The 288,358-nt window shown below is 32.8% G+C and overlaps 15 protein-coding genes and 2 long non-coding RNA genes across 32 annotated transcripts; 9 read left to right on the top strand and 8 right to left on the bottom strand.

Moving 5' to 3' along the window:
* Positions 1-5,487: 5,487 nt before the first annotated feature.
* On the bottom strand, positions 5,488-6,796 carry LOC123688867. Its single transcript, XR_006750126.1, has 2 exons — positions 6,275-6,796; positions 5,488-6,222 (listed from the first exon to the last, which is right to left on the bottom strand). It is a non-coding gene; the product is annotated as an uncharacterized LOC123688867 (long non-coding RNA).
* Positions 6,797-79,354: 72,558 nt separating this feature from the next.
* LOC123671240 (WD repeat-containing protein 20) lies at positions 79,355-81,384 on the top strand. Its single transcript, XM_045604980.1, has one exon. It carries the CDS (start codon positions 79,627-79,629, stop codon positions 80,923-80,925), a length of 1,299 nt encoding a protein of 432 aa, XP_045460936.1. The 5' UTR covers positions 79,355-79,626; the 3' UTR covers positions 80,926-81,384.
* Positions 81,095-86,821, bottom strand: LOC123671239 (probable G-protein coupled receptor Mth-like 5). Its single transcript, XM_045604979.1, has 7 exons — positions 86,439-86,821; positions 86,163-86,382; positions 85,801-86,092; positions 85,052-85,130; positions 84,753-84,925; positions 84,453-84,588; positions 81,095-83,025 (listed from the first exon to the last, which is right to left on the bottom strand). The coding sequence occupies exons 1-7, from the start codon at positions 86,675-86,677 to the stop codon at positions 82,743-82,745; spliced, it is 1,422 nt and encodes a 473-aa protein (XP_045460935.1). The 5' UTR covers positions 86,678-86,821; the 3' UTR covers positions 81,095-82,742.
* A 146-nt stretch (positions 86,822-86,967) lies between these two features.
* Positions 86,968-88,298, top strand: LOC123671241 (m-AAA protease-interacting protein 1, mitochondrial). Of its 3 annotated transcripts, none has more exons than XM_045604983.1 (4): positions 87,076-87,236; positions 87,322-87,520; positions 87,572-87,730; positions 87,801-88,298. In XM_045604983.1, exons 2-4 carry the CDS (start codon positions 87,380-87,382, stop codon positions 88,065-88,067), a joined length of 567 nt encoding a protein of 188 aa, XP_045460939.1. In that variant the 5' UTR covers positions 87,076-87,236; positions 87,322-87,379; the 3' UTR covers positions 88,068-88,298. The 3 variants fall into 3 exon arrangements, with proteins under 3 accessions (XP_045460937.1, XP_045460939.1, XP_045460938.1); XM_045604982.1 differs by having other exon boundaries at positions 87,305-87,520; XM_045604981.1 differs by having other exon boundaries at positions 86,968-87,520.
* Positions 88,299-88,458: 160 nt separating this feature from the next.
* On the bottom strand, positions 88,459-105,162 carry LOC123671238. Of its 2 annotated transcripts, XM_045604977.1 has the most exons (10): positions 104,314-105,162; positions 102,555-102,860; positions 102,076-102,204; positions 101,093-101,266; positions 99,563-99,619; positions 99,172-99,500; positions 96,104-96,295; positions 93,768-94,357; positions 91,723-91,874; positions 88,459-88,799 (listed from the first exon to the last, which is right to left on the bottom strand). In XM_045604977.1, exons 1-10 carry the CDS (start codon positions 104,948-104,950, stop codon positions 88,696-88,698), a joined length of 2,670 nt encoding a protein of 889 aa, XP_045460933.1. In that variant the 5' UTR covers positions 104,951-105,162; the 3' UTR covers positions 88,459-88,695. The 2 variants fall into 2 exon arrangements, with proteins under 2 accessions (XP_045460933.1, XP_045460934.1); XM_045604978.1 differs by lacking the exon at positions 102,076-102,204.
* Positions 105,163-110,139: 4,977 nt separating this feature from the next.
* On the top strand, positions 110,140-127,562 carry LOC123678183 (G-protein coupled receptor Mth2-like). The gene is made up of 8 exons (XM_045615067.1): positions 110,140-110,521; positions 118,986-119,223; positions 119,279-119,447; positions 120,735-120,919; positions 120,978-121,144; positions 123,551-123,695; positions 124,575-124,673; positions 127,266-127,562. The coding sequence occupies exons 2-8, from the start codon at positions 118,988-118,990 to the stop codon at positions 127,474-127,476; spliced, it is 1,212 nt and encodes a 403-aa protein (XP_045471023.1). The 5' UTR covers positions 110,140-110,521; positions 118,986-118,987; the 3' UTR covers positions 127,477-127,562.
* A 10,425-nt stretch (positions 127,563-137,987) lies between these two features.
* LOC123678143 (CREB-regulated transcription coactivator 1) lies at positions 137,988-169,524 on the top strand. 7 transcript variants are annotated; one of them, XM_045614989.1, is made up of 12 exons: positions 137,988-138,249; positions 140,776-140,916; positions 148,324-148,527; positions 151,049-151,170; positions 152,808-152,961; positions 154,579-154,749; positions 154,877-154,927; positions 155,160-155,267; positions 156,264-156,437; positions 166,348-166,582; positions 167,394-167,605; positions 169,128-169,524. In XM_045614989.1, the coding sequence occupies exons 1-11, from the start codon at positions 138,109-138,111 to the stop codon at positions 167,591-167,593; spliced, it is 1,701 nt and encodes a 566-aa protein (XP_045470945.1). In that variant the 5' UTR covers positions 137,988-138,108; the 3' UTR covers positions 167,594-167,605; positions 169,128-169,524. The 7 variants fall into 7 exon arrangements, with proteins under 7 accessions (XP_045470945.1, XP_045470989.1, XP_045470953.1 ...); XM_045615006.1 differs by having other exon boundaries at positions 137,989-138,249; positions 154,642-154,749; XM_045615033.1 differs by lacking the exon at positions 154,579-154,749.
* LOC123678179 (putative ribosome-binding factor A, mitochondrial) lies at positions 169,512-174,879 on the bottom strand. The gene is made up of 8 exons (XM_045615051.1): positions 174,654-174,879; positions 174,437-174,598; positions 174,182-174,377; positions 173,931-174,099; positions 173,710-173,846; positions 170,858-170,968; positions 170,433-170,567; positions 169,512-169,914 (listed from the first exon to the last, which is right to left on the bottom strand). The coding sequence occupies exons 2-8, from the start codon at positions 174,556-174,558 to the stop codon at positions 169,753-169,755; spliced, it is 1,032 nt and encodes a 343-aa protein (XP_045471007.1). The 5' UTR covers positions 174,559-174,598; positions 174,654-174,879; the 3' UTR covers positions 169,512-169,752.
* A 2,316-nt stretch (positions 174,880-177,195) lies between these two features.
* Positions 177,196-188,425, top strand: LOC123678137 (structural maintenance of chromosomes protein 6). Its single transcript, XM_045614977.1, has 19 exons — positions 177,196-177,206; positions 177,553-177,787; positions 177,839-177,925; positions 178,170-178,362; positions 179,303-179,461; positions 179,545-179,789; positions 179,851-180,101; positions 180,728-181,125; positions 181,179-181,319; positions 182,151-182,332; positions 183,427-183,547; positions 183,599-183,788; positions 184,217-184,433; positions 184,489-184,659; positions 184,724-184,911; positions 185,460-185,739; positions 187,787-187,981; positions 188,041-188,168; positions 188,224-188,425. The coding sequence occupies exons 2-19, from the start codon at positions 177,782-177,784 to the stop codon at positions 188,255-188,257; spliced, it is 3,186 nt and encodes a 1,061-aa protein (XP_045470933.1). The 5' UTR covers positions 177,196-177,206; positions 177,553-177,781; the 3' UTR covers positions 188,258-188,425.
* Positions 188,426-189,735: 1,310 nt separating this feature from the next.
* Positions 189,736-206,093, top strand: LOC123678126 (guanine nucleotide exchange factor subunit Rich). Its single transcript, XM_045614966.1, has 21 exons — positions 189,736-189,947; positions 190,001-190,108; positions 190,163-190,315; positions 190,376-190,559; positions 190,621-190,754; positions 191,264-191,355; positions 191,415-191,688; positions 191,765-191,920; positions 192,299-192,496; positions 193,800-194,160; positions 194,460-194,737; positions 196,905-197,052; positions 197,108-197,217; positions 197,277-197,408; positions 197,571-197,810; positions 199,624-199,738; positions 199,793-200,063; positions 200,199-200,461; positions 201,899-202,442; positions 203,809-203,997; positions 204,643-206,093. Exons 1-21 carry the CDS (start codon positions 189,807-189,809, stop codon positions 204,983-204,985), a joined length of 4,434 nt encoding a protein of 1,477 aa, XP_045470922.1. The 5' UTR covers positions 189,736-189,806; the 3' UTR covers positions 204,986-206,093.
* Positions 206,094-207,233: 1,140 nt separating this feature from the next.
* LOC123678123 lies at positions 207,234-211,777 on the top strand. The gene is made up of 4 exons (XM_045614942.1): positions 207,234-207,367; positions 209,342-209,473; positions 209,907-210,392; positions 210,526-211,777. The coding sequence occupies exons 1-4, from the start codon at positions 207,304-207,306 to the stop codon at positions 210,786-210,788; spliced, it is 945 nt and encodes a 314-aa protein (XP_045470898.1). The 5' UTR covers positions 207,234-207,303; the 3' UTR covers positions 210,789-211,777.
* A 1,348-nt stretch (positions 211,778-213,125) lies between these two features.
* Positions 213,126-227,601, bottom strand: LOC123678089 (guanine nucleotide-binding protein G(q) subunit alpha). 6 transcript variants are annotated; one of them, XM_045614929.1, is made up of 9 exons: positions 227,469-227,601; positions 219,934-220,118; positions 219,030-219,184; positions 218,587-218,715; positions 216,378-216,507; positions 216,167-216,320; positions 215,951-216,058; positions 215,089-215,211; positions 214,122-214,330 (listed from the first exon to the last, which is right to left on the bottom strand). In XM_045614929.1, the coding sequence occupies exons 1-8, from the start codon at positions 227,590-227,592 to the stop codon at positions 215,129-215,131; spliced, it is 1,068 nt and encodes a 355-aa protein (XP_045470885.1). In that variant the 5' UTR covers positions 227,593-227,601; the 3' UTR covers positions 214,122-214,330; positions 215,089-215,128. The 6 variants fall into 6 exon arrangements, with proteins under 6 accessions (XP_045470855.1, XP_045470849.1, XP_045470885.1 ...); XM_045614913.1 differs by lacking the exon at positions 215,951-216,058 and adding an exon at positions 215,457-215,564; XM_045614905.1 differs by lacking the exon at positions 218,587-218,715 and adding an exon at positions 218,082-218,210.
* A 92-nt stretch (positions 227,602-227,693) lies between these two features.
* Positions 227,694-232,198, top strand: LOC123678124. Its single transcript, XR_006747194.1, has 4 exons — positions 227,694-227,828; positions 230,783-231,330; positions 231,554-231,695; positions 232,020-232,198. It is a non-coding gene; the product is annotated as an uncharacterized LOC123678124 (long non-coding RNA).
* Positions 228,906-230,804, bottom strand: LOC123678062 (mini-chromosome maintenance complex-binding protein). Its single transcript, XM_045614846.1, has one exon. It carries the CDS (start codon positions 230,725-230,727, stop codon positions 228,988-228,990), a length of 1,740 nt encoding a protein of 579 aa, XP_045470802.1. The 5' UTR covers positions 230,728-230,804; the 3' UTR covers positions 228,906-228,987.
* A 972-nt stretch (positions 232,199-233,170) lies between the features above and the next one.
* On the bottom strand, positions 233,171-235,555 carry LOC123678071 (puff-specific protein Bx42). The gene is made up of 3 exons (XM_045614858.1): positions 235,346-235,555; positions 235,031-235,191; positions 233,171-234,971 (listed from the first exon to the last, which is right to left on the bottom strand). The coding sequence occupies exons 1-3, from the start codon at positions 235,357-235,359 to the stop codon at positions 233,539-233,541; spliced, it is 1,608 nt and encodes a 535-aa protein (XP_045470814.1). The 5' UTR covers positions 235,360-235,555; the 3' UTR covers positions 233,171-233,538.
* Positions 235,556-236,027: 472 nt separating this feature from the next.
* On the top strand, positions 236,028-276,644 carry LOC123678076 (myc box-dependent-interacting protein 1). 2 transcript variants are annotated; one of them, XM_045614881.1, is made up of 8 exons: positions 236,028-236,401; positions 258,522-258,657; positions 266,664-266,854; positions 269,301-269,573; positions 270,300-270,462; positions 271,255-271,524; positions 273,052-273,194; positions 274,963-276,644. In XM_045614881.1, the coding sequence occupies exons 1-8, from the start codon at positions 236,333-236,335 to the stop codon at positions 275,041-275,043; spliced, it is 1,326 nt and encodes a 441-aa protein (XP_045470837.1). In that variant the 5' UTR covers positions 236,028-236,332; the 3' UTR covers positions 275,044-276,644. The 2 variants fall into 2 exon arrangements, with proteins under 2 accessions (XP_045470837.1, XP_045470828.1); XM_045614872.1 differs by having other exon boundaries at positions 271,255-271,665.
* Positions 276,645-277,476: 832 nt separating this feature from the next.
* On the bottom strand, positions 277,477-288,090 carry LOC123678057 (pendrin). The gene is made up of 14 exons (XM_045614834.1): positions 287,883-288,090; positions 287,656-287,817; positions 286,059-286,220; positions 285,448-285,558; positions 281,679-281,866; positions 281,412-281,576; positions 281,249-281,353; positions 280,871-281,004; positions 280,650-280,812; positions 278,689-278,865; positions 278,364-278,636; positions 278,147-278,302; positions 277,894-278,092; positions 277,477-277,843 (listed from the first exon to the last, which is right to left on the bottom strand). The coding sequence occupies exons 2-14, from the start codon at positions 287,747-287,749 to the stop codon at positions 277,695-277,697; spliced, it is 2,076 nt and encodes a 691-aa protein (XP_045470790.1). The 5' UTR covers positions 287,750-287,817; positions 287,883-288,090; the 3' UTR covers positions 277,477-277,694.
* Between the last annotated feature and the right edge of the window lie 268 nt (positions 288,091-288,358).

Below are 288,358 nucleotides of genomic sequence, written 5' to 3'. Positions count from 1 at the left end.
AAAGTTTCAGTTTCACACGGCAAATTAACCAAGTGCCTTTCTATGATAATCAGTGAAATATTCGGTAGCCACCAAGGACTCCGGATTTAACATTTCAGCATTTTCAAATTGATGATGTTTTTAAATAGGATAGAAGGAAATCAGTTGAAATGAAAAAACCTTCAACTAAACCACATCTAATATCTCCTCCCTATTCACCCTATTGCCAGTTGCCACCCTCAGGTATTTTTTCAGAACAATGTCGTCATAGGAATTCTTTCTCCCCAATACAGAACTTGAAAATTATGAGTGGATTCTTCAAAACTCCTAAATTCTTGAGTTTGGGCAGTTCAACTGCCTGTTCAGCATCTCCTTTTGACGGTAAGTTCAATAGTACATTATTCCGTGAATAATTAACCGATTTTAACTGAGTTGTGTAGAGAACATAAAAAACTTTTAAACTAATACACAGGGTTTGAACTTTGAACTATTTAGAGGGTCACTACAGGGTTATCGAAAATCGTTAGAAAGACAGGTTGGCTCAAATTACAAACAAATTTGCGTTATTTATTGATGAGTGGTGTGAACAGAACCGAATTATCTCAATTGGTTCCCGAGATATCTCAGGAATTGTTGAATTCTTGATTTTTTTCTTTACCACCTCATAAGGAAAACAAATTTGTCGTCCATCAGAAAAAATTGACTATCGCGTCTCTGAAACAATGGAAAACAGAGAAAATCTGACGATACCATTAGAATCTCTATATTGGATGATGACTACAAACCGAATTTCATGAAGTTATCTCCAGAAACGAATGAGTTATACAGAAAAAAAGAAAATCTCGATTTTGAGTTTTTTCGAGATATCTCGGGAACCATTGGAGATATTTTGGATCTGTTTACACCAACACTAATCCTTAAATAACGCAATTTTTTTGTAATTCAAACCTCCCTGTATCTCTAACGGTTTTCTATATCCGTGTAGTGCCCCTCTAAAGGCGGCCACTCACGAAGCTCCCATAGTCGAGCGTACGGATAATTTTACAGTCAGACAGCTCGGGACACGGCCGCACGACTGTAAATCAGAGTATGAACTTGACTGCCCGACTGGAATCTCTTCGACGCTTGCTACCAAACGCTCGAAAAAACGCTTCGTGAGTGGCGGGCATAAGTAGTTCTAACCCTGTATATACAGGGTGAGTCTTTGACTTGTACATATATTTTAACCGAAGGTTCCTGAGGTCAAAAGAAATACTTTTTTCATTTACCATTTTTTCCGATTCGGCCCTGTTAAAAAGATATAGCCATTTTAAATTTCCAAAATGAGCTAATTCACCCCTGAAAACCGGAACACTGAAGTTTTCTCAAGCATAAGATATACCTTTTGAACCTTGGAAATAAGCTACTAAATTAGAAAAACCATCATAAACTCACGTTTAACATTCCATTTGTTGAACAAAGTAGGTAGTGTTTATAATGAAATAAATGAGTTATTCCAATTTCGTTGACGCTAAAGATTAAATATTTCTATTTCTATTTCATTTTCGATAAATATAACGAATTGAGCTCGCTACCACCCATATTAGCTCTGATACTCATAATTCATATCCATTCATTCATTATATTTCATTTATATGATATCGTTGTTAACGAGAATTGCCAGTTAACCTTAAAATCTCAAATAAATAATCACAGACTAACCAGACAATTCACTCTGCCGTTTTTAGGCACGGCGTTTCGTTGACCTTGAATTTCACTATGAACTACTGTAGTAAAAAATGACAAAGATAACCGAACTTCCCACTCTTTCTAAAAGGTTCAAAACGCATGTGATTTGTCAGATTAACCCATTCAAATTTTTGAATTCACCCGACTGTTTATATTCAACTCCTATTCTCTTTGAATATTGGATACCAAGCTAAATTTATCACACCTCAAGAATTAAAAATTACACCACACTTCTAACAATACACTAAAATAACTGAGTGTGAAAGTATGTATCAAAAATGAAATTCCTTGGAATACTAGCATGATTCTAAAAAAACGTCTATTGGTTGCTTCTTAGAATCTCATTAATGTTCTAAGGGTTGCTTGGTATCTCTGAGATTCAAAAAATCTTTTTCGTCTTACTGATGAATGACTGTTTACGGCAGACTATGATTGCAAGGAGAGCTCGAGCAGCGATCCTACATTGAGAGAAATATTTGAATGTAGAAATATTTTCGATTAATATTTTAAATCAAGCAAGAACAAAATAAAATTTATTTCCTTAGAACCGTCATTTTCAATAACATAACCTAAGCGAACGCAGAATCCACGATTCAAATTGAACTATCGCTGCGATTAGTCGAAAGAATCAATCTAGCTCTCTGATTGGTCACCCCGAACTCATTCATTAATACGAGTAGAGCGAATTCGAGGTCAACGAAACGCCGGTGACGATTTCCTTTGTAAATGCATAGAGTGAAACATCTGTAGTAATCTGTGAAATAATATTCATCTATGAAAGTTTCAACACAGACTATAGTAATCTGTGGTTTTAAGTTTGAATTTCAAATTTCGAGTGATGCCAAATATAAACACAGCAGTTCGGTTCGAATAATCTATGTTCTAACCTAAAATTTTCATTTACAGTTTATACTGTTATTGTTATAAGATATTTGTTATGAAATGAAGCATTTGATTTGTTCCAACTATCTCATAAAAATATTGAAATGCATCAATATTTTTGAAGCCATCAGAATGAAAATATGGAAAAATGTAAAATATTCTGGCTCTGTAATCAATGGAAAATGTTAGACTCCACTTGTAATCAAATTTGTTCTTAATGTGTACCTACATTATAGCCAACTTTACTACTTAATTCATCTTGATTTTGGCATTGAAAATAAATGAGAAGTATCCAATATAAATATCCACAATAGAATATCCTGTTTCTTTCAACTCACCTAATTTGTTTTCACATTAAAACAATTATGGCCCTCTTGGAAGTATGTCAATCATATGATCTAAGGATGAATTTATGGAATAGCAAAAGAATGAGAGTATTCAATCTCAATCACATGAAAATTTGTCTAGTATGTACCTAGTCCTAGTGGTATGTTTTGATGTGAGTTTGAATAACCCGAAGAAGAATACAGTATTGTTCGATAGCAGCAGTCTTTAGTGGGATATTGATTGTTGTCATTATAATGGGAATATTTTGTGAAAACTTTTTTAAACATGGGCTTTATGAATAATCTGGACTTTTCAAAAAGAATGTTGATTTTAGTGAAGTATCTTCTTATTATCAGAGCTGTGCCAAAGCTCAGTAATTTGTAATCAAATCGAGGAGTTGAGATGAGCTTATTCAAATTACTTCATTTTCAAACTAAGTTGGCTAGTACTTCAATTCTAAAATCTGAGACATGACATCATAGTGAATATTCATTTCTGTGGTTTTTTTTTCCACAACAGAACAGAGTTGCATTCAGTCAAAGTACCCAATTTTTTGAATTTCACAGATAATTTTTTTTTTTAAGATCAAGTTATTCGAAAACGGCGCTTTTTACGAGAAAACATGAAGAATACTTTTATTTTTCAAATCAGCCAAATATTCTTCAATGAACGTTCGAATTACTCTTAAGAGTTGGTTTCTTCGAATTTCTGGTATTTTTATGGGATGTAATGTTCATAATAAAGAAACAGAAGAATGTGTATGGAATCTGGTGTTCGGAGAAGATGTATCACATCAAAAAAAAGCTATATTTCAAAAATCATTTCCTTCGATACAACCATTTACGAGATATAGCCGAAAATCACATTTTTTTAACGATTTTCAACAGCCTGTATCTTTTTAACCGGGCCGAATCGAAAAAAATGGTAAGGGAAAGAAGTGTTTCTTTTGACCTCAGTAATCTTGGGTTGAAATATATGTACAAGTCAAAGACTCACCCTGTATATTCTCTATTCAAAGAATATTGGTGGTTTTTGCACCTTCATAGGGGTGGTGTTTTCGGAACAAACTCAAAATATAAATTCGCCCCTTCAAAATAGAAGTTGACCTGTTTTCAAATCTTCGAAAATTCTAAGTTCTTGGTGGTCGAATTTTCATTGGGACACCCTGTAAAGATATTCACATAAAGAGGACCATTGACTACAACTACAAAAACTTGAACTCATAAATACAACTGGAATGACATAACATTCGGGTCCTTTTCATCTCTTATTGATATCCATCATTATTTATCATTAAGTCAGCTCATCCTTCCGACAAATAATCACCTATTGTTCTTGCACAAGGTTGAATGACGCCCCGATTTGGTAAATCGATATGAAATGGACTCAACACCCTTATAAATAGGAACCCCTTTCATATGCAAGAATGACTAACAAGGCTTTTTATCTCGGACGCGATCAAAAAATAATCTTTTATGCTTCCCATTATCTTCAACACCTCAGGTACGATCTTCGATCCTTTTAATCTACCGGTTATTAATTCTTGTTTATTCTTTTGGCCGATTTGAACCCCTACAGCTCGGGATAATTGGGAAATTCATTGGTTGTTATCTCAGGGTTACTCTTTGAAACCAATACGACCTGATTATAGGGTGTGAATCCTTCATTGCTAATATTGAAGAATGTTTCCTTATTGATAAATGGTAATAAACCTTCCGTTTGAAAAAATTGGAAAAAACATTAAGTTCGTGCCTGGAACTGTCAGTGGCGACGCTAGGCGAAAGCCAGCATCCTCACACTGAGAGAAATCCATATTTTTTTATTAATAAAGCACTTATTTGGAGGTTATTTATTCACTACTATAACACAGATTTATATTCAATATATTCATTAATAGTTGAATTATGCATTCAAAAAAGTTTATTAATAGAGAATAAAATATTTGTTTACAAGGTATTTGATAATATTTAATATATTTCGGTTATAAATAATTTATATGAATTCACGTTATCTCCACAAATAACATGAATTCATTATCAACAAATTTTCAACTGGTAGTTAACGAACATTTGCTATTTATAAATAAACTCCCTCAAAGAGAAGCACATCTTCTTTAAGGATCTGTCATTGATGAACTTTTCTTTTGATTTGAATTCCCTTTTTAAACATAAAACCTGTGTTACTATGGGCTTATTGAATGCCGCTTATAGCACATCTGTACTGAATTTTGGGTTTAGATCGTTTGTACCTGCCTAGTTATTAGCAATGTTGGCAGACCAGTGGTTAGAGTGAACGGATGCAACCAAGATGACTAGGTTTCAACCCCCGAGTACCCTCAATATGAACTCTAAAAAAGAACCTAGTTTGACAAACGGTTCCTTTCAGAACCTAACATTCGGATGATAAGAACAACCAAATAACTATCAAACAAATACGTTAACCATTACTGAATTGAAATACCTTTTTATCTACTCCTATTGAATTATATATTCATTATTCAACTGCTTTTGAGCAATTAATAGTATCTATTAACAAACAGCGTGAGTTATAATAACTCACTACTATAACTCATGTTACGTTATTTTTCTCAACAAGTGAATTATTTTCAAATATTCTCTAGATGTAACATAAATAAGGTAAAATGAAGCTCGCGGCTTAGCTCTAGTGGAGAAGGGGTGGATTCTATAATTTTTTTCTTAATTTAAAATGAACAGCTCAATAAATAGGGGGGGGGCGCCAGATAGTTTTAATAATATCAATCGAATATAAACAAGATTCCTACTTTTCTGTAAAATTTCCAAAACTACCAAATTACTAAGTACTTGAAGAGAAGAGCGTTATATTTATGATATGAAATGTAATTAATGAATTTGAATTGAGTGCACTTAAGTATGAACAATAATTTAAAAGAATGAATGCCGGCTTTCATTTACAGAGAATTTCACAGATAATGGTATTCAGATAATGGTATTCACAATAAAATAATAAACTGTAGGATTTTAGTTAAATTTCAGAGTCTATATATGGTCCAATATGGTTATTCAATATATTCAAAATAAATGATTAATTTTGGTAACTTTCTCTAATGAAAATAAAAGGGTTGTACTCATCCAGAGGGAGAAGTCCAGTTGATGGAAATGTTGAATTCGGTTCGCTCCCAACCGGTTAGAAGTTATTCCAACCCTCAGTATAAGGCAATGGGGGTGCATATGTCCAAGGGATGTCTTTGCATCAACCAACACGCCAATAATTCAGGTTGATCCACTTATATATCGAATCAGTAAAATATTCAGAAGAATTGAAAGCCTGCAATTAAAACTCATGAAGACAATCATTTGAAATTTGTACTTTACATTACCTAAGATGGAGGGCGGCTTTTATAGAAATTTCTATCAGAGTATGTAGAATTTTTATCCCGTACAAGACGGAAATTCTGCTTGATTCCAAAACGTGATATAAATATCCAAAATAATCAGCAAAATTATGATATTATCTGCAATTTTCCAAATAATCCAACTCAAATGGTCGAAGACAGAAAATCTTTATTCGGATTAGCTGAGATGCTCTACACTCGAGAAATACGGAAAAATGAGTTCCAATTGATGTATCTATATTTCACAGATGGGATTCAAAACAAGTTTTTGCGACTTGACAATTTGACGAGAAAAGATGTTATATTGGTTGCCTATACTTGAGGAGCGGGAAATGATATATTTATTTGAAATGACCACCCCAACACAATTTCTGGCAATTCAATACCAGAATCGCGAACAAGACAAAAACAATTAGAAAGTGTACCTGACGATTCCACTTCAGCGGTACATTCATTCTCCAAGCAGAAATAATATTAAAATAAAAATGATAAAAAGAAAAAAAAACGTTACAAACTCTAAAAAAGAACCTAGTTTGACAAACGGTTCCTTTCAGAACCTAACATTCGGATGATAAGAACAACCAAATAACTATCAAACAAATACGTTAACCATTATATTCATTATTCAACTGCTTTTGAGCAATTAATAGTATCTATCAACAAACAGCGTGAGTTATAATAACCCACTATAATAAGTCGGAAAATATGGATATGTGCTTCTATACTTCTCTGCTTCTATTCGATTGGCCGAAAGGGAACATTCCATTATTGTTATTGAGGGGAGGAATGTCCGAGGGAATGTCACTTTAATAATTTTGACATTTTCAAATTAAGTTGATATCTAATTATTGTGAATGTTTTGCTGAAAATGATTAATGCAGATAGTGAAGATGAAATATTATATAGGTATACATTTCCAAAAGACAAACAGCTAATATTACCATACAGAATTATTAGCCCGAAAATAATATAAAGGAGAAAAAATTTTTAAGATTGGTGTAGCATTAAGATCATTAAGTCATCGTTTACGGGGAATGTTTTTTGGTATATTTTAATGCATTTTTATAGGCAACTATTGAGGTTTTTCAATATAGTTCTATGTCTGTACTCAGTACTGGATTCGAGCTAGCCGAAGCTAGTTCGATTGTGATTGGTGACACTAATGCCCGCCACTCACGAAGCGTTTCTTCGGGCGTTTGGTAGCAAGCGTCGAAGAGATTCCAGTCGGGCAGTCAAGTTCATACTCTGATTTACAGTCGTACGGCCGTGTCCGAGCCGTCCGACTGGAATCTCTTCGACGCTTGCTACCAAACGCTTGAAGAAACGCTTCGTGAGAGGCGGGCATAAGTTTCCATCTCTCTTGTACTCAGGATCGAGCACATATGTTTATTTCCCGTTCCTTCTGTCTATATTCTAAGTCTGTATTTTTTTCTTAGTATTTATTGATATAGTCGTAGATAAAGTATAGTATTCAACTTGCGGTAATGGTCATAACTCACTTGATGAATTACAGCACTCGCCTGTGGCTCGTGCTGCAAACTTCATCTGCGTGAGTTATGACCTACATTACCGCTCGTTGAATAATATGCTATTATTCAACATGGAATAATGTTTATTAATTATTACTCAATGATATATTAACCTCAACTATATTTATTTATTATAAATAAATGAAGTGTTATAATAAATAATGATCATTGGTGGTATTTCACCAATTCAATTATTTATTTCCATGAAACTAATATTTCTTTGTCCATATATGCAATAAATGATTTATTAACTATAATGCATTTTCGATAATATCAAATAAACACATCATCATCTGAATATTTCTCACTTCATCAATGAATTTCATACACTCACAAAATTTCAGTGAATCCGAACGATAAATTAGAAGATAATTTTACAAAAAAAAAATTGTTTTCGGAAAATTGAATCCTTATTTCCACTATTAATAATATATGCACCTTATTTCTAAATATTCGGTTCGATCAGATAATATTTTCATTGAATTATTAAGAAAAGAATGCTTCAACTCTGGAATCGTCGAACAGATTTTGCTCAATAATTCAATAATAATTTTGTCTTCACAAAAGCTGCATTTGGCCTCAATGTAAAAAAAAAATGTGTCAGAATTTTGTTATTTTCGATAATAAATGTACCAGAAATGGAAGCTGAAAATTATTCCCTCAAAATGAAGAATATTGAAAAACCTGAAATAAATTAAATAGAGCCTGACATGAGCGAAAAAAACTCATTCAGAAAAAAGCTCACACCTGACTGACCAAAATGAAGCCGTGGTCCCAAAATAGCCCTTCTTATATCAGATTGATTACAATGAAAAATATCCCCAATATGATGGATGGACATGTACACATGACATATACGATACAGGGGCGAAAAAAAAGAACGTTAGAGAGTGTAAAATAATTTATATCGCTAGTGTTCTTCCTCAAATGCATATAACTTTGCATATACATGGATACATCAAATGACTGATCATTATGAAACCCGGAGTAGGTATATGTGTGAATATATCACACAAAAATCATATACAATGAACATTTCAATTGCAGCCCATTACCTTCAACTCTTACAAATTAACAGTCTCTTATAAAGTTCAAGGGAATTTTTCAAAATGATCAGAAAGGCGTAAAAATAATTAACTCTCTAGTGGGCAGACCACGCTGCATGTTTCAGAACACATATAACTCTTCATTTCCTCAATTAAAAAATGCAGATAATTAAATCGCCAGTCGAAGCGTGATCTAATTGAAAACTTAAATCGTCAGCAGAAAAGAGTGTTTCATCTGTTTCAAATTGAATAATGGAATGCGAGGAAGAAAATTTCAATATTTCCCAAATTAACAATCTGCATATTCAAATTGACCTTCATGAATTTTCATCCCAAAGAAAAATCCAAATTAAAGCGTTTTAATATAATTGACAAATACATAGGGTTTGATGAATAAAAAGTAGTGATTAAAATGTACTTCAATGGATGAATTGGGGCAAATGAGGCGAGATTTTTATCTGCCGGAAGTTGCGAATGCAGAAGCAGACTGGAAAAAATTATAAATGTAGTATATACAAGTTTGAGTATTTTGGGTTTGGGTTGTATACACTCGCTAAATTCTGTTCTGTACTTTTTTATGATTTTGTGACTATGGATTTGTTGAGTTAGAAAAGAGGTTTTGAATGTTATGATCAGGGAAAGAAATTATAAAAGCAATGAAGTTAATCGTTATCCCCCTCAAATCAAAAAGTTTTTCGTAAGACCCCCTATATGCATAGAAGACCAATAGTTGAAATTTGTAGTGTTGTTTTATTATTTGTAATAACAAACTATTGAACTATTGAAAGGTAACAAAATTTTGAAACCTTTGAAATTTTCAAAGTTTGCATTTTGGAATGTGGAGAATCCAAAACTCGAACAAAAAATAATGAGAACACACAAACTTAAATTTAAAACACCTTGAGCACTACTAAGTCAAATTTTTGTTTATGTAATTTTGTCAATTCTTCATGCACATTTTTTTCAATATAGGTACTGTACCACATAATAAAAATATAAAAGGCCGAAATTGTTTTAAATATGGTAAGTATTTTCTTGAAAAAAATAAGAAAAAACTTGCTTGAAGTTGGTGTTAGTTTTTTTATGCGCCAATTGCATCCTGGGAGACCACGAAACTGCATAATATAAAAACGAGCACTCTTAAGCTCTTAACGTTTTTGCTTTCCTCTTTTTTGTCATGATTCTGTTGATACGAAATTTGACATTTGACAATTGCTGTTTTATATTTACTTACTTGCGAAATCTCCACTTGGCAAATCGAACATTTTGCCGGGGCGCCAAATTGTAGGGATACAAAGTCAGTTAATAAAACAAGACCTACTGTCACTTCGGTGAAATGGACTATGAAAATTTGGAAAAAACTGAATGAAATTTGAACGCGAAAATATGAGATTGAAGTTAATTTTGATCAATGAAGACGATCGAGTCACTGAAAAGAGAGTACCACTTACCTTTTTCAGTGAATTCACTGGTCTCCCCAGATTCCTAATTTGTAGTTTTTGGTGAGAAAATGCACAGTATCCAGAAACACGCTTGCTATTCCAGAGTTCGTATAGAACGATACATACCTTTTCATGTGACATGTATCGAGATATTTAATCGACGCATGAAAGAAATGATGATTTCTGCATATACAGGTGGTACCATAACACCTACTTTTTGACATGTTTTCTTAGGGAAAATACCACTCTTTGTAATAAAATAATAAAATTGCCAAGAGCAATTTTTTTTCGAATAGGTGCTCTCAATTATAGTTATGAAAATACTTTATAGGTCCTAAAATGCATCTTTTAGAGATAGAATAGATGCTCTCAACTAGCAATAAACATACAAGTACTAAAATCCACCCTAAATATATTATTTTTTACTACAGAGAGCCCTATTTTTAAATAATTCAGCATGCTTTTTGATGAAATCGTCAACCGTCCTCTGATAAATTTGACAAGGTGATTTTAAGTTGAAATAGTATATTGTGCAACAAGTGGGGAAAGTCCAACTTTTCTCGCGAGTGTGGAAGTTTGTGGCACGAGCCTGAAAGGCGAGTGCCGCTTTCTCCACATGTTGCACACTATACTTTTCCTACAACTGCACAAATTTCAATAATTCAAGTAATGGACTTGATTCAAATCAAAATAACCTTCGTTGACAGTATGTGCTAATTTATTGCGTTTCCATAGAAACGACTCAAAAACCCAATTTCATTGGTCTACCAAGCGAGGTGTGGGCAAAGTGCCGTGGGGAATAATATTTCCCACAGTATGCGCAATACATAGTTTTGCAATTGAGTAAACTATGCAGAATACGCTACTTTTCATAGCAGTTGTAGGAAAAATTCGTTTCCTACCTTTCACAGTTTCGGAGTTATGGATTTTCTACATTTTATTCAGATTTCGAGATTCCCGCCGATTCGATAGATATTCATTAAAAATTTAATATGGATTATTGAATGTTTTTTTTTTCCCTTAAATGAGTTATCTACAGGGTGGCCACTTTTTCAATGGGATTGTTTTGGTAACTTTTAAACCATAAGAGTTAGAAGGTCGGTCAAATGGGGAAAAAGTTGCATGCATAGAAGCATTATCAAGCAGTTCAAACAAATCGAGATTATCAGGGCCGTTTTTCGAGATATCATAAGAAAAGTAAATTATGTCATTTTGATTTTTCTTTTTTTCCCACTTCATTTCGAATATCATAAAAAAATGTTACAGGAATTTTTTATTCGACAGTAAATTATCCTCAATTTGACGTAATCAGATTTCATATCCAACGTTTCGTACTCTCTGGGCCACCCTCAACCTCATTTTTTTCAATACGGACCTGTATATTTTATGACACTTTTCGAAATAACTTTTAACGCTGAATTCAACGATATATCATACAATGTCATTCAAAGTTGATTTTAGGTGATTTTGACCCTCATCCAAATTTAACGGTGTGTATGTAAGAAAAAACAAGTCTATTAACGATATCAATGTTCTGACCCAAATTCAATCGAACCCAGAAAAAAAATCGAGAACTGTGGCGAGTGAATGAAATTTTTCAAAAACTGCTGTTAATAAAATAGTCAAGAGACGCGAATACAATGATTTTGAATTTGAATACCAAGCCTTGCAAAAATTATATCGTAATGATCTCAAAATAAAGTTCGATTCTGTAATTTGTTTCAACGATTCAAATGACAAATACAACAATAGTGTACCTCGCGAGAAAATAGAGAATGTTTTGGAAGGTATTCAAGTAGACCAAACAAGCAAATGTATAAGAAGTATGGGTTCCAGAACCGTAAAGTGCAATTTACAAAATGGTGGACATTTCGAACACTTACTTCATTAATTTTCATTTACTTTCGAATAATCATTTGATTTTTCTTTCATTAAATGATACTTTCGTTTAATTATTATGAATTGAAATATTTAAATGATCATTATAAAAGAAGAACCAAGAAACCAGTATACTGGTTTCTTGCTTTGATTCTAATATGTTCCATTTAGTTCAAGATGGGTAAGTTGATTTTCTCATCGAAATTTATTGCATATTGCATGTTGTTAATTAAACTAAATGAAGGTAATACAGATCCGACCCAAAGAAAATTGGAAAAGGGTCAAAATCACCTGAAAACCTACTTTGAATGACATTGTATGATATATCGTTGAATTCAGCGTTAAAAGTTATTTCGAAAAATGTCATAAAATATGCAGGTCCGTATTGAAAAAAATGAGGTTGAGGGTGGCCCAGAGAGTACGAAACGTTGGATACGAAATCTGATTACGTCAAATTGAGGATAATTTACTGTCGAATAAAAAATTCCTGTAACATTTTTTGATGATATTTGAAATGAAGTGGGAAAAAAAGAAAAATCAAAATGACATAATTTACTTTTCTTATGATATCTCGAAAACCGGCCCTGATAATCTCGATTTGTTTGAACTGCTTGATAATACTTCTATGCATGCAACTTTTTCCCCATTTGACCGACCTTCTAACTCTTATGGTTTAAAAGTTACCAATACAATCCCATTGAAAAAGTGGCCACCCTGTATATGATAATGAACTAGGTGAGTTTAAAATATGCAGATTATTTTATTTTTTTGAAACATCCCGAAACGTGACTGCGAAACGCCAAATTTTAATTTTAATTTTTCAGAATTATAATTAACGATCTCCGAGTGTAATATTCTCCATCATTAATAATATATATATATAATCTGTATCCCATTTGATACCTTTCGGTGTATGGGTTTCATTATCTACATTTTCCAACTTAACAATAACTTAAGAATAATTCTAATTTGATTCAATGAATTTCTTCCATTCTGTCCTATTTGATGTCATCATCTCAGCTTCCCTGACGCTTTTCCCTCTTTTCTTTATTTCCTCCTCTACCATATCCTCCCATGTTTGTTGCGGTCTCCCCCTTTTTGCCTTTTTCTCGACTTTTGCCTCCCATCATTAATAATAATAATGTTTATTTGACTTGTTCAAATAGATTCGATGAAAAATACTTGCCACTTAATATGAATCCTTAATTTTCCATCCAGACAGAGAGAATGAATTCGAATAGATGAAAAAATTCGAGTTTAATGCAAAATGAAATGAATGTTTTATGACCTGGATCGATTCAGAAGTGGCCATTCTTCGAATTGAATTAATAACGATCGTAGTTACCGATGGGAAAGGTGCCGAACATTAGCGATTGTCAACACGAACTGGTAAACAAATTCTTCTTTCTTGTCCAATTACCCGAAGTTGCTAGATTTCTTGCCAGTTCAGCCGATTTTCATTACCAAAAAGCCACATAACTTGGATCTGATTCGATTGTCCACTACTTGTTCGAGTTGAAATTAGTATGGAAACTTTAGGAAGTTGGTTGCAGACAACCACAGTTTCTAGGAGACGAAGAGGTAGATATTAGATTTGTCTTAGCATTTTTTTTTGGGATCGTTCACGTACTTTTTATTCCAAAACTTAGGAGTGCTCGGGTTAGTCCTAAAACGTGATGGTTAAATGGTTTGATTTTCTGTTGCATCGGTTTTTTGCTTGAACGCATTTTTTTCACCGAAAGTCAGCAAATTGGATATCTGTTCAAAAACATTTGTTTCTACTTTCAAATTTGAAAACATTTTGAGTGTTCTTGAAGTTAATTTTGAGTTGTTTTGAGAAATGAAGGAACATGAATGCCAGTTAATATTATGTATTCTTTTGAGAAAGAGTAATACAGAAAAATTGTTAACTTCAAAACAATAAAGCAAGTGTAGTTGCAAATCTCAGTATTTGCAGATTGCTAATAATAACTCTTCACTCCATAAGTACCAGTAAAAACACATTTTTTCTCAAAATTTTTTTAACATAGTCACCTTCAAAAATGATTAATGTACTCAAACTTTTCATTACCTTTTCTGTAGGATTCGTGTCTTCACTAAAGCCAAATTTCTTTCTCTGCAGCATTCTTTTGAGGTTGGCAAAAAAACAGGAGCATTGTCAATACAAGAAACTTAAAAAAAAACAAATGTAGCGTCGGTATCCCCATCTGAACTAAGTATGTCCTGAAATGTTTACACTCATCTTTTGAAGCTAGGTCCTAATGACAAACAAGTGGTATGGCAAAAATTTAATATTCAGTATATCTCCAACATCTTGAACTCTTTTTGTTTTGATTCCTTCTGAATCCTATAATTTTTTGGAAGAAAAATACTTTTATAACAACTTTTTGGTATCCAAGTTTTTAAAACTTTAGTTTTAACTTGAGAATTTATGCAGTTAATCTGTCTTCGCAGAAACGTGAAGTGCACTTTTAGTTTAGTTCTTTGTGCTCTTAAGAATATGCATATAGATTCTTCAAATTCCACTATACAGGGTGTTTCAAGGATACCTACCATAGTTTCGTAATTTTTTATTAGTCTGTAGTTCTCTAAATTAATTGGATTATTAATTGGAGCAGTTACTTTGAGTAATTAATTGGAGCATTAAATAACAAATAGGTGTACCAAATACGAAGAAAATTCACATTCACTTATTATGACCACAGAAAGAATCGACGAAAATTCATGAGAATTCTGGCTGAAGTAGAGCAGATCATATTAAATCGGCAGCTTTCCTAAAATACATTTTCAGTTCATGAAATTTCAACACCTGTCGCTCCTGAGGCTAGCTGAGGCCACAACAAATTCACTGAGGAAATTTCAGACTTTCCTAAAATATGTGTGGTCCGCCGTCCACTGGGTTCTTGGACTAATAACTTAGTATCTACTAGTCCAAATTTCTTATTTATCATTCATTCATTACCCTAACTTTAACGTTAAAAGGTGATCATTTACTGATTTATTACTTGTATTGAATTAAACCTGAAGGAATGAATAGGAATTTCTACAGAATGTTGTGTAAGGTTTGTTCCAAATCCTTTTCCAACGAATGATACCGAAGTGTAAATAAAGGACCAAAATCGTTTCAGAATCCTCTCGTCTAGAGAAATTCAAAACAGTTCGACAAAAATGAAATAAAAGATAAAAGCGACTGTATCATCATCTCGAGAAATTTTATCATTCACGAAAACGATCTAGCTTGTACGCAAACGACAAATTTGTAGTGCTTCGAACCATCTAAACCAGGAAGCTTTTGTAGCTACCACGAGCTGAGCTTCCAGTAATGTTGAGACTGCTGAAAGGACACTGTCAGTACAAATGCCTTTTGTACCGCTTGGGTAAGTCAGCATATAAGATCTGCAGGCTCTGCGGAAAAGAAATAGAAACAGCGGAACACATAGTGTGCAAATATCCGGGACTGACTGGCCTAAGAACCACTCACATGGAAGAGTCAGTTCTGGATACTCACGAAGTAATAGCCAAGGCTTCTAAGAATGTTGTCGGTTTCGTTAACAGCATCGACGGCCTCCTTGGGTTTGTATAAATAGGTAATAAGATAAGGTTAAGAACAAAATATCAATTTGGTCACAGTTTCCAGAAGGCAAACAAAGCCGCAACTACCCCAATTCGGTAAATAATAATAAAAATACCTTAGAGAGATGCGAGCAATAATGAAACCTGTTTTCATTTAGTTCTCAACGATATTGTATTATGTGATATTCATGTGCTCCAAGCTAACCTACCTAACCTAACCTAAACTGGGCTATCACTATTCACCTTCGATGGCAGCACGTTTAACCTTAGATTCTGCTACTCCAAATTCCTTATTTATCATAACCCTAGCTTCATTTTTTACTTGTATCAAATTTCATCCCGAACGTATAAATGAGAATTTCTAAGTTTAGATCAGAATCCTTTTTCAACGAATGATACCGAAGATTTAGTAGTTAAAATATGGGACCAAAATCGTTTCAGAATCCTCTCGTCTAGAGAAATTCATAACAGTTCGACAAAAATGAAATAAAAGATAAAAGCGAATGTATCATCATCTTGGGCAATTTTATCATTCACGAGAACGAGTAAACACATCTAGCCTGTACTTAAACAACAAAAAATACATCCTCGAGATGAATCGCGTCATATAAATAAAGCGTTGGAGATGCGGAAAGGAATCGAAATGAAATGCTGGCCAACATAAATTTAACAAATTGATTTTCGGTTCGAGCACTGTGTCCACCAGGGCTGACGCCAGTTTTGATAGTTGACACATCTTTCGCTGGGCATCCGTCTAGTTTTTGTCTATTTACACATAAGCACTCCCTGAATCGGCAGAATAAAGACGATGGTCTTGCATTAGGCTCTCTCCGGTCTCCTTTTTGGATCTCCCACAAAAAAAGAATGTTTTTTCCGCTTATATAATATTATATTCGAATGGAAGGTCCTCAGCATAATAAGTCAGTTCGGATATTATCGAATTAATTCCGTTTTAGGACTGGAGAGTGTTGATCGATCCAGGGGAATAACTTGATAGAAAAACAGGTCTTATTATTTACCATCTGGTTTCGACGTTTGGTTCTCGATAATGTTGAGGAAAAGCGTTCAAGGAATGAGGAATCAATCGTTCTCCGAAAAAATCGCACTAAAATTTAGACACATTGTCTGTAATCGCTGTACAGGGTGGGCAAATAAGCGAGGTAAGCGGCTATATCTCAGGAACCACTCATCGTAGAGACTTGCGGTAAAAAATTTTACCACTAAAGTAAACAAAAGAAAACACTGGAAATTGTTTTGAAGTCCATACCTCCACCGCTAGGGGGCGTAATAGCTATCGTCGAGTAGAAGAATGCATTTTACTCGAAAAATTTTCATATTAAGTTGGAAAAGAAATATCATCACTGTAAACCTTGGAAAATTCTCTATCGGTTTGAATTGTCACTTTCGATTTTGCGACATCAAATAAGGGTGGGGGAAAGATAGAAATCTGACTGATTGAAATGTCTGTAACTTCAGTTTGGCTCAACATTTTTGAGCAAATTAGATCTTATTTGAGAGAAAACATCTTGTTGATTAAGGAAAAAATATACTTATGATGAATTCGATTCAGCTGCTTCCGATAGGGAGCGCTAAGTCAGAAGTTCATTGGTTTGTTCATTTTTCTCTGAATTTTCAAATGTAATGATAGGATTTTCTTAACAGAAACAAAAATTTCATTGAATTTGCATGAAAAAACCTCAAGGTCGTAAAGCGATAATTTCAGGCGTTCTGGAGTTATGGCCGAAAGAAGACACAATTTCGTTTTTCAGTGCATCAGTTGAAGAATATCTTTTTTCGTCCATAACTAGAGAACCCCTGAAGCTATCGCTTTGCGACCTTTTGGTTTTTTCATACAAATTTGATGGGATTTCTGTTTCTGTTAGAACTTGAAGACTCAATTTGGTTTTTCGCAGTGCATCAGTTGAAGAATATCTTCTTTGAGCCATAACTTCAGAACGCCTGAAATTATCGCTTTACGACCTGCAGATTTTTTCATGCAAATTCAATGAAATTTTTGTTTCTGTTAAGGAAATCCTATCATTACATTTGAAATTTCAGAGAAAAATGAACAAAACAATGAACTTCTGACTTAGCGCTCCCTATCGGAAGCAGCTGAATCAAATTCATAATAAGTATATTTTTTCCTTAATCAACAAGATGTTGTCTCTCAAATAAGATCTAATTTGCTCAAAAATGTTGAGCCAAACTGAAGTTACAGACATTTCAATCAGTCAGATTTCTATCTTTCCCCCACCCTTACTTGATGTCGCAAAATCGAAAGTGACAATTCAAACAGATAGAGAATTTTCCAAGGTTTACAGTGATGATATTTTTTTTCCAACTTAATATGAAAATTTTTAGAGTAAAATGCATTTTTCTACTCGACGATAGCTATTACGCCCCCTAGCGGTGGGGGTATGAACTTCAAAACAATTTCCAGTGTTTTCTTTTGTTCACTTTAGTAGTAAAATTTTTTACCGCAAGTCTCTACGATGAGTGGTTCTTGAGATATAGCCGCTTACCTCGCTTATTTGCCCACCCTGTACATAGTTATCATTTGAACAACTCACTCTTTTTTGTAGGGTTCATTCTTATAACATTAATGACTCAACTAACACCGTTTGACATCTACCACTTGTCCTTTAAATTTTGAGTGATAAATGTCAAAATGTGTTTGTCGATGGCAAGTATTCGGATTTGAAACCAAAAAAATTCGGTGTACCACAGGGATCCACATTAGGACCTTCACTATTCTTGATATATATAAATGATTCTCCTGATTATGTGCCTGATGCTGAAATGACTTTGTTTGAAAATGACACTATCATTGCAGTTAGATCCTCTGATATAACTGAATTGACCAGTATCTCTGAGAAGCCTTGAAGTGGTTCACTGCGAATAGACTCAGTGTGAATGATGAAAAAACGCAGCAAATGATTTTGAGCTTGAAAAATCCAAGCCAGGACGGCAATGTAGTGCACTCGGTTAGATTTCTTGGTGTAAGTTTGGATTCTTGGTGAATTTTGAAATGATAGTTATAATTAGAGCTACTTATGCACGGCACGAAATTTTGAAAAAGTTATACTGAGTGAAAACAATATTTTGAGTTCATTATTCAACTTAAATATTATTATAGTTTCAGAATTTTTTTTTGGCAGTTTTCCTCATCAAACATTAATAAAACCATGCACAGGGTGAAATTCTTATGAAAGGCAAAAACATCGAAGAATTTATAGCCGGACTTGGCTCAAAATTTTCAAATTACAAAATCTGTGACGAAATGATAGATCGATCAGTGCGAAGAGCAGTTAATCAAAAATATATTGAACATAATTTTGCTTGGAAAACAATATCATGCAGAATAATGTATCATTAATATCATTCAACTGATTCTTTTGCAAAATTATGCTCAGAATATTTTGATAGATTGAATTAATTGGTTTAGTGATATGTTTAACACTATCTGAGAATTGGATGAGCATCTATTATTATTATTATTATTGATATTACAGAAGAGTTAAGATCAACATCTATAAACTCATATAAAAAGAAATCAACACGAATTGTCATTGTAGAAAATAGAAAGAAAGAAAGGTTTACTATACTTCACTCAATAATTCAAAATAACTCCACAAAGGAAACTAATAGGATTAAATAATATGGATTACTAAGATAATTTGAAAAAACTTTATTTAATACAATTTTAGCATCATTTCAATACACCTCTATTATTTATAGATGAAATAAGGTTTCATGAATAATATTATATGCAATATACACCTGAAACTGGCACTAATCAGTTAATAAATAACAATAATAAGTGTAATTGTGAAGGACATTAAAACATTACTTAGTTTAAGAAATTAACAAATGAAACATCGTAATGGTCTTTGCAATATTTTCAATTAATCATTTTGGGTTATTCAATAACAATGCAGTACACTTTACAGGGTGACTCTTTTACACATTCTTGAAGTCAAAAGAAACGATGTTTTCCTTCACTATTTTTCCCGATTCCATTTCTTTTTTTCTCTCTTAGTATAGCGACCATTTTTGAGTTGACCAGATTTTGATGGAATTTAATATTCGAAGAAGATTCATCACATCAACAAAAAACGATTCAAGAGACGATTGTGCTCTCTTCTATTTGTTGCCTTTAATAAACCTGTTTTAGCTTGGTGGCTCTCTTATCATTTGGTGAGTAGAAGTGTTGTAAAGAAGGCTTATGTGAGGCTTATGCTATTTGTATGAATTACAAACTTGTAATAACTTCTATTTTCATTTGAAAAACTAAGAAATTTTATGTTTATTTTATTTTATTTTTATTGTTAACTATTTTCCGAAAATAATTTCCTTCGATTCCAGTCCATTTGCGAGATATTACTAAAGATTAGATTTTTTATGCCTATATCTTTTCAACCCAGCCGAATCGAAAAAAATGGGGTAAAGGAAAAAAGTGTTTCCTTTGACGTTAGGAATCTACGATTGAAATATATGTACAAATGAAAGACTCACCCTGTATTCACCTGGAATTGGTACTAGTTAGATATAATAAATACCTAACAATGATAAACGTGTTATTGTGAATGATATAAAAACATTTTTTAGTTTAAATAATGATAATAAGTTTATTCGTATATTTAACGTAAAAAACATCATAATCGTCTTTGAAATATTTTCAATCTTTTCATTCCAGATTGGGGAACATATTTAAAAAAATTTAGAGATGATTTGATATAACACAATTTACAATAGTCAATTTGCCAGTATTCGAGAACACCAATAAGAAAATTTTTGATGGCACTATGTTGTTAATTATAATAATTTATAATGATTTTCTATTATACTTCATCCCAAGGGTTATCTACCCTTGAATAAATTGAATTTAATTCACAAATTTGGGCGTATAATGAAATCGACTAAGTAGAGGTCAGGAACTTCATTTGTTTCGAAATTCCCTGAATAGAACTTCCTTATTCTTCTCAAGACAGAAAAATTAATGACCGATCTCAAGCTACCTACTGAAATGAAAACATTCAACTGAAGCTAATTGAAATACATTTTTATATGAATATTTTTTCAAGTAAAATTTGTTTCATCCAACGCCAAAGTTATTGAACTAAAATATGAACCAGCCTGTATATCTCAACTTTCTGAAGAAATAGAAGAAAATGAGTAAAAAATTCTACCTACGTTCACCATTCAAATATAATGAACATAGATAGTAATTTTTTAAATCATCATCTTTCATGATAGCCTCTTCATCTTCTTCTTCAATTGGGAAGAATCTTCTCGAATTACAAAAATCAACAACCCCTTACTAGCTTAAGAAATGAGAGAATTCACCACTACTTGAACATTTTCCGGAAAAGTCCAAATTTTTTCTGAAATAGGTACAACATACTATATATTACAGCACCTTCTGACTGGATATTGAACGTTTATAGAAAACTTATCATAATTTAGAGCTGAAAATTTGAATTTTTGTGGTTTGAGACAATTATGTTTTCAGGTATCTACAACTTGGGGTACTACTTTCTTATTTCGAATGGTACACCAAATATATTATGGCATCATTTGATTAAAATTTCAGCAATATATCATAACTTGTGTAAAAATTTAACGGTTCATGAAATAATGGGATTCTCATGAAGAAAATGGTAGCGACGAGATCTCACATTTTTTTAAATATTTCTGCAGAAAAAGAATTTTTCGAAAAACCCTTTTCAATTTTTGATTCTGCCAACACGTAGTATTGTTAGCGGTTTGAACCAAAAATATACAAGGTGCTTATGAGAAGATCATGAACTTGGACAACTCAAATTCATCAAAACTCAAGATTTTCAAATTGCAACCTATATTTTTTATTCTTTCAATAATTCTACGTATAAAAATAAGAGAGTTAGGTACTTAAGCAAAACCTAGCCTGAAATGAAATGTTCAAGAGTTATCAAGGAGAAACTTGAAATGAGGATAAACAGAAAGTTGTAGAGATCTGAAAATATTTTAGGGAGAAAGATCATATTCTAAAACCCAACTATCCAAATTTTCAGCAATAAATTATGATTAGTTTTTTATGAACATCTAATAGGCCAACACGACGAATCACCCTGTATATTACAGCACCTCAAATACGAAAGCTGCATTCACTATTAATTTTAACAGTAATAAACACAATTTCTCATTTTATTTGATGTATTTGATCTTCACTTGGCGGAAATTCATTATGAATGAAATAAAACAACTCTAAATGATTTATTTTAGCAATAAATTTATCGCCACACTCGGGCTTAATTTTTGACAGTCAAAAATGTAGCCTGATGAAGCTACAGAGTGACGAAACAATTGTCGCTAACAATCAAATAGTTCAACTAGAATTACTTTGTTTCATTTATTCATCAGAGTCTTCTTATCAATAAGAGACCAACTACTATCAAGTTAAAAAACCTATAACCGATTCCGAACTTTAGAAATGAGAAAATTCACCTGGACTATACATTTTTCTAATTTCTGATTTTCCTATTTTCTAATGAATATATCTCAACATAATATATACAGCTGAAGCGAATTCTGACGGATTAGACAAAGTGAAGAAGAAATACTAAAATACCATCGGAGAGTTAGCAGCTTAGACACCGTTAACACAGACTGGTTTCCCGTATATCCTCCTCTCTGAATAAAAAAAAATGATCCAACGCCAAAGTTAATAATCTAAAATTTGGACCAGCCTGTATATCTCAACAGACTATATATAACAGCACCATTCTGACGAAAAAGAAGAAAATGAGTAAAAAAATTCTACCTACGTTCACCATTCAAGTACAGTGAACATAGGTAGTAATTTTTGAAATCATCATCTTTCATGATAGCCTCTTCATCAATTGGGAAGAATCTTCTCGAGTTACAAAAATCAACAACCCCTTACTAGCTTAAGAAATAAGAAAATTCACAACTACTTGAACATTTTTCGGAAAAGTCCAAATTTTTTCTAAGATAGGTACAACATACTATATAATACAGCACCTTCTGACTGGATATAGATTGAACGTTTATATAAAATTAATCATAATTTAGAGCTGAAAATTTGAATTTTTGTGGTTCGAGACAATTATGTTTTCAGGTATCTACAACTTGGGGTACTACTTTCTTATTTCGAATGGTACACCAAATATATTATGGCATCATTAGATAGCCTATTTGATTACAATTTCAGCAATATATCATAACTTGTGTAAAAATTTAACGGTTCATGAAATAATGGGATTCTCATGAAGAAAATGGTAGCGACGAGAACTCACATTTTTTCAAATATTACTGCAGAAAAAGAATTTTTCGAAAAACCCTTTCAAATTTTTTATTCTGCCAACACGTAGTATTGTTAGCGGTTTGAACCAAAAATATACAAGGTGCTTATGAGAAGATCATGAACTTGGACAACTCAAATTCATCAAAACTCAGGATTTTCAAATTGCAACCTATATTTTTATTCTTTTAATAATTCTACGTATAAAAATAGGGGAGTTAGGTACTTAAGCAAAACCTAACCTGAAATGAAAAGTTCAAGAGTTATCAAGGAGAAACTTGAAGTGAGGATAAGCAGAAAGTTGAGATCTGAAAATATTTTAGGGAGAAAGATCATATTCTGAAACCCAACTATCCAAATTTTCAGCAATAAATTATGATTAGTTTTATATAAACGTCTAATAGGCCAACGCGACAAATCACCCTGTATATTACAGCACCTCAAATACGAAAGCTGCATTCACTGTTAATTTTAACAGTAATAAACACAATTTCTCATTTTATTTGATGTATTTCGTCGTTACTTGGTGTAAACTCATTATGAATGAAATGAAACTACTCTAAATGATTTAATTGTTAGCAATAAATTTTTCGCCACACTCAGGCCTAATTTTTGACTGTCAAAAATGTAGCCTGATGAAGCTACAGAGTGACGAAACATTTGTCGCTAACAATTAAATAGTTCAGCTAGAATTACTTTGTTTCATTTATTCATCAGAGTCTTCTTATCAATAAAAGAAAAACTAATATCAAGTTTAAAACCTATAACCGATTCCGAACTTTAGAAATGAGAAAATTCATATACATTTTTCTAATTTCTAATTTTCCTATTTTCTAATGAATATATCTCAACATGATATATACAGCTGGAGCAAATTCTGACGGATTAGAAGAAGTGAAGAAGAAATATTGAGTTACCACAAAGTGTTCACAGCTTAGACACCGTTAACACAGAGTGGTTTCCCGTATATCCTCCTCTCTGATGATGGTACCCCTCAACAACTCGGGAAAATCTTCTCAAACACAAATATTAACGTCGATGACAAGCTTTACAAATCGTAGAATCCAACGGAATTGAACGTTTACAGGAATCTCCTCTCCTTTCAGTTTTATATTTTCTGAAAATAATATATGATGAAACACATTCTTACAGGATAAAAAGGTAAATAAGTTGTATCAGGGTATCGCTAAATAATTTCCTTCGATTCCATGCCATTTACGAGATATAACTCAAAATTGTTTTTTTATGCCTGTATCTTTTTAACTGAGCTAAATCAAAAAAAAAATTGTGAAGGAAAAAAGTGTTTTGTTTGACCTTAGGAATCTTCGGTTGAAATATATGAACAAATCAAAGACTCACCCTGTATATACCTGGAATTGATACTAGTTAGATAAAAAATACCTAACAAAAATAAGTGTTATTGTGAATGATAAGAAAACATTCCAGCTTCAGAAATAGGATTATTCAACTGAACATGAACGTTTTCGGGAATATGCCCTTTTTTTTTTCATCTTTTTCTAATTGTATAATATATGAACAAAACTGCATGCTGAAGTAAATTGTGACGGATTAGAAGAAGTGAAGAAGAAATACTAAGATACCATCCATGTTAACAGCTTAGACACTGTTAACACTAAGTGGTTTCCTGTATAACCTCCTCTCTGATGATGATACTCCTTAACAATTCGGGAAAATTTTCTCAAACTACAAATATAAACTTCGATGCCAAGCTTTAGAAATCGTAGAATTTGAACGTTTAGACCCAGAGAAATTTGAATAAGGGTCAAATCACCTGAAAATCAACTTTGAATGACATTGTATGATATATCGTTGAATTCAGCGTTAAAAGTTATTTCGAAAAGTGTCATAAAATATACAGGTCCGTATTGAAAAAAATGAGGTTGAGGGTGGCCCAGAGAGCACGAAACGTTGAATACGAAATCTGATTACGTCAAATTGAGACCAATTTACTGTCGAATAAAAATTCCTGTAACATTTTTTGATAATATTTGAAATAAAGTGGGAAAAAAAGAAAAATCAAAATGACAGAATTTACTTTTTTTATTATATCTCAATATCCGGCCCTGATAATCTCGATTTGTTTGAACTGCTTGATAATGCTTCTATGCATGCAACTTTTTCTCCATTTGACCGACCTTCTAACTCTTATGGTTTAAAAGTTACCAATACAATCCCATTGAAAAAGTGGCCACCCTGTATATTACGGCAGCTTCTTAAGAGATAAAAGAAAATGAGTTAATATACCAAAAATGCTTTCACTAATAAAATTCAGTCAACACAATTTGGGATTTTGATTATCATCATCTTTCAGGATAGTCTCCCTATCAATTAGGAAAAAATTAATTACCGATTCCAAACTTGAGAAATAGTATTATTCAACTGAACATAAACGTTTTCAGGAATAAGCCCTTTTTCCAATTGTATAATATACGAATAAAACTACTTACTAAAGCACATTCTGGCGGTTTAGAAGAAGTGAAGAAGAAATATCAGAATACTGACAATGTGATCACAGCTTAGACACCGTTAACACAAAGTAGTTTTCTATATATCATCTTCTCTGATGATGATGAAAAATTCCAAAATTCGGGAAAATCTTCCCAAACTGCATACAATTTTTCAATTTTATATTATCTGAAAATACAATATAATGAATGAAGCACATTCTTAAGGGGTAGAAAGGAAAATAAGATGTATCAAGGTACTTCTAAATCTAATCACCCGTAATACAAACACAAATTGGTTCCCTGTATATCATGATGATGATGATGATGCCGTGTACATTTCAAAAAAATCTTCTTGAGCTATCAAAATTTGTTATCATGGTATAACATGGTATAATATATGAACAAACTGCATGCTCAAGCAAATTCTGACGAATTAGAAAAAGTGAAGAAGAAATACTAAGATACCATCGGTGGGTTAACAACTTAGACACCGTTAATACTGAATGGTTTCCTGTATATCCTCCCCTCTGATGATGAAACCCCTTAACAATTCGGGAAAATCTTCTCAAACTGCGAATATTAACGTCGATGAAAAGCTTTAGGAATCGTAGATTTCAAAGGACATGTACGTTTAAAGAAATCTAATATTCTTTCAATTTTATATTATCTGAAAATAGTATAGGATGAATCAAATTCTTACGGGGTAAAAGAGTAAATAAATTCCTTCGATTCCGTTCCATTTACGAGATATAACTAAAAATAATTTTTTCGTTTATGCCTGTATCTTTTCAACTGAGCTTAATCGAAAAAAATGGTAAAGGAAAAAAGTTTTTCGTTTGACCTCAGGAATCATCGGTTGTAATATATGTACAACTCAAAGACTCACTCTGGAATTATTTGAAAACATTCCAAGCTTCATAAATAGGATTATTCAAGTGACCATGAGAGTTTTCAGGAATAAGCCCTCTTTCCAATTGTATAATATATGAACAAAACTGCATGCTGAAGCAAATTCTGACGGATTAGAAGAAGTGAAGAAGAAATATTGAGATACCACAAAGTGTTCACAGCTTAGACACCGTTAACACAGAATGGTTTCCCGTATATCCTCCTCTCTGATGATGGTACCCCTTAACAATTCGGGAATATCTGCTCAAACTGCAAATATTAACGTCGATGACAAGCTTTACAAATCGTAGAATTCAACGGAATTGAACGTTCACAGGAATCTCCTCTTCTTTTAGTTTCATATTTTCTGAAAATATTATATAATAAAGCACATTCTTACGGGGTGAAAAGGCAAATAAGTTGTATCAGGGTATCGCTAAATAATTTCCTTGGATTCCATGCCATTTACGAGATATAACTGAAAATTGTTTTTTTTATGCCTGTATCTTTTTAACTGAGCTGAATAAAAAAAAATGGTAAAGGAAAAAAGTGTTTCGTTTGACCTTAGGAATCTTCGGTTGAAATATATGTACAAATCAAAGACTCACCCTGTATACACCTGGAATTGGTACTAGTTAGATAATAAATACCTAACAATGATATACGTGTTATTGTGAATGATATGAAAACATTCCAAGCTTCAGAAATAGGATTATTCAACTGAACATAAACGTTTTCAGGAATAAGCCTTTCCTCCAATTGTATAATATACGAACAAAACTATATGCCACAGCACATTCTGGAGGTTTAGAAGAAGTGAAGAAGAAATATTAGAATACTGACAATGTGTTCACAGCTTAGACACCGTTAACACAAAGCAGTTTTCTATACATCATCTTCTCTGATGATGATGAGTAAGGTCCCTTCCAAAATTCGGGCAAATCTTCCCAAACTACAAACAATAACGTTGATGAGAAGCTTTAGAAATCGTAGAATTCAACGGATTTAATCGTTTACAGGAATCTCCTCTTCTTTTAATTTTATGTTATCTGAAAATACAATATGATGAATGAAGCACATTCTTACGGGGTAGAAAGGGAAATAAGATGTATCAAGGTACCTCTTAATCTAATCACCCGTAATCAATAGTAAACACAGAGTTGTTCCCTGTATATCATGATGATGATGATGCCCTGTACAATTCGAAAAAATCTTCTCAAGCTATCAAAATCTGTTATCGATTTCAAATATCAGAAACACAAATACATATTTGTTTTGTTTGTAAAATAGGCCTTTTCGGAAAACGTCTAGGCATTTACCTAGACTTGAAAGTCCTATTTTATAATATACGAGTATTTTTTAACATACTTCATGCTGCAGCAGCTTCTGACGAGAAAAAAGAGGTTGAGAGATATATTAAGATCCACTTAGATCAATAGAATGATGAAATAAATGCAGATTTATCATCCGTCATGATGGCGCAATTAAATATTGAGGAAAATCATATCATGCCACAAAAATTAATAATCAATTCTTCGAAATGTGAATATATCTGAACAACTATTGTACTTGATGCGAACTCATCTGGTGGGGTAGATGAAGTGAATGAAACATATAGGATATCATTAATGACCTACATTAATCACCCAGCTCGTCACCAAGTGAATTCCTATACATAATCATCTCTAAATCAGGAAGTAATTGTTTTAGGCCATTCTTGAGTTGCTTTTATTTCACTTCTGGTAGAATTAATCATTCCTGAAATTTTCAGTTTAGTTTATTTGCCAATATGTAATCATGATTCAAAATGGTCTTTCATTTCAAATCGTTGTCAGCTTTACGATGCCAATGTCGGTTATCTTAAAACAAAAAAAACATATGTTTATTCTCCTTCCATGATATACAGGGTGGCCACTTTTTCAATGGGATTGTATTGGTAACTTTTAAACCATAAGAGTTAGAAGGTCGGTCAAATGAAGAAAAAGTTGCATGCATAGAAGCATTATCAAGCAGTTCAAACAAATCGAGATTATCAGGGCTAGTTATTGAGATATCATAAAAAAAGTAAATTCTGTCATTTTGATTTTTCTTTTTTTCTCACTTTATTTCAGATATTATCAAAAAATGTTACAGGAATTTTTCATTCGACAATAAATTGTTCTCAATTTGACGTAATCAGATTTCGTATCCAATGTTTCGTGTTCTCTGGGCCACCCTCAAGCTCATTTTTTTCAATACGGACCTGTATATTTTATGACACTTTTCGAAATAACTTTTAACGCTGAATTCAACGATATATCATACAATGTCATTCAAAGTTGATTTTCAGGTGATTTTGACCCTTATCCAATTTTCTTTGGGTCGGATCTGTAGTGAATGCAATTTATCAAAAACTGCTGTTAATAAAATAGTCAAGAGACGCGAATACAATGATTTTAAATTTGAATACCAAGCCTTGCAAAACTTATATCGTAATGATATCAAAATAAAGTTCGATTCTGGAACAAATGACAAATCGAACAATAGTGATATCTCGCGAGAAGATTGAGAATATATTGGAAGGTATTCAAGAAGACGAAAAAGCAAATGTTTAAGAAGTATGGGTTCCAGAACCGATAAGTGCATTTTACAAAATGGTGGACATTTCGAACACTTACTTCATTCATTTTCATTAACTTTCGAATAATCATTCGATTTTTCTTTCATCAAATGATAATTCGTTTAATTATTATGAATTGAAATATATAAATAATTATTACTTGTTTCTTGATTTGATTCTGATATTATGTTCCATTTAGTTTAAGATGAGTAAGTTGATTTTCTCATCGAAATGTATTGCTTGTTGTTAATTAAACTAAAGGTACCGAAATGTAATACAGATCCGACCCAAAGGAATTTGGAAAAGCGTCAAAATCACCTGAAAATGAATTGAATGACATTGTATGATATATCGTTGAAATCAGCGTTAAAAGTTATTTCGAAAATTGTCATAAAATATACAGGTCCGTATTGAAAAAAATGAGGTTGAGTGTAGCCCAGAGAGCACGAAACGTTGGATACGAAATCTGATTAATTAATTCTGATAATCTCGATTTGTTTGAACTGCTTGATAATGCTTCTATGCATGCAACTTTTTCTCCATTTGACCGACCTTCTAACTCTTATGGTTTAAAAGTTACCAATACAATCCCATTGAAAAAGTGGCCACCCTGTATATAGTGGAATAAAATCTCAAAAAGGCGAAGGAGTGTAATTTCACTTGAATATTCATCTACTTACAAAAATTGCCACTACATTATGATATATAATTTATTTTTGATCGACAGAAATAAATTAAATTATACTAAAGGCTATTCAAACAAATACTTAAGACTTAAGACTGGTTCCAGTTTCTAAATTTCTGTTGTTTATATAAAATTCAAAACTAAAAATTGGCTCCTGTTTCTGAATTTCTATAGATTATATAAAATTGTAAACTGAAAATTGGCGGCAGTTTCTGAATTTTTATAGCCTATATGAAATTGTAAACTAAAAATTGGCCTACTTACCACCTTTATCGACTTTGAATCCTCACTCAAACTTCGTGAATAAAATTTTTCTAACTGACCTTAATCGCAGAAATTGCATACTAATCAAAAAGTCAAGGATTTTTTTTATTCTTTATGGTTTCTCAAATTGATATTTTAGGAAATCGAATTTTATATTTTGACTGATGTTGGCTTTAGTATTTAGTAGTACTATATTTACATAATAGATTATAAAATTCAACTGAGTCAATACTATTGAATTTACTGTTGTCGTCAAAAGGCTGATTATTGTTTTAAAATTTTTTTAATGGAAATATAGTAGCTTGATTTGAAAACTGGATCATTTGTTCCGAAATCCGAATGAAATATTTAAAAATTCTTTACACTGTGAAATAGGTATCTGACATGGTTCCAAATTATAGAATTTTCAAATATATCACATATTTTTTACTACGGATTCATCATAGAAAACTAAATATATAGTAATTACATAGTAAAAAGGTATCGATGTCTCTTTTATGATTTACTACGTAAAAATAACTGCTGAAAGGATTAATTATCAGAGTTAGAAAAGTCTCAATTTAGAGATATAATGTGAAAAATCTCACGTGCTTATTTCTTTTGAAATGTTTTTTTGAGATGTGTCGGCTTAACTTATGTTCCACCCATCCATTTGAAAACTACCTCATGGTCTCGCCTCTTTTTTGTTGATGTAGGCTTGTGAAAACAATATCAATTCCTACAGAGTATTAATTCCATTGGTCCAGAATAAGATTCCTTTCCAAAAAAGTTATCTTCATTGATGGGATATCTATTGTCATACTAAAATGTTTGAAAAAATTCAAAATTAATATTCAATAATATGGTGAAAGAAAATATATGTTCTGTTCTAGTTGACATCTTCAAATAATGAAATAAGTAAATATAAGAATTATAATTGAGATGAAATGAAAATGTTGCAATTAAGAAGAGATTTTGAAGATAAATGATGACGTAGTTAAAATTCAGAAAATTAATAATTTCCGAAAAATATAATATATATAAATATGGAAAAAATTCTCAAGTGTTTCATCGTTGATTGGAGAAAAATTTTCAATAATGTAAGACATCTGAAGAAGCTTCTATGTAGCGAAACAATTGTTATTCTCATAATTAAAAAGTGAAAATTTGGAAAAATTAGCATTAACTATTGAATTTTAAAATTACACTATGGAATGGTAATAGATTAATCAAATGAAGAAAAACCTCGTCAATAATCGATAATCTTATCAATATCTCAACTCGTATTGATGCGTATTCACTAATATTTTATTTTCAGAAGAATCTCGTTGAATACGTAGATTCGAAAAAAAAAGAAAAAAACTCAAAAAAATTCATAACATTCAGAAAGAGTTATCTGGTAGTTTGCACTTTATTTTTAAATATGTTATAAATACATTTTACTACGTATTTACGACGAAAACAGTAGAAATATAGAAAATATGGCGAATAAATAGTTAAGAATAACAATTGTCTCTTATTAAGATCAACTGTATCAAACAGTAAAGGATGTAAAAATTATTCATTATAATTTGGATATATCAAGTTACAGATAAAATTCAAAAGATTTTCCGTGGTTATTTCATTCAAAATTTTTCTTGATTTATTTTCTATTCCACCCATCAATTTAGAAAATTACCTTACAATTCCGTTTCATTCCAACGAAAAGTATTAAATTCAATGGTCCAGAAATAAGATTTCTCTTACAAAAAATTATCTTTGATGAGGGGCTCTTCAGATGTCGATTGTTAGAGCAGCGTGCGTCGTGAAGGACAGAATGAATATTCAACACCATGGTGAAAGGAAGAATATGTTCTTTTCTAGTTGAAATCTTCATATAATAAAAATTATAAATAGGATGAAATGAAAAAATAGCAATTTAAAAAAGAAATTTTGAAAATGAATGAGAATTGAATGAATTAAGTCAAATCAATACCTACTCTCCGAAAAGCAAAAAATAAATATAATATAAAGTATTTTTTGATTTGGTCGTTACTTACTAAAAATCCATTCAATTGATATTCGATACCAGTTATTCTATTTTACATAATTTTATAATTCAAAAAAACAATTGTTTTGCTACACAGTACCTCCTTGAGATTCCTTGAATTTTGAATACAGTATTAATTGTTTTAATTTCTACTATTTCATTAGTAAATAATAATTGTTTCGGTATACAGAAGCTCCTTTCAATTTCTTAGATTATTCAAAATGTAAAAATGCTGAAGCAGCTATTTGTGCAGACTGCAGAGAAACAATTGTTATTTATATAATGAATTAGTGGAAATTGGAATAATAATTTCAATAAGAAATGCTTGAGTTTCAATATGGAATGTTTTCAAATGAAGTCGATTGAAGAAAAAACTGCGGAAAAACAGCGAATATGGACTTTCTACTTTTAAAAAAATTAAGAAAAAATCCCGTCAATAATCGAAAATTCTATCAATCATAGTATGAATTGAAAAGGAAATAATTTATATTTAAGTCATCAAGAAGAAAAAGAAGAGTTAAATTATGAAAAAGAAATTATTCAATTAACATAGCTTTCGAAGATTAAAATTCAAACTCACCTGTTCATAACGCCAAAAGTCTAATAAGAAATGAATATTCGATTCCAAGAAAATATAAATGAGACGACTTCCCCCTCTTCTTCGGAAAATTCCTAATGCATATCAACTCGTACCGATGCGTATTCAATAAAATTTGATATTCAGAAGAGTCTCATTAGAATCGTAGATTCGAAAAAAAAGATGAAAAGCCATTAAAAAATTCATAACATTTAGAGAGATAAAGTTTCTAAAAAAATGTCAATATATTATTGAGAAGAACCTAATAATTGTCTGTTATCATCATCAACTACTAAACAGTAATTGATGAAAAAAGTATTTATAACAATTTTAAAATGGGTCATGTTAGAGTTAAAACTCGCAAATATCAAGTAATAATTTCTTCCGAATACTGTTTTAGTTTATTTTCTGTTCCATCCATCAATCGGAAAATTTCCTTATAATTCCGTTTTTTATAGGGACAATATCAATTCAAATAATGGATATTAATTCCATCAAAAAAAAAATCCTAATAATAATAATTTTAACCAGATTTCTGCTTGAAAAAATAAACAATTATAAGACGAACGTGGGTGATAAAGGTCAAAATTAAGAAACCACAAAATGGTGATAGAAAAATTATATTCTGTTGATTTCCAGATGAAGAAGAAATGAAAATATAATATTTAATTAGATATAAAAGGAGTAATGAGGGTAATTGTTTGAAAGCAAAGATAATATTCAAGGTTAGCGCTTCTTCTTAAGGGTTATATTCTTGAATATTATTCAATAAAAATTCACATAATATGAAAATAATGCAATTTTGAAAATGAATGAAGGTTAATATGGACATCTATAGAGAAATTAATACTTTCCGAAAAGCAGAAAAAAGTATAAATATATGAAGAAATTCCTAAGTTACAACGTGAAATGATAATAAATAATTAATATCGAATGTAGTTGATTTGAAAAATCGATAAAAAATACTGACAATAATTTATATTCCTGTCACTAATATTTAGGATTAAGATAACGAACGCTCAATAAAGGAAAACACTGACTAAAAGTCTGGGGGTTTTATACGCTTGATCATATTCATATTGATGTAATTTTTTCAATAACCCTAGTAATATATTTCTGCTTGATCGTGTTCATGATTCATTGTTGGATTTCATGAAGATTTGAAGATTTCATGAAGACGATCAACATTTTCTAATATTGTAGGTTTTTCTTCAATATATTCTATTCTATCTCAGCAATATACTGCCCTTTATCTTCAAAATAATATGTACCCCTGAAATTCGAAGTTCTGAATTGTTATTTCATATAAATAACCAAAATCTCGACCCCTCGGATTTGTGGTTACAGAATCATTGGATTGTTTTTCGTTATACTTCTTGAATTTTTTATGACTCGGATTATGAGATCAACATGAAATTTCATACGAGGGTTTAAAATTTCCACTGTTCATTAAAATTCTTAAAATTTTTTTTTATTTTTTAATATTCACACTCCGGTCATTGTGGTCATATTTTTTTTTAATATTCAAAAATTCTTCGTTTCTGAGTTTTGGGGGACTCAAATTTTCGTTAGGACAGACTGTATACCTATCTACGAGTAATAATCAGTATTCGATGTCACGAATAAAAAACCAAAACAATAAAATAAGTGTATAAGACATTCAGTATATTGAAAGAAAACATGAAGAATAATCAACAAAACAATAAAGAACATTCCTATCGTCTATATCGACAAAATATAGATGAAAGAGCTGAGGGAAGTCATATCTGGCATACACCTGAATACCCTGAATATCCAGCATATGGAAGCAGGCATTGGACATGAAATTGACCAAAGAGACTATTTGGGAGAAGACGGACGACACCTCCCTTCAGTTTCCTTTACATATTTCATCCTTCAGACAGTAACTCCCACCGTGGCGCCATTTCATCCTTCCTGTGCCTTTGCCGAGATCCCTGCGTGTTCTACTGGAAAAATGTTCACTTTGAGTTCTATCTCTCCTTGCTCTTTCTGGATTAGATATCATTTAGGAGTAGAAGGAATGGCATGGATTTATTGGTTGTTTGAAATAGGCTATCATTCGGTTCGATTTGGTTTGGGAACAAATTAGGTGATGTGAATGATCTCTCATTTTCCTAAATCTCACTTCCAAATCGAGGGATTCTGCTTTATAATTTCCTCTTATAGAACTAAAATTTCTATATACGACTAATACACAGAGTTTGTCATTCAATAACTGTACAGTGCATCCCATTTTAGGTGAGACAGCCAGGTTTCTCGCTTGTTATTTAAGATAGAGCCCTGCGGTTTTCACATTCCTTTCCTACTTTTTCGTGAACCTCAAGTTGGTCTAATTAGATTTTGCATAACTGTTTCCGTTCAAGAGATACAGGGCGATTTTGGAAATTGATACAAGTTATTAGAAATAATGCTGAGGTAAAAACTACGTCTGAATCAGAATTCTGCGTAGAATCCAGTGGCGTACTCAATTTTTTTTCGGGGTATGGTTTTGAAGATTCAACACCAACCTATATTTTTATTAATGGAACACCCTATATATCATTACTTCGTTGAATTTGTTATTTTTTTCCCTTAAAAATGATGTATGATACTATGTAGGTAGGATGTTCAGAAATGTTAAAAAAACACTAAAACATCAAATAATGATGATTTTTTTGTTAATGGGCAATGGATTTCCCATAGAAAAAAGAATCAATTGGATAATTTTCATTTGTGATTTTTATTTATAGTAGAGTAAGCAAACAAAGATAATACACTCATCACTAACATGAAAAACAAAACGTAGGTACCTACCTAATAGCAACAAATAAATAATACAAAAATTCATAAACATTGCACAATATATTACAGATTAAACTGTGATTTTTTTCTCATTCCTCCTATTTTGCCTCATCCTCCAAAAAGCAAAGATTACCGAACAAAGATTTTGTATCAAATATATTGGAGTTGAAATAGAGGAAAATATTCATCCCATTTCCAGAGCATAGATTGTTTATTTCTTAAGAAACCTTGGAAGACTTTTGACGATATGTGTAGGTTAATCAATATTCCATGTTTTATTTCACGCAAAACACTCATGAACATACCTACTAACAGAACAGTGGATAGTTTGGATGTCCCTGTGGTGCAAGATAAATAAATTATGATAAAGTAGTTTCGCATCTTTGAAATTTTTATATTTTGCCTTAATAAAAGCAAAGAAATTCATAAATGGGTTTAACCATTTTTTGCACCAGGACTTTGGCTCTCTAGCTACACCTCTGCCTGTACGATTTTTTCGAAAAAAAAAATAAAGTCCAACATTTTCTTTAACATTCTATCACATTCGCATTTATCAAAAATTCACTGAAAATATTTTGAATTCATGTTTGAAGAAGAAAGAAGGTTCAATAAGAAAATGATTGAAAATACAGATAAGTCAGTCGGTTCCAAAGGTCCATTTTTAACTTTCCAGTATAATATTGTCGATATTTCCTCCTTCTGTCTAGCACAGGAAATGAAAATCTCAATTTCCAGTGAAAAATTACCTGAATCCTGCAAATATACGACAGTCCCCTGAAGGACAAGAAAGAGAGAATACTTGAGGTAAGTGTCTGAAGGTTCGAGCTGTCGCCCATCTAATGTCTTGTTAGGTTTTGTGCTGCTCTGTTTCACCTCTAGGGCCATCTATCAAGCCCTGCAACACATCACGTTTAACAGACAGGAAAAGCCGTTTCACTTTCCCAGAATTAAATCTCAACTATGTGGGAAAAAATACACACTCCATCGGTCTTCAGAAAAATGTAGCAAAAAAGGTGAGGAATTTTCTTAATCTACGAGCTGACGAACTAAAAAAAATGTCCTCCAAGAAATTAAATAAATATCACTTGAATATCCTGAAAATATAGAGAAGCAATAACGTGAATGAGGAACCTTTTGTGCAGTTGTCCAAATAAAATTTCACAAAATTAAGTTTGAGACCATTTCCAACTAAAATTCTATAATTACGGATATCATAAGGTAAAACAACGCATAAAGTAAATTGAAGTTTATTCATCAAAGTAATCTAATTTTGTCCCAAACAATAACTTTAGTTATAATTGAATAAAATGGTATTTCAAAGTTTTTGAATAATACAAGTACCTACCAATACTAATGACGCATACCTATATGTTATTATGTTCCAAAAAAATTAACTTGACAAATGATGATTGTCCAAGGATTGGATACCAGATTTCTACACTACTATTTGGTCTCCTAGAACGTAATTAGTCCCAGAAAAAAAATTGCTTTCTTTCTTTCTTGGTTTATTATTTCCTTCATTTTAGTGAAAGATTATATTACGTTTAAGAGAAATCCTATAGAAAACACCAAAATCCAATAAATTGATAGATTTCGAATCATTTTAGTTTTTATATAGGCGTACAACTTGGCCTCCGCCGTTTTTTTCCGAAATTCAAGACTTTATTGTAAAAAACTGGTTATTCATTTGTGATTCAAAGTGTTATCCATCGCTGCCCATTACTTTCTTCCATTTTTCGGGTAGCGTACGAATCCCACGTTGACAAAACTGGTCATCTCTTGAAGTGATACACGAATCGATCCAAGTTTTTTCGTCTTTATAAGACCGGAAGTGCTGGTCAGACAGACCATTGATTGAAAAAAGTGAGAGTCCGAGGGAGCAACGTATGGAGAATACGGCGGTTGGGGTATGAATTCCCATTTCAACGCTTCCTAGTATGTATTGACCACTTTCGCAACATGGGGTCGAGTATTGTCATGCTGTAAAATTACTTTAGCATGTTTCTCGTTGTATTGCAGAAGTTTGTCTTCCAATGCTCGGATCAAACGCATTAATTGCGTTCGATAACGATCTCCTGTGATTGTTCCAGTCGTTTTTAACAACTCAATACATTACGTCGAGCTGATCCCACTAAATACTGAGCATGATCTTCACCGTGAATATTCGGTTTGGCCGTCGACGTGTATGACATCCACGATCTATTTATTTCGACTACCATTTTTACCGCTACAGCCATCTATTCCAAACGGCGGAAGCAAAGTTGTACACCTAATATTATGACTTTGGGTTTGTTTAAAGCTGTTTTCTATTAAAAAAAAAATACTCCGAGAATATTTCCACGCAAATGAAAAATTTTTAATAGAAAATCAGATACAGTATTATTTCTCAAATCCACATTTTCAAGAAAAAAGGTAACTATGAAACTTTTAGTGCCTCGTCTAGTGAAGAATGGTGACATTTAACAGATGTTGATCAACATTAGCACTGTCTTACACGCTCTCATTTGAACAGTCCAAGAAATCTTAAATAATCTGCTGAAGACCCACATTTATAATTCAAAAATATGACTTTCCATTCAAAAGTTTTCTATTTGACCAACCACCCGGTACACAACATTTTATTGCAGAAGAATAGGTGTACAGGTTTTGATCGAAGTACAAAAAGATTTGCAATAGTATTCTAATTTTTAAAGGAAGTAGTATTTTTCAGTCTTCCACACAAGTTCAGAAAGTTGTCGGCAAACTATTTTAGCATTAAGTCACTTCAATAAGGTCTGGTCCTTTACCACATTACCAACTGACACTATTCTACTCATGTCATAATAGTCGGATGTCTTTTATAATGTTCCCTCAATCCTTGACTTCTTGAAATCAGGACAGCATATCCCAATCACAAAAGATCCTCTCGCATTCTGAAAAATTCTGATTCCATATCTGTATCTCCCTGACAAATCGAGTTGGTAGGAATGCTCGTTGGAAGCCTTTATATTATTTATTTAGGAATCATATTGCAGAAAACTCAGTACGTGACATATTCGGCAGGCAAAACGACTATCTCGAATATCTGAACATGTTTCTTTGCGAGTTACTTCCTATAGATGATCATGAATATATAAAGGGAAGTTTATGTGCTCTTCAAAAATTCATTGACGAATCTGGGATGGATTTCATTTACTTCAACATGTGTGTTCGTATACAAGGTGGCTTCGCGAAAACGAGTGCTTCGACTTCTTGAGTAAAGGAATTATTTTTTGGAAATCGCAGTGGTAATTCTGTTTTCCTCGAAAAAAACTTCAATAAGACATTATGTAAAGTACTGGTTGGTATTCGAAAAATTAAACGTAAAGATTTAAGTTAAACTAATCTTTTTTATAATATATAAAATGATCCGAGGAATCTGTTATTTTCGTTTGTACCTCCAATTTAGGAACACACTTTATATAGTGAATATTTTTTTAACAGAACATCATATGTAGGTTTTTTTAACGTTTTTTTTAGTTATTCAATGTTAGTTCTTTCAATTTGGTGGTCATATTTATCACCTACCTAATGATTTAATTTCGGATTGTATTCAATTCAGGTAATACCTTCTATGTTTTTTCATTGCAAAATATCAAAATATGAAATTTTCAGAAATAATTTCCGCCGTTTTGCAATAGATAGCTGCATTGGTAAGTGGTAGGTTACGATTTTCTGCTTCAAAATGACTTCTGCGGCTGAGGCTCATCTAATGCTCTCAAATACCTATGTTGAGGCCGCTATTAGTGAAAGACCGTGCTAAGAGTGGTTTCAACGCTTCGAGAACGGTGATTTTGACGTCGGAGACCAGCATGGCGGTGGAAGAGAGAAGGTTTTCGAATATACAGAATTGAAGGCATTCCGACATGGCTATTATATTTTATAAAACTGTCTATATGAACTCCTAGAAATTTCCCATTTCAATTAATTGGTTCTTCGGTTACGATAAATTTCTGGTTAATTACGGTTGGCTCTTTGAGTTTTAAAAGTAATACATTGGGTCTTATTATTACTAATCATAGGCGGATTCTCAATGCTCCTTCATTTACTTTGTCAATGGAAAGCTTAAAGTCCCTCATTCTCCTCGAAATGTACAATACAGAGATAATGATTTCTGCATTGCCAGCCAACAAGAAACTGACGAAACTTGAAGAAAAGAATGAAAATAACAAAGAGCAGTGGTCCCAAGATACTGCCTAACTCGATAATACTCTCCTAAGACGGGTATTCATGATTTTCATCAGAAACAAAGACTTTTGTATTTTTACTATTCTGAGGGTGGATCTCAATCAGTTTAAGTTGCATGACACTTTGTAATATAAAAGTTTGATTGGCGCTGTCTAATGTCTCAGCCAAATCCAGCAAAATAGATTCGCTTGAGCGAATCTAAGATGTTGCAAGTAAATTCAAAAATTAAATTAGAGAGCATCATAATATGGCAGATAAGCTGTTATATAAACCCTAAACAAAACACTCATTAGAATATAATCTTTTCCGAATGATTTTTCAACTCATATGCATGTGGAAAAGAAATAGCAGGGGTTTTTCTCGCACTGTTTGGGAAAGTGACTCTTTGTGACTTGAAATGCGTGTGGAAAAAGATTTGAAAGCGCACGCTTATAAAAAAATCATATTTATTCCACTTTGAAATTGAGCAGAGAAAGGAGGAGTTCATATCTGCTTGAAGACCACCCTGAATTTTTCATAAAATTTCTGAAAAAACTTTCATAGTAGATTCAAGATATGAATAGACAAATGGACGCCTAAAAAAACTACTTACTTCTCTGCAATGCTCACAGTATTCAACGAATAAACTAACCTTCATATCCAACATGAAAGTCTGAAAAAAGAAGAGATTTTTTTCAAGTAATATTCGAATATCTCACGTATATAGGTTTCCATTCCGAAATCCAATGAACAGATAAAGATAAGCATAAGACACCAGGGCATTACGTATATCACAAAACTCCGAAAATTGAATTATGGAGTTTTGATACAGCTTTTTCTGGAGTAATCTCGGGTATTTTGCCTCCGCGCTTGCACGTACTTTATAACAAGTTTATTATTTCGGAATGGCAAGAGTATCTCAAACATATATGATATAAGGGATGAAACCTACCGCTATACAATTTTATTCTACTTTGAGGGAGTTTATTTTCTCTCTTTCACGTATTCATTTCATTCTCTTGAAGGATCAAGATTCGGGAGAAATTCGAATTATGTCAAGAAGGCAAGTATTCGGAATGTTTCCATAAAATTTCATATACATATGGTTCGTCGCAAAGGTACTCTGATATAATGGAAAGAGATCATAATGGATAAATTCCTTTAATTTTGTCTCAAATTTAGTCACACGTACAGATACGTTTCTACATAAATTTCGATCTGAATCCCCATTTAACCATGGAAAGATGAACACTTCAACAAGGTGTGAAAATTGTTAAATCGATTTATCAAAATCAGTGCCCATTTTTGAACATTGAGAGAACTATGTGCAGAAAAATCCATGGACGACATTCACAATTCGTCATTGAATTCACTGTCAATTTCATCTACAATACGATTACAATATAATCAGTACAATATACAGTCAGTATTTTTTCCAAGTTGCAAAGTATTTTTGAAAATGATTTTTTACTATTTATTTTTTACTTTTTTTTTTCATCTGAAATCCTTGATTCTTCAAAAAAAATTATAGTCTGATATCAACCAAAAATACGGTTGATTATACCCATGGAAAAATTATAGGATGTGGAGGAAGTCATTGAGAAGTCATAGGAAGTGATGGGAACCCATGAGAAGTTATAGAAGTCGACAGAACTGACTGCCATGGAAATGAGACATTAATTCTAGATTTCGATAATGTATTCAATTGTTATTTTCTGGTTTTTTTGGCATTTTATTGTCTTATTGCTTTAGTTTTTGACTTGGATACGTTAAAAGAAAACCCCCCTGAAATTGTCACAGTTTTCGTTTTGGAATGTATAGCATTTAAATAGTTTCCCCTGAAACTATAGGAACGATACTCAAGAAATTTAGTACTAAATCAATTTTTTGTCCATGCTTGTGATTAAGATGCATGAATTTTTAACATGAAATGAAGGACTCGAATTTTGAAAAAATTCACCAATTGACAGGAAAAATTTCACGAACTCGCGGCAGAGACACTTTGGAAGTGTGTGTGAAATTACTCCATCCAACTACAACAATGTTCTTTGGCTATAGGCAGGAAAGTTCTACAAATCAGACAACAACAAAATTTCCTAATATCTTCACATTTATGTCCCTCATCTTCAAAAAAGTAAGGGCCGATAATTTCTCCTGCGTTTCGGAATGGTTGCAATGCGATAGTGGTAGTTCTGCTGATTTACGTGGCCATAAGGCGAAAATGAGCTCCATCCGAAAACAAGATGTCGGTAAAGGTTTGTAAGCGCTCAATTGTCTGGTTTACGAATTCTAACCTCTGAATGGCGGTTTCAATTCTTACACAAAATTATTTTTATAAAGGAGCAGCTTTACTTTGTATAATTCACGCTTTCGAATGGAAACCTTCTCTTCCGTTCCCAATGACCTTGGGGGCCTGAATTTCGGTTTATATAGTGTTGAACAGCTTTTCCCAAAATTCTAAATAATACCAACCTATTGTATGCAGGAACCGAAAATATCAACTATTTTGAAATAGCAACACAAAAAGAATCATTATAAAACATGACAAAATATGAAATATAAAAAGAATATAGTTTCTTGATATGGAGAAACCAACAAGCACTATTTGATTACATCATTTTCCATCCAGGAAGTCAGAGCTGCTCTGGAATTTTCCAGACCACTTAACAGGAGCTGAAGATGCAGGCATTGATAAAAATTTTTGGCCATTCAAGCCAAGTTTGGAAAAACGCCTTCGTGCCTCTTCCACCATTTTAAAATATATTCAGAACTGTCATAAAGTGATTCAGCCAAGAATTTGTCTATTTCATAACGCCAAGCCATTTCGCTTGCTCAATCTACAGGAAATGGGTTCATGGGTTCAATCTCAAGAGCGGAAAATTATGGGGATGCTTCCACGTCGACGGCCAAACCGAATATTCACGGTTCAAGTCCATACTCAATATTTGTTGGGATCAGCTAGGCGTAGTATTATGAGTAGTTGAAACTGAGTTTAACAATCACAGGTAATCGTTATCGAACGCAATTAATGCGTTTGAGCCGAGCATTGAAAGACAAACGGCCACAATAGAACGACAGACATGATAAAGTGATTTCATAGCATGACAATGTTCGACCCCATGTTGCGAAAGTGGTCAAGACATACTTGGAAACGTTGAAATGGGAAGTCCTTCCAAACCCATCGTATTCTCCAGACGTTGGTCCCTCGGACTGTCACTTGTTTCGATCAATGGCACACGGCCTGGGTGACCACCACTTCTGGTCTTATGAAGAAGTAAAAAATTTGATTGATTCGTGAATCACTTCAGAATATGACCAGTTTTTTCAACGCGGGATTCGTACGCTGCCCGAAAGATGGGAAAAAGTAGTGGTCAATGATGAACAATACTTTGCATTATAAATGTATACCCAGTTTTTTACAATAAAGCCTTGATTTTCGAAGAAAAAACGTCGGAAGCAAAGTTGTACGCCTATGTATGTAATTTGTCACGAGATTAATTTTCAAGTCAAATAAAAATTTCAAGCTACTCGACCTGATGAATCCCTACTCACATCTGACGTAAAATATTGAACGTTTAATAATTTTGTTTCTCCTCTATTTAATTATACAACTTTTTGCCCTTGAGCGACAGCTCTAACCGCTTCCATGTCGTTACGCCACTGACGCACATCCTTGGCGTCTTCTGCACTGCACGCAATATTTCATTCCGCACGGAACCTTCTGTAGATTTCTGCGGATTACCCGAATCCCTGGCGACCCGGATCGCGAGCCCCGGCAAAGGCCCAGGAATTCGAATTGTTTCGCACTTCATTTTAGTTGAAATGCATGCAGCGAGGCGGCCTCCCAGAAAGGAGAGAGGCGAAATTAAAATGCGTTCCTCTGAAAGTGTAACGATCGAAGGATAAAAGCTAATGTACTTAGGCATCGACAGAGCCTTCGCATTGCTACTAATAGTATCATCGCACCACTCTAATTCCATTATCCACAGTACCTTTTATCCTTCGGTATCCGTCATGTTGACGGGCTGGATTGCAGGGCCCCTGACTGATAATGCGCTGCTGGAGACGAGCAGGATTCTTTCTCGTTTCTGCGTCGCCGAGAAGGGTTTGGGAATTCCGGGGTGTGATTTGGCAGAAACGATTAAAAACCGACGATTGATTGGAATTTTATTCATATTGTATCCTAAGCTTCATCTAAACCCGTGTCATCCTACATGAGATTCTCACCTGATCCTATTCAATTTGAGGATAAGAATCATGGGGTTACTATAGTATGAATATGGGTCATTTGGTACACGGACGTAGGGAAAGCATTACCTCAGTGATTAGTGCTGGTATTTACTTGATACAAATCTCAGAGTAATGAACGAAGATGATAACAAATTTTAAAGATTGAGTGGAATCAAAAGGCATTTCAAGATGACTGCATAGACGTACAACTTTGCTACCGCCTTTTTTTTCCAAAATTCGACGCTTTATTGTAAAAAACTGGTTATACATTTATGATTCAAAGTATTGTCCATCGCTGGCCACGACTTTCTCCCATCTTTCGGGCTGCGTACGAATCTCTCGTTGAAAAAACTGGTCATCTTTTGAAGCGATCCACGAATCGATCCAATTTTTCACTTCTTCCTAAGACCGAAAGTGCTGGTCAGCTAGACAGTGAGCCATTGATCGAAATAAGTGATAGTCCGAGGGAGCAACGTCTGGAGAATAGGACAGTTGGGATTGTTTCCAAGTATGTCTTGACCACTTTCGCAACATGATTGAGCATTGTCATGCTGTAAAATCACTTAATCACGTCTCTCGTCGTAATGCGGCCGTTTGTCTTTTAATGCTCGACTCGAACGCATTAATTGCGTTGTGGTTATTTCAGTCGGTTTTAACAACTCATAATACATTTCAGTTGAAATGCATACAGTGGGACTCCCAGAAAGGAGAGAGGCGAAATTCAAATGCGTTGCTCTGAAAGTGTAACGATCGAAGGATAAAAGCTAATGTACTTAGGCATCGACAGGGCCTTCGCATTGCTACTAATAGTATCATCGCACCACTCTAATTCCATTATCCACAGTACCTTTTATCCTTCGGTATCCGTCATGTTGACGGGCAGGATTGCAGAGACCCTGACTGATAATGCGCTGCTGGAGACGAGCAGGATTCTATCTCGTTTCTGCGTCGCCGAGAAGGGTTTGGGAATTCCGGGGTGTGATTTTGCAGAAACGATTAAAAAGCGACGATTGATTGGAATTTTATTCATATTGTAACCTAAGCTCTATCTAAACCCGTGTCATCCTACATGAGACTCTCACCTGATCCTATTGAATTTGAGGATAAGAATCATGGGGTTTACCATAGCATGAATCAAGGTCATGTGGTACACGGAAGTAGGGAAAGCATTGCCTTAGTGACTAGTGTTGATATTCACTTAGTGTTGGTATTTACATACTTTATACAAATCTCAGAGTAATGAACGTAGATGTTAACAAATTTGAAAGATTGAGCGAAATCAAAAGGCATTTCAGGGTAACTACATAAGCGTATAACTTTGCTTGCGCCGTTTTTTCCAAAATTCGACGCTTTATTGTAAAAAACTAGTTATACATTTATGATTCAAAGTATTGTTCATCGCTGGCCACGACATTCTCCCATCTTTCGGGCTGCGTACGAATCCCGCGTTGAAAAAACTTGTCATCTTTTGAAGTGATCCACGAATCGATCCAATTTTTTACTTCTTCATAAGACCGGAAGAGCTGGTCAGCTAGACAGTGAGCCATTGATCGAAATAAGTGATAGTCCGAGGGAGCAACGTCTGGAGAATAGGACAGTTGGGATTGTTTCCAAGTATGTCTTGACCACTTTCGCAACATGAGGTTGAGCATTGTCATGCTGTAAAATCATTTAATCACTTCTCTCGTTGTAATGCGGCCGTTTGTCTTTCAATGCTCGACTCAAACGCATTAATTGCGTCGTGGCTATTTCAGTCGGTTTTAACAACTCATAATACATTTTAGTTGAAATGCATACAGTGGGACTCCCAGAAAGGAGAGAGGCGAAATTTGAATGCGTTGCTCTGAAAGTAAAACGATCGAAGGATAAAAGCTAATGTACTTAGGCATCGACAGAGCCTTCGCATTGCTACTAATAGTATCATCGCACCACTCTAATTCCATTATCCACAGTACCTTTTATCCTTCGGTATCCGTCATGTTGACGGGCAGGATTGCAGGGCCCTGACTGATAATGCGCTGCTGGAGACGAGCAGGATTCTTTCTCGTTTCTGCGTCGCCGAGAAGGGTTAGGGAATTCCGGGGTGTGATTTGGCAGAAACGATTAAAAAGCGACGATTGATTGGAATTTTATTCATATTGTAACCTGAGCTTTATCTAAACCCATGTCATCCTACATGAGACTCTCACCTGATCCTATTCAATTTGATGATAAGAATCATGGGGTTACCATAGTATGAATCAGGGTCATTTGGTACACGGAAGTAGGGAAAGCATTACCTCAGTGATTAGTGCTGGTATTTACTTGATACAAATCTCAGAGTAATGAACGTAGATGTTAACAAATTTGAAAGATTGAGCGAAATCAAAAGGCATTTCAGGGTAACTACATAAGCGTACAACTTTGCTTGCGCCGTTTTTTTCCAAAATTCGACGCTTTATTGTGAAAAACTGGTTATACATTTATAATTCAAAGTATTGTTCATCATTCTTCTTCTTTAGGTGCCGTCTTCTATCGAAGGTTGGCGATGACTTCCGCAAACTCTTCTCTTGATTGTGCCTTCCTTATCAGTGACTGAAAATCTAGGCCTAGGTTTGTTCATCATTGACCACTACTTTTTCCCATCTTTCGGGCAGCGTACGAATCCCGCGTTGAAAAACTGGTCATCTCTTGATCCACGAATCGGTCCAATTTTTTACTTCTTCATAAGACCAGAAGTGCTGGTCAGCCAGACAGTGTGCCATTGATCGAAATAAATGATAGTCCGAGGAAGCAACGTCTGGATAATACGGCGGCTGGGATTGTTTCCAAGTATGTCTTGACCACTTTCGCAACATGGGGTTGAGCATTGTCATGCTGTAAAATCAGTTAATCACGTCTCTCGTTGTAATGCGGCCGTTTGTCTTTCAATGCTCGACTCAAACGCATTAATTGCGTTGTTGTTATTTCAGTCGGTTTTAACAACTCATAATACATTTTAGTTCAAATGCATACAGCGGGCCTCCCAGAAAGGAGAGAGATGAAATTAAAATGCGTTCCTCTGAAAGTAAAACGATCGAAGGATAAAAGCTAATGTACTTAGGCATCGACAGAGCCTTCGCATTGCTACTAATAGTATCATCGCACCACTCTAATTTCATTATCCACAGTACCTTTTATTCTTCGGTATCTGTCATGTTGACGGGCTGGATTGCAGGGCCCCTGACTGATAATGCGCTGCTGGAGACGATCAGGATTCTTTCTCGTTTCTGCGTCGCCGAGAAGGGTTTGGGAATTCCGGGGTGTGATTTGGCAGAAACGATTAAAAAGTGACGATTGATTGGAATTTTATTCATATTGTAACCTAAGCTTCATCTAAACCCATGTCATACTACATGAGACTCTCACCTGATGATCCTGTTCAATTTGAGGATAAGAATCATGGGGTTACCATAGCATGAATCAGGGTCATGTGGTACACAGAAGTAGGGAAAGCATTGCCTCAGTGATTAGTGTTGGTATTTACTTGATACAAATCTCAAAGTAATGAACATAGATGCTAACAAATTTGAAAGATTGAGCGAAATCAAAAGGCATTTCAGGGTAACTACATAAGCGTACAACTTTGCTTGCGCCGTTTTTTCCAAAATTCGAGGCTTTATTGGAAAAACTGGTTATACATTTATGATTCAAAGTATTGCCCATCGCTGGCCACGACTTTCTCCCATCTTTCGGGCTGCGTACGAATTCCGCGTTGTAAAAACGGGTCATTTTTTGAAGCGATCCACGAATCGATCCATTCTTCTTTTAAATTTTCTGTCACGAAATTTTGGTGGCAACCCTCAGATCCTGATTCAACACACCAAAAAACATTCTCACATCTCTTTTTGAGCGCTCATTCATCGAACATAAAAATGAAAATACTGTTTAGGTTTATTATTTTCAACAACTCCTAAACCTTCGAAATAGCACAAAGATAATTAGATAAAAAGTATTCAACCTTGCGTGAAATATGCAGATAACGTTTTTCGATCTTCTCCATTCTCAAAGTCGAATGAAAAAATTTAATTTGGATATAAAAAACTTGGACCTTATACACATTTGACCTCGAGATCAACACTAATCAAAGGCTACCAACGTGGTACTTTTTGACTTTTTGTCCCGAATGAAACAATATTTACTGAGCCGGACCTGAAAACACACTCTACCCACTCCAGTATCTTATCCCATTTTCCCAGTTTTCCCCCTATAAATCACCACACTGTAAAACAAGCCATCCTTCTCAAACTCGTACATTCGTTAAATATTCACTGCGGCTATACGTATTCGTAAATCAGAAGGACCTGATATTCGTTGAGGTAATCTAGTTGTTCCTAAAATATCCATCTTTTTTATGTGTGTGTTTCCTTTTCCTTCTACGTATTTTCTCAAAAAAAAAGTTCAGAAGGATGTTGGTACTTATTTACTGGAATATGTGTTGTATAATATTTCTCAACAAAAACTACAAATTTCACACTATGGTTTATTAATTATTATTTCCTTTTTCAACGCAAAATATCTCTTTTAGTAGAGAATAGTTATTTATAATACAAGTGCAGAAGGCATTGATATTCTTCCACGAGTTCAAAATTCAAAAAACGAGCCACGAAGTGGCGAGTTTTTGAATGAACGAGTGGTAGAATGAGCCTTCTGTACGAGTATTATACATTATTTTCTCTAATTCATTGCATTTTCATTGAAATTAATGAAATATTTTCATAAATATATTTTAGTGATTTTTGCATTGGAAAATGTTGGTTGGCAGAACTGATTTCTTTAAGGCAAATTGATGAATTGACAGATAAAGCCGTGGCGGAAAGTTCGGAGTACCAACATAGAATAATAAAATATAACCATGAAAACTGTGCGTTTCTGATATATTCTCGCACGATTTTGTTCTACAAGATGTGAAAGAATGAACGGAATAACCACAGAATTAGAGAAAAAATGTGATAATGTCAACAACAAAAAATTTCATAAATACTTGTGGCAGTTCGAATCTTCGTCATTCGTTCGATTTTAGAATAAAAATATCAAAAATAATAGGTCTCATTTTACATATTAGGTGTACAACTTTGCTTTCGCCGTTTTGCAATAGATAGCTGTAGCGTGATGGTGATAGTCGAAATAAATAAAACGTAGATGTCATACAGAAAGCTTAGATATTTGTTAACAAAATGCCATCGAAATATTAGTCGATTTGTGTCTGCATCATAAAGTTATTCTCGATTAAACATGTCAACTTACGAGCCAAAGTATCGTCATTTGCGGGAGGTTTTAATTTTCTGCTTTAGTATGAAGAAATCTGCGGCTGAGGCTCATCGAATGCTCTCAAATATCTATGGTGCGGCGCTATTGGTGAAAGAACGTGCCAAGAGTGGTTTCAACGCTTCAATAACGATGATTTTGACTAGCATGGCATGGCATGGCGGTGGAGAAAAGAAGGTTTTCGAAGATACAGAATTGGAGGCATTTTCTGATCAAGACGCGTCTCAAGCACAACAAGAATTGGCAGGATCATTGGGAGTGACGCAACAAGCCATTTCAAAAAAACACCTGAAAGTCATGGGAGTGATTCAGAAACAAGAAAATAGGGTGCCGTACGAGTTGAAGCTGAGATATGTGGAACGGCGTTTGTTTTCTTGTGAAAAGCTGCTCGCAAGGCAAAGACGAGAGTGATTTCTGCATCGCATTGTAACTGGAGACGAAAAGTGGATTCATTACGATAATCACAAGCGCAGAAAATCATGGGGATATCTCGGCCCTGCTTCCACGTCGACGCCGAAACTGAATATTTACGGTTCCAAGGTCATGCTAAGTGTTTGGTGGGACCAGCTACGCGTAGTGTATTATGAGTTGTTGAAACCAACTGAAACAATCATAGGCGATCGTTATCTAACGCATTTAATGCATTTGAGCCGATCATTGAAGGTCAAACGGCCGCAATACAATAATCGTTGATGGCAATCTTTACAATGAAATAAACATCCACTGATTTCTCTTTACATTTGGATACTAGTTTTTTTTTCAATCAAAATAAAACCTCTTATTGAAAAACCCTTTAAAAAAGTTCTATAAAATGAGACCATATACGATCTTAACAGGCCATCCTTCCCTTTTTTTTTGGTTCTAAATGATCTGTTATCGATTTTACGAGTGAAAAATTTGATATCGCAAATCAACATTTCTTTCAACCCAAAAGGGATTACTAAGCTTCCTATGCCTTTATAAAACAACTGGAAAAAAAATAACCTGTAAATATATTTCGACCTAGGCCATCATAGAATATCGAGACGCATTTATGATACATCTTGTATATAATTAATAATTGAAGTATAATGAGCAAACAAATAAATTTTTAGAGGATATCTGCTTTCAATTCCAATAGAAATTGTTCGTTGTGGACGAGTCAATCACCTTAAGATTGTGAAATTTGGTCTTCCCTCATAATTATCATGAAGAAATTTATTGTGCTATAATGGTGCCTTGTAATATAGTCTCATTATGCTTCAATGTCGAAAATAATAGTCCTCGGGGTTGGATCGACTCCCTATGCCAGAACCTTATTATCGTCATACTAAGCCATCGATTATGTCTTCTTTATAATGAAGTGAATAATTTTGAGGACCATAATGAGCTTACACTTTGAAAATCTACACCATTCGTACATATTATATTCCAAACAGACGGTTTCTTGTCTTATCAGTATGGAAACATTTGGTTATTTAAGCTTACGTTAATCTAAGGATTCTCTAATGAACGAAATAAAAAAATAGATAAAATGAAAATAATACCTCTGAAATTTTTACAGTTTACATTTGAGTCAAAGCGCAAAATAAAAATCGACCACATAAATGATAATTTTATTGATCCAAAATTTTTCCGAAAACTCTAAGAGAATTTTGCTATGAACGTGGTTCATAATTGTATTTTATATTAATAATTACGCTTTATGGTTGCTGCATTATAGTGAAATAACTGAACGAAATCATATCGATTTCGTTGGAATTCATCATAATAATAATGCAATTTGAGCATTTGCGGTAAATTTTTACTAATACTGTTTGTTAAAAATATTTTTCTTTCAATATAAATTATACAATGAATTAAAACATCTCTGTTTCATTTATAAGAAACCAACAAATCTACAGAGACTTAGAATGGGAAACTGTCACAGATTTCCTGAAGAGAAAGGCTGAGGAGATTTGTTGACTACATCCCTGTTGAAGACGTGATTAGGAGAACCAACCTATCACGAAAGACACAGATGTTAACTATGGAAGAACAGAAATTGAGTTAAATTCAATTTATAAATAAACAAAACTCTCCTATGAAGAGTACAAACGAAAAAAGTTAATAGGTAATTATATTGCCGGAACCTTAATAACAGCAGGTTATGTTTAGTGGGTAAGAGTCCCACACTATTCGACTTTTCATAAGGAAGTTTTTTCATAAGGATTCCCCCTGCTCAAAAAAAGGTTCTTTTCTTTCAGCACATTGAGGGGATGTAACGAATTTGGAATGAGTGAAAATTTGTAAATAAATACAAAATTGATCTCATCTTCATCATTTCATCAAATTTATCGAAATCTCGAGAACAAAGGCGATATAATATCTCCAAAAATATTCAGCTTACATTTTAAAGCTCTCAGGTACAGGAATGTAGACACATTTTTTCTCTCCCTCCTTTAGGAGCGTCAATTCATAAATTTGAAACAGCGTTTAAGGTTTCAGGTAATTTGCATGTTTTATTCCAATGCTCTCGATCGTTTTGAATAAATAATCAGGAATCAGTAGAAGTGTATTAATGGATAACGATGAAAAAACGGGCGATAAAGAATAATCTGTATCCATACTACGAGATCCATAATATAATTTCAATTTTGGTATTCACACGCATGGGGGTAGTAGCATGCTGTGGATGTTGAGGTTATTTATTGCCTCATACTTCATCGGAGTAACATGGAAGTTTCAGAAGTATCTCATCGTAAAGTATCTAAAGGACTTTCCGCCATAATTTACTATTAATTTCGTCCTTTCAGACAGCCGCCTGGTAGGCTGAAACAATTCAGGAAATCTGTTGAACGTTTGGTAATGAAAAGGGGCCATGTAAGAAAAAGATTTATATTTTTCAGTGGCTTCGTTTATGTGAAATTTATGATTTTATGAACATCTTCGATACTTGATATTTTATTCTTGTACAGCTCTCCTAAATGCAATGGAAAGTGTTGACTCCCTGAGGTGAAGTCAGTAGCTTCTGAGCGATCGAAATGCATACTTCAATTGGGCCTTAGAGATCACATAACTGCATATAGCTATAGGTAGTCTCCAAAGGCGCATCTGACACATGAATGACTTCACGTACATTATTCATCCTAATTTATCGTAACTTTATCCTTCAACTAGGCTCCCTCAGAAATGAAACATTCTACATTATTTTGTGCACATTTTTAAGAATGTGCTCCTTGCTGCTAATTCTCTTTTGTGTCTTCTATTGACTCGACACAGGTTGAATTTTGGGGAGAAAAAAGTCGATCGGAGCCATATCAGGGAAAAACAATGACTGTTCAATAAGATATATGGCGCTTTTAGCCTGAAATTTGTCAAGGTGATGTCTTTTGTATTCGCGCTCTTCACAAATCAGTTTTTTTCAGAGAATCATGCTCTTTGACTCACCAATTTTTTTATGTAATGCTAAATTTGAGAGAAAATGTCATGCTCCTCCATTATAAAAATCGAAAAACATACTTGAGATAAAACTACACAAAATGGACTACTACAAAATGACAGAAATTATGCGTGAGTATAAAAAACGATTAAGAAAACTAAGAAAAAATATCCAAATTTCATCGAGCGGACCTTTCAAATTCCAAATTTTTTCTGAACAGATAATTTCTCAAGTCATTTAAAAGAAATCATATAATAATATTATATTTTTTTTTAGGATTTGAACATGACGAAACTGAATGTTCAACAATTTCAGACGAGCTATAAACCAAACGTCCTCTCCAAATACAAAATGTTTTTTCCTTGAACGATTTTATAGGTTTATCGAAAATAAATAGTCGGTTTCAATATTCTATTATGAAATAATTACTGAAAACAAAACATGGCTTTGATATTAGCAAATATACGAAGCCGTGATATTTGAAGAATCAGAACGACGGATGTACAACCAAAAAGGTATTTATGAAGGAAAGAAAACTGAAAAAAAAATCCATGATAAATAATTACTACACAGCAAAATGATGATATATTACTAACTTTTCTTTTAGTTTTCTTTTTATACGCAACCAAGCGTTCAAGAAATACAGGAACGTTTTTATGAATAAATTTGATTATAAGAAGAACTGTCCCATGGCTGCCTGACAACATTTTGGTAATATCGACCCAATTATAATAAACTTTCCGAAAAATACGATGTGTAATTGGTGAAAAGGCAAAAAAAGGAACCAGCTGGAAATTATGGTCAACTAGTGACAAATTTTCGGAAAGATGTAGGAATAGCATTCGGATTGTAGATGTGTCGTATTATCACCGTAAATCGAGGAAGAAAGCAAGATGAACCAAACGTTCTGAAAAGAGAAGCAATATGATGTTACGAACCCTTAGGAATGACACCAAAATCAAAGAATGAAGGAAGACTTAGCCACTGCGATCATTAAGAAAATCAAAACATTTTTAAAAAGAAACCTCAAAAGCAAGAATATGACGAGAATCATCAATACATGTGCAAGTTCAATACCAATACATTCTTTTGGCATAGCTTCCGGGAGTAGAGAGATTAAAAACTTGCAACGCAAAATGAGAACTTCTATGACAAAACCAAACAACCGCTATCCGGAAGCATTGAAGGGACAAGTCTGCCAAGGAATTAAGGAAGCAGGGCCCACAGACATAATTCAGTCTACAAAACATTGTGTAAAGCAGCCTAATCTACATCTTCACCACTGCTCAAAGATCATATTTCATATCACCACCAGAAAATTCAGGAAAAACTATAAAGATGGGGGAGAAGCCCCTGATTGAAAGACATTTAAACGAGATGAAACAGGATCCGATTGAAATTGTAACTATTTTGATACAATAAATAATTTACTTTAATGTCCTGCTAGTTGTTCAGAAGATGTCTCCAAAACTACCTTAATATGTAAAGAATTCTCTCTTAGAACAACAGTTATTATTGAAAGAACAATAAAGAAAAGCAAGAAAACAACTTTCAAACAGCAGAACAATGTTTTCATCATTCTTCAAAAACAAAAATGTTCCTCAATATAATACGAAAATGAATCCATCCATCTTCATATTAATTTCTCCATTTCATCTCAATTAGTGAAGTAAGAGTTCATCTGTCTCCGGTCCTTGAACCTTCTGCAAGAACATTGTTCCTTCCACCCTCCTGTAGAAGGGGAACTATGTATACTTTCATCATCACTGTCTTCTAATTAATGTGCAGACAACTTTACGTATGTGCAAGACGAACCTCACACAAGTAGCTCAATTATGTACGCTTCATCATATAGCCTCAAGATGTACATACAATCGTGAATATCTGGGCATTTCAATTACACTTGTTTTTCGGAACTTGCCTAACTACTGAAGTGGAATCTACAGTTCTGAATTAACTTCATTGACCTTAGAGAAGGAAAATGTTTAGTTAAGTTATAGACAACGCTCTCAAATGATATTCTCATTATTCCTTATGTTTATTCTATTTTCTATTATTCTCAGCTGTTGAAATGAAAATTCCGACCTTTGATTGGAGAGTAATATATGATATTATCAATTATTATTAAAATTAAATAAAACTACTTGATGAAGGCAATTCAATATAATTATCAAAATTATGTTATAATTCTGCCAAAAAAAACCTCCACTATTTGATATATTTTTTTGATATATACTTTGTTGTCTAGAAATGAAATTTTAAACAAACAATATATTAAGAATAACCAACCAAAAAGCAACACATATACGTCTCAGGTGAATTCAAGGTGGGTAAATGGAAAAAAAAAATCATATCAATGTGATATGATGAGTAAGTTTATGTTTCATTTTGATATTGATGTTTTGCGTAGTTGTTGTGACCAGGTTCTCAGCTTTCCCCAGTTTTTTGGATGTGTAATTGAATAATTTATATGATTGGTTGTGTATTTTTTCCTGAATGGTTTCAATATTTCCGGTTGAATATAATTTGTTTAATTTCGTGTATATTTTCTTGTTCAGAATGACTATAAGAAATTCATATTGTATTATTCGAAGTTTTTTGCTGTTGATGTTCGATGTGTTGCTCCAAATAAGATTTGCATACAAGAATGCTGGTCTAATACCTTGTTGGTAAAACAAATTTTCAATTTTTTGCTCAATTTGCTATGTGCAATGTTACGAAGTATTAGATAACCTTCTTGGGAACCTAACCTAACCTAACCTAACCTAACCTTCTTGGGAAATACTGTTCATATGTTTATTGATGTTTAGTTTTTTATCCAAGGTTAGGCCCAAGTATTTGACTGAATTTTGCTGGCTGATAATATTGCCGTTTCGAATTATTTTATTCGTATCATATAATTGGAGGAATTTTTTGTTTTTGCGTGAAATTTATCAGGGGTGTTTTGTTCGAATGATTTTGATTTTATATTTATTGTAATATTTGCAAGCTCATTTACATGGTTCTGAATATGCAAAATCCCAATCCAAAAACTATAATATTGCAGAATCATTATAAAATTCATATTAAAACCAAATTTTTTTTCGAATGATTTATTTTCCGCTTTTTAATGATTTTGATATTCTATGAGATATAATAAACCATGGAGATAAATTTGCAGTATTTTTGAATTTTTACATAATAACACCGATTTTTGAGTTGTCACTTTGGAAATACTATAGTGCGATTTATTAATTCAATGAGACCTACTAGATAAAAAGTTTTTTCCGTAAATAAATTTTCTTTGATTGTTCCATAGTTCAATGTTTTCTATTATCCAAATTCGAGGTATTCTCCCCTCATCAAATTAAACTTTACTATACTGAGAGAGGAAACACTGTAGTTATCATTTTTCACGCCTTCAGTTATCTTTAATATCCCAAATAACTCTTGGGATTTTAACTTATTGAGAAGATAAAAATTTGAATCACTCTTTACTCCACTCTCGAAATGAGCTCATATTTGATAATATCTCAGAATTGCAAAGACTTTCTTTAAATGAAAGAGCAGTTTGCTTATACAGAATAAAAAATTATGAAAAATCCAAGCTGTCCCTTTTAATGTTCTGAATAAAAAATGGGCATAATATGTTGGTATGCAGAAAGATATCTCCATCTCGAGTTTGCCAATTCCATATTTACATACCACTCATAAATCAGAACTTCTCGGTAGATATCTTCACAAGTTCGATAGTTTTGAATAAAGCATTTTCTTCGACTGGAATAAAATATGAAGATGAATGTAACTCGAATAAACAAAAGATAGGTCACTCATATGTTGTCAGAAAGCAATGGGTAAAATAAAATATTCACATGATACACATAATATTTTTCAATGTTTAGAAGTACTATGTTATAAGAAAACCTTTCATAGTCTACTTTAGCGAAAAATGATAAAAGTCTCAGTACGTTAATTTCCAATAAATTAATAGACTTTCTAATGAAGGATAGTCAGGAGAAATATTTCTAGACGGTAGGCACAATTATACATTTTGTTTCTAGTAGTGAAAAAAATACTTTCCTGGAGAACAATGTAAATTGTTGCAGTTCGAGAATGTTCTTTTACTAAGAGGTACCTACACATACTATTTTTTCTGAAATCGCAATCAACATTATCATAAATGGAGGATTTTTTCAATGAATATCGATTTTCGATCAAAATCTCATTGCTTATAAAATCGTTTTTATTTTGACAATCGATTCTTTTTTCGTTGTGACAGAAGTCAGATAACAATAACCTCAGGCCGGCGTTAGAGGTGAAACTGTGAAGCGACTGTATTAGGCGCTTTTATTTGAGAGGCGGTAATTCGGCCCAGTTATCTGCCTACCTTTTCATACTTAGTCCTTGATTCTGAAATACAATATAAGATTGCACCGCTCAGCTGCGTTTGTCAACATTTCATGCAATAAAAATTTTAAAACAGCCTTTACTGAGCGGAACATATATTTGTTATCTTATTTATTTTTTAAGCAATACTGAAACTTTGCATGCCCCACCGCCTTTTGTATCTCGTAGTGTGTTAGGTAATCATTCTTCGATCGCAGTATCGCAAACTAAAGTTGCGCGTGATGGGCTGTTACAGTATCTGGACAATAAACGCAATTCACATTTTCTGAAGGTTTGATGAGTCTACTTGATGAAAGATCTTCAATATCATTTATTGATTAAAAGTCATCACGAACCAAAGGATAAATTTAAAATTTCGGAAATCGTTATTTCAATTGTAAATGTCGATTTGTATATGTAGTTCATGAGAATAACATAAAGAAAATCTATGACTACCTGAAATGATTGCTTTCTCTGTGAACCCTTACTAGAGAAACAGTTACGTTTAGTTATTATTATTAGTTAGTTTGAAGTTCCTCAATTGCAATTTTTGTAAAGTAGATATACAAAATAAACCAAATATATATTATTGTGAAAAAATAGACACAAAGTTGTCAATTTTTTGATAATTATATTTTAATTTTCAGCCGCCTGGCTTGCATATTTCGCCTGTAAAATATAGCGTATATTTTTTCTTGGCTAGTGTCCATTCTATGACGCGCTCTCAAACTAAACTGAATCACCTAATCACAAAACTGTCACGAAGGTTTTTGTAGTAAGAAATCTAATCTATCTAAAACCATCTAGTGGAACCCGATCGGATTTATACAATGCGAGATACAGATAACCAAAACCATCTATTGGAAAAATAATGGATTTCTTTTTAGTCTACCTGATATAATTAATAGGAGGTGAAAAAACTGATCGACTCTGAATTTTTGTTTTTTACTTTAATAATAATGACATTTCATCAGCTTTATCCATCGCTTCAGAGCCAAGAGTCGAATTGAAAGACAATAACCCAACTTCAACAAGATATTCAGGGACTGAAATAATTCAATTAATTTTCCATTTCGTCATTCTCCAGAGGGAGAATATTAAGTTCCGCAAATATGAAACTTCTTGTATGGCAGCACCGTGCCCAAGGCGAAGTCGCAGAAAACTTCGCGATTCAACGTTTAGTTAGAAGTCATCAAGAAATAATTTCGAACAATCCGAATCGGAAAATATGGCCGTGTTTCCTCTCAGTCTCACGAGTTTGGACTATTTGTCATTGTCATCTTTAGTCTCGGAAGAGTTCGCAAGAAATCGGGGTCACTTTAGCCATATACAGTGGTGATTGATACTAGTTCAATAAAACAAAAATTAAACTTCCGAGAAAACATGTCAGGACGACTTTGCGTTGGCAGTAAACCATTAAAGCCACAGAGTTATTGCGGAAGAAATGGTTATTGTCTCCCTTTCACTTCATGAGATTACCCCTGCTGGGAGGAGCAGAATGTAGCGTAGATGGGGTGTAAATTATTGATTGGGTGGAGCTTAATCATGTGTCGCTTCATTTTTCTGAAAGATATAAACCTAAAATAATGTTGAGGAAAATATGGCTGTACTGAATAGACTAACGAATGAAGTGAAAGCCATGTAAGGGAAGGTTTGCCATGAAATGCTCAGATGAATTCAAAGAAATAAGTTTACAAATCACTGGGAATACTGACACATATAAAGAAAAGATGTATCTGTTCACAAATACTGAAGTTATATTCCTGGGACTTGGATATAGAAAAGGCTTCTGATAAAATGTTGCACAAAGGTTCAGTAATGTATTCCCTACAGAACTGATAGAGATTGTGCTATCATATTTATGATTTAGAAGGAAAGAGGTTGAAGGCAAGTATAATTGAAGCAGCAGTACTGCAAGGATCTATCATAGGTTCACTGCTATTCAGTGTAATATGTATCTATAATATTAACACAAACAGTTGCAGTCTTTGGATTAAAAATATTGAAAAATATCAAGCGAAAAGCAGAATAAAAAGAAGAAATGAAATATCTGGGCCTGATTTTCAGTAAAAAAGCTATCACAAACAGTAAGAAGAAAATAAGAAAAAAAAAGCTGAAATCATCAACTGAAAAACAAAATGAAAAGAAGAATTAGATTAGAAAAATTACAATTAAATAAGAAAGAAAAATCAGGAAGCATCAACTCAAAAACAAAATAATAGAAGAAATGAAATATCTGAGCATGATTTCTGGCGAAAAAAATTTCCTGAAAGAATAAGAAGCAAAGAAGGAAAATTTTGCTTCACCCTCTTCAATGCAAAGATTAAATTTCTCGATGAAAATTATTCGAATACGATTGAGAATATACTAATTCTAAAACGTCTAAACCATAACATATGGTGGTGAATATTGTTGGGAAATCAGCACACATTCAACAAAGTTATACGATTTCCAAGGAACCTTAGGACCTAATTAAAAAACCAAGAAGAATTGCAAATTGAGACAATCGAAGATATGGATGGAATGTTCAATATAATCAAGGATAATGATAATGGGCAAATGAAAAGAAAACTAGAAATACCAATTATAAAAGTGGAGACGAAATACACAGACGGAACAATATACAGTGTCCACCCTCAATAACTCAACAATGAATCAGAATTTGTGAAAACACTCAGACAGGTCGATTTTTGATGACAGGAGAACTTGATCTGGGATACAAAGCTTGTTTCTATTAGCCACCCCCTAGAGGGGTTGCAATCCCATCAGGAATTTGAATAAAGAAAGTGGGTAGTTTTGTAGCACAAATGTATGCATGGATTCAAATTTGTATGAACCTGCACTTTGTGTTCCATAGAGTGAATATTCACTAAGTTACAGGGGGTTTGTTATGGAATTATGGTACCGATAAAACTATACCTACTTCTACTGAACTGTACGAGAAACACAACTTCACTCCCAATCCTTTTGGTTTTGACCCAGTTGATTTACAAAAACTCATTAGATCATGAACATTCTGTTTTGTCCGGCATCAGACGGATGTGCACATCCGACCATCAATATCTCACTAATCCGGAATTTAACAGTCTCGCAAGTTTCTCCCCGAATTCAATTTGTCCTATAAACAACACGTCCAAGAAAGATAAATTGCAAGGAACTTTCCCATTCCCGGTTTTTCCTAATGCATTTTATTTAACCTCATTGACCGAGTAACTGTTATTGTGTGTTGTGGATACTGGATATCGGGAAATTTATAGTTGCTTTCAATAAAGCTAATGAAGCCGGGGTCCGAAACAGCGTAAATCTTTTGGAATTCACTAACGCCATCTGCATGAAGCCTTAAATATCTGGGGATGGATGTAGAATGCATTTCTTGGTGGGTCGCAATTCAGTTTTTATGTTCGGTGAATGCTGCTAATTAAATATCTCAAAATACTGGTGTGTCCACTGATTAGATTTTGTTTAATATGAGTCTGTGGCGACTCGAACTCGGTATTGTCAGTAGTTCCCTTTTCTGCAGTGAGTGGTGCTATTTAATAAAAAGCCATATTTGCATAGAAACGACAAAGGAAAATTTCCATTTCTTCTTGTAGAAGGCACTATATAATAAAACAGTAATATTTCTAGATGATCTACTTTATTTAACAGGCCGGAAGGTTAGACGTTATTACATCGGAGTATCACAAACTGAAATATCACAAAGAGAAATATTTGAAAGTCATTTTTCAAGGAACACACTGTGACTCGACAACGAATCAAGATATCTATGATATACTTTCGGATATATAATTATTTCGCAAAAAGAGATCGCGGTCCTTGAAGATTTTTCTTGAAGGCATCGAATTTGGGACACCCCATAGAATGTCTTTCATTGTACAATTATAAAATAACAATCAGTAAATGCCAACGTGCCTCTTACTCTGACTGTATGAACTTTTCATTGTGTACAACTTTTTGACAACTTTAGTACCTAATAACTGTCGCCCCTCCTAATAATTTACCCTGTGTATCTCAAAAACTAATCATAGCAAAGCCAATACTATTTGAAATTTCAATGCTGTAGTCGAACTAAGGGTAATGACAAAAAATTGAAAAATTTCTTTTTTTAATTACAAGTAAAATTATGGACTAATCGAATTTCATTTTAATTAATGTTTGAATCACCCCGTATTCAACAATAATTTTCATTGAAAGCCAGTCTCAAATTATTGCCGTATGTGAAAGCAATAGTTGTCGCGCAAAAGTATTTCATTCAGGATCCTACAATATATGTTACGATTAAGAAATGCCATGTTTCAACTTCGACACCCTGTGTTTATTTGTTGAAATTGAGTCGACTTGATTTTATTAAATTGGGATAATGAAACACCGGATTTCTTAACTAATATATTGAATTTGGCTGTACAATTTATGTGTTCACAAGGTAACAGCTACTATCGTACTGGTATGATACCCCCGTTTTCCTGGGGATGTTAAGTATCACTTTGGATTTTGCATACCAAAGCGCAATCCAGGTCCCTGATTGGTCCACGTCTTTGTTCCTTTGTTCCTTGCCCTAAGATGTGACTTCACGATGACCATATGTAGCTCCAACCTGACGCCGAGGATGTGCCAGTTCTATTTTTAGCCCTCGCTGTACCTGCAGGGGTTGGTTTTTCGACCTAAATGCGTCTTTCTGAATATTCAACTGTCCGTAAAGTTTGTGTGAAATTCACTTGACGCAACACCCTGTATCTCGAAAACTAATCCTGATCGAGTTGGACCCATAAGCTTTCTTGTTCATGAGGTGATATTCTACAACATAGAAAAAATTAAAAAAAAAACTGGTGACAATTCTTCCATTAGGCTGCTGCCTGGTCCTGTGATTGTGTTAATTATTGGGTATGAGCTCGCACAACACAAAAAATAAGCACACTTTTTTTCATACTTTTTAATACGAACATTTTAATTTAAATTCAAATTCTAAATAACCAACCTAACTAAGCGAAACCAACAACTTGATCTTAGTCAACATTAGATTCCGATATAGAAGCGGCTACACATTTTACAGCAACAGCATCCTAAATGTGAAATAGAAGTCCTGGCCTCGGTCGTAGCACTATTTTCACAGTTATAAATTTTTGTACTTTTTATAGAGATTTCGTAACAAATCAATAAATTCTCGGATATTCTGATCTATAACAGTAGTCCACACCCTTATACAGAAACTAATTTCAATTCCATTGTCATAAATTAACTTTGAAAAGAAGTTCATATCCTCAAGGCATTGGCCAAGAACAACAACTACTCTCCTGACATAATAAACAATTTAATATTTAAAAAACAACAGAAGAGATTGTTAACTTTAGTCTATCCACCTCAATCTGAAAATGAAATGAAAGAATTTGTATACATCAATTATATTCCATCTCTTAGTGATAAACTTTGTAAAAGAATTAGACAAAATGATATTAATGTTATATGTACAAATAAGAAAAAATTGAGATCAATGCTTTTTAATGATAAGAATCGACTGAATATTTCACAGTTGAAAGGTCTTTTTAAGTTGTCTTGTGATGAAGTCCTGCATTTTATGTAGGTCAGACCAGTCGATTTCTCGGAATTAGAATTGAAGAACATAAAAGATCGATTGTTCAAAATAAGTCAACAACTGGTTTTTCTAATAACTGCATCACTTCCAATCATTTTATGGATTTTAATAAAACAAAAATTTTACACAAATATGATAAAGGTAAACGTTTAGATCTCTTGGAGTTTTTGGAAATATCTTAAGCTCAAAAACTCCCAATTGTAAATGATCACTTCGATTTCGGCCTCTGTTACTTAAATGGTATATGTACTTGTGTTTATATTTTATATTCAGTTTTGAGAATGGGATAAAACCCGAAACATACATGTCAACAGCAAATTAGAAATATATTTTCATTAAAAATTGTGAAACGTATTGCCAAGTGTTTTTTTTTCTTTTATCAATATTGAATTCATGTTTCACCAAGTGATAATTGAGGAATCAATTTCAATCAATAAGTACTATAAAGTGTCTCAAGAGAAGAATATTTTTAGTGAATTATACAGGGTGTCCCATAAGTGGCACGTCATAGTGACACCGGAGGTAGGTCAGCTAAAGAGGGACCTAACCAGCCTAACATGACCCCAGTAAAAGTTGCATGGTTTTCGAGTTATTACCAAATTACGTTTTTTACTGAATTTTCACCTTTTTTAACATTGTCAGGGTCAGAATTCTGCTGGAAAGCTCTCGAAGCTTATTTTTTTTGTTGTAATGGAATCTTAAATAGTTATTTAAGATGACATGAGTATGATTCTGTCAAAAAGTTATGTGGATTTCCGTAAATTAATGGAAAAATCTTGATTTCAATTGCTAGCAAAACGAGAACTTCGACTTTGGACACATGCTGTGAAAAAAAAATCCTTGAAACAAAACGAGCAAGTAACATCAAAAAATTGGGCATTTTAGACAGATTTAGAAATGGTACAATACACGAATCTTATGCCCATAAAACTAGGTATTTTCATCATTTTACCGATGCCCTACTTAACTAAGTTGAAACTAGGAACCCCGCTATCAGGTAATTTTGCCGCTTGCTATGACATTACATTTGATACCGGGCTTTGTTATTATTTGTTAAAGTCACAATAGGGAAAAAGATGGATAAGGGGAAGCGAAAAAGGAATATTATTGAGAAAAAAGGTAAATTAATTAAAAACAGACTTAACTTTCGATTATTTATTTAATTCTTAAATCTAACTTAATCTAAACAGTACATGATCAAACTGCCACCGCGATCCCCGGATTTGAATCCACTGGATTTTTTTTATTGGGGATGTTTAAAGGACAAAGTGTATGCAAAACCAATAAGAAGCGAGGAAGAATTGCGTGAACGCGTATTCGACGCAGCCCGGACCATATCGGAAATTAGTTTAAGAAAATTGAATCGTAATTTTATAAAACGGTGTCATTTATGCATTAGAGTCCGAGGGAAACAGTTTGAACATTTACTGTAAGTTAGATTTAAGAATTAAATAAATAATCGAAAGTTAAGTCTGTTTTTAATTAATTTACCTTTTTTTTCAATAATATTCCTTTTTCGCTTCCCCTAATCCATCTTTTTCAATATTGTGACTTTAACAAATAATAACAAAGCCCGGTATCAAATGTAATGTCATAGCAAGCGGCAAAATTACCTGATAGCGGGGTTCCTAGTTTCAACTTAGTTAAGTAGGGCATCGGTAAAATGATGAAAATACCTAGTTTTATGGGCATAAGATTCGTGTATTGTACCATTTCTAAATCTGTCTAAAATGCCCAATTTTTTGATGTTACTTGCTCGTTTTGTTTCAAAGATTTTTTTTTCACAGTAGGTGTCCAAAGTCGAAGTTCTCGTTTTGCTAGCAATTGAAATCAAGATTTATCCATTAATTTACGGAAATCCACATAACTTTTTGACAGAATCATACTCATGTCATCTTAAATAACTATTTAAGATTCCATTACAACAAAAAAAATAAGCTTCGAGAGCTTTCCAGCAGAATTCTGACCCTGACAATGTTAAAAAAGGTGAAAATTCACTAAAAAACGTAATTTGGTAATAACTCGAAAACCATGCAACTTTTACTGGGGTCATGTTAGGCTGGTTAGGTCCCTCTTTAGCTGACCTACCTCCGGTGTCACTGTGACGTGCCACTTATGGGACACCCTGTATGTAATAGCGATAAATTCAACAGAACTAATAGATTCAGACGGAATTACAAAAAATTGTACAGAATTAGATGAAATCCCGTGAATTATATTAAATTATAACTGAAATAGTTATTTTAGTGTACACAATCTGACCAGTGAATGATCCCTCACCAATTGAACCTTATCGTTCGAGACCATTCACAGCTCAAAATAAAAAAAAATGCTTACATCGCATCGTGGCGAAAAAATGTAGAATTCAGTTCAAGTAAGCGTTCCAAAATTTGGAACAAAATCACATTGATCCTTCCAGTTCGAGAACCTAATCCAAAAGTTTCCAAGGCTAAAAATGAAAAAAATTACGTTATATCAAATTGAAAACATATGTTACGTTAATAATTGAAATTTTTTATGGGATTCACAATTCCAAAACATAAATTCGAAATTTGTGTAAAATGTTTTTCCTTTCCCGAAGATATATTTAAATTTCTTAATCCTGCATGGATCTAGTAGAGTATTACGCGTTTTGATTCTTTAACCCATAATTTAACATGCACATAACTTACATAGCTGGAAGCAACCAACACAAAAAGTGATAATTACATAGGCCAAAAAATACCTGTAGCCACAACTCAGGTGAAATACTTCTATGAATTAACACTATTGTTATGCAAATTGCCGTATTGCCCCCATAAAAATGCAGATCGAAGATAAGGCCATAACCTAAGAACTAATAATTTGATTACAGTGATCGAACAGGAGCTTAACGTTTATATTATTGTAACAAGCTATCAAAAATGATTTACCGCATCCTAGGACCCCAAAAAAATAACAAAGTACCCTAGATTATATGTTTTATGGCCGATAATATGTTTACCCTTCAATTTACATGCGTTTATAAAACACGATGCATAGAAATACGGTCGTCAATTTCATTGGAGATTACCAATGAATTGAATTGAGCCGACCAATGAATAAATTAGTACCTTTAATTTTAGTAGGTATTTGTTGACACGTTAATATTGATAGCATCGAATGTTGCCTAGGTAGTTCCGAGAGAAATAATTGATGATGCGTGAAAAATTTAATATCAACTTTCATAATTGCTTTGAATTTTTCATGTGTTCAGCGCCTGGGGTTTTTCAGCATAAAGAATGGGAGACTCGCTAAATGTGATTTATTCCAGTAAGCGCGGTTGTTCTGGTTGAGGCTCTAAGATTTTCCGAAAAATCGATTATACTTGCACCAACAGCGTAAATATAGGAAACTGAAATTTCCTCAAATTCCCGTAGTTTTCTATGCTGAATTGTATACAGGGTGGCCATTTGAAAACGAAACAGACGAAATAAAGTTTTTCGATAGAAATGCTCGGACAGGTCCATTTCTGTTTCGAGGGGGACAACTTAAGATGTAGGTTACGGACGCATAGCGCTTCAACCCTTGCTGCTAGAACCCCCACCCCCAATTTTTGAATAGGGAAGATGGGGAGAGTGATACCTCATTTGAAAGGTATTTTTATACTGATTTCAGCACAGTAATTGTTTTTTCATTTTATGCATTAGTCCTCGAAATATTCTTAACTAAGTATTTGAAAATGAAGTGGTGTTTTCATGGCACTTGTAGTGTTTTGTGAAAAATCGACATTTTGAGCTTCAAAACAACTATGGCTGTGGCTTCCTTCCTAACTAACTAACGCATGAATATTTCGAGAACTAATGCATAAAATGAAAAAACAATTACTGTGCTGAAATCAGTATAAAAATACCTTTAAATTGAGGTATCACTCACCCCATCTTCCCTATTCAAAATTTGGGGGTGAGGGTTGTAGTAGCAAGGGTTGAAGCGCTATGCGTCCGTAACCTACATCTTAAGTTGTCCCCCTCGAAACAGAAATCGACCTGTCCGAGCATTTCTATCGAAAAACTTTATTTCGTCTGTAATCTCGTCTGTTTCGTTTTCAAATGGCCACCCTGTATATCTATGAATACATTCCTCTTAAATGAGAATAGGGCGATTATGTCGATGCTCTTTTCTTCGATTTGTCCAGAGCTTTGGATAGTTTGGATTCGGGATTCTTACTCAGAACGTTGCAGTTCTACGGCTTCAGGGGACAAATTATGTTGACTTTGTTGGAGTCATATTTGTGCAACAGAAGGTTGTATGTGAGGATAGATGAATCGGTTTTAGAGGAGCATGATTTAGATATAGGCGTTCCGCAAGGGTCTGTGTTAGGATCTCTTCTATTTATGTTGTTTGTTAACGAAGTTCCAGATTATTTGAGTGAAGGACCTACTTTTATGTTTGCAGATAACACTTCGGTGGTGGTCACGACAAAAGGCACTGCGGAACTGAAACTCAAACTGGAACGAGTGAAGGAGGATTTTGAATTTTGGTGTAGAAGGAACAATATTATTCTTAACCTCAATAAAACAGTAAATAACAGGTGTTTTTTTTTCGAGGTATATAACTTTAAGTTGGCATTACTGTTCAAGATGGCGACCGATTTAACAGCTGTCAAGTGATTTATTCTCAGTTTGGTTAGGCAATTCATCGTGAATAGACTCACGCCTGAAAAACGCTTGCAAATAGTGCAATTTTATTTCGAAAATAATGGTTCTGTGTGGCATACGTATCGCGCACTACGTCCATTTTATTTTATTTAGCGATGAAGCGCACTTCTGGTTGAATGGCTACGCCAACAAACAGAACTGCCGCATTTGGAGTGAAGCTTATCCTCAAGTGTATGTCGAAACACCGTTACATCCAGAAAAACTGACTGTTTCGTGCGCTTTATGGGCTGGTGGAATCATTGGTCCGTACTTCTTCAAAAACGATTATGGCCAGAACGTTACAGTCAATGGTGATCAGTGTGGAGCCATGATTACTAACTTTTTCATTCCTAAATTGAACAACCATGATGTCCAGGAGCTGTGGTTCCAACAAGACGGCGCGACATGTCACACAGCTCGTGCCACAATCGATTTATTGAAAGACACGTTTGGTGACCGTCTAATTTCACGTTTTGAACCTGTGAATTGGCCTTCAAGATCTATCTAAAGTCATTGGTCTATGCGGATAAGCCACAAACCCTTGACCATTTTGAAGACAACATTCGCCGTGTTATTGCAGATATACGGCCACAAATGTTGTAAAAAGTCATCGAAAATTGGACGTCCAGATGGACTACATCCGAGCCAGCCGTGGCGGTCATATGCCAGAAATCATATTTAAAATGTAATGCCAAAAGATTATCTTGCGGATAAATAAAATTCATGTCAATCGAATAATCCATCGTTGTTTTATTGCAATTTAAAGTTCTATAGATCTAAAAAAAACCCTTTATTAGTATATTTATCGTGTTATTATTTGAGAAAAAAATGTGATAAATCCAATATTTGAAAGCCGTAGTTATTCCCCACAAAAAATTTAATTATAAGTTTCTTGCTCAACCAAATTTCAGATCCTTTGTTACGATGTACGAATTCTACAGTTGGAGTTCCTCACTTCAAGCTGATGTATGAACTGCCATTCTCTTAGAATAACGTTAGCTCTATTAGCAGAGATAACTTCCGAGCTAGACCAAAAGTCCAATTTCATCTCATGGGAACAACTTTCAATTGGATCAAGAAAACTAGATTCATCTGAGCCGCAACTGAAACGGAGCCAAATGAAAATTATACGGAATGAACGCTTCTTGGCGCATGAAAATATAGAGGCAACCATTAAAGACCTGTGAAATACAAGGCTGCAATATTCGCGCCTGGAATAGGGGAAGCGAAATAACACGTAAACGCCATAGTCTTTGTGGGAAAGCGGAAATGATTTGTTCAGTAATATGCTTTCTCCAAATTTCAACGCAGTGCATTAGGCAGCCACTTAATTACTCGGTACAAGCTTGTGGAAATTGTTTGCACTACTGCCTTGCCGAAAGTTTCGAATTTGGCGAAGGAGAATTATTCGATTAACGTCCTAGACGAATTGTTTCTTATTATTCTACTAGATAAGACAACAATTATGGACGAACTGATATTGTTATAGATAATTTTCCATTCCAGTATCAAAGGTTCCAAAGTTTAACTGTCGAAACAAGGGCGTAGAAATGAGGGGGGTACTAGATTTCCAAATTATAAAATTTCAGAATTCTCCCAAAGACGAAGAACGAAAATTTCTCCATAAAATGAACCAATAACCTATTTACTTCTCTTTAAAATCGGCACGGCAGCAAAAACTCGGAAACTTTTACGGTTTAGGAGTTTATTATCGCTTTCAAAATTTTTTTTTTATATACTTTATTGAAATTTACAATCTACTATACACAAGTATTAAGTAAATATGATGAATTTAAAATGACACGTAGAAGTTATCAAATATATTGACACTTCTTATTCACAAAACTTCAATTGAAGTCAATTGGCCAAGTTTTCTATAGTCTCCTTCTGTTTATGCTGTTTTCATGCCCTTCCAGATTTTGTTTATATTTTATTGATCGTTTTTTGATTTCCTCATTAATAAATTGGATTTTCAAATCATTATGTATCGTCAAATTGGAAACGTACCAAAGTGCATCTGTTAACGATCGAAGTATTTTGGATTGCAATCTTTGTATTATTTAGATATTTAAGGCCTTGGCACATCCCCAGAATTGAATACCGTATTGGTTTAATTATGGCTTTGTAAATCAGTACCTTGTTTTGGAGGAATAACTTGGATTTTCTGCCTATTAGCCAGTACATTTGCCGGAATTTAATATTTATTTGCGCCTTTTTAGCTTGAATGTGTTGTTCCCAGGTGAGGCGTTGGTCTGAGTGGATTCCTAGGTATTTGGCTTCTGTTTTAACTGGGATTTGATTTCCATTTATGTGGGTGGAAATATGTTTCTTTTGTTGGTGAAAGTCACTTGGACTGATTTAGTTTCATTGATGGTTAGACGCCATTGTCGATACCATTTCTCCAGTTCATTCAGATGTTCTTGAAGCTTTTCAGAAGCTGTAGCTGCATTTTCATGGGTTGTGAGTGTTGCTATGTCATCTGCAAATGATGCTATTGTAGTGTTCTGATTCTCTGGAATGACGGATGTATATATGAGATAAAGCAGTGGACCTTGTATACTTCCCTGTGGTACTCCTGCTTTCATTTCAATTGGTTCAGATAGAGCATCACCCTGTTTCACAGCAAAATATCGATGGGTGACATATGATTTTAGAATTAGATTATGGCTGAGGAAGAAGATTTTTCAATTTGTAGAGTTGGCCATTATGCCAAACCTTGTCGAACGCCTGCGATGAATCCAGCAGTACAATTTTTTTTTTCTTCGAGACTTCTTGATATAGTGTTTATCACAAGATGTATTTGATGGCTTGCCGAATGGTTTTCCCTAAATCCAAGCTGATGGTTGGGTAGTATTGTGTAAAGGTCTATATCTTTCTTCAATCTCTTGAGTAGAAGTTTTTCAAACAATTTAGCTAGAATTGGTAAAAGGCTTATGGGTCTATAAGATCTCACGTCGTATTCAGGTTTGTTTGGCTTGGATATCATTATTATCTCAGCATATTTCCAGATGGTCGTTATCAAAGAATTGGACTGAGTTATTCGCATCGAGAATTTGTCTGTGCTGTTTTTTACAATTTAATGTGTTTTATTCAAATTACAATTTATTTGTGAAGACATCAGTTTTGAATTGACGATAAAGAGTGTTCCTAAATTGGAGGTACAAACGATATTGTCAGATTCCTCGGATCATTTTAAGAAATAAAGTCCGATAACATGGGCCCGAAAACGATTTGTTTTTGAGATACAGATGTTAAAGTTCAAGTTTTTTTTTTCATAGCACCTTCCCTTCGCAAGATATTCATTTTAAATGGTATAGATATTCCAATTTGAAGTTTTCATCAAGTCATATACTAATTTTGAATTTTTTCTTGAAGGGTGCCCGCTTCTCTCCTCCAGAATTATTTTTTTGTGAACCACTAGTAATTTAGAAAAATTTAAAAAGAAACTCTGGTTCAGTACTACACTTTTTCGTTTGTTGTAGTTTTGTCGTATCTGCAATCGATTTCGAGAAAAAATTCTCTCTATAGTAATTCTCAGAAATATTCAAATTATTATAAAGATACAGTTAGGTAGCTGTGATAAATTAATTAATTATAAGTTTTGGTACTGATTTACCAACTCTGTAGAGAAGATTAATAAAGATTCGATAAACTGGTCAAGCATCACAAAAAAGTAGGACTTTAAGAAACACCCTGCATCTCGAAAACAAAGCGTTTGCGAGCTCATGTTTATGGGCCATTTTATTTTCAAGATTATCCAAGGAATCTCTCATTTTTCTTCTTCTCCAATTCAGTATAAGATAAAAGCAATCGAATTAATAATAAAACAAAATTATTTTGAGTAATTTGGTTCAAACTTCGTTCTCAAACCTCTTTTTCTCACATTATAGTTATGAGTAAACAATGTCGCCAAAAATTTTTTTTTTTCGATTACCTCCCCAAGAAAAAAAGATCTACGCCCTTGATCAACAACATGTGAGGGAGTTATGGGTTATACCCCCTCCTAAAAAACTTCTTAGATCCGCCAGTGGAACAACCTCAAAATTAACCATGCCTCAAACCATGCTCATCAGCGTCTACCCTAGTATTGCGAAACTGCATGATCGTATGAACTTAGCGAAATACCTTCATTTAGACAATATGAATTTATGGGAAAAGTTGATATTAAAGTTTGCGGTCTCGCTAGGAGATGCTGAAATGACTTATGCCTGAAGCGTATTGGGGACACTGAGGAGGGCCAGGGTAAACAAAACGTGAGCGTTCATTAGCACAGTCTCAGTTTAATTGCAGGATGTCTGCAAGAAGGCCGAGGTCCAATTAACAAAGCGCACCTTTGAGTATAGGTCAGCCGCCACTGTAGACTTAATTAAAGGCAATCAAGTTTATAACCGAAAGTGGTAGCTGATTTAATTTATTCAGGATCGATTGTAATAACTCAGTTTCTTCTGATTATTGTGTTAGGGCGCCAATGTAATTGCAAATTTGCATTGGCATAATGTGAAACCTGACAATATCGACACTTTCCGGATAATCTGAATACGAGACACGTTCGAGAAATATTAGCACTTGATTCTTTTCGAAAAATGCACTATAGATGAAGAGTTCTCATAATACGATTTTCTTATAATTCGGCTTAAAAATTCGAGTGATTTTTTTGATTATTTAATTCATGTTTTGATGAATCAATAGAATCCGTAAAATTCCCATAGTTACGACGTATTGATGGAGGAATATGCCCTTGACGACGTGGTAAAATCGTTTTGGTGTTTCGCCTCCTGCCATATTGGGATCATTTCCTTAGTAACATTCTTGGACGTTCGCCAAAAAATAAAAGTCAAGAACAGTGAAATGTCATTGAATTTTTCAGAACGCAGCGCTTTGGTTATAGTTATATAAATTGAAAATATTATTCGTTGTATAAATGTAATCGTGACGAATAGCAACTCGAGCATAGACAATATAGATATTTCGATTATACGAACCTCTTCGCTAAACGTAGTTCGCGAAACATATTGTCTATGCTCTTGTGATATTATAACTGCGTATACAAATTAATTTAAGCCCACTAGGATATACAGGAATAGAACTATTTAGAGGGGCACTACAGGGATATCGAAAACCGTTAGAAATATAGGGTGGCTTAAATTACAAATAAAGTTGTGTTATTTAGGGATGGGTGTGTTGGTGTGAACTGATCCAAAATATCTCTAATGGTTCCCGAGATATCTCGAAGAACCTAAGATTTTCTTTTTTTCTGTATAACTCTTCTGTTTTTGGAGGTAACTTCACGAAATTTGATTTATAGCCATTATCCAATATAGAGATTCTAATGGTGTCTTCAAATTTTTTCTGTTCTACATTGTTTCAGAGACGCGTTAGTCAATTTATTTTCTTATGGACGTCATATTGGTTGTCCTTATGGTGTGATGAAGAAAGAATTACGTATTCAATAATGTATCACACTCTACAGAAATATTGAGTTAGGTACGCAAATTTGAAGAGTTTTTATGTGAAATCATCACTGTACTATCGCGTCTCTGAAACAATAGAGAACAAAAAAAATCTGAAGACACCATCAGTATCTCTATATTGAATAATGGTTATAAACCAAATTTGGTGAATTTATCTCCAAAAACAAATGAGTTATACAGAAAAAAGGAAATCTCGATTTTCAGTTTTTTCGAGATATCTCGGGAACCATTGGAGATATTTTGGATCTGTTCATACAAACACGCTCATCCCTAAATAACGCAACTTTTTTGTGATTTAAGCGAAATTTCAATATTGTTCGTTTCAAAAAAAATATTCTGAAAACCGGAGGAGTGCCAAAAAAACATCATTTTTTATGATAGAATCTGAAACGGACAGAGAAAATTCTTAAATTCCATATACAGGGTGTCCCAAATTCGATTCTCACTAAAAGCATATCGAGAACTATAAGACTTAAAGAAAAAAATCTTCGATCTCTTTTTTCAAAATATTAAGATAACATCAGAAAGCGTATCATAGAATTCTTGATTTGTTCTCATGTTACAGGGCGTTTCTGAAAAATAACCGTTTCAAATATTTAGCTATATCTTGGTTTCTGTTCGAGATATTCACAAAATTCTAAAAGAAAATGTTTTTTTCAGTAATTTTATGGTTTATATGATACTCATAACCGATCATAGATATTAATTACTCTTTCAGAGATATAGAATAAAATTGGTGCAGCCTATATTTTTCAACGCAGTTTTTCAGCCGCAGATTTATCGAAAAGCATCCCGTTATCGGTTATTCAAAAATGTCATCCGTTTCAAAGATATTGAGTTTATCAACTGTATTTTTTTCCTTGTATATTTTCCCCTGTATATTCCAAGAGAAGGCCTTGATAAGAGTTCTCCATGATGACTTTCATTCATGGTGTCCGTTTGTCGCATTCTTCCAGGGACACCCTGTATAAACCATAAATATTACTGAAAAAAAAAGTTTTAGACGAGATATTTCAACACTTTTTCTTAGTAATTTTTATGGTTTATATGTATAATACTCATAACAGCAGCATAGCGAATCATTAGAAACGGTCATTTTTCAGAAACACCCTGTTACTTGAGAATAAATCAAGATATCTATGATCTGCTTTCTGATATCTTATTATTATCGAATAAATTACCCTGTAGACTGTAGTCTTGAGGTCTCCAACCATATACTAAAACATTGTTTCGAAATTGACATTGTTTGACTAGTATAAATTTCTCTTAAAATCTGACGGTCGCTTCCGGAATCACCCTGTATGTACATTATTTCAAAATCTGATAACAAAATATTTATACAAATATTCTGAAATTGCCAAACTGATCTGATCTCGTAAAAAAACGATCTCCTATATCGACTGGGATATTTCTCAACATATCTGTGTTAAAGGTACAGTTCACTATCCAAAGGATTGGTTTCCTTTGTGAAGTTCGGTACATCAATTAAAATTTGTACTTCATCGTTAGGCCTTTTTCGGAATTCGTCGGTCCAGTGTGGCATGCAAATTTAATAAGAGATCAAAAAGCCCCTCACAACTCCATATTACAAGAATATATTTTTATGTCAACAGCCCATTCCATGATGAAAGAATGGAACAATTATTTTTTTTGAGACCTAGGTATGTTTTATCAGTTTTTTTGAGTGCGAGTTCTCTGAACCGATCGCTCTATAATTTCGTCACAATGTCTGTAATTTTCGAAATATAGGCCGCGATAACGTTGTACTTAATAAAATATTTTTTACCGCAAGATTCTAACTCAGTTAGTTTCGAAAATATGAATTTTTTAGTAAACGCATTTTACTCATATTATCAGCATCACAACCAAGTTCCCCATCACAATCGATTGCTAATATGAGTATCATCCTACAACAATAGATCTGATGCCAAAAAAACATCGTTCAGTATGGTAGAATCTGAAACGAATAGAATAGTGTTGAAAAACTTGAAAACGTCATGTACAGGGTGTCCCAAATTCGATTCACACTTAAAGCATACCGAGAACTATACAGGGTGAGTATTTGACTTGTACATATATTTCAACAGTAGATTCTTGGGATTAAAACGAACACTTTTTTCTTTACAATATTTTCCGATTCGGCCTAGATGAAAAGATATAGATAGAGTCATTAGCCAACAGAACTACGCAGCTTAGGCTGAACTCAAAGGGGTAGGAAAAACAAGGACACAATCACGCGGGGGCATGGGCGCCCGCAGGGGGGGGCAGGGGGGGCCATGGCCCCCCTGAGATTTTGATTGTCTCATTTTTCAGCACAACACCCTCAATATAACTTTCTCAATCCAAAGGGCAAGAAAAAAAGGAAAGTAATATGGATTCACAACAATTTTCCGGTTTTCAATGACAATCATCATCATCATCACGAACAGACATAATATGTCTCTGTGATTATTGTTTATTCAAAACCTAAGGTCGAATAAATTATTTTTTAATCATGGACGCCTTATCGTTTTTCAATAATTTTCATTTTGCCCCCTCTGAGAAAAATTTCTGCGGGCGCCCATGCGCGGGGGGTTCTTCAAAGCGATTTCATTTTCATACATCTTACATGACTGAATCTCGGAAGGAAAAGTGGTAACAAAACATGGGAAAAAACATGCGCAACGCCGCATTATAACTTCAATCCCACCTTCTTAAGAGGGATTACAACCCCGTGGTTTTTCGAGAATCAGTCAAACTTTTGTACCCATTAATTTCCACTCTGGCGCTCCTGCGATGACCAAACATTGTACGGTGTACAAAGTTGTACCTATATTCACTTCATCTTCTTTATTTTTTTAGCAAATAAGTAGAGGGCAGTACTGTACGATGATTTTCACTAAATTATAGATTTACCTTTTTTTCAATGATTTGTGGAAGTTTTTTTTCACGAATATTTCAAAAATATATCAGTGCGCTGTACAAAGTCAAGTTTTTGCGAAAAACGAAACGATACCATAGTGTTTTTTTTTATTTTTCATTCGCAAATTAAAATATTCACTTTCTTCCATGTAGATTATTATTTGAGGATATTATGTGAAAATCTCATAAAAATCGGTGATTTGTGAAGAGAAATATTTCTTAATTAATTTTCAACGGAGCAGCCACGTGATGGTGTTCCCTCTTAATAACGGGTGTATTCTTAGCAACATGAGAAGTTTAGATGGTTGATGGTAGTTGTCTATGGTTTGACAATTGATAATTCCAAACTGTGTTGACATTCCTGTTCAGTAAGGTTTGGCGATTCATAATTAATCATTTTACGCCAAAACAATGCTTCCAAATTATTGAAATTTACTTTGAAATAATCTGTTCGCGTAGTTCATTTTACGGTCAACATAGAAGTGGTGTTCTTTTATTCAGCAAAGTATTCAGCGCTTCAACTACGGTTGCATCAAATCGTTCGTTTATTCAACGATTGAAACTGTCACTCGTTCTTTCAATCACCGATGCAGCTCGTTATTTTATTCTACACCTGATGAGCCATCTGACAGCTCATCGTGTTTCAATCAGGGTGGATATGTGATGAATAAAAGAACACCACTAATCGGCCTAGTGAGAAAGCAATTGTTGCTGTTATTCATCGTTCTCGATTCGAAACCATCAACAAGACAAAGAAGTATGCATACCGAAGAAACGTTTGGAGAGACACCGAAATGTCGACAAGTCGCCGTTCTAAACTTCTTGATCTCTGTCACTCTGTCCTTCGACTAGGTACTAGAAAAATTTTACGTGAGGATCTTGGCTTACGTACCTATAAAATAAAGCTCGTGCAAGAATAAAAACACCATTACATCCATTAAAATTTATTGTTTGTTGCAGTTTTCAAGCTGGTGGCATAGTCGGTCCTTATTTCTTTCGAAATGAGGAAGGAGCTACGCAGTGCCGTATCTAGGGCGTGGCAAGGGTGGCACTTGCCACGGGCGCAAGGTCTGCAGGGGCGCCCAAAAATATCAAGAGAAAAAAATATTGGAGTACCAGATATAATAATTCGAAAGATCACAACTCGGTTGTCATGTATACGCCTCGCAACGAGCAATGCCGAGGAATCTGGAAACAAAGGACGGAGATCTTTCTTTTTTCCTAAAACGTAGTTACGAAGGAAAATATTCCTTGGATAATTTTAAGAAAAAAAAAACCCATAAACATGAGCGGCAAACGCTTTGTTTTCAAGATACAGGGTATTTCTTGTATGGTCATACTTTTTAGTGTTATATTTATTAGTTTATCGAATCTTTATTAATCTTCGCTACAGAATTTGTTGATGAGTACCATAAGTTATAATTAATTTATTCATCACAGCTTACTAACTGTATTTTTTTGATAATTCGAATTTTCCTGAGGATTAGCAGAGAGCTGTTTTTTTTTCGAAATCGATAGCAGATACGACAAAACTACAACAAACCAAAAAGTGTTGTACTAGACCAGAGTTTCTTTTCACATTTTTCTATAGAACCAGTGCTTCACAAAAAAATAGTTCTGATGGAAAGAAGCAGGTACCCTTCCAGAAAAATATCACCCTGTAGATTTGCATACAAAATAGGCATATCACAAGATGATAACTTCAAATCGGAAGATCTATGCCAATTCAAGTTAAATATCTTGTAAAGGTAAAAGTACTCATCTTGAAAGCGATAATAAACTCATAAACCGATTTTGGGTCCGATTTTGTACTCCGTGTCGATTTCAGAGGAAAGTAAAATGATTTTATGCTTAGTACGCGAATTCTAGGGAAGGCTAGCAATATTTTCAATGTTTCCAGCAAGGGCGTAGAAATGGGTGGTAATTATCCCCCCCCCTAATATTTCCAGAATATAAAATTTTAGAATTCTCGCAAAGACGAAAAACGAAATTTTTTCCATAAAAAGAACCAATACTTTTTATGGAAAAATTTTCGTTTTTCGTCTTTGCGAGAATTCTAAAATTTTATATTCTGGAAATATTGGGGGGGGGGATAATTACCACCCATTTCTACGCCCTTGCTGGAAACATTGAAAATATTGCTAGCCTTCCTTAGAATTCTCGTACTAAGCATAAAATAATCACAAAATATATGACTTAAGTTACGAACAAAATATACTATAAGAAAATATAATCGATGAAGAAAAATCTTCGAAAATGGGGGGCTCTGCCTAAGATATTGCCACAGGCGAAATAGTACCTAGATACGGCTCTGGAGCTACGATTACGTTGAATGGCTAGCGTCATCAAGCCATGCTGACTGATCTCTTGTTTCCAAAAATGAATCAGCTACACATCGACGTCACTTGCTTCCAATAAGAATTGCCATAGGTGCGCTTTATCATCAATTTATTGCAATATTAATTTGGTGACAACTATATTTCCAGAAGTGGTCCTATTAACTGGCTCCTTCGTTCATGCAACTTTACGCCTCTCGATAACTTTTTATGGGGATATGTTAAGTCATTGCTTTGTGCCGACAAAGCAGCAACTCGTGAAGTCAATATTCAAACCTCTCATGATACTATACGGCCAAATTTATTGGAAAAAGTAGTAAAAAATTGGACTGATCGAATGGACTAACTTGTATTCACGGCGAAAATCATATTTAAAAAATAAATGCCATGAAATTATCTACCAGATTATAATAATGAAAAATTCAGTCTAAAAATATTTCTCTCTTGTATTATTATTTAAAGCTCTCGAACTCTATCAACATAAATAATTTCATAAACTCCTTCATTCCTTAGGGATAGGAGTAAAGTTAGATTGAAAGATTTAGTCAATTTAGTGTAACCAACTATCTTACTAAAGGCCGGTTTTTTCACATGCGAATAAACAAAAAAATGTTAGATGATGTACCAACAATTGGAGAATTTTCAATTCTCATTTGGAACATACATATGTTGCGATGTAAGTGCATGTCCACTCCTCAGTTTAGTTAAAATTCTGATAAATTCTCTATTTGCTAAAACAACTGACACTTCGACAGGTGAAAATCAATCTCAAGAAGTTTCTGTGAATTCAAAGGACTTTGAAACAAAAATAAGCAATTTTTTTTCGTTCATCAGTCTTTATGCCCTCTCCCAAAGGCTTTTGTCTAGGTACGCCACTGAACGGAACCGGATTCTAGTTGTCAACTAACATCAGACCGTAATTCGGTCTTATTTACAATAAGCTACGAAGACATTGAAAAAGTAGGTACATGAAAAAATATTGCACGATTATTCAGCAATGGACTGGATATACTTAGAGAATATCTAACTTTCGCAGTTAGAATTTGAAGTAGACAAACTCATGAAAGCTCTCATGTATGCCCGATATAAAATCACCCCTAAAAAAACGCCAAAAGACCTTATTGATAAAATTTCCGTCCACATCATAAGGCAAATAAAATACTACCGAAATTCAATAAGAAAACGCTGGCAAGGCAACTAACTCACAGAAAATAAGGGACATAAAATATACTATTATTCAATCAGAATTAACAAAAATCTTGAATGAAAAACAGGAAAAAAAAATTTAGTGCTATTTTATGTACGCCAGTAGTTTAAAAAGAAAAGAAAATGGCCATAGTGGCCCCAATATCAAAATCCGCATTAGTAAACGAAACTACCAATTCCTCTAGACACCATGTATGAAAAGGAATAAGGATGAGGGTGTCATCTAGAAGATATCTGCCAAAGCTTAACGTAATTCAATTTCTTATAATCCAAACAAGAGAGTACTGAAATTAGTTTTCTTATTATTATCTACTTATCCTGAAGTAACTTTCACAATGATATGACTGGTCATATATTTCACTTTAGGATATTGTAATAAGTTTAAAACAATACGAATAAGATAATAAGAAAGAGAATTTTATGTTTTTAAATTTTGAAACATCTTTGATCTAATAGTCATAGAGTTGGAGTTGGGTAATAAAATAAAAAATAACCTATGTATAAGTTCTGATTGTCATTAGTTATTTACAATATTTTTAATCGGAACTGAACTACGCAGCCTTCAATTAATAACGAAAACGAGTATCATGGTAACAATGTAAGAGCTACTCCATGTTTTTGACTCAAGGAAATAATAAATCACATTGGAAATGGCGAGATCTGATACAATGTGTACACAGTCTTTACTGGAGGCTGGGGATAGACCTCTTGATCGTTCACTTAGCGAACCTGGAGACGTTAAAACACAATTTGCAACAAGAGAGGGTACTTATCGACTTATGACTCTTAGTGAATATTCTCGTCCAAATCGTGTAGGATATCAGCAACAAGGGCAAACCCCACCCCAAGTTAGAGTTTCATTAATTACATTGCCAGATCAAAGTGAAAAGATCTGCTTCAATCATGGTAGAGAATTATATGTTTATGTTTATAAAGGTATCAAGAAAGCAGCCGATCTTAGTAAACCTTTGGAAAAGAAGATTTATAAAGGAACAAACCCTACTTGTCATGATTTCAATACATTTTCTGCTACAAGTGAAAATTTGAGTTTGCTTATTGGTTTTAGTACTGGCCAAATACAACTCATTGATCCATTCAAAAAAGAAGTCAATAAATTGTTTAATGAAGAAAGACTTATTGATAAAAGTAGGGTTACGTGTTTGCGCTGGGTTCCTGGCAGTAAATCTCTTTTTCTTTCTGCACACACTTCTGGTCAGTTATATGTCTATAATGAAGAACTCCCTTGTGGGTCAACTATACCTCACTACCAACCATTTAAAGCGGGTGAGGGCTTTACAATTAGTACATGTAAAACAAAATCTACACGAAATCCTCTATTTAGATGGTTACTTGGAACAGGTGCTGCCATTAACGAATTAGCTTTTAGTCCAGATGGTGGTAAACTAGCTGTTGTTTCTCAAGATGGACTTTTACGGATATTTCAGTATGATAGCATGGATTTACTTGGAACTGCAAGATCTTATTTTGGTGGTTTGCTATGTGTAGCATGGTCTAATGACTGTAGGTTAATTGCAGTTGGTGGAGAGGATGATTTAGTTACAGTATTTTCTATGGAGGAAAAACGGGTAATTGCTAGAGCTCAAGGTCACAGGTCTTGGGTTTCAGCAGTAGCATTTGATTGGTATTTAGAAACTGAAGCTTGTTATAGATTTGGTTCTGTAGGACATGATACACAAATCTGTCTTTGGGAACTTCCAGAAGAAGCTCTGGCTCCTCCTAGACCTAGAGCTGCAAAGAAGAGGATTGATCCTTTGCAACTAGTAGGAACACCTGCATGTCCTAGATTAGATGAGTGTCCAACACTCGAACCTTTAGTTTGTAAAAAAATTGCACATGAAAGACTGACTTCTCTTATGTTTCGACCAGATTGTATTATAACTGCGTGCCAAGATGGATATGTGTATACTTGGGCACGCCCCCCTTCATGAATGTAATACTGCTAAATGTAAAGTGCTAATTTATTGATGTATTATTTTTTCAGATGTCTTCATGTTGACCATTATTGATGAATAATATTTATGATGTTTTTCTGTTGAAATTGATTTTTTTGATGATAATTGAAAAGGTTTATTCTTTTTAATAATAAATGGACAGAACTAGAAAAATTGTAATATATTTTATTATAAAAAATATAAATGTACAAAAAATTATAAATTAGTGCTTAATATATCTCTGCCTTAAGTACCTAACTTGTGCCCTAATCTTCCATCTAGTACAGATTCAATAAGTAAATACAAGTGTGCATGTGTCAATCTTTTTTACTTTAAGTATTCAACAAATTTATTGTGGAACTAGTCATTTATATTTCTTGAACTTCAACTAGTAAAAAATCACAAAAAGCTGCCTTTATTTTCTTGTAACAATAACAATATATTATTTAAACATCACTTGGCATAATTTTAATGGACTAGTTTCTTAAATCAATTCATGTTCTCTATAAATGAGCAATGGATTGATAAATATCATTAAAATAACAGTTTCATGAAAAATTTCAATAAGCATTAACTTTAAAAATCAATAATTGAATATTCCCTGAATAAGTACCTATCAAATCGATTTGCATTAGATAAAATTATTTTCATTCAGGTACTCATAATATAGAAATTTAAAAAATGTATAAAGAGTTTTTTTGCATATTTTAAACAATCCTTCAGCAAACTAGAGTTTTGAATTGTGGGTAGGTTGTGTCCTGAATATATTGCATTGTCAGTATTGAGATAATCAGAAAAATGAGCAATAAAAAATATTCATTACATATATGAGATTCTTGAGTTTTTGGTAAGTTAGCATTTAACAAAAAAAAAGTAACTTATTTTTCAAGCATGGACGGATAATACTGTTATTTCTCACATCACTTTATAATTGAAAGTACAAAATGTACACACTATGGTCGGTATAGTCTTTCCAAAATCACCAGTTCAGAAATAAATATTTATCAGTTTTATTCTTTAGAATTATCACGCGTTTCCACAAATTTGGTGTCTGTCATTAATTGAAGTTATGCACATTGAGGTGATCTATAGACTGGCGTAATTACAAGAGAGCTATTAATTGAATCGAGTTGGTTGAATAATTTTTCGATTTTGATAATAGAGGCCATTTTCAAAAATTGTTTATTTTCCAGTGCATATCACAGATGGTTGGCAAAATTTGTCTCATATTATAAAACGTGAAGATGGATATTTCATATTTCATGAGAGCAATTCAGAATTTTTGAAGTTAACGACAATAGGTCAAGTTCGAAAAAAATTATTTAGAAATAAGTATACAGGTATGTACATTGTATGTCACTGACAAACAGATTTTGGTTATATTTTTTTTCTCTAAATGATTAATATGAAAAATAAATCTATTGAATATATATTTTTATATATTCGTCAAGAGACTTTGAAAAAACTTAGTATAGTTTTTCTGCTTTGGCAGAATTCTAGACAACTGAGCTAGAGGGATTCAATTGATCAATAGTAGTTAGTATTTTTTTTAGTTAACTAATAGAAAATGAAGAATAAAAATTATAAACTAACTCTTCACAGAAAAGTTCAATTGTCAAATATATATTTCAATATGTATTCTGTAATTTTAATGAACAACCCCTCATAGGATTCTTAAGTAATTGGCCAAAAGTGATGCAAGAAAATTAATAAATGAAACTACTTTAAAAATGAATGTTCGGATTATGACGAAGAATTGTGAATATATTCCCTATATGATATTGTGAATGTGAATGTCAATAAAAATATTGTACTCAATAGTTCAAACCAGTATTCATAGCAGTCATTTCATCACCCCATTCGAGTTCAGTTTTTGGACGGCAGCAGGAGCAAATTTTTGTGTTATAACAACATGTTTTTTGAACCAAATATAAAACATGTTTTTGGTTGAATATACAAACGTACAAAATAAGAGGCCCTTGAAAAGCGTTGACAATAAGGTAAGTATTGACTAAACTTTCATACTTAGTGAAAGACGCCAAAAAGAAGAGCCAGGTTATAGTTTTGATCACAAGTAGAAGTAAAAACATTCGAAAGCTGCAAAAAAAACAAATATCATTGACCATGGTTATTTCGATTTTTCTTGAGCAAAACTAATAACCATTAAAATTATAACTACTACAAAATATGGAAGAAGTTAACGAGAAAAGAATCTGATGTACAAGATAGCAACAAAAATTGGTATCGAAAATGTATATATATAGGGGGAGAAATTCAACTGACTGAGAGCAAACTTGAGCAAAACAATTAATAATAAATTTATTGAATAGTTTATTCCCACTACATAAAATCTGAAAAACTGTTGAGTTATTCTCTCTCAAAAGGTTATAAATTAAAATGTTCTCTTTTTCTACAGATTTAAATATAAATTTAATTATAATCAATTGTATTCCCTAATTTTGAAGAGGTGTTAAAATATAATTCAACAATAAATTCTAACAGATTACATAATAACAAAATTCCCTATAATCCGATCCATTTGGAAATCCCTACTTGGTGGGTATTGTCTTTGTAGAGTATTTTCTTAATAAAGTACTAGCTGCCCGCCCCGGCTCTGCACGGGTGGTGTAACTGCTTTTGTGTAATCTTATTTTTCCTTTATCACTCGATTTCGAAAAACTTGGACAACTGTGTGTTTGATAATTTATTCTCGCAATTAACAGAATTACGTATTCCTAAATACATTTGCATTATATCAATAATCTTTTTGATAAAATAAGAAAGAATCCTTTTTGTTTCATTTCATTCACCTACTCTCTGTCAAGCAACCCAAAGTACAGCCTTGGAAGTTTCAAATTATACTCTATGATTGTTCGCTCAATTGGAGGAACAAGGAAAGCCTTTTTTTTGGGTACGATTTTTTCGAAAATATTTTTTTGTATAAACCTTCCCATGACAGTAATGAACACAACAAAAAAAATAATTATCCAATTTGATGCTGACGTTTGAACGTGATGCCCTTATATAATATCCATAGATCCTTCAGATCTTAGATTATCTTCATTTTCAATATAATAAAAATAATTAAAATGTTTATTTGACCCACATACAAAACTTTCTCACAATCTGTATAACATTATGTACTAATTAAACAAGAGTTCCTTTAACCCTCAAAATGTCAAAAAAACATTAGAAAAAATATATAACTTTCCTGAAGGCACATCCATTGGCAAGCCACTGGATCTGCCTTGTTGGGAAATTTTTATTTCATTTACTCAAAAACAAAAGGACACTCAAAGAGAAACAAATCTAGACAATATAGAAAAAGAAAAAACATCTCATCTTGAAAGTAAAGAAAAACTGAGCGGGTTTGTATTTATCAGATATTTTTATTATTTTCTCAAACCATTCCAACCCTATCATTTCCAACAAATTTTCATAACAAAATTAAAATTCAAAACACCAAAGTTAGTTTCATTCACCAGATAAATTTTAATAGAGTAGTAAATAGAATTATTACTTACCTATGTCTCAATTTATGGTGTATTCTACCATACGTATGCATTCTGTTTATAACCTTCATAGTTGAAGCAAAGAAATAAATATCTAGTATCACAACAAATGCTATTGGTACAAAAAAAATTATTAGCCCCAAAGATCCTAAAAAAAAAATTAAAATTGGAAATTAATACTATTACAAATATAGATATATATAGATATAACCAACTTTCATTCAAATCTTGTGCTTTATATGTTTTGAAATTACTAAATTCAAAACTTTCACTTTCAAAAAATTATCAAAGTTTTCATATGTTAGTTCTCACCTATTTCTTCCCTTTCTTCAAAAAATTTAATAGATCTATTGAATTCAGGGTAGTCCATGGTAAAATGTGCAAATATTGCTAATACTCCAAGAATGATGGTGCATGACCATGAATACATGGAATAATAACAATATTTCTTTTTGTCAGTAATCCTCAAAAAAACATTACGTGACCTAAAATTATTATGAATTTAGTAAGAATATCAAACTACAATAAAATATGAAAAAATTCAGTCATGTTCATCTTCAATTTTTCAAAAAACATCATATTTTTTGAGTAATTTTTTGAAAAAAACTTACTTGAAGGTTCTCCAAATATAAAATGCCAAACTATTCAGCCAGAAAAATGATCCAAGTAAAAATATGTAACAGATTGTTTCTGAAAAAATATACATTTTAGACTTTCCCTTGATATACCTACTATAGTAAATCTAAGGTATGAGATCAGCTAGGAAAAAAAAATTGTTGACTGTAAAAAAATATTTTTTCATTGGTTTCAAAACAAATTTTGATATTCTATCCAAGTGTTTCTTTTTTGTTTTGTATATTCAAAAATTAATTATGATTCATTTAAATTTTGATGCAATCCATAATTTATATAAAAACTAATAGCGTTTTCAACTGGTTGCACCAGTTCGAATTAATTAGAGCTGATTATGTCATTTAGCTCTATAAAAATTCGAATTTATTCGCACTGGTGCTGCCAGTCGAATACGCTATAATGAACATGAGTATAATGGATCCAAGGTAAACAGATGACATTTCGGAATCTCCATCGGTGACCAGATGCATTTTTTTTAAATAGACTATATCAGTGAAACATAATGCATCTGATGTTATCATCAAACAAATTATTTTGATAATTCCCTTCATATTATGAGATCAATTCTGCAGAAGAATTTAAATACAACAAACTCCTAAATGAAAACACAAGATGTTTTTATTGATATACGTAACTATGGAAGAAATTTTTTATCACCAATTGAAAAAGTATTATTGTTACATTGATTCTTAAATACTATGAAAAGATCTTCATTAAAATACTATACCTGTTATTAGTAGACTAATATGGCTAGTGAAAACTGTCAGCATTCTGAGAAGACCACCAATTTGACTCAAAATTAAACAGAAGCACATTGTTGTTATGATATTTCCTACCAAATCTCTCAAATTTGGCATAACGAAGTATATTACAGCTATAGTCAAAAGACATGCAATATTAATACCATGTGTTACAGGACTAACAATATTATGCATAACAAATTCTGTTCTTGTCCAGCTATTTTCATGTTCAGGAACACAAACTTTTGCAAATTCACTTACTACATTACCATCAATTCTCTGGAATATTAGAAAGTATTACAAAATACCAGAATTGAAGCAAAAAAATCCAAAAACCAGATGAATTCACCTTATCCATGCAGTACTGGCCTTGTGGAAAATCGTGAAAGAGCAGATCTTTACCATCCAAGATTTCTATTCCAATATCTTCATCTTCATTTGGAATTGGGTGAGAATAAATATGTCGCAAAACTCCATTTGGAAGAAGTTGTAATTTTTCGGTAGAGTTAGCATTGAAATAAATAGGAAAAGTCTGTCTTGAACCACAATCAGGAGTTCCTGGCACCAACCTACCAATATTTCAAATAATTAGAGTAGAATGAAAGAAAAATTGGTTCAAGTTCACCTGTATGATACTTTTATATTTGCTTCCCCCCTTTCCGATGTAAACATAGGCTGCCAGATTTTCTCATTTGTGTTATTGAAATGTACACAAGATTTACCCAGGAGTAATTCATATGGCTCACAACATTTATTAACACGCACTAAGTCATTTTCTTTTGAAAAGCTGTTTGATTCCCTAATATTTCCAAATACACTTTGAATGCATTGAATTAGAAGTATCAATTGTACATGTATCTTCATGTTGGTTTATATGTTCATCGGTTAAATAAATAAGAGCAGTTGTTTACAGCAGTTTTATTCTGAGTTATAAAATTTTCAAAAATTACTATTATAATTAACAAAAACCTGATCTGCAATAACCAGAGATATCTCTAGCTCATCAGGGTTAAGTAATTAATCACAGAATCAAATATATATTTTATCTACTGTCAAAATTAAACCTAAGGAAAGTGTCCAAGTGAAAACCCTTCGGAGTACCCTTTGTCTAGTGATTTATTTTTTATTAAATTACTGTTAATTAATTAGTCTTTGATGGAAAACGGCACAGAATACTAATACATAAGATAACAGAGAAGAATTTTAATCATCATAGATCCTTAAATCATAGATTAGTCTTTGATATCAGAATATTAGATAAGTTCAAGTTCCGACAGTTTTGCTTAACCTCCAATTTTCAGTTTATATTATGGTTATAGAGATCCTTAGATTGGTAAAATGAATTTAAAGAATGGATTTTCGTCCTTCCCAAAAAATCTAATAGTGTTATCGAATAGTATTCGCTTCTTCAACTCATCTAAAAGTAATTATAAACATTGTTTTTTGTTCAAATCTCAAAAAATTTTGAACACTAATAAATCATATCTGAAGAATTTGATATGTTCAAGTTACTCTACGGAGCCAGATAAAAATAAAATTCCGCAAAATATCAGACTTCCACCTTTAATGAATTTTCCAAGGGTTATGTGGCCCTCTATACCAAAAGCACTAAAAAACACTATTTTATCATATTTTATTATTAAACCTTATATGGACCTCGACTTTGATTTGGGTGAAGTAGTATTGGGGTCTAAAAAAGCTGTTGATGCAAGTATTCAAATGGTATTTGGAGGAAGGTTTCTGATTTTACTTTTGTAGGTAGTTTCAAAAAAACTCTCTTCTGGTGAAGATTTGGGTCAATTAGTCACAGATGATATTATTCCTGTATTGCAGTCTAGAGTATCGATTATGTCTGTTGCACAAAAAGAATTGTTAGCTATTGATGAGAAAGATATTTATTTCTCTTTTCCCTATCAGGTATTTTAAATATCACTGACTCAATTAGTACAAACTGCATTAGAGTAAATATATATTATTTATTTTTTAGGTTGGCATTATATTCAATGAAAATGAAAGTAACCCTAAACGTTTTGTCGAAATATTAATGGTCCATCATTCATTAAAAGGTCTCAATGAAATGAGAGAAAGGGGCGAAGAAATACCAATGAATATAGGAGTTATACCTGAATATAGGAATAAAATATGTGTTGCTAACTATAGATTCATCAAAGAATTTACGAAAGGAATTCAAGATGATTGGACAATCAATTCATTGAATCATTTTAATCCAGCAGATGAGTTAGACGGGGAATAGAATAATTTTTTTAGTATTCAATCTATATTGTGAGTCAACAAAATTGAGTTTTATTAAATGTCATTATTTTTGAAAAGATATTGTTATTCAAAATTATTGCATTGTAGATTTATTTATTCAACCGAGGATTCTCTGATCTTATTCTATCCAAAATAGAAAACTCATTACTTGTATTGAACTGCAAATTTGTTTTGAATTATTTGAAGCAAATACAGATCTAATTTTAAATTTGCTCAAATAATTATTGGAGCTAAAATATCCTTTCAAGAAAATTCGCTAACCTTATTCCTAAAGACTGAATTTTAAAGCTAATTTACTACAAAATAAATCACTGCCTGCTCTTTGCATTGGTTGGGAATAAGTCGTAAATTAGAGAGAAATTAAAGATATATTTTGTAGTCCCAAGGTTTCTTTTATTGCTGATATTGATTTTTAAGAATCATCACAATTGAAAATTCATATTTCAAAGTATTATTATTACAAAATATACAGAACTAATCACTACAAATAAAAAAAAATAAATCATTATACTTATATGTATATGAACCTATATAAAACCAAAAATTTAATAAAGCTTTTGATAATAAGCAAAAATACTCATTATCCTTCATTTTCTCTCATGGCAAATTCAATCTTCATGTTCTTCTAGTTCCTTCAATATTTCACTGACAAAACAAAATTTGTTTTTTCTTTTAGTAGTTGGAGGATTTTCCTTCAGGCATTCTACACAAGCTGAAATAAAGATTAGGACATTTATTTATGCTCAATATTCACTCCTTGGCTTTTTATGAAATAATTTTCTATTTGAATGATGAAACATATGTGATATACTAAATGAGATAAAACTATGGACTAATTTGATTTTGAATTTTTGGAAAATCAAAAGAAATGAATAACCAACTAATTAGTGCTGAATTGAATTTATTCAGGGACTTTATAAAGGATTATAGCCATGAAATTTCATTAACACCGACAACTATTCCATAAAAATTTCGAAATTAACAATCAAAAATATATTTTCATATGTATTAATTTCTATAATAGTGCTTGTTTCTGCCTAATATATTCATTTTTTTTTTTAAACAATTGAAAATGTAGAGAAGTTTCAGTTTTTAGCGCGGCGCGCTCTTTCCAGAAGAATAGGAAGCCTCATTTTGCTCTGTCAATAATTTCGAGTGGTCTTAAATAATTGGATTCAACTCACTGATGAACAGCAGAATGTTAAATGTTTTTTTTAACTCAACTATATTAGGCCACATATTTATATCAAACCTCACAGTGACCTAGGAAAGCTTAGCGCTTATACAAGTTAGGAGAGCTGGTTATTTTTTGTGCTAAAGACTTGAAATTTTCAGGTTATGAATATGTTGGTTAAGTTAATAGATTGTTCCCAAGTTATACACAATTGAAATTTCGTTTCAGCAATAATTGAGAAAATGCCCATCGGAACGAACTGAAATTAGGAAATCAGTTGCAAAAGAGCAGAACCACAGTTAATGCAAAATTTCCTAAGGATAGTTTTGTTGATAGATTGTAAAATTTCAATATTTCAGAAACCTATCTGTCAGATATAAATGAAATCCTATGTGTGCATTAAGTTCATCAATGAAGTGGGTTATCCAAAAATTCAACTACATAGCTTTTTATGAGAGAAAAAATAATAAAGTTATTTGATTTGATAATTCTCCGAATCTCAAAATATCTTTTGGAAAACAGACTAAAAAAAATTGTTATAATTTTGTTGTAGTTATAGCTAAATCTGCACAAGTTAAAATAAATAATAATACATAGATGGCTTTCATTGGATAAACTTGTTGTATTGAAGTAAATAGAAATTATGTTGATCATCTGCCTACTTTCTGTTAGGATATACAAAATCATTAGAGATAATTCAGACTAAACGAGTTTATACAATCATATCCATCTCAATTTATTCCTTTGTCTTGGGGAGATATAATTTAAATTATTGACAAGGATGGTTGTCCTCACTAAATATTAATAAATATAAACAACAGTGCTTTTGACCCAAGTCATCATCAGGATGATGATTAAAAATAAATAAATTACCTGACTACAAATAATATCCCATTTGTAAATATGTGAGTGAGAGTATAACAACTAAAACTAAATAACAAAATGAACCAAAATACTGCTTATCTACTCAACTAAATTATGTTGTGCGTTATGGTAAACCATTTTTATCAATGTAGGTCAGGGTGCTGTAATCAAAACAAACACAACCCACTTTTATTTTAACATCATCCTTCTGTATTACCGTTCCGTTTGATAAACTAAAGCTTGCCATCACCAGATGATTCTGTAGGCTTGCACATTATTGAGTAATCAAGTCTTATTTCGATCAAATTTAACCTAACTTCTTTAGTGACCATAATTTTAACCCGGCTCTGAAGTGTGGTTACGTTTGGTTAGGTGCGGTCCAAAACGGTGACGTTGAAGGGCTAGTTCATGATGTCATGTTATAATAACCAACAATGACCAAAACTGCTTGAATGCAGTTTGTAATTATCCATGATGAATTTATTCACTTGAAATCGCATTATATACAAACACATCGGACCACAAAGGTCAGAAGTTATTATTTAATTGGACAGAAACTGAGGCAACCAGACAAAAAGTTAGGACAATTCATTCTAATGGGAATAAAGCAATTTCCATAGAAACTAAAAGCGATTTTATTGAATGAGAGAAAGTGACATAACTACCCAGTGAAATTTATTTATGGAAATATTCCTTAGTTTATTTAAAGAAAGCTGCAATGCACGCTCACACAAGTCGTGCAAAAAACAAAGAACCAGAGTTTGGAATAAAATAGTTCGCTACACAGATACCTAGATGACATCTTTGTTTTATTAGATGGTATTCTTGAAAATGCCTATAACTTGTTAGACTCCATCAATACAGTTTACTCAAAGATAAAGTACACTCTAGAGTGAAAAAAGGATCGCTATATGTAGAGCAATTGGAGATTCATTGGATTTTCAAATTTATAGAAAGAATTCTCAAACTGATCATATAATCCCTACGATGGTGTTAACTCCACCTCACTACTTCCTTGTTGAACTCTAAAAACACAGTGAAAAAACTGGAATGTGGTGGCGCATATAGGCTCAACTGCAGCAGCGATTGTAATACCTCTTATGTGGGTTAGACCAGGAGAAATCTCAAGACACGAATAAGAGAACAATGAAATAGACCCCAGTCGTCAGCATTTGGGCATCACCTGAATTTCTCCAAGAACCAATTCAGCCTCAACTCAAACTCCAAAATAACCAGAAGATAAGATTACAAATAATAATTTTAATATTTAAATAACTCATTTTGAGAACATCCTACTTGTTGAACTGATGAACAATTTCGTTTTGTTAGGGCTTTTGAGAATTTAAAATTTTTATCTTTTGTTTGACTGCTCTTCCCAATCTGATATCATCTTTTTGCATTGTGATATGTCCGCTCACATCCCATATGTAATATCATATCTGGACAGGTAATGTATTTATTTTCAATCATTGTTTTTCTTTGTAATAACATCCTGATTATGACTCAGGTCGCAAGTCCACGGTTCTTACATTTTATACACACTGAATCACATTACACACTCATCAGTTATTTTTATTTATCAATAAAAGACTCTCACCTCTCAAATCCTTGTGATCATCTTTTGGCACCTTACTTCTAATAATATCATGAAACATTTTGTATAACCTTTGACCATTATATGAATGGAACTTTTCGGCTAGTTCGTTCCAATCAACTTCTCGCCAATCATTATATTTTTTTTTATATAAGCTGAAAGAAAATAGGAAAATCAGTGCAAAAATTCTATAGAGATTTTGTTTTTGCAATATTGGAAAGTGTAATCTATCTGCCTGCTGTCTAGAATCTTTTAGAGTAACTACAAACACCAGGATAAATTTGGTACAGAAAACTGTTGTTTTCCTACCTTAAGAATGTGATCTAATTATTTTGAAAGAGTCAACATTTCAACCCTCCCTCTTTTATATGTAGAATTGACTGAAATAATAATTAATATAGGTTCTAATTTGAAAATCTTGAGTTTTGATGAATTTGAGTTGTCCAAGTTCATGATCTTCTGATAAACACCCTGTACATTTAAGGGCCAAACCATGAACAAACTTTTAATACTACGTATTTGCAGAATCGAAAATGAAAAAGGTTTTTCCGAAAAAAACGATAAGTATTCAAAAAGATGTCCCTTGTCGCTACCATTTTTTTCATGATAATCCCATTTACTCATGAATCGTTTGAAGTTTTTACCCAAGGTATGACATATTGCTGAAATTGTCATAAAAAAGGCTATTTAATGATGCAATAATATACTGGATGTGCCGTTTGAAATGAGGAAGTAGTAGACTGTTTCCGCTATAAGCAGAAGTTGTGGTTGAATATGGAGGATAGGATGAAGCAACATATGTTAGTTTTAATAAAATTATTATGAATGAAAAGCCGACATACTTGCATATATATACAGGGAGTGATGTTCACAATAACGCCGCCAATTTATAAGACAACTGTCTTCCAGAGAAGTTTTACTTACAGTATGGCTTTTATTTCTTTAGGATTTGAAATAAATGCTAATTGAAATTATGCTAGTTTTTCACTTATAACAAAACATTTTTTTATTGAATATGACACAAAATATAATCAAAGAAGGAAATAAACATGTTGGTTAAAACATTCAAACATAGTTTGGTTATAACAAACAAGTTTTTTTTTTAATTTTGGAAAGCACTAGTGTTAAGTCCATGAGTCTATTGCGTCCTTGGAAACCAAATAACATCATTCAAATGATCACCACAACTTCTCCATACATACTACATTATGTGAACCCAAGAAATGATAGAGCGATCTGTTCGGAGATTGAGCAAACAAAAGTAACCCCTCAAATTAAATTTGCAGTCATATCCTTCTTTGGCAAAACTTCAAGGACATTGATCAGTTATTTTCAAACAAATAAAATTTTCTTTAGTTCTAACTCTACATCTAGATGGTGTTTGTAAGGGATTCAATAAATAAAATTAAATTAAGATTGGAAAGATGTAATACACGTTGTTCCAAAATTTGAGGTACAAATGAAAATCAGAGATTCCCTGGCTACTTCTGAGAAAAAAAGTCCCATAAATAATCCCCGCAAATACTTTATTATTTATTGAGTTTTCTTCTCATAGCATCTGCACTTCACAAGATAGTCAACTGAAATTTGACATATATATTCAATTTTATAGTTCATCACGTGATATGCCAATTTTGATTGCAAATATACAGGGTGATTTTTTTTCTGGAACAGTGCCTTCCGTCAGAACTTTTTTTTATATGGCACTGGTTGGTTTGAAAGAATGTAAAAAAACTGATCTTATACTATACTTTTTGGTTTCTTGTATTTTTGTTGTATCTTCTACCGATTTCAAAGATAAATTTCAAACAATGCTCCCGAATTTCTCATGATCTGTAGCAAGGATTCATACAGATTTGATAAACTCGTATAATTATCTCACAAAAAGTAAGACTACAGGAAACACCGGGTATCTCGAAAACAAAGCGTTTTCGGACCCATGTTTATAGAGTTTATTTTTATTGAAATTATCCAAGGAATCTCTTATTTTTGTTTGTACCTCCAATTTAGGAACCCTGTATACTGTATTGAAAAATATAATTACTTACAGATCTATCAGTTCATTTCTCACATCTCGACATTCATCCTCATAATTAGGATTGAGACATCTCGTATATAAATCCTTTTGCCAAACTCTGGTCAGCTTTATAACAGGTATATCCATTGCTATGGCTATCTTTTCCCATTCTTCTGCCGTGATGCGCCGTTCTTTCAAATCTGAAACTCTCTTAGAACCAGTAACTGTGAGTAAATTGACTAAAAGTTGTTTGATTAGATATTTGTTCCATTCAATCTTTCCACTATCAAATTTTTTCAGCATTTCAAGTTGCTTATATCTTTTCAGTACTGATAGACGCGATCTTTTCAATAACACTGCAATATCAGCAAAAGGTTGGGTTGTATTAGAATTATTCTTGTACTCCATAATTATTGCATCGTCTTCAGGTGTGAAACTGTTTACTTTCTCAGAGTATAACCTTTGAAAACGTAAATAAATGTTATGCATAATTCTATCTTCAAAGTTGTGGGAAATGAATTGGCAAAATTTTTTGAATGTTTTAAAGGGTAGAACACCATGCGTGGACTTCGTGCTACCCTTCAGAAAGAGCTCTGGACTATCTTTGTCCCATCTATGAAGCTAAAATAAAAAAAAAAAATATTAGGATATGAGAGACTTTGTGAATGATGCACGTACTAAACTATCAAATGATTTTGTATATGTACACTGCGCAAAAAAATTAACGCACATTCTGAAAATCTCAATTTTAATGAAAGTTAACTCTACATTGACTTTATAATTTATTTTTCATGTTCTCTCGGGAAGGTTTCGAACGAAACAAGACACATTAAATGGAAGAAAAATTCAGGATTTCACCGAATCTTATGTGAAAGAAGAGAAATAAACAATTTTCAAAATACTGGAATGCTGATAAGTGATTTAATACTTGGTATTTCCACCCCTTGCGTTAATTACAGCTCGGCAACGACGGTTCATACTCAAAATGAGTGATCTTAAAATGTTCTGATCTAATCCTTCCCAGATTTCTCTGAGTTGGATTCCTAAGTCATTAAGAGTAGCTGGATGATTTTCTGAACTTCTCAGCCTTCTATTGAGGTTGTCCCAAACCTGCTCAATCAGATTGAGATCTGGACTTCTTGCTGGCCATTCCATTCGAGAGACTTCAACCTCTTCAAGGTACTCCTGAACGATGCGCTCACGATGGGGTCTGGCATTATCGTCCATAAAAATGAAATTTTCACCAATGTACGGGGCAAATGGCACTACATGCTCTTCAAGAATGTTCCTTATATACCTATCAGCATTCATAGCTCCATTATCAATGACCACTAGGTCTGTGCGAGCAGTCAAAGATATTCCACTCCATACCATAATCGATCCTCCCCCGAAACCAGTAGTATTCAGGAAATTGCACTGAGCATATCTTTCATGTGGGCGTCTGTATACAAGGGAACGTCGATCACAATGGTAGAGGCAGAATCTAGACTCATCTGTGAAGAGAACTCTTTCCCAATCAGCCTCTTCCCAATGGATATGCTCTCTCGCAAAATCCAAACGCGCCCTTCGATGGGCTGGGGTAAGAGCTGGGCCTCTTGCCGCGACACGAGGCCTTAAATCATATTCTCTGAGGCGATTTTTTATTGTCTGAGTGCTAATTTGCACCCCATGAGTTTGCTCAAGTTGATTTTGAAAGAGGCGAGCGGTTGCAAACCGTTGTCTCAACGAAGAAACTTTCAAGTAACGTTCTTGAATGGCAGTTGTTACCCGTGGTCTACCCTGTCCTGGTCTTCGGACATTCATATACCTGTCTCCCTGAATCGCTGCAACATTCTGGACACACTTTTTTGGGAAACTCCAAACCTTTCTGCAATTCTTGTGTATGTCCATCCTTCTTCTCGCAAAACTACCGCTTGGGCACATTCTTCTTGGGTCAAATTGCGTGTTTCGCGTTGCATAGCGATCGAGTGTAGAAAATCAAACGAAAGAAAAACTATTGATCACTAGAATTGATCGAGAACAACTGATTTCAGAATGGAGCCAATACATTCAAAATCTGATAATCTCATCTTTTTTTATTCCTGCTGGGAAAAAACATCCGTATTGAAGAAAAACGTTGAAAGTGGATAACATATGCATGCATAATTCTGATAAAAATAATTATCATTGAGAACACCTTCAGTTGTAGAATAAATTTGAGTTTCCCATAATGTGCGTTAATTTTTTTGCGCAGTGTAGTTTAATAAAACTAAAATTGTATATGCAGTTAAAAAGTTGCTTTGTAATTCTTAAAAAATTGTTTGTATTCGTTTCGCCATGTTTTACGTCCTACCATTACTAAAATAAATATACTATACTATTGCTCACCTTACAGAACAAAAGCCAATTATTCTTTATTTTCTCATCTTCTTCCTTGGTAAATTTTCCCAATTTTAATTTTATACCTGCATCTTCAAGGGCCTGTCTTTGCTCAGGAGAAGGAGCATTACCTACTTGGCGAGCAATTTTATGTACAAGAGGTAAAGAACAAGGCAATTCAATATCAATGCATTTCAATTGCTGAAAATCAGATACAAAATATATTTTGTGAGGGCCACTTAAGAGGATCTTTACACAGTCGGTATTATTAAAGCAATAATATTGATATTTGATCAATATCGATCAATTTATTTATGATGCGAGGATGGTTATGTGCATATTAAACTATAGGTTTTATTTTAAAGCTGTAAGTCCAGAGCTTTTTGCTACATATTGAATTAACAATATTGACCATATAAGGGCCCCTACTCTATATAAAGGAGTCCACTTTTCAAGGAAAGTGGAATATAAATTCTGAATTATGATGAGAAAATAAATTACCTGATGTCACAAGCTATTGCCCATTAGTTTATCTTCCTATTTCTAATGAGCTTTCTTTAAAATTCGTGGTCAAGAGTGCTGTGGAGAAATTAGAGTGGATTTGCTGTGATTACAAGTAGCGCTTAGCTTGTACCATATCACGAACATTTGTTTGTATCATGGGTTCCCAACCAGTGGTCCGCAGAAGCCAAAATATGGTCCGCGAATGGTTCAAATTTTTTCATTTAATATCCGCATAATATGTGAGACCACTCGTTGACTTCTTTACTGATGGTGCTCCGGCAATATTGGGATCATGTTCCGGGCTGGCGACGTTAATAAAAAAGATAAAACGAAGATGATAAGAACGCACTGTATCACACATCGCCAGGCATAAGCTTCTAAAAAATCTTCCTGTGTGCCTCAATGATACACTGCAAATGGACAGTTGTCAATGTTATAAAAAGCAGTGCCTTAAATACTCGCCTTTTAAAAAAATTGTGCATTGAAGAAATAGACTCTGGCCTTGAGGCACTTTTTTTTCACACAGAAGTTCGATGGCTATCGAAAGGAGATATGTTGGGAAGATTATATGAACTAAGAAAAGAGGTTGAGATTTTTTTGGTTGACAAAAAAAAATAAATGATTTGTTGAAACAGTTCACTGATGCTGCATGTCAGATAAATTTGGCGTATCTTGTGGATATTTTCAGACATTTAAATAAATTGAATATTTACAACTGCAAGGTTCCGAAAATGAAAAATTAGAAAACGTCGCCAATATATTCATTTTTGAAGATCAACTTCGAGCTTTTATTTGCAAACTTCAGATGTGGATGCGTAAAATTGAAGAGAGTAATTATTTCGCATTTGCGACATTCAAAGCACTTTTGGGAGAACCGAAATATGATGATAGTAACGCAAATTCAAAGAAAAGCATCGAGACACTTTTACAAATACTGATTGATGAATTCAATCGTTACTTCCCAGAATATACCACAGAAGCTGAAGTTGATCAAAAACTGATTCGTAACCCTTTTAGCACGGACGCTGGAGAAGTAACAGAAAAAATTTAGGAAGAACTCATTGAATTGCAATATGATAGAAACTGCAAGGATGCTTTTGAATCAAATCACTCGAGTCGTTCTGGTGTGAAGAAACACTTTCCTATACCAAACTTCGAGAAATCGCCTTGCGCTATTTTATAGTTTTTTCAGCGACTTATTTGTGTGAACAGGGATTTTCTGATCTGTAGGCAATTAAAAACAAGGCAAGGAATGGTTTGAAAGTGACTGATGATTTGCGTGTAGTTTTGAGTAACAATATTATTCCTAAGATAGCCGAACTCTTGAAGAAGATGCAAGCTCAGAAATCACATTAATATTTATACATAATTACATAAGTTTATACTGAAAAATTTTTTTTATGAAATTTACTTTTCTCCTCTCAATTGAGGTTCAGTCAATATAACAGTTTGTTTTTATTATACCAATATAGTGGTCCGTGCTAACAAGAATAATATAAAAATGGTCCCTGACTAAGAAAAGGTTGGGAACCCCTGGTTTATATACTTCTAAGATGTCTAAAAACATGGTGTATGCACTCGTCAATTTTTGAATGCATTCGACCAAATTAAGAATATTAGTTTTATTTCGTGTCAGCGCTGTAATGTCATACTTGTTTCGATCTTTTATCCATTGATTTTGATTGATTATCATCAAGTTTCAAATCAACAGATGAACACCAAGTATCAGTTTCCTATATAAAATAAATGTTTGTAATATGTATTTTATTAACTTCTCGTTATAAGAAAAATGTACAGAATTTCACTGTGACGAAAGAAAATATAAAATTTACAGGATAAAATGACAGGAGAAATACGATAGCACTAAAGGTTTTCTACATTTTCTTCATGTAGGCCCTAATCTAATCTAAGGAAATGAATTTTAATGGACTAGTTGTTTCTCTATTATATCTTGTATAATTTAAAGCGCATCTTGTCCAAAGAAAAGTGCAGGGAAGAATCATCTTACAAATATTTGTATATTGAATTTCAAGAAGAAAACAGTGAAACGACATCTCCATTTGGTACATCTGCAGTGAAATATTCACAAAACGTTTACTAGAATAAATTCAAATATTTGAAATAACAAGAATCTGTCATAATTCGTTAATAGCACTACCTACAGTTGACTTAACGAAGCTTAACTGTTATTCTCAAAATTGGCAGAACAAAATCTAATCAGTGCATTCACCAGGTTTTTAGACATCTTACATACTTCTAATCAGGGAACTATATTTGGTACAAGCTAAGCGCTACTTGTAATCACAGAGAATCAACTTTTAATTTCTCCACAGCACTCTTGACCACAAATTTTAATGAACTCTCGTTACTTTAAAACAACACATTTCTGAGTTAAGGCAGTTCAAAGACAAATGACAATGATATTTGAAATTTACCACAGCTTTCTCATAACATCAAACAGGAAATTGTCATAAAGAACTCAATAATATTTACCATCACTCATTCAAAATCAATTCCACCTTCCACCAATAGTTATAAATGACAATGTTTGACATAGTTCGACTATTACTTACGTCCACCATATCATAATCAGTTGTGATATCTAATTTTTCCTTCAATTCTTCTACAGACATTGTTGTATCCTTCATTAATTCGATAACCTCTTTCTTTTTGTCACTACCAAATGCTGTTTCTTGATGACGCTTTCTTTCATTATTGAACATTTCTTTAATGAATTCTTTCTCTAGTTTTTCAAATTGTGAACATTTATCTTTATCTTCTTGCACAATTTCATCGCATTTTAGCAGCAAATTGTCCAAAACTGAATCAGGTATTGAAGGAACATTTGTAGTTTTATCTAATTCCATGACACTATTAGTTTTGAGACTTATAGAAGATTTTGCTGAAATAGAATTTTAAAATCAATTTTACTGTCAAGTATCTAAAAAAAAAGGGATATATTACCTGTCGACTCATCAATTACCGAGTTATCCTTTTTGCCTTTCCCTGCATACAAAAACTCTGAAACAAAAATATAATTTAATTATTCTGCTTTATTTCAGGCTCTCCTGTATAATTAGTAAAAAATAGTGTAGTTAGAATGAATAATTTCAAATGAGCCTTTGAAAGATTAACCAAAAAAAAAAAGGAAGTGAAATCATGAGCTTTTAGCACTCGTCATTCATGTATATATTGGGCCGTTTAGTACCACAGAACTGTATATAGGAATATATGGAATTTGATTTATTATGATGTCATTGTTGTCAGTTATACTATCTAGATGAGGAGTCCTGATGGAGGGATTCCCTTTTTTGATATTATGCTTCTATTAGAAGCAAGAAATTTAGCAAGAAGTTTGAAATTATTATTTTATAGATGCTTGCAAAATCTTAACTCAATCGGATTTATTATCACTGAAATATTGTTTTTTTTTGAAATTCTTGAATTTTCATTGGCTTTGTTTGATCGATCCACATAGAATTTTCGAGTGGGCTTTTTAATTAATAAATGCCTGGTACATCTCGATTTCAGATATACAGTAATATGGATGACAGCTATAATCTCGGTTTAAGGAACTGAATAAAACACTTTGGATCCTAAGCTTCCCAGGCTACAATGAAAAGAACAAATCAACAATTAAATTTTTCTTTTTACTACAGCCTGAGGAAGGCGAAACATAACGCTGAAACAACGCTCTAGGGTCCAAAGAGTTTTATTCATGAAATTTGGGAAGGAACGAGAGAAATATACCTCTAGTTCTTATGTTTTTCTATGTTTTTAACTTTTGACATTATTCATTCATGTGTCTCTTGACTTCAACAAAGATTTTTCCTTATTATATATATGGAGATTATAGTGTTGTTAATATTGAAGTCTCAAATTGTTGTAAGTTTTTTTTATTACGCTTACTTCTGTATGTTTTTACAACGTTATGTAATTTCCAGTAGCCCTGAAGAAGAATAAGTTATTATCTGAAAGCTTGGCTAAGACAATAAAAAGCTAAAATTGTGACTATTGACTACATATCCAATCAACTTCCGTTTAAATAAATTTATAGTCGAGATTAACAACTACTTACAGAACGAGAATAGTTCATCAATATACAGTAATATTCTGGACTTGATACGATTAATGGGACCAAGTGAGTAAGCTAGGTCAATGTGTGGTTCCATACATAAATACATAAGTTATTTTTAGGTTGAGACCGGCAATAAATAAAATGATAATAAAAAAGAAATTGTTAGTAAAATTTCGAATAACACAAATACAAAAACGAAAACCTAAGTTATTCTAATAGATTTAGGCAACTTATGGCTATCCAACAATCCTAATCGATTTTTACCTGTATTTGGTGCAAAACAACTGTTGAACAACCTAGCTTTCACAAAGTTATTTTGATTTGATGAAGTTAAACAAAGTTAGCTACTGACTTCCAAGTATTCGAAGATAATATTATAAAGAAATCAAAGTTATGAAGAAAATAGGATTTTTTACCTTCAATTTCATCTTTTGAAGATTTGTGAATTGTGTCCTTTTTAATGGGTGAATTTTTTTCACGCGATGAGTTAATTGCATCAAGTTTTTTCAGTAATCCATCCACTATGGAACAAGCTGAATCATTTTGACATTTCTCCTTTTCCCTAGCTAATTCCTTTGCATGAAGTTTTCCTGAAATTGAAGGTTTTTATTTATTACATACATTAAATCTACATATCAACTAATAAGTTTTTCCCATATATGTTACTCATTAAAAACAAAAATCAACACGGAATTTTGTACGAAATTTTTATTCCTAAAGGGTGTTTTTTTTGAGCTATAGAACTTTAAATTGCAATAAAACAACGATGGATTATTCGATTGACATGAATTTTATTTATCCGCAAGATAATCTTGTGGCATTACATTTTAAATATGATTTCTGGCATATGACCGCCACGGCTGGCTCGGATGTAGTCCAATCTGGACTGATTCAAAAATTTGACAGAATCGACAGCATTCAGCACATAAGCTCAATGTATGTTTGACTCAACAGAGTGGTCCGAAAGTGGCGAAACACTATACTACTTTTTTTTTAAATGTGAATGCTCATTTTTCATATCATACTAATCTCCTTGAAATTCTGAGTCAAAAATAATTTAAGCTTATCGCTGAATGCTGTCAATTCCTTCAAAATTTGAATATTCACTATTGGCTCACCCTGTATGCATACACGCAAAATCTCAAACCAAACGGATCTATTGTCACGGAAATATTGAGTGTTTCTTTTCAATATTTTTCCTTAATTTTCTGTGGTTCTAATTTATTTTTTCACATTCAAATGCAAATTCCATTTCAATAAAATTAATAACTTTGAAATTATAAGGAAAACAACATTTCGAACGGCCATATTTACGGAACTCCTAGTCAGATTAAGCTTTTGAGACGAACCTACAATTACCTGAAAATTACACATAAAGTATTTTCTTTCTATTACTTACTTTTTTTCTTGACATGAATAGTTTCTAAATCAGAAAGAGAAGAAGTCTTATTATTTCTGTCTTCACCACACGAATCTTTTACTACAACTTCTGTTTTAGTACTTCCATTTTCATTATCGATCTTACTCTCTGAAATATTATTTGAAATATAAGTAATATAGAAGATTTATTATCTCAAAATAATAAACCAACCACATTAGAGAGCATTTTCATGAAGTAAACTAGTGATATTATAACGAAAAATAAAAATGAAAAATATACTGATGAGATCATAACAAATTGAGGTATTGTATTTTCTATGTTTTTGGTGCCATGAGTAGTGTTCAGTAAAAACCCCAGTAGCAGCTATTTCCTATTTTCTCTGAATGTTTCAATTTCATTTCAATTTAAGGATTTAAGATTTGGGATAATTTTAAGGTCAGAAATTATTTATTTATGTGGATAGTATAGGTAGATATGAGTGAAATATTTTTACTTACTTTTTTTCTTCACACGAATAGTTTCAAAATCAGAAAGAGAATCATTTCTAACTTCACTGCACAAATCTTTTTCTCTAACCGTTATTTTGGTAGTTCCATTTTCATTATCGGTCTCACTGTCTAAAGTTTTATGTTTTTTATGCTTTTTTTTTGGACTCTCCGTCTTAATATTAATGTCGTAACATGGAGTATCCATTTCGTTTTTTGTTTGATTATTTGCAATACTTTCTTTCATTTCACTATCTTGAGATTTTCGTTTATTTTTTATATCGCCATGATGTTTTTCCTTTTTCTTGCTCTTTTCCTCTAGAACATGAATTTTAATATATACTGGTTTACCAGAACAATATACCTGGTGTTAATTAACATTTCAATATTTTAGGAGCTGACTTCAGACTTCAAAATAAATAAAAAGTTTCATAAAAACATGAGTCCGCAAATGAGCTGTTTTGGAGATATGTAGTACAGATTTAATTTGGTAATATTAAATAAAACAACGTCATATAAAAAAGAACTAATGAAGAGAGAAATCGAACCTACAAATCAAAATATATACAACATGTACTATCTGCACACATAGTCCTTTATAGTATGAGGTTTTAAATCATTCAACAGTTTCTATTATCTCATGAACACCTTAATGCTTGTACACCTTCTTAGGTTGTTAGGAAGTTCATTAAACAGTCTAATATAAGCTTAAGAAGCGTGTTTATCCTTATCGTGAGTCTATGTATCGGATAGCTGATATTGAATTTTCAAGTACCTTAGTTGTGAATAGAACCGCGCTGCTCATATTATTGCAAATTTTTAAACATAGAGCAACCAAATACGGTAAATTACAGAAGATATTCGATTTATGTTTGACTCATAGTGTTTTACAGAAGATGTTCCATATGACCACCATCTATTTCAATGCAGGAAGTACATCGTCGCATGAAAGAATTGCGTACTCTTTCGTAAAAACCTGCTTGTATTCAGATCGTTTGACAAGATAGTTCAATCAATGATATTATCCACTGATGATGTATTTCCTGCATTGAAATGAATGGTGGTCATATGGAACATTTTCTGTGAAACACTAAAAGTCAAAAATAAATCAAATATCTTCTGTTATTTATCGCATTTGGTTGCGTTAGTAGTAAATATTATAAAAACCAAAAATCACTCTTATCTCCAAAACGGCTCACTTGCAAACCCATGTTCTATGAAACTTTTAAATATTTTGAGGTGTAGAATTAGCTCCCAAATGAAGTTAGAAAAGTTTCTTTCCAAGAAATATAGTAGTTTTTTCTACTTAATTAATAAATGAATCATATAATTACTTCTACACATAAATAGTAGAATAATGTTGAAATAAAAGAGTTTACAGTTTACAATTTATCACTGAGGAGGGGTAGGTCTGTTTCTTGCTTAAATTCTCAAATATAACAATGAATAAGTCAGCTTTTGAGAGCTTGTCCATTCCTTCGCCAATTGCACCTTTGGAGACTTCATAAGTGTATATAAGATATATGTGGTCTTCAAAGGTGCAATTGGTTTATGTATGAATGAATACTCAAAAGCTTCCAACTTCAAATCAGTGCTTTCCCCATTTACTTTTCTAAACTATTTTCAAATCAATAATGTTGCCATATGAAATGCATATCTACTTTTTTATATCAAATGTATTTTTCAATTATAGATATTTTGATACTATACTAAAGCAGTGGACGACAGGCTACATGATGATTATGAATAACTAATACCTTAAATAACTTACCTTTTATCATTGCTTCATTAGAAGAAAACATTGCATTTTCATCCATATCAGTTTCTAGAATTGAGTTTTCAATAGTTTTATGTTTTTTTGACTTTTTCTTGGGGCTATCATTCTCCAGTTTCTTTTTTCTCTTCTTAATATAAATTTTCTCCGCTTCTTGATTTAATGGGAAAAACTTCTCAGTTGAACTAGTTGAACAATTGTTGATATCAATTTCATTTGAGCTACCTTCAAACATGTCCTGTGATACAATAGATTTTTTTTTAGATTTACTTGCAGTTTTCAATTTTAGTTCACTATTCGATTCTTCTGAATTATTCGGTTCATTACCAGCATTATGTGCTATACTGGAACTTGCCTTATCAATGTCCATATTGATTTCACTCGAAATATTCTTGGATTTCTTTTTTTTTCTTTTTACTTCGCATCCTGAAGATTCAGATAAATCGCTATGATATTTCATTTCTTTGGGGCTCTTCAAATTTTTTTTCAACAGTTTATTATTGGTTGTTTCATTTGAAGGTGTTATTTCCTTAGATGCCATATTATTTGGAAACCATTCGCTGTTTTCAATAGCGAATTTAGAATGTTTATTTGGAAAATTAGAAGTTGTTTCTGTTTGTTTACTTTTTTTCATTTTGTAACTTCCATCCAATTATTTTTAAGTATCTTCTTTGAAAAACACAGATATTGTATTATTCATATACAATAAATTTTTCATTCACTGTTCTAACTCGATTATAAATTATAAAAATAATATTGGAATACCAAAAAGCTGAAGATATTTTCAAACACATTGGAAAAACGTTATAATTAAGAATTGTAGGTTAGGACACAAAATTTTAAGTACGCATTTAGCATAGACCATAGACCTAATATCCATATTATTATATTAGGATATTAGGTCTATGACATAGACAGTATCTCATAGACAGTAATTTTGTGGGCAATTTTATTATCATTGTAATTATCTACCTACAACTCATAAGATACAGTTGCAAAAAAAATCGACAAAGTTATCTACTTCTCTTTTTAGAAATCTTTCAAGTTGTTCAGATCGAAAGTTCTCAAGAATTGAGAAAGAAAATCATAATTTTAAAACTATAAAAAAACGCGGAACATGCGTAGGGCGATTCAGATAATCCATCTGGCTCTATCTCTGGATATTGACTATTAACATTTTTTTTTCGGACACTGTATACATAAAAATTGCTCAAAAAGTTCACATCGCCAGGTCTGTGCATTTCTTGATTTTTTTATTCCGAGTGATTTTTTTAAGTTGAATCAGTCTAATATCTCGAAAAGGAAGATATTCGATGTTTGTTCTGGAGAGTTTGAAGCAATATCTGGGTTGCCTCAGGGTTCTTCTTTGTCTCCCCTGTTGTTTTTATTGTTTATTAATGATGTATACGAGGTTTTTTCATATTGTTCTTTTCTACTCTTTGCCGATGGCCTAACGCTCTTTCGGGAGATTATTAGTTATTCAGATGATACAAGCCGACTTGGATTCATTGATGAGTTGGTGTAATAAGAACGAGATGAAACTGAACATAACTAAGTGTAAAGTAATGCGTTTCTTCAGGGGTAGGTACCCAATTGAGTTCAGTTATTAAATTTCGGGGCAACTTTTGGCAGGGTAGAGGTTATAAGGGATCTGGGAGTCTACTTCGATTCCAAGTTTGATTTTGTTATCCATATCAACTTAACCATTCGGAAAGCTTTCAGAATGCTGGGTTTGGTTAAAGGAAATACAAAGGATTTTAATGACATTGATGCTATAAAAATATATATGTAACTAACGTCAGGAGCATTTTGGAGTACTGTTCTACTGTTTGGTCACCGTACTATCAGGTTCACATTGGTAATATTGAGAAAGTACAAAAAAGGTTTTTGAGGTGGATAGGTTATAAGCGGGGCATTCAGTCTAGTGAAATTGACTATAGTTTATTGATGTCCTGCTTATCCTTGAAAACTCTTCAGGAACGAAGGAAACATTTCGGGATAATATGTATGTTTATAAGCTCCTTAATGCTTGCAAAAAGTGCATCAAGGTTAAGACCTGCTGGACCCGAGCCTTTCTGTGGGATAGGAAAAGACCAATACAAAGCTGCGGTCCAGCTATGGGAGTTGAACAGTAGGACAATCCACTGGACTAACACTCCTAGACTTGCTCAGGCAAAGAAATTCGTGAAGATTTCACCTACTTACACCAGAAAACTCCTGAAGCTGTCACGAGCGGAGCTTCGGGTGATGGTGGGACTGCTGACGGGGCACTGTCGGTACAAACATCATTTGTACCGTATGGGTAAGTCAGCAAACGAGATTTGCAGGCTCTGTGGATCGGAAATAGAAACGGCTGAACACTTGATATGCAAGTGTCCAGAGCTGGCTGGCCTAAGAACCATTCACATGGGCAAGCCGGTCCTGGATACCAGAGAGGTAATGGCCAAGGCCCCTAGGGAGGTTGTCAATTTTATTAACGTTGTTGACGACCTCCCTGGGTTTCTATGAATGAGTAGGGTAGTGATCAAAAGAGATTTTCTTGTACTTTAGTTTCATACCAGGAACTATTCCTATAACAACCCAGTGGATAGGGCGATAAGAGCGTCTAATGAATCGGGTTTGGATTTGTTGAATGAGTCCCTATTCGCGATCAAAAGATATTTCAATAATTCTTGAATAGAACTGTTTCATGTTCATCTTTTTTTATGTTTTCTGGGCCTTCAGCTGTGCTGTATTTGTTACTTTGTTTATTTGTTACATTACTGTTTATTTGCTTTTGTTATCATGTAAAATGGTTGTACCGTTGAAATAAATAAATAAAATAAATAAATATTACGGAAAATTGTTTCGAATAAAGGTTGACTTTTCCTGTTGAACTGTTTGTTTTCAGTTCATGTTATGTCATTGATTATTTGAAAATAGCGAAATTATTTGTTTTTAGTTCAAAATAATTAATACATTAATTGATAATGATGTATCAATTGAAAGAAGATTATTTGGGATCTAGAATCAAGATTTTCAAATTAGAACCTATATTTTCTATTAGGCAATTATACGTATAAAAAGAGGGGGGCTACTCAAACAAACCCTATATCTGAAGTGAATACTTCAAGAGTTATCGAGGAAGAACTTCAAATGAGGAAAAACCGCAATTTCTAACTGTGTGGAATCGTCTGTGACTTCTGGAAAACACTGAAAGTAACTAAAATTCGATATTTCGATAAATAAAGAAACTTAATTAATTGTTTGTTGTGATTGTTGAGAAATCCATTAACCAATGAAATTTTCAATTACGAATAATTGATTTCAATTCATGAAATGTCCAATTTAGTTATCGTAAATGTAAGTTACCTACTTTCAGTGTTTTCCGGAAATAACAGACAACTCCTCACAGTTAGAAATTGTGGTTTTTCCTCATTTGAAGTTCTTCCCCGATAAGTTTCAAAGTATTCATTTTAGGTACAGGGTTTGAGTATCCCCCCTCTTTTTATACGCATAATTGACTGAAAGAATAAAAAATACATGTTCTAATTTGAAAATCTTGAGTTTTGATGAATTTGGTTCCAATTTCACGGGCGTAGCCAGAGGGGGGGGGTTTTGGGGGTTCAAACACCCCCCCCCCCCCCCGAAATGTTAAAGATGTCAAAAAAACTAATTTTTTTTTCAAAATCTCGAAAATATTTTTTAATGGAATTTGTAAAAAGTGAATGAAATTATCACTCTCAGTTCAATTAATTCGTAATGTGAAATTTGAATTGAGTTACCTCTACGTAATCCAGTCAATTTGTGCTCACATGTGCCCCTCAAAGAAAAGTTATGGGTTAGTTTGATTTTTTCGATCGTATGTAACGGGTGTTTTTTTTCGAGGTATATAACTTTAAGTTGGCATTACTGTTCAAGATGGCGACGGATTTAACAGCTGTCAAGTGACTTATTCTCAGTTCGGTTTGGCAATTCATCATGAATAGACTCACGCCTGACAAACGCTTGAAAATAGTGCAATTTTATTTAGAAAATAATCGTTCTGTGCGGAATACGTATCGCGCACTACGTCCATTAGCGATGAAGCGCACTTCTGATTGAATGGCTACGTCAACAAACAGAACTGCCGCATTTGGAGTGAAGCTAATCCTCAAGTGTATGTCGAAACACCGTTACATCCAGAAAAACTAACTATTTGGTGCGCTTTTTGGGCTGGTGGAATCATTGGTCCGTACTTCTTCAAAATCGATGATGGCCAGAACGTTACAGTCAATGGTGATCGGTATAGAGCCATGATTACTAACTTTTTCATTCCTGAATTGAACAACCATGATGTCCAGGAGCTGTGGTTCCAACAAGACGGCGCAACATGTCACACAGCTCGTGCCACAATCGATTTATTGGAAGACACGTTTGGTGACCGCCTAATTTCACGTTTTGGACCTGTGAATTGGCCTCCAAGATCTTGTGATTTAACACCGCTAGACTACTTTCTGTGGAGCTATGTAAAGTCATTGGCCTATGCGGATAAGCCACAAACCCTTGACCATTTGGAAGACAACATTCGCCGTGTTATTGCCGATATACGGCCACAAATGTTGGAAAAGTCATCGAAAATTGGACGTCCAGATTGGACTACATCCGAGCCAGCCTTGTCGGTCATATGCCAAAAATCATATTTAAAATGTAATGCCACAAGATTATCTTGCGGATAAATCATATTCATATCAATCGAATAATCCATCGTTGTTTCATTGCAATTTAAAGTTCTATAGCTCTAAAAAACACCCTTTATTTTTTTGGGTTCTGAATCCGAATCTGAGGTTTAGCACCAAAATTCTGTGACGGAATATTAAAAAAAAATACAAAAAAAATTTAATCTCCTGACGTTTTCTTCCATAAAGTTTTTCGACCGAAAAACCTGGCTCAAACGATAGTTCAAAATTGGCGTATTATATCTATCTCTGCTAAAACTCAGTTGATGGGATAGTTTTAATTTCTTCGATTTATTATCTCTGTTTCTGGGGTACAGAATTCGAATCTGAAGTTTGCCACCAAAATTTCATGATAAAACATTGAAAAAAATGCAAAAAAGGTGATAACTATCATTTTTTACCGGTTTTTTGCATATAAACTTTCTAGTCATAAATTTGAATTCGAGTACTCTGTTGTATAAATATTACGACGGTATTTTTTTCCTGAATATATTTATAGGAATCGATGTAAGGAAATAAACTAAATTTCAAAAAGTGATTTCGAAAATGCTTTTTTTCTCAAAGCATACTTGAAAAATAAAACTAGTGAAAATAGACTGAATGGGTTGGCTCTTTTAAAGTTGATATATTTAAAAAGAAAAACATAATATTTTTTTTTTAATATGTAAAACCCCCCCCGAAACTGAAACCTGGCTACGCCCGTGTCCAATTTCATGATCTTCTGATAAACACCCTGTACATTTTTGGTCCAATCTGCAAACTATATATATATATACTACGTATTTGCAGAATCGAAAATGAAAAAGGTTTTTTCGAAAAAAGCTTTTTCTGCAGAAATATTTAAAAAAAATGTGAGTCCTCGTCACCACCATTTTTCTCATAAGAATCCCATCAACTCATGAACTGTTGAGTTGATACCCAAGGTATGGCATATTGTTGAAATTTTTATCAAAACAGCTATCTAATGATGCAATAATAGGTATAGGTACTGGGTGCGCCATTTGAAATGAGGGAGTAGTCGTCTATTTCCGGTATAACCGGAAGTTATAGAGATCTGAAAATATTTTGGGGGAAAGATCATTGTCTTGAACCCCAACATGCAAATTTTCAGCACAAAATTATGATCAGTTTTCGATAAACGTCTAATAGGCCATCGCCGAGAAACATCTGTATAGGGCGGCCAATTTTTATCAGCCCAGGGCGGCATTTCTTCAATTACGTGTGTGGATCTGGGGAAGATTTGAAGAAAACTTAAGAGTAGAGTTTTTTAGACTAAGCCAATTCGGATGCTCCGATTCGGAAACGACCTTGATTGACATCTCTGATGAGAATCCATGCCGAATATTTGCGGCAGTCGCAGTCGAACATCGCTAGTTGAATACAGAAGTTAATAGTGATAGTGATAACAGAAGAAAAAACAGTGGCATCTACGCATCTCATTAAAGTGAGGAAATTTGTTGTTGACGATTCCGTTCGAAAATTGTGAATTGAATTCGATAATTTTGCAGGTATGTCAAAGAAAAATGTTTAATATTTCTACCCATGCCTTATAATTATCCAAATTTGCCGAAAAAATAATGAGCTTAATGAAAACTTTACAATCGTCAAGAAGAATCCATTCACCGATAGAAGATAAACAAATTTTTAATGACTGATGGTTGCGTACGTAGGAATGATAATTTTTATTGAGTTCAGATTACAGAATATATCTGCTGAAATTTGAATCGAAGCATATTTATTATCTGTTTCGATTCTCTACCAGAATACAATTGAATGGGTTTTTTCCTGAATAAAAGAATCATTTCAATGTATTAATTAAATTTCTTGTAAACAAAAAATCCTGGCCACACTGGAAATTTACATTTTGGTCAGTAAATAATATGAATTCATAAACTGCGAAATCTCATGTCTCATAATATTTTGGTTTATTGTAAAGAGTATCTAATTATTAAAAGCTAATGGGTTTATGTACCAAAGTATTCCAATTTTTGGGTCATCAGTTTGTCTTGCACAGAGCTTGGAAGAGTTTATATACAGGGTGGCCATTTGAAAACGAAACAGACGAGATTACAGACGAAATAAAGTTTTTCGATAGAAATGCTCGGACCCCCACCCCCAATTTTTGAATAGGGAAGATTGGGTGAGTGATACCTCAATTTAAAGGTATTTTTATACTGATTTCAGCACAGTAATTGTTTTTTCATTTTATGCATTAGTTCTCGAAATATTCATGCGTTAGTTAGTTAGGAAGGAAGCCACAGTCATGGTTGTTTTGAAGCTCAAAATGTCGATTTTTCACAAAACACTACAAGTGCCATGAAAACACTACTTCATTTTCAAATACTTTGTTAAGAATATTTCGAGAACTAATGCATAAAATGAAAAAACAATTACTGTGCTGAAATCAGTATAAAAATACCTTTCAAATGAGGTATCACTCACCCCATCTTCCCTATTCAAAATTTGGGGGTGAGGGTTGTAGTAGCAAGGGTTGAAGCGCTATGCGTCCGTAACCTACATCTTAAGTTGTCCCCCTCGAAACAGAAATCGACCTGTCCGAGCATTTCTATCGAAAAACTTCATTTCGTCTGTAATCTCGTCTGTTTCGTTTTCAAATGGCCACCCTGTATAAATACACAAGAATTACAACTCGGTCGGATGTGTTATCACTGAAATATTATGGTTTTGTTTTTCGATATTTTCTATTTTTGAATTTTCTATGTAACTAATGCCGCTATTGATACGAAATTTTGGACAAGGCTTGGAATTATCACTCTACATCCAAATGAAATTTTTTATTCCGATCGAATCTGAAGTTTGGAAATTTGAAGGAAAACAATTTCGAACGGACATATTTACGGAACCCCTTGTCGCGGCACTCGAGATCCGAACTTACACTGAAAATTTCAAGTCTCTAGGTCTTTCCGTATGAGAGTTAACTCTTTGCGAACGGACAGAATCGAATTTGAGGACGAATTCGTCATCAGTGAGTCTAGCCTTATCGTTTGAGACCAATCTCGGCTAAAATTTAAAAAAATAGTGACGAAATGAAATGTTCGGAGAAAGAAAGTTCAAAAAGAACTAAACAAAAACGTTAGAAGTAAGAAAGAAAATAGAAAACGCTACGAAAAGGTGTAAAAAACGTTCAAAAAGAACTAAACAAAAATGTTAGAAGTAAGAAAGAAAACAGAAAACGCTACGAAAAGGTGTAAAGAACTTATGTAGGTAACCACACTACATCATAATTTGAAGAGAATAATGATTTATAACCACTAACCACAGTGAGAAAGAAGAAAATGTAATATACCTACAGGGTATTCCCAAATTGGAGGTAGGTCCAAGAAAAATGAGAGATTCCTTGCATAATTTTAAGAAAAAAAGTCTCATAAATTTAGGCTCAAAAACGCTTTGTTTTCGCGATACAGGATGGTAAACAGAGTTTTATTAGATTTTCAACAGAAAAAGGATCATCGCATCCTTATATTTACGCCACTGGATAATTTTGGCAGGAGATCATTACCTAATTCGAAAGAATTCATTATTTGTACTCAATTATTTAGAAAATGGTACATTCTATGAAAAAATTCAAGTACTTTTTTTAAGTTAATCTCTAGACTTCAGACCTGATAATTAGAACAATAAATGTAATAATACTAGAGTTATTAATAAAAAAAATATCTTTTTCAAGCTTTAACACCCTGCATCTCGAAAATAAAGCTTTATTTTATAACTTTGTTATAAAGTTGTTATATTAGACGCCAAAGTTATTGAACTAAAATCTGGACCACCCTGTATTGATTTTTCCATGAATGAATGAATTATTTCACCATAGCCAATTTTGAACCATTCATCAGTTGTCATGTGTTGGGATGTATCATACTTCTGATGTTTTCGAAGTGTGGAATAATTATATCTAAGATTTTTTTATTATTTTTCTCATACAAAGTGGAAGTTAATAATTTATTACTTTCCATGAGGAGTATGGGAATTAATTCCTAATGACGTGCCCACTTAATTATATAAAATGATATATAATCAGATAATTTGATTGTGCAGATCTTCCACAAAGAATTTGCTGAATAATAAATATGCATATAGATTGATGTGATTCACATTTTTTTATCTATGTTGTGAGTTTTATATAAGGTCAAGTCCAAGTTGATTATTTTTTATTAATTGAATCAGAAAAGGATATTGTTTTTGAATGAAGTTTGAATTTTACTCATTGGGCTCTTTCAACATGTACTGAACAAAATTAGTTACAACGGTATCATGGCCCAAGAACTCTCAGGTCGATAATCTACTCTTTATTGATATCTATACAGGCTGATTTATTGGTAAATAGGCGTAAGCTAAGGGTAGATAGAGGACACTGAGGAGAGTCAAAGTAACCTATGTTTAAAGGGTCTATCTCCCTTTATAATTAAGTTTCAGAGTATTTTATTGATTTTGACAATTTCTTCAATTACCCATAACTTTTGAACCACCCAATATATTTTCATGATGTTTGGTACGTTTATTCTCTCCAACAAATATTTCATAAAGACATACCAACTTAATCTTTTTCCAGGTCCGGATAAGAAAAAAATATGGAGAAAAAATTTAAGAGAGCAAGGTATTTCTCGAACTTCCGCATGCGATTTTAATAGTCAATGAATCTAGTCGAATCTAAATATTCACCCAACATAGTAACCAAAATTTCAAAAGATTCAAATTTCATTCGATATTTATCAATTTTACTAATTTTATTGGAATTTTTGGGTCACAAAATTCACTTACAACGAAATGCAGAGGTTAGACGAGGTCTTTGTTTGGAGAAATCTTTAATGATTTCAATTAGTGATATCACCACTGAAAACGATAACATCGAGTATTAAATTTATTAATCGAATGTCTAAATTGAAAATAAACAATAAAAAAAGTTCTGAAAAACATAACATCTCAATGGAAAACCTTAATACTATAAAAAAGCCTTTGAAACAGAAAAAAATTACAAAAAATTGCTCAAAATGACTACCATTCTGCTCAATGCATTGCTGTGCTCATTTAATTAGACAAGTTATTGATTTTCTTATCATTTATTGATTATTTTTCCATTTGTTGCAAGTGTCCTCGATTCTCTGAAAACGTTGCATTCTATCGTTTATTCGTGTCGAGATTCGAATAAACTTATGCTTTTAAGTAACTCCAAACAAAATAATTTTTACTATTGATAGGATTCAAGTCAGGCTCCTTGCAGGACAGTTATGAGGTCCACTCTACCTATTCGGAAAATTTTCTTTGAAAAAATTGGTCACAAATCACAATGGCCCTGAAATGAAGTGCAGCCCATCATGTTAAAAATAAATACCTTCGACATCAGCAGCTGCATCAAGTAAAACAGGTTAAATATTTTGAAGAAAATGAAAATAAACTTCACCAGTTAAAAAGTGTGGCAACAAGTGGTCCGTACATGTTAACACCCCTTTCAACTGGTGAAGTACATTTTGATTTTCTTCAAAATATTTTACCAATCTATTATTAAAAATAACATCTCTCGTATCATTTTAAGAAAAAAGGTCCTATAAACATAGGCCCGCAAATTTTTTTTTTTCGAAATACAGGGTGTTAGTGTTTGGCTATTTTTCAAGTTTATTTCTCATAGCACCTTCCCGCCTCCACAAGGTATTTAACTGAAATTTGGCATAGATATCCCAATTTAACGTTTTCATCATGTGATATGCTAATTTTGAATACAAATTTACAGGGTGATATTATTTTCTGGAATAGTGGTCATTTCTTTCCACAAGACCTATTTTAGTAGACCAGTGGTAGTGAAAATAAAACTTTGGTCCACTAGTATACTTTTTGGGTTCTTGTATTTTTGTCGTATCTCATACCGAATTCGAGGAAAAAAACGAGCAATTCTCTAGTCATCAAGAAAATACAAGTTATTAAAAAGATCCAGTTAGTAAGCTGGGATGAATACATTAATTATAAGTTTCGGTATTTTATTAACCCATTCTTTGGCAAATATCCGATAAACTATTATCACAAAAAGTGACTACAAGAAATACTCTGTATCTCGAAAACAAAGCGTTTCGGTTCTATGGTTATAAAACTTTTTGTTTGAAAGTAATCCAAGAAATCTCTCATTTTCCTTTGTATCTCCAAGTCAGGAACACCCTGCATAGAAATTTTATTAAATATGTAATTTAAAATCCAAAATGGTTCGTTCTTTTCTATAAAAAATTTTTATTTAGACTTCAGTTAAATTTGGTTCTTATCTCTTCGGAGTAGGCTAATAGATGCATAATTGCATAAGGTGCTTTAACCACTTAAGTAACGGAATGCTAGAGCGCTAGAGCACTCTTCCGTTTCTGGTTGCGCTAACCCTACAAGAAACGGAAAAATGCTCCCTGGTTCGGCTGAAATTTTCCAAAAATTGGAACGTGATACTAATAGGGAAGATTATTTATGAAATACGTGTTGATTGGCTGATGGAGAAGGAGAAATAATACAAAATGATCGAGGTACTTTCGGATTTTTTGAAAGCTTTTTCATAGACCATCAAATTCCTCCAATATGATATGTCCTGTGTTACTACTTGATTGTGAGATATTGGCTGGAAAGTGCATACGATATTTCTTGAAAAACTTACAGTATTTGAACAATCTGACAAAATCTCCCGTACCTATTTTATTATTTATTATATGATTACATTGATTTCTGTTATATGTAATACGATATTCTACTAGGTACAATAAAGGAAAAAACAAACGGAAAAAATAAGAAAGCTCCTGACTTTACGTCGATGCTTACCTAATTTTCATTTTATTATATATAGTTGAATAATAGTTGAAAAAATCATTCGAAATTCGGAATTCGAAAAAAAGAACAAAAATTTCTTCGGATGCAAATCACTGGAAACTATTGAGATTGCATAAACTCGTCAAATTGGATACTTCCGCATAGAATACAAGGTACGAGTCCTTCAAATAATTTTTAATTCGTTTTTTTTACTCATCCAAAGAATGAATTAATTTGAATAATTTTTCCGTCTTCAATGAGTTGTTTATTTTGGCAAATCTCACTCATAGTTGCGAGTGTTACTACCATAATTAACTAGGTGTCTTATAAGGTACGTATTAATTTTGAACGCTAAAATTTGATATTTCAAATATAAAAAAATAAATTGACAGGAATTTATTATGGATTTTGGTGTGAAAATTTGAATTATTCTTAAGAATAAATAGTGTAATTTGATTTCGTAATTCTTGAGTTAATCACCTAGTGCTTATAGTTTCCAGAGGAAAGCTATTTGGTTTATTATATTCAAAAACAAAGAATCGTATGAGAAATAATGTTAAACCATTTTTGATAATTTTCAATTTAAGTTTGATGTATATGAGTATGAGTTATTTTCTCGGAAATATATAAGTCACCATGTTCTATACTACTATATCCTTTCATGTCACGGAATATAAACTTATAAAGTATTCAAAACTACGAATCGTTTGAGACTAGCATAGATATTCAAAACAAAGATGCTGGAAAAAAATAGTTTTGTGTTTAATTAATTGTAAAGGTACTCTGCAGCTTCCTGTATTCGAATGACAATATAATTTACATTTTTACGTTGTCATTGAAGATGAACTGAGTATTTAAAATCATTGAAGTTAAACAATGCCATTTATAAACCAAGAAATACCTAATGACGATTATAATTCTTGCTGTCCTCGCTATTTTATTCTATTTTATTATCTTTCTGTTCGGCATCTTCTACCAAGGTTAATAGTTGTACCTAAGTATTTTATTGACAGTATATTTGGTGGAATATTCATAGGTTGTGCAACATCCAATTAGTATATTTTCAATGATAGGGAGATATGAACAGGACATTTATACCGTTTAAAAGATGTATTTATGGAATAAAAATATTTAAAATTTTTACCATGTTTAATATTTCATCGCAGAATATCTTAACCTGTATGAAAAAACTAGCAGTAAACAACAATGGTTATAAAAAACTTCTAAGCAATATCCAGCGTTGGGGTTCGAATCCAGGATGATTAATTCTGAACATCAAATGAAATTTTGAAATGTAGCATATTTCATTAGAAGTCGAGAAAATAGTCTTCTTCTCTGTTTACGCGTCAAGTCGTCTAAGCACGATCATAACCATGTATTTTTATCAATTGAAATATTTATGGAACAATTTGTGTTGTTGTAAGTAGCTACAATTTACGAGAAACTTTAATCTTTCTGCTTAGCAATTCTTCGAGGTAGCCTTCAGCCACAGTCGAGGAAAGTAAACCTTCATGCCTTTTTGAGGTATAAGAAAATCTCTTCCATCCTATAGATGCCGAAGATCTGCCCAGCAAAATCTTCTGGATTTTTTAGGTTCAGATATTCAGCAATCCGTTTTCTCTTTCTTGTACTTATAAAGGGTTTTCCAATGAGAGGTTTCATTTTGAAATGAAAAACGAGTAGATATATTTTAAGAGAGTAATGGAGGTTTATTTATTATTGTGGAGAGGAAGGTATTTCATGGTTTAAATAAATGAAAATTACAGGGAGTAGGTATATATTATTTTTTCACGAATTTATGAAATAATTACAAATTAAATAGTGTAGTGCCGTGCAGACAAATTTTCAATTCTGGAAAAAGTACCTCCTCCAGCGTGACTCGAACCCGCAACCTCCGAATAACTAGTTCAGCGCTCTAACCACTAAGCCACCGAGGAAGCTGAAGATTCTTTGCATACGAGAGACCACTAATCCCAGAATCGAGTGAACAATGTAATACCTTACGAACTACATATTATACATAAGGGTTATGCAAGGTTGAAATATTGGTAAAGGAACTTATTAACGTCAGAAATCATTCTGATTCTATTCACCTTTCTTCTATTGTCGTCGACATATCTCGATTTCAACTTTTGATTCAGGTATCTGAGTCTTTCTGACCAATCTGACAAATTATGCCAAATAATAACAATTCGAAAATGATGGATTTTTTAATTTTCAATTCTGGAAAAAGTACTAATTTACCTTATAATCAATTCACAGACGCTATAATCCATCGTTTTCGAATTATGAAATAATATTATTATTCGAAATATTGGTCATCTCTTCTATTCTTCTGCAACTAGATATAAGATAGCGGATATCCTGTAACTGCACTGATAAAAATTCCCTAAATGGTTCATTTTAACATTTCGATAACCTAATGAAATTTTTTTATAGATTTAAGCAGTTTCAATTCAATTTAGCAAAATGATTCTTTGAACAATATTGATTTATTCCGTCTTCTCAAGACTATATCATTATCGACTTATAAGCTATCTAATAATGCAATAATATACTGGGTGTGCCATTTGAAATAAGAATGTGGCAGTCTGTTTCCAGTGTAACCAGAAGTTGTAGAAATATGACATTATTTTAGGGAGAAAGATCATTGTCTCAATCCCCAACATGAAAGTTTTCAGCACAAAATTATGATTAGTTTTCCATAAACGTCTAATAGACCAACGCAGTTAATCATCCTGAATACTATATGGATAATAATTAGAAAAGAATCATAAAATAATTAAATTGAAACATGTATTGTTATGATGATACCGATTAGAATGTTTTATAGTAAAATTGTAGTTTGATAACTTAGTAGTTTCTGAATGTTTTATGCGACCTCGATTTTAACCCATGTAGCGAATTTTTGTGGTACCTATTTATCATAATACTTGTTCAATACTACTTGTTTTTCAGTGATATTATTCAGTCTTCTTCTTTTTTTCCTTATGGAAAATTTTGCTCTTATCAAATTCATTTAGGCCCTGATCTGTTGTTAACAGGTAATGGTAACTTAAAAATTTGTCAATTCTGTTATATAGAAAGAAATAATTTATTTTTTGCCTAACATTTGAGGTGTTGACCTAAACCTAAAGTTTGTTGATATAATTAAACCATAATTAATCGTTGGTTTCCTTTCAGTTATGAATTTGCAATGGATCATTGCAATATTTATGCTCGTCCTGCAGTCAGCGACATGTAACATAAGAAACTGTTGCCAAGGAGACAACGTCTTGGTGAAAAAAAAATGTGTCACTGGTTCTATAAACGATACACTCAGCTGCCCCAACAGATTTCTATTGCACATTGAAGATTTGGATAAAATAGACGAAATAAATGGTCACATCGTTTTCGCCAATATTTTGAAAGAAAGCGATAGGTAGAGTAATAAAGATTATAATTTTTGAAATTATTTCTAATTATTTTCTTATTAGTTTTTGCAGAACTTCTCTAAACGACTCAGACTTGTTCATAGTGTGCTACGATCCGGAAGAAATTGGTGAACCTTACGATTGGTACATTTTTGTTGGATTCCTATCGTCATTTTTCCTTTTCCTTACTGCGGCCATTTATGTTATTCTACCGGAATTATTGGATTTACAGGTGAGACAACGATTTCAAACTCCAATCATAACTATTATAATATTACAGATTCACGGCTTGACTTGAAATCATGTCAAGTTCAAGTCAAGTAGTAGTTTTTTCAATATCAAGTTGAGTATTTATTTATCAATTTTCAATAACTTTAAAAATCAAGTATATTCTATCAAGCTACTTGATAGAATATAAGAATTATGAAGTGAGGAGGAACCTTGCAAAAAAAATTTTTTTGAGAAACTTATTGTACCTATAAAAGAACCAAAAATATAAAAATAAAACACAAATAAAAACACTATTATAGAAAATAACAAAATATGAAATATAAAAAAATATAGTTACTTAATATTGAGAAACCTCCAAGCACTGTTTGGTTACATAATTTTCCATCCAGAATCTAAGATACTTGAGGCATCTTATGGATTTTTCGCCTATCTATTGTGGGTTTTTGTAACAGTCAAAGCAGTTCTGGAAAATTGTCTTCAAAAGGAGCTGAAGATGCTGGCGTTGATAAAAAATCTTTGGCCTGTCAGCATGTGGTTTAGTTAGGAATTTGTCTATTTCATATCACCAAGCCATATCTTTTGATTAATTTACAGGAGATTTCTTCAATAAATTTATGAGATCGATACCAAACTCACAATATTTATCCTTTGAAGATGATTATTTTCAAGGTCGACGTTAGGGGTGAAACAGAGTGCGACTGTTTCAGGCGCCTCTTTTTCAAGGGCTGCAATTTAGCCCAGTTTGTGGCCGCCCTTTCATATTTCTGAAAAATATAGTCTTGATTCTTAAAAACAGGTTGGTCCGCTTTGCTGCGTTTATCAATATTCCCTGCAGAAAAATCTCCAAACCGTCTTTACTAAGCCGCCTGTTCAATAACTAACACATGGCAACCCAACCAATATAAACAGCTTTGCCTATTACCCTAATTGAATGAGGGATGGAATGTATTTCACAAAAACGAAAAACAACACTTCGAATTACGTAGAAGTTGTTTACACATTCAACATATGGAAAATTCCTGCGATTCTGCATTCGAAATTAGTTACTGATGAATGATAAATTTTTTCAGTGGAACATATGATTTTAATTCCATTTAGTTTTCGAAGCTTTGCACGCCTTACCACCCTTTGTATCTTGTGGTGTGATAGGTAATCTTTCATCGATCGTACGCAGTGACTTGTTTTTTGTTGAATTTACCAGCCAAATATTAACTGAGTGGGTTATGTTGTCACTGAAAATATTTTTTTTTTCGATATTTCATATCACCTACAGAATTACACTTTTCAGGGCTTATGTGTTGTCCATTCCGTTTTAGGATTGGCATTCGCATTCATCGTCTTGGGAGTCAATCGGATGGTAGATGATGTAGCCCCTTACGTCTGCAATTTTTATGCGTTCTCGTTATATTTCTGCTTTCTCTACTCCTTCTTCTGGCTCAACGCGTACTCATTCCACCTTTGGAGGACAACAACGTAAGTAAATATTCAAAAATTATGGGTTACTTCAGTGGTGACATAATTTTTTTTTCAGGCAACCAAAAATATTCGAAAATGTGACTAGATGGAAAAGGATTTACTACATCTACAGTTGCGGTTTTCCTCTTTTTCTGCTATCAGTTGTGTGTTTCTCTCAAGTCTCCAATCTTTACATATACACACATCCACGAATGGCGGAGGAGTCCATATGTTGGTTCGGAAGTTAGTTTTTTATTTTTCTTAATGTTGAAATTGATAAGAATTAAAACCTAAAAATTTTGCTGAAGTTCGTTGACCAAGAACTTTCGTAATTTTTCATAGATTACAATCGTTTCTAAGATGAAGATAAATTCTTTGGTATTAAAATAAATTCCAGAGAAGTTTTCCAAATATGTTGATAGCTTATTTATACAGGGTGAAAAAAAGCATATATTTGTAGCCTATTTCTTAATAACCTGTGGAACAGTTCGGGAAATTTGTAGAGTTTACGCTCGGTTTATTACAAAGACCATCCTTTTCGCCATCTTTCAGTTTCTATTTGACCTTGATATATTGATTTCTTTTGAAGATACACATATTCGAAAGAAAGCCTGGAATTTTTTAAACGCGCCAAGTTTTATTAAGCAGCAAAAACGAGTTCGCTTCTGTTATGGTATGGGCTGGAATATTAAGAGCAGCAGAGATTGGACTACAAAACATGTTTTTTTTCAATATGTGTAAATACGCTATCAACGTTTTTGGAAATTTTTTCTGTAGTTTATTTCAACACCAAAGAATTTATCTTCAATTTGGCGTAGAAATAATTGAAATCGATGAAAAATTCCGAATGTTCTTGGACAACGAACTTCAGCAAAATTTTAGCTGGCCGAGTTTTTTTGCCTGTGAGTGTATTGAACTACAAGGTCTGAAAATGACTCCTATATACCAGCAAGACACTGAGGTGAAGACAAAGTCCACAAGTCGAATGAAGTTATTAAAAGAGTTAGTTAGGATACTTCTTATACAACTGGCAATAGAAACCACACAAATATTTTTTATTCATGCAAAATTATGCCTTATACCATCATAAGAATTATAAAAAAAAACCTTATATTTCAGTGACAACAGATTCGCCTCATGTGAAATTTTGCATGTATATCGGGTGTCCCAAATTAGTTGTCAGAAAACTCAAAGGGTTTCTGAGATCTCCTTACTCATTTTGAGTAAAAAAAAAATGATGGCACATTTTTGGGCTCGATTTCTGAGAGAATTAATTTGGTGAAAATCGCAACACCATAATTTTAACTGTTTTCAAGCTATAACTTTTTTATTATTGGTGCTATTGACTTGAAAAAAAACCTAGAAACACTTTCTTTAGTAGAACCCATTAGTATAATAACTCATTTTTAATTGCCATTAGTTTTGAAGTTATAATACAAAATTGTGTTTTCTTAAATGTAAACCATAACAATTTCTGTAACAAATAAAATCGACTAATTTTTCCCTTTTCATTCATATATAACATGATATAATAAATTTCTTATTGAAGTATAGGAATCATCAAAAATTTCAATTTCAGACTGCAAATCAACCAAGTGCCTATCTATTATAATCTGTGAATTTCAAATAATTAATATATTCGGTGGCCACCAAGGTCTCCGGATTTAACACCCTTAGATTTTTTCAATATTTTCAACTTAAATCCGGAGACCTTGGTGGCCACCGAATATATTAATTATTTGAAATTCACAGATTATAATAGGAAGGTACTTAGTTGATTTGCCGTCTGAAACTGAAATTTTTGATGATTCCTATGATGAAGAAGTTATGAGAACTTTTTATTTAATGCCATTTTCCAATTTTTCTCATAGCTGAAAATCAGTTGAATTTATTAAGTTGCGGTTTTCACCAAATTAATTCTCTCAAAATTGAACCCGGAAATGTACCATTCATTTTTTTCACCTCAAAGGTATTCTGAGATACCGGTATTCTGAGATACCTTCACTAGAGAACGAATTTCGGACGCCCGATACATTTCGATATCGCTTATAGAAAGCAACGAAAGATATGCTTTATTCAATCATGCAACAGAAACTTTAGGAACAATTCTTGATGCAGATACTTCATTTGTTGTTGTTTTTATGTCGGCTTCTAGGGAAGATAGCACATAATTAAATGCTATCTTCGATAATAGCAACCTAGACCTCAATTCTTCATTGTCATATTCAACAAAATGATCAATTCGAGGTCAAATTCCATGACGTTTCCTGAGAAAGCAAAGAAATCAAGAACTCAAAAAGATGCATGTTCCCACAAAAATTGTTGCATCAACAATAGTTCAACATATAATGCCTAACCTATCTGGCTATCAGGCTATCTGGGTGAAACAGACCCATAAAGTTCAATAGAAATAGGGCAAACTTCACAATCACTCTGTAGCTCAGAAATAAGATGGTTCAATTGTTTCTGTTATGCATGTTATTCATTCTTTTTGCTTTGATACATCGATATATTTGAAGCATAGGATTTTTTTCGATTTGAACTGTGATAAATATAACTTAAAGCCGAAGACTGTTCTCTTAATTTCGGAAATATTCTTATACTCAAAGCACTTTGATGAACAATTATTAATCTATTGAAATTTTTCAGCCCTTGAAGCTTCCTTCGTTTATCTGTTCGTTCCAATTTCAATAATACTAGCTCTTAACATAATCTTTTTCTTCTCCACGATATATACATTATGGAAGGAAATCCAGCAATACGATGGAAGAAGATTGAAAATTATAAAATATAGGTGAGCAATTTTTTATTATTCTTCCTCAAAACGAATTGATTTTTGGAAAATACGAATGACATTATCATTTCTGTTATATGTAATTATTTTCAAATGAATTGAAAGGTATCATGGTAGATATTTCAGCTCGGTTAGATTTTCTGGAACTGCGACCATTATTATTATTATTATTATTATTGATTCTTAGGCAAGTCAACCCCGGGCATTTGCAGACGATGTGTTCAGCTGTTTCTTGCATAGCCTGCAAATCTCATCTTCTGACATACCCATGCGGTACAAAAGATATTTGCACCGACAGTAACCTGCCAGCAGTCACACCATTACCTGAAGATCAGCTCAAGGAGCTTCAAGAGCTTTCGGAGAAAGAAACCAAAAATTTATTCGCCCGAGCAAGATTAGGAGTGTTTCACCTGAGGGTTTTTCTATTGTCGGACTGCCATTGTTGGATCGCTGCCTTATTTTGGTCTTTTCCAATCCCACAGAAAGGCTCAGGACCAGCAGATGCTCATTGGCTTTTTGTTCATTGCCACAGGGCCCCAATACCCATAGTTACCTTATTGTCTTTGGCCAGTTGCTTTATGGTAGAACGACACTCTCATTTTAGCAGAGACCCCTGAAACTCCTTTTTTAAACCAAACACGCTCTCACAATAAAAATTGAACATATTTTGATTCCTTTGCCTTAATGGAAAGGAAAAAACTCACATTCCGCTTAGTGATTCCATTCGAAGTGTGGTCCAAGGGTGCTATTGGCGCTCAAAAGCTCCTGACTTCATGTCACTGCTGGCCTCATTTTGTATAAAATTATTTAACGATGTCTCTGCCATGCATAATAAGATAGAATGAAGCTGTTTTCACTATTTTTTTTTTAATTTTGCAGATTGGGACTCTGCTTCAGAATGTTTTTTGTGATGGGAATATCATGGATTTTTGAAGTTCTTTCTGCTGCATTCGAGAACGAGCACCCTTCCGTGATATGGTAACTTGATTAAAATAATACTTAATTAAAACTTTTCTAAAATTTCAAAACGTATTGAAATGTAGGGGTTTTCAATAACAGGTTCCATTTTGGTATACAAACAAACGAGTATTTTTTAAGAGAAATTATTGGTTGTTTATTTCAATATAAAGAGAAAGGTATGCCATTAACGATATCAGCCAGATGACCGCCATGGCTACGGTTGCAGTAACATATCTTTTTCATGAAATTTTCCATGATCAATTTGCACGTTTGCAGCTTTATGTCCTCGATAACTTCACGAATTCCATCTTTAAGGTCTTGAGTCGATTGTGGAAATGAAGCATAGTCATAAACTCTTCCACGTGACCCAAAAAAAAAAAAAAATCTGAAAGTGTTGAATCATGTTCTCAATGGACAATCCATTCGCCGTAACAGTTGCACCAGAATCATTTTTGAGTGAGGATTATAGTAGCAATATCCTCAGGTGTTTCGATTCTTCACAGCAGCTCAAATGTTAGAACCAGTTCCACTATTGTTGGTCGAGAAGATGCTTCACAACGACTCAAAAGTTCTTTAGTTTTACGAAGTGTGACTGCTCAACTTTTATCATTTTTATTGTGAATTTTAACAATTCTAATGCATTGTTGAAGCGTGTATCGTTCAATTGTTATTAATGGCATTATTTTCACTTGTCAAATGTCAAATTGTGACAGTTTCAAAAGTGACAGCTGTCCAGTTAGCCGACTATTCAAAATGAAACCTCTGAGATATCAGTATGATTAATAGTTAATACAGCAAAGTTTATTTAAATGCAAAATATCCATAGGATTGGAAAACAATAAAAGCTCACAAAACACACATCATACATTAGTTCGCAATCCATAACATATGAGAGGAAGGATTTCAGTCAGAAATGAGACCAATTATTTCAGTTTCTCATTTCCTAGAATAAACAATATTGCCACTGAAAATTTAGAATAAATCAAAGAGATTCTGTCAACTAAAATGAATGGAGAGTTCATCGAAGGCTATCAAGAAATCATAATATATAAATATTATGGCGAAGATCGAATTTATAATTTTAATATCTGAAGGAAATTTGATGATCTTTGTTCATTTTGCCCTTCCATAAAGACAGGCGATTTGTCGATTTCACAATTGGTCCATCATGAAATTTACATAAACAGAATTATATCGATATTAGTCATAAACAGAGCTATAAATATCCTTCATGAAAAAAATATGCATGGATATTGAAAACAATATAAAGTCATCGTCTTATATCTTGTTTTGATTCACAGGGGAACAACTCTTTTGGTGTCGTGCTTTTTTGAGCTAATTCTATATGAAGTTGATGTCCTGAATTCAAATAACGTATTCGTTTTTACCTAGGAGCTCGAATTTTTAAGATATACAATTTTAGAGAAATAAAAGTGACATTATTTTAACTCAAATCCGTAAGTGTAGTGAACAAAAGTAGATACGAAATTTTTATTTTCGTTATACAAAATAAAATATTATGTCGTTCTTACTAATAAAAAAAACATCGAAAAAATCAAATAGTCACTCAACACTTCGAAAGCGTTTTTTCCGCGACATTCTTGAATATTTTCTCAAACGGGCCTCTTTTAAACTCCAGCAGTAATCTGCCATCATCTGCATGTACCATCTTCCTAGGTAGCGGTCCTCCATAACTTTAATATCTTGGCGAAATCTTTCACCTTGTTCCTCACTCATGTCTCCTAAATTTTCTGGAAAACGATCTAAGTGGCTGTGTAAATAGTGTATTTCAATACTCATATTGCACCCTAAGGATTTGGAACTATTAAGCATCTTGTTAACCATTTCAACATAGTTTTTAGCTTTATGTTTGCCTAGAAAATTTTCTACAACTGCAACAAATGATGTCCAAGCTTCTCGTTCAACTTGATTCATTGAATTTATGAAGGCAGGATCCTTAATCAATTGTGTTATTTGTGGGCCGTCAAATATCCCTGCTTTGAGTTTTTTTGTGCTCAACTGATGCATTTTTACCCCTATATATAATTATGTTTTTGAGATGGAAAACCTTGTTTTAAAAAAAAAAACTTTATTTACAAGAAAATACGAAAGGTACAATAAGAACTATCGATTATGACTGATTAATTATTGACTGACTAAAAAAACAATGCATCTGAGAATTTATAACATTACTTATCTCTAATGCGAAAAGTGGCGTGATCCTAAGCGTCACACAAAGAATAGCTAAAATAGCAAAATTACATTGTAAGAACAAAGAGCGTATTATGGTTACAATGGGCATTCATTCCACCCACATTATCTCGTGTTTGAAATTGATGAGTTAACAATATTCTATCATGAAATATAAAGTAACAAATGAAGATTCGAAAATATGTCGTATGATCAGAATGGGATCGTATTATGTAATTATATGCAAAACATGACCCATTCTTATCAGAAGCCTTTACAATTTGCTTCATTAAGCCCAACGTTATATGTAATAGAGGAATTATAATTTTTTTCTTTCAACCGAAGCGTCGTTAATGACATTATTTTCATTATTTATTTTTTGTAATATTGTTTTACCTGATTAATATCTTAATTTTTCAGGAGGATAACCGATGCCATCAATGCTCTTCAAGGTGTTTCAATATTTCTTGTGATGGTTGTGTTTCGAAAACGGGTATATCGTTTGTTGGCGCAAAAACCCTTCGGTCGATGGTTACCCTCTACTTGGAGATCTGTTGGAGGAGATGATGAGGAAGATGAAGAATGTACTGAAGTAAACGATTTGAAACTTGACTCTGTTGCTGAATCGTAAATTTGCTGAATTTTTTGGCAAATATCTACCTAGTCAAAGCATTTGTACATATATAGAGTATATTTCTAATAAAATATGCTTGGACCATAAATTTTCCTTCTTCATTGGTAATACAGAATCACTCATCTAAATCTAATAGGGAATCGACTGCAAATATATCTTCTTATGCTCTCGTTCGCCAAAAAAGAAACGAATCCGTGCTCAAATTCAGTTCTGACCGTCCGTCAGCCTAACGTATACACGATAACTCTCGAACAGAATATCCTACCAACTTGAAATCCAAAGAGTAGTTTCCTATCTCAAATACCACATCTTGAAATACCCAAATACCGTTACGAAAACACTCGAATTTGAAAGCGAAATTTGACCTTGAATTATTCATACGCCACTGTAAAATTGAGCGGATACCGATCAAAATATAATAGAATAGTCGCGCAATAACAATTGAATGTGAAGACTCATATAACTAACAAGAACTTATTGAAATAAGATTTTGAGTAGGTACCTAAGAATTAACAAACCACGTAGGTATAATAATCATTCATATTATATTCATACCGAATTCAAGCAAAATCAATCATTACACCTCATTCTTTTAGTCCCAACTGTTGTGGTTTATTATTTTCAATAGTTAACCTTTGGAATCATTTGAGAAATAACATATTTAAATCCCCTTGAAATTTTGACATGTTTTAGAATGTGAAAAATCCTATTTTCGAATGAAAAAGAGTACTTCTGCCGTCCAAAGGTTTTATCGGAGTCATAAGAGCTATTCACAAGAAATTTAGTACAAAAATTAGTTGTTATACCGCACTGGGACCTAAAAAAGTCTATAGTTATGTTCTTGCATCTGTACTATCTACAGCTCATCTTCCAGTTCCAGAAATGTAATGAATTCTACTATCTGGAATAGTTTCAATGAGGCTACATCCTCACTCCTACAAATGTCTCGTCCAAAACATGTTTTTCGTTGGCTTGCAATACAGTAGTGGGGCACTTTGTCATAAGGTGATCAGGTGTATCATCTTTCTCATTATAGATTCTGCACTGGCCAGCTTCTGAAAACCCTACTCTCATTAGGTGCTTCCTGAAATGGCAGAACCCTATTAGAAAGCCAGTGAGGAGGATGCAGCATGCTTATACTGAGATCCAGATACTTTTTAATATTTGTTGTATCAAAGTTTTTTTGGAGTGATTCATACCTACAAGATTACTCCAAAGTATTTCTATTTCGGTTTCTTCCTTCTCCCGAATTTTTGTCTTATAGTATACCACAGACAGCTTCCTAACACGTTCCCAATGTGCTCCCTTATACCCAATTTACACGTTTCAAGTAGTTAGCATTTGATTTCTACGGGAGAGAACACCAAGTCCAGTAAATTTTTTTCATGATCTATGAGCTAGATAGATCTGTAGGCCACTGGGCTAGCAGATGGATCTATTGGCAAGGTGAAGGTAGATCTGCGGCGCAAACTAGTTTGGTAAATATTTACTTTACCGCACAAGACATGGGCGTATCTAGGAGAAGGCTAGTCCGAACTCCGAAGTGACAGATGTGGGCGTGTAAAATTATGAGAGTGACAATAAGGATTTTTGTAATTTATTAATGTGTTTTCAATAACACTCTGAATATAATGGAAAATGCGAATTACTTGAAAATCCAATATGAGGAAATAAAGGGTGTTTTTTTTTAGAGCTATAGAACTTTAAATTGCAATAAAACAACGATGGATTATTAGATTGACATGAATTTTATTCATCCGCAAGATAATCTTGTGGCATTACATTTTGAATATAATTTCTGGCATATGACCGCCACGGCTGGCTCGGATGTAGTACAATCTGGACGTCCAATTTTCGATGACTTTTTCCAACATTTGTGGCCGTATCTCGGCAATAACACGGCGAATGTTGTCTTCCAAATGGTCAAGGGTTTGTGGCTTATCCGCATAGACCAATGACTTCACATAGCCCCACAGAAAGTCTAGCGGTGTTAAATCACAAGATCTTGGAGGCCAATTCACAGGTCCAAAACGTGAAATTAGGCGGTCACCAAACGTGTCTTTCAATAAATCGATTGCGGCACGAGCTGTGTGACATATTGCGCCGTCTTGTTGGAACCACAGCTCCTGGACATCATGGTTGTTCAATTCAGGAATGAAAAAGTTAGTAATCTTGGCTCTATACCGATCACCATTGACTGTAACGTTCTGGCCATCAACGTTTTTGAAGAAGTACGGACCAATGATTCCACCAGCCCATAAAGCTCACCAAACAGTCAGTTTTTCTGTATGTAACGGTGTTTCGACATGCACTTGAGGATTAGCTTCACTCCAAATGCGTCAGTTTTGTTTGTTGACGTAGCCATTCAACCAGAAATGCGCTTCATCGCTAAACAAAATAAAATGGACGTAGTGCACGATACGTATTCCGCACAGAACCATTATTTTCGAAATAAAATTGCACTATTTGCAAGCGTTGTTCAGGCGTGAGTCTATTCATGATAAATTGCCAAACCAACCTGAGAATAAATCACTTAATAGCTGTTAAATCGATTGCCATCTTGAACAGTAATGCCAACTTAAAGTTATATACCTCAAAAAAAAACACCCGTTATAAACTTTTTTATATACCTATTACTAGAATGTTTCATTGTATCAAAATATTTTCTGCCTGCGATATGTACCCATTCAGATTTTCCATTCTCCGTTTAAAATACCAAACAGTTCCTCATATTTTCTTTGCCGGCATATTGCTTTTTTACCCTTTTTGCAACCATAATGTCGAGCACGCCACAGTAGTTTTGAACCAACTGCTATAATTTCGTTCTTATGATTATTGAGTATACATTATTTGGATTGCTCGGATGCATCGGCAAATAAGAAAGGTAATGGTAAACCTACTTGAATATACTGCAAAAAATTGCGGTCGACCTATGATAATGATCTACCATCAGAGGATGGTAAATTAAAGTAAGTATGAATTTTTTTGGATTTTTCGAAACCCTAGGTTATCCTCCGAAAACAATTCATGCAGCGTTCGAGGCTTTTTTTACGGGATAACAATCAGCAATAATTAAACCTCTATGTCGATATCGCTCTTCAGTGGCGGCGCCAAACCAAATGTAGAGCTCAGCTTTGCAAGGCCTATCATTTCAGAAATTAAACGATAAATAGAATAAGACTAACGTCTGATGTCTTTCTTAGATTTTGGCCACATTTTTCAATTTTCATTTAAATTTTTTTCATGGGATGCCTAGGATGTATTAGGCAGTTGATTGAAAGAAGAGGACTATTGAATTTGGTTTTTTTCTCGTTTTTCCTATTTTGTCTCATCCTGCATAAAGCAAAGGGCAACAAACAAAGATTTTCTATCAAATATAATCAAAGTTGAAATAGAGGAAAATATTCATCTCATTTCCAGAACATAGATTGTTTATTCCTTGAGAAACCTATGGGGACCAAGACTTTTGACGATGTGTGTATGTACCTTCTCCTTCCAAATTATTTTCTTAGATATACGTACCTACTGGAGAAATTGTTTCCGATCGTGGTCAGAGTCTATCAAATTGTATTTTGAAAGTTACAATTCTTCATACATTTCTTAAGGATGTATGTCGCCGTTTTCACCCTCTTGAGGTTATGTAGCTATCTTTCAATACAGCAAATAAGGTTTTTTTTAACGGATTTCAAATGATGGATATCATTGTAGTAACTCTGCTGATTTTAGAAATGGCACTCCAAAGTGCGCAATCCTTTATGGAACGCTAACGCTTGGGGCATAAATCCAACGTTTTAACGCCAAAGTTATCATGCTCCGCTATGAAGGTTAGAGGTGTTTATGGCAGGGACCAATGAGTTACAATACTAATAATTTCATCAGTGATCCCAAAATGAAATACCCCAATCCCTGAGAGAGGACGCAACTTGAGTATTTGGTTGGAAGTGCCCCTCCAAATCATAAGTTAAACTAAACCATTTGATCTCTTCCAGATAAGTAGCAAAATATCGGAAATCACGCTGATATCAAAGCCAGGAAAATAAAGAAAAGATCCAAAAAACCACAGGCTTTCTGAACAATTTGAGCAAGATTGCGGAAAAAACAAAGGAAATAATCCCAGATGAGTAGCATGTATTTAAACCATCAGGACACGTAACTGGTACACCATTGGCTAGAATTATGTTAATCAAAAAAATTTCAACCGCCTAGGTAAAATTAATCACATCGTACTCTTCACATGAAAATTAACGAAAAAACAAAAAATATGCGCAGGAGGCATTATTTCCAGATCAAACCCCCCCTTTTATTATTATTATTATACATCTTTACAAAAATTTGAGCGATGATGCTTCGTCCGACGCAATTCATGTTGAGAAATGGAAAAAAGACTTTAATATTTTTTACAATTCCTTGTGTATAACTTTCATATAACTTCGGTACTGCGTTACTTGAAGAAATCCTGGAATCCTGGATCCGCCACTTTGCACACAATATTATTCTTTGAGTAAGGCTAGAGCCTGTTGCACCAAACTACTCACTTTGCACTTTGAACTTTTTAATTAATAATGTTTTTCGAGTGAAATAATTCATTCGAAATAGTTAGCTGCAATATGCCCCCCTAGTAAAATGTTTAAATAGCTACATTCATATTCACATGAACCGATTGCGATAGTTTACTGACTTATTAATAAAAAATACCCGATGATTATATTATTACGCTGTAATCTATGAAAGAAAATAGCAGGGTGTGAATTTTGTAAACAATGAATGAAACATCAAGAACTCAAGGATTTCCTTAATCTGAACTATACTGTATCGTACACATTCATAATATTACCAGACCACTCTGTGACGTATGAATACCTAAACATATACAAATGATTAATATTATTATTAAGTTTAATTAACATTGTTCAATTTTTTTGCGAGGCCTACTCAGGCGCGAGATCTTTGGCGCCGCCACTGTCACTATGAAGTTTTTTGAAAGTTATCATCAAACTGCTCTACAGAGCGATAATTCTTACTTTTGAAGATTGTAAAAAAATACTCAAATTTCAACGATCAGTGAAGATCGACCCAATGATTCATGCATTTAATCCATATATGTATTAGGAAATACCAACCAGTTGTGTACAGGGTGTTCCTAAATTGGATTATTTTAGGAAAAAAGTCCTATAAATATTGGCCCGCAACGCTTCGTTTTCGAGATATAGGTATGAGTTTTGGAGTTTTTCTCAATTTTTTTTCATTTCACAAGATATTCAACTGAAATTTGGCACAGATAATCCAATCTAAAGTTTATAACACGTGTTATAAAATTTTGATCGCAAATCTACAGGATGATATGTTTCTGGAACATTGCCCTATTTTTAAATCCAAAACTTTTTTTTTAGTGTAGGTATCACTAGCAGTTTGAAAGAATATAAGAAAATTATTGATTTAGAACAAAAATATGGATGTCTTCAATTATATCACTGGCACTAGTAAATGTAAGAAACACTATAAATTTTATACTGTGGTTTATTATTTCCTCCTTTCTCATAGAATATTTCACACATTCAAGAAGCGTACAATAACTCATTTGAAACAAATTGGTTTTGCATAAATTTTATAGTGCTTCTGCAATATTATGGCTTTCAAATATTTATATCTGATATAATATTGTAATCGAGTATCAAATAAGTATCAAAGTTTCAAAACATCCGATAAAAAATTAAATATTTGAAACTAATATGAATGAAAAAGTTGATTATGCTTTCCTATTTCTCATAATTTAGAAATTCAAACTGATCTAATATGTAGTTCAAACAAGAGATATGGGTAGAGGGATGTCGTATAGATTGTTAATTTAATGAGTATATTTTTACCCGTTAATTGTATAGGGTGTCTGCTATCTGGTGACCAGTAAGACAGGTGAGTTCAGGTGAAAATGGAGAATATTTATACGTTAGTTAAGAAATGACCTCGTTTTTCTGATAGAGGGTGATTTTGTGAAATTTTTCATTACCGCCAGGACCGGCAAACCGGACATTTTGCCGTGGCGCAAAGTCAGTTTGATAAAACAAGACATACTTTTTGACAAATGAATGTTTTCTCAGTAGTAGCATAATAAAATTTCTAAGAACCATTTTTTTCTAATCAAATAGGCGTTCTCAATCAAAAAATTGCACCTTTAAGAAATATGTCATCTTTTAACTATTGACATGTAGAGCATCGTACTTTTCGACAATTCAGGGCATTTTTTGATGAAATCGACAAAACCTCCTTCGATAAATTTGACAAGGCGATTTCAAGTTGAAAAAGACGATTTCATATGTAATTGAAATGTAACAGAAGCTCCTTCAAAGAAAATTCAAATAAATAAGGCAAAGCAGGGCGGCGAAATTTTATTTAGCGGAAATTTTAAAATCGGAGACCACAAAATTTTTCATCTCAAAAGAGATCACAATGCTTCCTTACCTTCGGTGGACTAGAATGCAATATTGCTTTTAATTGTTCAATTTCGGCTATTTTGAAGGCACCATTTGGAAACGTGTTGGCTAAATGATCACTAGTTTGCGTGAGATCAGCACTAACTCTTTCTAGAATGTAGTAATCAAGAAATGAGTATTAAAAATATATTCTCCTAGAACGAATCCAAATATTCAGACATGAAATTGACAATTCAAAATGAATGATCTGCAGTTTGCTTGGTTCGTTGAATAAATCAAAATTGTCGATAATCATCTGATGTGACAAAATATTATTCTATTCTTGAAAATACTATGAATCTCATCAATAATACTCAATCTAGAAAATAATTTTCACATCATCGATAAAATAAAAAAAAAGTGAATGTCTTACTAAGTACATATAAGTATCAGTTGCCAAAATAAAATATGAATTCTTTACTGGTATGATAAACCCAACTAGAAGTATAACCAGAAATGGAGGTGAACTTGTATTTGTATAAGGAAAGATGTAGTTTCTTTTTTTAATCGAAATATCAATTTATGGAAAAATCCCAAATATATATATAGGATTATATGAAATATATGAATATATGAAATGCAAAAAATTCATGAAATAACTTTCAAGTAACTGGGATTTGAAAATGTGGTTTTTCGTTCCGATGATCGAATAGACTTCCAAACAATGAACACTATACAGGCTGATTCAAAATTCAGTATCAAGATAAAAGACTATTTTCCATAAACAGAGCGTTGAGTTTTCAGATTTTTTTTAGTTTTTTCTTCATAGCTCTTTCAGGTTTTGAGATATTAAGATAAAATTTGAAACATAGGTCATGTTTTAGGGTTTACATCATCCAGTATGTGATTTTACAAGCTACAGAAAGAGATATTTTCGAAATGTCAAGCTCTTTTTCGCCCCATAAACGTTTTTGTAGTACGCCGCTGGTAAATTCTAACATATGAAATGAATTATGTATTTTATTCATACATTTTTTGTGTCTTGTAATTTTTACGCATCTCCGATCGTTGAGGTGGAATCATGTTCTGTAATTCGGTACATTTTATTAAAATTTCCACCAAAACGCTGGAACCTATTATCACAATGAAAACAAAAAACTCTACGTATTTGATTTATGATTTGAATTAAAAGTTTACTTCAGAAAATTAGAAACCTAACGAACCTATATTTCAAATTTGATCTTGATATCTCAAAAACTGGAAGAGCTATAAAGAAAAACCTAAAGAAATCTTGAAATTTAACGCACTATAATTCGGTAAAATTCTTATTCTGACCTGAAAAACACTCCTCTAAAATCATGATAGTTACTGAATTTTGAATCATCCTGTATGTATAACTCCGAAAATATTAACATCATAACATCCAAAAAAAATATATTCAATCCAGTATCATCGAAGCACTTCTTATTCTCAATTTCATGATCATGAGGGTTCAATTTGTGAAAAATCATTTGAGAAAATGTAAGTCAGCAACTGTAACCGATAAACCAAAGAAGAATTATTTAGAGGGAAAAAAAGGAAGAAATCGCTAATGGGCATAATTCCATAATTCAATAATTAGGGGTTCCTTAAAAATGTTGTTTTTCAGATTATTTCTTCGAGTTGGATATTCTTAGTACATATATGTATATTCATCAGTATCGCCATCTAGATCGAGTAGAAATATAAGAATTAAGTTTTCACTTTGAAGTTTTCGACCTTTTTACAACAAACTTGGTTTTCCGAACGAAAATCTACAACCAAGTAGTAGATTTCTGCTTGATCGAATCTAATTATAGTTTTGGGAGAAAAAAATTTCATACGCAATCATTGGTTGGATGGTGCTTCAATATGCTTAAGTCAGTCTTACTCTTTCTAATATATTTCTTAACTCATCAAAACTTCCTGATGCGTGGCTAGGTTTGTAAAATATCTTAGTACCTATCTACCCCCAAAGTTTAATAATAGAATATAATTTACCTCTAATTTAACATGCAATGAAAACCTTATACACCAGACTATCTCTATCTAATTCACGATTTTCCCCTTACGATATATGGATGTCATTAAATTATTAAATTATATCGACACAATATCATCGAAGAAGAGAAGATTTCGTATCTAAATTTATCTACAGGGTGTTCCTGAATTGAAAAAACAAACGGAAATGAGAGATTCTCAGATAATTGTAAGAAAAAGTTTTATATACGTACATGAATCACCAAACGCTTTGTTTTTGAGATATAGACGTTAAATTTAATTTTTTTTTGGTTCTTTTCTGATAGCAACTGCACTTTGGAAGTTGTTAACTGAAATTGGGCATAAATACTGCAAATTAGAGTTTACATCCCTTGATATGCCAATTTCATATGCAAATATAGGTACTGAGTGATATTTTTTTTTGGAGCAGTGCTTTATTTTTGAAAAAGGAAAAAAAGACCATTTCATTTTTATGGTTTTTTAAAAAAAAAAACACAAGTTTGTATCATAACTTCGAAACTAATTACAATAGAAAAAAATGATTACACCATTGCCACGCACAAGTCCATAGGCTTTTGTGGGTTTTCTGATGTTTATTCACATACAGTCAAACTTAATTTATTTATGTAATTGACGATTTATTTGAGAACAAAAAACCTTATTTTCTGTTCACATAAAGAAGCTATAATTGAGTCAAACTAATTTTTTGATGCCCTATATGTTAATACAATTATTTTCATAATTTCAATAATATCGAACGTTTTAAAATATATTTTTAAATCCTAACAAGCTTGGTTTAGAGATATAGGGTGTTGAAATTTGAAAAGAATTTTTTTTTACTTAAACCTAGTATTATTTGTATCATTGTTTTGTTTTAATATTTTAGGTATTGAAGTATAGATAATGCAATGTTTCGAATTAGGTAAAGGTCTCCTGCCAAAATTGTTCAGTGGCGTAGATATAAAGGTGCGATGAGCCTTTTCCTATTTCTGAAATTAACAGAGCTTCACTAAAAAAAGGTCTCTTGAATTGTATTCATAGAATGTACCATTTTCGAGATAATCAAAATTAATTTTTATAGATTTTCGTAAATATTGTTTGGTTTGCTTTCGATCCTCTCGAAAATGGCACATTCTATAATAAAAAATTCAGAAGACCTTGTTTTTAGTGGAGGTCTGTTGATTTCAGAAATGAAATGATTTTCTCGAAAAAAAGACAGTTGTATAGATTTTCAAAAGGAAAAGGATCATCGCACCCGTATATCTTCGCCACTAGATAATTGTTGGCGACACTTACATAATTCGGAACATTATATCATCCAGACTTCAATACCTAAAAATTGAAACAATGAATATAATAATACTAGAGTATTAAGTAAAACACTCATTTCTTTTTCAAACTTCAAATCTGAAAACGAAGCTTATTGAATATATGTTTATATGAATTTTTCTTCATGAAAAAAGTTGTTTGTTGTTTCGGATGGCTGTAACTATTGAACGGATTTGTTCCATTAATTATCTTAATTTCAAGAGTCCAAAAAAAATTTTCTGCTTAAAATTCGAAAATTGCAGAATATGCGTCGAAATGAAATGCACATTGGTGTTCAAAAAATAGCAATATTTCAGGTATTGCGTTACATTAACATTAAGTAAATGATTAACTTTGTATTTTTTGTAGCAGTGCTTTTTCTACAAATATTTAAAATATTCTTTATTAGAAATGATATACATATCAGGTAGGTACCTACCAAAGGCATTGTTGCATTTGAAAAACCGCATTATCCCATTTCCTAAAACAAAATGGCAATTTAATGTGATTCGTAATTTTTTCCCAAAAAAATTTACTGAATAGGAACCTATCTTATGTATTCAACTTGAAAAATGTATATTAAAAAATTCCGATTCCATCTTTAAACCGCATCCGCTGTACGCCATGTCGGTTGAAATTCAACGGAAATCTTCTGCGCAAAACACTTCCCTTCTGTCTAATGAATAATATTAATTAACATTCGTTAGGCAATAAATCTTTACATCTGGCAACCTGCTGTACAAACCGAAACCATTCTACGACCCTGAACTGCCTGAACATGAACATGGAATCGACGAATAATTGGAATATCATATCGGGTCTGTCGCTTCAACTTTGCTCGCTGGTTTCCCAGTTGGCGCAACGCGCAGTGCAGTGAGTGGAGACAAGTGTATATATGTTTATATATATAACTATCAGAATCATGGCGAATCCGAGAAAATTCAGTGAAAAAATTGCTTTGCAAATGCACAGACAAGCCGAAGAAACTGCCAGATTCGAACAGATAATGAGAGAAGTGTCAGCAGCCACTGCTCAGGTGGGTCTCTGTATATTATAACCTCTACCCGCCATATCAAATAATGTGATGTGACGACGTAAACAAAACCCCTATTGCAAAACGTCCCTTTGAAATTATTTTCAGGGAAAACATTGCAAACTGCATTAAGCGAATAGTAGGAAGTAAACATCGTGTTATTATCGTTTAACAATTTAAAGTCCTATATTGACAAACGATCTTTGGCTCTGACAGTCTATGAACATTTCACATTTGACACTCTGAAGCAAAACAAAGTTAACAATCGTTCTTGCCCGCTAATTTTTCCATTTTATTAGAATATAAGACGAATAAAAGCACCTGTCCATAGTCCAATAATATTTTGTTTATAGTTACTTCACAGCTGATCAATCATTACTAATCGCTTACTGGGTCAAATTTGAATTTTCTGTTTATCGTTACCTATTATTATTGAACGGTTTGTGTTATCGATTTCAAAAATTTATTGCCTAACCTTTAGTTGATTAGTGATATACACCACGTGTACATTGATCATTGAAACTGTATTAGTTTGCAGAATAAACAATTCAAAATTTCAAGAAACTTAACCTCCAAATCAGGACTTTGTCAGAATTTATTCATTTTTAAAAGAGATTTCCATTGTTATGGTTTATGTTGAATTTGAAATTATATGTCGATTTGAATTATCTATTGAATATTCACAAAAGGATTTCAATTTATTCAGTGAAAATATTCTTCCTTGTTTTCATGCTGCCGCGAAATATTACGTTTCGTCTTGTTTGTTCGTTCAGCTTATCACTGAAATCTTTATTTCCTTGTTAATTTGAATCACCAAATTGCTTATAAAGTATTATTTCCGAATGAAAATATTGTTGTTAATAGTTCAATGCAGACCATTTGATAAAGGATTTCTTTGGTCCAACTTTATAGTTTTTCAATGATATCTACCAATAATTAGGCACAATTTTTCGCAAACTTCAGCGGGTATTATTATGTCCTAGTAAAAGATTCATCTAAGACATATATATGATTAGTTTCGCCGTTCGATAAAGTGTTGACAGTGTTTTGCTTAGAGTGGCGTTGGGACACAGTAACAAAACCTACCCAGAGCAATTGTTTCTCTTAACTCCCACATGCCATTAGCTTCTGAGAGATCTCACAGAAGCATGGCCGAAGTGATAATATCATAAAATAAATAAATATCTCATCTTCGATTATTCTGAATTAATTTTTCCCATGAAATATCATGTATCCTATTATTACAGCTGATGACCTTGATATTTATGTTAGCTTCATAAATAATTTTTTGTTTATTATTATTCCTCAAGTTCAACTGAAATATTAATTTGTCAACCAATAAGCCTATAGAAAATATGTTCAAATAGTTTTTCAAATTCATTAATGAATATCATTAATAGAAATGAAAATTACAATAGAGAAGTTTGAACCAATTATATTTCACATAAATACATAACTCTTTTTGTTTGTATTATGTTATGATTATTTTAAATTGTATATATAATAACATTATCAACTTGTTTATACTTCATTCATATATTAGAGTTAAATTAGCATATGCAGTAAATGGCCATTGACCTGAGTCTGCAACTAAACATGAATAGTTGTGTGTATAATAAAACAATACTATTCTGGCAACTTCTATAAATATATAGTTGTGCTGTGAGATATTCATTCACCCTGAATTTGCAGAAATCACATTCTGATTACAATTATTCAAATTAGGAAGTATTTCCTATTAAATGATTTCCATAATAAAATATCCACATAGCAAATATTCAATTTGAACTAATAGAAAAAAATTAAAGAATGAATTTTTTTGTGGAATCCTGTCTCTTATTTTGTTAAGTTGGTCAGAGTAAAATAATTTTGGTTCTATTCATTGGGATTGAATGTCGTTTGATCAAATAGTAATTCTCTAACTATATCCAAATAATCAGGAAGTGAAAAAGAAATATTGTAAATGTTTTAGGCTGATATTACCTTGAAAATGTATCTGATTACATGAAAACTGGTTAAGTTTTATTTTTTGGTGGTGCAGTGAGATCTGTTTATTTCTATGTATTTTGTGTTGCCTAATGGACTGATCTATTAATGAGGTAACAACTAAAAATAATTCATTGTTAGGAATGGTAATACTACATATAGTTATATAGTAGCTAAAACTGGGAATTAACATTGCTAAAACCTGTTAGATATAAATTATTCTAGTGTTAAATGGTGTCAATTCTCTTATATCGAACAACTGTAGTTCATTCATTGCATTATCATATTAGGAAAACCAAATGTACATTTCACAAAACTTCATCAAAGATAATTTTTAATAAATTAGTTGAGATTATACTAACACTAATGTCTCTTTTGATGGTGGATCCACTTATGTTTACCAATTAAGAAATGTTTAAGCAGATCGTAATACATAGTTCAATAATGTACTAATGAACATGTTCTATTGCAATTTTAAAGTAAGTTATCTTTTGTCAGTACCAAAAAAAATCATACTCTGAATCCTGTAATCCTGACTTACAGGTTGACAGGACACCGTCTAATGAAAATACTTTGCATATTAACACCCAATCGTTGGGAGCTTTCCGAGGAGGCTCCCTTCCCAATGTATCTGCAGGAAATACAACTAATAAGACAAGTACCCATACATCTCGTGCAAATAAGGTGACTCTTATTGCCATAGTGTGTGCTGGTTTATCAAATTATTTTTTTGTAGCATAGCTACATGGTCACAGCTTTAGTTATTATTATCCATTATTTTAAGTCTTGATTAGCACTAGTTGTATCTTTAGTGCTGTCGGTTCTAACAGTCCTAAAGATATAAAAATTATGGGTAACCAAAAATGTTTGTGAGAATTTTGAAAGCAAAATATATACATTTATTATTACTACACTTCACTACAAAAAAATAATCACCAATATACATAATGACCTTCTGCCAACATAACATCATCTATAACGCCAAACTAAATTATGCTTTATATGGAAAAAGAAAAAGAACGTTATCAAGTGTCAGTCATTTTTATTTATTTATTTTATATGGATAGTTTTATCTCCATTTTGCAAAACTGGTAACGTGATGATATTTGCCTAATGTGAGTCAAAAAAAACGGTAGCCAAAAATATAGGATATCCCATTTGAAAATACCAACTTTCTAGTTCTTTAATGGTAACTAATTTCTCTGATTAGATAAAAGAATAATTTAGGTAATGAAAATTACTGAAAAAACGTTTAGGAATTTTAGAATAACTCAAACGGAATATTTGAAACAATGATTTTTCTAAAAAGCCCTGTAACTCAAAAACGAATTGAGATTTCCATGATCTGCTCTCAAATATCTGATATATTTAAAAAAAAAGTGACCTTGAACATTTTTTTCTCTCCTTCATCGAATAAATGGGCTTTTTCTGGATAAGTGAGGTTTGTACTGACTGAAGTTGATTGCTATAAACCTAAGCAGTATTTTCTCAAAAACTCATATTAAAAAATTCGGGCTGCTGGTACTGGAGTTTGTATTAGATAATATACAGGTTGTTCCACCATTGACGCCATACTCTATTACGGTTAAGCGCTATCTCACTAATTGGGACTCATATTTGCAAGAAGACTATCTTCGTTAGTACTATATACCCTACCCTATCAGTTTGTTACAGAGCCTGAATAAAAATACGCTGTCACCGAAAAATAATCTAAAAAGGCAATCTATAAGGAAAACTGCACAAACCTTTTTGGTTATCACTGAGTACTTCTACTCTGCGTTATTTTATTCTTCACAACAATAATATTTCACTTTATTAATACAATTCTGATAAAAAATAATAAAGAATAACGCTTTACCGGAGAGACCGTAGACAAATATCTGGTTGCCAGAAATCTAGGTTGAAAGTTAACCTTAAAGAAACGTGCTGTCATCGAAGGTGGGTAGCGATATGGAAGACATCTTGGGCTTTAGGACGCCAGGTATTGCATTGACACATATAGACTATAGTACCTAATACATATAGTCTTAATGAAGACATTCAATGAAATACTTTCTGAATCTGCTCCAAAAAACAGCTAAAGTAGTCTATCGCTATTTACCTTCGATGACAGCGTTTTTCTGTGGTTAACAATTAAACTAGAATTCTTCCAGTCCGAAAATCTTGTAATTTTGTGATGAAATTTCGAAAACGAGTTCCCAGCTACAGCGGATCATCACTGTGAGTTCAAATCTCATTATATTGCAATAATATTGGACAAAATACAAACACAACAAAAAGTTATAAATGACTTCGAAAAGAAGGTGATCGGAGTATATAGAAAAAACTGAACCAGCACAAACTTCATCTAATGTTTTCTGTTATATCTGTTAATAACGTAGATTAATAGATCCTTGTAGATATCACAAATTTTATGTTCTGGTTGCATGGGGATTGGGGAGGGGATATTGATGTTTTATTTGTAGTGGCTGTGGGCACTGATCACTAATTTTATGGTTGGCTATTCTCTAAGAAAACCGTGGAAATTAATAATTTCTAAAACAATTAACGGGTGATTCTTAGTACGAATATTAGATGGGATTGTATATGAAAAAATTATTTGACCAACCCCTGTTTAAATACAGCATTTTTTCAAATGTTGTCTTCAATATAAATAAACTCACAGAAATTTTTGGTAGTGTTTTTCTATGGTTCTAAGAGGTATTAATCGATCTTGAATTCATAGTAGTGGGCTGATCTGAACAGGGGTTGATGGAATCATTTTTTTCAGATACAAATCCAATTATATTTCCAACAAAGGATGATCCCGTTAATTGTTCCACACTTATTTATTTACACCCTGCATAACTATGAATTATTTGCTTATTGCATTTTGCTGAATTTTTCACAGTTTACGTTTTGAAATCAACAATCTGGCTGTCTAAGTCTAGAATAAAAGTCAAGTATTTATTTATTAAGTACTGGAAAAATCAAGAATAGAAACACAAATAAAATCGCTATAAAACATAACTAAATAGTTTCTTAATATTGAGAAATTCTCAAGCACTATTTGATTATATCATTCTTCATCCAGAATCTAGACACATGAGGCATCTTATGAATTTTTCGCCTAATCTATTGCGGGTTTTTATAAAAGTTAGAGCAGCTCTGGAAAATTGTCTTTCAACAAAAGCTGAAGATGCTCGCGTTGATAAAAAATCTTTACTACTATCATTATACCTCTCTCATAGAAGCCCTCGTCCCAATGGGTAAAAAATTGAGACAAGCCTCTGTTGAAGCGAATTTTTCACCAGCAAAATTGTTCGCCATGGTCAGAAAAAGGTAATCACTTTGTGCCAGGTCCGTACTATAAGATGGATGGATAAGAACCTCTCAACCAAGTTTCCGAAGATTCTGGCGAGTCACTTTCGATGTGTTTGGCCTGGCGTTGTCCTGATGGAACACCATTCCTTTTCTATTGGCCAAATCTGTCCCCTTCTGGGCAATTGCTTCCTTCAGACGGTTGTTAACAGTACAGTTCCGAATTAACAGTTGTGCTCAAGTAGATAATTCCCTGCCAATCCCACCCAACACCACGACCGTTTTTGCTTGACGTTGTCGTAAATGATCCACTTATCAACAACCGATTCAAAAATGGGTCGATTTGTTGCGATTCAGCAGCGATTTGCAGATGGAAATTCGGTCCATGAGGTTTTTTGCCTTAACTCGTGTAGTACCCATACATAGAGGTTTTTTTTAGACCAGCCTTATGCAAATGGTTACAAACGGTTTTTTATGCAAACTTTTGCTCTTGGGCAATCGAAACAGTGTTTACATGACGGTCGGCCTCGACAATGTCCATGATTTTATCCACAATTTAGACAATTGGCCTTCAAGTGCGTGGTGCATCTTTGACATCGAAATTACAGAATCGACGAAACCAAAATTTCGCTTGATTGCCTGTTAGAGTATAAGGACCATAAACACTATTTACATTTTCAGCCGCCTGACTTTCATTTTCGCCTTCATCGGAAAAAGTGTGAAATATTGCGTCTTTTCGCTAGTGTCTATCTTTGACACGCACTCAATTTAAACTGAGCCAATCAATCACAAAACTGCCAGAAAAGTTTTTGTAGTACAGAATCCCATCTTTCTAACGCCATCTAGTGGAACCTGATCGGACTCTTACATAAAGATTACTAAAAAAAATAATGGAAATCTTTTTCTCTAATTCTGTGGTTACTCCGTTCATTCTTCCACATCTTGTAGAACAAAATCGTGCGAGAATATATCAGAAACGCACAGTTTTCATGGTTATATTTTATTATTATATTTTGGTACTCCGAACTTTCCGCCACGGCTTTATCTGCCAATTCATCAATTTGCATTGAAGAAATCAGTTCTGCCAACCAACATTTTTCAAGCCAAAAATCACTAAATGATATTTATGGAAATATTTCATTAATTTCAATAAGAATGCAATGAATTAGAGAAAATAATGTATAATACTCGTACAGAAGGCTCATTCTACCACTCGTTCATTCAAAAACTCGCCACTTCGTGGTTCGTTTTTGAATTTTGAACTCGTGGAAGAATATCAATGCCTTCTGCACTTGTGTTATGAATAACTATTAATACATTATTCATACTTTAGATTTTTTCATATTTTTTTTTATAGTTTTCGATAAAATAGAAATAGTAAACCGTAGTGGATTATTTGTAATAGATAGCAATTCTGTTTTTTGAAGGGGCAAATGTTACCATTTATGCACACAGTTCGAAATGTGTGTAGATGGCCACAACCTGTGTGAATGAACATGACCTACTTTCAAAATCTTCAGGGAAATGTAGGAGGTTGAGGCGCTTTCTGCATAATTGTTATTTAATGCTTCATAAATGCACACTTAATAAATCTAATGAATATCTTATGTCTTATGATCGTTAGTCATTCATAAATCCGAATATATACCGAGCAAAAAATCCTTAAGTGTGAAATATATCCGGATTTATTTATCGTGCAATATGCATACATCAGGTCTTTATTTACAAAGCATTCAATGAATCATCATGTAGCTACGGGAGTCAATTCCTTCTCGCTTTATGTATATTATGTTGTTAGCGACATAAGCATGATTCTATTCATAATCAGTCTCCATAATTGAAAATTCCATTGTCTAAGCTATTCTTCGAAGAAGTCCCCTCTGTCCTTCTACTTGTTTTACTATTTCATACAAGTTTGGTCCGTGGCTTCGTCCCTTCAAGTGGCAATAACTTTTATCTTTTTTCTTGGATTTCAAGAAATTGAATCCTGAATCTTGCTCCTAGTTGAGCTGAATCTACTAGTTCAAAACACCTCAAATCACACATTTTTTATTTCCTCCTATATCTCTCAGAATATCTACATATTAAAGAAGCGGAAAATAATTTAATTGGATTTAAATATGGTGAATGTGGTGGTTACGGCAAAATTTCGATAAATCGACGAGCAATATGAGGACGTGCGCTGTCGTACAGCGTACTGGTGAAAAAGCCATCTACACTGTGTAAAGTATGGAACAAATTCATTTTTAGCAAAACAGACCATTTTGAGGAATAATCCTGAAACACGTCGATTTTTTATTTTAATTTACCGTATTTAAAATAATACTCTAATATACAGGGTGAATTACTTTCGAGTAATGACGTCACCGTCATTTGTTTTAAATGGAACACCCCCATTTTGACTCAGTTTTCCGATTACTCTAGCTGAGCTGATTCCAAAAATACAATAGTTTTGTGTGTGCTCATAAAGTAACGCGTAACTTTCTTTATTAGTTAAATTAACAATATTATCAAAAATACTTATTGTCTAGCGGCAATTGGTTTTAATGTAACACCCTGTAGTTTGTTACATTTTTAGATTAATAAAAATGAGCTGTTTCCAAACATGTTTGGTACTTGTGGTCTAGCAGACAGAATATGAAATAAATTATTTCTTATCAAATAAAAAAAAACATAGTCTTCTAGTTTTTTGTGAAATGACATTATTTGTTTAGTAATTTATTGGTGTTCAATGACAGTTTAGTACTACAATATTTTTGGTATTCGTGAATGGTTTGATTTTTCTTTAGATTTAATTTATTATTTTTGTCCACCCTGTACCAATTGGAATCAACATGTGATACATTTTTGGAATCAGCTCAGCTAGAGTAATCAGAAAATTGAGACAAAATAGGGGTATTCCATTAAAAAAAAATGACGGTGACCTCATTACTCGAAAGTGATTCACCCTGTATATTAAATTATTATTTTAAAATACGGTAAATTAAAATCAGGATTGTTTTTTAAAATGGTATGTTTAGCTAAAAATGGATTCGTTCCATACTTCACGGATACAGTGTATATAAGGCATTGAATAAGTGGTTTGCAGAATATTGCCAAAGCGTAATATACTTGTGAAGTAGTCTTTTTTTTTGTTATTATTTATTATTTTTGAGAAACAGAAATAGCTCGGGACGTCATCTAGTTCCTGAGCTTTGGGGCGATTTTTAAAATTGGCCTTTTCCTTTTATCTTGTATAACTTTCATATTGTTGGACAAAAAATGCTCTCAGAATGAATGCATCTTTAGGACACTTTTTCACTGCCATCTAATTGCTTTATCGAAGTTTGTAGAGTTTTTATTTCCAGAGTTGTAATTTTTTTCAATTTTTCTATATTCCTATTTAGAATTGTTCTCGGAATTGTTGATTCTGTAGCAATCGTCCCAAACTCTTATTTTGCATGTCAGTAATTAATCTACGACTTTGGTTATACAATAAAACGAAGAACGATGTGGAATCATTTCATTTTCTAAAATGATTGAGAAACTATTCTAATAGCGACTTTTCATAATTAATATAACTAATAATTAATGGAATGGCGAGACTATGACTCTGAAACCATAAGAGAGCAAAAAAATTATATATATACAAAAGGGAGACATTTTTTTCTAACCTAAACAGCCTGTCTCTTTTCACCTGAATCGAACTGTAAAAATGATTAACGAAAAAAAATTTTCATTTTATTGGAGTAATATATTTAAATTTAATGTACAACTTTATGACTAATCCTGTATATATGTGAATATATGGAATTGCAATAGTGCACGCTATAAAATTATCTTTCATTTGATCAATACTGCAGGCTATTAAATTTATATAGTCAAGTTTTATATTCAGTTTTATGTATATTATTGGCTATAGTGTAAAACATTCTAGCAAATAATATTTCTGATAGGCATGATTTAGATAATATAAGCAAAAGATTCAAAATCTGATAATTCTGAATTGAATTCATCAACTTATAATTCTTGGAAATCAAATTCTATGTGTATATTCTCGCAAGACATGATTTAATTTTAGCAATATATTTAAAAGCACTGAACAATGACTTACAATGATGACTCTGACTTGTCAGCTTATAATTGTCAAAATCTATGACCGCCTCAGCTTTAAAGGAATCAGATCTAGGCCTGATCAGATTTATTGTCCGAAAAAGGTACTTTTAAAATTTTTCATCTATAATGAACTGGAAGTATACCAAATCGTCTTAAAACGGCAAATTCAAAAATCTTATTGGTGACCTTTTGATTTATATTCGAATAAAAAAAATGTTTTCTTATAACACCAAAAATTGAAACGCTACAAACAGTGCATAAAAATTTGTTTGTTCGGAAAGAATGTGAATACATGCATTCATAGAGGAGCGACGATCAAAAAGACAATTTTCAAATTTGTTTTTTGAATAGAGGAATGAGGAGGATTTTTTTTGATTATATGTGTGACGGTACCCTTAAGTCACTTCTGATGTTATTGAGCATTTTTTTGGCGCATCTGTCATTTGATTTCCGTTGCACTTAAATGTGAAATGAGCACAATCCTACCAAGCATTCACTTACGATTTAATGTTTTACATTAATTCACATACTGATATGAATGAAAGTAGATACACCACAATAGTGATATTTGTAATATAGATAGATGTTTATAGATTTATGTTCATTAAGAATGGAAGTAGTTGCAGCACAAAAGCTTAACTGCTTTGAATGGTAGAAAGTGAGCGTTCTTATATTTTTACCCATTTATGTTTCTAGACAGAAGAAATTACACAACCTAGGTCTCTTAGCCATAGAGTGGGAAGACCTAGATCACAAGCAGGACCAATAAGGAGGCCACACGACAGAAGGCTGGACAGTTCTCCTTACTCTAGTGGTTCCTTTTTGAGTCCTCCTCCTGATACTAGTTGGGGAAATAGACGAGCTAACAGTGATTCAGCTTTACATCAAAGTGCAATGCAGGTAATTATATTACTAGTACTGAAATAAACTTATTACTAACATTGACACACAGCTTTGTTTCAAGTCATTCACATATACATAACTGAGTTTTCGAACCTCAAAAAGGTCAGGTTATTATAACAAAAAAACTTGTTAAAACAAGGGCGACTAGTTTCGATTTGATGTTTATATATAAATATTAAAGTTCTTTTTGAGATAAATCAAAGTATTGAATGTTCATTTTAGAGCCCTGAGGATTATTTCCGAATAAAATCTAAATTAAGCCTGATACTTAGAGAAAACCATAGAACCATTTGCAGCAATCTTGATGTTGAAAATATTAAACAAAGATACGCTAGTCAAAAAAATAGGAGACTAGAATTTGTTATTAAGTTTTCAAAATTTGATCATATGTTTTTATTTAATAGGTGTAGTAAAAAAGAATCCATTATTTTTCTAATAGATGGTTTTAGTTATCTGTATCTCGCGTTGTATGTACAAGTCCGATCGGGTTTCACTATATGGCGTTAGAAAGATGAGATTTGCACTAAAAAAACATTCTTACCGTTTTGTGATTAGTTGACTCAGTTAAGTTTGAGCGAGTCACAAATATGGACACTAGCAAAAAGAAAATACGCTATATTTCATAGTTTTTCTTAGATAAAGACAAAAAAAAGATGAAAAGTGTAACGTTTATGACAACGTCAAGCAAAAACGGCCGTGGTCGAAACGCGGTCAGCCTTCGGAAAAGGATAGGAAGGTTTTGCTGTTTGTTCAGTGAGATTGGCAGGGAATTATCTACGAAGAGCTATTTCCCTAAGGCACAACTGTTAACTTTGAACTGTAGTTATCCAACGAAACAGCGCATATTTGACCCAAATTGGATCATTCTAACTATGGTAACTGAAGCCTTGTTTTTTATGCAAAAATAATGGTTTTCTTTCAACTACACCTTATACTTTCTTGCGCCTGAGTTTTCTTATAAAATAAATTTACATATTGTATTTATGAAATATGTAAAATTTTTGTTGAACTTGTTTTTGTCCTACAAAAATTTTGGAAACTGAATATATGACTTACTAAAATCCATCTTTCTATAAAAAAACACTTGACTCAGTAACTACCTACAAAAATTTCCGCTATTTTGCTAACTTATATGAGCCGTGACTTTCTATGGCTCCCCCCTCAAACATCGTCTGGATCCGCCCCTGATTCCACCTCTAGAAAATGCATTCGAAAAGATAGAATATTAAAAGTTATTATAGAGAATAATCATGGTCCACTGGAATAGCGCAACAATCAAAACATGTGCATGATACGATCTAGAATAAACGAATCTTCTCTTTCAATGGCGAAGTGGGAATGGTCACAGGGCTGAGCCGTATCTTTATTTGATAGCCGAAGTAGTCGCTCTCCAACTGTGGGATGCGCTATAAAATCATATCTTGAAAATAAAGTGGATTCTTTGTAATTCGAAATGTTAAGAGAAAAAAGAAATCAAATTATAAAATGGTACTTTAGTGGTAAATTATTATTGTCTTTGAAGTAGACGGACACTTCCGAGTGACCTATTCCTGAAAAAATTTCAAAATTCGACAAATGAGGGTGTTTACGAACATGTACTAATTGATAAACCACCAAAATCTATTGGGAAAATTCGTCTGGAAAGAGAAGTAGATAACTAGATAACATATTTGGCTACTGTTCGACTCAACAAGGTGGATTATTTGAACATTTAATTTGAATTTGTCAACCCTGGATTTTAAATTTTTTATAATTTGTTTTTGTTTTTCATTATATTTCTTATGTTAGTAATATTTATTTTATTTTCAAACCATTTATGGTGAAAAAAACCTCAGTACTCGTTTTCACACAGAAAATTATATTATGGAATATAATTATCATATTTATGTATATTCCCTTTGACCATCCCCATTTCGCCATTGAAGAAAGCACTTGTTTATTCGATATCGTAAAGCGCAGATATTTGTTGGACTGTTCCACTGGACCACGACTCACGAGTATTCTCTGGAATAATGTTGATTAGTAGATTTGCATAGTTTTTATACTTTAAGAGCATACAAGAACAAGGCTTACTGATGATATATTGTAGTTAAGACTATGGTCATTTAGCGTGAATATTGTAAGAACTTTCAATTCCAAAAGTATAGTCATCTTTGTATATAAACAAAAAACAAAAATATGATGGATAATCATTGAAAATTAACTGAAACAATGAATAATTGAAATCGGAAAAGCTATTATCAGTTTTTAGGCATTAATATTTATTAAAATAAATTCAATAAAATAATAATGAATGGTTTATGAGGTAAACTTTGTGAGAGTTTGTTCAAGTCATAAGTGTATTTTATTCTTTGGGAATCCTTGATAGACCTTGAACATGTAAAGAAAATAGGATCTGTGGAATATTAAACATTGTTAATGTTCTACTATCTATGCAATTGCCTTGGTCTGAAATATTCACCTGTTATTGTTGTTCAAAATTATTTTGCTGGCTCATCTTACATATTTGTTTTTCAAGGGTGCTAGTCCTGATAGAAGTGATAATTCAAGAAATAGGTGGATGGTCCATGACAACCATGAAAGGAACAATGGAAGACCAAGATCAAGTTGTGATATTACTCGAATATCTCCAAGAATTCAGTGAGTTGACTATAATATTACTAGTTGTATATACTACATCAGTCATTAACAGTATAATTCTCTAATTTCTGTTTCCAAAGCTCTGAGTAAAATGTATTGGGACTGTATTTTTCTCAATCCTCTGTAACATAACTTGATGATTAAAATTAACATTTATCATAAATATATTAAGTCCACTACAAAATGTTGTATGAGGTAATACTCGATAATTGCATTACACAATCATGGAACTAGTAAAAATATATTAAACGAAACCAAATCCAGAGTCTACAGAAAAAAACCTCAATTGAATTTGGATAAGAGACTGATGAATAATAATTATGGCAATATATAAATATTTTGTTCTTTTTTTTTCGAGTAAGTATGACAACTGAATGAAAATATATTGGATGTAGTAAAGGGAAATCCATTATTTTTCCAATGGATGTCTTTAGTTTTCTGTATTTCGTGTTCGCACTAGATGGCGTTCGAAACATGAGATTTCATATTACAAAAAGTTCTCTGAAAAGTTTTGTAATTAGTTGACTCAGTTTAGTTTGAGCGAGCATCAAAGATGGACACTAGCTATATTCTACAGTTTTTCTTCGATAAAGACAAAAATGCAAGCCAGGTGGCGAAAATGTAAGCAGTGTTTATAGTCCTGATACTGTAACAACCAATCACGCGCAATTTTGGTTTCAATGTTAAAGATGAACCACGTACTGGAAAGCCAATGGCAAAAATGTCGATAAATCATGGACATTGGCGAGTCTGATATTCATGTAAGCACTGTGTCGATTGCCAAAGAGCTAAAGTTTGCACAAAAAAAAAACGGTGGTTACCATGAATTTCCATCTGCAAATTGCTGCTGAATCGCAATGAAATCAACCCATTTTTGAAGAGGCAGGTTATTGGTTATCAAAAGTGAATCACTTACGACAACGTCATGCGAAAACGGTCTTGGTCGAAACGCAGTGAGCCGGTGTAAACGCTGGCCAAGCTGTGTGCTTGATGAAATTGGCATAGAATTAACTACTCGAGCTGCTCCCCTACGGCACAACTTTTAACTCGGAACTATACTGTCAACAATTGGACGGCCTGAAGAAGCAATCGGCCAGCTTTGGCCAATACAAGAGGAATTATGTTCCATCAGGACAACGCCAGGCCACACACATCGATAGTGACTCGTCAGAAGTTCCGGGAGCTTGGTTGGGAGATTGTTATACATCCACCTTGTCGTCCGGACCTGGCACCAAGTGATTACCTTCTGTTCCTGTTCATGGCGAACAATTTTGCTTGTAAAAATTCGGTTCAACAGAGGCTTATGAAGATCGACTGTCCCAATTTTTGCTAATACGGACGAGGGCTTCTATGAGAGAGACATAATAATATAACCTTCAAAATGGCAACAAGTTATCGAACCAAACCTAAATCGGATCATTCTAACTATGGTAATTAAAGCCTTGTTTTTCATGCAAAAGTAATGGGTTTCTTTTTAATACGTGAAGTACTCCTAATTTTAAAAATGCAGTCATATTGTTTCTATTCAAAATAGTGTACCTAATGAGGAGAATGAATTATAGGCATTTTATATCATTTCATCCACCAATCATCAAAAGAATAAATCATTTAGTGTTGTAACTCTCATTTTTCAACAGTGTATATCCTTCGCCTCAGGTGTCAGGCTCAGCACAAGTACCTATTGGAAATAATACTGGTTCCCTACCAGATCTTACAAATATGGACTTCTCATCTCCAATTTCTGTACCTTTGGACCAGGACAGAGATCAAGGAAGTTCTCCTTATGGTTCTGTAAGTTTTGGCCTATGAATAATTGTGACTAAATCATTTTCCTATCCCTATTATTGAAAGTAATCAACAATTTGGAAAAATTTTTATCATCACCTAATATCCCTATTAGTTGAGTGCGTCCCATTTATTTTTCTTTTGCCAATGACTCATAGGGCACATGCATACATAAAATTAAATAAGGTTATCCTTGTAATGAATTAATGTTAACATAATGATTATTTCGAAAACAATAATAAATATATATCACGAATTAAGAAATCTTGAGCAATGGTGTCACCAGATTATTCTTTTCAATTTTTATTCAGTATTGGCAGCAAACATTTCGATAGTGTAGATATTCAATGCGACGAAAAGAGATACATTTCCATTTATAGTATAAGTGCTTTCCAGTCACATGCGAATCACTCCGGGTCTTGGCGCACTAGGGCTTCACGCCCTGGCTATGACTGTAACACGCCAAAACCAAATTGTCGAATTGAACATAAATGAACCAGCGAATCGATTTTAAAAACTGGCTAGCAGTCAGTGCGTGAAGTCCCGCAAATTCGGGGGGTGCTTCAGGGGTAAGTGGAAGTCAGCCCGAGTGCTTGACGCTCTGCTTATACTGTACCAATAAAAATGAAGGGTAGAAAGGCTCGGAATTGATCCGAGGAGCTCCAGTCGGTGACTGGAAACTTGTAATGCGGTCATTTGATGAATTCTCTTACCAACATCACTTTGAGCGGATACAAGTAGGCGTGTTTGTCATTATTGGGTCTTGAATAGCTGAATTTTAGATTAGCTTTTTTTTGATGAAACGTGAATAATGTATTCTTATATTTTAATATTGCGATGACGTTATAATCGTAATTCAACTACGATCACTATTCATCTCGATGATACAATACAATAGTGGTTTGATATTAATTGACATCAAGTCTACAAATAAAAATTGTAATTCTGAAAATCAAGCTAATAAAAAAAATGAAAATTATAAATGAATGGGTTAAAATCAACTGATGAAAGTTAGTGCTCAAGTTTGCGATATAGAATATTTTTATTCTTAGCTCTTCTAAATTATAAGACCTCTCATGTGGATACTTATATATATTTTTTTTTTGAGTTGTAACATACAATTGTAATACATCACGTTCCAAGCCCTTCATTTCTTACTGTTCTCAAGTCTATCACAAAAGGCAAACTGAAAATGGAACTTCAATTATGATGCAGCACCAGAGTATAATATTTTTCTGAGATAGCGAATGCACTCTCCTCTTTCTAACACATTGATATTACATCCTGAGATACCGACTTGCCAGCATTATATTCAACGGTTTCTTCAATCGCTACTATAAAATATTTTAGGTGTATTTCTGGCTTTCAAATATGTTTTATACACAATTTGTTAAGGTTGCCAAATAATCGCTATTTTATTTTAAAAATTTTAAGTTGAAGCTCAACTAAGTCATTTTTTTCTCTCGTCATTTTAAATTATACCACATAATAAATCATTTTTAAATTCTGAAATACCTTGGTACAAAATCTTTCATATTACAATTATTATATCATCTCCACCTCATTGGATACTCCTTAATTGTTTCACTAGAAACAAAAACAATGGTCTTCTTTATTTTACAGGATTATTTATTTCCAAATCAGTACGTAGAACTTGATTCATTTACTCCTGTGAATCCATTTCAGAGTCCAGTCAATGTAAGCCCTACTCCATCACCAACTAACATTCATCAAGGAGTTAGAAATCAAAACCAATTTCATTTCAATCAAGGACCATCACATCCTCCTCACTCTGTGAGTAAATATAATTGAAAACTGCATGATATTGATTTAAATTTCTGTTTTATCCAAGTTTTTTTTTGTTTTATCAATATTTTGTTTTATTTTTGTTTTTGTTTCGCATGTTTGTTTTTTGTTACAGAATCATTTATCAGTTCCAGTAAACTCTAGATATCCTCTTCGTCCTCACAAGGTTTGTAATAAATGATGTCTTTTCATTTCTTCAGATTAAGGTTTAAATGTTTCTCATTTGATAATAATCTATTTTTTAATATATTTTTATAGAAGAAAGCCTAACACTTAAATTCTGCTTCTTTTTCACGTTGACAGAAAAGGGACTGTAGTTAATACTTTCACTTTCCTTTTCCTTTAGCTTCTATCAATGGATGTTTTACGATATTTTCTGAAAACTCTTTTTTTTTCAGGGAATATCATTAGAGGAAAATATACCAGTTGTAATAGATAGAGGACCTCATAATGACATGTCTAATATATATCGCCAACGATGTTCTCCCCCCACATCTTCTCCAACGGTATGTATATTGATATACTCACTCGTATAGAATGTAGAAATATATTTGTTACACTATAATACTGAAATTATGTGAAAATTTTCACTATTTCTGAATAATTTTTTTCTGTAGGCTGAAGGACTTCGGTTAATGGCCAATAAAGAACAGTTATTATTATTATTTTTTTTCTGTATTGAAATAATTAAAGTCAAGATTTAATGAAAATAAGATATTGGGAGTTCATAAATCAAACTTAAAATTGCTATTAGAACTATTTCTTGGATAACAAATAGAATTGTACACTCATCGTGGATGAAGGACATAGCTTATACTATAATTTTGAAATTTCATATGATTAAATTTGTTTAAAACATTAGTTGAACAAGAAGCCTCAGATACATGAACACTATGGTAAAGGAACTTGAGGTGGAAGTAAATGTTGAAGGAAAAAGATGATGCTGAGAAGTGATGAACATTGAAATTGGAATAAAACTGTATAAAACCCTAAAATAGCATTGAAAAAAAAAAACTCCGCCAATTTTTGTGACACTATACTTCCTCATCTTTTGCTCATAAAGGCTGAAGTACGAGGGGCGAGTTTACAAGCTATAAGACGGCTTTTTCACAAGCACCTCGTAAAAAATTCAAGTGTACTCAGTAAACTGCAAGTAAAAAGCTCTGGAAAAAGTTGAACTGCTGACGACAATAGCTTGTGACAATTGATTAAATCCTAACAACAAGCGACAACACGTGGTTTCCACGTTCCAGCTCTTGGCTATTGCGCAAGTCGGCGAGACAATTGACATACCCAGTTGCAGGAACGCTAATTAAAATTTAATGCCGCATTAAAATTTTAATCCTCCATAAAACGGTGCAGATGGCCCATAGGATTAAAATTTTAATGAACGTTCCTGCAATTGGTTGTTAGACTTTCATATGTTAATTATTCTAAATAAATTCTATTATACTCCATATAAGTCTTCTTGGAGCATTTGAAAAAGTTCCAATGATTTTTAGCCGCCTGGTACATACAGATCACGACCAAGTCCACATTCTTCGCCAAGTCCGGGCGGTAGACATTCAGCTCCTTGTAGTCCAGGAGCTCCAAGCCCATTGTCGAATGACTATCACAACCTTTTCAGTCCACAACAAGCTACACAATTCCAACAGAATTTCGAGCAGTTGTCTATGGTGAGTTATGATTTCACAATATCCGAATGCTTGAACAATGTTTATGTGGTCCATATCATTAACCATCCATCATTGCATTGCTACAGTTAATCATTAACTCCATCATCATGGGAATATTTTCAATGAAGATTTCATTGACGATTAAAATGAGGGTTCTCATTTTTGAGTTTTTTCCCGAGAAGTTGGCGTCCATCAAACACTAAATTTGATTTTTTTGGTTTCTAATGAGTCCTTAAAATGTTAATGCTCACAGGGAGTGGTAAGTTTAATGGTAATATGTTGCTGAGTGTAGCACATTCGGGATTTTAGGATAATAGTTTTTATGATTGGATTAATTCAAATTATAATCGAACCCTTAGTATAAATGACCTAAGTAATTGCCACTTATTTTTCGAATGATTTTCTAGAAGAAATACAGAGGCGTAACCTCCATAACCAAGTGAAATCTTATTATAATAACTCAAAAATCCTGCGTAAAAAAAATCATGAAGATTGCATGAATGTTGCATGTTTCTTATGATTCACTAATATCTAAAGAGTTATTAAGAAGCGGATATAGAAAATATTTAAAAAGATGTGTTGGGAACATCGCTCATACAGTGGCTGGATACCTTTGGCATTGTATAATAGAACAAGCACTGCTGAATTTTATAATGCTCTGTATTTCAATAATTTTGGACAGTGGAGTTGATTATTTTTTCGTTATGTGCCTTGTATACCTTAATACTATTCAAATGCGTTAGTCGGCAACTGGGTACGTAGTGCCATTATGCAACGTGTAGAAAATCATTGCCTCAAACCCCAAAATGCAAATTTTCAACACAAAATTGTGATCAGTTTTCCATAAACTCATAATAGACCATTGCGGTGAATTACCCTGTATATCTACGTGTTAGAAATAATACCGAAAGTCAAACGTACGGCGACTCCTACCTTCCTCACACGTGAAGGTCCAATTAGAAACAAGAGGAGAGTATATCACATGACCACATCTTTATTCAACTAATGGTATTTATCTCCGTTCCTTGCAGTGAATATCTAAAATATCAAGACGTATCGTTGCCAATACTGTATAGTGTAAAATTTTGTTATTTGCCTAGGATAACGAATGTCGCTCGTTCTTTGCTTTATTTTGAAAGGTGTGTTATGTTGAATAGAGATAAATACTGATGTTTTATGGCCTACTTCGTCTTCCCAAATATTTTGACTATTCAATGTTCAAGGGTATCTAGTCACTGTATTCTAGAGCTGTTATATTAATGCACCGCCATATGTTACACAATGGATTCAGACAACAAACAAATTTTCTATGAGAAAATAGTACAAGATAACAGCGAACTAATCAAATAGCGATCTGCTGTCAATTAGTTTCAATTTAGAATTTTCGAAGCTCATAAACAGTATTGGATTACTTCAAAATGCAGGTGAAAGAACCTAATAACAAAAGAAAAGAGTTGAAACACTTATCTTAATTATGTAGCTCTGCCCCATATCACAACCTTGAATGTAGTGAATGTCTTTAAATGTTGCCCTTCCCTTAAAGAAAACGGTTTACAGTAGAAAGAAGTAGTCCACTTCCTGGTGATTCATATTCAAAGGCAATTTTTTTCAAAATTAATAAACTACTCAGTCCTAGATAGCAAATAAAAATAAAACGAACCAAATCTCATAACATTAGAATCAATTATTAGATACAAACTTATTTTGATGAAACAGGGAACCTCATATATCTGAAATGAAGACAAAATTTCATTATAAAGAAACTATATATTCTCAGTGACATTAAAAGTGTAGTACCCAGAAGGCATCATTTCTATACTTAGTGTGAATCTTTTTGTTGACAGAAGGTTGAACTCATCATAACTCATGAAAATCGCTTTTATAAAATATGAAAGGATGATATCAACATCCGAAGTTGGAAGAGTGCAAGCAAAATTCTGCTGCAGCAAGCTTATTAATTATTCTCGGTAAGATATTCATATTCACGTATGTTCCGTAATTTCGGATATGAATTCCTTCGACTTCTTTCTTTTGACTGATTTGAGAACCTTACAACCTTGCGAAAGACTGTTGAAAATTTTATATATCGCATTGAAACTGCCTGTGAAGTAAAACCAGAAACAAACTTGGTCGACGCAGAGCAGACAAACGTTATACGCGAAAATCTGGAGCATTGGTTTACCTATAAGTGAACATACCAGCACAATCTGACCAGGCCCGGTCTGGCCAGGTCGGCGATCGCCGAGGGCCCCCGGCCAAGGGGGCCCCCAGCTGAATAAAACTAAACTAAAAAAATTTTTGAAAAGATGTTTTTTGGCAAGTTTATTTCATTTAAATGTTAAGGTAGACTTTACCAAAGATATAGGAAGCAGTTATGGACCAATTGGCTATTTTTGTACGGTATATCATTCGATAAAAAGCTTATGAAAGGCTTCTAGAAAATACTGTAGTTGAAGACTCGAGTGGACTTGCATTGTAAAGGTTGTTTTTTTTCGAGGTATATAACTTTAAGTTGGCGTTACTGTTCAAGATGGCGACCGATTTAACAGCTGTCAAGTGATTTATTCTCAGTTTGGTTTGGCAATTCATCAAATTCAGCCAAACGATCATCAAGTAAGGCGTAGATTCGTCGAATGGGCCCAAAAGGAGATTGCCATTGTTCCCGATTTTCATGAGCGAATTTTGTTTAGCGATGAAGCGCACTTCTGGTTGAATGGCTACGTCAACAAACAAAACTGCAGCATTTGGAGTGGAGCTAATCCTCAAGTGTATGTCGAAACACCGTTACATCCAGAAAAACTGACTGTTTGGTGCGCTTTATGGGCTGGTGGAATCATTGGTCCGTACTTCTTCAAAAACGATGATGGCCAGAACGTTACAGTCAATGGTGATCGGTATAGAGCCATGATTACTAATTTTTTCATTCCTGAATTGAACAACCATGATGTCCAGGAGCTGTGGTTCCAACAAGACGGCGCAACATGTCACACAGCTCGTGCTTGTTCGATTTATTGAAAGACACGTTTGGTGACCGCCTAATTTCACGTTTTGGACCTGTTAATTGGCCTCCAAGATCTTGTGATTTAACACCGCTAGACTACTTTCTGTGGGAGTATGTAAAGTCATTGGTCTATGCGGATAAGCCACAAACCCTTGACCATTTGGAAGACAACATTCGCCGTGTTATTGCCGATATACGGCCACAAATGTTGAAAAAAGTCATCGAAAATTGGACTTCCAGATCGGACTACATCCGAGCCAGCCGTGGCGGTCATATGCCAGAAATCATATTTAAAATGTAATGCCACAAGATCATCTTGCGGATAAATAAAATTCATGTCAATCGAATAATCCATCGTTGTTTTATTGCAATTTGATGTTCTATAGCTCTAAAAAAAACACCCTTTACAAGCGTGTAACTTCAGAATTAAAAATTATTCAAGAGAACGTTTTCGCTGCCGGGGGAGGTTCTCGTCTTATTTCCTGAAGGGGGGCCTCAAATCAGCATCTAGCCGAGGGCCTCCAATGGAGCCAGACCGGGCCTGAATCTGACGCTGGTTGACGGCAACTGTCGGCTACCGATCTGGAGGATCCAGATTTTCGTCGAGGTCGTTCTCGTGTCGAATTCAAAATATACACAAGAAATACATGAAAAATCTATCGACATTCTCTGTTTTCCGTAATGATGCCGATATTGTCGTGTCATTCTTAATGTAATAATCCGCATTCCGCAGTGTTGAAAAAAAATCATGAAATGATATGATTTCTTCTGGAAGTAACACTCATAATGACCCTGGGTATATATGTATTTAATACTTATCGCGAATATAAACATATAAACGATGTTACATTGCTCATATAAAATTAATTTATCAAATTATGCTAAATGAAAAGGATCATTTCAAATATGAATAGAAATGATTGAATCCTCAGTTAAAGTTCACGTATTTTTCAGAAATAAAATGTCAGGGAACAGAATCTGTCATCCACCACATTGATCCGATTAAAGATGCATTCCAAGGCAGAAAAAGTTGATTATTTCAATTTGTCCAGGTATAATCTTGCTTCTACCAGATACCTCTGGGAACTTTATTGTTTGTAGATTTGGTAGACTATCTGCTTCTGGAACTCCTAAATTTGTTTCTTGAATCAATTTTCCATGATAACGCAGAGTCGAGTATTTCTTTCAAGTCTATATGAATTTTTTTCTTATTCCTTCCAATAACTAAAGCGATTAACATAATATATGAGGTTCTATAAAACAAATGACACAACTCGTAAATCAAATGAATTGAAAAGGTATACTCCGGAAAATCTGAGCAACAGCTTATCCAACATTAGGTACCTAATAGAGAATATGTGTTGGTAGGACTGGGCGCAGTTGGTTGCTAGCTTGATGGAGTCTGGGTGCACATGGAGTGCGCAGTTACAGGTGACTAACCCAACTAACAAGAACTTACCCTTCATTTTTTCGATTTGCATTCATGAGAAATGGTTCGAGTATATGTTTAATGGTTTATGCTTATTTGTTTCAAGGAAAATTTTAAATAGCCCTTATTCTCCGTTAAAAAATATTTCCCTTGCATTTGTAGCAAATGAATTACAATTTTGTCACAGGCTGATGTGGCTATGAAAAATTTTCCTAACAAGACGTTCAAGCATTTGAGTGTGGGGCTTCATTCAATCTTTCGTTTTCAGAAGCAGATGTTGCTTAGCAGTTCATTCTAGTCGTTTAGTGCATGTTGTATTTTAGAGAAGCATTGTCACATTAATATACCTTGTTTCTATGCTTTATTGATTTATTACTTGAATAATTATTATTATTTTATCTCTTCAACATAATTGATAAACTTTTTTTAATGTTCTTGAATGAAAATTATATTTGAAAGGAGTTGTTAGAAACTACATCGAAAAGTTTGTATATTTCAGCAATTCTTCAAATTTCCATTTTTTTCGCCTTAACAATTGCTTCAAATAATGAAGTGAATGAAAAATAGGAGACACTGAAGAATTCATCTTTTCTTCCAAAGAGTCACTTATGCCTGATAAGATGCCATGACATGTGGAAAAATTCGAAAAAGCCATAAGCTCCATAAGCCTTTGAGCGCTCGTCACTCATGCGCATATTCCACCCTCGTGGACTACATATACCTAAAACATTTATGTAGTCTTCATGTTATACAGGTTGTTCCTAAATTGAAGGTACAAACGAAAATTGCTGATTCCTCTGATCATTTCAAGAAAAAAAAAGTCCTATAAACATGGCCCCAAAAACGCTTTGTTTTCGGGAAGTATGAATTATTTTCAATATTTTTTTCATATAACACTTTCCCTTCACAAGATATTCAACTCATTTTTGGCGTAGATATTCCAATTTGAAGTTTTCATCACGTCGTATGCTAATTTTAAATTTAAATCTACAGACTAATATTTTTTTTGAACAGTGCGGACTTCTTTCCTTCAGAACATTTTTTCATCCAACTATGTCATGAAATGAAATATATCCAAAATATAATGAATATCCAGTTAGTAAGCTGTAATGAATAAATTAATGATGAGTTTTGGTACTTATTTACCCAAAAAATTTACCAAAGTAGGCCTTGCTTATGGGACTTTTTTTAATCACCCAAGGAATATCTAATTTTCCTTTGCTTCTTCAATTTAGGGACACCCTGTATATAAATGGGGGATTCTGATGATACGATCCTTTTAAAATGCGGCATGAACAATCAAGTGTTTATTAACGTATTCGGATATATTACGTATATTTTCTTTAATTTTACTTGATGGTTTTGCTGAAAAGATTGAAATGAAATTTCTTATAAAGCTTGAAATTGTATACAGTTTCAATTTCCACACGGTTGAATCTGTTATCACTAAAATATAAGGTTTTTTTCAATAATTTGATAGTGTTCTGATCGATCAACACGAAATTCTGTACGAAATTATAATTTTATCTGTAGAATCTCAATATCTATATTTTGGCCTGAATTTTCAAGTTCTGGAGATACGATCCCCATAGTCCTTCGAACAAAATTCAAAACTCTTATTTTACATCATGCAGAATTTAATCGAAACCATACCTTTAAAATTATCAGGAAATTAAATTTCGATTGAACTTAACTACGAACTTCACCTGAAAATTTCTGGTTTCTAGGTTTTCCGTTCATAACTGACTCGAGCCTTATCATTTGAGGCCGTTCAAAATGAGAAAAATACGGACGTCACGAAATTATATAGGTAGCTCCGTGTTCGGGGAACGAGCGTTCAAATGTTGAAATTGGATAATAATATGTAGGTGTCAATGTTTTTAGTTACTATATGTAACTAAATATAATTCATACATAAACTGAATTGAAAAACAATAGGAACTCATTGCTAGTATCCAGTAATTTAGAAATAAATAAATAAAAACACTTGACTATACGTTCACAAATTTAATAAAATATTATATTACGTTGACATGCATGTTTCGGGTTTTACCCCATTCTCAAAACTAAACAGAATAATAAACGGTACAAATTATACATCAAACAAAACAGATGTTAACACCGGAGATAAGCGGAACTCCAGCTGATCGTTCACAATTGGCAATTTTTGTTTATGTGCTGAAGATATTTCTAAACATTCTAAAAGATCTAATCGCTTACTTTTCTCTCCTTCGTGTAAAATTTTGGTTTTATTGAAATCTATAAAATGGTTACAAGAGATACAATGAGTTGAAAACCCCGTTGTGGATTTATTTTGTAAAATAGATTTTTTATGTTCTTCAACCCTAACTTTGAGAGAACGACCGGTTTGACCAACATAAAAAGCAGGACATTCGTCACAGAACAACTTATATACACCACTTTTTTCTGAATCACTTAACTTATCCCTACCATCAGAAAACATTGATCTCAAATTTTTCTTGTTTGTACACACAATATCAACTCTGTTTTTTCTTAATCTATTACAAACTATGTCGCTAATCTGTGGAATATAATTAATATATACAAATCTCTTCATTTGATCTTTAGGTTGAGGTGGATAGATACAAGTTAAAAGTTTTTCACGTTGTTTTTTCAATATTAATTTATCTATTATGTCAGGAGAGTAGCCGTTGTTCTTTGTTAATAACTTTAACATCTCAACTTCTTTTTTGAAGTTATTCTCCGATAGAGGAGTGGAAATAAGTCTGTGCACAAGGGAATGAAACGCAGACATTTTAATTCTATAAGGGTGTGAACTACTATTATGAATGAGAACATCGGAAAAAGTTGGTTTTCTGTAAATATCAAAATCAAGATGGTCATTTACGATTTTTATCTGAATATCCAGGAAGTTGAGTGATTTATCCACATTTTCCAATTCCAAAGTGAACTGAACACCGTCATAAAATGAGTTAATAAGCTTTAGAAATGATTCGAGTTCTGAATCCGAGCCAGTCCAAATACAAAATACGTCATCAACATATCGCTTCCAGTACAGTACATATACAGTCAGATTATTATTCATTATGGAAAATATTTTCTTTTCCAAATGTGTCATAAAAATTTCACTGAAAAGGGGGGATGAAGGAGAACCCATTGGTAGACCATCTAGTTGTTGATAAAATTTCCCATTGAACTTAAAATAGCTCTGTTCAAGACATATTTGTAGTATTTTCATTGTTTCTTCAATTATTTCCGTACTGAGTGAAATATTGTCATGGAGTTGTTCACTGACTAAATTTTTGATTTCTGCAGTCGGTATGGATGGAAATAAATTCACTACATCGAATGAAATCAACCTGGCATTTGAGGGAATTTTGAGGATCTTTAATTCGTTTGTTAATTGAACTGTATTTTTGATAGAATAAATAGGATTATGTTGTATCATACCTGGTAACATCGAATTCAAGAATTTACAGAGCTTCAAAGATGGTGCATGAGTATATGAAACAATGGGTCTCATCGGACAATTTTCCTTATGTATTTTAGGAAGAGCATATAATAAGGGTATTCTGGGGTTCATTATGGTCAGAGGGAAAAAAATTCAGTCAGTGAAAATTTAGTCAGTGAACAACTCCATGACAATATTTCACTCAGTACGGAAATAATTGAAGAAACAATGAAAATACTACAAATATGTCTTGAACAGAGCTATTTTAAGTTCAATGGGAAATTTTATCAACAACTAGATGGTCTACCAATGGGTTCTCCTTCATCCCCCCTTTTCAGTGAAATTTTTATGACACATTTGGAAAAGAAAATATTTTCCATAATGAATAATAATCTGACTGTATATGTACTGTACTGGAAGCGATATGTTGATGACGTATTTTGTATTTGGACTGGCTCGGATTCAGAACTCGAATCATTTCTAAAGCTTATTAACTCATTTTATGACGGTGTTCAGTTCACTTTGGAATTGGAAAATGTGGATAAATCACTCAACTTCCTGGATATTCAGATAAAAATCGTAAATGACCATCTTGATTTTGATATTTACAGAAAACCAACTTTTTCCGATGTTCTCATTCATAATAGTAGTTCACACCCTTATAGAATTAAAATGTCTGCGTTTCATTCCCTTGTGCACAGACTTATTTCCACTCCTCTATCGGAGAATAACTTCAAAAAAGAAGTTGAGATGTTAAAGTTATTAACAAAGAACAACGGCTACTCTCCTGACATAATAGATAAATTAATATTGAAAAAACAACGTGAAAAACTTTTAACTTGTATCTATCCACCTCAACCTAAAGATCAAATGAAGAGATTTGTATATATTAATTATATTCCACAGATTAGCGACATAGTTTGTAATAGATTAAGAAAAAACAGAGTTGATATTGTGTGTACAAACAAGAAAAATTTGAGATCAATGTTTTCTGATGGTAGGGATAAGTTAAGTGATTCAGAAAAAAGTGGTGTATATAAGTTGTTCTGTGACGAATGTCCTGCTTTTTATGTTGGTCAAACCGGTCGTTCTCTCAAAGTTAGGGTTGAAGAACATAAAAAATCTATTTTACAAAATAAATCCACAACGGGGTTTTCAACTCATTGTATCTCTTGTAACCATTTTATAGATTTCAATAAAACCAAAATTTTACACGAAGGAGAGAAAAGTAAGCGATTAGATCTTTTAGAATGTTTAGAAATATCTTCAGCACATAAACAAAAATTGCCAATTGTGAACGATCAGCTGGAGTTCCGCTTATCTCCGGTGTTAACATCTGTTTTGTTTGATGTATAATTTGTACCGTTTATTATTCTGTTTAGTTTTGAGAATGGGGTAAAACCCGAAACATGCATGTCAACGTAATATAATATTTTATTAAATTTGTGAACGTATAGTCAAGTGTTTTTATTTATTTATTAATAACGATGTTTCACCAAGTGTTGAGCGAGAGATCTATTTCTTTAATTTAGAAATATTTGAAAATTTCATGTATGTGTGTTATAAAAACGTGTTTACAAATTATGATCATTTCTTGGATTGTCAACCTGCAATATCCGAAAGAATAAAATATTCATATAGAAAAAAGAATGCAAATAACAAAACTGTCATTAGTTATATTATTGGTTGAATTAGAAGAAGAATTTAAATGCAATTTGAGCATGTGTTATATTAAAAGTTCATACAAACTCTTTTATGGAAATTAATGAATAAATTAGCAATAAATTGTGCATATTGAATCAATAGTAACAACTTATTCTTCAGACCTTTCACAAATTCTCAGTTGCTTTTTTTATTTGCAAAGATTTTCAATATGTTCCTACCGTATTATAGTCACTAAATGTTTCAAAACAAATAATTTAATTTATGTAATATCTAATGTTGGTATATTGAATATTCAGCCTATACTACGTAGCACCGCATATAATACAAGAATTTGAATGATATTTAGAAGTAAACATAAATTTATTTCAATATGTTTTCTTAGTTGGACAATCCAGTCAACGCCGTATCCTATGTAGAAGAACAACATATGGGCAGCCAAATGACAACAAACAATCCACAAGCCCTGTCAGATGTTTCTGGTGCTACAAATATAGAACTGACATTGGATGGAGGCTACTATAGTACCTCGCCATCGCAGCTTATGTATCCTACCACATCGCCCAGTTTACACACAACTCCAAATACACCAACTAGTATACCTGATATTACTTTGACCGGTAAGTTAAAATTCAAAACGGACGAAACAATAGTCAAAGAAAAATTTCCTTACTTGGAAAACTCTCCAACTTGTAAGCACTGGCGGATCTGAGGAATGTTTCATACTAAGAGTATATAATAAGTTATACGAGGGTACTATTTATTGTATTGAGTTGAGAATTAGCAACACTGATATTGACATCGTAAAATTTGACATTTTTTGTGTTATATGTACTCTCGGTAATAAACATATGTTTATTACTCTATGTGAGTACTCGTTACGTTTTGAGGTTTTTTAGTTTCTGGTTTTCTCTCTTCAACCTTTAGCTCATTAAACACACTCGAGTTGGCACATGGAGTAGGATTGAAATATACAAGTTTTTGTCTTCGAAAGACAAAACAGGTCAAGTCAATGCTGGTCCTAACTCAAAACTGGTATTTTTTGAGTTGTCCCCTTTTTCGAGGATGGGTGCGATATGTACAAACTGCTTGCGGTCGGTTTTCCACTCTCCATGATCAAAGTTGACCAAAGTACTATCTTCAGAGGGGCCACTCTCATCCGTAGCCCCGCAAGGATCTCTGCTGTCGCCTATAAATTGCTGGATCCAGTGTAAAATTTAAACATATAAAACGCAAAAAGTTTCGCGTGATTCTACCTAATGTGCAGAAGTTCAGAAAATTCCATCCTGTTCGGCTCCTTTCCATTCCACGATATTATTGAATATTTGCATTGGTTGTAAATATAAGAAAATAGATGATTAAGCAGTTAAAGTCGATCTCGTCAGTGCTTGGAACTTATATTGGAAATAATTAACTTATATTTCTATTCAGACTTTTCCTCGGCATCGGAAGACACAACTAGGCAAGATTTAGCAGCAGTGAAGCAATTTGAGGAAGAATTGTTCTCTGAAGATGCATTAAGAAGTAGTTTGGAACCGTTAGGTTCAGACGAATTTCAAATTTTAGCAGAAAACGGTATCAATTTCATACCAGATACCATAGAAGAACATTTCAGGCTGGATCATTCATAACAAAAATAAAAAGTAAGTTCAACAAAGACTATTTTCTTCGTATATTCTTTTCAAAGTCACTTGATCAACATGTAAAAACGCTTTTTTATCTGTTCATTTTGGTGTTTAACTGCTTCCATAGACATGCGTATATTAGAGTCGATTATAATATTCAGTTAAGATGGATTGTGGGAAATTATTTCTTATAATATATAGGTTTTTGTGAAAAAATATACATATTACCAAAATCTGCTATCATGTGGTATGACATGAGACACAGAATTTTGCCAATCGTTGGTACCCAAATCAGACCTCTTTTATTTTTTCCATTACTGCAGAATTCTTCGTCGTTGGTTTTTTTAATTGTTTGTTGGCGTTCGCAAGTGCCAATTAGACAGAACTATTGTCAATGCACATTTTCTCATGTGGATTTCTCTCACTCGCCCATTGCAACTCAAAAGCAATGTTATAACTAGTGAGCAGTTTATATGTGTTCCCATATTCAGCCAATTCTCCCAGTTATTGCATATTTCACCAAAAATCTACGGATGCAGTAAAATCTCCCAAAATCAATAAATCTCCCGTTCTGTCCCAAAGTTTTACAGCTATAAGAAGACGCACCATGGTTTCTAGGCATCTTAATGAAACCTTTCAAAAAAGGCGACCGAGCCTATGATTGATCAAATCGGTTCTCAGAGTGTCCTTGGGCTTATAAAATTTATTACCAGATAAGAACATTCTGTAGAAACCTATAATTTGATATATTTTTCCATACTTGTCAGGTGACTTTGAAAAGACAATACAAGGATACTGAGTAGTATATTTTTTACCGCAAATTCCCATCCCTTATAGTTTATTTCGAATTGATAGTTATTACATATTTTTTTCTAAATAGTTGTGAGATATTTTGCAATAAGAAAGAAAAGTGCAGAATTTTAAGTTTTTATTTCATGAAAGTCAATTACAAAATTTTATACTATAATTTATTTTTTCTCTTATGTCACAGAATATCCCAACTTATGTTAAAAAACAACAGCTTAGAAAACCGAACAAAAAAAATAGTTATTTATAATACAAGTGCAGAAGGCATTGATATTCTTCCACGAGTTCAAAATTCAAAAACGAGCCACGAAGTGGCGAGTTTTGGAATGAACGAGTGGTAGAATGAGCCTTCTGTACGAGTATTATACATTATTTTCTCTTATTCATTGCATTTTCATTGAAATTAATGAAATATTTCCATAAATATATTTTAGTGATTTTTGCATTGAAAAATGTTGGTTGGCAGAACTGATTTCTTTAAGGCAAATTGATGAATTGACAGATAAAGCCGTGGCGGAAAGTTCGGAGTACCAACATAGAATAATAAAATATAACCATGAAAACTGTGTGTTTCTGATATATTCTCGCACGATTTTGTTCTACAAGATGTGGAAGAATGAACGAAATAACCACAGAATTAGAGAAAATTATTTTATATGCTTTAGCATTCATTTTGCAATTTACCTTCATAAGGAATACTAATTTTAATTGTGTATGTTATTGATATTTTCAGAGGTTTACTGCCATCATATCTTGTACCTTGATATACACTTCCGACCTTTTTGAACTTCTAGATGTGATCTTCAATTCCACCAATGCCCCAAAGGAATGGATGAGTGAAATGTTTGAATACTGAAGGTTGAATGATGTAGTTATCGACATTTCATTTGGTGTAGTCAGGACAGATGATAAAAATAGAAGAAACATGAATGTAATGATTTACGTTTGTGTTATGAAAACAGATTAATTATATTTGAAGACTGATAGCAGTTTTACACTGTTTTAACGAATTTTTGAATCATTTGAATCAAAAAAGTCAACATTTGATAATTGAATAAATGGGTTCAACTTTTTCTTAATGTATATTTATTGTTTGTATGGATAAGTACACAATAAAAAATTTTATTATAGATTTTTCTTTTATTATACTAATCCACAAGAAAAATGTGTATCTCCACCTTAATCTTATCAAAAAACATGAATTCTATGAAATCCACTTATTCCATATTTCAAAGAGATATTCTCTTATTCCAATGAAATTTTACACTTGTAAGTTCGCAATATATCCTACATTGTCTATTTGCAGGTGTTGACTAACTATTCTCAACTTCATCACAGTTATTATCCATGAATTAATTCTATTTTTCATAAGTTTCATCTTCGATATAATCCTCGAATTTATCCAAATTTTCTTCAATGTTATCGTAGTGTTCTTCAAATGAATGGCTCATTTCTTCTTTTATATACTCCATATCTGGATTATAATTTTTATCTTCTTTGTTTAATTTTTGGTTAAGAAGCTGAAATTTTTATCTAGATTACTCTGTTATTCTTCCACAAATTTAAATGAAATAGTAATCATTTATGGATAGTAGTATTTTATAAATGAATAATTCTAATTGAAAATTGAGGAAAATTAACATGTTGAGCTTTCTTGACTCAGTAACTTAGTAGATCTCAAAATTAATACTATTTCTTTCAGTTAATATACTGACAAAAAACTTATGAAATGTCCTAGAAACCTAAAGTTGATTAACATCAGGCTGAAACAACTGAAAGGTGTTGCACAGTTGTTGGTTCAACAACTTAGAAAAACAGTTGAATTTGCAGATTTTTTTGGACTATAAGTTAACTGAACAATTTATGGTCAAATCATCTGAAATTTAACTAAAAACTTTCAATCCAGCTCTAAGATTAGTTATCAGAAAAATAACAAAAGGATCAAACAAGATGATGAATAATATTTATTGCTGTGGAATCTTCCTAGGATGGAATATCAAAGATATCTTCATGAGTTTGTATTTCTGTAAAATTTTACCTGTCGTTTCTGCAGAAAAGATATGAAAGCATCTCTTGAAGATGTTGTGTCTTCAACATTTTCAGAAGATTTTCTGGCGTGTTTTTCGTCTCCTAAAATATTGTATTCTGTTTGAATTTTCTTAGTAGCCAATAACTGAAAAAAATAAAGATTAAATAGATGAAATATGTAAAAGAATTTCCAAATATAGATTACAGAGAAGATACAGAATCAATATAATCACTATTTATGCTGTTTCAAGATAAAATAAAATTTTAACTACATTACTAAGATTTAAAACAACTATAGCAATGAAAACTGCAAATATTCAAAATTTTCCATAGAGACTTATTTAAAATCTCCATGGTTCCAGTTTTCATAAAAAAAAAACTTGCAGGGGATCTTTGAACATCAATTATCTGATATTTAAATACCATCATACGCACCTTTTTCATAATATTTGCGTGATCTAAACCTAATACATTTTGAGGCATCTCAGGATATTCCACATCCAATTCTTCTTCTTTATTATCATCCTCTATTATTTCAAGTTGATTCTACAATGCCATCACAGTTATTATATTATTGGTTCATTTAATATCAATGAAAATTCTTATAATTTCAATTTATATCAAATAAGATGTCAGAAAATACTGGTGTCTTCACTGATCATATTTTGTTTAGGATAATTCCACTTCTTTCTGTAGGAGATGCAATTAAGATGCATAGAATACCTGGTGTGTTTACTGATTCGATTTTGTTTCAGACTTTTTGGGAGACCCACCTGTTGCTTTGGTGGTCTGCTTCACCAGAGTGCTGTAAGGTGGCGCTCTTTAAAATTTTTCGAATTCCCGCATCTGCCTGGTGCCGTTTAAAAAGGAAATACTGATTTTAGACACTGCAAACATTCACAATAAATTACAATTCAGTTCATATCGAGTTTTTACTCAAATGAATGGAATATAATGACAGACCATAGAATATAAAATATTATTGTTCTATACTCAAAGTTCACGACAAGAGCGTAGAAATAGGGGGATACTGGGGGTAATTACACGGTGCTCCTGAATTGGAGATACAAATGAAAATGACAGATTTCCGGATCATTTCAAGAAAAAAAGTCCCAAAAAATGAGTCCCCAAACATTTTGTTTTGAGATACATGTGTTGAAGTTCAAGTTATTTTCTCGTATAACATTCCCTTCACAAGATATTTAATATGAATTGGCCATAGATATTCCAGTTTAAAGTTTTCACTATGTGATATGTTAATTTTGAATGCAAATCCACAGGGTGATATATTTTCTGGAAGCATGCCTGCTTCCTTCCTCCAAAACTATATTTTGGTGAATGGCTGTTAGTTTAGAAAAATGTAGAAAAAACTCTGATCCAGTACTACACTTTTTGGTTTGTTATAGTTTGGTCGTATCTGCTATCGATTTCTAGAAAAATCTCTAGTAATCCTCAGGAAAATCCAAATTATTATAAAGATCCAGCTAGTAAGCTCTAATGAATGCATTAACTATAAGTTTTGGTATTTATTTACCTAATCTAGCGAAGATTAATAAATATTTGATAAACTGTACGACACACTAGAAACAACCTGTATAATGAAAGCAAAGCGTTTGTGGGTTCATATTCATGAAACTTTTTTTTCTCAAAATTATCCAAGTAATTTCTCATTTTCCTTCGTAACTCTTATTTGAGAACAAGGTAAGAACAACCGAATTAGTAACAACAAAAATTATTTCGAGTAATTTGGTTCAAACTTCATTATCAAACTTCTTTTTCTAACATTACAGATATGAATAAAAGTTGTCGTCAAAAATTTTCTTTCAATTATCCCTCTCAAAGAAAAAAAAGATCTACGCCCTTGGTTCACAAGTGTCGAGAATTGAGAGAAATGTCAAATGTAAACGATGTATGCGCCATCTGAAAAGCCCGCGATCCCTCGAAATCAAGTAGGTATAAATCCGAAAAATCTCCCGTTTTGTCTGAAAGTTTTACAGGTATAAGTAGACACACCAGGTATTCTATGCATCTTAGATGCAATATAATGAAATAGTCATATTTCCAAGGAAACAACAGCAAAATTTGATGTGACTATTATAGCAAACGATGCATAGAATCCCTGGTGTGTACTGATTCGATTTTGTTTCAGACTTTTTGAGATATTCCACCTGTTACTTTGGTATTCCACTTACAAGAGTTGTGAAAGGTGGTGCTCTTCAGATTTGTTCGAATTTCCGCTATCTGTCATGCGCCGTTTAAAAATGAAATATTTGAGACACTGCAAACATTCACAATAAATTAAAATTCAGTTCATATCGAATTTTCAATGAAATGAATGGAATATAATGACAGACGGCTATTGGCCCATTCAGAGTATAGAAGGTTGTCACCAGCATACAATATAAAATATTAATATTCTATACTCAAAGGTCGAGAATTGCGAGAAATGTCAAATGTAAACGTTGTGTGCGCCATCTGGAACAGACGCGAACTCTCGAAATCAAGTAGGTATAAATCTGAAAAATCTCCCGTTTTGCCTTAAAGTTTTACAGGTATAAGTAGGCACACCAGGTTTTCCATGCATCTTAGGCTGGTCTCATCAAAAAACCAATTTCATCTTAAACTTTTTCAATAGTGAATGGGAAGAATATTTGTATTTCAAGACATCTTAGTATCATTTTAGTAATAGTTCCCTTCACATATGATATGCAAGCATGAATAGTATAATATGATAGAAGCGAATAAGTAAATCTTCTTGCAAGTGCAAAAAAAAGAAACTGACACTCATATATCATATCATATGCTATGTTTTATCATACCTGCATCATAACTTCAATAAAAATGCTGAAAATTTATTTTTCATCAGGAATGCATTTAGATGCTTTGTCAGGCAAAAAAAAAGCATTGTAGATTTATTTTTCATCAGGAATGCATTTAGATGCTTTGTCAGGCAAAAAAAAAAAGCATTGTAGATTTTTTTTGGTTGAAATCGTTATTATATGATTCATCTGAATGACTTGGTGTAATATTTAAGATGTTAAGCATTTTGGTTCAATATTAATATTTAAAATTTACACTAGAAAAATCTAAATTCATATTATAGAGAATATTGAAGGATATTATATCAATACTACCGATCAGGAAGCATCAGATTCAAAATAAAAAGTTGAACCTGTTTCTGTTTACCTAGCCAATTAAAAATATGGCTTTTATTTTGGGGAGATAAAGATGCAGATATGATAAAAAATCAATTATCTACTATTCATTTTTGAAGATATTCAATTTGCCTTAATATTTTCTTCTAGTGGACAGTAAAGCTCAAGTTGATGCTTCAATCTACTGACTGATAGTGGTTCATAATCAACTCCGTAATCTGCTTCTGCCAACCTTTTATCTAATTCCATTATTTGGGTATGATTTTTATCTGAAAAATTTTATCTAATAAAGTAATTATTTCACTATTAATATTTTCTTATTAATCAAAATAACTTCATTTTCTATCACTTACCTTTCACAAAGCTGACTGGTGGAACTATTCCTATAACTTTCAATTGAGAAAGTTCATGACGTAAAGTGTACATGTTATTTTCCAAAAAACCTAAAATATCTTTTTCATTTTCAGATTTTTTACTGATCCAAAATATATTCAATTGTTTGTAGTCCTGAGAAACTTCAACCTAAAAAACAAAATAATTTATTTGTGAATATCCTATGTGATATAAATATAGATCTTCAATAATATTATCTTAAATTACTTGCCTTTGTTATTTCAATTCCTAGACTATTATATTTCTCCCAATGTTCACTATTCACTATCAAATCTGTAATATATCTCATAAATATTTTATTCAATACATTGACCCTTCTTAAACTTGGAATAAACTTAGTTTTTGTTTCATCTTGCTTCATATCAATACGACTAGGTAAGATTGGGAATTCCTCAAATTTTAATTTTCTGGAATAATTTTAACTTTCTTAGTTAATCTAATTCAAATATAATTAATTTCTGTATACCTCTTCTTTGAAGTATTGAATGACAATACTTTACGGAATGCCTTGTGAACATTAGCATTTTTAGAATAAGAAAAATGCAAAAATCTGCAAAATGGTTTAATTGTTATGCCATTCCTAGCCATTACTCTCAATATATTGATTCCACAGTATGAACTTTCAAACCTAAAATGCACATATTTGTTGTTTAATAATATAACATTTCTGATACATCACATACTGATCTTGGTGTCTATTGCATAAGAATTTTCCACCTTCAGGTTTGCTGATACAATAAATTATTAATTTGGTGTTCACCGAAATATTTCAAGAATTCTATATAATAAATTATGAATTATCATAATATTTCGCAAAGAACATTCATTTATTTACACTTCGAAAAATTTATACCCATCTACGGTTATATTTTCGATCACAGAAAATTATACACATATCAAAAATATGTTTATGGAAAGAAGGATTATTTGCGAAAAGTGTATAAAGACTATTACTAGTTCATATTCATGTTGAAATTTCCAGCTGTTTAGTGAATCATCCATATTTCTATATAAAATAACTTCTGTATTTTATTATTTCTATATTTTGGTTGGCAACACTTTGAGGGGAAATTTTCGAAGGTAAACTTCTCTAGACTAGAGTAGAGACAGCCGACAGGAAAGGAAGTGATTGAAGTTGGAGTTGAGAGTTGAACCATTGCAGATAATACAGATTAGTGATTACACGTACAGTCCATTCAGGAATTATTGACATCCCGGGTGGCTTTGGAAAATCGAAATTAAGTTGGTACTGGCTCATTCAGTAACATTTCGAATTGCAGATTTCGGGTTGGCATTGGAAATGTCATTGACAGGAGGTTAGATTTCAGTTTGTTTGTGTTAATGGTTTTGATCGAAGAAATTTTGAAACTTAAAAGTTGTATCAATTTCAAACACACATTGAGTAGTTTATTTGAGTATTTCTCAGAGTACTGTTTGAAAAAAGAAAAAGGCAAGTCATTACAACCTGGATTATTAGTGGAAGAAAACCTTTGCAATACGATTTCACCTTCAAAGAATCATTGAATGATTTTATTGTTACCAGAAGCCGAGCCAAAAGCAACCAATATATCAGCCTGGATGAAATTTGACCAAAAAGCATCTGGATTTTAATCAATCAAAGACAACATTACATAAACTTAATTGGTGACAAGTTCAAACAGTTAATAAAAGGAAAATTCTTATTGATAAACATCAAGAATCATTGTAAAATGCACATTTTCAATGAAAAATAACAAAAAACTGAAAAATACGAGGGGGCGTTAAAGTAAAGAATTACCGAAACTTGGTTATTTGAAAATGCCAACATTATTCAACAGTGGACTCTAGAAAGAAAACAGAATGTTTTTCAAGTATATTCAAGGGTAAAAGTAGAAGGAGCACTATTTTGAATGCTGGATATTTAGATTTTTACCTGGATGTTTTGTTTTGACAGTGGTGATTATGAGGATTATATAAATCTATGAAGAGAGAATTATTTTATAATTGGATTGCTAAACAAAGTCTTGGCATTGCATCTATAGTTTATTTATATTCTATATTGAAATTAAGCATTGTTATATCTGTTTTTTGTTCTTCAATGAGTAATCCAAAAATCTAATAAATTCCAATTATTGAATTTTTACTGAGTATTTAATCAAAAAATATATTCAGAAGAGTAACTTCCAAGAATTTCTTCACCTCTTACCCACTTGAAGATAATAATAGAATGCAATAAAATTTTGAAATTCACAAATTAAAAATGATTTCATGCAAAAATGCTTTTAGTGAGTGAGTTAAAGCTGTTATGGGCAAAATAATTTATGTAATTTAACAGAAACTGGTATAAAAGCATTTCAATAAAAAACAGAAAACTTGAGTACAAATAGTACCTATATTTCTCATACAAGTTTAATCAATCATTCATGTTATGAACAGTTTCAATAAATAGTGACTTTAGAAAGTAATTTACACATCGGCTGATAAATTGGTTCCAATTTTGAAAGTTACAGTACAACTGTAATGTCAAAATTTTTCATATACTAAATGGATTCTTTGAATTTTATTTCTGTCTTATTATGATATGGCTCTTCCATTCACTAAGCTACACTATTTAAATTTATCAACCAGTTTTTTGTTTTCTTCACCAGTTGAGACACCACAGTTAAAATGATCCATAAGAGTTATTTGATAAGAATTTTGCAAGCAGGTTGGTATCCAGTGTCCATCAGTAATGCAACAATTTTTGAAGAGCCTTTGGTGAAAAGGAATATGCATATTTTAATGATTTTCAATGGGATCTTTCATGGGCGACTCTTAAATGAATAGATATCTCTTCATTGGATTTCCTTGAAATGATATAGCATTTCACTATATTTTTACGTTATATAATCTGAATTTCAATTTATGGAATCATGACTGTATACGTCCCTTCGTAATAATCGTAATTTCGAAAATTCAGAATCTTTCGGATACAAAATGATGAAAATAATTTAAACTGGTTATTTCTATGATGAACCATAGCAATTTTTAGTGATATTTTTGTAACCAGAAATAAAGCCGCGACTAGACGTTCATGGCCTACTTCGATGTCAATAATTCCTGAATGGACTGTATATATACACCTTAGATTATTTACAATAATCTAAGATATACACACATTGCAGATAATATCTACCATAGTCCATAGCCATCTAAATTCTAAAGTAAAGTAACAAGGCCAGAACACGATAAAAAGGCAACGTTTTCGGGAGTTCTTTGTGAGTTATCCCTGTTTATACTCGTTTTAGTTTCATGTTCATGTATTACTCGGTCCACATTATCTGGCTTAGGAAATGTGATAATCTAATTGAATTTGTGTAATTACCAAGATATTGTACACTATTACAATTCATTAACAAAACACTATGTATACATATTTTACTATTATTGACTTGCATGATTTTTGTATGTATAATCTCATAAAATCCCATTTTGAAGTGTAGAGTATCATGCAAGTAAATAGTAGTAAAATATGTACCAAATAGTAACCAATACAAAATTAACAAAAACGGTTTTTCCCAAATATTTTCAAGGTGATAAATTTGATTTGAATCTTATAGAGAGAGAGAGAGAAGAAATTCGATTATCTTTGTCCTTTTTACTACGGTAGTTCAAAGAGATCTCAAGGTTAGAAAATCGTCTTGCCTACTATGATATAATAGAGCTATTGATCTACGCGCTAAAATGATATCTAACCTATAGAATCTGTTTGGATTTTTGTGGGAAATTTTACTTGGATTGTTTTCTTGACATGATTGTTGAAAATATTGATATAAAATATAAATAAATAAGAATGGAGGTAAGTTATCACAACGTTTATTATTATTTTTTTAATTCAACATCTTTTTAGCTATCGTCAAATAGGAAAAGATCCCAAAACAACATTCTAAATTACACCACCAAGCGTCCTAAAGTGGTAGAAAATGAAGAACAGCAGGTATGAAGTGTTAATTCGACACTATTCAAGTGTTGTGAATTCAATAACAATTATTAGATATTTATTGGATTCAGTCCTTGTTGGAAATTCATTATAAATAAATAAAAAATTCCCACAAATATTGTATTATCTGCGACAATTGTTTCAGTACACTGGGGGTTCATCCAACTACATTTTTGACTGATTCAGACATTACTTGTTGCACTTTGTTTTGATTTCACTTACACTAGACATGATTTTTCAGATGAGAGCTGGTGTTGTTACCAGAATGATATTAAAAAACTTCATGTGCCATTCTCTCCTTGAAATCAAATTTTCCAGTAATACTTGTGTTGTTATTGGACAAAATGGAAGTGGAAAAAGTGCTATTTTAACTGCCTTGATTATTGGATTAGGTGGAAAAGCCGCAGTGACAAATCGAGGGCCAAATATAAAAGGTATAGAATAAAATAGAAATACCGTGAAACCTCTCTTGGACGGACTTTCGTTCGAGAGAGTTGTCCCATCAAAAGAAATCCTCCAAAATGAATTGAAATTCTTTTTTATTAATTTATTTCAATATACCAACAAATAAAAATAACATAATATGATCATTAAAAAGATAACTAAATACGTAGATCAATTTTGAAAAAATCATTAATATTCTGCTCATTGATTTGGATCCGACTCTTCTATTTTCATTGGACCTACCTGGTTGTCTATTGTGAATCCTGCCTTTTGAAAACAATTTTTTGTTTCTGAAGAAACTTGACCCATGATTATTTAGGAATAGCAGAATTTTCTTTTTTTCAAGGCCCATTTTCCTATCAAATCTCTGTAACCAATCTCATTATCTCAGACGTTATCCTGGCCATCATATTAAACCTCCAAGTAGCGGGTAATTCATTCAAATTGTAATTCATCACAAATACACAAAATAATACAAATACAATTTGTAATTCGTCACAAATTGTCCAATCAAAAGAATATGATGAAACCATAATATCGGTGTCCGCGTCCGTCCGAAAGAGAGTCCGCTTAAATAAGAGCTTCTTCAACGTTATTTCAATGGACGTCTGCTGGGAAGCAAAAGTGTCCCATTGAAAGAGGTTTATGCTGAATAGAGGTGTCTGTTATGGGAGATTTCACTGTATTGGCATTGATAAGTTAGTTATGAAAACCTTAAAAAATTTATTGTTTCAAATTTAGAAGCTGAGCTGAATGTTTAGGAAATACTTGTATAAAAATAATTAATCCATATTACCACTTGAGCTTAGGTTGTGACATTATTTGAATATATCTCTTAGGATTTCCTGCAATGATTGCACTTCATTAAGTATTTTAACTTTTATTTTTTGAGAGAGGGAGTAAAATTTTAAATCCTGAAATATTTCACAGGATTTGTTAAAGCTGGTAAAAATTCTGCATCACTTGAAATAACTTTACATAATGAAGGACCTATGGCTTACAAACCTAAATTGTATGGACCATCTATCACTATTGTTCGGAATTTTACTGCTTCAGGAAGTAGCTCATTCAAAGTAAAAAATCATACAGGTATGACCTACAATTTTCTGAGATCATTTCTTTCCATTAATGTTTCTCTTCTGATAACCTCTTAATTTTATTTTGGCTTTTAGGTGAAGTTGTTGCTACACAAGCTAGAGAAATTCAAAATATAAAAACAAGTTTAAATATTCAAGTAGATAATCCCATTTGCATTTTGAATCAAGATACATCCAGAAATTTCTTGAGCAGTAATGATCCCAAACACAAATTCACTCTTTTCATGAGAGCAACTAAATTGGAAACTCTAGCAAGTGAGTTCAAAAAGATTGAAGGTGAATTGAAAAATTCAAAAAAATTACTAGAAGAAAAATCAAATGTGAGTTTATTTATGAAATGAAATCCTACTCTCTATATTTATATATATATTTTCCTTTCAGAATATTCAGAAAATGAAAGGCGATATGAGAAATCTAAAAGTCAAAATAGAGCAATATAAATCTGTAAGAAATTTACAGGAAGAAGAAGTTTCTCTACAAACTGAACTCTTCTGGTCTAAAGTCAAAGATCTTGAATGCGATTTACAAATTGAATTAGAAAATGTTGAAAAGATTTCAAAAAAATGTGATAACATCAAGGAGAACAAAACTAAAAAAGGTCAAGAAGAGGAAAAATTGAAAAACTCTATGAGGTATTTCTATTTATTTATTTTTAAGATAATTCAACTCAAGATCATTGAATGCAACTTTAAAAGAAATATATGTATTTTCATTTTCTACCTTGATTGATTTTTTGGTTCAAATTGATAATGTAGCCTTTGGGAAGGATGAAGGTGATAGTGGATTCTCAATTCTGGTTATTTATAATAATGATATTCAATAATAGCACATGGCTCGAAAGAAAAATTTCATTTGCAGTGCTGGCAAGTTGGTATTTTATTATCACTAAAAAAAATCTGATTGCACTAACCAGTAAATGTGAATGCTATTCATGTTGTAACAATATTTAAATATATTGGAATATTGGATATTGTAAAATCAAACCACCTGACCTTAAAACCTGAACTTCAATATCATGACGTCATTGCTGTTGGTTAGTTTATAGGTATATAGATGAGGGGTTCTGTTGATACGATCATTCTGAAATTTGTTAGGAACATCTGAGTGATTATTTTCTATGACGTTGAAACAATCCAGCCACGAAGTCTTCAGCTCTCATGATAAATTTTTTCTACATTCTCTATATTATTATGCTTGTAGAAGAGCATTTTTTTCTTGATGAAATATATAAAACTCAATTTTAATTTGTCTTTTTCAGAGAATTAGAAAATCAAGTTACTGATTTGAAAAATGCAATAGATAAACAACAAAAACCATATCAAGAAGCGAAAAAAACCTATGAAAAACTGAGATCTGTCTATCAGGAAAAATATAGAGAGGAAGAATCGGTAAAAAATTCTATCAAGTCCAAAAGTCAGGATATCCAAGTATTAGAACAAGAAATTATGAATGCTAACGAGAGCCAAGGCAAGGTGGAGGAGCAGAAAGCTGCAAAGGCAAAACGTATATCAGATCTTGAACAAAAAATAAAAGCTAATGAGGATATTTTGCAAACTGCTCGTAATGATATTTTTCAGTTGAAATCAGATATTAATCGAAAGGAAGAAGATGAAAAAAATATTAAACAAGAAGTGAAGGATCTAGATCAAAGCTTATGTAAGGAATATTATTCTTCAGTTTCAAATTTAATTCATAAAAAAAATTTCCAGCGAAGTATTTAGAGAAACTTGATTCCCTCCAAAATGAGAGTGGTAACACACTTCTTTACTATGGCCGACATATTCCCAAAGTGAAACAATTGATTGAGAAGTACAAAAACAATTTTCATGAGGTTCCTAGGGGCCCTGTTGGTAAGCTAATATCTATATGCATTTTACATGTGTAATAATACTAAATCCCTTAATTGTGAAGATTATATATATAAGTTCATCACAAAACAAAATTTTAAAAAGTTTTAAGGTTCCATTTCATAACTATATTTTAACAGTAATTATCTTTTATAAGTGTACTGCAAAGGACGAATAGCTTATTTTTTCAACTTAGAGATTCAAAATTACAACATCATAGATTATATATTGGATACTAAGAAAAAGTGAATGCCTTAACTTTAATCATAATTCTCATTTACAAAAATAAGAGATAATTTTTGCTGGTGCTTAGAATCTCAGCAGTTTCAATGCATGATGTAAGCTATGCCATAAGTTGTAAATACTATGACCTACCACAAGCCAATTTTTTCAACACAATCAATATTGTCTCTTTGGATGAAAATGATAATTATAATTCTTGTGTTCACTATGGAGTCAACTACGGCATAAATTAAGAGTTTGTTTAATCAACATCATCACCCACAACAGGTTATATTGTCCCTGATAAAAACATTGCACACAAAATATTTGTAGTCAGGATCTCTGGGGTCTAAGTGTTAAGTTATAATATAACAATTTCATACTTGATGCAAAATTTTTTTTTTGAGCGCGCACTATTAGAACCAAAGAAAATTCAAGGAATATATAATTTCAATTCACGAGCATTATAAATTTGAAACATTTCATTATATAGTTCTTGAAATTTGCATGAGTGACAGTTTGTTTTTTTCTTGAATTTGTTTCTATGCTATCTTCCTTCCTGAAATTTATAATAATCTGCAAGTTTGAAAACCAGTTTCATTATCATTTCAGGGAGTTATATTAAACTCAAGGACAAAAAATGGGCAGTTGCTGCTGAAGGTTATATTGGAGCTGGACTTCTGAATTCTTTTATTTGTGATAATAAAAAGGACAATCAACTGTTACTGAAGATATTCAGGGAAGCAGGTTTAGATAGATTTCCAACAGTGATAACTACAAAATTTTTCCACAAGGTATTGTTTGCATATTTTTTCAATATTTTTTTTTCTACAATTGGGGACAATATTTCAAATTTTACTGTAGATTGTTTTTTTTTTTTGTTTCATCAATAAACACTTCCATATGTCAGTACTGTGAATACATTCAAAAACAGACTAGATTGATACTTGCAGGATCGAAGTTGACTCAATGGTGCTGTTAATGATTATCATTTTTTTTCTCTTCTACATATTTCTTTTGAAATATTTAAGCATTCTTTCTTGTAATACTGAGTTCATGGATCATTTTCCCTTCTATGGTGATATGGCTAATATTCTTTAGCGAGCCGTTCTTAGCCAATATCAAAGGTGCACCCACTCTCAAGAGATTGCGGTGTTTCATCCTGGGAACATTGATGGAATCGTCAGTTTGACACTCAGTGAGCTCTGCCTAAGATGCATAGAAAACCTGATGTGTTTACTTATATCTGTAAAACTATCACACAAAACAGGATATTTTTCAGATTTATACCATTATTTTTTTATTTCGAGTGATCGCGTCTGTTTCAGATGGCGCATACAGCGTTTATATTTGACATTTCTCTCGATTCTCGGCTCTCGTGACCTTTGAATATACAATAATAATATTTTATATTGTATGCTTCTATACTCTGAATAGATCAATAGCCGTCTTATATTATATTTCATTCATATCATTAAAAATTCGATAGGAACTGAATTGTAATTTATTATGAAAGTTTGCAGTGTCTAAAATCTTTATTTCATTTTAAAACGGCACCAGACAAATAGCGGAAATTCGAACAATTCTGAGGAGCGCCACTTTACAGAACTCTTATAAGCATAACACCAAAGCAACAGGTGGACAATCTCAAAAAGTCTTAAACAAAATCGAATCGGTACACACACCAGGGATTCTATACAACTCAGCCCTGCCAAATACACCTTTCTTCTCCATAGTGACCATCTTCTATCAATATTATGACATGTATATGAGATAATAATAGAATGAAAATCTGCATGTGATTACTGTTCATTTATATTGGTTTCAATATTTTCATTTTTCCATCTAGTTTAATTTTCTAAATTATTGTAAATTTTCTTTTTTTTAGGTTCATGATATCTCTCAGAACCTAGTGCAGGCTCCTTCTGATTGTGTGAGGTTAATTGATATTTTGGAATTAGAAGATCCTATTGTAACCAATTGTATCATTGATCAAGTTCAAGTTGAAAGTAATTAGATATAGTTTTTCGAGAGCAACTATTGAAACCCATTTTTTTTAGGAATTCTTCTATTCCCTAATGATGAACTTGCCATGCAACTTCTTTCAAATAGAGCAAATGTTCCCAGGAATTGCTCACAAGGTGTCACGATTAAAGGTGACAAATATTTTCCTGATCCAAACTACAAGACTTATTGCTCTGATTATCATCAAGCTCAATATTTACAAACCGATACCAGTGAACTTATAAGGTAATTCTAGTGTACTGAAAAGTGTTTGTGTTGAAAACATCAAAAACACTCATTAAATCTCAAGTAATGGAAAATGATTAATTTTTTCTCTGCTGAACAAAAATTGCATTATTGACCTAATTTATTGCATTTGAATAATGATATGAATTCTCCAAAACTTATATTCCATTGTATAATATGATCGTTAATCATTCAAACATTGATTGTATTGAAATAAATATATCAAAAATAAAATGAAGAACTAAAACAGCCGAATAACCTAACTTCAAAATCTTGATAAATTCAATGCTCCAAACAAAAAAAATTCAGATCTAAACATCTATTTTAATTTGTAAAAATTTTCCAAAATATTGATTCTGTTGGTGTTTTATAACGCTCACATTTTTGTATTTTTTTCAAAGATATCAATTTTTTTAATAATTTTCTAGAAATTTGAAGCAAAAAATTCAAAGCTTGAAGAACCAAAGACAAGCCATTTCTGATCAGTACAAACAAATTAAAAATGAGATGAATCACAAAATTGAAAAACAAAATGAGTTGGAAATGAAAATAAGGAGACTCTTAGATAATAAAAGACTAGTTCGGGGGGAGCTTGATTCTCTTCGATCTGCACCAGAGCCTGAAGCTGCTAATATTGAAGTTTTGGTAGGTCTTGGATATACTCTAGTGAAAATAATAATTTTCAAATTTTACTTTTCAGGAAAATGAATTGAAAGAAATTAAACAAGTACTGAGTGAAAAAACGGCTATCTTGGAACAAATAAAACATGATCAACAAGAACTCAAAAAACCAATTGATGAAACAGAAATTCGAATAAGAAAGTTTAAAGAAAGTATTAAAAGTTTGGAGGAGAGACTTCCACCTTTAAAGGTAAATGGTTTATTTAGCATTGATTAAAAAAAATTGTTAATTTTAATTGATCATTTTTCTTAAGGAAAAAATAAAAGAGAAAGAGTTTAGAATTCGTGAAATATCAACACATGGTGAGTTTGATACTAGAAAATTGGCACAATTGGAAGAAAAATTAAACGAGCACAGGGCAGTAGTTGTAACTAAACAGGCTAACATTCAGAATAAAGCAGAACAGGCTCAAGCAATTGGTCCAAGGCCTCATGATATAAGGTAAAACCTATTTGAGTCATTTTGATCATTAATTAGAAATATGAACAATATAATGTACAGGGTGTTAGTGAATAAGTGTGACAAAGTTCAGGGGCTGTATGCAAAAATAATGACAGTTTGCTATAACTTTTGTTCGCAAATGCTTCCTATTCCTAAGTACAGGGTGTTCAATTTTTAATAAAAAAATATGAAAAATATGAAAAAAGGCATAATGAGATTTTTTATTTAAAATTAAATGAGGAATTCAAAAATTATTTTGTGCTTGGAATATTCCAGTGGCGTACCATATTTTCTTTAAAAAAAGACATCATTATATTCGCATTAATAATGAATATAATAATTGCTTGTCAATAAATGTGTAATAAACCTGAATGAGAAACATTTGTGAACGAATATTACATAAAAAACTGTCATTATTTTTCATGCAGAATCAACCCTTTGAAGTTTGTCGCACTTATTCACAGTTTGTATATTCAATACTGTTGCATTTATCCAAAAAACATAGAAAATAAATATACCAATAATTGAAGGTAAAACCATTTTTTCAGGAAAGTACAGGATATAGTGGACAAATTGAGTAATCTCGAAAGATCAATTAAAAAAATACAACAATCTACAGGAAGTGTAGAATCAATTATGGAACAATATAAAATTGTTCGGGATAAATGTTCTAATGCTATTACCATTCTGAATAAACTGGAAGAGAATGTAGAGGAACTTGACACTGCTGCCAAATTACGAAAAAAACACTACAAAGCTACAGAAACATATTTTATTCAATACATAAAACATGCATTTAAAAAATTCTTGGAATATAGAAAATTCAAGGTGAATGGTAATAATAAAAATAATAGGTTAAGTTCTCTATAGTTTTTTCATACAGGGTGTTCTGATTTGTTTCCGACAAACTGAAATGGGTGATAGATCTCATCATTTTAAGAAAAAAAGTTCCTATGAACATGGGTCCGGAAATGCTTCGTTTCCGAGATACAGGGTGTTAAAGTTGAAAAAATAATTCGCGTTTTCTTTAATATGTTTTGACTGCTTCGAAATCCTTTCATGAAATCATTCCTATTCAAATATTAAATTTAAATTCATTTTGAAAATTTCTAAGGCGAAATGCATGCGGATTTTCTATTGCCCACTAATAAGTAGAAGTGGTATGCTATGTAATTGTTGTTTTTAAGTGTTCTGAATATTCTGTTTCCTGAAATATTGCGTTGTTGGGATGCTTTACGAATACTGAGTTTTTATTTTCTTCGAAGGTCTGTAAAATCCTATTTCTCTGTAGATGATTTCTTCTTTGTATGCTTCGTTCGGGCCTTTGGTAACCAATACCATTTTCCTGTATTTGTTGATAAGCTATTAACTTAGTTAACTATAATTATAATTAATGACATCTGAACCTAACACACTTTAAATCTGTCATTGTGTATAGCCATTTTAAATCTATTGCCGCAACAATTGTTGAATGTAAAACAATCGATCATTCGAAGATGTCATTTGTGCATTCAACAGAAGGGTGGACATTTCGAACACCTTCTTTAAAAATTATTATGTTATTTTGTTTTGTTCTAAATTGTTACTTCTAAAAAATATTTAATTTGAAATTATTACAAATTTGTTTCTACATGTTTTAGAGATTACAAAAATATGGATTTGGCTTTAAATGCGTTTTTCTCTGAAACGGTTGCCCCTAGCAACTTAAATGAGTTATACCTTTTTTAACTAGAAAAGTCAGGGGAATCGATTTTTTTAGTCCAGAATGACGTACAGGGTAGCACAGAAAAGTTGGTACGGTTTAAAGGGGACGAAATGATTGCCAGTGGCGCCCTCTAGAAAATACAACCAAATCGACAACAAATTTGAATTTCTCACCTCAAAAAACCCCTTTGTACCAACTTTCATGCAATTATTTGGAATCAGTCGAAAGATATTTAAGAAAACGTGAATTATTTTTTCAACTTTAACACCCTGTATCTCGGAAACGAAACATTTCCGGACCCATGTTCATAGGAACTTTTTTGCTTAAAATGATGTGATCTATCACCCGTTTCAGTTTGTCGGAAACAAATCAGAACACCCTGTATATTGTTTAGTGTTTTCTATACTGACTCTCCTAGGCCTCTGTTAGATCTGTCAGAAGTTTAAATCTTAGAACCAGTTGTGTAGGCTTGTTATTATGTCTCATTTCCATTTCAGCTACAACATTGTTAATTGTTCAGCCAACCAACTGTGTCGGCAAGGAAAATTGTTACTTTATTCTTCATACACAGTCGTAGTTAAATATTGCTTCTGAGTCAAACGAAGGTAGAGAAATGCTCTACTGAATTTCTCCAAATTCAATATTTCCTTCCATAAAATTCATTTTCAACCATTTTGAACAAATTTGATTGCCTGATCGACAATTCTAGAGACCTCAATATCTCACGTATTGTGCATGCACAACCGTGGAATTTCCAGGATCTGTTCTACTGATTTTGTTGAAATTTGGTATTGGAATTAGGGTTGGGTCGTGAGTGGTTCCATATAATGGTCAGCAAGCGAAGAATTGTGCGCCATACGCTTTGGCAGAGTATGCATCTTTGAATATGGGTAATCATCAATCAATGAAAATATAATGATAATCAACTTCTGTTTTTTGCTTATTATAAAACTTACAATGTCAAATCCTATGAACTACGAATGTCAAGGTGAAACTTGTCAGTGGTACAAATTTTATGGGTAGGCTGTGGATTTATATAGAAACAGTGAAAATGCAATGAAATCTACTTCTGGTGGATACATTTTTACAATTGAATGAAATATGTATATCAAGTTTATTTATTAAGATGAATAAAACGCTTATAAAATTTATCTCATCTTATTTTTATAGGGAAACTTGGATATTGATATAGAGAGAAAGAAACTAGATCTTGTTGTAAATCCTCAACAGGGAACACAGGGAGTGACAACAACTACAAATTTATCAGGTGGAGAAAAATCTTTTTCGACTGTCGCCTTCTTATATTCTTTATGGCAATGCATGGAACTCCCTTTCTATTTTTTGGATGAATTCGATGTCTACATGGTAACCTATATTTGTTAATCCTTTTCAAATGAAATTATATTCAAGGTGCTTATTTTTAGGATAAACTCAATAGAACCAAAGTTTTTGACATCTTATTACATCATGCAGCTAGAAAACCACAGTTGCAGTTTGTATTTCTAACTCCACAGGATATTTCTTTCTTGGATAAGCAAGTAACAATTTTAAGGTATGCTGTATTTTGAATTATTGTATTACTAAGTTCTAATGGCTTTATATTGTAGGTTGGATGCTCCAAAGAGACTGAACGAATGTTGACCCTAGAAAAATAATTATGAAATATTCATAATTATTTCATGTTTATATTATTCTATAATTTGTTATTCTATAAATTTCCATTTTTATGTGACCAATGTTGTTAAATCTTCTATATATTTTTGTATTATTACATAAAAAATGAAATAAAGAACAAATGTTTGCTTTTAAGATGATGTTATAATTCCTTTAAACAATTTCATAAGACAATCGATACAAATTAGTACTCAAATTTTTCATATTGTTGTTTCATAATTGCCTCAGTTCAAATATAGAATGTTCCCAAAATTGCTTACAAAGTATCACAATTAAAGTTGATATAATATTTCCCTGATATAAACTACAAGACTCATTGTTCTGATTATCACCAAGCTCAGTATTTAGAAATCTATAGCAGAGTGAACTTAATAGAAAATGAAAAATTATTTTTTTTTCTGAACAAAAAAATGCATTATTGACCTAATTTAATGAATCCTTTTTAAGACATATCTTGATGTCTTCAGGAAAAATATTTCTCATCCTAAACCTATCCATTGAGTTTTTCTTCTGGAGTCACTTTGCTGGTCCGAGAGATGGCGTCCTACTCGGCAGAACGGGACTAAACATACCCGTTCCGGTACAGAGGGGAAGGTGTATTTGGCAGAGATCACTGCGTTTCTTCACTGATGATTCCATCAGTGGTCCTGTGATAATAAAACATCGCTATCTCTTGAAAGAGGACCTACCATTGAAATTGGTTGAGAAACCCCTCGTCAAAATTTATTATGTTTTGTATTTCGCACCACATTCACTCTGAATCGCTTCTGATATCTTTTTCTATTAGAGGTAAGGAATTTTGACTGTTGCTAGAGGTGCTTAATACATAGGTGATCCGAATTTTATTACTTCTCTCCTCAGAATCTGCACGTTTTCTGCTAGACATATTCTCATGAGGTGCTTCCTGAGGCGACAATGCCCTAAGAGGAATCCAATACCATCTTAGAATCGATATGCATAAAGGTACATTTTCACGGTGATAGTACTATCAACACGATAGTGATAGTAACCATCGCAGCGAGTGTAAACTATACGATAGTTATCACTGTGAAAATGAGCCCTAGGTTAATTTACACCTATTTTTCTATTGTATCGTTTCCATGGAAAAATGTTTTTTTAATAAAATACCAAGACAAAAAAGAGAAATAGCAGTAAACCAGTTCCTGAGTTCCAGTCCCCAGGATTATCTAAATCAGTGAACTCAATAAACATATTTTAAAATTTTTTGGACATCTCAATCACACGATATTAAACAAATATTTTAGAGTAATAATAACAATATTGAAATTACTGTAATGTGTTTTATTGATCTGAACGTTTATGTAATAATCATCATAAAATAGTTACCCAACAATAGGGACATATACCTCACCTCATACCAGAGACCTCTGACCTGAGTCCTGACCTTACTGGATTTTCTGTCACTCAACTTCAATAAACGTCATTCTAATTTTCAAAATAGTATTATAGGTTATATTTAATTTTTTAATAATATACCTTATACAATGACAAAAAAATGTATTTTCCCATAGGATGGCCAAAAGTTTTGAGAATACCTGAAGTGAGTCAATCGAATCTTCAACAAATAAGTTGCAACAGAGATAGGGTATTGTTTTCGATATTAACTAGAGATAGTTTAGGTATATGGTTTTGTAAGGTAAATTGGAATAAATTAGTATTTAAACAGTGTCCTAATGGACTAAATTTTAGCCATGTGTACCGATTGTGTTTCACCAAAGAACTTCCAAATCTTTGGAAAAATATGGGACAAATATTTTAGCAGAATGGAAACCAGACTCAAGTATGATAGTTGTAGTGGTAAGCATTTGTTTGAGGCAAATTGAACGTTTTCTAGTAACATTTTCGCTCTAGACTTCAGAAGGACATCTTTTATATTACAAAATTGGAGTTGTTTCTGATCAAAAAGGACTGTATATGCAAACCGATTCTCCTCAAGTAAATTTGCGAAGGGATAGTGCTGAGCTATTTATTAAAGAAGTGATACCTTCCCTGTTTTTAGAGTTGGTGAGATGTTTGTCTGTATAAACTAACAATATTTCTATTCATATTATCGTAATTCCTTAGTGCAATGAAGTTTTTGTTTGGGATGGAAAAATTACTGGAATTGTTTGCATATCTATGACTGAATTCATGATTTCCACATCTGAGGGTCATGTACTGAGATATAGATGGGATGGAACGCAATTTAGAGACTACAATTTAGATTTACGTAGAATTCCATTTTGTATCAATCAACAAGTATCGAAAGGTAAATGGATTATAATAATTTTATCTAATAATAATTCTTCCTAAATTAAACTTTTTTTTAGCAATACCTATTGTTGAGGAAAATACTTATATTATAGATATTGATTACTCTCCACTTGTTGGAGGATTTTCAATTGTTTTAAATGATGGTAGAGCAGCTTTTTTAACTGCTTCTTCTTTAAAATTTGATCCAAATGTAAGTATAGCAGACTCGATTGAATTTAATCATTATATTTTTTGAAGATTTTATTCTCATCATGAGGATTTTTTGAGGCAAAATACTGAAAGTATTGTAGGATTTGAGATCTATGATCATCTTATATTATAGTATAGCATTAAAAAATTCACATGGATTATTAGGTATTAAACGTGTAGGTTTTCAAACCCATTTTGAAAGTTGTTGGTTATATTTTGCAGTAAGTGTTGAAGATAAATGAAAATTAAGACTTAGTATTGTTTTATTTATCATTTGGATACAGAAAAACATATAATGAAGTACTATATCTATGTGAAATTATACAAATTTTTACAAAATGTACAATTTTGTCTTCCATAATATAACCTAAACTAAAACCTCAACTCAGAATTAATAGAAGACCCTTTGGTCCAAAAGATAAGTTTTAATATTTCAAACAAAATAGTTGTAACTCTTTCAGAGGAGATGTTCCATTTAAAGCATTACTTTATGTGTGTAATTATTTTCAGCAAGTGCAAGGAATTTGGGCTCAAGGTATAGAAGATGCAACTTGTACAAGAATTAATCATAAATATAGACTGATTACATTTGGAAGAGCAAAGTGAGTAATAACGAGAATATATGTTTTCTCTGTGTCATTTATTTGTTCTCATATTTTAGTTCTGAATGTATAGTATACCATGTAGATGAAAGCACTGGTGGTTTAGAAATATCTCATAACTGCCAACTGAGCACTAAAGACTACCCAGGTTACCCTGGTGAAATAAATTACATGTTGTGGACGCCAGACAGTTGTGCACTTGTGGCGTCCTGGTCTAAAGGTGGTATAGTTATATGGTCAACGTTTGGTGCTCTCCTTATGTGTTCTCTTGGCTGGGATTACGGACTTAATGTTGATGTACAGAAGTCAAATCCATTACAGATATTATCTATGGTAAGATCTCAATATATCTAATATTAAACATTGTGATCTTTTGAAGAAAAATGTCAAATTCCTAGTTTTTCAACAGGAATTTGCCGCAGAAGGTTATCAATTATGGTTTATCCAGAAAAAACCATTAGATAATTCCACGGATAGCACTAGTTCTGATTCCCAGGATAATTTTGACACTTGTTTATTACAAATGGATTTTGTTAAAAGTGCCCTTGCAGCAAATCCTTGTATGGTAATATATTATATATAATAATAATTTTGTTTACATAGTGATTCACATGGATTGAAATTGGACTGATCATTTTTGGAATTATGGGTCACTGAAATGCTTAAAAATTTATTCAATGCATTGTGAATTACTCAAACCCCTTTGAAAGTAGCGGAGCAGCCTGCACAGTTGCAACAATTATCGAAAATTTGTTGTGAAAGAAAAAATTTGTTGCAGTTCTAAGTTTTTTTTATAGGCTGGATCTGTTAATTTAAGAAATATTACGAATGATCAATAATAAACAATAAACTTCTCTCTAAAGAAATTTATTTTTGAATATAGTTTCAATTGTAACACACATTGATTTATTTGCCTAAATTACTAATTTGTTTTTTTTTTAAGAGTCATCAGAGTCATCTATATCTTCAAGGTGAAGACAAGTTATATGTCAATTCAGTTGATACATTGTTGAAAATTTTCTCTGAAAAAACTAATAAAGATGAAGGTTTTTTCGGAGAATATGAATCTTTAGCAGAGGGCAGACAATGGTTGATTATTTCTGTTCCATCGGCTTATTCTGGAACCAATTGGCCAATAAGAGTAAGTTCCAAATAATTCAATTAGAAGTTTGATTATTTTCATATTATTCTTCTCTGTTTGATTCTTTTGGTCCCAACATAAATTCATCTTAATATTGATTGAATGTGAAACAGGAAAAAGCTAAAGAAAAGATGTAGAGAACAAACATTGGACAATAGAGACAATGACTGCATTGTATATATACAGATGTCTTGTGTTCCTTCAGAATAATTGTAATTATTTTGATCAGTATAGAAGCCAGAGTTGTACTAGACATACCTTGAGACATACCCAACCATATCTTTATCTATCTGTCAATCTTTCACTTTGTAAGAATGATGTGGAATTCATGTGCATGAAACTATACATATAATGCTTTTCTCTAATTCTGTGGTTATTCCGTTCATTCTTCCACATCTTGTAGAACAAAATCGTGCGAGAATATATCAGAAACGCACAGTTTTCATGGTTATATTTCATTATTATATGTTGTCCGAACTTTCCGCCACGGCTTTATCTGTCAATTCAACAATTTGCCTTAAAGAAATCAGTTCTGCCAACCAACATTTTTCAATGCAAAAATCACTAAATGATATTTATGGAAATATTTCATTAATTTCAATAAAAATGCAATGAATTAGAGAAAATAATGTATAATACTCGTACAGAAGGCTCATTCTACCACTCGTTCAATCCAAAACTCGCCACTTCGTGGCTCGTTTTTGAATTTTGAACTCGTGGAAGAATATCAATGCCTTCTGCACTTGTATTATAAATAACTATTCTATTGTTCATCAAATCAGTCAATTTTTAAAAAAATTCAAGCAGCAAGCTTTTAAATTCTTATTAGAAATAGATCCATATAATATAGGTGAATACCTGGATATTTGTACCAGGTGATAGGTAATTTTCTACGCATTTTCTTTTCATTGCTTATTCAATTATTAAAAAAAAAAACTTAACTCATTTATTTATTCAAACAGATATATCAAACTTTTCCCTGAAATAGTTGATGTAGTGCCTCTCGAATATTTACATGTTCTCATCTGCTATATTCATAGTTTTCACAATCGGTTCTTTTCAGAATTCAAATTAATTAATTAAGTATACAATGAAATGTTTGGAATAGAATCTCGAAATTCATTCTGTAAGTAGTAAAGGATTTTTTTTGGCAGTCTGGCAATGATGTTTTCCTCTGATCACTGACTTCATGCTATAGCCTAAAATCAATACTATGGTTTCATTGTACATTTGAAAATATATTACAATCTGACAACTTGAGAATTGTGTGTATCTATATCTCAGTGTAAATCTATATTTTCAGTACTCTGCTATTGATGCTAATGGTTCCAACATAGCTATAGCTGGAAGATCAGGCGTTGCTCACTATTCATTGCAAACTAGAAAATGGAAACTTTTTGGCAATGAAACCCAAGAGAAAGATTTTATAGTTACTGGAGGATTACTATGGTGGAGAGATTACATGGTTATGGGTTGCTATAGTATAATTGAAAATTCGGATCAACTCAGATTTTATCCAAGAGATACAAAGCTGGACAACAAATTTTCAAAAATCCTAGATGTGCCATCGTCTGTTCTTCTCATCAATATACTACAGGATAACATGATCACTTTTGGAACAGATAATCAAGTTTGCATTTGGCTGTTGAAACAGCATGATACAGGTATTTGCATTGTTTTTCAAATTCATATTGAAATTTTGTGTTGATTTTGAAGACAGTTTTTTGGTGGATTCAATAATTACAATGACTAAACTAAAAGTCTGAAATTGATTTGTACATCTTTGTTATTGAGCAACCTTTATATCAAAGCTCACCATAGTTTTGTAATTATGGATCTTAAAATAACAGTTTGAGATTGATAAAATACATTTCACAAGTATAAAGTATTAAAGCGCTACTTTGTGAAAGTATGGAGTCCTTTACTATCACTTTTTTTTTAATATTCATATTAATTTTTTTAGCTGGGAAGGTTGAGGTATCAAGAGTACAACTTATTGATATTTCATCTCTTGCTCCACATTCGGCTTGTATAGCTTCGATCACCCTAACATCCCTAAGAACTGAAATTGGGCGTGGTCAACAGCAGTATGCGGAAAGTATGGTAGTTAATGTGAGTGGTAGACTTTTATTGGTACAGCGGGAAATTTCCAGTGAAAACCGTTATACTTGTTCCATGCCAACTGTTCTTGCCAGTTGTGTAGAAAATGTATGGGTTCCTGCTAGAATGCAACAAGATAAGGTAATAAAAAAATATAGTACTGTTAGTTTTTTCTTGTTTGTATTGAATTTTTCTTATATAGGGTTTTCCAATAAGAGGTTTCATTGTAAAGAGAAAGGTATGTCATTAACGATGGAAAACAATATTAACTGTCAACCAAATGTCCACCAAGGCTATGGTTGCAGCTTCATATTTTTTTTATGAAATGTTCCATGAGCAATCCATACATTTGCAGATGTATGTCCTTGATAACTTCTCGAATTCTATCTTGGTCTTGAATCAATTGTGGAGCACTGTTATAGGGCTTATCTTTCACGTGACTCCAAATAAAAGAGACTTAACATTCATTAAAGGAGCTTTCTTTAAAGTTTAATGTTGCATTAAAATTTTAATTCTCTATTAAACGGTGTTTTCGCCAAGAGTACGAGCTGCAGCAGAATTAATCTCAGTTGTTTTTAAGCAACGAACATAGTTTGGAATCTTCACATAACTGACTGGTTCCAAATTTTTCAACTAGTTTCAAGACAAGCCAAAAGTGCTTTAATTGTGCGATCCGTTACTATAAAGTTTTTATCATTATTGTCGTGAATTTTAACAATTTCAATAATAATAGAGACTTTATTTGCCAAATTCTAGGGACATCGTTCCATTTTTAGTAATGGCGTAGTTTTTACTTGTCAAATTTCAAAATATGACAGCTGCCCAGATAGTGGGCTATTCAAAATGAAACCTCTTAATGGAAAACCCTTTATTATAACTTTTTGGATAATCTGTATACTACGATGTCAAAAAAACACTGGGAATTGATCAATGAAGTACAAAATACAGGGTGTTTCCCAATTTCCCAATTCCGTGAAACTTGAAGGTGTTAGTATCACTTATTTGCTGACGATTGATATTTATTGATAACCGAAAAACAATATTTTCCGAGATATTTGATTTCTTGTGTTTTTTTTTATTTCTCACCTTACTTCATTTTTCGCCAATTCTTTCTAAATTGGGCAAGTTTGATTTAAATTTTGGATTATGTATTTTCATTAGGCAAAAATATGCTGTATTGGATATTGAATAAGAATTATTATGATTTGAAAGTTGGTATATAAAGGAAAGAATAGTAATTTTTTTACATAAATTTGCCTGCTACTTTCGAATTCCTCAATTTATGTATGACAAAATTATTTTAAAAACTTGCCAAATTCCTTATTCATTTCCTAAAAAAGTTGTAGTTAGAACTTAGATTTTGATTTGAAGGGAAAAGTAGCGAAGAAAGGTAAGTATTGAATTAAATTTTTTTTATTTCAATTAAACTCAAAGTTTCAGTCGAAAATCAATTATGTTTAAAATGACCTCCACCATTTCTTATACAAGCACGTTGTTACTTTTCGCCTGAATTTTACTCTCAATCTTCTCGCTGCTTCATCTATTCAAACGGTGTTAGATCCGGACTTCTCGCTGGCACCAAAATATTCCAAAATTATAATCAGACGTAGTCAACTTAGAAAAAATTGACGAAAAATGGAGTAAGGAAAGATATCTTTTAAAAATCACAAATATCTCTTAAACACGGGCTGTTTCTGAATTGGAGGTACAAACGAAAATGAGGGATTCCTTGGATAATTTTAGGGAAAAAAAAGTTCTATGAACATGGATTCGCAAACGCGTACTTTTCGAGCTACAGTTAAAAAACAGAGCTGATGTGGCCACAGTGTTGGCGAAACAATTGTCGTATTAAAATATGGCCGTTCAAAATTCTTTATATACACTCAAAATTTCAAAACGATCAGATGTTTAATCATGTATTGAGTTTTTTTTCCTTCTTTTTGAATTTTCTGTCTTTTGAGCGCTCGTCTCCGAAACGATCTCTCTTTTTATCTAAAACTGTCATTACTTTATTACAAGAAATTCCATTTGCAATGCAAAATTTAAGATATATTCGATAGTTTTATCCATTATAAAAATAGCGAAACTAACTTGAGGTGAACTTATAAAACAGGATACTGTGAACAAATTTACTGACAGATGACTCCAAAATTCGCGTGATTATAGAGAGCATTTGTGACGACTTAGTATCAATAAAATTTCAACAATCCCTTCGAATTTTCAAGTTTATCAATTCCCGGTACTTCTTTGACAAAACCCAGCGTTATTAATTTTGCAAATTAATTTTTTGCATACTTTGTTTGAATAGGTCCAATTGACAGAAGCACTGTGGTTATTTTGTGGGTCACATGGAATGAGGGTATGGTTGCCACTTTTTCCCAGAGATAAAGATAAAGGCCATTCATTCATGTCAAAAAGGATAATGTTACCCTTTCACTTGAAAATATATCCTTTAGGTAACAGAATCATTTTATACCAGCATCTTCCAAAATAATTGAAGTTTTCTTACAGCAATATTGTTCGAAGATGCAATAATTTTAGGAGTAGAAAATGACACAGTTCTTTATTTGTCTGATGCCGCTACTCCATTCTCCTTACCTTTCAGTGTCCTTGAAAGAACTGTGAGTTAAACCTGTTCTTGAACCCAAAATTTTATATAATCAACAATATTCTTTCTCAGAGTCAGGTTTATCTTCATCAAATACTTAGGCAGCTGATCAGGAGAAATTTAGGATACCATGCTTGGGAAATAGCTAGAAGTTGTATGAGTCTGCCATATTTTCCTCATTCTCTGGAACTTCTTTTGCATGAGGTATGTGATTAATATATTATTTGCAAATTTTGAAATAACAACTCAAGTTTTGAAGTGAATGCAAAATGAAATAATGAAATATATAGTATGGTGTCTATTGACTCACCCTGTATATCATAATATTATTGCAATCCCCCATCTACAAGGTGTATTGGTTTTTAGGTATTGGAAGAAGAAGCCACCAGCAAGGAGCCGATACCAGATGCCCAGTTACCTAGCGTAATTGAATTTATTATGGAGTTTCCAGTCTATTTGCAAACAGTAGTCCAGTGTGCAAGGAAAACTGAAATTGCTCTCTGGCCTTACTTATTCTCAGCTGCAGGGAAACCTAAAGATCTGTTTCAAGAGTGCATGACCAAGGGGGAATTGGATACTGCCGCTTCGTATCTCATTATTTTACAGGTGAAAACTTTTTATTTTATTGCAAAAATTGTATGGTTTAATAAGTGTGTTTTTGCGCGCTTGTTTTCTAAAGCTTGCTATTATTTTATCCATAGTTATCGTGTCCACAGCGGATGGAATCGATTTGGATCTCGAATTCAACATCAGTGAGTCGAACTTAATTCTTTGAGAGAACTCCTAGCTCAAAATCTGTCCGGCCGTCAGTCCGTTGTGTGCACGATAGCTATCGAACGAAATGTTACAGAATCAAAAGTTTCAGGGTAGGTTCAGGCTCTGAATATCTCGTTCGTTAAGAGGGGTCTGCATCGTTACAGCGATCAGTTCAAAAATGAATACGCTTTATTTTACGCGTGTTTTTAGAGACCAGCGAGTTATATGAGGTTTTCAGTATTATTCATCTCAAAGAGTTCATCACTGGGGGAGTATCCTTATTTATTACTTTTTTTGGAATGGAAAAAAAAAGAATAAATAAAATTTTTTATCGAAGAATAAATATACCAACATTTATTTTTTTATGATTTTTTCCCATAAAATTTTATCATAAAAAGACTCGTCAAAGGCTGAAAATGCGGTTCTTCTAAAATTAAAAATAAAGATGTAAAACGTACTTTGACTTCTGGCATATGGTAGAAAAGGACGGTAAATCAGAGGAACGTTTGAGATTGCTTCACTCATCCTGAAAAGTGGTGGTATCTCAAAAAGGCTGAGGAGAGAGGAGTAGCTTAGGTCACGGGAATGCCACAAGTTATACACCCCTCTTAATGGAAAAAATCCATTTTATTGTTCTGGAGTTATACTCACATAAAATTCTGTTTTTCGATTAGTTGAAAAAATATTAATTCAATCGAACTGAAACTTGGGAAGCAGTTTGAATATAGTGAAACGGATGTTCATGTAAAATTGTATCATTGGGAAAATAAAAAAAGTATTTGTGAAACCGTTGTCAAAAAAGTTCATCGATAAAATGTCTAGAAATTTCGCTATACCGGGTGATTTTTTTGAGTTGAGTCAGTCAAAAATCTCGAAAAGGAAACATCTAATGAACAAATGCTTTGAATGAAAGATTAATGGTTTTGGGCGTTCACTTATGCCAGAATTTTCCCTTGTTGGGTTAAGGAGGTCAACTTTGGAATTTAAAATGGGGACCCCTGTTTTTTTTATTGCAGATTCGGATTCTACGGCAAAAAAATAAAAAAAATGTATACGAAAAATTTTCCACAGATAGCTCTTTAATCGAATTTTGAACGACCTTCATGTATCCATTCCAATAATAAATCACACAAAATTTCAGTTGTAAATTGTCCAACTATTCGTTGAGACAGTGGATAACGTTCTGTGCATAAATATAGACGGTTTGACGGAGATTTCTTCTAAATTACAAATAATCTTCGTTAAATTGATACATCCTTATTAATTAAAGGGAAGTATTTTGAACCGAAAACAAATAATTTCGCCATTTTCAAATATCAATGGCGTACAGTAAATGTATTGAAAACAAACAGTTCAGCAGAAAACGTTCAATTTTCATGTGAATGATGTAACGGTTACGTTAAGGTAGTTCAGACGGAAAATTCAAACTCGAGTACAGAGCCATCTATGACAATTCATGAAAGTTCGTTCAAAAGTTTTGTATTTTTTGCCGAGGAATACGAATCTGCAATATCTGCTAATGGATTTTGTGTAAAAATAAAATGAATAGGAATTTAACGTTCGCAAATGCTCCTTAGCTTGACGTTCTACCCTCTTATTTTATGATGACAGATATCTGGGCAATATTGAAAAAAATCAACAAAAACATTTTTGCATTTTTCAGAATCTAGAGACCTCTTCAGTAAGTAGGCAATACGCGACATTGCTTTTGAACACGGCACTAGATAAGTCGAATTGGGAAATAGCCAAAGATTTGGTTCGATTTTTGAGAGCAATTGGTTTGTGTTTTTAATTAATTTTTCACCATCCGTTTTCTAACATTAATTTTTTAGATCCGAATGATGTAGAATCTCCAAGGAATTCATTCATTTTACCTGCCAAATTAGGTTTGCCACCACAGACGCCTCCAGTGTCTGCTAATGCCGAGGATATATCTCTGGTTTTGGGGAATGTACAAGGCCCTAGAGTGCGTAGTTTTAGTACAACAGTATCTCCTAAATTGTCCGGTAATAGTGTGTCTGCTATGAATTCTATATCGGAGACTCTACCAGGGATGCGAAAGAAATCTGTTCCAACTTCTACTGAAGTGAAAAATGAAATAAGGTAATTAGATCGTTAACTACAGAAATTTTGATGAAAAATTGTTATCCCTAAAACTGAAATGATGGGTTTTTATGCGATACAGCGGTTCAAGGATTTATTTGAAGTTTATCTGAAAGTAAGAGGTTTATTTTGCAGGGTTCCTGGAAGCTCTACAGCAGAGGAATTCTTTATTGATGTTATACTTCAGAAACATGCAAGACGGTTACTTTCTGGTCAACATCTCATAGATTTAGGATATTTTGCTGCTCATTTGGATTTTCATTTAGTTACCTGGTTGGCCAAGGAACGTGATCGAGCTGCAAAGATTGATGATTTTGTTGCAGCTTTCAAGAAATTACATTATGATTTCGAATGGCCTTATCCAAATGTCACAATTGCTCCTAGTGATAATACATCAGGTAACATGAACATCAACTGTTTCTTCATAAATGTTAATAGTCCAGTCCACAAAAATGTACAGGGTGTTTATAAGAAGATCATGAACTTGGACAACTCAAATTCATCAAAACTCAAGATTTTCAAATTAAAACCTGTATTTATTATTATTTCAGTCGATTCTACTCCAAAAATATTGAGGGTAACTTAAGCAAACTCTATACCTAAAATGAATACTTCAAGAGTAATCGAGGAAGAACTTTAAATGAGGAAAAAACACAATTCCTAACTGAGTGGAGAAGTCTGTAACTTCCGGAAAACACAGAAAGAAACTAAATTCCAATGTTTGGATAACTAAATTTTACATTGCATGAATTATAACTAATTTTTCGTTTGGATTGTTGAGATAGCCATAAACCAATACAATTTTCAATTACGAATAATTCATTACAATTCTTGAAATGTCGAATTTAATTATCGAAACATCGCATTTTAGTTTCTTTCATTTAAAGTTCCTTCTCGATAACTCTTAACTCTTTCAAGTACAGTGGTTCAAATTTTGAACCACGCTTTTTTTGTACGGTGCAGGACGGTGGGGTAAAATTTAAACCACCATATATTCAGTCTTCTACCTAAAAGGGACACCGGTTTAAATCGTACACCACTATTGCGGACCGTTTATTGGGTTATACAGAGTATTATGACTCATTTTGTTTTGACTGGAAACGGTTGTTCATTCGAGAAATGCGTATGATTTGTATCATTCCGCCGCGGCCGGCTTACGCGATATTCTTTTAGTGTACCGCTAGGGTTCTATTTTCACTGGAATTCCTGTACCGCAAAGAGTTAAAGTATTCATTTTAAGTAAAGGGGTTTGCTGGAGTAACCCCCACTATTTGAAAATATTGAGTTTTGATGAATTTGAGTTGTCCAATTCATGATCTTCTGATGAACATCCTGTGCATTTTTCGTCCAGGTTCATAATACAACGTATTATCAGAATCGAAAATGATAAAGGTTTTTTCGAAAAAAACTTTTTCTGCGGAAATATTCGAAAAAGTGTGAGTCCTCGTCGTCACCATTTTTTTTCATAAGAATCCCATGAACCGTTGAGTTTTTACCCTAGGTATGGTATATAGCTGAAATTTTCCTCAAAAAATCTATCTGATGATGCAATAATATACTGGGTGTGCCATTTGAAATAAGAAAGTAGTAGTTTGTTTCCGGTATAACCGGAAGTTGTAGAGATCTGAAATATTTTAGGGCAAAAAATCATTCATCACTCAACCCCGACCTACAAATTTTCCTCACAAAATTATTATTAGTTTTCCATAAGCGTCTAATAGACCATCGCGGTGAATCACCCTGTATATAATGATGTAATAATTCACCTGACTTATGAATATTCCATAAATTTCTTGATTTGTGTGATGACCTTGACCATATATATGTCTTTTCAGCACCCCAATCGCCATCAGACAGCGTCAATTCCAATATAGCGGACTACTTAAAAGCGTTAAAATTAGACGTAGACCATTATTTGAATGTTTCTAGTAGAGTGGGCGATAGTGGTTATATGAGTTTCCAAGGACAGCCCTATTCCGGGCTTGCGGGCCAAATGAACACTAATGAAATCTCAAGTCAGACAATAGGTACAGAAATGGAAGAGATGGATAATGTAGTCAGCGACCATGAGGCTCAGGAAGAAGAGACTGATTGTGCCAAAAATAATATCGAGAATCAACAAGAAGACCCGCCATGCTCTCTATCATTGCCTAAAAATGACCTATTCAGTGCTACATTGAACTTGCGACAAAAAACTACTGAATTTCCTTCTAATATTGCTGGATCTGTAACTAGTCTTACTAGTTCTACTTTGGGAGACGAGAAAGATTTATCAGATTCTTTCAGTACGGAAAATTGGGAAATTCCCTCATCTCAAATTTTGGAACACTTGGCAAAATCAGGTGGTAGGGGTAACCACAAATCCGAGGTGCAGTTAAGGTAAGTAAATACATGTTCGCCCATAGAAACTTAATATCGAGGTTCCATAGAGTAATAAACATAGATATAGGAAGTATCCGCAATTTTTACATGTCCCCAACATGGTTAGAATATGTTGTCGGATTGTGATATATTTTCAAATCCGCAATTTTTCTATCTCATTATAAATGTATATTATATTGAATGAAATATATTTATTTGAGTGATTCCCGATAAAATATGCAAATTCGAATATTTGGAATCCGATATTTATCCTAATTGTCGAATTCAAAATAAGTAGAATATTTATTATTTTCTGTATCTACCTGCTGAAATCCAGGGTTTGGCAACTTCTGGTTGTTTCACGTCGTTTGGAGCGCTTGAAGTTCGTTTTCTGAATTCCTGATATATTTAGGTATTTATTTCAATATATTTTGAGTTAATATGAAACTTTGATTCACCATGGAACATTAGACTTGCGTTCTTTGTGGAGAAACTCGCGAATTATGTTGAATACTACACTGATATGTTTTCTTTTCCGCGCGCTTCATGTCAAATTTGATAGTTTATATTGGGGACAAGTCAGCGAACTTTTCAATCTCACTCATACAAGAAGACTCAAAAGGACATGGCCAGAAGATCTTTGTGGATAGAACTCAGTCTTCCGTAACCGGATGGTAACTGTCTCATCAAGACCACACAAAATATTTACTTATTACCATATTGAGTAGATTGTAAATTTGCAATAAATTAATAAAAAAAAAATATTGGGGACAAAATTTGCTTTCTGAAAATGACATATCGTCGGCTAAGAGTGTAAATCTGCTAAGTCCATTTTGAACAATTTCACAGGAGACCAAAAAAACCGTACAGTACAGTGTTATAATAATAATAATAAGAGAGTTTATTCATGAAAATACATTCAATGAACTCTATTGAATGTATTTTCATGAATAAACTCTCTTATTTTTTTGGTCTCCTGTGAAATTGTTCAAAATGGACTTAGCAGATTTACACTCTTAGCCGACGTTATACTCCCTCTATCTATGTTTATTACTCTGAAGGAGGTTCTAAGTGCTAATACCACATACTTTATTGTATCACCTTTAAATAGGTACCTTTTGAAAACACATTCATCAACTACAGTACTCGAGGTGAATCTAACTGATGACTATTGCCTGGTAATTGTAACATGAGTAATGAATAGATGAAAAATGTTCAGAAACCAAAAATCCATTTATTATGATGTAAATGGTAATGATGAAATGTAAACTAAATTTTAAATTTTTATATTTATTTTTCTTCTGAACCTCCATATACAGTTTTCGTTGTTACATCCTGTTATATATTTCATCTGTATCCTTCATCCTGATTTTTTTATTCACAGATATTTGTTACAATTTTTCTTAGAAGCAAGTTGTTTAGAGTGGTCCTTGTTGATATCTATTTTGCTCAGAGATGCAATGGCAGTTGTTCGAACTGTTAATGCAGCGAAGTCATCAGATCAATCAATTGAATCAGTAACGAGACTGAGGCAGCATTTATTGTTGCTCCACTATTGGACAAATACTGAGTGGTAAGTAAAATAATTTTTTGTTGTGAAAATATATGGTTTATAACCACTGATCTAATAATGAATTGATAGCGCATAGAGAGGGAGGAATCGACTCTAACAGAAACGATGTGTAGACCTTTTAACCTGAGGTCTAACAACTCATGTTTTGATTGGATGAACATATACGATCATTTTAGATTACCTGATTTGGCTTCCCTTATCATATGACGCCCATAGTTTAAAACAGAACACATAGTGAATACTATGTGTTGTTGGTGTTTCCAAGACAAATTGAAAATATTCTCTAGTTTCATAGTTATCATTAGCTCTAGACAACTACTAAATAGCCAAAAAAAAAAAACTGCTTCAATCCTTCCCTGTGCTTTCTTGGGTTGTTCATGAAAGATTTTACTTTGTATGGTTGATTTATTGGATACTATCGCTAATCTTTCTTAGATGACTTTGACTAATGTTTACATCGAATTTGAACGGGTTGGTCGATTCTATAGTTTTTATACAATTGTAAAACATTTTGAAATCAAATCAATGTTAGCATAATAATTATTCATTGAAAAAATGAATTTTGATGTCAAAATATTAGTAAAATTTGCGTTAATTTTGAGTTAATTATTCAAATTAAATAAATTCATCATTTCATATTTTCAGTTTGGCCTACCGCACTTTCATGCTAGCCATACAAAACCAAATTTCCGTCCTAACGAAAATACTCACAACAAAACACCAACAGTTACAAATTGTGGAATACCAGCAAGCTCTGACAGCTGCAACAATGAAGAAATCAACACCTCCATCCTCAAATAGATCTCGCCATAATAGTACAAATCAGGATAATCTTAGCCATGGTTCCAAAAAAGAGAAAAAGGATGTTGCTATGAGTGCTAATGACAAAAAGCTCAATGAAATAATTGTTCAGAATTCGGTTGAAGAACAATTTGATGATACTCCGGAAGAAGATAGTTCTAATGGTAGAGGTTGTAATATATCATAAATATTTTTTTATTTATATTTTGTTGTACTGATATTCATATTTTATATCTTGTTTTTTGGTAGTAGGAAAGTAGGTTATAATTTAATTTATAATTCTTAGTTTCTTACCTTCTTTTCTAACACTTATAGGTACAAGGAAATGTAACATTTTATTTCTGAGCAGTACTAAATTATAACGTAATTTACTACAGAATCAATGATCAAAAAGTTCAAAAGCTTTGTCATTTCTGATACCTAATCATACACTATCTCATTTGTTGAATGTAACTTAAGAAATATGAACATATCAAACAAATATGTGTTAAGATGGGATGAAAATAATTTTTTTTGTTAACAATACTACTGACAAAAGTTGGTTCTGAATTTCATATAACTTTTAATATTTTTAGGTTATTTTAGAGAATTTTGTTGTCATGATGTGTGTTCAGGTACAACAAATTTTGAGTGATAATTTAAAAATAGGTCGTTATCCATAATTATTATTAATAAATATAATTTTTTCAGCAACATCGATTTCGTATAATAACCGAATTAATATAATTTCAAATAGAAAATTAATAGTACTGATAATGTGACATTTTACATCTTTTTGTATAGATTTTACTATATTTTATTCATTTTCATGAGGTGAAATTTTTGTCCACTATATGCATTTTGGTACTGCTCTACTTTGATGATAAATCATTAGTCAATACATTAATTCCATGTATAATAAAAAAAAATTGATACTGAAATTTGGATGATTATACCTTTTAACTATCTCTTCAATAAATGTGATAGCAATCAATTTAATAATAAGGAAAGGTATTTTTTCATTCCAAGGTAAATAAGGTATAAATCAAAATGTTAATTTCCAAACGGCCCAGATGTGTTACATAGAAAATTTAGGAATGATATTATCACAGACATATACAAGTATAAAATTAATCAATCTCTAATTGAATACTTCAGCTAGAAGAGAAAAATTCAATTCCGTTTGAGTATTCTTTGTACCTCCATCTGAGCCATTCTATACAAATTATTATTGTATTCTTTAACTTCTTGTACTGATTCTTCAAAACTTATAACACAAGAAATTTCCTTATAATAAAATTGTTTTACTCATCAAATTTCATTTCATTTGGATGTTGAACCTTGATAAAAATCAGTTTTCACTTTGACATGTGTAAAATCCACTGAAAAAAATCGAGAAAAACACTGGTTGATTCATTGGACTATTGCGCCATTGGAGACGACAAAATGATATGCTAAAATTCAGCAAAACATTCACATTCAGGTGATTATATGGCATATAAAAGGTATTCATCTCAGCAGTGAAATGACATAAAACTTTTTCTAGCATCTTTACCAGTTACGCAGTTTTACCAAAAAATCATCATTCTCACGCTTTTTCGTAAATTTTGTGTTCGATTGCCACAAATTCATCTCGATCGAATCCATAGTTTTAAAATTATCGGGAAAATAAAATTTGAATCGATATAGGCGATTCGGGAGACAAGAACTCAAATATGCCAATGCCAAATATACTAATGCCACTCTATTAAAGTATCTATGTAATTTATTATCAATTATTTGCTATTATAGTAATAGTAATAATGTTTATTTCATGATTAGTCTACATTCATTATTTGCTATTATATAACGTAATTTCTCAAATATTAAAGGTAAGTTGTCGATGAAAGAGATTGAAGATATTTAATATAATTCCAATTTCTTGATTGTATAGCATCCAGTTTTTGAAAAATCAATATTTCGAACTTGAGTTTTGAGCCTTCAAAATTGTTAGATTTTTATTAAATTTTTTGAAAATATCTAATTACAAAGTTGCTGATTCACGATAAGAGCTCTGGACAGTGGAAAAACAATTTTTTTCAGTTTTCGATTCTACTTTCTCCAAAACTTAGAATATCAAAATCCCAAGAGGGGTAAAAAAAATATTTTACTCGAACGTTGTCATTGGTAATAATTCACAATTCAGTCCTTCTCTTTTCTCATTTCGAAATGAAAATGTTTCTTTATTATGAACTTATTTTCAAACAATTAATAACATCCCGACTGAAACTTTCTCAAACCTACCGCAATTTTATAGGGTTCCGTTCCTTAAAACTACTGGGCAAACAACATCCATGCCAAAACTATATCGAACTCGACATAAAACTAATAAAAGTCTTGAGCAATCCGACATACATATCCACTTCTCCAGTTTTACAGAATCTAATTCCAGAAAGGTAAGATAAACAATACGCGAACTTACTTACGATACAGAAGAAGATATTTTTGTCCTTTAAAACCGACAGTGCTTCCAAGTAATATTGCAGTATGAGCATTCGAGTTCAAAAATCAACATTGATATTTTGTGCAGTTCTCATATGGATAGTGAACAGTAAGAATTATTATTGATTGATACTTTTTTATGAACTTTCGAAATCGTTTGAATCAAAGAAAAAATCTGGTTGATGCAAAATTATTAATTAATTTATGTCTAATTCCTTATTTCATTTGATATGAATTGGAGTTTTGGAGACAAAACATTTCAGCCCTTTCTGAAATATTAATTTTTACATTATGAAATGTTTGTTAGAATCCAAAAAATATTACCCTAGGTTCATTATTTCATCTTATATAACAGAGAGTATCTCGACTCGAATATAAGACAGATCTTACAGAATAAATATCGCGTTGCTGGATTTGAACCAGAGGTTAGTCATTACGAAATTCGAATAAAATATTCAGAATCTCATAAATTTAAAGCCATTAATATCATTTACGATATTCGTCTTGAATTTTATCTGGTTCTGGTCAATATTGAATTCTGCATGTAGCTTGAAATTATTTTTTTTTCATCTAAATAAAACTTTTCGGCTCGATCAAATCGATAGTTATCACGAAAACAAAATTTGAAAGGACCACATACAGGGTGGGCTTTTGAAAACGAAACAGACGAAATAACAAGCGGAATGAATTAATTTCGAAAAAATGCTCGGACTTGTTTTTTATTCGAAGGGGACAACTTTTGAGATCGAATTCACATCCATATCGTTTCAGCCCTTAGTGTTACAACCTATTTTTTTCATTTGATTCATTTATTTTCGAAATATATTTAAATTTTGAACCATATAGGTTTCCCTGTCAAGCATGATGTGTAATAGATAGAATTTATTATTCATTCATTGATGATACTCAATAACTGTTATACACCAGACATCAAAATAAAGAAATCATTTCGAGTCTTTCTGTCATGGAATATGCTTCTCACTTTAATTGTTGAAGTAATCAATAAACAGTAATTTTTTTGTTGTCCATACCTTTTCAACTTCAAATTGAGATCTATTAACAAAATCAAATTGGGAAATAACAAATTCAAATTCGGACTAAACACATTTTAATTGGGAATAATCAATTTCAAATTGTGACGACTTTTATTGTTATTTAATTTGATTTTTTCTAGGAAATTCACGCATCTTTCTATCTTATGTCAAGAGGGAGTTGTGAAGATAAGAGGCCCAACTTTAAAATTTCAAATACAAACCCATCTTTTCTATAGCAGATTTCAAAGTTGGGCCTATTATCTCGTATAAAAGGCCCTTTCTGCACACAAAATCTGATGGGCTCAATCGATTCAACGAGAAAAATTACTGAGGACCTCAGTATAAGAACGTGAATTTTTCCATCCTGTTCTGAACGATCGCCCACAGATTTTTAAACAAAATACTCTGCATAGGGCCCAAAAAAGGACGAAAAAACTTTGGTTTCAACCAATTCGGATATAAAATTTCCCGCTGAAGCCGAATCTACAATAAAAGAAATGGGTTTGCATTTGAAATTTCAAAGTTGGGCCTCAAATCTCGTATAAGACCCTTTTGGGTCCAAAATCTGATGAGCCCATTTGATTACTCGGGCGAAATTGCTGATGACCCCACTTTCTGAATTCCGATTTTCCACCTGTGAGCGAAATATTCTCACCGTTTCCAGACTTTTGAACCACTCCGTATACAAAATTTTGTGGAAACTAAGTTCATTATTATCTTCAATTTTTTGTAAAAACAAAAATAAAAGACATATTATTTTATCCATTTTCTTTTCCAATTCACATATTATTAATTGATTCTCTAAAGTTATGGAACAACCCTGCCTCAGCATGTTTACCAGCCTGTATCTACCTCCAAAACTCTCCATCAGATCTCAATGTAACCATTTTTCAGTTGACTGGGCGCAGAATATATACTTTTTACAGTTCCAGCTACAAAAATGCGTGTCACTTCCACAGTATTTTTAGTAATTACAACTTGCCTATTGATTAAATTATTAACTTTTACCTTTTCTCTTTGACCAAGGGCTAAATAATTTTTTCTTTCAGAAAACGACGCCAATGTAAGGCATGATATAGCAGAAGAAACTCAGCATGCTATCTGCAATATTTCCACCAAAGATGTTCAAACTTCTGCTAATGCTTCCGTAACTAGGCAACTAAGAGGAGTGTGCACTTCAAGTAAGAAAATAGAACAAGTTTATTTAATTAATGAATTTAAATGGTTCATTTTACATTAGAGTTTCGAGACGACTTCTTGATATCTTCTTTGGCATTCTCACTTCATTTCGCTGTTTATCTGCTTTAATGCAGATAGTTAGAATTTAATATTCCCAGTTTAAGTTTCTCCCACTGTATTGAGATAATATTCTTTGAACAATGGTTCTGCAAATTAAATTTAGTAATATACGTTTCAATGTAATTCTGCTCAAGGTAACATTCGTTCAATCTTGCAATAATATGCATTAGGTACAAATTTTTAATATATCCGAGATTGTAACATATCTGTTTTGATTAATCTAGGAATTGAAGTTTTTTCCTCACCCTTTGAAAGTTTAGGAATTAAAATCTTGTGTTCTTTATGGAATCCCTATAATTTCACAATAATTTTCAGAACAAATGGATCTACGTTTCAAGGAACTTGAATCAAAGGTGATCAGAGAAATTAAGATGATTCAAAGAATGTTGAGACGAATACATGGCTTAAATATTATTGATACTGATTATATTGAACCAGATGATCCAGATATTAATAGCTACTCAACTAGAGCCTGGGAAGAAAGACAAGAAAGTGATGATATTGAAGAAATAAAGCCTCATTTCTCATTGTACAAAACTACCAGTATGAATAATGTAAACGAAGGAAATGAAGAACCAATTTTCATTCTAAACCAACAGCCAAATGAAAGTGAAAGCTTGATTGAGTCGAATTCAGTACAGGAGCCTTTCACAGATGCAAATAGATTAGAACTTCTCAACTGTACTTCACAAAAAGAAGATAATAATAATATTTATTATTACTTTTGGAAAGTCGAAAATTTCAACAGACTAATGAAAAAAACAGACATATATGTGACGAGCCAATCTTTTATAGTTCTAGGTAAGTTCAGACAATGATGTAATTCTTATTACAAAATAGGAAATAAACTTTTGAAAATTTTGGACAATGCTATAAACAATGAAACCTCTTCAATTACAGAATTTTCAACCATAACTATTTTAATGGTTTTCAGGTCATGATCTTAAGATTCAACTATTTCCAAATCAACCCCAGAAGAACTACCTTACAATTAAATTGAGAGCTAGCAGTAGTTTTGTGAAAAAACACAAATTTTCAATATTAAAAAGGACCCACAATGGCAGAAATATAAACAGTCCTTTTTTAGGTGCGAATCCAAAAGCTAGAGACAAATTTTCTGTAACATTAAGATCTATAAGAAATTCTGAATGTCTGAAAGAGGACAACATTATTATTGAATTGAACATTTTTCTGTGAAAGTGCTCATCACTAGACATTGAATTGATGAACTAATTATTAGTGAAATAATATAATTTCAAATGTAAATAAAAACGTAATAAATTATTTTAGTATTAAAATATTCTTAGCACAAACTTCCTTAAATAAAGAAATTCATACTCATATTTTCAATAGGTACTACTGGTTTTACTTAGGGAAAATATGAACTGAGTGAGAGTCAACAGAATTCAAACAACAAATTTAAAACATAAAATAATTTAATAAAATCAAAAACAATAACTTATCATTATTAAATGGACATATTTTTCTTACAAAATATTATGGAATTTCACTGATGTTACACAGCTTACATACAACAATGGTAGATTTAAATTAAACAAGCTTATTAAAAGAACATCTGATATGCACCAACTACAATATTTTTGTGAAAAATTGTTGCCACATAAATTCTGCTGAATAATGCATAATGAATAAAGCAAAGCATATCACAAAATAGAGTTGATCATTGTAAATATAAAAGGCGTTTTTACAACATTCAAAAGTATATTAATTGATACCAGCCTTCCTTTCCTGTTCTGTAAAGAGCATTCCTCAATTTTAACACCTAAAATTCTGGCATGCTCTTATTTAATCAATATTTCATAACCGGTGCATATCGTGAAGAGAATACTTGCTCAATTCATAGAAATATTCTCCAATCTAATATTTTCAACAAACACTCAATATTGGTCAGTTATTAGATGAAAAATGTTCAACCACTAATAAAAAATTCAAAAGACCTTCCATGGAACTTCTAGAAAGGAAAAGAGAACACTTAACCTCTCCGCTCATATAATTCCAAAGACAGTGAACCGACTGCTTAATCCAAAATCATATATTCACATTACTTCAAGCTCTTAGATATAATTCATATAAACATGCCATTATATAAGTTGAGAAGAGAAAGAGGCAAAAAAAAAAGAAAGCCAATTCCAATCAATATTTGACATGGATCCACTTTTCAAGTACAATTCCTCTTTTTCTTATTTCATTTTTTACCAGCAATATGAAATGAATCTAATCCTTTGGTAACAATATATCAAATAACATTTATCATGCTAGGATAAGAAAATTCTTGATGAAAAAATTATAAAAATTGATGAGATTTTCATTCAAATTTAGGTTTCTTGAATTTCAATAGCAATCAAAGGAATGCATGACTTTCTACATGAAAATGATTAACTAGATCAGTATGAAATAGAACATAATTTTGATTGATATCCTTTTCTGAAATATTGTAGGTATTTGATTCAAATTTTTTGGTGACCCACAATAAAGTAATATTTCTAATAATATAAATTCAATCGTGTAAACTGTATATCTTATATGACAGTACCATAGATGTAAAAAATGCTCAGGCCTTTCAATAAACGTTCAAGATTCAAAGTGTTAATTTTTGTTTGCAACATTTTGTAATCTTAAGCAGGGAAGTACACTGCAGTGTGAAATAAAATGATTTTTTTTTATCTGAAACCGCTTACTTCTTATTCTGAGAACATAAAGATTCACTCCTCAAATGACAGATATTCTTCATCCTACTCAAGAGTTCAAGTGTTCAAACTGTTCTCTATACCTACCAAGGTATCATTGAAAACCCCCCTGACAAACATTTGTTAGGCAACCCTCAAATGTTTTTTCATATTGAGCTATGAATTCAATTGAGTATCATTTTCAATTCAAAAGTGCTACAACAAATTATTGAAAATTAAACTCAACTTTGATTATCACAGTTTTGATGCTCAGCAGTAAAAAAATCTCCAATATATTTTGAGACCTCTTTTATGACCTCACACTTATTACATTCTAAACAGATTGATTTCGATTAGGACAAATATATTAGATTCAATTCAGCTGAATATTGTTCTGCTTTGTGCAGCAAATGTAAGGTCTTCATACTCAACAGATAGTTTTAGGAAATCTATATCAATACATATTGGTCAAAATATTTTTGGCCATTCCTTTGTTGCTATTTAGCGCTAGCTAATAAAAATAAGTAACAGAAAATTTTCACATACTCCACTGATTCATGGTAGGTTTTACGCAATAACATTTCTGAAAAAGACTGCTTGTATTAAAAAGTTTTTACCTTATACCAGGTGTCCTTACATTTGATCCTAGTATTGAATGTTTATAAAATTTATGTTTTAGCATTTACTCAACCATTTAATCAATATTCAAACTATGCTCAACATACAACTATAAAAAAGTTGACTTCATACTGCTATTATTTTATTGTTAGGAAGTTTAACTCTGGACTGAAATTTGAAAACTTGCCTATAAATCAAGATCTAAGACTGGATTAAAAAAAAGGTCCCATTAATATTAATAAAAATATATTAATGTCTTACATCAAAACAAATGAAATACAAAAAATGCAATTTTCTCACATTCATTTTTGTAAACAAATTCATTATAGGAAGAGACAACATCAAATAATTTGGCTTAGCCAACTACATTCTTGACCAAGTTAATCCAAAATCGGCCAGTCTACTTTTTCAAGGTCATTATCTAGAAAATCTGCAGTCAAAGATAGTCACCAATATATACAAAAATAAAAAATCATTAATAAATACTTTCACCACCTAACGATAGCTCACCATGATAAAGACATAGAGCGGATTTCATTATCATTTTGCTCCAATATTTTGATTAACTTACATATAAAAAGCATTCAGAAAAAAAGAATTCAAGAAAGCTATAGACTTTGAAACTTATGTATATCTCACATTATATTTTAACCTATATTTTGTATACAAGTCGTTATTAATCTTCAACAAAACAGAATTACTCATCTTTATGCTAAATAATAGTCCATATGTTAAGAAGTATATAGCCAACTCATACTGCTTTTTCCTGAATACTGAACAAAAAGAAATAAATGTTAAATAAATTGATAACTCAATGTGTGAACTAACCCCTCAAAAAAAAACATCAAATTAAACAAAGACGAAAAACAACCAAATGATTAAGAGGAGATATATATTACCATTAGAATAACATCACAATATAAATAATAGGGCTTCATTTCAGATCTTAGCTGGGAGTTATGATTTTTATCATTCTTATTTCCATTTTTCTAGATAAAGCCTTTTTTTAGTAGCTCAAGGACACCTGGTATAAACCGAAGAGAAATTTTAGTTCTTACAGTCTACATATTTCTACATTAATTTAATATATTATATATATAACAATACTATTTATATAATGAATCATAGTCTTAATGCTTTTTGCACTGTTTAAAAACACTTTGGCTTCAATATCGGACACATCTCATTTTCCTAGTAAAATGGCACTAGATTTTTTCCAACGCAGCCGCTAAAGCTAAGCGCACAATTCTGGACACAAAAGGATTTTATCAACAGTAAAATAGAGTAACATCACAAATTGAAGGTCCATCCAAACCTGTATCACAAAAATACAAATCTCTGACTTTGTTGTCTAAACCAAGTTATATTCGCGTAGATTGGATTGCAGTATGGTATCTTTCACTGCCGCAAATACAAACTTAATGTTTTCAGTATCTGAAAAATGAAATAAAGATTTTAAAACTTGCCATTTACATTTCAAAAATTCAATGTACTTCTAAAGATGAAAGAAATGACAACTATCAATTTTGCAATCAAAAAATTCGTAAATGTAAAATTTTTACAACAAAAAAAGCAATAGATTCAGTCATTTCATTCCCCTTCTAGTAATATGATAGCAATTAAAAAAAAAAATTGTGAAAATTTGAAAAAAAAACGAATAATGTTGAAAATTTCACAAATACACTATCAGATACTACACTCAACTACTGACTATGAAAATTTCAAAGTGGGTTATAGTATTTTTCATTCCAAAAGTTCCTAATGAAATACACTGTTCCAAGAAATTAACGCACAACTTGAATGATATCAAATAGGTATTTAAAATGATTGTGGACTCTTCGAAATTTCCCAACAGATCACAAATAAAGAGCAGTTGAAAATTATTATTTCTTTCTGTTATACCTCCAACATTTTGATTACGAGATAAAAAGAAACTAGTAACGAAAAAATTTAACCTTTCAAGAAAAAGAAAATCAATTTTTATTTCACATATTTTCATCCTTATTTCGGATGAAATTTTCACAACACTAGGGGTTTGAATTAATAATAATTAAATTGAATTTATATAGATTGTTTTAAATTGTTTTTCATTCTGGATTCAAATTGTGGTTCTATAATTTCTTGAAGGAATAAAAGAAATCAATTTCTCTAATCTGCACAAAAAAAAATTCAACACATTTCAACGCTTTCACCTGATATTCCATAATGAGCATGCAAATTTTTCAATATCATTCACGCCAAGTTGAACTCCTTCAAAGCTGTTTGCATTATTGTATCTTTAACAGCACAAAATACAAGTTTAATATTTTCAGTATCTGTTAGTTATCCATTCAAGCCATTCCAGTTAGTAGCATGCAAGAATAATTTTGTCAATTGAAAATTTTCAAGTGAACAAGCCTTTCAGGGACAAAACCTTTAAAAAACACATTTAGAAATGCAAAAAAGCACAATAGAAAGGATATCCATTTCCCTGAAAAGCTCACAAAACGAACATGTTAGGAAGACATGCAAAAAAAGTAATATTAAAAGCACGTGCTTATAAAATCAAAACTACTGATACCTGTGGCACAAGTAAAATGTGAGTATATAATTTTTTCAGTGTCGGGGTTGAGGTCAACGAACATCCTGAGAATAAACTCCCTAGCTGCTATTGCATCTCTTTGTGCACCTTAATTCATAAAATAAAAGCAATTACTTCAATGATAGTACAATTTTAGTAAAAAAAAAAAAAGTGTAGCTCATTAAGGATGTTTTCACTCTTTTTCCTGCTGCATCTTAAGAGTTTACTATATTAAATACCTGTTGGGAAAAATGTGCAATACATAACTATGACAAAAATATTTTAGCTATGTGTTTTTTTCAACAAAGTAATGATAAATACAGATATTTCTAAATTAGAGGTCGAGTAAAGTTAATATTAGAACCGATGGAGTTTCAAATTACAGTTCTACAGCTCAATTTCTTCTATCCTAGCGATGCAAATATTGATACTGAAATAGCCGCTTCATAGAAATGCTGAAATAATTTAAGCTAGCGCTCTACAGCAGATTGAACCTGTTGCTGTTGTAAAGTGGGAATAACAACTCCTTTCTGGGTCCGGATTTTCCCTCAAATAGGTTTTCAAGATATATTCCCTGGCAGCTATATGATCCTGTTTTGCTCCTTGAGGTTCAGAAATGAAGTGAATTTAAAAAAAAAAAAGAAGAAAATTTCATAGAAGACAGTTTAATCATATTTTTGCTAAGTATTATTGGTTTGATATTCACTTACCGTCGTATTCAGGAAAATAATCTACTAAATGAGAATACATTATTTTTTCTTCCAGTAGATCTTTCTTATTCAAAAATAATATGACTGATGAGTGTTGAAACCATGGATACGTAATAATCGTTTTGAATAGAGCTTTCGATTCTTCCATACGATTCTGAAACAATGAGAATGAATTCAATCAAATAAAAAAATTAAATAGTCTAAAACTCACCTCATTTTCCGATTCGAAAAGAATCTGATCGTATTCACTTAAAGCTACTAGAAATATGATGGATGTTACATTTTCAAAACAGTGGATCCATTTTCTTCTTTCTGATCTCTGTCCTCCTACATCTACCATTCTGTTCATCAAAAATTCAATTAGTACATATGTCTAATAGAAATATAGTATGGAGTGTGAATTAGTGTAATTTATGCTATTTGGTTTGAATGTACATGAAAAGAATGGAACAAGAAGAATTAATATGTGAACAATGACATATAGACATGAATTAATTCATCATTGAAAAAAACATATCCATATACCAATGCTGTATTCATTTTATCTGCTGTAATGTTTTAAAATGTTCAGTACAATAATAGTGACAATAAAAGCTAAAACTCAAATTATCTGTTCTAAAACGACAAACAAAATCGAAGCATGCAATGAAAAACAGCATAATAAAGCAAATTTATCAACAACACTAATGAATATCTCAGTTATGGTCTAGAAATTATAAATGTTATCTCCATCACCCTCTTACTTATTGTCGTCCTGTATATAGGCGACCCAATGAAATCTTTATGTGGAAATTGTAGATGATAATACTGTAATATAAAATTATATATATGACTTCCATACACACCCAACATAATACCAGAAATTGATAATTTAAAAGGCCCACTTGTGGATATTACATAAATTCTTTTTTGTCTCTCTACTTTTGTAAAGGGCGAGTATTATCGTCTTTAAATTTGTTTTTAATTATCCATTTTGTCAGTTTTGTCAAAAATGAATTTTGCGATATTTAGGTGCATTGGACGAAATATTCAACTTTGCATTGCAAATGAGATTTCATAAATCGAAAAACTGAAATTGTAACATAATTCTTCAAAAAATATCAGATTTGTTGGGTTAATTTTTGGAGGAATTTTTTGACTATTGCAATATTGTTGAATAATATAAACATTGCAGCTCAAAGCAAATAAATTCCTCACTACTACATATAAGCACTCTACGAACTACAAATGCTGTTTCCCTGGAAGAAAGTCCCTATAACATTGCCCAAATGTCTGTAATTTTCCAATTTCATAAAGGGGCTGGTCTTAACCGACCAGCTTCTATCCGACTGGATCTTGTCCAAAGAATATAGTTTGGAGAACAGAATTTTTTTTACAGCTATTTGCTGTAAAGGTCGAACAAATGCCAAATAGAAAGAAGATACAAGAAATAAGAAATTTTATAATGGTACCAATTGATGGCAAGAACACACAACATTCATTTTTGAAAAATTTGTATCAATTTCAATACAGAACGTCCGTTCATGATTTGATGCCAATATAGAATTGCAGGAGGAAGGGAAAATCCAATCTTTTAAGCCATCATGTCACAGACTAGGAAGTTTTTACTTTAGATTTGAGTTCGGAAGGTTGAATGAAGTGAATTAAAACAAAAATCTAAAAGCGAAATTTAGTAAAAAATTACGAAAATTCGAATTTGGGGAAGTCCCAAAAGTTCCTGACTTTTCTCATTTTATATATTATGTAAAAGTGAAACTCACAAACTCACATTTCCTCAGACGAAGAATCTTAGTGAACATGTTTCAATTTTACATATATTAGTGTTATCATCTGAAATGTCCATATAGAGTTCTTGTTAGGTCACTGTATACTAATGGTTGACGAGGCCAAATGATTTCCTACAGTTAAATATTACCTAAAAATAATGGAGTCGAGATCAAACGGGTATTCTAGGATCCCCGTAGTGGGTGCCCTAGCCCTGAGGATATCCTGTTCAGTGGGCAGGTAGTCAGGTGACTCGATGCGTTCCAGGTCACTAAGGTAACTGCAACCAACACACTCATGCAACACATGCAGCCAACACAAAACCGAAAAATAATAAAGGACATATTCATGCAAGAGCTTCCTCTGTGCTCTTGGATGTTTAAAAAAGTGCAAAAAAAAACACTAAAAAAGGTGTGATTCCCTTGAAAGTGCGTTATATCTACATATCAATCAAAATTCCGAAAATTTCAGTAATTGAAGGTGCAAAAAGGCGTTATATCTAACGCATGTTTTGGTAGTCTAACGCACTTCGGAATTTGCTTTTTAAATAAACCACGGTACAGGAAGAACCACTGTCACATAAAGAAACACAAATCCATTCTAAAACGACATAAAAACGCTGCGTTTGCGCATGCGGACATCGTAAGGAGTCCTACCTAAACCTGATCTCGTCAAGGTCGAAGGGATATTCTATAATGCCTGTCGTGGGCACTCTTACACGAAGAATGTCCTGCTCTGTAGGCAGGTAATCTCTGGCGGCTACCCGGTCAATTTCCATCAGGTAGCTGCAAGTTACAACACAAAAATGTTTGATGGTTTTACTATAAAAAAAAGATTCCCCAAGATCAATCGATAGATCATTTTTTTGGTTATCAGAATAATTTTTGTGCACGATGATATAAGTTCCAATCATAGGTATGTTATCTATATCGGAAGAAAATTTGTTTACAAGGATACATCTACCATCAAAAACCCTTTCAAAATAAAATCAAAATTACTTGCTAGTGCATTGTAGTATGAACTACTGAAGTTGAACAAAACCTTCACAAAATTCAAAATCTGTTCAATACATCTACTTAATCTATAGAAGGATGCTTACTATTTGGCAGAATCGGTGAGCTGGTATTCTCTGCGTCGATCGTAGCATTCTTGAATACCAGCATCGGCCCAAAGATCCTTGATTGCTTGTACATATGGTGGTTCAAATGTTGTTACTGTTTCATAGTCTATCTCCTTAATTAATTCAGCTTTATCCTTCAACAGAAAAAAAAAAGAAAAATAAACATAGAGCCATAAAATACAATCACAGACGTCATATTTTTCTATCGCTTTTGTCATGTCAAGTTTTTCAAGTATGCCAAGCTTCTCAATTCTTTTCAATTAAATTAACTGACTCAGTAGGAAGGTACCAGGTTCAAATCCTGGCTAGGTCATAGATTTTGAATATGTAAAATGGACAAGCCATTTAAAAAAAAACAAACTGACTCAATAGCTTAGTAGATTAACCTGGATATTTTAAAACAACCATTAGAAATATTTTCCCCATCAATCTACAAAATTAATGACAAAAAAGGTGCCTTGTAAAAAAAACATGGTCTCCGAATTCTAAATTTCTGCTTACAAAACTCATTCTGAACAACTTTGGTCTGTTAGTTTGCATTCCCAAATCATGGTGATAGTATGAGATTCGACAATTCTTAGCTGATTTTGAAAATATTTAGTATGGGTCGTAGATGTTACCATATGAATTTCAGCTATTCCAGATATACCTACAATGCTCAAAAATGAAATTTCCGGAATCTCAAAATCTAGCATTTCAGTGGTTCGATTTTGATGACATTTGTTATTTACTCAGACAGTGCATTGCGCATGCTCTAACATGAGTTTTCCATATCCCAATATTTTACTGTTTCTTTTAAAAAAAATATACATATTTCGGACATGGATTTATTCTTTAACCATTTGTGACAAGAAAACTTAACTAACGTTATATTTCAACTTACTTGACTGGAAGACTCAGCGTAACAGATCTTCAGAAGATCCATGGCCTTGATCATACTCTGCATGGCCATGAAGATGTTCTGGTAAACCAGTTTGATGAAGCCGCGTTTGTCCTCGTCTGAGTAACCGGCTCCATGGATGATTCGCATCTGTTTGATGAACGTGGACTTTCCGGACTCTCCAGTCCCTACGAAAAGATTGCATTTCAGAAACTTTCATAACCCAATCAATTTTTAACATGTATATTTTGTTACTTCTATGAGATATTGAGCGACTCTGTAGAACATTTTATATTTGTCTAAGCTTCTGAGAGGTGACACGAATATTAGCTTACTTTTTTCCCTCATTCTTCTTCAATTTTCTATGGTTCAGTTAAAGTCATCAATGAAATTTCGCACGCTGCTTGAAATTGCAAAAATCTGTAATTTGGAAATCGACAGGAAGCTAAATTTTGAGCAGTCATTTGCATCTAGTTAGATTATGCACATAAACGAAATTAACCATTCAATACCCTGAGAATTTTAAGGTTTTAGGTCTTTTCCTACGGAAATTATCGTATTTAGTGCCAGACGGCGGAATCCAATTTGATCGAGAAATTGTCATCAGTGAGTCGGGCCTTATAGTTTGGGATCATTCCTGGATGAAAATTCGAAAAGTACCGACATTGTGACGAAATAATTGAGCGATTTGTTTGGTTAACGAGAGCTAAAAATAAAACTATTTTTAGATTTTTTTCCAATTATTTTTGCTGGAGCAAATAAGAAATCGTTTTAATTATTCTAAGAATTGATTGAATATATAGACCTTTGCATTCATTCAAAGAAAAAAGTCATGTTTTAAAATGTTCAGAATGCAAAAATTTAAATAAAAAATACATCCGTCCGTCGTCCATAGCTTTCTCAGAATTCATTACATCTATTTGAATGACATTCAAACCCCGCAAATAATAGCATAGTAGATAGATAACAGATAGAATGATAATTCAATGCAAAATTTCGTGATGATAAAAGTCGTCAGAATCATAGAAAATTCACTTTAAGTTTAAAAAAATACGAATTTTTGAAATATCGAAAAGTTAAAATTGAAAGTTGAATAGTTATTTATAATACAAGTGCAGAAGGCATTGATATTCTTCCACGAGTTCAAAATTCAAACGAGCCACGAAGTGGCGAGTTTTGGAATGAACGAGTGGTAGAATGAGTCTTCTGCACGAGTATTATACATTATTTTCTCTAATTCATTGCATTTTCATTGAAATTAATGAAATATTTCCATAAATATAATTTAGTGATTTTTGCATTGAGAAATGTTGGTTGGCAGAACTGATTTCTTTAAGGCAAATTGATGAATTGACAGATAAAGCCGTGGCGGAAAGTTCGGAGTACCAACATAGAATAATAAAATATAACCATGAAAACTGTGCGTTTCTGATATATTCTCGCATGATTTTGTTCTACAAGATGTGGAAGAATGAACGGAATAACCACAGAATTAGAGAAATAATAAACCAATATAAAATATTACATTGTTATTTCATATGATTTAAAATACACCATGAGAAGAAAGTAAATAATAAAGCATAGTATAACATCGACAAAATTACTATTTCTGAGAATTCAGGGAATAGCTGTGAAATATGTAAATGATACAATTGGTAGGTGTTGCTGAAGATTTTGAAGAACTGACAAGAGCTGGGCGTTTTTTGCTCTAGTCAAAGACATGATGATTTTACCAAAATAAACTCATACTTAATGAAAATAAATCTAATGGTATTTAAATTGATTCAAATAAGTCCCATGAAATAAAATCAAATATAATAGATTGACCACAAGCTATTGAAGAAAACTGGAAAATGGCTTTAAATGAGAAGTTATCATAACTTATTTATTACTGGTGCTATGAACATGAAACAAAAATATTCTACAGGCACTTTTTTCGGGAGAATTCATTGATGTATTCATTTGTTTTTATTCCAATTAGTTTCGAAGGTATAATACAAACTTGTGTTTTTTAAATGTAAACCATACAAATTTCTATAAAATACGGAACCGCTTTTTTTGCTTTTCAAAAATAGAGGGTCAGAGATCATTTGGGACACCCTGACCCAATACATATAGATCAATATCACCATTGGCATCAACACATGAAATTAATTAAAATATATATGCTATCCCATAGCCAGATGTAGGAATAAAAGACCTTGAAAAAAAAAATCATTTTTACATTCCTTGTTCAATTTATGATGAAAAATCTCACATTTTTAAACCGCAAACACCTCTTATAATCCTACGTATTTGCAGAATCGAAAATGAAAAAGACTTTTCCGGAAAAAAAAAATTCTACAGAAATACTCAAAAAAGTCCTTATCTCCGCCATTTTCTTCATAAGAATCCTATCAACTCATGAACCGTTGAGTTTTCACCCAAGGTATGGCATATTGCTGAAATTGTCATAAAAAAAGCTATCTAATGATGCAATAATATACTGGGTGTGCGATTTGAAAAAGAAATTAGTAGTCTGTTTCCGGTATAACCGGAAGTTGAATAGATCTAAAAATATTTTAGATTGAAAGATCATTGTTTCAAATAGCAACATGCAAATTTTCATCACAAAATTATCATTAGTTTTCCATAAACGTCTAATAGGCGGTGAATCACCCTGTATAGCAACCTGTCATTATTTTTTCACGCAGAATATTTTAAAAATGCTCAAGTCCTCAAACTTATTACGTAATTTCTCTTGAATAACAGGTTGTTATTTATTTATTTTATTTGTATTTTTTATTTGGAAAAAAAAATTATTATTGCATTAACGAATACAACTATGTCCTAAATTCTACCGCTTTTCTACCAATCCCCGTATGCACGATCCCTGATCCTGCACCGCTTCCTTGCGCTCTACCTATCGAGGAAAACGGCATTTTCCCCATGAAAATATAATCTGCCAGGCGTTTCCGACAGATATAATGCGCTATCGCACTTATAGATTAGTTCGGTTTAAAACGCTTTATGCAATAGGAAACCCAGAAAAACTTTTCCTCAACGTTCAATGTCAGAAAAGGAGTCCGCAGAAAATTTGCGACACCGACCGGCTTTTCCTACAACATTTTCCCCAAAACCCACTTAAATTCTCTCAAATTCATTTTCCGGTAAAACCAAAAGGAAATTGTGATTATACAAGATTATGAAATCTCTAGTCACTTCTGTTCAATGCATAGTGTAAAAAACACCGCGGAGTTATCATTCGACTTATAAAACGGAATACCTCAGTTCATTAAAAAAAAAATGAGGAAAACGGCTCCTTCATTCATTCGCCAATTGTAGGTATCCTTGTAGATCCCATATACAGGGTGTCCCAAATTTGAAATGTGAAAATTCGGAATAGGATATTGTTCGACATTCTCTACTGAGCTAGAATATTCTTGAAGTCTGAGCACTTCAGTTATACAAGAAATGAAAAAAAATTACTCGAAAAAAATTTTTTTCAGTATTCAATTCTGAATATCTTCCTATTCGAATCGTTCGACAAAAAATCGGACAATCCTAAATAACTAAGAGATTATTGAATTTAGGAGCATAAATATGTTAGAACACTATCATTATTTTCCTTCGCAGAATCCAACGCAATCAGAAAAATAGGGTTTTAATCTGAAAAAAACATGTGGAGGGTTTTCCAAAATTCAGGTGATGCATAATATCCCCACATTCTTCTACTTCAAACATGTGAAAACGGTTTATGCTTAAGATATTGAGAATAGGAATAAGGAACATACAACTGACAATGTATATTTCCGCTTTTTTTCAGTTTTTTTTAGATATTTTGAAAACTACTTCAACGATTCGAATAGAAAGATATTCAGAAAAAAAAATTTTCATACTGTTACACACAGTCTTTAAAAAATTAATTTTATTTATTCGTTTACATTTTCTGCAATTAGATTTCACATTGATAGAACCAAATTTCAAGAAAACGGCTTTCAAATATTCCGAGAATATCTCCTAAACACTGAATGGACGGTATAATTCATTCTCTCCAAGTGTGCATTTATGCAACACCAAATAATCATTTGAAAAACACCTCAATCTCCTCCATTTCACTGAAGATTTTGTAAGTTATTTATCACAAAAATATGAGGTTATCTTTAATTCAATGACATGTACTCCTAATTGTTATTTAGTTCACATAAATGTGTAGCATTTATGTATTATTTGATAATTATTCATGAAATCATTTTCGGAAATTCGGAAATTACATTTTAGCATTACATTCCTTCAATAAGCAAATAAAAACACAACAAATTTTATGCTCAAATATTCATTAGTTTTTATTTTATTGAATATTTATTAATTCCTAAAAAACATTTCAACATGAAATTTGAAATATTTTTATAGTACAATTAATAGATTACTTTTCAATAAAAGTTCAGTGCCAATACTTTGGAAAATTTGAAAATATTTCATTATTTGTTCATATGGTTCAAATCAGGAGCACAGTAGTTCGAGAGGTAGAAAGAACACCGATTTCGAAATTTCCTCTCGAAAAATGAATTTCAGACCATTCTGCACAACTTTCACAGCCTTAACTTACACAATTCTAGTGCACATTGACCATGCGCAAACATGAAATTCGCGGGATCTCCATATTTCGCGTTCTACTGGTTCGCATTTAAGAAGATTAGGTATTGTTGTTCAGGTTGGAACATAAATGGTTACATAGGTATTTCAGCCCTTTCTAATAAGCGGTGTGCATATTTTTATGCTTTGTATCACAGTCATAAATTCAGAGGTAACGCTTTAGTTTTTTCCCCATTTTCTTGTGCTGTTCCAAAGGGACAAATGACAATATTATTTGCGACAAAAATTCCTTGAAATAATGAAATTCCTTCACGTTTTCCAATACGATGTTATTAAACCGAAAACATCTAGCATGTACAACTTGCAGTCAGTTTCGATACTATATATTCAAAGCAATCTTTTGGAAAGCCTCTGTATTTAACCTCGAGTTTTCTCTATAGAATATAATGAGTAGGTACACATGTAATACTTAAAAGTACGAATTGATATTGACTACCTACTCTTTTCCTGCTGCTTTAATGATTTGAGACTTAGTATTAATCCTAGTGGGAAAAATGAATAAACAATTCCGAGATATTTTATTTTTAGCTATCATTGAAGGCAGTCCATCGATTTTCGTAGTTTCAACAGGAAATAGCCAGGCGGTGTAAAAATACGTTCAGTTGACCTCAACGTTTGCAGAAAAACGATATTTGTAGAAATGATTTATCCAATTGACAATATCAGATTTTTCTACAAACTTTCGGAGGAAATAAATGAATGAATCACATTTTTCCTATAACATTGAAACCCAGTATTCTTTACTCTGATCGAAATGAAAGCAAATGTTTACAACCTTTTTTTACGATCTTTAAAAGTGCATCATTTACCGAGATTGAGCCTCGGATTGAGCCGACAATGGCCCAAAACGATTAGATGATGAAGTATTTGTATAAATTAATTATCCATCCTCTAGTTTTACTAAATTTCAGAATTATGTCGCTAGTTGGTACTATTATGTGGACATTATTTCATACACTACTATACCGAGTGTCCCAAATTCCTGTGCTACAAGGTGATTTTCAAAAATATATCTCGGCTATCACGGAATATATTAAAATGGGTATTCATAGATATTTTGGCGAATAATTCGGTGGCGTAATCTTTGTTTTCAATGGAACACCCTTCGTATTTCTTTTTTCATTTTGTTTGGCTCATGGAGAGCACAAATACACAGTTTATTTCAATTCCATCAAATGACGCCAAAATAAGAATTTTACCACTTTTTTCCTTTTTTTGTGGGTGATCATAGTAAGGATAAGAATAAAATCGCGATTTGGTCAAAAATTTCTATAACATCGCAAATATAAAATAGTTTATTGTTAGGAATAATTAATAAATTAATGTGGAAAATATACAATATCACATATATTGTTCGATGGCCATTATATCTTCTATGATATATTTTTTAGAAAGTTCAAAATATATTCTCTTCAATATGTTACCATGGCTACTAAGCGACTCTAGTAAAAAAGTTTTATATTTTTGTGCCATTTAAGAACAATCTTAATCTAGACTGTTATATTCTTAGAAAGATCTCAATGAGCCGAACAAAATATATAGGGTGATTCGTTTTCTTTCGTTTTGACATCTTGTACAACAATTGCCATAAAGAATTCAAATAATAATGATAAAATGAGTTACCAAAAAATGTACATTCTCAAGAAACTGAACTTGTTCGATGAGATTGTAGAAATTCTTTTCTTTCTCTAAGTTCACAGCTTTTTTCTATACCCATACTGAGTTTTAGCGTCATGTTATCATTAGTTAACTTAAACATAAAACAACAGGGTAAGAAATGAGACTCCTCAGCATGCACACGTTGTTCAGTGTAATTGTTCCAAAATTACAAAAAAAAATTGCATTTTTACAAGGCCAGCATTGGGTGGAGTCAGTATCAGGATGGATTAATTTTGTTCCCTAATTTCAAAATGAAAAGTAAGCTTAACTTCACAAAAAACTATTTCCTCATGAATAGTCACCAATTTAAATCGTCAGAAACTCAAAATTTTCAAATAAATAATTGTGATATGTTGAAAAAAAATCGGTTTCTAATTTTTGCTGAAACTGCCTATCAAACATTATTTTGAACACTTCCGAAAGTTTCAAGGTCAAACATATACTTGGGCTTTCAAAATGAACAAAAGCACTATCTGCAAAATATGATTCAAATAATAATTCAGTGTGAAGAATTGAGAAAGAAATAAGTGACTTCAACTTAAAACTACATAAAACTTCTTTATTTTATCTTTTATTATCTTAACAGAATTTCATGTCTAATTCATAAAGTTATGTAGGTGATAAGGCCTTTGAAATTTGTTTTTCTTTATATCATTATATCTTTGTTCGAAAATATTATCAATAATTAAATAAACAAATATTGGTCAGACTCGATCAGTAAACCAACTATTTTTGAACTTCCTGATAATTATCATTAATTATGTCCAAATTTTCACATATGTATGAGTACAATACATGATACACAAAAAGCACCTACGTAATGAGCTGAGATCCAACTCTAATATTTTTTTCATCAGGGATATTTTTCAATATATTCTTCTTTTGAAACAGAGTTACTGGGGAGGAATAAAAACCTACATGAAAATCAGATTTTACTTATTATCTTTCTCCTGTTATATCTTCACAATAAATTGGGCAAGTGAAACAATAATCTTATTAGAATGTTGGGATTCAAAGGCTGATAGGAATATGAACAACTGGGCAAGAATTTTGAGAATAATTTCAAAAGAAGTTTTGTAATTGTGAAATTTAGTTCTAAACATGCACTGAAAATAGGGTGGTATTTTTAGAAACATCCTGATTTGTCTATTTATGACTGAGATCTCAATGGTTGGGCTGAATGGCGAAAAGGAAAGGTTCTATTATAAATTATATAAAAAAGTAAAAGTAGAGAAAAGACTTACCAAGTAGTAAAAGTTTAAGTTCTCGTCGGGCATCTCTTTTGTCACGACGAAGTTGTTTTTCAATTTCTGCATTTATTCGTTTTTGTTCTCTTGCCTCATCCGACTGGCAACACTGCATGGTCATACTCTTTCTGAAGGGCCCCCAAACTCTTTTTTCCTACCATCCACACTTTACCAAAACACACACCTAAAAAGTGACACTTCCTTGGACAACGATCATATCAAGCTGGGTGTGGTGCTTGATTTTCATAGCCGGCATGATCTTATATCTACCCCAGGCCTGAAAATAATCCTGTTATGATAACTAGATTGAAGAAGCCTCATATTCCTTCCGCAACTAAAGGGATTACAACTAATCAAGTAAGCTTTTGCAAACTTGCCTCTCTAGTCTCTGCGATCGCTTAGGTTACAACTTTGCACCGAACACAGCTTACTAGCACTCTAACCAGACTACGCAAGAATTCTCCAATGCGTTATCCATCAATAGGAAATATCCACCAACACTCTTATTATCATTTCACCATACACGTATTCTAAAAGTTCATTTCACTCCAAACAGCAGCCGCCTCTTGTCAAAATGGCGCTGGCCTAAGTAAGCTCTTTTATCTACGCAGAACAGGAAGCGAGAGAGCAAGCGCGAAATATCTATACATTCAAAAATGGTATTTTGATTATTTCGTTTCCTGTCATAATATTTTCCTCAATAATGCCATTGATTTGCAAATTGCACAGGGAAAAGCAAATTTTTATCTGCTGTGATAATCATATAAAACCAACAACAATTACTTTCTTCCTTATAAATTTCAAATTGATAATATCACTTACCTACATATAGATAAAAATTTATACCCAGAAACAAATCCAAAAATTTCATTCCAGTATATTATTTGTATGATTATGTTTCATCGATGCTTTTTGGACGAAATTCACTATTCCTATAAATTGATATGAAGAGATAGTTATATTAAGTATATCGCAAGTCCACAACTGACTAGGTATCTAATAACCCAATGACGAGAAATAAAATCTATTCAAAATCCAATTAATAGTCGAAACACCAATTATGAAAGAAAACCTTCAATGAGTAGCCAGTGGCGTATCGCAAAGATAATTTTTAGTCTACCTCTTTACAACTAATCTGAAGATATTATTTGTATACTAAAAAACATTTATTTATTATTCCATTTTCTTCATGTAGTGAAATATGTTATTTTTGCAACTTAATTTTTTTAATGAAGACATTATACTTATGAAACACACGTAGTGGTTACAAATCGATGCCAAAAAATGATGAGTTTAATTGAATTTGTACTGAGTGATAACACAATTTTCAAATTTACTTATTTTTCAAACTTGTTCATAGAAAATTTAAGGGAAAAAAAGGGATATTTCAAAATTTTCTTCTTCTATAACAACTTGAAGCTCAAAAACAACAGCTTATTATACAAGAAATGTATATTTCTTTGAAAAAAAAGTTATAAATAATCATTAGTTCTGTACAATAGTTCCAAAAGAAGTTTCAACTTGAAATCCTCTGTTTTCTTTTCTCTTCCAATTTAGAAGCCATATCCCAAATATCTGAGTTCATAGTATTTTTGCCATAACTTAAACACATGAGCCTATTTAAAACCAAAATATTGTGTAAATCTTCTGCTGTTCCTCCATTTTGTCTCATTTCAATGAACTTATTTTGAATAAAAGAATGCATATCCTCTTCAATATCATAAGGTATCAATTTGCATATTGACAGATATTTTCTGCATTCATCCAAAAGTTCTGGTTTCAGAAAATGTTTCAAAGCAGCAGCTATCTCTTTAAACGTTGAGATATGCTCTTCACTTGGTTGGAGAACCACATGACAATCACTGGGTAGGAGTGATTTACCTTCAGAAACAATCAAAAACTTTATATCACAATCAAAATTAACCGAGTAGTAATTAAAGTTATACGATAAAGTTTGATCTGTAATTACTTTGGCAATTGCCTGAAGTGCTGTTATACCAGCTTGATTCAGTTTACCAGGCTGCAATTTTGTTTCATCTAAAATCAAGGATGTATTTGCACTCAATTGCAGTAAACCACTGTTTAATCGATTACTGTCATAGTCTTTTTTTGGTATAAATGTTTTTTCATTTATACTTTCAATTGTCAAAGGAAAGTAAACACTTTTTGGCACTAATAACTGCAGAAATTCATACAATGCCTCAACATATTTCATGTTTTCATCAATAGGCACATTGGAAAAATTCAATGAGAATTTTCCCAAAGCCATCATATCTTTACGAACATACACTTCTGATATCAAATGGTATAGTAGGTATTCTGCAGCCAGTTCATCTCCTAGCATCAATTGTGTGAAAGCAATCATTATTTCCTTTCTAATGTGATCAAAATTGAATTCTTTCAAATTTTCAGAACAGACAAGTGGATTTCCATGGTTCGACTTCCTGAAAGTTACACAATGTAACCTTGGAATCAATGACGGGGGTGGGTTGTGAACTTGATCTTCTAAATTACCTTCAGATTCTTCACCACAATAAATTTCATGAGACAGCTTGGGATCAACACTCAAAAATCCAATGAATTCATAGACTTCATTCAGCTTAATCTCTTTTTCATTCTTGTATATTTTAACGAGGCAAGCTTTGCCGTTTTTATCTTCAATAGGAAAGTTGAGTAGGTATTCAGTTGACATATCCATTTTGTTAGGTGGAGGCTGATTAAGAGAAGAATTGCATTGCCTTTTGCCTGCTTGAGAAACATTAGTTGTAGCCAGGTCTATATCCATTTTGGCATCTTCTTCTAAACTTCTTTTTTGAGACGAGTATGTAGTTTTTGTCTCTTTAAGTAGAGTGGATCTTTTATTCGATTCAAAATCTTTAACCCACTGGTTTTCACCAGGTGTCGATATCACATAAAAGGTTTGTAATTCTTTTCGTACAACCTCATCGCTATAAAAATCCACTGTTTCATTGTCTTCACACGGTAAAAATTCTAGGTATTTACCATATGTCACTTTTTTTTCATTCGTTTCCTGATTATTAATCACACACTTTTCCAGATAATATTCAGGTGTGTGCATATCTTGAACCATGCCTTTGAATCTTACAAGTTGCCCATGTTGTAAATTACTTGAATCCAAATAATTTAATATTGGAAACATTTCCCACGAAGAGTTTTGTAGTTGATTTGTTAGATTTTCGTCGTCCTTTACCCACATTTCAGGAGTGTATGCTGTTAAATTGATATTTTGATCCATTTTCAATTGTTATCCAATTATTTGTTGAGTACTGGTGATAATTTGAATTTTTTAGGTTGATTTATCACAGATTACTATTTCCCTCCAATTCGGAATGTCATAAAATGAGAAAAGTTTTCTGTCTGAGATCGATTAACCAGAGAATAGAATACAGTATACACATTTGATGAAGCAACGAAGCAACCATAGAGTAAGTATATATAGAGGAGAAACTGAGGTACTAAACTCTGAAACAGTAATTTAGTTCCACCAACACCTTCCAGAGACCGCTCGCATCGCTGATTTTCTGTTTACCTCGAGAATTATTTACTTAACCTCAAAAATTTTCAGTTGATCCGTCGAACCTTATTTTTGGTAAGAGATTTATTATGTCGCAGTCAACTTTGAAATCCAACAAATATTGTGTTCCTAACTGTGGAGATATGTATAGTAAACGTCATCGTTTTCGAATGAAGAGAAGCAGCCAACAATTTTCAAACTTTGGCTCGAAAAAGTTAGTTATCCATTGCTCAACTCTAAAACTCCTCAACAAATTTGTAAGAAGTGAAGTTAGATAGCCTTAAAGGAATTTGACAACTGCTATCCCTGAATTATTTCTTCCTGGTGAGTTAAATTTTGTTATATTTTCTTCTGTGTAAAAGTTAAACGATAAGCGATTAAGTATAGTCCTCAAGGAGAAGTGCTAACCGTAGACGAATGTTTCGGCTGTCCATAAATATTATCTTTGTTTAAAAACTTACCCTCAATAGTAGTTTTGCATATGTATATATAAATATATATGATTGGCAAGAAAATTATTATTTACTTTTCTATTTATATTTCACAGGATCTTCAAATCAAGGGGAAGATGGAGAAGTTCATGACACTGAAGGAATACATCTCCAAAGTGATGTTGAGAGGGAAGTATCAACAGAGACTTTGAAGAATTTTAAGCACCCTCAGAAAACTTCAATAATATATAGAAAAAGGTTAACTGAAAATGAACGTTATCTATCAAAATGTCTGATTGATCAGAGTAGAAAACTGAGAATTATCCAAAAAAAGTTTCATCATACAAAGAGCGGCTAAAAAATGTAGAGAAACTTAATTCATCAGCAAATTTCAGTAGACTGATGAATTATGTTTCTCCAACAGCTTTTAATCGGGCACACTTTTGGAAGTAGTTGTGAGTTCCAACATTTTAAACAAATGGTATATTAAAGTTTTCAATTCTGATTGAGTCAATTAAGAACTATTTATTGCAATAAATTTGATGAAAATATAAGTACTTATGAATGTTTTGCTTCCTACAGATATCGAGGACAACAATTAATTGACACTAGAGGCTGTGGGCACTGCAGAGCTGATGATTTTTATGGATAAGCTGTTTGATAGCCTGAATATGCAATTGTGAAGGACACATTAAAAATTTGGCATACTAGAAATATTTAAAAAAATGTAAAATTTTAAATAGATGATTTTTTTATATGAATTTGTGTTTTCTCTGAACTTAAGCCTCTATTCTTGTCAAATATATTGGATGTGAAAGAACTCGTACAGGAATATAATGGTAATATAGCTCATTCAAAAAGAAATGCTTATTACCTTATTTTCGTACGTTGTTTATTTTCACATTCAAAATCTTGAATTGAATTGAAATATTTTCAATACAAAGCATTTCAAATTTTCACGCGCTCATTTTATAATTTCACAAACAACCGCAAGAGGTCGCTGAAAGCAGTGTTAATTTTATCATGAGAGTTTCCATTCTATACATACTTGTTCTATGGAAGCAACTGGAATAATTATTTTGCTCCAAGAAATTTCTTCAGCTAGATACCATCACAGTTCTTTGCTTTATTTTAGTTCAAAAATTTGATTGTAATTATGTTACAAATTTTCATACTCTTTGATTTGTAATCGTTTGGTGTTATTTTACAGCATACTAATAAGAATTTTAATACTAACTTTTTTTTTCTATTTCAGTTATAGGCCAGTACAGTAAAACACAAAAATTAGATGAATCGGAAATAATTGTTACAAAAGCTTTTATTGATGGTTTCATTTGTAGTTCAATGTGACTATCCTAAATTTTCCCCTTTGCCTGAGCAATGCTAATGTGGTCCCTATAAAAGATGAATAGAAATAAATTCTGCATAGGATAGGACCAAAAGTGGATTATTTTGACCACCCATTTCCGTATAACTCCATTTTAAATGTAGTTTCAGCCCTGTACCTAATATTAATTACAGTAGAAGCGAGTGAACCATATTGGGCTACAAATAAAGCCATTAAAATAGCAAACCTTTTGTAAAAATTAATTCTAATTTAAAATTCAATACTAGCAGCCTATTGATAATTCTCCTAATTCAAATAAATTCTGAGCGGCCTCAAAAATACATACATGTAGAAGAAAAATTTTAGGAGGAGCAAGTAGTCAGTTAAAATTAAGCAAACGAATTTTGAAATAATAAATCTTTATAGTGAATTTACAAAGTTTTTATTTGTACAAATTGATTAGTATAAACATTGTATAAGGAGTAGATAGTCTATACCACAGTATGAATGTAAACTTGTCATAAACTAATAAAATACAGATTTGTTGTGGTGAATATTTAATTTTTATTATATCTATTATACAATTAAATCATGACTTTTTCAAGCAATGAAATGAAATTCAACAAAACCTTAAGATAGGTTGGAAAAACAGTTGCTAATTTATTCGTTTACAGAAAAATTACTTCTGATCATAGCTACTCTCTCTTAACGGATAAAAAAGCTGGTTTATAAGTTCAACAGGTTTCAAATAACTATTTAATTTTGTTCAATATCCTAATCCCTGCGTTTTTTCTTATCTGTCCTATCATCTCTCTTCTCAGGTTCTTTTCTTTTGCTAGCTCTCTTAGCTTGACTCAAGAACTGATCCAAACCAAATGGATCCTCTTCCTTCTCAAACTGAACTGGACCAGACCTAGATGCCGCAGCACTACGGTCAGTACCACCAAACTCTTTATCAGGTACAAACCTGTTAGTCTTGATGATTTTATCAAGATCTTCCCCATATATATCATTGTCAATATTTTTACTTGGTCTATACAAGTGGTTAGCCAAAGAACCACCATCTCTCCAGGGTTTGTCGTAAACATTATAGCCTTCATCATCATTATAACCTTGGCCGAGACCTTTAGCTTGACCAAAGAGCCTTTGATCAAACTGTACATCACCTGATTGCCCTCTTGCTGGCATACCCAATGCAATCTGTTCAGAGATGTCACGCTCCCTTTCTTTCTGCAATTTAGATCTCTTGTCTGGTGCTGCTCTAGCAAGATTACGATCTCTTGCCCTTTCCTTGTGACGATCTTGCCTTAGCATTTCACGTTCACGCTCTTCTTCTGCTGTGAGTTTTTCTACTGGTACAGTCCTAATACCAGCTCTTTCATCTCTGGCCTTTTGAGCCAACTGTCTCAGATGCTCTTCCTTCTGTTCCTTCTCCTTTTGAGCCAATTTCTTCTCCAGTTGTGCTCTAGTTTCAACAGCTTCTCGGGCTTTCCTATCGGCAATATACAATGCTTCCGCAAATTTTGCAAACTTTTCATTTACATGTGACTGTTGAAGACCTCTACCATCAGCAGCAAGACGTTTATCTAATGGTACAGTATATCCTTTTGCATTTTTATAATTAGATATGCAAGGTGGAATTTTCCACTCCTTCTGTTCTTTTACAGTAGTTTTTCTAGTGGGACTATGCATAACAGGTGGTGGAGGTGATGGGGCTCCTCTAGGTATTTTTTTGTTTATCTTGAATCGAGGGGGTTCCATTGGATCTACCTGTGCTTCTACTAATCTAATAATCCTTTGTTTAGCCCCAGAATTAAATGCAGCCCCTTGTTGGGATGGTGTGTAACGTATGAATTCTGCAGGACCTTGCTTTTCAGCACATCGTACCGGCATAGCAGCAGCTATTTTTGAATTGGTTAATTTCATCAATGCTAATCTAGTTCTTTCAGTTACTTCATCCATTTCTTCCTGAGAGGGTTTTTTCAAACTTTCATCATTTTCAGAGACCATTTCCACTGGTAAAAGATCGGATAACTTTGAGTATACTATTTTATCACTTGTGTGACCCTGTCTTGCTAAAATATCATATTTAATTTTTCCTTCGGCATCTAATTGAACAGCTAGGGCATTTGAAGTAGAATCGTGTCCTTTTTGGCCCATGTTCAGAGGATATTGAGCAATATGTATTTCTGGAAATGCTCCACCATCTGAAAAGTTACAAATTGTTCATCAAATCAATCCAATTAGAAATAAAACAAGGACTTACCTCCATAATCTGTACCATATCGTGGGACCCATCCTCTTCTTTGCCCATAAGGTGGAGCTATACTTTGAGCACTCACCAAAGCTGTTGAAGGTTTTTCAGCTTCCCGTTGCCTTCTCTCATCATCTCTATCCCATACTGGTTGTATGGGTGTAGGAAGGAAACTGAAAAAAAAAATCATGTTAACAAATTGAAGTTTACGTATAAATGATTCATATTATTAAATATTAAAAATCAAATCCATTATTAAAAATGAAATGAATTATTAATAATAAATAAATGATTAAAAATGAATGTAATATGTATATCTGTACATACCTCGTTAGACTCATGATAATTCAAATCATACAAAAAATGTATACAAATATACAATAGAACTTAAAATATCACTATGAAACGAAAAAAACTTTATCTCGATGTCTCAAAATTAGCTTTTTCGACACTACCACTGCCAAAAACTACAATTCAATAAGTGACACTTATGTGCACAATTGCTTGTATGCAGCGTACACTGTCAACACGATCAACTTTGTGTTCTATGGCTATGATTCTATGAACATGATGACAGAAAATCATAGAACAATAATAACTTTTTTCTTCTTTTTCAATGTGCCATAACAATGAGCGCAGAACAGTGCAGACGGTGCGCGAACGGTGTGATTTCTCGAACGCTTGGAGCTTACGGTGGGAATGGTGTGAACGGTGTTGTATAAATCATAGATAAGGGGTCCTACATTTGTATGTATCTTTGGCATAAACCGAACCGAACGCAGTATATGTATTATGTATATACCCACCATTTAGTCATAGATTTGTCTTTTTCTTCTTTGTTTCCCAAACTTGGAGAAACCATGGACATATCATAGAATTGAATAATAATATTATTCATTTCCGCATAGAAAATGGCAATTCTAGTTTTCTACATTTCTATGGTGCGATAATGTTCAAATACCTAACCTATATCGTTGTTTTGACATTGAACGTCAGAATCGATTCTCGATTACACGGCAAACTAGAACCTGTTACGAAAAGTGGAGGTGGTTTAGCAGTCAAAGCTGCTGTTCTCATTCTAATTTCGTACTCCGAGTCGTATCATTTTGGCTGCAAAACGAGTCGTCCCGTTTTGCATAACCCGAGAACCGGGAAGGTGTTATTTGTGTAACAAATATAATGCTGAAAGTAAATCAGTGTTTAAGACACTACTAGTGGTTTTAATGCTTGCAATAAGTTGACGGATATTCCTATAATTATTATATTTGTGAGTGTTGTGATAAACTGGGAAATACACTAAATAAATTTAAGGAAATGGCAGAAAGTAGAGGATCATTATTAGCCAAATCAGTACAAAAACATGCAGGCAGGGCAAAAGAGAAGGTCAGTGACATCGAATGAGCCATCAGATGCATATATTTAATATCATATTCGCTTCACCTGCGCTGTTTTCACTGAATAACACCCACAGTAGCTTATGACTAGTTTTATTCCCTATTATCAGTCTTATCAGAATAAATGTAATCGCTAATTGATGTGTTATACATACATACTTCCAATTCTTCGTTACTCATAGATATAAAGTCGCCTATAAATGGATAGGCTATTTTAAACCACCTACATGAAATACCCATAACTTTTACCCAACCAAATATGTAGCTGATTGATATGAAAATATTGCGCTTCAAAATGCGACACTGCCCAGACTTTCTGATGTATAAGACGGAAAGTTTTCCCTCTGGCTAAAATATATTTTATTCTACTTTCTTCAAAAGTGGGACACATGGCGAAGATTCTACGATGCTTCTCTCTATACCGGTTTATTTTCCATGTTGCCCCTTATAGGTATGGTTTTTTCCTTTTTGGTTTTAGTTTGAAGACAATCCATCGTATCGATCATTCCGAGGATCATTCATTTTCAATGCACTCGAATGTCCTTACTTCTATTCCTTTCATTTTCAATAACGATCATAAACAGGTAGTGAAACGGGATATATGCAAATATAATCTTCGAAGAATCCTATTCAAATTATACAAACATGGTTTTAAAATTTTTGTCAACTCTCACTAATTTCGCTCGTTTTTTATTACTATTCAATATACCTAACTCATTTGTTGCCAACTATTTTAAATGTTTATTCTTAGAAATGAACATGCATTACAAATAAATTTGAAAGTCTTATGTTTTTTCAAGAGAAAAGATAACATTATATCATGGTATATTACTTTCGATTATATTTTGCAAAATATTTCGATATATCCATAATATTGAAGAGCAGTGCCTACCTATAGAAAATATTTATAAATATACCTTATAGACGAATTTGTCTGGTTGTAAATAATATCGAAACATTTTCTATATTACTTATATCCCTAATATGATTCAACCTTTATACAATGACACTATTCTAAGTCCTGAAAAATTCTGTTAAGTACCCAGTCTATAATCCTATAAAATTTTCAATTTTTTTTATCACTTGTGATATTTCAATATCCTATGAAATATTTCATAACAAAAATGTTATTCGGCTGCAAAGTTTTGAATAAGATGGTGTATATTTGGGAAATATAGATTGCATCATTGACAGAAGATCTTGAAAGTAAGAAGTCCGAGTAGATCTAAAAGAGTCTTATTTTTAGTGCGTTCCATTTTTCGAACGAAGTAAGCTAAACGAAATATCTCGAATCTCATTTAGTTGGCGGTCTTCTAACGGGATTTCCAATAGGAATTATACTTTATACAATTGAAAATGGTTATAATGGCAACACTGTGTATTATTTTTTGACATATCTTATGTCATTTATGTTCAGTAGGTTATGAAATTTAATCGTGAAAAGATATACGCTTCAACAACGTTCAGAAATTGTTTTATTGAAGTCAGTGCTCATTTGTAAATATTTTCAAAGGAAAATTGGGCTTTTGGTGCATTTGCTCGAATTTTTGGTATGTTGTAGAACTCATTAATCGCAAAAATTGATATCGATATCTCACAAAATATCTGGAAATTAATAATATTCCAGTGTTGATTTTCTTGGAAATAACCGAAGAACTTGACATCTTTGGACTCGCCATGTATATCTTCTGCTCGTGCAGGAATCTTTTCTCTCTATAGTAGACTTAATCAGCTCTATAAAGAATCGACCCATGCTCGATTTGTTTTATATATTCAAAAAAGTTTCCTCACAATGGCCATTCGAAATTTTAGCACCCTATAGAATCTTAACGGTTGAATTTAGAGCGGTGATGCAATAAAGACATTTAATTATACAATTATTACGAGTTCTACAACATATTAAAAATTCAAGCAAATAATATGAATAATGTCGTCCATGTATTTTTTTTTTCACATGATCACTGATTTCCATAAAACAATTTCAAAACGTTGTTGAAGCGTGTATCTTAACGTGGCATAACCTCCTGAACACAAATGACGTAATAAATGTAAAAAAAAATACAGTGTTGCCATTATAATAATTTTTAATTGTACCATTCCTATGGAAATAATAGTGACCGACTGTACAGTGAAATGCTTATTTTTTTGTAGCAAAGGACGAGAAAACACACCCATTGTCAGATCTTTTTAATTCAATCTCTTAATTTCAACTTTTCATATTTATGGATCATTTATATTTTATGCACAGCCACTTGCTAAGTTTCGATTTTGTTGGTTAAATTCGCACGGTTTAATTTTAATATCAAGATTTTTTTCCTCATGTGAGAATTTTGTGAGATAGAAATACCTAAAAAAATAAACCATTGTGTAAAACTTTAATCTCTTCGCGTAAAGAGAGAGTTGACACATTTGTTTTTAAACGGAGATATTGAATTAGAATCATGAAACATGGAATTAAAATAATTAGATATTTGAGAAAACCATGTCGTGTTTTGATGGAGAAATAACGCTGTAAATACATCATTTTTCTTCACAAGATGAGAATATTTCGCAATAACAGTTCATTTATTGTCGAGTCAAATCGTGAAATGTTAGATGCTCTTGGTATTTCTATTTGTGGCGAAGCTAGGCAAAATTTATAGCTAGAGACCGGATCACATGCAACATAAAAAGCTTGATTATGAATAATATAGGATTCATTCCCCAAATATAAATATAGATATATGTTATTTTCTAAATATTTTTCGACAATATAGATATAGAAGAAACCACCTAGGTCTCCGTTAGATTTTATCAACATTTTCAAATTGATAATAATAATAATAAAATAGTTTATTCTGTAAGCTACAGGGTATAAATATAAATAATGTTCATAATGTTCTTTGAATGTGACCAAAGGAAAAAATCTAACGATTTAGAATCCGGAGGCCTTGGTGGCCACCGAGTATTTTAATTATCTGAAGTTCATAGATTATTAGGCACTTGGTTGATTTACCGTGTGAAACTGAATCTTTTGATGATTTTTATAGCTTGATAAGAAATTTATATATTTTTCAAAAAGGGAAAAATTGAGGGATTTTATTCGTTGAAGAAATTGTTATGGTTTACATGTAAAAAACAATATTTTGTATTATAACTTCGAAACTAATGACATCAAAAAATAAAATATTACACCAATGGATTCTACTGAAAAAATGCCTGAAGGATGTTTTTGTTTCATGTTAATAGCACCAATGAAAAAGAAGTTATGAGAACTTTTCAATTTACGCCATTTTCCAATTTTCTCTTAACACTTGAATTTATGAGTTGGCGGTTTTCACCAAATTTCTAATATCGAGCCCAAAAATGTGCTATTTATTTTTATCTAGCTTAAAGGGGTTTGGAGATCCCCTCACTAGATAGCAAATTTGGGTCACCCGATACATATACTTTGATTTTGGCATTTAACAATAACTAGTTTCAAATGCAAAATCGTAGGCATTTTCCATATCTTGAATGTGTGATCACCGGCTTCGAAATAATTCGAAAGCGAAGGTAGTGTTGTTTTTCGTCTTTGTGAAATAAATAATGATTTTATCCCTCTTTCAATGAGGGCAATAGGTAATTCTGTTCATATTGGTTGGGCTGTCATGTGTTATTTATCATACAGGCGGTGTAGTAAAAGCGGTTTCGAGATATTTATTGCACCGAATGTTTCAAATTTTTGTTACTGTCAAATGTTCATGTAAAATCGAATGTATGCTAGTAAAGGCAAGCGCACTTCTGGTTGAATGGCTACGTCAACAAACAAAACTGCCGCATTTGGAGTGAAGCTGATCCTCAAGTTTATGTCGAAACACCGTTACATCCAGAAAAACTGATTGTTTGGTGCGCTTTATGGGCTGGTGGAATCATTGGTCCGTACTTCTTCAAAAACGATGATGGCCAGAACGTTACCGTCAATGGTGATCGGTATAGAGCCATGATTACTAACTTTTTCATTCCTGAATTGAACAACCATGATGTCCAGGAGCTGTGGTTCCAACAAGACGGCGCAACATGTCACACAGCTCGTGCCACAATCGATTTATTGAAAGACACGTTTGGTGACCGCCTAATTTCACGTTTTGGACCTGTGAATTGGCCTCCAAGATCTTGTGATTTAACACCGCTAGACTACTTTCTGTGAGGCTATGTAAAGTCATTGGTCTATGCGGATAAGCCACGAACCCTTGACCATTTGGAAGACAACATTCGCCGTCTTATTGCCGATATACGGCCACAAATGTTGGAAAAAGTCATCGAAAATTGGACGTCCAGATTGGACTACATCCGAGCCAGCCGTGGCGGTCATATGCCAGAAATCATATTTAAAATGTAATGCCACAAGATTATCTTGCGGATAAATAAAATTCATTTCAATCGAATAATCCATCGTTGTTTTATTGCAATTTAAAGTTCTATAGCTCTAAAAAAAAACACCCTTTACCTCCTTTGAACAGAGCCTGTAAATATCATCTGGTACTCACCCATGCGGCAAGAAAAGGTGTCTTGTCAGAAGTCCCACCATTACCCGAAGCTCAGCTCGTGGTAGCTTCAAGAGCTTCCTGGTATAGGTCGGTGAAAGCACCACAAATTTCTTTGCCTAAGCAAGACCAAAAGTATTTCTCTAGAGGGTTATTCTATTGCCCCAATCCCATTGTTGGACCTTATATTGGGATGGGGAGTTCAATGCTTCTACAAACTTAGCGGCGGAATGAATCTAAAAAATCCCTAAGCTGGCTTTTCAAATTATTTATTACCAGTAGCTATTTCGTTAAAATAATGTACCTACGAGTTTTGTTTTTTTCGTTGGGTTTGATACATTTGGTCCTGCAACATTTCCAATATTGGCAATATATGAGATCATTCCTCCTACTAATAGATAACAAAATGCGTGGACTCGAAATAACGGAAACAAAAAGTTGAAAAACTGAGGAACAAGTATTAAGAATAAAGTTGTACTTGTATATATCCTTAGTTGCGATTGTGAAAGTACAAACTCAACGCGAATAGTGTTTAATAATGCATAGGAACTAGTTCTACTGATGGAAAAAAGAGTAAACAACATTGTCGGTATAACATAGACTAACCTTGCTCGAGGAATTCGCATTGATGTCTCACTCTTTGGGAGGCACGAAGCAAAATCTCTTTACACCCGAAAGGTATGGGCAGAAATTGTGGGTTTCGTAAAGGTTAAGAGGTTGAACATTCGTCATTTGTTCTACGTGGGAATTGGCTGGCGATGAAGATGAAAGTTTGAGATGCTCAACTATTCTGATGACGGATAATGGGTTCACATCGTGACAAGTATGGTAATATCTTTGTTGCAAAACGAAAGTAAAAATCCACTGAGTTAAAAAGTACGATAATCTTCAGAAAAAAAGTGTTTATTGCAAAAAAATAACAGTGACCATGGAAGTTTTCTCTTTATTTCAGTTTTTTTTTAATATTTTGAAAACTAAGACTTATGCTCGGACTTATGGCACAATTCGAGAAAGAAGTGATTGAGAATGAAACTCTTGATAAGAGATAAAAAATAAAATTGAAAAAAAGTTGAAATTTTTTTTTCATTTCTTGTATGTAACGGGTGTTTTTTTCGAGGTATATAACTTTAAGTTGGCATTACTGTTCAAGATGGCAACCGATTCAACAGCTGTCAAGTGATTTATTCTCAGTTTGGTTTGGCGATTCATCTTGAATAGGCTCACGCCTGAACAACGCTTGCAAATAGTGCAATTTTATTTCGAAAATAATGGTTCTGTGCGGAATACGTATCGCGCTTTACGTCCATTTTATTTTGTTACCGTTACATCCCGAAAAACTGACTGTTTGGTGCGTTTTATGGGCTGGTGGAATCATTGGTCCGTACTTCTTCAAAAACGATGATGGCCAGAACATTGCAGTCAATGGTGATCGGTATAGAGCCATGATTACTAACTTTTTCATTCCTGAATTGAACAACCATGATGTCTAGGAACTGTGGTTCCAACAAGACGGCGCAACATGTCACAGAGCTCGTGCCACAATCGATTCATTGAAAGACACGTTTGGTGACCGCCTAATTTCACGTTTTGGACCTGTGAATTGGCCTCCAAGTTCTTGTGATTTAACACCGCTAGACTTCTTTCTGTGGGGTTATGTAAAGTCATTGGTTTATGCGGATAAGCCACAAATCCTTGACCATTTGGAAGACAACATTCGCCGTGTTATTGCCGATATACGGCCACAAATGTTGGAAAAAGTCATCGAAAATTGGACTACATCCGAGCCAGCTGTGGCGGTCATATGCCAGAAATCATATTTAAAATGTAATGCCACAAGATTATCTTGCGGATAAATAAAATTCATGTCAATTGAATAATCCATCGTTGTTTTATTGCAATTTAAAGTTCTATAGCTCTAAAAAAACACCCTTTATAACCGAAGTGCCGGAGCTTCGGAAATATTTAAGCTGAATAGGGAATTACCAAAGAGTTATAAACATGAAATCAAACATCAAACATCAAATCAAAATCTGCTGAAACAAAACTACTAGTGCCTGCATTCTAACGAAAACTTTTTCAGGAGATAAAGAAGGAATTTAAGTTTTTGAAATAATTTTGTTATACATAAATTGTGAAATTCGAAAGATGCAGGCAAATTTATAACAGAACTTTACTATTCTTTATTTCTTCATATACTTACCAACTTTCAAATCATACTTATTCTTATTCAACATTAAATACAGCATAGTTTTGATTTTTTCAAACATATTTTTCCTTTTCTGATGGAAATAATCCCAAATTAAAATCAAACTGGTCAACGTAGAAAAAAATTGAAAAAAAATGAAGTGAGGTGAAAAATTTTTCAAAAAACACAATAACTCAAATATCTCCTCAAATGTTGATTGTCGGTTATCAATAAATATGGCTCAATCGACAGCAAATGAGTGATACTTACAACTCCTTCAAGGTTCACGTCTAATTTGGAAACACCCTTTATAAATAACGGGTGTTTTTTTTCGAGGTATATAACTTTAAGTTGGCATTACTGTTCAAGATGGCGACCGATTTAACAGCTGTCCAGTGATTTATTCTCAGTTTGGTTTGGCAATTCATCATGAATAGACTCACGCCTGAACAACGCTTGAAAATAGTGCAATTTTATTTCGAAAATAATGGTTCTGTGCGGAATACGTATCGCGCACTATGTCCATTTTATTTTGTTTAGCAATGAAGCGCACTTCTGGTTGAATGGCTACGTCAACAAACAAAACTGCCGCATTTGGAGTGAAGCTAATCCTCAAGTATATGTCGAAACACCGTTACATCCAAAAAAACTGACTGTTTGGTGCGCTTTATGGGCTGGTGGAATCATTGGTCCGTACTTCTTCAAAAACGATGATGGCCAGAACATTACAGTCAATGGTGATCGGTATAGAGCCATGATTACTAATTTTTTCATTCCTGAATTGAACAACCATGATGTCCAGGAGCTATGGTTCCAATTAGACGGCGCAACATGTCACACAGCTCGTGCCACAATCGATTTATTGAAAGACACGTTTGGTGAACGCCTAATTTCACGTTTTGGACCTGTGAATTGGCCTCCAAGATCTTGTGATTTAACACCGCTAGACTACTTTCTGTGGGGCTATGTAAAGTCATTGGTCTATGCGGATAAGCCACAAATCCTTGACCATTTGAAAGACAACATTCGCCGTGTTATTGCCGATATACGGCCACAAATTTTGGAAACAGTCATCGAAAATTGGACGTCCATATTGGACTACATCCGAGCCAGCCGTGGCGGTCATATGCCAGAAGTCATATTCAAAATGTAATGCCACAAGATTATCTTGCGGATAAATAAAATTCATGTCAATCGAATAATCCATCGTTGTTTTATTGCAATTTAAAGTTCTATAGCTCTAAAAAAAAGCACCCTTCATGAATGTATATTATGTTGAATGAAATATATTTATTTGAGTGATTCGTGATTAAATATGAAAATTTGGAATTCAATATTTTCGCTAATTGCCCAATTTATGGTAAGCACAATATTTATTATTTTTAATTTTTATTTGCTGAAATCCAAGCTTTGGCACCTATTTCGCTCCTAGTGTCATCAGTTGTTTCAAGTCGTTTGGCGATCTTGAAGTTTGTTTTCTGAATTTCTGCAGATATATTTAGGTATCTCTCAATCTCTCTCAATATATTTTGAATTATAATGAAACTTTGATTCGCTATGGGACATAAGAAGTGTTTTATTTTTGGAGAAACCCGCGAATTTAATGAAATATCCTATGACGGATAAGGATTTTCATTTTCCTCCTTATGTCAAATTTGATAGTTCATGTTGGGGACAAAATTCGAGAATGACTTATGTTATCAATGTTTATTTCTCTGAGGCAATTACAAACAATAACATATTCCGAATTATCAGATTTCAAATAGGCTTCGTTTTCCAGAAACGTCTAATAGGCAATCGAACTTGAAACACCTCGTATATTAATTTTTTTCGTTAGGCCAACCGGTATACCTTCTAGAAGCAAAACATCAAGCAGTACATATATTTCGTCACTTGATTTAATTTTGCACTAGTTTCCTGGATTTTGTTTTACGGAACCTTATTAGTGTTGGTATATTACTCGCGTGTTGTTTTTTTTAAACTTTACCAAGGCCCCTTTTCTTATCATCACAATAAAGAAATCGAACACTTCCAGGAGTTATATAGCGTGAAACGCTGAAATTAATTCAAAGTTTGCTTGGCAAGTCGATTATTCATAGTTTACAGTTACATGCATTCCAAAACATGCTTAAGGCTGTAACGCAATACTGATTTCTATGCCGTCCGGAACTATGGAATTTCAGTAGTGTTTCTTGACGTCCCATCTTTAAGGTTATCTGACACCGGAATAGGAAGATTAACTGATGAACAGTTTTCGAAAAAACACATCATCGGGTTTCACACAATGGTTTATTTCTATGTCACGTAGAGGTTTGCGGCTGAGTTTTTTTTTATTCAGTTACCTAATTTCATAGACCAGATAAACGAAATTCCTTCTCAAGATTCTGCGTTTTTTTACAATGAATTGTTTTTCCAATCTGAATTTGTAGCTTCTGGAGTAATTACAGGGTGGCCCAGATTTTGGTTCAATTACTTTGGCGTTGGATAGAACAATTTTTTTCATGAAAGAAGTTCATATAAACATAAACCCTAACAAGCTTCGTTTTTGAGATACGGGTTGTTGACATTTGAAAAAAAATCAGTTTTTTTGGTAATAACTCTAGTATTATTACATTCATTGTTTTAATTTTAGGTATTGAAGTCTAGATAATGTAATGTTTCGAATTGGGGAAGTGTCCCCTGCCAAATTATCCAGTGGCTTAGATATAGGGATGCGATAATCCTTTTCCTATTGAAAATCTGCGCCACTGTCTTTTTTCGTGAAAATTATTCCACTTCTCAAATCACCAATGTGTAACTAAAAAAAAAGTGATTTTTTTCCATAGAATAGGACGTTTTCGAGAAAATCGAGTACAAAAGCAAACACTATCTACAAAAATTAATTATGGTTACTCATTAATTTAGTAAATTTAAATCGTTCAATTTTGCTTCAGTGTGTGTGAAAGAAATGGTTCATATTTTGAACAGTTTTTGTAAATATTTTTTATTGTTTAAGTGTTCGATGTATTTCCCTTCTGAAATGTTCTATTAAATGCCGTTCTAATAAAATACGTCAGTTTTTGGACTTTTATACATTTATATTATCACAAATTGGGAAAATTTGAAAAATTTATTTTTGTAGATTTTTGTCGATTCTGTTTGCTTTGTACTCGAAAACGGTACATGTTATAAAAAAATCTATTGACCCTTTTGAAACACGAAAGAAATTTTAGGAATAAATCACATTGTAAACAATTTTTGAGCATTAATTCATAATTTCGTAATTAATCGAATTATGTTACGCTACTGCTATAGTTTCCCGTCAGACAAGGAGTGACGAATGTTGGCATCAACACAAATGCGTCAGTTACAAGGCGATTTCCGTTCCTCTTATTAATGTTCTAAGGGTAATACGTATTTAAAATATTTGGTAATTTTAAAGTAATTATGGATTTAATGGTTCGAATTATTAGGTATTATTAAAAATCACTTAAAACCAATTTGTGGTATCCCAGATTCTACAAACTTCTCTTTTAGTGAAATATTATTGCAGAGAAACTGTCTCATCAAAAATGCAAAGCACACGTTTCAGTTCAATTTTTTGTGCTCCAAGGATACAATCGTTTCGTAATTTTTGTTAAACCAGACCTAGATTTTTCTTACGCTGGTTTAGTAATTATTTTGAATATCAAAAATTGCCTTATGTGAAAAAATATACAGGGTTTTTTGCTTGTTATCACCAAAGGAAGAAATGAGTAAAATTCACAAAAAAAAACCTGAATCTCGGTAAAAAACACAATCAGAGCGAATAAGTGTGGTATATCAAGGACCACCTTGGTGATATCTCTATTCGTATTTTCGTTTCCCAAACACCTTTTATAAATCAAATTTTGATTTTTTTAACATCGTATTATCCTCGGTATTATCACATCAGAATTGAAGATATAAATAATGTCTCTAGATTTTTGTCATGAGTATATTTTGAATATTAGAATAATATCCATCAAGTTAAATATACTACACATACACTGTGTCCGTAAAGTATGGAACAAATTCATTTTTAGCTAAACAGACCATTTTAAGAAATAATCCTGAAACACGTCTATTTTTGATATTAATTTACTTACCGTATTTTGAAATAATAATCTAATATACAGGGTGAATTACTTTCGAGTAATGATGTCACCGTCATTTTTTTTTTAATAGAACACCCCCATTTCGTCTCAATTTTCCGATTACTCTAGCTGAGCTGGTTCCAAAATGTATCACATGTTGATTCCAATTGGTACAGAGTGGACAAAAATACAACAGTTTTGTGTGTGCTCATAAAGTAACGCGTAAAATTCTTTATTAGTTAAATAAACAATATTATCAAAAATACTTATTGTCTAGCGGCAATTGGTTTGAATGTAATACCCTGTAGTTTGTTACATTTCAAGATTAATAAAAATGTATAAAAATAAGAAATAATTTCTTTCATATTCTGTTGCTAGACCACAAGGATCAAACATGTTTGGTCCTTTGGTTTTTTATTAATCTAAAAATGTAACAAACTACGTTTTACATTCAAACCAATTGCCGCTAGACAAAAAGTATTTTTGATAATATTGTTAATTTAACTAATAAAGAATGTTACGCGTTACTTTATGAGCACACACAAAACTATTGTATTTTTGTCCACCCTCTACCAATTGGAATCAACATGTGATACATTTTAGGAATCAGCTCAGCTAGAGTAATCGTAAAATTGAGACAAAATGGGGTTGTTCCATTTAAAAAAAAGACTGTGGCGTCATTACTCGAAAGTAATTCACCCTATATATTAGATTATTATTTTGAAATACGGTAAATTAAAATCAAGAATTGACGTGTTTCAGGATTATTTCTTAAAATGGTCTGTTTAGCTAAAAATGAATTTGTTCCATACTTTACGGACACAGTGTATATCAAAGTAAAATCGACCAGATCGAAAATAATTTGCATTGTTGAATGGCAAATAACAAGGAATAGTTTCCACCTGTAGTAATGGGCAAATACTCACTCTATCGCTGTTCAACATCATCATCTCATACCTTTTACATATAACATATAATTCAGCCTACCAATCCCAACTTTCTATTGACAGTAATCGATGCCGAAGAATGTAACCAATGTTACATTCTCCTCCTCTTTGTAATTGCCTGGATCACTTCAGCGTCAATTTACAAATGATTGAATTCAATTTTTGTGGCGATCCGAACGGTGTCAATCTCATTAGGAATGTTGATCTTGGTGTTTTAAATGGAACTGATGATTTCCTCACCTGTTACATCGCAAACATTTCATTGTATGAGCGATAAAATGGTTTGGCAAGGTGGACGAGTAAATAACAAGTAAATTATGGTTTAATGGACTTAAGTTGAATATTAAAATAGCACGAAAAAAAAGATTAAGAAAAAATCAGATTTGTTTGGAGTAGCAAACAGATAAACAAAGTTTTATTCGGCACAAATGACCCCAATTCGAACCACACGGTTCAATATTAATTCCTATACAGGGTGTCCCAGAAATATTGGGTTTCTCGATCTTCTTCAAAGGTCAAAAATCATTAAATGTGTTATAAGCAATTAAAAAATTTATTTTTTGTCGATTTGATTCGTTAAACGCTGATAACGATTCTGTAGATCAAAATATGGTTGCTTTCAAATTATTTATTGATCCCTTCGACATTACAAAGAATGTATGGAATATACATTTGACTTCAGTATCATGTTTATGTGTTCTTTAAATTTTGTTTTCTTGATTTTCGTTTCAAATTCGAGGATCGAATTCTTGATCAATAGGATCAATATGATTCTTTGATAGAAATTGATTTTTGTACCAATTTAGGAAAGAAACTCATACAAAAGCTTTAGACGGAAGAGAGAAGAATTTTTTTGGTTGATTATATTACACAGGCGAACAGCTATTTTGGTGTCGAGGTTTTTTGAGCTGATTCTGAAGGGTGTTTTTTTAAGAGCTATAGAACTTTAAATTGCAATAAAACAACGATGGATTATTCGATTGACATGAATTTTATTTATCCCCAAGATAAGCTTGTGGCATTACATTTTAAAGATGATTTCTGGCATATGACGGCTGGCCCGGATGTAGTCCAATCTGGACGTCCAATTTTCGATGACTTTTTCCAACATTTGTGGCCATATATCGGCAATAACACGGCGAATGTTGTCTTTCAAATGGTCAAGGGTTTGTGGCTTATCCGCATAGACCAATGACTTTACATAGCCCCACAGAAAGTAGTCTAGCGGTGTTGAATCACAAGATCTTGGAGGCCAATTCACAGGTCCAAAACGTGAAATTAGGCGGTCACCAAACCGGAAAAAAATTGGAATTTGACTCCTTGATTTTTCGTTTTAAGAATTATTATCGTAATCAGGCGCTATAGGGGAATCAATGCAGTATAACAACTGATTTTGTACCAAAATTCATGCGAATGCATGAGAATTCATGTGAATAGTACTTATAGTTTCCGAGAAAAGTTCTGAACGGCGTTCGGCTGACTGAATGTTTTTTTTTATTCGGTTAAAGAACCGAATGACTCAAATGACTCTATACGTCACAAAAAAAAATTCAGTTTTCGTTTTCTCAAACGATTTCGAATGTTTAAAAAATTAAAATTGAAAATAATAAACTAAAATGAACAATAGTTACCGAATGATCTTGAAGTTCTACTTAAATTGCTCTAATCGAATAATATAATGCAAATGAGTTATCGCTCAATTAAATACAGATATGAATATAGGTAGAACAATGAATGGTAGTAATATTTCTACAATTAACAGTGTTCCCACGCTTATAATAGTATTTCAATGTGACAAAAATTAAAAGCCCATCTCCTTTTATACCTGTAATTAAGTTATCATTTATCACAGGTACACAAATCATTACACTTGACTTGGTAAACTTTTAGTATTTTCCTTATATCAATCAGATAGTTTGTCTATAAAGTATATTACGATAGTGAGGTTTGCATATACTATTGATAATGTTACAAAAATAGAAGTCAAAACTGAATGCCAAGTTTATTTTCAATTCGTTTAGCTGAGACATTCGAGGGGACAAATGCTTTACTGATTTAGATCAGTGAACTCAAAAGATTTATCGGAAAATTCTTTCTGTTTGGTTTTATTATCCTCGAAAATAAACCTATAAAACAAGTGAACCTTTGAACTTCTTATAACAATTTGTTTTCAAATATTATTTTAGTATTATTGAAAATATATTGCTTCGTGTTGAGGAAAATGTATTGAATATGCTTTAAATAATAGTGTGTATATTCTAAAACAAGTTGCAAAATGGACTCCTATAAATAATTTAAATCATATAGTAAATTATCTTAACTATAATTCAATGAATTTTATGAAATTAATGGAATATTTCCATAAATTTCCTTCAGAAATTTTTGCATTGGAAAATGTGGTTGGCAGAACAGTTTTCTGTATCACGAATTTGACAAATAATAGATAAATCAGTGGCTGGAGATTTCCGAGTACCAACATATAATGTTAAAATATAACTGAGAAATCTGTGTGAATCTGAGATATTCTCGCACAATTTTCTTGTACCAGAATTAGAGAAATTAATTTGTTAACATAGACGACATAGATTTTAAAATAGGGTGGCCAGTATATGTTATTTGAAACAAGGAATGAAGTTCCTTCGATTCCGGATGAGTTAAAATACACTCTGTTTCCAGATAAACGAAGGACTCGTTTAAGGATATTACTAAAGACAATCATAAATCTTCACGCACATACAGATTATTCTTTTCTTGGGTTCCATCCTAGTGTGGGCTGCCATATAATACAAATGACGCACCCATCTCCATATTTGTACTGGTAACACATATTTAAGAATGTGGTACTAAATTTTCATGATAATGATATTATTGATGAAAATCTGTGTTTTGGGCTTATAATTGTTGATTTCAAGCCTGGTGATTCATACCAATAAGGTGCAAGGAACTTCACTTACACCACTAACTTATCGAAATTTAAATTGTTGACAACATGCATGGGATATGATCCAAAAATGGTTTGATGTACAAATTTGTTATTAAAATCTTGAATGACCTTCAGAAATGTTTGCCACGATCTGTTTGATAGTGTGAGTCAGCAATTACCGATCAAAAAACGGTTTAGGAGTTATGGCAATCTCAAATGTTGTTTTCCTAATCCATAACTTGAAAAATACCGATTCGGTCGTAATGGGGATCTTTCCACTCGAAGATTGAAAGAAATTATTTTTAAACATTTCGATATCTCACAAATTATTCGACATTTTCTGCTAAAATGAGGACAGCACTGAAGTTAGGAGCTTTCTTGTTGTTTATTCATGCGCCAATTCGCCCCTGAAGAATACAAAACTGTAAATATGTATATTCAAGAGGGCGATTAACACATGCGTGAAAAAGTGCTACAACACGTCAGTGCTTCCTTCAATTTTTTTCGCTATACTGCTTGAAACAGAAAATTTCACACAAGGATTGAAATTGTTATTCTATTACATACATATATGTAAAGGCATAAAATCTCAACCTGTCTTCACGGTAATATTGGGCATTTTTTCCAATATTTATGTTGAATTATTTATGGTTCTGATAATCTGATCAGATTGAAATTTTGCATGAAGCATGACATTTTATATCTACACTTAACATCTCCGAAGGTTTTTTGGACATGGAAATATTGCGGGTAATTTTTTTTTTGATATTTTTCCTAAATGATTACTGGTTCTTATATTATTACATATCTTATATTATTACAATATTAAATACCATACCTCCACAATTTTTATGAACCATGACTTGTTGAAAGAATTCATGTTTTACTAAGATTTCTATGGTTTAATGATGATGTGTTTTAAGGGTCTGTCAATAGATGAAAAACGAAGCTTTATTAAAACCAATAATTGGTCAATTTTTTATTCTCTATCCATAAATGATTCTAAAACACAAATACAAAATGAAAAACAAGTCAAGAATGCATTTACAAAGTTTGATTTCATCACGCAAGTATAAAATCTTTCTGTAATTCTGAAAAACCTTCTCATATTGTACTCATAAATATATAAACTTTCATATTCATCATTATTATGGAGCAGTAGGTAATTTTCGTGATTTTCAAATGTATCGATAGGTGACAAGTTATCACCTACCAATTCTGTCCAATATTACATTGGTTTTGTCGATATTGAACAAAAGCCATTGTTCCAAAAAAGGGAATAATGGAACATGCTTATTAAAATGAATAATTTTAGCATGGAAATAATAAATTATCAACGCTAAGATTGATAACAGTAAAATATTTATGATAATGTAATGAAACTTGATAACAGATACTGCGATTGATTGAAAATCTTTCCTAATAGAAATAATTATTTGTTCTGGGGGAAAAAAAGATTGAAAAGTGGTTTCGAAGTTCAAAGTTTTTCAATAAAACCATCTGATACGTTTCAACTTTCTGAACAGCTTACCTAAAAAAGTTCGTCCAATATATCAAAAAAAAAAAAAAAAAATTTTTCTGTAAAAAAAGATTTTTTCTGTAAAAAAAAAGGTTTTCAAAGGTTACAATTATTCCTCCCACCTACAGATCGTTTGAGCCAATAAAAGACGTGGAGTATTAGATCTACAGATCTTATTCCTTCGGACTATGGAAAAATATATTAAAAATATATGCCAAAAATAATCTGCTCTGAAAGAGCTATCCACTGAATTATTTATGCATATATGGGACAGAATAGCTTCTAAAATTATTTAAATAACAGCCCAATTATTTTAATAATCCTATCTAATGAATGATCTGATCTTGACATATGATTGTACTCTATAAGATTTTAAACCAGTTTCAAATTATGTTCTGAATATAGTTGTAGAAGTGTGCCTCGTAGTTTTAATTAACTATTGTTCATCAACTAATTTTTGGCCAATGAAGAAATGGCGAATGCTCTTCGGGTATGGTTTGTTCTTTTGAACATTTTTGTACTCATTCCAATATTTGTCGCAGATTTATTGTAGATTTTGTTATTGAATGGTATGTTTTTGTACAAAATCTCTCTTTCTCGATTTGAGCGATAAGCTGTCTAATGGTCAAGCCAATTCGAAGGAACATAATATGGAGTGTTTTTGCAATCCATTTGGCTTATCTTCATCGTAACAGTTGACCATTTTCGAAAAATTTTTGTTAGAAAAAGCTTTGGATTTTTTTTCTGGGGGAGTTTGCAGCTTTTTGCTCTTTGAATTCCTAGCAAAACGAGTTGATTTGAAAGTGGGAAACTTTTCTCGAATCATTTGTCCAGTGGTGTCCCTTAAAGATTTCACCCCTGATTTTTCATCATTTTCTTTGTTATTCTTTTTCATATTAAGAACATGGTCTTCTAATATTTCTGCTAGTTTTCTGGTGTTTCTCAGTCTAAAGTTAATAGTTTCTGTTCAACAACAATTCCGAAAACTGATTCTACACAGACGATCATTTTTTCGTAGTTTTAAAAGGCATAAACTCACATTCTAAGCTATGTTGAATTGGGGAAATGTCAAAATTTGATCGCTGAAAAACCAACTTGTTGGTTTTTGCTGCTGGCATGTTTTATCGCTGTGAAATAAGCGTAGCTATGAGAACTTCCCTAATCAAAATGGAGTGGAATAGTCAGTACGAACCTTGCCTCAAAATTTAAAAATATTAATGAACGATAAAGTTATGAAATAAGGTTTTGAAGTCCTCAGTTTGAGAGAATTTCAGGGGTTATCCTACTATATAAAGAATTCAGTGGCTGACGCTCACAAAATTTTAAAAAAATTCGAACTTCTCCGAATATTTTTCATCAAATCGATAACTACATACGACCAAGTATCATGAAATGGCAGACTGTCTGACTCCTTGTGGTCTCAAAAATTTTTAAATAATATTAGTTTCGGAAGTTGAAACAGATAACTTAATTGCAAACTAACTGATTAGATAGAACATCCGAAATCTATACGTTCTGAAGAACATTCTCTATGAGCCTCTAAATTATGCAGTAAACAGTTACAGTAATAGACAAGGGAAAGTGATCTGGTAATTAGATTTGGCAGGCTAATAAAATATACCGGCATTGAATTGATTCCGAAGCCTATCAAATCGCCTTATTCGTGAAGTTTTTGCGATAAAGCTGATGTCGTTGATTTCATACGATTCTAGGATCTTTTACGACCTCATTTATCGACTCCAAGTCTTTTTGTTGATTGAGAAAAAGCTTCCATGAAATTTCACAGCTTCTAAAAGAAGAAGAATCTTCACAAGAAAATCATTATAACTGAATTTATTCTGTGCACGATAATGCAATCTTGAAAGATTGCACTGTTTCATGAAAGTCACCAATGGCGTAACTGGTCACGTTATAACGAATAATACTGTTTTAAAACCTTAAGATCTTCATTAGAGGTTTTTCATATTGATATTTTATTATATTTTAATAATGTTAATTTCATTTGGGGAGTTCTGTGAGAAAAGAGAAATAAACGTATATCCTAAAAGTTCCTATGTTAGAAAGTAAAGGTAGACAAATCTGATTCGTCAGCGTGTATATTCTGTAAGGACTAAATTTGTGATTTACTTCAGGTTCTTGAATCAAATCAAAAAATCTCATCACTTCTGCTCGATTATATCCAATTTTTTAGACGACCTATAGATGTTAGCTTAGTTCACAAATCACAGGTAATCTTTTGTGTATTTTCATGAAAGAAATGAGAAATGAGTCAGTCTTTATCAGCCTGCTCGAGAGAACTGTTGAACTAATGTGAAATATTGTTTCTTTTAGCAAACTCGTAAGAAAGTTTCCTACACAGAAGGGAGATTAGACCAAACGCTTCAATATTAAAATCATTCATAACAAGGGTTTTATACTGCTGTTTTGTGAAAGTTTGTTAAATATGCCGCCAATTCCTGCTGACATTTCGTTTCCCCCCCTTTTTTTTTAAATTCTTTACGCAGTGTTTACTTGTGTGTACTTCGTAAATTATACCCGCTCTATTAACTACCAAAATTCCAATTTCTTCACTTGAACTGGTTTCAGTAGATCAGTTTTACTCTTAAAATAACGAACAATCTGAAAAAAAATTAAATAAAACATAGGTGAGGCGTGAACTTGCCCTTCGAATGATTTATATTAGAAGCACATTAAATAAAACAAACTGAAAATAAAACTGGTTTCTACTATCTATATTGCTAATCTATTCGGTTCTAACAACAAAATAAATCTTCGGAGAAGAAGTCTTGCCTTTATTTTTTGTGCTTATTCTCACTTTATTGAAAAGCAATATAACAACTAATCAGAAAACACATTTGATGTTGAGTTGGGTTGAAGATCCAAGCGAATCTAAATTAGGGCTATCTTCTTGATAGGTAACTATCATAAGTAGACAATACAGGGAGTAATATATTGCAGATTACTGTTTTAGATTCTCAATGAAATTAAATCTACCATTTGTCATTTTGCCTTACTTTACTTCTATAGGATCTTTTGTCACGGAAATATCAGGTATTTCTTGATTGGGTGATTAGTTTGAAATTTTTATTTTATATCTCACACAAAATCTCAACTCCGTCGGTTTTGCGCTTACTCATGTATTGGTTAATTTTTCTTTATTCTTCTTAATAGTTCTCATTGTTATTATATTATTTTCATTATACAATATTTTACTTTTTTCGAGGCATTCGGAGAATCCAAACCACCCTGATAATTGTGTAGGTTTTTGACGAGAGTTGATAAAATGACCGCTCAAAAATTAATATTGAAAATTCCTAAATGCAGTATGAAATACTCGTGTCTTTATCTAATTATCTCAACTCGGCTACAAAACTCAGTAGTGTAAAACAGTAAAAGCTCATTATTTCTTCAATTGAAATACTAGTTACCGATATTCCACATAGTTTAATACTCCATAATCACACAGATTTACTCTCATGAAAAAAAAACCTGTTTTCCCCACTTGTCTAACTCAAGACTCCTCTTGATTACTTAAATTCGTCAAATTGCATATTATCCTTAATTGAATTTTGTTCGTTTGTTAATATAATTGTAGACGTTCTAATCAAGGTTATTCAATTGGAAGCCATGATCACCAAAGCATAAAAATGCACTAATAAAAACCTTAATTTCATGTTTGACCGCTATCAGAATTTTTTTCTAGATTCCTTCATACGTATTCTGGCTCTTTTCCAATCAACCAACCGTGACAATTGTGTCGAAGGTTTGTTATATTTATTCAATTCAATTATGGCTATTTTTCTTCAATTCGTATTTTGAGGTGAAAGTTTTCTTCAATATTTTTTACAATTATCTTTTTACCCAAGAAAACATGTGGTCTAATACATAGGAAATGTACCCAGTTTCCAGATCTATAGGTTGACAGAAATTATATAACAACTGTTCTCGAATATTCTGTGGTTTTGATGATGTGATCAGCTCTAAACTTCGAACATAGCTTGATTGATTGTTATTTGAACAATCAAAATCCCAACATCATCGGTTCTGTGGTTACGTAAAATTTCGATATTTTTCTTGAATTTTAATTTTTTCATCTCGATCCAACCTGCAGTTTCAAAATTAATTGGAACAAAACATTTTGAACGGCCATATTGAAGGAACCCCAACTATGTATCATTCTGTCTGACGTTTTCATTTCATACTTTTAAAATTGGTTTGGTGTTGCTATTTCGCGTGATATAACTCTACGCAATACCATTCAGTTTTTCAAAATCAAACACAAAATTCAAGAATTCAGAGCGTACGTATATTCTGGCAGCCAATTGTTGATGTTGATTTTAAGGTAAAAATCCACATTCTGGCAACGATGCTGGAAAAAGTTCTATTTCACTGTACCTGATTTTTCTAAATGAATTTAAACAGCTGTATATCAAAAATCATGAATCCATGTAAGAACTATTTGACTTCAATCATTGATCTCAAAGGTTTCCATTCAATTAATAATAATAATTAATACTTTAACTAATGATATAAATGAACGAAAAACATAGAAGAAATACGAATGCATTAATCACAAATATTTGTCATTCTGACTGAACAAATCCCAAATAAATTTCAGGATGGGAAATTTTCATTCGAACTTTTACAATCGAATGTTGAAATTTTCCACAAAATATAACAGACAACTCAGTTTGAATCCAAGTTTGGAACGTTATAATTCCCTTTATGCACACAGAAAAACTATGGAGGTAACTTGAAATTACAACCGTGGAAAAATATATGCTGTGATGTTCTCCATCAAAAATTATGTAAAAACCTTGTGGACTTTAGACTGCAACAAAACATATCCAATCATCATTTCAAAAATGTACAAAAAAAACCATACGTATATAAAGTATGGTAGATATTTCAACGTCAAGTTATGCAAGCTTTCAGTAACAATCGACAGAAAAAAAAGGTAATGGTCCGTTTAGACGACTGTCTAACACTCATTTCGCCTTTAATTTGACTAATGGTGCATCCTGAACGTACAATGACAATAACACGAAAATAAATAAGTACCTATAAATATATAGTAGTTTATTTCAGCTGCTAGCGATTGCAAATTGTAAAGACCTTGACCGAGTCAAGACGTATCATATTACTACCGGTAGTTGAATTAAATTTTTTCCAACAATACCTTCCGTTGGACGTCTAGAATGAAGCTGCTCGTGAGCATTTCCTGTTCTTTATATCATGGCGCATTGAGATAATGAAAGCTCTATTTCGACTTATTGAATTGAATCTACTAATTTGAAGTTGATTGGTCAGGGATTTTTCATGATAGAAATGTTGGGAACTACGCGTTTATCCAATAATCAAACTATTGAACAAATTATACCTAAAATTACCCTTATTTCTAGAGAAAATAGCACGATATTTTTGCGTGCAATTTTTTTATGGAATTTGCACGCAATTTTCAGTTGTACATAATTGCAAATGTGCTTGCAATTTTTAGATAGAAATTGCACTCGAATTCTGAACCAAATTGGTTGCGATTGCTGAACTTCAGATGTATATATATATATATTCTTTTGAGAAAGAGCAATACAAAATATTAATTTCAAACAATCAAGCATATGTGTCGATGAATCTCAGTATTAGCAGAGGAAATGTAACGGGGCATCATACATTTCAACTTCAGATGTACATAAATTGCACAAGAATGTGCTTGCAATTTTCAGATATAAATTGCACTCGTATTCTGTATCAAATTGGTCGCGATTGCTGAACTTAAATTGTTGTTCATAACTGAATAGAAAAAGCATTAGTTAATAAAAATTTTATAATTTCTAACCACCCTGATATTTGTAATTTGAAGATTTATATAGAGTAGAGTATAAGCACATACTTTTTATTTTCTTTCAAATTTTATAATAAGTTCTATTTCATTTCAGCTTCTTCAAAATCTGGGGAAGGTAGACCGGACAGCAGACGAAATATTCGATGAGCATTTGCAAAATTTCACAAGACAGCAGAACTGTGCAAATAGGTTACAGAAGGAATTTTCCAACTACATTAGATGCATAAGAGGTAATTTTTATTGTTGAATTAATTGATATTTATTCCATTAGCACATTAGAGACGAGCATTTGTTTTGAATTATGGAGCTATGAGTGTTCTTTGCAATGAGCACAGGGTAGTACTTAGTGGGAATTTATGTCTATAGTTGAAAACTGTCATAAGCGTAGATTGGCTCAATTTCGAATCTGATCTATTATGAAATTAAAAGTGGTAATGATTACCTATGAGATAAGTATTTGTTGGATTCACTTGATAGGAGTTTCAATTTCGAAGAAATTGGAATTTAAACATCATTCATTTATGAATACATATTTACAAATACATTCGGTGAATAAAGTACTTCAAATTTATTATTTGAAAGTATTGTCGGCGCAACTGTCCCCTATACTCAAGCCGAGTTTAAATGACATCTGTCATTAAGTTGTTGTTTATGATGAGCCCGTTTTATTCAGTTTAGTTAGTGTGTTTGGTGTTCTTTACAAAGAATAAATGAGAGAAAAGCACTTATGTGTTCTTCACAATGAATAAATAAGAGGAAAGCACTTATGTGAAGACAGAAACTTTTTTGACAAGTTTTGAATCTGCAATACTCTTCAAGATAAAAGGAAATAATAGACCATTATTATGTATAAATGCCATTAAAGGTCGAACTTTCACCAGAGATCTTTGATTTTCAATATCTACATTCGAGTGCCGTGCTGTTTCACATATGCTTTGAAGCATTCTGGTTTGACTTGTTAGTGTCTGTGTTAGTCTAATTTGGAACATTTCAAAATGTAAAGATGTCATCAAAAGATACGCGCTGTCGACCAACTTTCGCGCAGACGCAGTCGATAATCTGAATTTTGAAACACCGCTTAATGTTTGAATCTATTATTTCCACTTTCCAGCTGACCTTTAATGGCGGATGGACGGAGTTGTCGTCAATGTAGTATATAAAGTCATTGTAGAGATTTCGTACTACAAAATCTTTTCTGACAGTTTTGTGATCACTAGCAGAGAGAAAACGCTATATTCTACACTTTTTCTTCGATAAAGGCGAAAATGCAAGCGCAATTTTGGTTTCGTTGGTTTGGATACCACACGAGTTAACGCAAAGAACCTCATGGACCGAATTTCTATCTTCGAATCTCTGCTGAATCGCAATAAAATCGATCCATTTTTGAAGCTGTTGGTGACTGGTGATGAAAAGTGGATCACTTACGACAACGTCAAGCGAAAACGGTCGTGGTCGAAATGCGGTGAGCCGGCGGAAACGATGACCAAGCTAGGATTGACGGCCAGGAAGGTTTTGTTGTGTGTTTGTCAGGAAATGATCTTCTATGAGCTGCTTCCCTACAGCACAACTGTTAACTCGGAACTGTACTGTCAACAATCTGAAGGAGTCTACTCCCAGAAGCAGCCTCAATTTGCTCAATTTTTTTGCAAATAGAGAATTGGCGCATATTTGACCCAAATCGGATCATTCTAACTATGGTAATTAAAGCCTTGTTTTTCGTGCAAAAATAATGGATTTCTTTCGAGTACACCTTAACGAACATTAATTGTTGATCATGGCGACTCAATTTACAAGTATCTTCAATGATATTCCTTCAATCGTAACGTGAAAATTAGTCGGAAAATCCTTGGGAAATGGACGAAGTCGAGTCAAGGTGTCAAATCTACGAAACTCGTGGTATCTGTGCAAACAATTGGAAGACAAACATTGAACATTGTTTGCTTCTACCAGCGGCGACGATCTATTTTGAAAAGTTGGGATTTGGCAGACTGTACGGACTCGATTTAGATCTTGTTTCAGTAAAAACTGTCGTTCTTTTCGTATTCGACGGCGTACGGCTAAAATGCGAGGTATAACGTTTCAAAATTGTTTGAGTCATGGACTTACGCAATGATCTGGGGTCAGATTATTGCTTCCTCTCAGCAGAACACGAATGACCTGACAAATTATAAAATACACCTCGCTGTGGGAATGAGAGAATGTGTGGATTTTGAAGCTCGCAATTGTAAACTTTTTAATTTGCGTAGAAGCACTTGTTATAGGGCGTTCACATCTTGCCCAAATGTTTGTGCTTTCTGAAATTTGTTTCAAGCAATAATTACGTTGTACTCAGTAAAATGATCAATTCATAAACAAAATAAGTTTTTAAAGATTTAGAAACACGCCAGATTTTGGAAATGTAGTGGATTTCCGTTACGTATGCTCGGATAATTTTAAGAAAGAAGGGGTCTATAAAATAAACATTAGCCCACAGACGCCTTGTTCTCGAGATGCAGGGAATTGAACATTTATTTTTTTTTTAAGTTTTTTCCTATAGTTTCTGCACTTCATGATATATTCAACTGAATTTTGGCATATATATTCAAATTCAGCGTTTAACATTACGTGAAATTCCGGATATGCGAGTTCCGATACAGCATGGTATTTTTCAGAACAGTGCCGGTTTTTGCTCCTGAACTTTTGTTTGATGGCCACTGGCAGTATTTAAAAGGAAAAAGTTTGAAACATGACTCTCAAAATCCTCCAGAAAATCCAAATTATCATAAAAATCCAGTAACTAAGTTATGATGAATAAATTAAATGCATATTAGTTTTGGTATTTATGATTCGATAAACAAGAAACAACTTGCATCACGAAAACAAGTGTTTGAGGGCCCATGTTTATCGGACCTTTTTTTCTTAGAATTCTCCAGGGAATATCTCATTTTATTTTGTACCTCCAATTAAGAAACACCCTGTATCTTTTGATTTTTTGGACAACTGAATTTATTCAAAATAAGGCTGGACTCAACATTTTGGAAGAAAAAAAAAATAACGTGCCTATATACAAGTGTAAAGATAGGCTTAATTTTACAAATAGAGATGACTGTGGAGTTACGTAAATCCAAGAGTGTCATGGCTTTGAATGAATCCACTCGGTCTTATTTTTATTTTTAACCAGGGCCGCGGATGTAGACGTTGCCAAATGTCAGTGGCGTTCAACTACCTTTTCCGCATTTTTTTCCCAGAAGTTCAGGGCTCGTTATCTCGAAAAAAAATTGAGATTATGTGAGAATAGTCATATTGAATTAGTTTGGGATTCATTCGACCTGAACTTTTTAATCATTTATTAGTAATATGATTATAATGTTTAATGGATTGGGTTCATTCTTGAAATGGAAATTCAGTATACCTTCAAGATGTTTTATTTTATCTGTTATTAGGGCTGTTCATGCTAATTCGATAGTTTAAGCGCTCTAGTTGTTGTTGTAATCCTCAGAATCTTTACAAGCGTTTAACGATGTTGTCATCTTCAAAAACGAAAAGTTACTAATTCAATATGTGAATTGAATAAATAAATGAATTTATTTACTATCAAAACTATTACAGGGTAAGTCATAAAAAATCTATGAAAGAGGAAAAGGCAAAAAACGCAGGAAGGATACAATATTAAAAGTCTCTAGAGTTGATACTTAAAAACAACCCTACAATAACAGGCCAGTTGAAAAGTCCCCGGTCTACCATAGTAATAGTAATTTACGTAACAAGTCCGGAGAATATGGTTTTTTTGGACGAATAGACAAAACGCTTACGCTCGTCCTGGAAGTCTGTGAGTCCGAAAAAACCATTTTCGAGCATGTTGCGTACAATATTTTTTCGGCAACCATGTAAAATAACACTATCGCTGCTGCTTTCCATATTTTATTGCGATTGCGGTCAAAAAACATGCAAATTTTTGACAACTAATTTCATTTGAACTGTCAGCCGTTATCTCGGTTGCTATGGATTCTATGATTCTATTCCGGCCTAGTCCGGGAAATGCTACTTTCTCAGAGAAGAAGCGTCCGGGAAGTGAGAACATTTTTTATTTTTTTTTTTCAGTAACCTTCGAGGGCGATACAGCGATTATAGCGATCTTCTAACTTTTCGTTACCATTTTTGTAGTACGATTTGTCTTTCGTTTCAAAGTCAAAATCTGGCGAATACGGTGGATGCAGAAGCAATTCAAAGCCCAATTTATGCAATTTTGTCATTGCTTTAATTGGTTTTTAACACGGCGCATTGTCTTGATGAAACAGCAGCTTTTTTCTTCAACTGGGGCCGTTTTTTTAACGATTTCATCCTTCAAACGATCCAATAACACTATATAATAATCGCTGTTGATGGTCTGGCCCTTTTGGAGGTAATAAATGAATATTATACCTTGCGCATCCCAGAATACTATTGCCACAACCTTGCCAGCTGACTGTTGTGTTTTTCCTGGCTTTGGATTCGGTTCATCGTGTGCAGTCCACTCAGCTGACTGTCCATTGGATTCCGGAGTGAAATGATGGGGCCATGTTTCATCCATTGTCACATATCGACGCCAAAATTCAGGTTTATTGCACTGAAACAGCTTCAAACACTGCTCAGAATCATTAACACGTTGTTGCTTTCGATCGATTATAAGCTCGCGCGGCACCCATTTTGCACACAACTTTCTCATGTACAAATATTCGTGAATGATTTGATGTACACGTTCAGATGATGATCTTCACAGTGTCTGCTATCTCGATCAACTTCACTTTACGATCATTCAAAATTATTTTGTGAACTTTTTTGATTTTTTCGTCGGTGACAGCCTTTTTTGGGCGTCCACTGCATTCACCATCGTCGGTGCTCATTTCACCACGTTTAAACTCAGCATACCAATCAATGATGGTTGATTTTCGTGGTGCAGACCACGGAAACTCTTCATCAAGCCAAAATTTTGCTTCAACTGTATTATTTCCCTTCGAAAAGCAATATTTTATCAGTACACGAAATTCTTTTTTTTTCATCATTTTTCAACTAACAAAAGTAGCTACACTCACAACGTAAAATCTCAGAAAATAATGGTCTGATTACTGTCAAATTTTGATACGTATCGTTTGAAGGTTGGTACTAACTAAAAATAATATGGATTTAATACTATCACCGCCATCTGTGCTTCAGACCGGGGACTTTTCAATTGGCCTAATACGTTTCACAACACTGTTCGCCCACATACAACAACATTATATCTCAGTAAAGAAAATACAGGGTTTTTCAATAAGACGTTTCATTTTGAATAGCCCAGCTGTCAGCTTGATATTTGGCAAGTAAAAACTACGCCATTACTAAAAATGGAATAGATAAACGCTTCAACAATTTTTTTGTCTTTCAACTTAGAATCGATATTCTCAATTGAGAATCTACAGCAATCTGTACTTTTGTCGATTCCTCGCTGTGACAATAAACGTCATTCATATCAATATCTTCAAATTCCGGCCATAATAGTATATTCTAAAACAAGTTGCAGAATGGGTTCCTATTCCAACACGAATGCGAAATTCGAAAACGAGCGACGAAGGAGCGAGTTTTGGAACGCATGAGTGTTGGAATTGCCTTCTGCAACGAGTATTAGACAATATTTTCTCTATTTCAGTCAATTTTTGTGAAATATTGTTGAAATTCAATGAAAAATTCAGATCATACATCCTAGTGACATTTGTATTGTATCTTGGCAGTTGGTGTGACTGCTACGAAAATTGACAGATTACGGAATTTCAATTTGATTCGTATGTTTTGAATTCTGAAATAATTCATAATTATGCATTCAATTCGTGAATTATGTCTGACGAAATCGATTTAACACCAACAGAATTAAGAGAAATTGCGAATAATGTCGCAAATCATTTCACTAAATCCAAATCATATGATATTGACAATAATTGACGTGTGTTGAATTTTGATAGGATTGGAAGTCTGACGTCAGTGTAGACAACCACAAAACGAAAAATATAACTGAAAACAATGCTGTAATGAGTTCATTACAGCACTGTTTTTAGAACTGTAATGAACTCATTACGATACTGAAATAGAGAAAAATTATTAATCATAGCTCGGTAGCGCCTATTCCCATGATCTACGAGAAATCGACAAATCAGCAGCAATCTGCAGATTCAAGATTGAAATTTCAGTATTAAAATATCAAAATTCACCTCGACTATTATACTATTCTGGTTTTGACCGCTGACGTCATTTACGTAACGCTAATCTTTTTAGAAATTACCTTTCCGTCGATCGTGTTTTTGTTTATCGAATGTCTGCGATTCTGTTGAAAAACAAACACCGGAAATCGGTGAAATGGCCGCAAATCGCCGACCTCTTTGATCTGTAATGCCACAAACGTGTCCGATGCGGCCTAACATTTTAAAGCACTTAGGTGTTTCTATCAAAGCGGGTCATAGGTATGCAGGTGGTCAGAGCTGGACTAGTCAGATATGAGAGGAGCTGGACTAGTCAGATATGAGAGAAGATTGATTTGTACCAGTGTCTGGAATGTCCATTGGAGAATTTGACAATTAGGACATCTCTTGCAATATTGAGTTGTCTACACACATTGTCAAAAGTCTTGAACCCCTATATTTCTCAAGAAATAAACAATTTATGTTCTGGAAATGAGATGAATATTTTCTTCTATTTCAACTGAAATATAAACTGATCCACATGAGTTAGGGATATTGACTTAAATTGCAAAAAAAATATAGTTTAAATAAGATTTTTGTGATGAAAATTCATATTAATACGATTGCAAGTTGCAGGAAATAAAATTAATTTTAGCCTGTAGGTCTGCAGCATATACAAGGTGGTTAAGAAAAATCGAGTAAACTAACGAAATTTTATTCTCAGAGAATTCAAGCATTTTAAGACTATCAATACTATGTATGGCCTCCACGGGCATCAATAACAGCTTGACATCTTCTTTGCATACTACATACGAGGTTGTTGAACATTTCTTGAGGAATTTGGTTCCATAAACGGGGCAGAAGCTCTCTCAGATCATTTAAGGATTCTGGGGTAGGTTGATGATTATCTAATGTTCTTTGGAGCATATCCCATGTATGTTCTATGCAATTCAAACCAGGTGAGTGCAGAGGTATTGATAAATGTGGAATACCAAGCTCCTCGCGCGCATTCTCAACTATAGCTGCACGGTGCGGTCTAGCGTTATCGTCTAGAAATTGAAAAGTTTCACCAATAGCAGCGTGAAAATTTGGCACAACATTGTCTATGACATGCTCCCTATAGTGTAAGGCGGTCATATTCCCAGGAAAAATATGTAGATCTGTGCGCCCGTTGAAACATATCCCGGCCCATACCATAACACTACCCCCTCGGAATGGATGGACTTCTTGGACATAGTGACAATTACGGGGTATGCGTGGGATTGTCCATACCCTTATTCCTCGAGAATCTGAAAATCGTCCATATCTGGATTCATCAGTGAAAAGGACACTACGCCAATGATCGTTCCAATTGATATGTTGCCTTGCCCATTCCAGTCTTTGACGCTTATGGTCACGTCTTAATGGAACTCCTCTTAATGGACGTCTAGAACCTAGATTCACCTCTCTCAATCGTTGTCTGATGGTTTCGATGGAAACTTGGACCCCCATCTGCATTTTGTAGAGTATTCCGTAGCATTCTACACGTAGATGCAGGGTTTCTTCTTGCCGAAACGGTGATGAAACGATCCTGAGCAGGTATTGTTTTTCGTCGCCCACCAAGCCTTGGTCTTTCCAACACGGAACCTGTCTCCCTAAACCTATTCCAAAGTCGAGATATCACACTTTGGCTGACTTGGAGCCTTTACGCTACAACAACCTGAGTTAGGCCACCCTGTAACATTCCGATAGCCCTATTAGCCTCAGCGTTTGTTAATTTACGTCTTGGTATTTTCAGAAAACTCGTTTCAAATCGAAGCCGTTGATAAACTGACTCCATTTCAAAATAAGAACATTCATGATGCAAAGAACCAAACTTCAGAAAAAAGGCGACCAGATTGACGAAATGTCTCATACTGATTATTATTGGATCGATTCAAGTTGTTATTGAGTTTTAAATGATTTTACAGCGATTTTCTCGAATATTACATACTTTTCAAAACGATTGAATACGATATCCCTAACTCTTGTGGAGCAGTATATTTGACACAAAACAAAGTTCGATCTTAAAGTTGATTTTTTTGTTCTAGCCGCCCAGGTTGCCTCAAAATCACTACTTGAAGCAATAGGAGAGACGTATGAAAGCCAATGGACAGGCCACGATCACTTATACGTACAGTGTCAGTCGGTAGACATGTTGTGGCAGGATTTCAGTCACAAACTTGCTGATCAAGTGCTACTTCCTCTGAACACCTACCAGCAACAGTTTCCAGAAATGAGGGTGAGGATTAGAGGAGTTTTTTAAATTCATCAACTCATACTCTTATACTAGGAAGCAGGATGCTATAAGTTTGACATGGTATTCTACTGAAGTTGTAGTGATAACCACACTCTTAATATCCATAGAATATTTATAAGCGTACAACGAACGTTTCGACAACAATGTTGAGAAACTAGTAGTTACTAACTAAATTGTCAAGAACATCAAGAAACTTGATAATATTTGCCAGGATATATTTTTTCAATAATTTTAGCACTACTATAACTATAACGGTTTCGTTCAATAGACTTCTTTTCCACTTTATTCATTGACAATATACAGGGTGGTCCAGATTTTAGTTCAATAACTTTGGTATCGGATAGATCGATAGTTTGCCAACAAAGAATGATTTACTTTATTAATTCAAGAGACCTTTTTTTTATTGAATCTTCATCGATTTCAGAAATAAAATAATTTACTCGAAAAAAAAAGACAATAGTGTAGATTTTCAATAAGAAAAGGATCATCGGACTTCTATATCTACGCCATGGGATAAGTTAGGCAGGAGAAACTCACCTAACTGAAACTTCACATCATCAAGACTTCAATACCTAAAAATTAAAATAATGAATGTAAAAATACTAGAGTTATAAGTAAAAAACTGATTTTTTTCTTTCGAAATTTAACACCATGTATTGCGAAAACGAAGCTTGTAAGGATGTACCTATGTTTATAGGAATTTTTTTTTCATGAAGAGAGTTATTCTATCCGACGCCAAAGTTATTGCACTAAAATCTGGACCAGCCTGTATTCTTCATATAGATGGAAAGGAAAATTATCATGCGTATTGCTTATTTTCCGTCTAAAATTTCGTTTCATAAAAGAAATTTTTTCCAGAGTGGCGAAAATGGCATTTGTTTGTAAATTTTCTTGTAGGTTTCCCTAGATTCTAGAACTTTCAGTTTCTATCGATCATAATGTGTTGAACTACAAATATCATGTTTACTAACTAATCATTAAATCCTTTCACTAGAAATGAAATATACACCACTTTGCGTATTGAAATTACACTATTGTTATTAGGGATATAAGGTTACATACATATATTTTCGAAAACATGCTCAATAGATTCGAATTGAACAGTATCGAGATGCTAATACAAACAATTCTGATATTTCAGAACAACTGTTAGACGCACGTCCTATTTCCAAGAACTTGGAAATTTGCCAGCGTCCATATTACATTGACTAACTGGCACAAATAATAATAGTTCGATATCACGATAGGAGTGGCAGTTTACACTAATATTTCATTTACTTAGTGACTGCAGGTTTTAGAAAATCACATAATTTTGAAAGGAACGAAGTCATAATTAGTTTTTATTCACCAGATGAACATTGAAACCTTGGATCATACAAGATACCAAATCTGGCGAATTGTGTTTGAAATAATGTACTCGAAAAGAATACATTGTTTTTGTAACACGATACTCGAAAATGAAGTTTTTAACACTACCGTGACGTCTTAGCATTATTAAGAAAATTATACAATTTCACATCAAGTGCCTGAAATTGCTACTTGTTGTTTGTTCATAACGAAAATCTAGAAAGAAGTCATTTTCATCAATTTGAATGGCTTCTAGAGACAGAGGATCCAGATATGGCCAAATAGGCAAGAATAAGAAGGTCTTTTCAGTCTGGATTCCTGGCCACTCGGGAATGAAGAAGCCAACATACTTGCCAGAAAAGGAGCACAAACTCCTTTCATCGGCTCAGAACCTTTCTAGGTTTAGGGAAATGTACCTACAAAAAAGAGTTTCAGGAGAAGGAAAAAACTGGAAGAGAAACACTCTGGCGGAATCTTGGATTTTGTATAATTCCAAAAGTTTCTTCAAAACTTTGACACTGTGCGATCCAAGAAGTATCTAGATCTTAGCAAGAATATACTACACCTCCTCACTGGATTTCTCACAGGGCATTGTCGTTTTGAGAAACACCTCATAAGAATGGGTCTAGTACAAAATGACGAGTGCAGATTCTGTGGGGAGGAGGAAGAAACTCCGGATCACCTGGTCACGGAATACCCCGCCATAACTAGCCAACACAAAATCTGCATTGGACAAGAAACTTGTAGAAACGAGGAATAAGCCTCCTTGAAGCCATCCCAGATACTGGAGTTCATTAGAACTCTGGAACTGGAAGGCGAGCTATAGATCACGTTGAAGAGAAAATAGCTCTGATGGGGCACAATGGACCATTAGGTCGCAGTGGAACTGAACCTCCTTAATTAAATATTATTCTTATGGCTATTATTTGCTACAAATCTGGACTTTATAATTATGCCCTCAAGCTTGTACACAGAAAAAGTTACACACAAACAAGAACCTATAAGATCTAGTTAACAAAGATGCAAAACCCTATTTTCATTCGAGTACCTTTCCAGATGAAGAATAATCTTTATTTTTCAGAAAAAAATCGACAAACGTGGCCGAAAACTAGTCGACTACGACGGACAAAGACATAGCTTCCAGGCCATGCAGACCAATATGAAGAAAAGAGACGAAGCGAAGATCAACAAGGGTAAAGAACAACTGGAGGAAGCGAAAAGGACGTATGAAATATTGAATTCTGAACTACACGACGAATTGCCCGCCTTGTACGATTCCAGAGTTTTATTCCTAGTGACCAATCTTCAGTCTCTTTTCAATGCGGAGCAAACTTTCCATTTTGAAGCTGCTAAGGTGGGCTCTTTAATAATAAATCACTTTATTGATACCGAAATAAAATATACATAAATAAGAAAATTGAACATTTAAATATCAATATTAGGTCGGAGTTTGGTTGGACACATATTTGCATTCTCTTCTCTTCTAATCAAACCCTTCAATAATAAGTCAACTACTGCTTGTTCTTTAGTACACTCTATCATCATGTCTCAATAATAAAAAATTTAAAAAGCTCCTGATTTCCTCTGAGCGTTTTTTCATTCATGCAGTGCAATCTGTCAATCCAAGAGGACGACTGGGTAGACATAAACTTATTATGATTTATTTTTATTATTAATTGGAATATTATTTGATCAATGTTTTTCTCTCATTTTATGTTTTTAGCAGCTCGAAATATTCCCGTTTGAGTTTAGAGTTGAGATTTCGATATGAAATTTCCCATAGTTCCGTAACCACAAAACCGACAGAGAGGACACTTTGAGTATAGATTTGAAATAATAATTCCAAGCATTGTGCAAAATTTCGTGTTTATAGCGCCATTAGAATATAAGAATATTGGAAAAGAATTATTCAATATTTCCGTGCCCATAGAACCGATTAGTTGAGATTTTTTGATATTTTATAGAAGGCATTAGGATTTATTATTTCAATACCCAATTATAATGCTGCTGGTTACTAGCAGATTTATTAAAATTCAAATTTCCTGTATGCATTATGTGTATCCATTTGTTTTGGTTGCAGGTTTTCGAAGAACTAGAAGCTGTAGTCGACAAGTTAGCAACAGACAGTCAGAGGGGATCATACAGTGTGAAAAAAACTAACGGATCTAGTCTTCCACGTAACACGAATTATAATAATTCGTCACTTATTATAAATAATATCTCACCTTCAAAACCATCTCTACGTAAGTACCAACTCTTGTATAATGATATGAAATATGAGATTGCTAGTTGTTGAATGTACTAATATTAGAAGCAATCTAGATTGCCACACAGTAAAACGTAATTGACGATTATTTTGGATTATTAATTGATTTAAAAATATTAGTTTAGTTCTCAGTTTTAGTATGAGTCTTGTAGAGAAATATAAACAAGTCATTTAAGTATACACTGTCTAATGTGTATACTTTAAGAGTTGCTTTTAAATTATTTGAAACTTCCAAAAAAAAATAGACGTAGACTTTTAAGGGATTGTTGAACTTTCATTAAGATCCCTCGATATTATGCCTTCATACTATAAGGCAAGTATTTGTCAGTTTGTCAGAACATGCACCTTACACTTACAGTTTCAGAAAATAGAAATATGTAAACATTGAAAGACTTTGGAAGAGTTGGTTGGAAGCATGTACATTTGAAAAAAGTTATATATCAAAAAAACAAACATACATATACGGAATACATGAGTATATTTAGATGATGTATCATGTTTTTCTAGTTCACAGTGAACATCAGCTCTCTTGAGAGATTGATGTCAAAGATTCTTTCTATATTTTGGGAGATCTGGCGTAAAATTCGAAATTACTTTTTCCCCAACCTGATATTTCACAATAGAAATTACACAATTGGTACAAAATTATAACGCATTCAATGTAACGTAAAGCACACACCATGCGTCAGCCCCGACTCTTCCGCCACACTCACGAGCACCGCTCACCGTCTAACTCACGTTGTTTGATGTTGTGTGTTGTGTTTTGCAGCTGAACAACCTCCGCAGTCTCCCCTAAAAACCGACCAACCAAAACCAGAACTAACAAACCAGTCCTCGGTCGATTCGGAGACACCGTCCGACCCGCCGTCCGAACCCCAGTCCCCCGCCAAACCCGAGCCCCCCAAAGAAACAGAAACACTCCCGCCTAGCACCAATGGCGTCCCGGTGGAGCCAGTGGCGGCAGCGACCGCCTCAGCACCCCCCGAACCTACACCAGACAGGCCTACCAGTGAGCAGAACGGACTCGAGGTTGTAGAGAGTAAGTCCACCCCCACTCCAGAACCCCCCACCCCTAATAAAGCTTCTAGCGATGCAGCTGCTGTTAATAACGTAACCGCAACCCCTAACAATGTCAGCTCCGTCAGTAAAAAGCTCGAAGAACTGTATGACATTCCTGTTGGTGAGTAAATATTAATACAGCATGGGATTGGTTGTTGTTTCTTAATATATTGTGGAGTTTTCTAATGATTATAAAGTCTAGGTTTGCAGTCACTGTAGATCTGATGGTTCCACTGGCCTTGTGAATTCATTTATTCTTGGTTATTACAGCTATCTAGGTCTATAGAGCCTGCAAAACTAAGGAATGACCCTCGAGAAACCATTTGGACAAAGCTTGGAGATGAAAGACGTCAGCTTCTTTCAATATCACAAGGGATTCACGGCTTGGCTTGATATTCAAGTTACTTGACTTGGGCTCGACTTGAAATCAACTCAAGTTCAAGTTAAGTATGTAGTAGTTCTTCAATGTCAAGTCGAGTATTTATTTATTAAGTATTTGACTTGACATTGAAAAACTACTACTTGACTTGTACTTGAATTGAGTTAAGCTCAAGTCAAGTAGCTTTAATATCAAATCAAGCTGTGAATCCCTAAATATCACCATCATACTAATGATCAGAGTTTCGAGTTTCCAAATCATGACCAAGGTATTGGCAATGTCTCTACCGGCCTCAATGCCTAAAGAACGTATAGTGACTAATTGTTTCAGAATATCAAGATGTTGAAATGTTTCTAAAAATTCTGTAGTATCATTTGAACTAGAATTGCTTACCAAGCTGGTTATTCATTAAAAGTACCAGCTGAAAATTAAAAATGTTGTATGATGGCATAAATGATCTTGTATACCTGTAATCTCACAGATGTCATCATTGTTAAGAGATGATATTGATGTCTTTCATCTCCCATTGAAATTTGAGCGATTCCTCGCTATTATGCCAATTCTATAGATCTGCTGGATACATAGATGTATAGATATTCTCAGATATGGGGGTGAAGTTATTGAAAGCACAGGTTCTAAAATAATCTCCTTTGTATACTCAGGTGGGATCAGATTAGTGAAAAAATAGTCCATAATTTTTTGGTTTCCCTTTTTGTTTTAAATTACAAATTTACTACTGATACTACTAAATATTGTTCTTAAAAAAATTCAATCACTACGGCTCATTTGATCAAGTTGCAACAAGAGTAACACATTTCTTTAGATCTCAGCGTTCACAGGTCTAAATATCTGTTCAAGTAGAAGCAGGACTATAATGTTTGTATGAATGTCGAACCTCAATAAAATTTTATCCTCTAATTTGGGAAAATCTTATATGCAGATTCTATAGATCTACCAGAAAAGCAATATAAATGAGTAAACTAATTTTTTGATTGATATTTGCAAGATTGCAATCAGTTGCAATAGGGCCTCTGCAAATTAGGTACTCAAAAAATCTCCACAAAGAACCAATAACAGCTTTAATGAGAAAGGTGGTCCGCTGTATGAAATAAATTCAAATTTTTCCAGGTGCAAGCAGGGATAATTTACCACCAGGGGTGTTATATAAGGTCAAGTCGACTTACAAGTACAACCGCGAAGACGTAGATGAACTTTCATTTGATGTGGGAGAAATAATACAAGTGGTAGAATATGATGACCCAGAAGAGCAAGTGAGTACCTTCATTCCAATATGAATTGTTGCAGTGTGGAAAATGTGAATCATTATTTCTGGAACATCTCAAATCATCTAAGAATGCGGCTACGATCTGTCCAAACGCTAAGCGCTCTTTGATCTTCAAAAGTAGTTGCATTGCTCATATTCGAAGAAATATATTCAATAATGAATTTCCCGAAATCATGATCTGAGAAATTTTCAGGTTTTCCTGGGATGATTCTAAGCGTTTATTATTGGAAATTATAAACTAAATAATCGTTTATTTAGATTCTGAACCGATGCCAACTTGGATCATTATTCACCCGTTCTGTTAGATTTGTTATTCAGGAAGTTGTTTCATTTTGAAATAAATCCATTTAGTTATTCTCTGTACTGTCTGCTCAAAAACCCGAATAGTTTTTCACTAAGCTTATCACTAGGCTTATCATTATCAGTAATATCTAGATCATTTAAATGTTCGTATCACAAAACAATTTTCAATATAAAAATTATTAAAAAACATATAAGGTGTATTATGAAGAAATCCATTGTTTTTGTATGAAAAACAAAACTTTAATTACCATAGTTAGAATGATTTAATTTAGGTAGAATATGCGCCGTTTTGTTCAATAACTTGTTGCCATTGTCAATGCAATATCATTTTGCCTCTCTCATAGAAGCCCTTGTCCCTATTGGCGAAAAATTGAGACAGTAGACTTTCACAAGCCTCTGTTGAAGCGAATTTTTCACTAGCAAAATTATTCGCCATAGGCAGGAACAGATGGTAATCACTAGGTACTAGGTCAGGACTATAAGGTGGCTGCATAAGAACCACCCATCCAACTCCCGGAGTTTCTGGCGAGTCACTATCGATGTGTGTGGCCTGGCGTTGTCCCGATGAAACACAAGTCCTCTCCTATCGGCCAAAGCTGGCCGATGCTTCCTTCAGACGTTCAAATTGTTGACAATACAGTTCCGAATTAACAGTTGAGTCGAAGAGCAGCTCATAGTAGATAATTCCCTGTCAATCCCACCAAACACACAGTAAAACATTCCTGGGGTCAATCCTAGCTTGGCCACTGTTTCCGCCGGTTCACCTCATTTCGACCACGACCGTTTTCGCTTGACGTTGTTGTAAGTGATGCACTTTTCATCACCAGTCACCAACCACTTTAAAAACTGGTCAATTTTGTTGCGATTCAGCAGCGATTTGCAGATAGGAATTCGTTCCATGAGGTTTTTTTTTGCGTAAACTCGTGTAGTACTCATACATCGAGCTTCTTGAGATCAGACTTATGAAAATATTTTCAAACGGTTTTTTGTGCAATCTTGAGCTCTTGGGCAATCAAAACAGTGCTTACATTGACAGTCAGACTCTACAATGTCCATGATTGGTCTTTCAATGAGTGGTGCATCTTTGACATCGAAATTACCGGCTGTTATAGTATCAGAATCATAAACACTATTTAACATTTTCAGCCGCCTGGATTGCATTTTCGTATATACCGAAGAAAACGTGTAAAATACAGCGTATTTCCTCTTTGCTAGTGTTCATCTTTTACGGGTGCTGACACTAAAATGAGTCAACTAATCACAAAACTGTCACAGAAGTTTTTGTTGTACAAAATCTCATTTTTCTAACGCCATCTAGTGGAACCCGATCGGACTAATACAACTCGAGATACAGATAACTAAAGCCATCTATTGGAACAATAATGGATTTTTTTACTACACCTTATATTTTATTCGAATAAGTCTTATTTATTCGTTGATTCTTTTTCTAGGAGGAAGGTTGGTTAATGGGAATTAAGGAAACAACAGGTGAAAAGGGCATGTTCCCAGCAAACTTCACAAGGCCTATTTAAACATCCTACCTAAGACCCGTTTTCAATAAGATCAAGTGCCTTAAAACATAGATTTTACCATTGGTCGTGAATTTCTTCACAAGAAATTCTCTTTTAAAATAGCTTGAATATTGGCTTTTTGACAAATAAAATATATTGAAAATTCTAAGAACAAATCACAAAGTGCTCATACTACTTGTAATATCAAAGACTTTGTAAAACGTTTTCCTTATTAACAATAATTTAAACAATGTATCCATTTGAATTTTGAAATCAATTTAGCAGCGCTGAATTATGTTTATTGAAAGAATGTGCTGCCATCTTGTACCTACGAATGTATACATTCAAAAGGGATAGATATATAGGACAACTATTTGATATTTTGTCGACACATGCATAATGATTTGTTTTTTTTTACTCTTATAGTTTTACTATAGAAAGCATTTCATTCAATAAGTAAGAATTATTTTATGAGAAAAAAGTGAGTTTTATATGAATGTTATCGGTTATTTGGTCTGTATTTTGAAGGACAGAAAGTTTTTTCCCTTGCCGAAACTCTATTGATAATGCTGAATTGCCTTCAGTTATTTTCAAGATATTTCTGCTAGTGTTTGCTCAAGAAATCAATGAACATGGAGGTAGACTCAAAATAATTCGAACTCATCTCTAGTCATACATCTTCTTTTCTAAATCACACAATTTATCAGAAAGTGCCAAAATAAGCGGTTTTCATATCTCTTCAAGCACTCGTCTCTGAAAAATGTCTTCTTGTAATTGTTTATCAAATTTATTACTGATGTATGTTGATGGTTCTCACACCAATATAAAGAATTTATACTGTTATCGTTATTTCATTTATTCCTTTATTGTTATAATTAGGTTTTTTTCTCAAATTCACAGGAAAGACATTTTTCATTGATATTTCACTTTTGCCTTCATTCATTGAAACAAGTCTGTTCGAGAATTTATTTTGTAAATATTTTTGTTTGTTCGATTGGTATTTTATATGATTGAAGTTGACGTTGTTATGTTTTGTTAGTTTATTCAACCAAGACTTATGGATATTTATTGAGGAATAGGTCTGCTTTTCTTCCCGAAAATATTTGCAAAGTATTACGAGAAGTTTTTTCTCCCTTATGAAAGAAAACAGTGTAGCTATATTAGTTTTTTTACAAAAGACCATATTACAGTAAATTGCATAAAGAATTATATTAAGATACAGATTTTCTTGACGAATTTGTCAAATATCATAACATTTGAAAAAATTTAGTTGAATTGAATTGATTTAATGAAGAAATTGCATCTTATATTTTTTTTTATTTCCGACAATCCAATAAAGGATATTTATCGTTTGAGGAATTATTGACCCTATACTGCTGCAATTTTTGTTTTTCATAACTACTAAATCATGCTCGGTTAGTGGTTGATTTCGCTTATATTCATTTTATTATTTTTTGTAATTCATTACCATTTTCCCTAATACAGCTAAGGATTGTTGATCTTATATCCATGTATTATAATTTATTTCTACTTCCTTAATTATTATTTTACCACTGTTAATGACTAATAAATAGGTAGAATGTATGTTTGGAATATTTAAATAAAATAAATTATTGAAATTACAGAGATTTTTTATTGTCCAAAAAATGTTTTCCAAGCGAAAATCACCATTATTTATATTCAAATTCAATAAGAATCTGTTTTGCTGGAAATAGGCCTGTTTTAGCCCTTTTTAAGTTATTATAATGTTTAGTTTTGGCAACGTCGCGGATTCTGGGAAATCGAGACGTATGTTTTGTCAGATAGAAGAAGTCAGATGTATCGGTTGTCGGAAAGAATAGTTAAAGGTTGTTAGTATAAAGTTTTCGGTGTTTAATATAACGGTTTTGGTGTAATTATGGACATTTCAAATATATTGGGATTACAGTTCATTAGAAGGTCAGTTTGCATTGTATAAGTCCCATTTTGTTCCATTTCAATCCTTATACCCTGTTCCCTTACATCCTTATACAGTGCGGTGCTGTGTGGAAGCAAGAGAGCAGTTTATATTGGTAAGACAATTTATAACATCATTTTATTGGTTCAAATATAGGGAAAATGCAACAAGGCCAATAATTTATATTTTTTGCACATAAGGGGTTAGTCATAATAAGACAATATAGATAATTTTTCAATGTAAATCCCTTATTGCTTAGAAATCCATTATCTATCGAGAAATGTCTGAAGTCTGAATTGCCTAGCGAAGTTGTAGGTGAAACACCGATTATATTATCCTACTCCGTTATTACAATGTAGACATTGTTCTTCCTAATTTGAGTTGTTACATGAAACTTAAAAGTTGTGATACATTTTGACATTTCTCCTGAAATTGTCCTCCTGGACAATTTCGTTTGAATTTTGTCGCCTAGTATAATAGGGGGTTCATGGAATTTCAATATGAATGAAAAATTAATACAATACTTATATCTAATTTACACTAACACTATTTAGTAAGTCTTCAAGGGATTTTTTTTCAAGTCTTATTTCAAAACTGGCAACATTGACTATGAACAATGGCTCCCAAGTGATGGGAGTGTTTAAATAATAGTTATACAAATACTTCAACAAATGTTTTGACTACAGAATTAATAATTTAATTATTCAGTTCGTTGGAATAACGACGGAATCATAATTTATCTTCCATAAATTTTCTCCACTTGTGTTCTCAAATTCAGTCCAAATTTCTCAGAGGCGTACAAAACAGCATCATGAATCTTTGCGAAAGTTCTTATTTCTGTTTGTAGGAAGAGTCCACATTTTGCCATAATTTCATAGTTTGGTTCTGCAATGAAATTGTTATAAATTTTTTTCTTCATTCGAATATAAGTTTACCTGACATTCCTGCTACATATATGGGAATATCAATTTTCTGGAAGCTTTCTGCCAGGACTCTCAGTGAAGAAACTCCTGATGGGTCTATATAACTCAAGGACGAGAAGTCGAGAATAATAACTTTGATATTAGTGTTCATTTTGGTTAATATCTTATCGTATTTTCTCTTAGTTTCGTCTGTTTTTCCATATTTTTCCACCTTTATTGAAAAAAATTGATGAATAATTTTCAACAAATCACATTTTCAACCTACCAATTCTGTAATTTTAGTCAAGTTTTTCTTATAGTTGAGCTGTTTGAGGGTGTTGATTTTTATATGTTTCGAAAATTCTGTCTTGAATAAATTTCTCATTGCGAAATTCAAACCACCATTGTAATGGAATATCTTCAATCCAGGTATTTCCTTAGCCTTAGGTGAATTTGAAAAATTAAAGTATTAATGGAAACCAAAAACAAATTTTCCAACTTACAGTGTTATATTTGTTGGTGTCCAAATATAAGTCAGTATGTGGAATATGACCAAGCAAACAAATATAAGGTTTGAACTCGAGAATCATTATTGATCCCAAAGACATTATAACTCCAACCAGTAGTCCTAAATCTATACTGACAATAATTGTTGTTAGAAAAGTTGCAAGCCAAACTATTCCATCCAGTTTACTCAGTTTGAAGAACCTGAAGAAATCTGTTACTTGCATAAGCATACCTTTCAATGCCACAACAATTATAGATGATAGCACACACTGAAAACAAAACGATGTAAGTACCACTGAAGATCAATACACAAAATATTACCTTTGGAAGTGGTTCAAACAATGGTCCTATGAACAGAAGGATTATGAGAAGAAGTCCGCAGGATACCATAGATGTTATCTGAGTTCTACCTCCGACTGTTTGCTGTATCACAGTCCGGGACAATGAAGCTCCAAAGGGCATGCATGAGAAAAATGAACCAAAAATGTTACCCGCTCCCTAAAACAAATTTTTTGTTTCACAAGATAGTTTATTGCCTGTTTGCTAGCCCAAGAGATGGCGTCGATGGCTGCGAAGTTCTTGGGAGAACGACACCGCTTGGAACATAAACCGTTTTGCGGAAGTAGAGAGGGTAATTCTCAGAGATCACTGAGTTGGTATACTAATGAAAGACCTGCAATTCCCTAGGAGAAGGCCCACTATAGGCTGCCATATGATACTATCTCTAGTGAAATTTAAACCGACATACTAATTGGATTGAAGTGACCATAATAGAAAGGTAACTGTCATCATAGAACCTCTATGCCTATTATAACGGGTTTTTTTTTCGAGGTATATAACTTTAAATTGGCATTATTATTCAAGATGGCGACCGATTTAACAGCTGTCAAATGATTTATTCTCAGTTTGGTTTAGCAATTCATCATGAATAGACTCACGCCTGAACAACGCTTGCAAATAGTGCAATTTTATTTTGAAAAAATTTGTTCTGTGCGGAATACGTATCGCGCACTACGTCCATTAGCGATGAAGCGCACTTCTAGTTGAATGGCTACGTCAACAAACAAAACTGCCGCATTTGGAGTGAAGCTAATACTCAAGTGTATGTCGAAACACCGTTACATCCAGAAAAACTGACTGTTTGGTGCGCTTTATGGGCTGGTGGAATCATTGGTCCGCACTTCTTCAAAAACGATGATGGCCAGAACGTTACAGTCAATGGTGATCGGTATAGAGCCATGATTACTAACTTTTTCATTCCTGAATTGAACAACCATGATGTCCAGGAGCTGTGGTTCCAACAAGGCGGCGCAACATGTCACACAGCTCGTGCCACAATCGATTTATTGAAAGAAACGTTTGGTGACCGCCTAATTTCACGTTTTGGACCTGTGAATTGGCCTCCAAGATCTTGTGATTTAACACCGCTAGACTACTTTCTGTGGGGCTATGTAGAGTCATTGGTCTATGCGGATAAACCAAAAACCCTTGACCATTTGGAATACAACTTTCGCCTTGTTATTGCCGATATACGGCCACAAATGTTGGAAAAAGTCATCGAAAATTGGACGTCCAGATTGGACTACATCCGAGCCAGCCGTGGCGGTCATATGCCAGAAATCATATTTAAAATGTAATGCCACAAGATTATCTTGAGGATAAATAAAATTCATGTCAATCGTATAATCCATCGTTTTTTTATTGCAATTTGATGTTCTATAGCTCTAGAAAAAACACCCTTTACACACAGTACTGATACGTCTTGGTATGTGTAGATATTCGATGCCAAGAACACATATGAATTCCATTAGTTAAATAAAGATATCGAATGCGGTCTTATGAACTATTCCCTTTCCAACATCACTTTGAGAACGGGGGATTACACGTACGCGTGTTTGAAATGATTCTGTCTAGATTATATGAATTCTACCTTTTTTTTTTTTTGTAAGAAACAAGAGTGATGTATTTTCATATTTTTGTTTTGCGGTGTTTTCACGGTGATCATAATTTTTTAGGATGTTGCATCCTTATTCATACGGTCAAATTCTCTCGTAAACAATATCTGCCTTCTGAAGGATATCTCGAAAACTAGTCATATAATTGAGTTGGACCCATAGACTTCTTTGTTCAGGAGGTCGTATATTGAGTTGGACCCATAGACTTTTTTGTTCAGGAAGTCAAATATTTTTTCGTCATTTGTAATCCAGATATTCTGTCTTTTTTGGTTTTGAAGTTATTATTTCGAAAATGCCCAAATGCATAATAATGGGGCTACCAACTACCTGTGCTAAAAGTTCCTGATTGGCATCTATATCGTAATTCAGCTTCTGGGCAAAAATGAGAGCCATAGACATAGTAACACTGTACGATACAATACAAATCGTAAATGATTCCAGTAAAACTGACTGGATCAAACCTATTGGTGGCAAGGCTGGTTCTGGCAGACTGAAATGATTGAATAATGAAGATAGGATGCTATAAAATGAATTGTTGAAGTACTCACCCACTTGGAATATCACCAACAATCGATATGTCGTATTTATCTTCGAAATTCCATATGTAAGATGCAGCACTTCCGATTATGATGGACGTTATCTCGATTGGAATAGGAAAAGATGAGATTTTCGCGAATTTTGGCTGAAAATATACGCAAGGAATTTCTTTAAAGCTCATTTTCGAATTTTATATTTATCTAGAACTGTTACAAGTGTCAATATTGGGAATATTTCGCGGGTTGAATAGAGAGTAGCGCTATCCTGCTGAAATGAAATCGAGCCCAATTTAAATATTCCGCCCTTCTTGATACCTACACTCTTCAATTGAATAATAAACCAATATTGGAACTGTACTACGTTTTTATATTTTTGTTTAGTCATCTTACCTTCAGTACTTCATTGTTGAAAACGTTGACAACAATAGTAATTGCTGAAATCATCAAAGCTATCATATTGGTATTGGGCAATTCGTAATAAATGGCTCGGTAGATCTGAAAGATTATTGATATTCAATAATGAGATTCAGATTCGAACAATATGCATCCTCACATTGATGACTTGAAAAAACCCTTTCTGATTTGGTATCCTTACACCAAGAAGTTGCTTAATTTGAGTTGTAACCACCGTGAAGGCAGCTGCAGTGGTAAATCCACTAACAAGGGATTCCGATAATAAGGCTGTTACGCAACCTAATCGAAAAACATGAAGTACCAACTGAAAAATAAAAATTAATTTTGATAGAGCATCCTCGCTGTTCTGGAATGATTTATTTTTATACGTTGAGATAACACCACTAAATAATATCAAATTACCAACCTGAAACAAACCAACTGTAAATGTCACTGTTGTGGCTACTTGTATCGGAGTATACGAATACGTAACCATTTGATGTATTGTTGAATCGTTTGCAACTTTATTTTCAATATTGAGATGCCTAAGATATGCGGGATCACTATACTCTAACACTGCTCTTCCAGTCATTAGGCAAACAATTGCGAAAGTTCCTTGAATTAAATCAAATTTATAATTATTGGATACAGGATTTGAGAAATATGTAAATTTGAATCTTCTTTAAACAAAAGCGACTACCTAATAAATATCTACTGCTTTTGAGTTTAACGAAGGTAGAGAAAATTTGGTGATTATATTTAGGATTTATACCATTGTGAACAAGTTATTACCATTGATACTGAATCAGGGTCGCTGTGGCTCAATAAGCGAACAAAATGATATTTTGTTCTTAACCCTACCTATTCATACAAAACCAAGGAGGCAGTCGATACTGTTAACGAAGACGATGACATCCTTAGGAGCCCCGGCTGTTACTTCTTGAGTATCCAGGACTGTCCTTCCATATGAGTGGTTCTTAGGCCAGTTCTTATACCAGACATTTACAAACTATGTATATGACTGTTTCTACCTTCCTTCCACGAAGCTTGCTAATCTCATCTGCTGACTTACCCATGCGGTATAAAAAGTATTTGCACCGATCAATGTCTTGTCAGCTCAGCAGTCCCACCATTACCCAAGGCTCAGCTCGTGGTAGCTTCAAGAGCTTCCTGGTATAGGTCGGTGAAAGCACCACAAATCTATTTGCCAGAGCAAGATCAGGAGTGTTCTTCCAGATGGTTATCCTATTATCCCACTCCCATTGTTGGACCGCTGCCTTACATTGGTATTTTCCAAGTCCACAAAAATGGTCAGGACCAACAGATGTTGAGCTTGATGCTCTTTTCGCAAGTTTATAGGCTTTTTCGTTTAATACCATACCACAATGCCCTAGTACCCATAGTTGATTGCCTTTGGCCAGTTGCTTTATGGTATTATGTCACTCCCATGTTAGCAGAGACCCCTGGCTATATGATTCTAGGGAACAACGTGGTCTGGTGTAATCTGATGATGTGAATACGCGCCCTTTTGAGGTTCCTTTTGAAACACTCAGGGCCCCCGCAACCGCGCGTGCAACGCGTGCACCGCACGCTGGCGCCACTTTAAAAGGGCGCCAAAACCTCTTATAGACCGCATGAAGAACGTCGCAATCGGCATGAAATAGCCAGATATTGGTTTAAAAAAACGCATACTCGATGCTAATCCTAGGGCATTTTTGCGCCATGTGCTGCACACAGCTTAAATTTAACTGAAAATGATGCTGCTAAGGTTTCAAATAAAACAGTGGACTCTTTTGATATTGTACAAGAACTTTATATATATTTCTCTTCATCCACAAGAAGATTGGAATGTTATAAAAAAGCATGATCCTCAGTTACATCTAAAACCCCTGATACTAGATGGTCAAGTAGAATTGATGCTAAAGTTTTATTTTAGTTATTATTTATTATGTTATAGCCTTTTAGAAATTGCAGAAAATGATACTTTTAACATGGAAACTAGACATAGACATTTTTGTTCTCGTGTAAAAACTTGCGGAAGCTGGAAAACTAGCGGCTGCTCTTGAGATAGATCAAGGTTTTTCTCTATTATTTACTGTAAGACGAAAGTATAAACCAAAATTGTTCGATTATGAACAGACGGATGAGGCACATCAAGATCAAAAAATCGCTTTTAAAATTAATTTCTTTTTGAAAATAATTGATCAAACACTAAGTTCCTTAAATAGTAGGTTTACGATAACGTTTTTTGTTTTATTTGTGATATTCTTAAATTAAATGATAAATATCTATTAAAATGCTGTCATGCTCTTCAACAAAAGCTAACTGATCAGGAAAAAAAGAGGCTGACGTGAAAGAAAATGATTTATTCAACGAGATAAAAGCCCTAAGATTGTTTTCATTATCTGAAGCGAAAATCCTCTTGAAATTCTACAATATATTTTCGAAAATAATCTTACTTCTTCTCTACCGAATCTTAGTATTGCCTCAAGAATCCTTCTCACTTTACCTGTGTCTGTTGCTTCTGGTAAGAGATCATTCACTAAATTAAAAATAATTGAAAACTTTTTGAAGTCTACCATGTCATAAGAAAGATTTTCTGAATTGGCAATCTTAGATATAGAGCAAGAGAAACTCGATAAAATTGATTGATTGATTATATAAAAAATTTTGCAACAGCCAAATCTAGAAAAACATCCATTCAATTTCTGCATTGATCCTAATTAAATGTTTATGCCTTTATGAATAATTTATAGAAGAATACAGCTTAAGTTTTGAATCACATTAAAAATGTATTATGTTACAACTAACACCATAAAGTTCTTAAGGCAATGAAGGTTGCTGATAGATTTTCAACCATTCTACACTAAATTCTTAACAAAACAAAAAAAAATTCCGATTATCAAGCAGTGCTTTTCTCCACTTCCCCCCTTTAAGGGGCGCCAAAATATGTTCCGCACGCGGGCGTTGATGTCCCTTGCGGGGGCCCTGGAAACACTGTTGGGCGCACGTATAGACAGCTAGCTCTTGGTTTATTAGATAGAGGGCTCACTTCCCAGGGATCTAGAGATTTTCTTTTTTGGTCCATATACCTCAATACCAGTGCCTATTTCTGTTTTGATCCATCGGTATACCATATGGGGGACATTTTGTCCAAGCCAATCATAGCACGGTCATCAATGATCGTTTCGAAGGGTGCTTCGCAATCGAAGATAGTTTGCATTACATCCAAGGGTTTTGCCTAGAGGTTTGAATCTAATTGATCCAATATCAATATGTCCAATCCAGTTTCCCGGACGGAGATTTCCATTGCGGGATATTCTTATCGCTTCCAGCAAGCTAAATTTCCCCACATGAAAATCTAAGGGAGGCAGATTAATTATAAATCCAAGCGCTAATCTAGGAGTTGCATGTATAGCTTTCGTGAGACCAATACAGGCCAGCCTTTGCAATTTTAGCATACGGCTGCGTGTGGTGACCTCATCGGGATTTGTACACCTTGCTGAAGACGCATTGATGACAATGGGGCGTATTACTGCTGTGTAATACCACAGTATCATATATGGTTTCATGTCCCATGTATTTCCAAAGAATCTTTTGTAGCTCACATGGCTGCAGTTCAGGGAAGAGTCTTGTCTATATGTTTCCTCCAGTTGGGTTTACTATACAGAGTAATACCCAGATATTTGCACTTACTTGATAATACTACAATCCAATTTTAGTGGAATTTGGTATCGGTATCCTGTTTAGGTGGTCCAATACGAATTTCAGTGTTCTCGTTGTGCATGCGCAAACGTGAAATTCGCGGGAACCTACATACTTTGCGTTCTTTTTGACCAATTTAGATGAAATTCGCTATGATTCAGTTCGGGTCAAAAGTGGTTTGCATTTTCAACTTTTTCGTGACAGAATGCAATGCACATCCGCAATAGTTCATATTGATGAAATTTGATTTGGGAATTCGTGTTGGGAAAAAATAGTTCCATAGTAATTTCAGCTGCGTTACACATGTAAAATTAGATCTCTTAAGATAAAATAGTTTTTATTTTGTCTCTCGAATTCAATCGAATATGGATTATTCATATGTCCCGAAAAAAAATTATTTACGGGAAAACTAAAAATATATTATTATTATTATTATAATCAAAATCTCATTACGTTATTTGAACGATTAATCTGAATTTTTCTTAACTCACCCATTGAATTATGTCTAGAAGTTCCAAGTACAAAATAAATGAATACAGGAAAGAATGCCATATAAATTCCAACCACTGGTGGTACGTTACCTAACATACCATATCCAATTCCTATATGAACGAAGAAGTAAATTAATCAAAACTTTCATAACTACATATTAAAATATATTAAGGAACAAGCTTATTTAATCATATCAGCTTTGATTTTTTCCAAGTTAATATGCTATGTATACACGAAGATTCTCGCAATATTTTCATTATCATAAAAAAAAATTATATCTCAGAATGAAGATGAAGAAGAAGCTAAAAATTTCGCATAAATCCACTTATTGATAAAATTAAATATATGACGTGAAAAAACTTAATAATTTTAAAAAGAAGCATAATGGTTTTGATCAATAGGCTCAGTTTCTTTTATTCTAGGATGTTATCGAATAACCATCGTATTACCGTGATATGACTCCGGCCGACTTTTTTCTCGAACACTCAAATTCAAGGCGAAGTTCGTTAATGTACATAATCTGATTAGGGGTTCAGTAAATATGGGCGTTGAAATTTTTTATATCCTGTTCTTTTCAAAATTTCAGATTTCAGATAAGTGATAATCATACCTTGTGGTATATGCATAATAGCAACTGTAATGCCTGCTATAAAATCTTTGATGAATTCCTCTTTCCATTTGTATTTCGGAAGCCATTCTAAAATTGGGAATACTCCTTTGATAGTTTTCTTCAAGCGATTCAAGTTACAATTGCAGCAAGAGTTTTCATTACCTAAAAGAATAAATTTTTTTAAAAAACCTCAATTTGAGTTGTTTAAACTATAGAAGAACTGATTTTTGTATAATCAAATAAATTATTGGTCATTGATCACATACTTGCAATACATGTTTCAAATGATTTAGTTTGTTTTAAGTTTTAGAGAAATTAATTGTTCAAATTTTGTTTCTTAATCTTATCCCTTCAAAATTGTCTGAAGCTATTCACATGAAATATACTACAAAAATCAAATTATGTACTGCATTGTTTCTTCTAGCTCGATAAGAGGATCAATTAATATTTTAAAAAACAAAATTAAAAAAAATAATTTCTAAGAAAATTGACCAAGCATAAATTTATGAAATAACAAAAATATTCTGCTTCTATGATACTGAGTAGAATATTTTTTACCGCTAGCACTCATATTTTCGGAGATACGAATTTTCGAAACTAGTGACGATGGGTTCGAATCCCGCCGTAGATATTCGTTGAAATTTCTCTACATTGATAATTTTAAAATTTTTTCGTTACGTGATAATGTACAGTTTAACACTACATACATAAATTTTACATTCATCATGCAGCCACTGTTTGGGTCACTGTTGGACTCCTGAATTTTTACATTATGCTTCACTTTTTCCGCTTTTATCAAAGAAAACCCACAACTCGTATGGAAATAATTAATATAATGTTACTGTAGGTACTCGAACTCGGGCTTTGCTGTTCTGAAATCCCAATTAAATTTTCAAAAATAGGTATGCAAATAATTAGCATTGTGACAATACAATTCTTAATTTAATTATCACTAGTTGACAAACTTTTGAAGAAATTTTTTTTTTTCAATTTGATGATTGTTCAATGTTTTCTTGAATATTCATGTAGACAAGATGAATCAACAGTTTGTAAAAAAATTCAATTAAATATCTCTTACAGTTTTCGTGAAAAGCTCTGAACGGTGGTAGGATAGATTATTTTTTTGTTCGATTACAGGATTCCATACATTTAACTAGGGCATAAAGTGTAAATATTTTGAATGGCTTGTATTTTTTCTTCTATGGTTCATTATTTTAAATAATAAAACCAAAAATATTCGCTATACTGCATCGATGATTCTATAGTTAGAGATCACGATCCCTAAGATTCAAGGCTAAAAATCAAGAAATTGATTGTTCAAAAAATTTCTCAAAAAGAGCCTACTTAGCATCACAAAATTGAAGACTTGTGTATTGTGTATTAATTCATAAAATTCGAAGATTGAAAAGGAATCAAATTCGGGAATGAAATATTTAAGGAAAAAAAAAAGAAATGAAAATTGAAAATCGTTTCTTCGCAAACTAGAGCTTGCCTCAGAAACTATAAACTATCAAGATAAAATGGTATCAGATTAGTATTTTGAAAAAATCGGTTCAAAAATTTGAATTTATTGAAGTTGTTAAATCAAAGCACTCACTCAGTTTATTCGATTTCTTGTAATTATAATCCCGCCTCAATGTCTCATGCTCATACAGAGGCCTCTCTATCTGGATATGATGTTGAACTTCCATCAAAACAATTTAATGAACTTCAACAAACAAACCGAAAATCACGAAAACAAATGCTCTCAATAGATCAACTGACAATTATTGTCACTGCCACCATTTATTACTTCTGATACTTCACCAATCAAGCATGAATTACCTTCTTGGTCACCTTCCGGACTAATTAATAACTGTTAATCCGGAGATTTTTTAAGAAATGAACTTATTCACGCAAGTACCAAGTCGAGTCCTTCACCTCTTTCGAAAATGTGATGTTAAATTACGCAATTTGCATGCTGCTTTATTTTTCGACTCAATATAACGAACAAAACATAGCGTTAATATTCAAATAATTGCCGTTGCAAATATTTGCTCAGTGAGGATATTCCTGATAAAAATAAAGTCAGTGAAGGACAAGACAACAGAGCTTTGACATCAAAAAAGTTTTTTTTTTGAGACTCGAAGGAGTTTCTCATGTCAACTACCTACGTCAAGTTGGAATGAAAAAACTTGTCATCTTGTTGCTTTATAGCGTATTCGACTGGCTGCACCAGTTCGAATTCATTCGAGCTAATTATGTCATTTCTACAAAAATTCGAATTAATTTGCACTGGTGCAACCAGTCGAATACGCTAT

This window comes from Harmonia axyridis, chromosome 1, assembly GCF_914767665.1.
Source record: "Harmonia axyridis chromosome 1, icHarAxyr1.1, whole genome shotgun sequence".
In the NCBI taxonomy this organism is placed as follows: domain Eukaryota; kingdom Metazoa; phylum Arthropoda; class Insecta; order Coleoptera; family Coccinellidae; genus Harmonia; species Harmonia axyridis.
This window is presented reverse-complemented; position numbering and strand designations above follow the sequence as displayed.

What these genes read in the sequence shown, in the direction of transcription:
- LOC123671240 (XM_045604980.1), top strand. Translation starts at nt 79,627, where the DNA reads ATGGCGAGATCTGATACAATGTGTACACAGTCTTTACTGGAGGCTGGG.
- LOC123671239 (XM_045604979.1), bottom strand. Translation starts at nt 86,677, where the DNA reads ATGAAGATACATGTACAATTGATACTTCTAATTCAATGCATTCAAAGT. An exon ending in TATATTTGGAGAACCTTCAA is followed by an intron (nt 84,926 to 85,051) that starts GTAAGTTTTTTT and finishes TAATAATTTTAG; the next exon opens with GTCACGTAATGTTTTTTTGA. An exon ending in TGAAGAAAGGGAAGAAATAG is followed by an intron (nt 84,589 to 84,752) that starts GTGAGAACTAAC and finishes TTTTTTTTTTAG; the next exon opens with GATCTTTGGGGCTAATAATT.
- LOC123671241 (XM_045604981.1), top strand. Translation starts at nt 87,152, where the DNA reads ATGAATTTAAAGAATGGATTTTCGTCCTTCCCAAAAAATCTAATAGTG. An exon ending in GGTCTAAAAAAGCTGTTGAT is followed by an intron (nt 87,521 to 87,571) that starts GCAAGTATTCAA and finishes TTACTTTTGTAG; the next exon opens with GTAGTTTCAAAAAAACTCTC. An exon ending in ATTTCTCTTTTCCCTATCAG is followed by an intron (nt 87,731 to 87,800) that starts GTATTTTAAATA and finishes TTTATTTTTTAG; the next exon opens with GTTGGCATTATATTCAATGA.
- LOC123671238 (XM_045604977.1), bottom strand. Translation starts at nt 104,950, where the DNA reads ATGAAAAAAAGTAAACAAACAGAAACAACTTCTAATTTTCCAAATAAA. An exon ending in TAATGAAGCAATGATAAAAG is followed by an intron (nt 102,861 to 104,313) that starts GTAAGTTATTTA and finishes TTCATGTTCTAG; the next exon opens with AGGAAAAGAGCAAGAAAAAG. An exon ending in TTCAAAAGATGAAATTGAAG is followed by an intron (nt 99,620 to 101,092) that starts GTAAAAAATCCT and finishes TTTTTGTTTCAG; the next exon opens with AGTTTTTGTATGCAGGGAAA.
- LOC123678183 (XM_045615067.1), top strand. Translation starts at nt 118,988, where the DNA reads ATGAATTTGCAATGGATCATTGCAATATTTATGCTCGTCCTGCAGTCA. An exon ending in GTCCATATGTTGGTTCGGAA is followed by an intron (nt 121,145 to 123,550) that starts GTTAGTTTTTTA and finishes GAAATTTTTCAG; the next exon opens with CCCTTGAAGCTTCCTTCGTT. An exon ending in GAGCACCCTTCCGTGATATG is followed by an intron (nt 124,674 to 127,265) that starts GTAACTTGATTA and finishes TTAATTTTTCAG; the next exon opens with GAGGATAACCGATGCCATCA.
- LOC123678143 (XM_045614989.1), top strand. Translation starts at nt 138,109, where the DNA reads ATGTTTATATATATAACTATCAGAATCATGGCGAATCCGAGAAAATTC. An exon ending in CCCCCACATCTTCTCCAACG is followed by an intron (nt 155,268 to 156,263) that starts GTATGTATATTG and finishes AATGATTTTTAG; the next exon opens with CCGCCTGGTACATACAGATC. An exon ending in ACCTGATATTACTTTGACCG is followed by an intron (nt 166,583 to 167,393) that starts GTAAGTTAAAAT and finishes ATTTCTATTCAG; the next exon opens with ACTTTTCCTCGGCATCGGAA.
- LOC123678179 (XM_045615051.1), bottom strand. Translation starts at nt 174,558, where the DNA reads ATGGCTAGGAATGGCATAACAATTAAACCATTTTGCAGATTTTTGCAT. An exon ending in TAGGAATTGAAATAACAAAG is followed by an intron (nt 174,100 to 174,181) that starts GCAAGTAATTTA and finishes TTTGTTTTTTAG; the next exon opens with GTTGAAGTTTCTCAGGACTA. An exon ending in ACCAGTCAGCTTTGTGAAAG is followed by an intron (nt 173,847 to 173,930) that starts GTAAGTGATAGA and finishes AAAATTTTTCAG; the next exon opens with ATAAAAATCATACCCAAATA.
- LOC123678137 (XM_045614977.1), top strand. An exon ending in TAGAAAATGAAGAACAGCAG is followed by an intron (nt 177,926 to 178,169) that starts GTATGAAGTGTT and finishes ATGATTTTTCAG; the next exon opens with ATGAGAGCTGGTGTTGTTAC. An exon ending in TCGAGGGCCAAATATAAAAG is followed by an intron (nt 178,363 to 179,302) that starts GTATAGAATAAA and finishes AATATTTCACAG; the next exon opens with GATTTGTTAAAGCTGGTAAA.
- LOC123678126 (XM_045614966.1), top strand. Translation starts at nt 189,807, where the DNA reads ATGTATTTTCCCATAGGATGGCCAAAAGTTTTGAGAATACCTGAAGTG. An exon ending in CTTCCCTGTTTTTAGAGTTG is followed by an intron (nt 190,316 to 190,375) that starts GTGAGATGTTTG and finishes GTAATTCCTTAG; the next exon opens with TGCAATGAAGTTTTTGTTTG. An exon ending in CATTACAGATATTATCTATG is followed by an intron (nt 191,689 to 191,764) that starts GTAAGATCTCAA and finishes GTTTTTCAACAG; the next exon opens with GAATTTGCCGCAGAAGGTTA.
- LOC123678123 (XM_045614942.1), top strand. Translation starts at nt 207,304, where the DNA reads ATGAGCATTCGAGTTCAAAAATCAACATTGATATTTTGTGCAGTTCTC. An exon ending in TCTCATATGGATAGTGAACA is followed by an intron (nt 207,368 to 209,341) that starts GTAAGAATTATT and finishes TTTTTCTTTCAG; the next exon opens with AAAACGACGCCAATGTAAGG. An exon ending in CCAATCTTTTATAGTTCTAG is followed by an intron (nt 210,393 to 210,525) that starts GTAAGTTCAGAC and finishes AATGGTTTTCAG; the next exon opens with GTCATGATCTTAAGATTCAA.
- LOC123678089 (XM_045614899.1), bottom strand. Translation starts at nt 227,592, where the DNA reads ATGACCATGCAGTGTTGCCAGTCGGATGAGGCAAGAGAACAAAAACGA. An exon ending in ACTTAAACTTTTACTACTTG is followed by an intron (nt 220,119 to 227,468) that starts GTAAGTCTTTTC and finishes ATCTTTTCGTAG; the next exon opens with GGACTGGAGAGTCCGGAAAG. An exon ending in TTTTCGAATCGGAAAATGAG is followed by an intron (nt 216,321 to 216,377) that starts GTGAGTTTTAGA and finishes TCATTGTTTCAG; the next exon opens with AATCGTATGGAAGAATCGAA.
- LOC123678062 (XM_045614846.1), bottom strand. Translation starts at nt 230,727, where the DNA reads ATGGATCAAAATATCAATTTAACAGCATACACTCCTGAAATGTGGGTA.
- LOC123678071 (XM_045614858.1), bottom strand. An exon ending in ATATGGTACAGATTATGGAG is followed by an intron (nt 234,972 to 235,030) that starts GTAAGTCCTTGT and finishes GTAACTTTTCAG; the next exon opens with ATGGTGGAGCATTTCCAGAA.
- LOC123678076 (XM_045614872.1), top strand. Translation starts at nt 236,333, where the DNA reads ATGGCAGAAAGTAGAGGATCATTATTAGCCAAATCAGTACAAAAACAT. An exon ending in CTACATTAGATGCATAAGAG is followed by an intron (nt 258,658 to 266,663) that starts GTAATTTTTATT and finishes TTTTTGTTCTAG; the next exon opens with CCGCCCAGGTTGCCTCAAAA. An exon ending in ATGATGACCCAGAAGAGCAA is followed by an intron (nt 273,195 to 274,962) that starts GTGAGTACCTTC and finishes TTCTTTTTCTAG; the next exon opens with GAGGAAGGTTGGTTAATGGG.
- LOC123678057 (XM_045614834.1), bottom strand. Translation starts at nt 287,749, where the DNA reads ATGGAAGTTCAACATCATATCCAGATAGAGAGGCCTCTGTATGAGCAT. An exon ending in TCAACAATGAAGTACTGAAG is followed by an intron (nt 281,005 to 281,248) that starts GTAAGATGACTA and finishes GTATATTTTCAG; the next exon opens with CCAAAATTCGCGAAAATCTC. An exon ending in ATATGTAGCAGGAATGTCAG is followed by an intron (nt 277,844 to 277,893) that starts GTAAACTTATAT and finishes ATTTCATTGCAG; the next exon opens with AACCAAACTATGAAATTATG.